The 280178-nt window shown below is 37.0% G+C and overlaps 4 protein-coding genes and 2 long non-coding RNA genes across 15 annotated transcripts; 3 read left to right on the top strand and 3 right to left on the bottom strand.

Annotated features, from left to right (window-relative positions):
- Positions 1-23276: 23276 nt before the first annotated feature.
- Positions 23277-35833, bottom strand: LOC140652676 (uncharacterized). Of its 8 annotated transcripts, none has more exons than XR_012042906.1 (5): positions 35689-35833; positions 33487-34159; positions 31840-32483; positions 30113-30295; positions 23277-24267 (listed from the first exon to the last, which is right to left on the bottom strand). It is a non-coding gene; the product is annotated as an uncharacterized lncRNA (long non-coding RNA). The 8 variants fall into 8 exon arrangements; XR_012042908.1 differs by having other exon boundaries at positions 23280-24267; positions 31840-32391; positions 35522-35832; XR_012042909.1 differs by having other exon boundaries at positions 23280-24267; positions 31873-32391; positions 35689-35832.
- Positions 35834-36046: 213 nt separating this feature from the next.
- On the top strand, positions 36047-49578 carry ARHGAP11A (Rho GTPase activating protein 11A). Of its 2 annotated transcripts, XM_072863763.1 has the most exons (12): positions 36047-36317; positions 38864-38934; positions 39261-39357; positions 39896-40146; positions 40687-40847; positions 40958-41104; positions 42832-42906; positions 43571-43738; positions 44967-45102; positions 45464-45572; positions 46376-46523; positions 46935-49578. In XM_072863763.1, the coding sequence occupies exons 1-12, from the start codon at positions 36189-36191 to the stop codon at positions 48521-48523; spliced, it is 3081 nt and encodes a 1026-aa protein (XP_072719864.1). In that variant the 5' UTR covers positions 36047-36188; the 3' UTR covers positions 48524-49578. The 2 variants fall into 2 exon arrangements, with proteins under 2 accessions (XP_072719864.1, XP_072719865.1); XM_072863764.1 differs by lacking the exon at positions 42832-42906 and having other exon boundaries at positions 36048-36317.
- A 1832-nt stretch (positions 49579-51410) lies between these two features.
- SCG5 (secretogranin V) lies at positions 51411-83565 on the top strand. Of its 2 annotated transcripts, none has more exons than XM_072863766.1 (6): positions 51411-51528; positions 52776-53008; positions 67967-68116; positions 71086-71198; positions 76725-76778; positions 80512-83565. In XM_072863766.1, exons 1-6 carry the CDS (start codon positions 51479-51481, stop codon positions 80605-80607), a joined length of 696 nt encoding a protein of 231 aa, XP_072719867.1. In that variant the 5' UTR covers positions 51411-51478; the 3' UTR covers positions 80608-83565. The 2 variants fall into 2 exon arrangements, with proteins under 2 accessions (XP_072719867.1, XP_072719868.1); XM_072863767.1 differs by lacking the exon at positions 51411-51528 and adding an exon at positions 51859-51914.
- LOC140652677 (uncharacterized) lies at positions 79354-99309 on the bottom strand. The gene is made up of 3 exons (XR_012042913.1): positions 99137-99309; positions 80142-80214; positions 79354-80044 (listed from the first exon to the last, which is right to left on the bottom strand). It is a non-coding gene; the product is annotated as an uncharacterized lncRNA (long non-coding RNA).
- GREM1 (gremlin 1, DAN family BMP antagonist) lies at positions 98862-107150 on the top strand. Its single transcript, XM_072863768.1, has 2 exons — positions 98862-99021; positions 105926-107150. The coding sequence occupies exon 2, from the start codon at positions 105927-105929 to the stop codon at positions 106479-106481; it is 555 nt and encodes a 184-aa protein (XP_072719869.1). The 5' UTR covers positions 98862-99021; position 105926; the 3' UTR covers positions 106482-107150.
- A 17623-nt stretch (positions 107151-124773) lies between these two features.
- On the bottom strand, positions 124774-278713 carry LOC140652642 (formin). Its single transcript, XM_072863665.1, has 17 exons — positions 276543-278713; positions 274322-274439; positions 252205-252266; positions 227613-228409; positions 223214-223364; positions 210587-210674; positions 200093-200154; positions 199225-199313; positions 194362-194491; positions 192734-192880; positions 189148-189207; positions 186804-186924; positions 172451-172543; positions 149096-149147; positions 145719-145868; positions 133436-133520; positions 124774-132346 (listed from the first exon to the last, which is right to left on the bottom strand). The coding sequence occupies exons 1-17, from the start codon at positions 277932-277934 to the stop codon at positions 132302-132304; spliced, it is 3642 nt and encodes a 1213-aa protein (XP_072719766.1). The 5' UTR covers positions 277935-278713; the 3' UTR covers positions 124774-132301.
- Between the last annotated feature and the right edge of the window lie 1465 nt (positions 278714-280178).

Below are 280178 nucleotides of genomic sequence, written 5' to 3'. Positions count from 1 at the left end.
TCTCCCAGTTTTATACCTCCTTACCTTCCCAGCTTTAAAGCAATATGTATTGTTTCCTGTTTTAAAGGACCACTCAGAATAGCAATATTGTCAAGCATTACTGTCACTTTTCTGGATTAGAAGCATTATCTATTGCTGGCTTAAATTTTAATCAGGGAGAGTAGCTATAGCAGTACTGAACAGAATGTAATTGTGAATATATATGAAAACCAATGTTCAGTACCATATCAGTAATTACATCATTTGAAGATATTTAGGCACCAATTCAGCAAACACATTTAAACCCACTCTTATTTTAAAATGCCAGACAGGGACAGGCTGAAAATTAATATGCTGAAAATTACTCTGGTTTAAAAGAAATCCTTATTTGTTAAGAGCTCCTCAAGGGGCAATATTAAGGAGTTCTTGTAAAGCCCTAGCCCAAGTACATTGTTAGGTTCAGGAACTTAATCTCTAATGATAGGTATCTCTGTGAACTCTAACTTAGAAAACAATGCACAATGGTCAAGATATGCTGAGCACCTTTAGTGCTAAGATTTCTGGTAGTCAGGCTACAAGACCGTTAGGTAAAGTATCCAAAACTTTTTGTTCAGCTAGAAGTTTTTTTCAAAATCGTTAGTTTGCAGCTTTTTATTTTGCCCCTTCAATCATCTGCCAAAAAGAGCTAACCGTACCTTTCTTTAACACTTTGGAAAGCTTCTAAAATCCTGTGGTATAAACATGAACAGTGAAGTCTTATGACAACCTGAAAATAATAATGTAGTGAAAGCTGGAGATTCTATTTCTGTCTGAAAAGTGGTTGTTTGGGTGTGTTTCCTCTCTTCCAATCTACCTGTCCTATTTTATCACTTCTTTGGAATTTTGCAAGGAAGGGTTGTTAATGTTGGTTCAGAATGACTCACAGGTTAAAAAAAAAATGTTGTGTGCTATTTCTTTGTCAAATACAAGCACATTTTAAAATTTGAGTTTAAACTTAGTGGTATTTATCTTTAAAAGGTCAGAAAACAAAGAGGAGGAGGGAAAAACATTGTCAATAAACTGTGTGACTAATGAGTCAGAGTAACCAAACTAGTATTCTTAATGCAGATGGTTTTACATCACATTTAAGAACATGCCAAATACTATTATTCTCAGCATCAGTTACAGAATATTATTTAAGAATGTGGACAAAAAATGTGTGTACAAAAAATGTGTACTGGATTTACCATTGTAAATGTACCAGTGTAAAATTGTCCACAGAGTCGATAAAGAAATCCCCTCTAATCTGCAGGAGGATTTCAAAAAGTTAGCTGTGAACAGCTCTATTTTCTGGTGCATTGGTGACTGAAGTCCTCAGATGTTGTTTCTGTTCTGGTTAATTATACAATAATCAACTAGAGGAATGCTGCACTATGTATTTGAATTGATTTTTAGAGTCTTTCATGGGCATCAGCATGGTAAGCCCTGTAAAGACATGGACAAAGTGCTTGCTCCTGCCTGACTGAACTGTGTCTAAACAGGCAAAAGGGGAAATGGGAGATGAGAATTTGACCAAAATTACACAACTGACTAATGGTAAACAAAGGAATCACGATTTCCTGCATTTAAGCCTGCTAAGCAGTGGATCAGGCTGCTTTTTACCTGTAGAACTTACAGGGGAAACTACATACTCCATTTTTTCACTTGCTAGAATGTGGATAGCATATTGGATTAGGAGACGCAATTTTGAGTTCTCTGGTTTTGCCTCGTTTTCAGCCTGGTTTCCTAAGGAAATGAAACTTGCGCAATCACGGTGGGTGGGTATGGGTGCCTGCACATGTGTTCAAGTAGTAACTTTTGAACCTGTTGGCAAACTGTAGCAAAGCTGGACACAAAGTATTTGTCTCAAAGATAATGTAATTCAAAGGTATTGGTCTCAAAGGTAATGTAATACAAATGCTGTGAAAATAAGGGGACAACTGTAGATGCCAGGATGTAGCCTGACAGCAAGAAAATTCATGTGATAGAAATCATACTACTTTAGTTTTGATGTTAACAGAGCCACTCACTGATCTCTTTAGTTAGGCTTTAGAGTTTTCCTCCGTATTAAGAAATTTATTAATTAAAAACCCAACAACAAAATGGAATCTCATGAAACAATGCAACATTAGGAACTGGAGCTTAAAGGAAGAAAGACAAATACAGTATTATTCATAATAAAATAATGAACTAGAATAACTGCTCATGCATGGATGGCATGTGGATCTCTCCTTTCAGCCTTATCATGTCGTTATGAATAGCCACAAAACCATTCAGATTTCCTCTGTGCTTCAGAGGGTAAAACTGGGAGTAGCAGAAAACCCCACTGCTGTATTTAAAGGAAGAAGGAGGAAACAGAGATGAAAACTGGGGTGAAGCTATGTTCAGGACTGAGAATATTTATGTTCATGATCTCAGAAGTTATAATCAGGCGAGGTCTATTAAAAAATACCAGTGTAGACAAGGCCTCATTGAGGCTCAGGGAAGGCAATGATTCAACTTCTAACATTAGAATATGCAGTTTGAGCATCTGTCTCATGTTGGAACTTACTTGCGCCCTTACAAGCACTGCTCCTCTTCCTAGCTGGTGAGGTACCCTGCCAAGAGTGTGAATGAAGCTGGAAGGAGGGTTTATATGTTTCATTTGAGTACTGCTGAGCAGGTCAGAAATATTATTCTCCTTTTTAAAACAAGGGTTCCAGTATAATTCAGTGTTCCACCCTCACTAATGTGAGCAGCCTTCAACCAAACCAAAGCACACAGTTTCCATTGTGTCACCCACATTCACTCAGCATAAGCATAAAATGGAAGGAGAGAAGCTGAAACTCTAAGACCTTTTCACATGGGACGGGCTAGGGAATGTTTTTATTCTGGTTGCTATAGTAATGAATACAGATAAAGCTGATTGCGCAACCACTGCAATTACGCATTTAAAGAGGGTGGTACTTTCAAACAGTAGCAATACAACTGCAATGCAAGAAAGTGATGTAATCAAAGAAAGATGGAAGCATAAGTCAACAGCATGCTTATGATGTGTTTATTGGATTATGATGAAATATTTGAGAGAGGAAGGCTGGCTCTTGGTTAAGATGTTAGCATCAAAATTTTGACATCTAAATTCAGTATTTTGCTCTTCCACAGCTTTCTTTTGTGACCTTGACCGTGTCATGCAGTTCAGATCCAGTGAAACACAGTGTTGACTAAAAGTTATAAGCAGTAACAAGCCATTTTAGGTGCTTGGCCGTGGAGCAGAATCCAGAACCTTAAGTTACTCAGATTGACAACAGGCTGCATTCTGAGCTGGGAGCCACTGAACATAGTTAATAGTAATTCCTTCTGAGAGATCATGTCTTAAATTACATCGCCTGAGATGCATAAGTGGTCTTTGCTGAAAGGAGGCACTTCTTTTACTTGAGGTTCTGGAATCTCTCCCCAAAATAGATTCCCTTCAAAGGCCAAGGAAGTCAACACTGTTTTTGTAATGTATTTAAATTCAATGGCTCAGATGCTAGGAGCCCTCATGGAGATGCTCTCACTCATAGAGAGTGCTCTAGCACTCATTATACCATTATATGAAATGCCTAGGTTCAATTCCTTCCGCTGTCTGTGGAAATTCAAATCTTACGTCCTATGTCTCAGTGGAAAAATGTCTTACATGCCAGGCTATAGGGTATTTAAAAGGGAAGGGTGTTCTCACTCTCTCCTATTCAATAATTAAATAACCTTGTGTGCACAGGGAGTGTATACAACAAACATTCACACAGCCAACTACCAGAACATGTTCTTGGGAAGGGGAGAAATTAGGTTCCATTTCTGTTCTGTTTAATATTAAGTAGTCCTTGGATCAACATTTTCAAGCAACATAGCCAGAGGAGCAAACAACCTATGGCTTTTGATTGCTGGGGGCTTACTAGTCTGTACAGAAACAGAGCTTTAGATGCCACCAGACTGAGGAAGCAGCTATGTCAGGGTATTAAGAATTTTAACTTGGATCCAAAGAATTTGGAATACAAAATACTCTTTGGACTGATATGTCAATCTTGCTGAACAGCTGTCCATTAGTAAAATGACAATGTTGGTACTTCCTACCTGCTCCAGGTTCTGTGTGATTAACTACGTTAAAACTGTGAGAAAATCAGAAGTTACCACCATATGGCCATGGAAGATAAAAATACAACTGACAAAGATTTAGCAAAGTGAAACGGCTTCAAATTAAAAGATTCCTTTAAGCAATTTTTCAAAGTATGAAAAAGATTAAAAGAATTAAGCTTGCAAAAACATAGTATTTAATCAGTCAAAAGACAGCACAAAGACTTTGTATAGTGGGAAGTTTTTGTTGTTTTTCAAAACATATTCCATAAACTAATTGCACAGCACTTTGAATAATTGTCTTGTTAAATAATTTGCCTTGTGAGAGCCAAAGAGACAGATGAGATAAAAAGAAATAAAAAAGGAAAAGGAGATATTTGCACAACAGATAAAATGAAATTTAAAAAAAACCCAACATGTTCTGGTCTATACAAAAATGGCAGAAAAATGAAAGAGAGAAGGCACATGATTGAGATAAGCTTGTTAAATAGCCGGGCTGGCCTCCTGAATTTCCTCTTATCCCTGATGTTTCCAAAACCACTCATATTAGAGTACAAGGAACAGGAGAAGGAGGTAAATGACGAAAGTAGAGTTGAGGGATACAAACAAAGCTTGAAAAGGTAGCTGCATATTAACTTGAAATGTATATAAGTAAATACAGGCAGTTAAAATAAAACATGAAAACAAAAGAAAAAATCAATGAAATAACTCTTTCAGTCCTGTGTGGTATACCTAAGCATGTTTTGCAATGTACACAACTCCAAGGGAACAACTTCCTATGGAAGCATGTCAAACATTAAAATTGTATCTGTTTATCTGAGCATCATCACCACAACTATTAGCATAGCACAGTCTTGGAAATTTGTATGAAAATGAAATGGTCTAGCACATCTACATACTTGCCTAGCTTCTCATGGTGATGAACAATGTTTTAAAGTCAGCATGGCACGTGAATGCTTCCCACTGGTGGGTCAAACTGAATCCTCAGCAGCTATCCTGCAAAAAAGCTGAGGGACCTACAGATCTATTTTGTTCAAGAGTTTGAACTATTTTTTCATTGCCACAACCACAGACTGAGACAAAAGCACTTAAACAACCTTCCTGTCTGAATACAAATAGTTTGCACCTTGTAAAATAGTGATTTGAATATTGGTAGAATCTGACATGTCCATTTAAGCACAATTTTCCTTCTGTATTGTCATTTCTCTCTACCATGGAAACACACATTAACACACATGTAAATCCAGTACATTTACACTGGTACTGGATCATTTAAAAGCAGAAAAAAAATCAAATAAATTACTCCTTATAAAGAATTAATCCAAATTACTAGTTTCTTCTACTCTTAAGCACTCTTCTTAAGGAATCTTCTCTTAAGCACTCATTTCTTTGGCTATTTAGAAAACACAAGGATCCTAAGGGTGAATTATGGTCTTACTATTTCTCCTTTTTCTAAATTGAGAATGAAAGCTACATTGAGAAATTCTGTCTAGTTTTTATGTTGCTGATGGTGCAAGTGCTGATAACTGTAGTAGAATTTTTTAAGTGAGTTCAAAAGAGCTATAAAAGCCTGGCTTGCTCAGTACCTTACTGTAAACAGACCAAGGGATGTGTTCTACGATAAGATAGTAAGCATGCACCACACCCTAGATTCAGTTACATCAGAAAAAGTGACAGGTTTTCATTCACACTGCCTCTCTGAGATTCTGTTTACCTCTGCTTTTCTTTCAGCACAGACTAAAATAATGGATTTGTGCCTCAAGTTTAACATGTATAAGTAAGGGTTCTGAACTGTTAAAAAGCCATCTTTAGCTTAACCATAACTGACGCAGTCTCATTTTGCATGAAGAATGTGTGCGGTGCTTTGGACAAATATAACAGTGATCCCACAAAGCCTGTGCAAATTATGAGGAACAGTCAGTGAAACTTGAGCTTAGTTTGGATTAGACGTCCATCATTCTCAGTTTATGTTAAATCAGTAACAACTTTTATATTGACAAAGCCACCTCCTTCCTCCAGTTACTTTTAGGTCTCCTTCTTCTTATGTACAGTGTGTTTACGAAGGCCTATTTCTCTTTCATGCACTAATCTAGGAATTTCCAATGTTCAGAAACTTCTGATTAATTTTCCTACCTGACTGATAACTAATCAGAATTTGTTCCTGATTCATAAAAGGAATTTTAAGAAAAAAAACCTTTGACAAGATATGACTAGTATACACAGCATCAATTAACGGCCGAGTACTAAAAAAAACCTTTAAGCTGGCATTAACTGATACTCTATGCAAATTAGCATGAAATGCAGTAGCAATTAGTACAGTTAAGCTGATGAGTAAAGGTTGGAATAGTAAGGAGAAGCAAATATGTTGTCTGTGCTAGGAGTGTGAGAACTGTCATTCCAGAATGCATCAATGCTCTTTCCTTTCAACCTCGAACCTTGCATTTATATAATACATTGAGTACCTCAAGCAACACTTAAAAAAAAAAGTGCATTTTTACTTCAGCAAACATTTCCATCATGCGGTGTTGTAGATTTTGTAGTAGGCTCTTTTGTACTTAGAGTGCTGCTTAGGAAAGAATCCCAAGTAGTTGGGGTTCAACCTTGTAATGACTGCAACAGTACTGTCATGAAACAGAACCTTTTCAGATCCCCTAAGTGGAAAGAAATTTATTCTTAATTGTATTTCCACTTTTTTTTTCAAATGCCTTGTGATGATCTTTGAAGCAGCCCATTGTGCAAATTGTGTGCAGTAACTACAGAACACTGTTTTAAAAAAAACGGGTAATGCCTCTGTATATCAAAGATCAGGAAACATCAGGAAACTGGTGTCAAGGAAGGCGTATAAAATACACTACATGGATGTTTTCTGTAACTTAGATGTATGACACTTGTACCCACACAGCTGTACATGGAGTAGAGAAAACTCTTTTTCAGGTTTTGGGCACGATAAGAGAGATATGATGTATGTTTTTAGAACAAATCCTTACAACTGACATAAGTGAAGTTGCTGTGTAAAAAGCTTCAGATGATAAATAAGGGAAATAACTTGACAACGTAGAAAATATTATTTAACATTGTTTTGAAAAAAAAAATAGCACAGATATTTATCCTTTCTTATCAGCACATTTATGAACAAAATTAATTTACGAAGCTTTGCACATTTATAAAATCTAGCTCATAGCTTACTGATTCTGCCATTCATTAAACATTCATTATTAGACTTACTACATCTCTTAAAATGACTCATGCACTTGTGTGCAGAATTTCAATAACATCCCAGTTGCTAGGGTACATGTGATCACTCTGAAGTATAAAGTGTCTGTTAGAAATAGATTTTTTTAAAGTATATAATGAACAAATCTGTAGAGTTTTTTATTCAATAAATGTTTCTGCCAGTAGTTAATTATGCAAAACAGCATGACATTTTATGCCTTCAAATAAATATTTAGTTGCATTGTATGCAATCCCTAACTGATACATATGACAATTTTTTTTTTTCAATTTCAGTAAACAACTTTTTATTTCTGCCATATGCGTGTGATAGAATAGTTTCCTGGGTGATTTTCCTTGACTTATTTTTTTCCCCAGTGGGCCACTCTGTCAACATTGTTGCTTGCCTATAATTGGTTTTTATCATTGTTTCAAGCTTCTCCTTTTCTGAGGACCAGTACAAAAAACATTACCTCAAATATGCATATGGCTTTTGATATATACTTCTATGTCTTCACCTTAGAACTACAGGCTTGTTTATGCACATGGCACTGTGTTTGTCCCTGCATGAAATGCTTTCTTGAAGAGACTGGGGAGATTTGCAGGCGCTATCACTCCTCCATTAGTCCAACCTTCTCCAGAATTTATGCTCGTGGATCATGTGACACAATCTGAGCTTTAAGACCAGAGCTGTCTCTGCCACACTGCTATTTAATTCTAAATTGTGTCCTGAAAAACCTGTGTTAAAAGAACACTAAACCTGCAAACTGTTGGGGTTGGCATATGAGGAGACCAGAATTCATGCTGCCTGTAAAACTAGAGGTGGGTTAAATAAATTATTTTTTTCGTTCCATTGCAAAGTCAAAACAATCAGAAAGTACATTCATTTTATGTCAATCCAAAAGACTTTTTTTTTTAACTCAAAATATGTTTTTCTTAGTTTGAATTCACAAAAAATACTTCATTGTGAATAATTAAGAATTTTATTCATTTATTCCGTGTAACATTTGCGTCTTTTCAATTGTTTTTAATTTAGCTCAGTAATGAAACAAGGCATGATTTTTCAAAATGAAACATCAAAAATATTTCGTCATTTATGAAATGAAAACTTTTGCCTTAATAATAGCAAAAAAAATAGAGTTTAATACTCCATACCTCTTAGTATTATGTATCAGATTCAACAGTGTTTGCAAATAGTGTTAGTACAGTAGAAAAAGACATTTTTGATTACTAAAAAAATTCCCTAGATTTATAGAAATCCTTACTTTAGTCTCTAGGTAAACATGCATCATTAGACAGTATTTACCTGAATAAGAATATATTATTTCTGCAGGACTCCTGCCTAATGACTTTGCATTCAGTGCACATGATAATCAGTGCTCAGTAATTATTGCAAGCACTATATTGCGAGGGAGGAAGCTAGCTAAAAGGAAGATAACAAGTGGCATTGAAAGGGAAAGTGCTGTTACGAGAGTATGATTGTTGGAGCTCTTCAAGGGTCAGTCTTTAAACAGTTCTTGTTTAATGATTTCATTAATAAGCTTAGTATGGAGATACAAGGGTGTGATAATTGAGCTTGCCAACAGCAAAAAAATATGTCCATCATCAACACAGAATGTTGCGGCTGCAATATCCAGGAAGACTTGGATGACTGTAAGGACTGGAATAATATAGAGGGGATGAAATTTAATGGTATGAAGTACAAGTACTCTTCAGGACTAATACTGAGAGTTTCTGTTAATTTGTGAACTCACTGACTGGAAACAGCTGTGGTGGGGACAACTGTAGTGAGTGGTTGATCACAGAATGATTTATGAGTCACCGGTGTGATAAGGCTGTAGAAGAGGCAAGCGTACTAGATGACATTGGTTATAGTAGTGTTGGAAAGCAGTTGTGTTATTTGATGTGCAGGACCTATCCCATCTGCAATAGTTCTTGGCATCCAAGCTCAAGAAAGATGAATTCAGAGTGAAACAAATGTTATGGAAGGAGGTGCTCCATTTCTCTGCTATATTCCAATCTGTCATAAAATCTTTGTTCATTTAGTTGAATATATGAAATTTCATTCTAAAGGAAAACAGGAACAGATAGAACAAGGACAGATAGAAACTTCCCATGAATAAATTCAGATTGAGCATTAGAAGTTTCTGGCAAAATGGTCAGTAAATCCAGAGATGGCTGGGTTATTGTTTCTCCTGTTATGGGCAAACAATTCAATAATCCTTAAGATCAATTTGGAACATTTAGGAAAAGGATTAGATTATGTGGTTGGCTGCAATTGCAGGAGATTGGATTTAGTGACTCACAGCATAATTTAGGTCTGATAGTTGTATGGTCCTATGAACAGTTTGCTATTTTCTGCAGTATACTGCTCCATTAATTATTTACAGTTTATTGCAGCCTGCGTTGAATACAGAATAATTAGCTTCCATTTTACAATTTCTGTTGTTATTACTTAATTCATTTTAATAAAGATTTAAAGAAAAACTGTTTATGTTGTATATATGGAATACTGTCATGGTTTAAACCCAGTCAGCAACTAAGTACCACACAGCCGCTCGCCCACCCTTCCCCCCCACAGTGCAATGGGGGAGAGAATCTGAAAAAAAGTAAAACCCATAGGTTGGCATAAAGACATTTTAATAGGACAGCAGAGGAAAAGAAAATAAATATTATTAATAATTTATAATAATAAATAATTTATAATAATAAATATTATTATTAATAATAATGATAAAAGAATGTACAAAACAAGTGATGCACAATGCAATTGCTCACCACCCACCGACCGACGCCCAGCCAGTCCCCGTGCAGCAATCGCTGCCCCCTGGCCAACTCCCCCCAGTTTCTATACTGAGCATGACGCCATATGGTATGGAATAGCCCTTTGGCCAGTTGGGGTCAGCTGTCCTGGCTGTGCCCCCTCCCAGCTTCTTGCGCACCTGGCAGAGCATGGGAAGCTGAAAAGTCCTTGAGTAGTGTAAGCACTACTTAGCAACAACTAAAACACCAGTGTGGTATCAACATTATTCTCATACTAAATCCAAAACACAGCACTATACCGGCTACTAGGGAGAAAATTAACTCTATCCCAGCCAAAACCAGGACAAATACCAAAATACTGAGAGTAAAACCCAAACAGTTAAATCAAGTAATGTTGGGTGTCCCATCTAAGATATGTATAATCTGGTTTTCCAAGTATTTAGAAATTTATATTCAAATCATACTTATCACTAACTTCTGCTGAGGAAACTCTGCTCTGCTGCAAGTCAGACCACAGGTACCTTTTTTTTTTCTGTGTCTTGAGTGATACTTAGATTGAGGAACTCCATGGAAGAGGCAATTTAATATAAAATCCTCCATTATGTTCTATAACACTAGTTTAAGCGGTAGCAAAAGACCATATTTCTTTTCACCTGATTTGTCCCTAACAAGTAGAGATGTTTATCTAAGCAATGTTTTATCTCAAGGTGACTGTTAAGGGTAGAAACTGAAATGGTGCTGATATGCAACTTATGCAAAGGACTTAACTAGACATGATTGAATTAGTATCATTTGTTAGCTGCTCTACCAGTCGCTGTTATTATGCCCCTGAGTTTCAGTTTAGAGGATAGCCCCCACAAGCTCTAATTCCACTATATAGGGCTTCAGTGGTAATGCCAGTCCAAGGCATTGTTGTCTCTCCCATGCCTGGACATCGATTACTCCAGTGCTGCAGTTCACGTCCCCTGCCTCCTACCTGTACAGCTGATTGTGGGACTATGTTGTGAACTAAGTCAGCCAACTGATCTGCCTTATTTGTGCATGTTTTCTTTCTTTCTAACATAAATCAGTTAAGTCCTCCGGTTCACAGAATGACTCACAAACTGTTGCTCTGACTTAACCTAGAAGGGGGACTACCACACGAGTCCAAGAACAATCAACCTGAATAGCTCCTCAAGCCACGCTATCATAGAACAGTGACTTCTGGGTATGTCTGTGTTGGGCACTAGATGTGTGACCATTGCTTGGGTAGACAAAAGAGTTCAACTTCGAATTGCTGTTTGGTGAAACTGGCTGTAGTCATTACAAAATTATCAGATGAAACAAGTTTTAATCAGAGCAGGCAAATCCACACCCTCATCTTGGTGAATTTAACAAAGCCTGAAAATATTTACTATATCCACTGATACTGTGTATAGGTTGATCCTATTATTTAATCTTCTCAGTCTACAGAAGTCTAGAATGTAATTTAACACAGACAATACAATGTATTTTCTCTTGATTTTACTCTCAGACATGGTTCGACTGTGGTAGCTGAAATTTACAGAAATACCCAGCTAGTGGCAAACAGTGGCATGAAGAATTTTGGCCCAAATAGTTGCAGTTTGCTAGTTAGAAACAAGAAGAAGTAAGTTCTTATTATGGAAAATTATAAGCATTAGAACACTTACAAAATGCTAAACCCGTAAGCATTGCATTTACTGCCCTACTTAAAAAAAAAAAGGCAGGAATATTGTTTTCAAGCTGTGGTTTTACCCTGTCCTTACACGCTCTGCTTTGATTTTGACACAGCCTGTATGAGTGCTTCTAAAAACTGTGATACGATAGGTGTTTTTAAAGTGTGCTTCTGGGAAATCTTTGTGCCTGTCAGGTAGTGATTTTGTAAAATCTGACAAAAAAGAGAGCATTAATCTCATCACCAGATACCAGTTTCTTCTTTAACTTTCTTTCTCAGTCATGTGCAAGTAGTTTCTATTTAGTCAGAATTCCTGAACAGTCAGACCTGAACTTTTCTCACACTATAAGGTGCTGCAGGTTGCACAGGTGCATTTGAGAAGTGTTTTCTCTCAGATGTTTATTGAAGTCTGGGATTTAAGCCAGAATTTGTATGTTCATGAACTTCATGTTACAGTATGCTACCAAGCTCACCCGCGATATGCTTTAACCAAGGGGTCATTCTGCTTTTGATACCATTCCTTTCAAAGAGAAGGTAAAAACTGGAAATTTTAGCAGATGAGTTAATTATAGTAAAACAATCATTTTCCTTTTTGCATACGCTTCTCATAGGTATCATGTAAGGCAAGTGCCCATGTTTTCATTTTACCTAGTGTTGAGCAGTGAGTGCTAAGCTGAAGGATATAGCCTTTCAAGTTACTTTAATTACGGAAACTGGGAATGACTGCTTAAAGATGAATCCGTGTTGCAATCTTTTTGTATTTTGTCTATTCAAATTTTGCTCACCAACTTACTTGCTAACTCAACTGTGGTCTTGTATTGAGTCTGAAAGAGGCACATGTGACAGATTTCAAATGAGTTAATTAACTAAACTAACCTAACTTGAATGTAAATGCTATATGCTACAACATTGCGACATCTAGAAGTCTTTAGCTTATTTATAGCCTATGTTTGTGCTTTAGAAAGCACTTGTTTCTGGTTTGAAAATGGAGAAAACTTATAAATAAATAAAATAAAAGCAAATAGATATTGAAACATGAATTCTGTATGAGTAACAGCTGAAGTCCCATTCTCAATCCAGGCTTTTGTGTAAAGGAACACCACCTATATTTCACATAGTAAATCCATGGGATGAAAACTTAACTTCTTTTCCTCTCATTCTAGCTAAAAGTGCAGACAAGGCTCCCTGTGAAGTAAACACTTATCCAGTAAGAAAAGTGTCATGGAAAATTTACATTTCTTTAACAGATAGACTCTACCTTTCTGTTTGTATGGCATGTAACACCTGACAAATAAGACTAGACATTTTTTAAAGAAATTCTACAATTGAGAATTATGTTTAACTAATTGAACAAATCAGTTGAGGGAGAGAAGGGAGTAAAGTTCAGTGCTGCATGCATCACCAAGTAGAGAAGACAAAACCCTATTTCTTATTGAAAAAGTTCCCAGACATTGGTTCACCTAATGCAAAATTTATCCTATTAGAAATATTGCTTTGGTTTCACTTCTCTGCTTTCTCTTCCACGTTCTCCCTCTCCTCTCAGAGTAGTAATTTATCTGCTGTCTTTTGAGAAGTCACAAATGTGTCCCTTGTTATATAAACAAATACATTATACACTCTTTAAAGAACAGATGGAAACATCACAGTAGAGGAGGAGGAAGGAACTACACGGCCTTTCTGCTGAGGTGGTATGCCATGTGTGCTTAATGGGAGACTACAGGCTTCTTACCCTAAGTCTATGCCTAAACAATTCTGTACCTTGTAGTCTCCATGATTCACTGATTACTTTAAACTCAGCCACCTAAGCATATAAGTAACACTCATAATTCAAAAATTCAATTAAAAAATCAGCCTTAAACTCTAGCCTGCTGTCTAGAGGAATAATCTGTATTCTGATTTCCCCACACAAGCATTCAGATGAAAGACCTCTATCTTGCTCGTGGGTGAACACCATAACCAATTAGGTCCATCTCTAGCTGAGTGCATGAGATAATGCATGAATATTGTTTTCCTACAGGGTGTCAAAAACTAAGACCAGATGATACATCTTCCTATTTTGATCTACTTTCACCCTCACAAGAAAAGTGTAATGCATATATTTGTCACAGAAAAAAGCCCTTTTAGTGAAAGCCCAAGTTGCCTTGCATTCAATATTTAATTACATATTCAAGAGACAATCTCCACTTTCAGCAGCAGCGCAAAGGAGTAATGATTTGGAAGAAGCAATTTTCAGAGATTACTATAGATAAGTACATAAAGTTTCAGATATTATCAGCAGTATTTCTGAGCTTTGTAATGGTTGATTAAAGAAGCAGCTATGTCACTCAGCATTGACCCAAAGAAGAATACATATCCTTAGGCTCTGAAGAGATCTTAAATAGATGTTCCCTTTACAGCCTGAGTATGTGTTGGAACTAAAATGGAAAGAGAGGAAAAGAACTAAAAGTTCTGTAAGGAAACATCAAAGGCCATTAGAAAAAGAGCTTTTAAAAAGGAGACAGTAGGATATGGCAAAATGATCAGACACTGCTATATAGACAAGAATAATATTCAGCTATTAAATGGAACTGACTGACTATATTTTGAAAGCAATAGAACATTCAAAATGTATAAAACTTGCTTGTGAGGTGTTTTCTCTTTAGTTAAAAGCTATTTTTAAAAGGTTTACCAAAGGATAAGCATTTATTACTTCTCTGAATTCATTTATTATTTTTAATGGAAAATAATATTTATTGTTAATATATTGCATATAGGTAATGTCTGGTTGTTCTAGGCTGAAACAATATATAGATAAAAAGAGTTCAGCAGGTCTACCATTTTAATGCATTTGAATAAAACCACCAGAAACTCTATGTGGCTTAGTAAATAAGAGAAGATTTTAATTCAATGGAAACACTGGTTGACAAAAGAATGGCCACTTTTAGTCATATCACTTTAATGAGGTAATTTTACATTTAATAACTCAGACCATTTAACACTGAGATTAATTGATAACATTTTTCTTAAAGTTATTGCTAAACAATGTTATTCACCATTGAACCTAGGTAAATCTTTCAATACATATTCTTGTATCTCTACTTTATGCTAAAAATGGCCTCCCTGAGAACGTACTGACTACGCAGCAAATTTTTAAGTATTGAAAACTTTAAAATGGCCTAAAAAGCGAAGTATCATTCTGAATCTATATCCAAACTCTTTGAAATTATAATATTTTTTGAAATCTGGACTCATTTTGAGATGCACATCCTTCATTTTAGAAATGCTTTCTCTAGTAAGCAAGCAAGAGCAAAACTTCATCCAGTCATCCAGTATTGCAAAATAGTAAGTGAGAATTTGGCATGCTAGTTCCTCTTAACTGAAATAATCTTAGCATGATGCAAAGGGTAAACAGCAGGGCACATTTCAAAAGGAAGTAAAGGGCCCATTAGGCTCTTCATTCCTGTAGACTCTTTAGAAAATTCAGTTACAAAGAATATCTAATCAGGTATATGATGTTTTATATATAGCATACCGTAATTTGTTGGGTTTTGATCTAGTTCTTAATCTCCTATACTATGAGCTTGATGTGTTAAAAATAGGCTAATGTATAGCTACAATTAATTGTATTAGTAATTGAGGAATACATTCAAATACTGGACTTGGGAAGTATGTAACCCAGAGTAAGTCTGGTTGTAAATCAGGACATTAATAACTCAAAAGTTAGTAGACACATTATCAATTAACTGCTAGAAAAAAAATGCTTTTTTAAATTGAGGCTGGTTTTTGAAATTATTCCTAGATATTGCCGCATTTTAATTTTGTATCTTTTTTCATTATCAATATTTCAGGATACTTGAGTCTGTAGATAAAAATCAATACACAATGTCAAAGAGTGTAGAAATACAAATGTAAAGAAGTAAGTTCCTAATTTATTTTTCTCAGTTCTGATTTTTGTTTTGAATTGCTGTTTTAAGGCTGCTCAGTGTATTTGCCAGGAGACCAACAACTCATATTTTACTGAAAGAAACAAGTTATTTACAATAGTAACTTGAATGCATGTTATACTGGAAAGCATATGCACCTCACTGGATGGATTAGAATTGATATTTTGCACAGTACCTGGCCTGCACAAAGAAAAGAATCTCATTCTTTTTTTCCAAATTTTCCTGGTTTTGGTCCAGGTGACGTGTGACTGGTGAGGTGCAAGACTGCTTTGCTTGTCACAAGAGTCATCCAAGTCATTGGATAGAGTGAATAACATGTCCTTTTGGAAGATCATGTCTTCATCTCATCTTCACCTTGATAAAAAAGCAAGGAACAAAGTTGGACAAGCAATATGGGAACCAGAAGCCTCAACTGTGTTGGCCATGCCACACTGATCAAAACTGGCAAAATCCTGTTTGACTTGGAAGAAAAGGCTAGGAATCACAGAGAAAGGTGTATCAATACCAGTGTCCACAGGATCAAAAGGTTGTCAGTTAGGAATGAGTTCAACACCACCCAGGAGCCAGAGAGACTTGGTGCTTTTTGTTGTTTGGGTTTTTCTCTCTGAAAACAGGTTTTTCTGGGAAACCACCTGTCTAAATCATGACAATTTTTCATTTATATTTCAAGAGAAATTTCTGTTTATATTGCCTTATGGTAAGTTTATGGTACATCTCCCTGGAGCAATATATCTTACACCAATATATGTTTTCAGAACTTGCCTGATTCATGATACATGAAATAATTTGCTTTAGCCTTTTTGTTTAAAACAAAAACAGCTACAGTGTTTGTTGTTATAGCCTGTATTAACTATCTCAATGTGTGTTACATAAAAGAGTATGAAGACCTTGCTAGTCACCCTAGGATCTAATATATATATGTGCTTCTTTACTGAGAGCTTGTTCTGCAGCATATCCATGCACGCTCTGTCATACAATAATGTGGTATCATCAGGGTGATTCTGGTGCCTGTTTTATGAGACATTAGTGAAGAGGAATGGGGAGAATGTGCTGAGGTTATCTTCCCTTTTTAACTCCAGTTTTTAAAGTGAAGATTTGTGCAGGAAACCTGCACTGACATTCTTAGGTTCCCTGCTGAAATATCCAGAAAGATAATGTGCTGCTACATCCAAGACCAGTCCTACGGATTTCTCAGGAAGTGTATGTGCAGCTTTGCATCCCTTAAGAACATGCCAAGTAAAGGATTTGTAGAGCGTTTCCAATAATGTAGGAGTCTGTCAGACAGTCAAGGCAATCAGAATGCCCATCATTTACATCATTTATGGTTCTCTCACACACAAAGTAATAGATGAAACCAGACAGCTTAAACATCTAAGGAATACTTTTTGGGAAATGACAAGGCAAATCAATTGGGGAAAAAAATCAGGAAAAGATATCTTTACTAGCCTAGCTAAGTAAAAAGTCCAAGTATAGTTACATGAGTTAAGAAAGTACAATAATGCCAAAACTGAAGCTCCGTAGAAGCAACCCACCCTTTATCCTTGGTGCAATGCATGAGGGGTGAAGAAATGCTTAAAAACTTTCCAAGCTTTTGCACATGAGGAGTGACACACCCACAGCTGAATGATCCCTTGTCTAGAACTGGGGTTGCACTGTGTTGACACAGAATGATTAACTTTCAACTCAAAAAACAGGTAAGCTTTCTTCTTGGTTAAGAGTTTGCAGAACGAGAACTCTCATACTGTAAATTTCTCAGATGTGACCTGAAATGAACACATTTCTGAGAGTAGGCTCTTATACTCTGACAACACTGGCTGGCATTGTGCAATATGTAACATTATAAAGTAATAGCATATGTATACAGATTTTTAAAAGTTTATCATCTTCTGCTCTTCCAGCCCTCAGATTGTAAAAATACCGGGAGGAACTCACAGCTAGCTTGGATACACATACTTGAGCAGCAGTTTTAGCTCCTGAGCACATAGTCGGGCATCATGTCTTTATTGCTACCTCTCAAAGGAAGTGTTCATGTTTTTCTGTATAACTAGCTCCACTGTGAAGGAGTCCTGAGAAGAAAAAGGCTTGGTTATCTTGTTAGACTTGTGGTTCAGCAGGGTGGGGGGTAGTGAGGTAGAAGAGAGGGTTTTGCACTTAGTCATAAGTGGTGCTGGAGGCAACTAAAATCATTAGTATAGACTGGCTGTGTGTGGGATTCCATTACCAGCAGAGAAGAAGAGATTCACAACCCGAGAGTGGTTTCAGAGAAATGCTGCAGGGTGGAAATTCCATTCCCTCCTGAGCTCTGGACCTAGGGGCTCGTTTCCCATTAGAGAACAAGAAAGAAGAAAAATAAATTTCTGTGCAGATAAGCAACATCCATGCGTCAGATGACACAACTAGACACAAATGTGAATGACATTCCTGATGATAAGAGTGAAATTTGTTTTCTTTTCAATTATTTGGTATTTTATAGTATCTAGCAAGTAAACTTTTGCACGAAATGCTACTGAAGAGGCACATAAGCAAGTTCAGCATAAACACGTACGTATATTTAAGGAAATCAATTGAGTTAGTATCTAGATAATTTGAGAAACAGATTAGAAATAAAATTACTTACCTGTCTTATTGTTATCTCTGTGGTTTTACCTAATGTAATTTTAATGTTTGTTTCTCCTCTGTTGTTGTATAAAGTACAATATAATTGGTAGGACCCACTTGACTAAAGCATATCTGATAGGACTTGATATATCTGATTTTTCAGCAAATACTACATAGCAAAGCAAAGAAAACCTTTTTCATCTTACTCTTTCAGTGGTAGTTAGCTAAAAGTAAAGACAAGCAGCTATTTGAGTTGCAAGTGTTTTTAATAGGATGCTATTTCTTAGGAAATGGGGCTTAAAAATCTTTTTTAATTAAAGAAGGGGGAAAGAATACTAATAAACTAGAGCTCTGGTCCTGTAACAGTAACATGCATTAATTGCTTTATTTGCATTATTTGACTACGTACAAAATTGGTAATTGTAAGAGTATATAAAACTACATCTCCACCTCAAAAATATATAAAACTACATCTTCACTCCATCATAAGTACACATGTAATGATGTTGATACAAAGATACTTGCACAAAAATATATTGTTTATTATAATACTGTACAGGTTTAATTGATTTGATAAAGAGTAACTGGAGCCATACTGGAAACAGCTAACTTCCCATAAAGTAGCAAAATGTTTGAAATGCTCTGCCTTCTCATCATAAGATCCTCAGGGCAGAGGCTTTCCTTATTCATGTCTGTACAGATCTTATTTAGGAAAATGAAGCAGAATTATTTCCACTCTCAATTTTAGGCCCTCAGTTTGGAAGACTAAATTAGTGCTGTACAGTCAATGACAGAAGGAAGGCACTTCTATGGGGCTATTCAAACCATCTGTGTCAGAAGTCAAACTGCTGCCCATTTTAGGTGGTCTGAATTGCCTTACAGAAGATTCCCACCTTTCCCCATTAATACATATAATTTAGGAAGCCTGCTCACCTGTATAGAAACTTTATGCAGCTGCATATAAATTGGACAGTACTATTAAAATTTCTTTGTACAAGACCGATAAAGTATAGGTATGCACTTCACAGGCATGAAATAATACAAGCCACTGCATCATTTTTACTAGACTGTAATGATTTGCAGTTGAACCTAGTCTTGTGCATTCTCTTACTGCTCTCCTCCATATTTATGTTTAGATGGCTGAGAATATAAACACATTACCTTATTTCTCCTTTTAAAATCTGACATGACATGAACGAATCACTTTTCTACATAAATTCTTCTCTGCCCCACCCCCCACCCAAAGAAAGAAGTGGAATTTGGAAACATAGGATTAGCAATTACTTTTTGAGTCACTCTGTCTAGTTCCCTTTCATAGGCAACCATGAAATCTCTTTTGTAAAGTAATAAGGTGCCATCCTAAAGCCAGTAGGTTATTTACCCCATTATTCCTATTGTAAGACTATTTTGGAACCTTAGTTTCCTGATGGTTGTAAATTTTCTTCTAATTTACAATCTAAATGTGTTCATACCACATATATCTACTTGTGTCTTGACTATCATTAGCCTTAATCTAAATAATATCTTACTTTCTCTCTGAAGGGTTTCTCTAACTAATGCCTTTCTAGACAATGGAACTTGTTCTTTTTTCCACACAAGCCAATTCTTTTAGTCTCCCCTTGCAATACATGCTCTTTATTCCTTTCATCATCCTCGGAGCTCTTTGGATTGTCCTGTCAGCAAAGTATAAATAATTGCCAATGCTGGCAAGATTCAAAGCATAAGAAGGGAAGCCAGGCTTTTTTAATCTGTCTAAAAAAATACCAACAAAATATTTACACCAGTCTTGCTACCAACCCTTAGTTTTGTAGAAGGATGGATTTTCACAAGAGTCCCACATGTCCTTTGTGTGATATTTTGAACTTTTAGAAGGAAAGCTGCTATATAAAAAGTAAATAAGGAATTTACTTGTTATAGTGAAACCTCCATGATGAGAAAACATTTGCAATAGAACTGAATGAAGATCCTAATTTATCTCTGCTTATTGTACAACATGCAGATTTTACATCACTTAACAGAGAACTTCATCGAAGAGTTACATTTTTTAGGCCAATAAGGACTATACTGAAGTTCTGCTCCTACCTGGTTAACACAAAACCAACTTACTTGACTTTACTGATAGCAGGTGTCTAATGTTGATGCATGTGAACAACCATATTAGTTCCATAGCAAAAGTTATATAGGTATGTCGTGGAAAGGACTGTCGTAGTTTAACCCCAGCTGGCAACTAAGCACCACACAGCCACTCGCTCACTCCCCCTGATGGGATGGGAGGAGAGAATCCAAAGAGTAAAAGTGAGAAAACTCAAGATAAAGACAGTTTAAGAGGGAAAGCAAAAGCCACGCACACAAGTAAAGCAAAACAAGGAATTCATTCACTCCTTCCCATGGGCAGGCAGGTGTTCAGCCATCTCCAGGAAAGCAGGGCTCCATCACACATAATGGTTAGCTTGGGATGACAAACACCATCACTTCAAAAATCCCCCCCTCCTTCTTCTTCCCCAGCTTTATATACTAAGCATGGCTTCAGATGGTGTGGAATATCCCTGTGGTCAGTTGGGCTCAGCTGTCCCAGCTGTGCCCCCTCCCAACTTCTTGTGCACCTGGCAGAGCATGGGAAGCTGAAAAGTCCTTGATTTAGTATAAGCACTACTTAGCAACAGTTAAAACATCCCTGTATTATCACCACTGTTCTCAGCACAAATCCAAAACATAGCCCCATACTAGCTACTATAAAGAAAATTAACTCTATTCCAGCCAAAATCAGCACAAGGTATCAAAAGTTGTGTTATAACTTCCATAAAATCATGGTTGTACAATATTAAAGTCTACAGTTATTTCATCAAGATTTTATGAGTTCTGTTTAGCTTAAATTGACATGCTTATATATGTGTATGTATAAAAATATATATTATATAAGTTTAAAGAAAGACATTTAGACAGTATTTTATTTTGTCTTAGACCACTTAGAACACTACAAAGCCAGAAGGATTTTAAAGGAGTTGCTGTTGATTTACAAGTTAATTGGGCTCATATTCAATAAGAACCAGGAAAAATGAGAGAGTGCTGATAATAATGGATGAGAAGCATTTTCATATCCACACCCACAAGTTTTGAAAATCTTGAAATGGATTAAATCAGAGCATTTAAAACCTTAAATCTACATCTGGACTTTGTTTTGAAAAGTGCCAGTGACTCTGGATATTTCAGTTTTCTCTGTACTTGATTGGCAAATCCAGGTCTCTGGGGGTGCCCATTAGTGACCACACCAGTTGTTCTTAGTGCTATTGCTGTGCATCAGGTCCTAGATATTTTGAGATAATTAGTCAAAATGGCATTTAAATTCAAACAGCTCCTAAAACCCTACGGCCCTTCTTTTAATTATTAAGTACTATTCCAGCCAACTTTATGAAATCCATCTAACTTAGGGGTCCAGGTCTTAGTGGTAGCTAAACTATAACACTCCGTGCTAACCGTCGGTGAGATCATTTTCAATACCTGAGGCCCTGTAACCCTTTTTCTTCTCTCCTGTGTGCACCTTGTCTTTGTACCCTGTCCCTTGGCTGGCCACCCCTGCCCCGTGAAGCAGTCATCTCCCTCCACCGCGGGACTGTATTTCAGAGGTGCAGCAAGTGAAGTGCAGAGGGATGGGAAGGGAAGCCAGGACCAGCAAGCTGTGGAGTTACTTCTACTTGGCTTCCTGTGCTCCAGCCCTTCACGCACACAGATGGGTTTCAAACACATAGTGCGGAGGAGACAGGGGCAGCTTGGCAGAGCCACACGACCAACTTCAGGCCCTGGCATGAAGCAGAATTCCTGGCGATTAGATTAAGAGACCTTTAATGTGGATGGTTAGAAGGTCTGGGTTTAAGGGCATCCTATCGTATTTCAGAAATGAAGCTCTCATCGACGTCACACAGGCCTAGCAGCACTGAACACAGTATTGCCTAAATACTTTTAGAAGCTGAAGGCCTGAGATAATGAAGCTGTTTTCTGAAAATGTATTTTTTAAGGTGTTAAAGTCTAAGCTATTTTCATTCATTGATTATAATCATTGTAATTATGGAAAAACTGGAGTTTAAATTGGACATTAAATACACTGAATATTTGGCTTTGAAAAATGAGTAAAAAACTAGGAGTCATCATCACCAGACAATAAATACATAATAAACATAAATGAATATATTTTAATTTTAAAAAAAAACACAAAACCAATCTGTTAAGTACCACAAGTTACCTCTTGCTCTCTTCGCGTTGTTCTTTTCATTGTCAGTGATGTAACAGACATTATCCTGACACCATGGGTTTGAATCTTGGTAACTGACTTGAAGAGAGTGGGAAGGATTTTAATTTTTCCAAAAAGCAGCAGGTGGAAAGTGACTTGGTAAAGATGACAGTTGACTGAAAAAAAAGCAGCTGCCTACTCTTTACCCAAATACATGCTCTTTGGAGCAGCTGAAACTGAAAATTTTGACACTAAAGGATGCAGCTTGCTTTGCTTCATGCTATATCATCACATCCAGCAGTATTAACAGCATACATCAACCAGAATATCTTCTTCCCAGAACATGCAAAACATTTACAAGCTGCTCTGCATCAGATACGCTTTAACACAGTAACTGCTGAAAGTGGAGGACCTCTCAAAACGTACCTTTTGTTCTGCAATTAGCTTATGGTTTCTCAAGCAGGAAATCAGCTTCAGGGGTGGTGGTTTTTCTGCAGCTAACATAACCAACATAGGAATTGTTTGATCTTTGCAGGTTTTTAAACGGATAGTTTTGTGCAGAGTCAATGGAGAAAGTTAAGTACCTCTGTAGCTACCTGAAAATATCTCATAAAGCTATAAATAAATGGATGTAGAAATTACTGAAATGAGAATTTCTTCACATTCCAATTTTTTTTTATTCTACATTTAGCTGTCTTGAGAGCTTGTATATTTATGAAAGATTGGAACCTAATGGAAGAAATAATATGCTGATGCAATAATATGCTAATAACTTTGTTTCCTCTAAAACATGAACACAGGACGTTTTCCTTGTTTGAGGATTACACAACGTAGGTTATTTAAAGAAGTATCTGACTGGTAAAGGGAAAACTATCTAATTTGAAAAGGGGAAGAGCAGTCCTACAGCTGTGACACTGTACACAGTGGTGGATGCGTCTTCCATTCCTGGCAAAATTTCCTCTGAGAGCACGTGCAATTCATAGTCTGTTTCTATTGGAAATCTCTCTTTTTCACTTTTCCTTCCTGCCAAAAACAGTTACAAATACCACAATCTGAAAAGTGCAGTATGTATTTATTTTGCTGTATTCCTTTATTTTTTTATTTTTGAAGGAAACATGGATTATAAACATTTACTTGACAGAATATAGTACTCACAAGATATTGTGGCAATTTAAGAGTAAATTAAAATTGGGTGTAGCGTGGGAAGCTGGGATGACATGTAGCGTTTTCACCTTGACAGCCTTTCACTGGAGGTGGCATAGCAAAGGATCTTGACACATCTTAACACCAGTGTGAATGCCTTCAAGTGGAAGGCAGGTAATTTTTTTCAGATGCAGTAAGAATTCAAACTTATCGGTAGTCACGAGACAAAAAAAACAGTTCTGCATTTCCTAGATGAGTGCTGATCTTACGTGTATTTTTAGAAGCAAAAGTAACTAAAAATAAAATAAATTTAGAAATAACATATAAATAAAATATATGTAAAAATAGCTACATACACATAGTTAGAACTAGTTTTCCTAGTAGAGTAAAGCTGTGGAAAAAATCTAATATGGCAATTTGGAAAATTGAGATATTTGGAAATGTCATGTTAAAAACAGTGCAAAATTCCAGAGATCACAAAGAACAAAGGAAATTATAAGTATACAGCAGTAGGTTCTTATTTGCCTCTTTTGTTAGTTGTCTGAAGCAACTTCTCTGTTCTTTTTTCTTCTGAGTTGCTGCCTTCTCTGAAGTTCTCATTCTCAATGTATTTAGTGTCTCTCACTCATCTTTTACGTTTTCTTCTAAAATAATTGAAAATAATAGATAAGCAGACATTTAATTCTAATCCTGTAAAATAAACAGTTTTACTACATGAAATTTCAAGTTTATTTTAATAGGATTGCTGACTATGTTAACATTAAATACAGTCAGTTTTCATTTCTCTAAGGTGATGAGGAATGAGATGACACAGTTAAAACATACATAATACAATACTTAGGTAATAAAGCTAGAAGAATATATGATGAGATGTAATAAAGAAAAGATTAACCATTGAACAACGCTTAGCTGTAAAGTGCAGACAGTTTCAAAAGCCTGCGAGCTCACACGATGAGGCATGCCACATACATGTGTATCAGCGAGGGAAGGTGCAGAGCCATGGTCGTGTGGTGACGCTCTCAAGTGACAAACCCTGTCCCCTGAGGCTGGGTCACATATGACCGCACCAGACACTGCAGAGATCCAGTTCCCATAGTGATACACAGAAAGCTGACCTGAGCTTCTCTGCCCTCACAACATGCTGAGTCCGTGAAATGGATTAAGATCCATCTACAAGTAACAGAAAGGTATCTATATGCGTAAGAGGTTTCAGGATTGTGGCTTTGTAGGTAACAAGACTGTTTCTAACTACATTCACATATAACCTTATGACAGATGTCAGTGCTATTTGTAAAAGTAACTGTAATGAAAATAGGAGTAATAAATGTGACCTTACTACTGCCACCTACAATAATGCTGCAGGTTTGTGTCTGGTTTTCTCTAGAAGTTTATCAGTAGACTATTCAGATCTGAAAATGGCTGATATAGAAGTTATACTGTGGTCTCTTAAAACAGTCACTATTGTCTAAATCGAGGTCTGTTTGTTTTTTTCTCCATCCTATTTACTAACCAGTCCCAGCTTGTGAAAATGTACGTGGTGCATTGGTTGAACTGTTTGCGTAAGCCTATTTGAAGGTATGCTCCCTTTACCGATCTGCTCTTCAATATGAGCTGGACTCAATAGCCAGTAGAAGTCTTTGTATTTATTACAAAGGTAACAGGATCGGGCCATATAGGAGAAATGTATGTCTAAGTAAGTCACACTGTGCCACTGTTTCTACCCAGTTAGAACTACTGATGCTTTATGAAAAAAGAGGTTGCGTATGTCAGTGGGTGGTTAGTGGGACTGAATTTCAAGAGACCTGGATTCTATATTTAGCTTAGCCATTGACCTTCCTAGACAAGCCATATCATCCATCTGTGCCTCTTCTACCTAATAATACGTGCTGCCTTGTTTATTTGGCTTCCAAGCTTTTCCTAATAGGTCCTGCCTCTTACTGGATTTACGTAGCATCTAGCGTAGGGAGGCTAAAATGCTAGTTGAGTCCAGCAGGCACATCTGTAATATAAATGTGTAAAAAGAAAGGGAAGGGGAAAAAAAGAAGTAATAAAAATAACTGAATATTCTTGTTCATATACAATTATCTTTTCTACTGGAGGAAAAAAAAAGTGAATTTGTATACAGAAATTAGATCAAAGCAACCTCAAAGTTGAAAAGAATGGAAAAAGAATTGGGGGAATATATTAAATAGACCCACAAAATAGTTATCTACTGTCCTTTAAACAGCCAGTAGACAGCTTTTTACAGATGGAGGTTTAAGAGGAGCCCAGGACCACACAGCAGGAGAAAGACAGAGTTAGAAACAGAGGCCAGATTTCGTATCCCAAGCACTGGGGTATCATAACAACCCCACAACGAACAACTATGTAACTGATGAGTATAGGATGACTAGGGGGAAAACTGAGGAAGGAAAGCCTGTGTGTGCTCTTCAAAGTAAGTTTGCTTAAAACCACACATCAGGCTGTTGTTCCTAGGCCAAAGAGTGCACTTTGATTACAGACAGGCACAGCAGAGCCCTCCAGTGACATGTACATCACTATGCAGTCTATGAAACTAAACAACAATGCCATCATGAAGATTATCTACAGATTTTATTTTTTCAAACACTCACTGTTGGTATGTTAAAACAGCCTATTTCTGCCTCACTGCACACAGGAAAAGCCCATTCCACAAGAGAAAGAGAAAATGGCATTAAAAAAGGGAATCTGTGGCTTCTGTTCTCTGCTACATTCCAGTGAAGTTCTCCTTTGAATTCACAGATGAAATGTAGTTGACACTTGTTTTTGTCCAACCCCAACTCTAGCCCTAGGTACAGCAGCACGACCCTCAAGCCTGCACTGAGTTCCTAAAACTACATGCATTCCATCACAAAATGATCTAGTGATCATTGTATCTAGCAATACATTACATTCGTAAATTGTTTAAATTATAAGGCTATTGTGAAAGTAGTTTGAGACAGCTGATCTGTAGTGATGAAAAATACTTCTATAACACTCAAATCCTTTAGCACCCTTCAAACATTCCAAAAATCAAAGGACACTACTGTGTAGGCATAGCTTTAAGCTTAAAAACCTTTTTATGCAAGAAATTAAGTCTTCATCAAGAAAATAACTGTTGAAACCTTAATATCTTTCAATGACAGCCACATTTGAAGAGCAATTTTATAGCATAATGATCCTTGTTGCATAATTTGGACAGGCTTTTGTTCTCATTTTAATTTCCCATACACAGCTTGCTTTACCATCTCTCCTTCCCATACCAATTGAAAGGGAGAGATCAGAAGTCAGGAGAGAAAACATCAAGATTTGGGTCTGGAGTTAAACTTCTAAAGATTTCAGAACAGCTCCTACTTCAAACATGCTGTGGCATATCTGACTAAAGCCTTGGGTGCCTCATTATAAGATTTGGGCAGCTGCATTCCACCTGAGATCCCACTGTAGGCACAAGTCCAAAATAGCAACTTTAAAACCCCCACTCAGCTTCCATCCAGGACTAGAAGTATCTAAACTTCCTGCTCTTTGATTTTTATATTCTCAAGGCATCTAGAATATGAACCTGCCCAGAAGATGTGCCAGAAGAAGAGGCATTTTTTTCCCTTCTATTTTACCTCATGTCAAAGGTTGTCTGAAATCTAGAAATTAGTTCCTTAGTCTAAACCTTCCTCCAGTAATGATCTGACAGGCTTCCTCAAAATAGGCCTATAGGACTGGGTAGGCTATAAAATGAAGTTTCAGATTCCTGCTTTATTATCTGTGTAGCTGGAGGAGAGGTTTATACCCATCTTTTATACAATTTCATAACAGTTACAGTATTTGCCAAAGAATGCAATTTTCACATTTTTGTGCCCAAGAGAGTCAAACACGCATAATTCTCCCATTAGAAAAACTTCCTAACCATCAGTTGTTACCCTTAGTACATAAATTGCTGGATTGTGATATACAAGAGGTCAGACTAGACAATCTAAGAGTCATTTCTGGCTTTAAACTCTATGATAATCTATGAAAACTAATGCATTGCCATAAATAAAGAAGGCATTTTGCCTCTGAGTTACTACTTTCATAACGTGGTAACAATTTGCTAAGGCAACAATGAAAAACTAAAATCTTGTCCTTCTGGAATATTTGTGAACAAGTTCTGTGACATAAGACATGATGCTTAGTGTCCCATCTAACTTTTTCCTTGGGGTCTGCCCAAGTCAATGCCTTTGTACTTTCAACCGACTGAGGATTTCAGCAGGTCATCTGCATCCTATATATAGTTTGTGAAGCAATTCTGATCTCAAGTATTCTATAAATGTGGAGTAATATAAGAGGAATCTTAATTTCCTTTCCATGTACAGAATTATACCAGCCTGAAGCTTTTATTTCCGCCCAAGGAAGTTTTATTAACCCTTAAAATCTAGAAACATAGGTCTTCAGAATGAATGCATTGTCTCAGTAATGCATTCTCAGCATGATTACTACAGTGGATCAAAATCATATCTCCTCAGAGAAGAAACCTGTATTGGGTTTGCATGGCAAGGTTTTGGCAGCAGGGGGGCTATGGGGGTGGCTTCTGTGAGAAGCTTCTAGAAGCTTTCCCTATGTCCGATAGAGCCAATGCCAGTTGGTTCCAAGACGGACCCACCGCTGGCCAAGGCTGAGCCCATTAGTGATGGTGGTAGCACCTCTGTGATACCATATTTAAGAAAGGGAAAAGCTGTGGAACAGCAGACAGAGAGAGGAGTGAGAATATGTGAGAGAAACAACTCTGCAGACACCAAGGTCACTTGGAGAAGGTCACTGGAGGTGCTCCAGTCACTGGAGCAGAGATTCCCCTGCAGCCCGGGTTGAAGACCATGGTGAGGCAGGCTGTCCCCCTGCAGCCCATGGAGGTCAATGGTGGAGCCGATATCCACCTGCAGCCCATGGAGGAACCCACACCAGAGCAGCTGGATGTGCCCGAAGGAGGCTGTGACCCCGTGGGAAGCCTGTGCTGGAGCAGGCTCTTGGCAGGACCTGTGGACCCATGGAGAAAGAAGTCCAAGCTAGAGCATATTTGCTGGCAGGATCTGTGACCCTGTGGGAGACCCACGCTGGAGCAGTCTCCTTCTGAAGGACTGCACACCATGGAGGGACCCATTCTGTAGCAGTTCGTGAAGAACTGCAGCCTGTGGGAAGGACTCATGTTGGAGAAGTCTGTGGAGGACTGTCTCCCGTGGGAGGGACCCCACGCTGGAGCTGAGGAAGAGTGTGAGGAGTCCTCCCCCTGAGGAGGAAGGAGCGGCAGAGACAAGGTGTGATGAACTGACTGCAGCCCCCATTCCACGTCCCCCTGCACTGCTCGGGGGGAGGAGGTAGAGAAAATCAGGAGTGAAGTTGAGCCCGGGAAGAAGGGAGGGGTGGGGGGAAGGTATTTTAAGATTTTGTTTTATTTCTCATTACCCTACTCTGTTTTGATTGGTAATAAATTAAATTAATTTCCCAACTTGAGTCTGTTGTGCCTGTGACAGTAATTGGCGAGTGATCTCTCCCTGTCCTTATCTCGACCCACAAGCCTTTAATTATATTTTCTCTCCCCTGTCCAGCTGAGGAGGGGAAGTGATAGAGTGGCTTTGGTGGGCACCTGGCATCCAGCCAAGGTCTACCCACCACAAAACCATACTGCCTCTGGTTCATTTTTCAAGCTAACTAGGCAACACGTCCATATCTTTCCAACTGAAGTGGAAAATGGGAAGATACATCTCTTGAACTATGGTACACGTATAATGGACATAAGACACTTGAAAGTCTTACACAAAAGCAGAAAAATACACAAGCCAAAATACACAACTCTTTCCTGAGAGTGGATGGGAAATAATTTCTCCACATCGCAAATACTGACAAAATTGTTCAGTGACTCGACTCCATTAATAACCTCATAGAGCCTAGCATCTGCTTCCCTTGCAGCTCAAGTCAGTGTCACACAACTGTGTTCTAAAATAGCAGTTACCCAAATAAACTGAATTCTTGACACAGAGAGGTTTTACAAACCCAGATTTTGCCTTGGATGTAAAATTTCCAACCCTTCAATGAATTATCTATTTATGATTTAAAAATTAAAGCGTCCTACCAGAAACATTCCATAATCCTCTAAATGCAGTCTCTACTTACATAGAGTTGAGAAAAGAAAATTATAATTCCTATTATCTGAGTGTTATCCCCAAATTCTAGGATTCACAAGACATTAGGAGGAGCCAGTTGATGAAAAAAATCAATTTCTCCTTTCTGAAAGGGATGTGCTGAAAAAAGAGCTCGTATTAAGTAGAATTAAAATGAAAATGGAAGGTGAGAAGTGAGAGGAAGAGATTTTTTTTTTCTTCTAAGTGCCACTATAGACCCTTGATTCAGACTTGGTTAAAGGAAACTATTATGGTTTGGAGTTTTTTGTCCGATAGCAGCATTAAATCTATGGTACTGCATCCTTCTCCCCTTTTTTCTCCTTTTTTCCCCTGAAAGGGAAGTAATTACCATTTTGCTCTGCCTTGAAGACCTTGCTTGAGACTGAAGAAGCTATTGTTGTCCTGCGTTCAGAGAACAAGCAGACTTGCAACAGATGCCTTGAGAACTTGCTGGGGAAGTCTGCAATCTTTGCTGATGTGGGAAGAGGTGCAGCAGCAGCTAAGACGCAGATTTCCAAATAAGCGTCTATCTCTGCAAGATATAAACAAACAAAAGCATTTCTGTACTCTAGTGGCAGGGTAACTGTCATTATCCTACCTATATCCTTAGACCAGGTTTGTAGATAAAAGCTCTTGTAAGACCAACTGGTACAGGTTGGAAAAAAAACAGATAAGCCTTTAAGCATTCAGGCTCTTTTTCAAGTCTAAAAGAAAAATACTGGGTATAAAAGCTACCACCCCCCCAAAAAAACCCCAAAAACAAAAAACAAAGCAAAAAATAAAACAAAAAAAACCCATCCAAGACAAACGTTATAAACTATTTTAAATTGCTATTAAATAAATCACACCAGGATTTCAAACTGGTTTTGCTTTGTATATCTTGAAAGTAAAAACCTAAACATAGAATTGCTATGCTGAATAGAAACAAAAGACTGCTATGACTATCTTCTCTGAGAAATGGAGCACACTAGGAAAAGTGAATGAGGATAAAAGATTATCCACCCTGAGGCTACTTATCCTGAATTATCAATATTGCCTAGGCCATCAACAAAGCACTGACTGTTTTTTCTATCTACTATAGGCTACTATTTGTAGATCTACTAAAACTTTTAAGTTTTTTTTCTAGTATTGTTAAACAAAAGCATGCTTTCCAGGAGAGTGGCTTGAATTCTGGGAAATCTTTCCTAGGCTTTTGGGTGTGTTTAGGTACTTGGGTCCTCCCCTGGATTCCCATTTGTCATACACATATGTTAAGGTGGAAATATGCATCAACTTCTGTGTTAGTTTCAGCCTCCTTTTACCTTTCAGATTTCTGTTACATAAACCTTATTTAAACGGGAGATTGCAACTCCTGCCTTTCCATTTTGATTCTTTTCTTTCTGGGTATCTCTGTTCTTTTTAATGTTACTACTAAGGTAGGAAGCAAACCAATTGCTTCTTATATCTTTTAACTTCTAATGCAATTTTTGCAAGCTACTGAGGTGAATGTTACTAGTCTTCATTTATTATTTCCATCCTGAGCAGACCATCAGTTGGTCTGCCTTGCTTACATGTTGCTTAAGCTGTCCCACAGTCTATGATGTCAATAAAATACAAATCTATAACTAGTCTAAGTATGTTATGGTTGTATCAATCTATATTTTAAGTCATGAAGTCAGCTGTGGTTTAAGCAGCAGATGTGAAACTCTGTGTCTGTTAGACAGCTTGTTCAACTCTGCTTTTATTTTAAAGGTACATCCTGCAGCTTGATATACAGATCCATGTTTTGGTTTTACCAGAGAATATTCTGCATTGAGGAACAGCTTAAAACATTGTCCTTGTTAGAGGTATCTTAACACCTTTTATTTTAAATTCTGTGCTTTAGGGTTGAAAACAATGGGTGAAGATTGCACATCTAGTTGTTAAATCATTCTATCACAGGTAAATTGCCAGTTTCAGACCATTCAACCACACAAGCGCAAGAACTGGAAGTGAGAGAAAACCAGAAAAGAGAACAGTCTTCCTACTAGTGTTGTTAAAGATGAAATGTATTATAAGTGCAAAATGTCATGCACAGTGTCAAGTATAAACTCGTACCTTCAGCCATGCTTGAAAACATCAAGCACTTACAACAGAAAGCGTCTACGTTGAGTTGACCAGTGTGGTATCATCAGTAGCTAAGCTGCTTTGAATCAGAAGCACTCTTTAAATTTCACAAGCTGGTTTCCAAGACCGTATGTGGCTTCAAAAAAATTCTCCCGCTCCTTAGTGTGGTAAAAGAAATTTTTCAAATCTCTCTGCCTAATCAACAAATCTTGTTACTTTCAGTCATTTTCTGATTCTTTATTTTCTAGCAGAATTCCAGATGAGGTGGTGAACTTTAAACCCGCTCAAGTTGATTGACTTATTCTAATTAGCATTTGAAGGTATCAGAAGTACTGTCTCCAACCCCAAAGAAAAATAGGTAAAATACTTTCTCAGTGCAATAAGCATGGAAGTTTTGTCACTGACTCAAGATCCTAGCATTATATCTGTTAGAATCTGCCTATGAAATCTTCAGGCTTTTCCAAAGTTTCATCTATGTAAAATAGAGATGCAGGTATCTTTTCCCTCACATGGTGATTCTTCCGTTCCTTCAAACATGTGGTCCTGCAGAGTAAATGGAGGAAAGGTATGCTGTATACTCCTGTTCTCTGAGAGCTGTCCCAAAACTTCTTTAGAAAAACTTGCTTGACTAAGCACTAGTGAATGTAAAAAAAAAAAAAATTACTTCTTTTTACAAAATCAAGTTTTAGAATATTTCAGACAAAATAAATACTGATAATTCTTAGTGTGGAATATTCAAACTTGAATGAGTTAGTTAGCTTTGATAATCTCTCCCCAAGAAACCTGTATGTGGAGCACGCTCAATAATTTATAAAATTGATACTAAGGTTTTAAGATTGTCGTATCTAATTTTCTGCAATAGTCTCTTCAAAAACCTGAAGTGACAAGATGGTAAATTGAGACCAAATTCATAAGCCAAATGAAATGTGGGTTAAATAGAATTATTCTATCCTCAAACCATGGTTCAGAGGAAATTCATGTTGAATGTCAGTTTGGAAGACACTCTTTCTAACCTTATTTTTGTACTTCAGATACTCTTTAAATCCTCTTCCTTACTATTTTCTTGATCTGGAATTAGTTTTCATCAAGCTAGTCACAGAGGCAGGGGATATAGTTAAGCGTAAATGTTGAAGGTATTTAGAGTATCCAGATTGTTTTGCTTCTGACATAATTCTGAATGGTTGCAAGTAGGGACACTGTTGCATGAGACTGATCCCCGCCCAACACTTTCAGTCCTGGGCAAAATTGTTTACTGAAGACAAGGCAAAGCAGCGGAGGGAGTGGGAGATGGAAAAGGGACATAACTAATGTAAACGCAGGCTGAACAGCACGGAGAGATGACAACTGGGAATTGAAGTAAATAATTCTTCATTAAGAGAGAAAGCGAGGAAGAGACAAGAATGAGTAAGGATGTTCAGAATAAACTGTATTAGTAGTCAGACTCTGACAACATCAATGCATAAACGTCCCTCGTGCAGCTACTTTTCAGAGTTTCTCCTGGATGGCATTGTCTGGCTTTCTGCCCTCATGATCTTTCTTTTTCATGATCTGCCCTTACGATCTTTCTGCCCTCAGCTGGTTTGATCGAAGAAGTAAGGCAAATCCAGCCCTTGTATTGCCAGAATGAGGGATACTTACACTCTTTCCCACCAAGTTCTGAGTTTGTTCAGGGAGGGGTACTTCAGAGTAAGGTCTGTTTTCCATACTCCTCGTGATGTTACTCTGCTTGTTGAAGTAGCTTGTTTCTGCTTCCTCTGGCTGAGTTTCTGGTTGGTTTGACCACTGACTGTTCTGAGTGGTTACTGAAGTGAGACTATTAGTAAATTCTTGACTTCTTTTTTAAAGCTCTGATTTCTGGAGTAGCTTCCAAAATTCACAAAATGCCACGCTAAATGTAGGTGCTCATGGTTTTTTTTTCCCTCCCCAAATGTAAACATATGCCTATATATGGATAGTGCAAAAGAGTGTCTGTGTGTACAACTACATTTGTCTATTACATGCTGGATGCAAAAAGGAGTGTAAACGTGGGCCTCCTGATGACAAAAGAGTTATGCCACTTACTTCATTCAGGACAGGATTTCACCCATAGCCTCTGAAAATTAGAATTATTTAAAATGCCAGAAGCTTGGCATGTCAATTCTTACACAATTCGGGGGGGGGGGGGGGGGGGTGGGCAAATAGCTTTTTACTTCATTTTTTCTAACTCAGTTTTGAAAGAGTATCATAGATTTGAGTTGAGATGCTACAACTGGTTCCAAAATTAGATGCCTAGTTCTTATTTGCAGAGTAATTTTTCTGCTCCAGTCTCTACCTGTAAATAAAGCAGAAATATGTTAAAATAGTCACCTAAAGGATATTAAAATATGTGTCAAATATTTTTGACAAAATTATTAGATAATACTGTGGCTTTAAATATCTTCTGCAAAATGTAAAAAATTACCTCCATCACTTTTTTGGGAAAAAAATACAACACATACTGTCATCATGTGTTTTTTCTTATGGGAATACTGAATGGAAAATTCCTGACATGAGTAGTTTTGATATATTTATCAGATCACAGCTCCCTCTTGTGTAATTCATCATTACTACAGAAAACTAAGCTGGATAGAGATTGCTTAAACTAAATTCTGTGGTACCTATTTTATTCCTTTACTTTTCTCATCAGTGATATTTTAGGTTTTGGAATTTCGTATTTTCATGTAATTTCAATGCCAGGAAAGATAATAATACTTACAGTAAGGCTGCACTAGAACTACATTTAGAGGAATATTACTTTTGCTCAATGACATGATGTTGACATCCATAAACAAAATCCTGGGTTTTTACTTAAGAAAATTCATGTCTAATCTGCTATTTATTATTGCTGCTAGGTCCTTCTTCCACAAAATTTTCTAGGTTTTTTTTTCTCTTTATATTTTGATGACTCTTGGAAAACTCTAGCTATTCTCCTTTTTGTTTTATTCTCTAGTTTTTGTGTCCACAGGTGTTCACAGCACCATAACATGGTTATTATCATTCTGTGTCTAAGCTTTGTGGTATTCTCTTTCTGTCAGTGAAGTAAGGCTCACTTTAGAAGTAGTACCAGAATATGTATCAAGGAAAAGCTGAAAAGCTTATTTTTGCTACAGCACTTATTTATGACTCTACACAGAAAGGCTGCATTTCATTAACTTGACTGTTATTCAGACTTGAAGACTTACCTTTGGAATAGAAAATTAAAAAAAAAAACAGTGCAGTTCTTCCTATAACATGGTGCAAAACCCCAAATGACCCTCCTGGAGACGGTGTATGAGAACACAGTATGGAATGGGTAAGCAAACCCAAATTTAGAAAGTACAAATAAAGCTGCTGCTAATGGTTTAACTGCCACTTAAATTCCGAGTTGTGGTTTTGTCCACAGAAAATGATGAAACCATCTTAAACGGGTCTGCACAGACCAAAGCTAATGCAGGAGAAAGTAACATCACTGACTGAAGTAGATGTGAAGATCCTTAATCTTTTTTCTATCCCAACATACGACACCATTACAATCAAGGGAGCCTGACATCGTGTATTCATTCCTCCTTGAAGAATTCCGTTTATTCACAAAACTGCGGTGATTTACTTTAAATTTAAATGTTTTCAAAGAAACAAACGAACATTTCTTTTCAAGTAAACAACCAACCAAACCAACCCAAACTTAGTAACATTGGCCTGGAACTTGCTGGGGGTGAGGGGAAGGAAACGTGGTAGTTTTAGTGTTGGAGGACCCTCCCTCTTGCTGCGCCTGTTACTCCATCCCGGCTGCTGGCTCCCTCCGTCTCCCACTGCCCAGAGACCGGTCAGCGCTCAGCCGCTCACCGACACCGACACCGACACCGACACCGACACCGACACCGACACCGACACCGACACCGACACCGACACCGACACCGACACCACCCGGCAACCGGCCGCAGGAGCTCCCGGGAGACACCGCCCACCCCTCCGCAACCTCCACAGCACCCTCCCACCGACGGCCTCAGGGGAGGGCCTTTAGGTAGCCAGCGCGATCGCCCAAAGGCGGCGCGCGGGGCCCTGGGAGCCGAGGCAGGCCGAGGGGCGGCGCAGGAGCCAGGCGCTGCCGGGGCAGCCCCGAGTGGCCGTTGGGCGGCTGGGGCCTGATTTCGAACGGCAAGCGGCCCAATCAGAGGCGCGAGTGGCGTCGGGCGCTGGGTTTGAGCCAGGCGGTAACCGGCGGTGCGGGAGCGGGGTTGGGCTGGGCCGGGCCCAGCGTCGGGAGGTCGCGATGGCGCTGAGCAGGGTCTGAGAGGCGGCGGGGGGCTGGGGAGCGAGAGGTCGGGGAGGCGGCGGGCGCCGGGATGGCGGAGCAGAGGCGGAGGCTGGTGCGGCTGGCGGTGCTGGAGGAGCTCCGGGCCTCTTACGGGATTAAGGTGAAGAGCGGGAGCTGCCTGGCAGCGGCCAAGCAGTCGGGAGCGGCGGCCGCGGAGGTAAGGAGGGCGGTGGCGGTGCGGCGCTCGCGGAGGGCATCCGCTCCCCGGGCCGGGCAACGGCGGCCCCCGGCGCTCCGCCGCGGCGGGGTGGGGGAGCACGGCGGTTGCCGCTGTGGGAGCAAAGCTTAGACCGGTCCGGGAGCTGGTCTTCTGTCCCCGGTGAGGCCGGGTGGCTACCGATTCTGGCATCAGTGACGCTTACCGTAACTCTGTTGCTCCTGCTAGCCCCTGACTGGGCATCACCTCCCCTCGTGGGAAAACGTTTTCATCCCTGCCATGGGGAAAGTCGGGTTTTCCCCCTTTTCCTCAGCGAGTAAGGGCTCCAGACGGTCGTCAGGATAGCCATGTTGTGATTTAGTAAGATAATGGTCTAGAGACGCTGAATTCCCCGCGCCCGTTTAGGGCCTGAGTGTTGCAAGGCACACCAGATGGTGAAGGGGATGTGTTCCTCGTTTTGTTAACGCAGTTGATATTCTCTCAAACATGCATGCATGCCTCTTGTCTATGTAAGAGCTTTTTATACTTTACTGTGCTTAATGTCACTGACTGTGGAATTTAAATCTTAGTCTTGGAATACATAGCTACTGTGTAGTTTCTAAAAGTTTTAGGTCTTTTATTTTACTTGATTCCTTAGATTTTTGGTTTGAAGGGCTTTATTTGTATGGTTTCTTAGTACAAGACATGACTATGGGAATTTTGGTGCAGACAGATCTGGCCTTGATTTGCCTGTGCTCTGAGGACTGAAATCTGTCCTGTTATCTTAAATACCTACTTTGACTTCGTTGAAGGAAAAAAGTGTGTTTTCTGTCTTGGGACTCTTATTTAAAACTAAAGTATCATAAGGGATGCCAGTTTATACAGCACTGAAGTCCATTTCAGAACACTGATCTTCTGGTAGGCTCTAATTTATAAAGCATGGACTACTATTAAGTCCTAAACCAGATCCCTGTGCAACTGATATGGCACAGAACCGGGCATTCTCAGAAGGAGCTTTCTGTAAGGCTGAGAAGGTATTACAAAATGCTGCAGTAACCCTTGGTCAATATAAGCCAAAGAAGTTGTGAAAACATGCTTGAGTTGGGTTGTTTGGAAAGGGAGAGACCAACAGTAAAGTTAGAGTTCGCTTCTTCCCCCTTGTCAATATCAAGTACATGGTTCTAGACTTTTTTTTGCCACATTTGAAGGAAGGTAATAAGAATTGTGTATAATATATGTATGTCATAATAAAAGATGTCTATACAGCTGTCTAGTGCTTAAATTTTATACAAAGAAGAAAATGTATATTTAAATAACAACTGAGCAAGGTAGAAAAAGGTATAGAATAACATTTGTTTTGCCAGGGGGCATTTTATTCCTGTTGTAAGGGAACAGACATTCTTTTAAGACCTTAAATCACAATTTCTGACAAACAAAACCTAGTAAAGTGAGGATAGCAGTTATGAATTTTAAATGTTGAATTACAAGCCACTGGAATTCTCTATTACATTATCTTGTAAATACAGAAAAACATTGTATCTTGGAGTTAACTTTCTTTTTGTACTTTTACAACCTGGAATACAATGACAAATGTGTTGCTTCTCTTTCCTTATCATGTTATGCTTGTTTTCTGTAGGACAGATAGGCCCAAGACGGCCTAATGGGTTAGTTATTGATTAACTATTTTCCTAACATGGTCAGCACTTTGAATTTCAGGTATAAGTGACCAAGAGTTTGCATTCATCTCTGATAACAAGTTGGGCATGATGCCAATCTTCTTCTGTTTGGGGGAGGGGCCAACTTGCATGTTCTGTAAATATAAATAGAAAAGAAGTGGGGCAAAGAAAGAAAAGTACAAGTTGTTACATTGAAATGTGGGCTTTTATAACTGAAACAACTGCAGTAACCTCGCATAAACATTTTTAAAAAATGCTGTGAGCATCAGTAGTAATGACTGAAGAAATTGCTTGTTTTCTAATATGTAACAGATGCTCTGATGTCTTGCTATAAGGCCATAGAGTTATAACAGTTTCTTAAATACAAATGCTAAATATGACAGTTCAGAACAGTTTTCTAGACTATTCTGTTGAGTTTAATCCTCCCTGTAACAGCAATCTTAAGTGCCTCAGATGAAGAAAAAGTTACTTAAAAAAAAAAGTTGTTTCAAATATGTTGTGTTGATTTTTAAGAAAAATGGGATTTAGTCAATTTGAAAAGGTAAGGTGAGATTCCAGAACAGTGTGTTCAAAATCCTTACTGATTTGGGGGCCTTATAGGAAAACTGACTCCTTGTAAAATAAAAAGTGCAAAACATACTGCAGAAAACCTTTCTATTATTTCACAGTAATCTAGGGTGTTACCTGTAAGTAGAATCAGCATAGGCTCAGATTATCTAGAGATGATAGTGGTTTTCCTGACAATACCTCTTATCTGTCTTATCTGAAAGACTTTGTTTTTTGTCTTAACTACCCTTCTGTTTGTAATTCGTGGAATACGTGATTTTCTGTAATATGTAGTTGGTAATCCTATCAACTTTTGAATAACATTAACTGAATTTTGTATTTTAGGATAAAATCTTTGGAAAATCTTTTCATGCATTACCGCAGTCATTTGTGCCAGAATATGGTTATATTCCAAGGTAAATTGACACTGTATATTTAGATTTATGCTTACTTTGCTCTGTTTATAGTATTGAACTCTTGTCAGAAGACACAACATAGTATTCCAGGCCTGCTAAAGCTTATGGGATATATAAGAATAGCTTCAGCTGGGGAAGGAGGGATGCAGAAGTTAGATGGGGAATTCAGAGCCACAGCTATCATTCAGTTGTATTTCTTTATACTTCTTTTCATTGGGGAAAACTATCCTATATATTAAGTTTTATCTATTTATAATGAAATAGTTTTTCTGGAAAAAATAAGCTTTATTCTGAGTGTCAGAAGTATTTTACTGTTCTTTCCTCAGCTTTCTTGTTGATACTTGTGAATATTTGGAAGAACATGTTCACACCGAGGGACTCTTCAGAAAGTCTGGCTCTCTTGTTCGTTTAAAAGCTTTAAAGGTATTTGCTAAAGCCTCTGGTTTTTTTCTTTTTAATAAGCTGCATTTCATTTGATCATCTGCATGTTTTAGTTTTTGGACTCCTTTCAGTCATATTCAAGTTTTAATTTTGGAAGTAGTCTGGTAACATTAGCTGCTTTAGAAATGACAGGAGATCTAGTCTAGACACTAGTGAACTTCACCTTTACCCACCCCTCCCCCAGCAACTTTTTCAGCTTTCCAGATGGTGAGAATACACTTGTGACTGAACAAACTTGTTAGCAGTTATGCACACTGGATGCTGTGAGGATATTTCTTTAGCAGTGTTCTCCCAGAAGGATGTGTACATGGGAAACCTGTAAATTAACACATGCGGTCTGACAACGTCATCTGTGTGTCTTTGTAGATACTGTAGTTAGGTAAAACATGACAAGGCTGAAACTAAAAATGGGGAAGATGTGACTGTCTTTTCTGATACGGGCTAGAGGATTAATGCCTAAACTTAGAAATCTGACGGTATGTTGAAGACTTCAAATCATGTTTCTTATGAACAATTTCAGAGTAAACTGGATCAAGGTGAAAACTGCCTCTCAGCGGCACTGCCATGTGATGTTGCAGGGCTTCTTAAACAGTTCTTTAGAGAGCTGCCAGAACCCATCCTTCCACTTCACCTGCAGGAAGGCCTTTTCAAAGCTCAGCAGCTAGGAAATGAGAAGAAAACTGCAACTGTGTTGCTGTCGTGTTTGATGGCTGACAGAACAATTGAAGCTTTGAGATACTTTTTCAACTTTCTGAAAACTGTGTCCCTAAGGTCAGTGGAAAGAGAGTGCTTGTAAACAGCTCCCAATTCCTTTAACAACTTCTCTTTCCAGGCAACTGCTCTAACTTTCTGTGAGTGGTTTGTGACTTTAAACTTTCTTATCTGCAGTCATTCACTAGAATTCAGTCATGGTCTTTTCTTTCATAAATCCAAAGTGTTTTCTTTATGAAACCTTATTTTGCTGGAGACCTGACTTTGTTGCATTCTTTCATAGCTGTATTCCTCATTCTTCTTTGGAAAGCAAAGGAGTGACTGATAAAATTAACATAATCTAACTGATACCTTGCATTCCCCAAAACTGACCAGGGTCTATAACCTCTTGATTTCAATAACATAGTCATGCGGTTACCTAGCCTGGGGTGCATAAGTCTACACGTTAATCTCGGTATGTGAGCACTCAAGTGAATGACTCTGTTTTGTTTTTTATTTTTTAACTGCATTTGTTTTATTTGGTCTTTTCTCTCTCCACTGCTTATGTCCTGATAACTTGTGTAAAAAAAACCAAACCAAACCCAACCTTTTCTTGTTAAGATCCAATGAAAACAGAATGGATAGCAGTAATCTGGCAGTGATTTTTGCTCCCAACCTCTTACACTCGAATGAAAATGAAAAGATGTCAGCCAGTACAGAAAAAAAAATTCGCTTGCAAGCTGCTGTTGTGCAAACACTTATTGACCATGCAGCAGAAATCGGTAAGATGATAAATTTTTATCAAAATGTGTTGTTGCACATACTTGTATACAGCTTTTCTTTTCAATTTTTTAAATAACTTAAAACCAAAAATATTTCTCAACTAATTCAGGACAAGTACCAGAATTTATCTTGGAAAAGATTCCTGCAATGTTAGGTGTTGATGCCTTTCAATCTACTCCCTCGCTGTGGGGCCACGAAGACAGTGAAAATGAATCTCCCAGTGAATGTAAGAAGAGGAGGCATCGAAGTGTTGGGGGTAGGTATGTTGTGTGAAAGTTTCAGCAACTAAAATAGAATTATTTTGAGACTTCAGGTGTGCTGATCCTAAGCACTTGCTTCTTCCACAAGCAGAATAGATGCCTGTGAAATTTGTTGGGTTTGATTTGCAAAATCTATATAAGACTTGAGCAATCACATCACTTGATTGTATATTTACTCTGAGTTTATTCTAGTGTGTCTGTTGTCCACCAAAGAAGCTATTTTGCTTGTGTTCAGATTTGTGAAGCCAGATTAATCTTCCAGCTTTTTGTTGAGTCAACTTCAGATCCTGTTGCAGAACAGTGATAAAGGGGTTTTTTCTTTTTTTTTGCTAGTTTTGAAATTATACTTGGACACTAAAAGATATTGCATACTTTGATAAGTCAGGTCATGAGAAGGCAAGAATATAAATGGCATGTGTGTTTTGAATTAGAGTGACTAACTTGTGTTTTGAAGTGTAACTCTGAATTGGATATTAGTGGATACTGTGTGTTCTGATATCATGGGTCTGGGTTTTTTTGCAGTTTAGCTGTTCAATGGGGGGGTTGCCAAATATGGACGATCAGATGGTATATTCTCTATTCTGCATTCTCTTTGAGGAAATAGTATGGAATATGTATACTTGACTTGAATCAAGTCCACTATAACACTGATTTTGTATGTATTGCTATAAAAATATGAGGCTGTATTTAGCTTATGTACCTGGAATATTAAACCTGACAGTAATTGAAATTAAGGCTTTATTTTTGTATATGTTTAGCCAAGGCATGGGATTTTTTTGTGTAATATACTTTTCCACTTTGAAGGATGGAGATCATCCTGGAGTTGCAAAGCAATAAATGTTTGTGAATGTTAAAATTTTGAGGAGAAGCAGTTAGAATTTGTTAATTCTGCGGAGTAGATTCTGGTAGTAGGCAGCTTCTACTCTTTCTCCAGATGTAGTAAAACATAGTATTACTACACTTTATTTTTAAAGATGAGTTTTTAAAAAGTACCTGATATCTACCAGACACCATAAAAGAAGTACCACAGGCTTGTAGTTTGCTAAGCTTCGCTATGAACACATGGAAATACAACTGTAGGTTGCAATAGCAGTTGATAAAAATACTTCCATTTTATACTTTTAAAAGCAGGAAAAACAGTTAAAACTTCACGTGTATACTCTGCTGGGTTTAATTTTGCCTTTAAAAAAAAAAAACAAAAAACCAACAAAAACCAAAAAACACAACAGCCCAAAACAAAAACACATAGTTGACAGAAAAGTTGTACGTTATTCCTTTTCAAGACCAAAATTTCATACTTCTATTTGGGTCTAACTTCAAAGCTCTAAGAGGTTTTCAGCTTCAAGACTACTCTCTAGTAAAGTGAGAAAGTCTGTGAGACTTTCTGTGACAGACTTCAATGAATACCTTCTAGGTTTGCCTACAAGAAATCAGAAGGCATATAATTTTATAATGATCAGTAGAATCTTCTATGAGAAAATTCTGTTGTCTGTGCATGATTTTTTGTTGTTGTTGTTAAGGAAAATAGAATTTTTCAGCTATTGTGAAAGCAACAAAAACTATGTTGGTGAGAAGATCTGGACTATAGTTTTTACATAAAACAACCATTTAAACTGATTTGCATTATTTCTCTCTGAAAGAATACAAGTTAAACTTGAGTTGAAAATAGAGCAAGACAAACTTAATATTTAAATTTGATTGCTCGGTGTGTCTTGCATTTCAGATGTTGTTAGTGGAGCATTGAATAAATTTAAATCTAACAGAACACCCTCCACTACACCTCAACAAGACAGAAGCGGTAGGTATTGGTGTATTTGTACTAAATAAAACCCATGCAGTATCTTCTGGATTTGTCAATTATATTCTACAATTTTCTTTTAACTGAAGAACTACAACTTAGTTTGAAAATAAGTGATTACATTTAAATTGTTTAAAACTTTGAATGTAGATACATATTTATTGAGGATACTGCATTTACTGTAGTTCTTGGAGCAGCTACAATCACTGCAGCAGTGTGCTGTGCAGTTCTAGGATTACACAGCTGAACTATCGCTTTTTATCTAATGCACACTAAGGCTTCAGTGCAGTAGTGCAGCATTTTATCATCTTGGGAATGAATTGCCAGGACTGAAATTCTTTCGCTCTTACTCTGTCTCTTAAAGTTACAGAAGATGACTATACTTTTTTTTTTTTCCTCCTAATACCTATAATTTTATTAATATGTGGTTTTGGATTTTCCTTTCTGGTACTCTAACTTGCGGGGAAAAAAAAAAAAACCAAAATAAAAAAACAAACCCTAAGCTATACTGATTGCTTTGCCTGTTCAAAATGCATGCACTTTAGCTAAGCTTTTACAACAATTTTCCTTCAGAGTTTAAAAAAAACCCAAAACAACTGTTTATATTTTAGTAAACTCTCAACATTTTAAGCTGTTATTGCAAATTTGTTTTTCTTAATTTCAGTCCTTTCATCGGTGACTCCAGTGGTTCTTACTCCAAGTACCAAGCGTAAACTTCCAACTGATTGCTCTCAGGGCTTGTCCAGCAAGAAGAGACGATCTTTTAAGCATAGTTTTGCGTTTGAATTGTTACCAAGTAGCATTTTTAACAGCAGCTCAACACCAGCATCAGGTACAGTGCCTTCATTTTTTCCTTGCTGCTTGAAGTGGTTGTTTATGGCTTTTAATTTAAATGTACAGTCTTTTGTTCTTGTTAGGCAGTCATTGATAATCTTCACTTAACAGTGTTCCTTGCACTACTTTCCTGTCTTAGTCTATGTTCATCAGCGACTGTCATGTTACATGGACTGAGCAAAAGCAAAATTCTGTTTGTTTTCTGTTATATTAATCTCTCAAATCTGCAATCCTGATGTCCTTTTATTTTTTTTCAGTCCCTCTGTATCACCCAGGTTATACTCGCGTTTCTATCTTAGCACACAAATCCATGAAGACTGCCTATGCTTCCAACCTTTTGAAAGTTGTAGCCTTCTTCTGTCTCCTAAATACTTAAATAGCTGGTCTTATCCCTATGTGAAATGTAACTGTTGCTATTATAAAGGTTCTTTCTTGAATCCAGTCACCTCTTGTTTTCTCTAGATGCTAAATAATCTCAAAATTCTATAGAAAAAGTTTCTTTTGTTTGACAGTGCTTTAATACTTCATTCTACTAGAGTGCTTCCAACTGTCAGGCTCTTCTGCAAATCTTATTTTATTTTTGTTTGGTTCCTTAATGTGCTGCCAGCTGAAGTTAAAGTAAAAAGAATTGTCTAGATTGGCTATGTTTGTTTTGCCTGAAGATAAATTTTTTTTCGTCAGTTGAGTGGTATAAAACTTCTTGCTTTTGTTTATTAAATCACTTCATGCTCACCATGAAATTATTGTTTCTATGGATAAGCAAACCAAAGCAATGACATTTTCTAAAGATAGTAGTAATGCATCTGTTTCATAAAAAAGTTTAGTAGAATACTAACTCTTTCATTTATTGTTGCTTTAACTGTTCTGGCTAGGTATGTAAAAAAGCACACTGCAAATAATATTAAGACTGAATCTAATTTTTCTTATTAAGCTCTTAAATTTGAGGAACTGATCTGATGATAGCAGTGTGGAAACTTAATTGAGGTAGTGATATCAGTAGTATGCAATTAATTGCAATCCAGCTGCTTCTATGGATGCTACAAGCAACAGCTTCATTTAATATTAAATAAAAGTGGAAGTCAAAGTAATTTCAAGCCAGCATTCCACAAAATAAGCAAGCAAATCTGTCCTGTTTAAAAACCTATTCTTTATTGTATTAACTGTAAGTCTTTATCTGAAAAATGTGACTATAGTAAGATCATGTAAAAATGATTTTGTTCCTGTAGTTCAGTTTGAAGCAAGCCCTTGTGTATCTCTTGAGTCATCACAAACATCACTGTCTCCTTCAACTGCTGGTGAAAATCATCTGTCTAGTACAGGGAACAGAAGAAGTAAAAGACATGCAAGCAAAAAATTATACAGGTAATTTGCCTTAGCTCTCAGAAACTACAGATAAATTGGAAAGGTAGGTCTAGACCCCTTGCTAATGATGTATAAAATCTCAATCTGTCTTTAAAATGATCTTTTTTGGTGTTCAAAACATACCAAATTTTTATAGTAATCTTAAAATCACCAGATCTTCCAATGTTGCAAAATGGAGCTCAAAACAAAGTAAGGTCTGGCATAGTAGCATCCTGTGTCTATTAAAAAAGTTTGCCAAGAAGGCAATAGAAGAAGTAAAACTAGAGGAAATAACCATATGATAACTAAATGACCAGTGTCAGAATGTTTTATGCACTCCTAAAGAGTTTTTTGTGTCACTTCTTCCCCTCTGTCCTCCCAGGGCTGAATCAGGAAAGACAGGTTGTTTTTCTCCAAAGATTAGCCGAAAAGAAATGGTTCGTAGGTCGTTACGCTTGAAGTTTGGTTTGGGGAAAAGCAACAGAGAAATGGTAAGTATTCTGCTTCTAACCCAGTCTTCTTGTTACTGTGCAAATTTTAACCCTAAGTTTTGGGCACTGCTTTTCAGTAGCAGGAAGGACTTATTTGGTAACAGAGGGATCACAGCACAACTGGACCTGCTGTCAAGTACAAGAAGCCCTATGTTTATTTTCATAGCAGTAACTGATCAGCTTGTACTGGGTTTGGCTGGGATGGAGCAAGAGGCTGGAGGAGGGGACAGCTGACCTGAAATGACCAAAGAACTATTCCATACCATATAATGTCATGCTCATCAATAAAACTGGGATGGGGGGAGTTTTTGCAAAGTAGCCACTGTCAGGGGCTGGCTCAGCATCGGTCTACTTGTCAGGAGTGATTGCTTTTGCATCACTTGTGGGTTTGGGGGTTTTTTGTTCTTTCCCTCCGCCCCACTTTTGCCTTTCCGGTTCTCTTCCTCATCCTGCTGGGGAGTGGGGGGAGTGAGCAAGCAGCTAGATGGGAGCTTACCTGCCAGCTGGGGTCAACTCACCACACTTGTGATCAGTAGGTCTCACAGTTCCTGAAATTCTGATATTACAGAGCCTATGCACAGAATCACTGTGTTCAGAGTATGGTTAAGCCTACCTCACTGCAGGTGGGTTGTTCACTACCTAGGTCTACAGAGAATTGAGGGAAGATGAAGTATGGCCAAGAAAAGGCTCCTATGCTGATATGCATAGCCTTTTACTGGAGGTTCCTCTGTAAATGAGATTCCAAATTACTTTCATATAAACAAGTTTATATGAAAGTAATTAATACCTTTTATTTGTTCAAGAATGTTGTATCAGGATGTGCGGTTGGTAATAGATCTGAAAATATTGGAAGGCGCCTTGCAAGTCAACAAGGTTTGGAAAGCAGAACTGAATGTGCAAAAAGAGATGTATTCTTCAGCCCATGTGTCAATGAAAAATTCCCTAAGAAAGGTAAGTATCTAACAGAATATATTAGATGGGGAAGACTTTTGCTTTTGAAAAGCAAAAGTAACTTTATTGATAAAGGTATAAAAGCAATTGGATTTAAAGTGCTTCTAGCTAGTAGGACAGAAGTTACTTGAATGTTAGTGGCTTCTGGGGAAAAAGAATTGGTTTAGGACAGGCTTGCTATGTTTCTAGTGTATTTTAGTAGTTCTCTTTTGTTAGTTAAGCAAGATGAGAGATGTAATTTTAGTTCTTAATATTACAACCTTTTTTCACATCTCTGAAACTTAAGGGAGTAACGGCATCTTTAAATTCAGTGTTGCTTTGATAATTAGGGGGTTTTAGCAAGAATTTTGCCTATAATGATCATTAAAATCACAAAATACTGTTCTTAAACGCTGTGATGTTTATTTTAAGGTTCAAAGTATGTGAGCAAGTCAGAAGAAAACTTGCTAACTCCAAAATGTCACGACAAAGTAGTTCACCAAATGTCATGGAATAGTCCTATTGTTACAGATTCTCAGGCAATCAGCAGGAATGAGGGAATTCTTCCAGGACACCCTGAAACAGGAATTGGTTCTTCAGAATCTGTTTTGATATTTGGAAAGCCACCAGTTGTTCCGGGTGGTTTCAAATCCACAACTGTAAGCAAACAAGACAACAGCTTAGAACTTTTGCTTTGTGAAGAGGAAAGTAATTCAACTGCAGAAACATTACTGAAAGTTAAGCAAGCCTTCTCTGCATCTGGAAGTAATCTTCACAATTTGATAGGTGATACAAAATCTTCCTTCTTGGATGTAGCAGGTGAAACATTAAATGAAACTCTGTGTCTCACAGGGCGCAGTCCAGAGAAAGAATTGTTAGCTGAAGAAGTTTCTGAAAATCTAGCAAATACAAAATCCAGAGAGCTGTTGCGCCAGTTTAATCAATCTTATACTATCGATAAACAGCAATCAAAAAAAGATGAAATTAAAGTTTTGGAGAAAAGAAACTTCAAAACTTCTATTGAGATTGAACTTCAGGTCCCGAAACCAGATATAAAAAATGTAACAGAACTTCCTGTGCCTCAAGTACTGGCCAGGGAAGACAAGTTGACTGTTCAGAACAGTTCATCAAAAGATGACTTAAACAAATTGGATTCCTTTGGAAGAAAAGAGGAAATAGAATCAACACATTCACAAACAGCTGAAAACTGTATGGTAAAGTGCTGTAATCTAGAAGAAGATACTGCTAAACTTTCCGTGGCAGGACAGCTTCCTACTTCGCAGTTGCCTAAATCACAAAATGAAGTAGGCAACCAATACTTGCAAGCTGAAAATTCTGATAAAGCTTTAACTAAAACATCAACTGTTTCTGACCATGGAAAGGTTTCTGACCATATACAATGGTTCAACAAGCTTTCATTAAATGATCCAAGTTCTGCAAGCAAAACTAAACCACCTCTTAAGTTTCAACGTACTCCTGTTAGACAGTCTGTAAGAAGAATTAATTCCTTATTGGAAGCTAACAGACGATCCGTAAGCTCTCAGCTGCTTAAAGCAAGTGATGTTGGTTCACCGCTTGTTAAATCTTTGAGCTATGATTCTGCACTATTCTCTGGCACAGAAAAGCCCTCAAAGAATTCCGTGGCTTTGCCACTCAGGAGTGAAAGTACGTATGACCAAGTTTCTGTATCTCATAAGCAGCTAGACTTAACATCCAAATCATGTTGCAGGCCATTAAATCCATCAGACAAGCCTGATGCTTCTGTCAGAACTGCTGGAATCCACGAACAGAAAGCGACTGTTCATCCATCCAAGTCTGTTCTAGAAGATCTAACCAATCATGAAACAGTGAAATCCAGTTTAAAAGTTAATGCAAATATAAATATTCCAGGTGCTGCCCCAGAAAAATCTACAATCACAAGAAGTGCTTCAGGAAAAGAAAGAGTTCGTTATAGAGGCTCTCCAAAGAATCCAATACCTAAAGTGAAACTGCTACCAACTGCAAAACCAATAGACTTATAAGATCAAATATGATGACTAAATGGGCTTATTGTAACTTGGTTAACCTTTGGAAAATCTAAATTTGTGTGATTATTTTTTTTAGCTCTAATTATTTGTATTTTTTTTTTAACTGTATGAGTCATGGACTTGTACAAATAACAATTTGTTTTATGTTGAGATTTTCTTCATTTACTGAAACTTTTGTAAATGCTGGTCAGTTCATCCAAACAAATTTGACTTCTAAAACAAAAATAACCTGTTCCTACAAATGTTTGTTTTAGATCTCATATTTGATTATCTCAGCTTCTAACAACATGCTGCATCTCCCAAAACAATTTTTGCAGTATTTAAACTAAGTACCAAGTTTTTAAAAAAAATTCTCAAACATTTAAAACATAACAGACATGTGAAAGAAAATGTCTTGATGCTGAGTATTGGTAGTTAAATTTATTTACATCTTAGTTTTAAGTGTATTGTAGCACTACTTTGATATTTAGGTTGGACCTTACACCAGCTCTACTTCTTTTGAGACAATGGGTTTTATCTCTATTGGAGTAAATAGGGAGCATATTTTCCTTGTTGAGTAGGTAAATGAATTAATTTTGACATGTGTACATACACACCGGAGAATTATTAGAACACATGGAAAATAAATGTGCAGTTTATTCAAGAAGGGAAAAGTCTTAAAACTTCATCCAGCAATGTGTTCTGCAATAGGTACCCAGTATTTTCAGTTGTGAGCAGTAAAATATTTTATCTTAATATGAAAGGATGGTTTTAACTTATTTTTAGAGCAATAGAATAGCAGTAACTAGATGGTGCAGAAGCAGGTTTTAGGTGCTGATAATGTTGCAAGAGACGAATGTAAGAAGCCATAGTGTGTTAAAGTTTATTTGCACAAGCAAATGTTTACATCTTTTGGAATTAAAACTGTTTATGTCTGTCATCAGTTGTAAAATTATTTAAGAGTAAACATCCGAAACTGTTCATTAGCTCTCTGTATGTGCGAATTGCTTATTGGCAAAATTTAAGAGCTGAAAGCACTGGATACTTTTGGTTTTAATAAAACCATTGGTTTTGTCCCTTTTCTGAGCCCATTCTTCTATAATGACTTAGAAATCTAGATTATGTTGTCATATGCAGACTGTGGACATCAAAAATGAGTAAGTCTGCAAACACTGAAGTCAGAAGTGATTCTGTTCTGGCTCTCCTTTTTGTTCATCTTGGGTACATGTTGGTGATTCTCGCAACCAGCAAAAGGCATGGTGCAAGATAATTTAGCAGGAGTAGGCTTCTAAACTTCTCGAGTGATACGTTAATGAAAGGAATAGTTCTGCTTGCTTTCTGTTCCCTGCCTCCTTCCCCACATATCCACCAACTTACTAGCTGAATTGGTTCAGCTCAGTGATCTGGGGGAAACCTCCAGCCCCCATCAGCCCAGCTGAGCTGCCTCACTCTGTTGCTATGTTATTGTTAAGATCTAACACTAGGGAAACAGCCATGAGAGGATCTTCATGGCTTCCGAGCCATGAAGCCTTCTGTTGGCTCCCTTATTGCATGAAGCTGAAGCTTCCGAAGCCTTCTTCCGAAGCCATCGGAAGCTTCAGCTTCATGCAATAAGGGAGCCAACAGAACAGTTCACCCCCATCCACAGAGGAAGCTGCTTCTCCCTGCTCTCAGCTTTGTGCTCCTACCCTCTGCCTTTAGCTGGTGCTGGCAGATCCCTCAATAGGTTGAATGCAGGCCTACTTCTGTATCACCACACTTTGTATCATTTCACAGAGGTAAATAAGGCTCAGCAAAGCAACTGCCAGCTGTCATAACTGATGCAAGGAGGTAGGAGATGGAAATAGGACAGAAGGAGATACAGGCAATGTCATGAGGAAGAAAATGAGATCTGACTCCTGTAATAGTGAGCTGTCACATCAATTTGTGTTTGAAAGAGCAAGACTTGAGACTTTTTTTCTATTAATATGTACCAAATATTTTGAATGTTAATGTAGCTTTGGCAATGTGTCATGGATGGAGCAGTAAACTATTTTTGATCAATGCAAACCGGTCTTGAACCAGTACACTTAAATGTCAGAAAGGAAGATTTTGGTAGGGGCCTGACACACAAACCCTTAAACACCAGGAAAGACTGTCAAAGAAAGCTGTAGGCTCTGTTTTCAGAGGTTTTACAGAACAGCTTAGGCACACATCCATTTACATAAAGTTGATCATGTTTTGGAGAAAGATTAGAAACACTAGATGCTCAATGGAGGTCCCTACTGCTTAATCCTGCAAGTTACAGACATGTATAATGTACTGGAGACCAGCAAAAAGAGAGAGTAATCTACATTTGAAAGTGTAGTTCACGGATCTGTTGTGGTTTATGGGGTATAATCTCAGAGCTTTTCTGTAGATAGTTATCCTAAAATGGAACATGGTCCCATTCACATCAGTAGCAGTGAAGATGTGTTACATAAAATAACGTTTAGAAATTACCATTTTGCCAAGTGCTGTAAATGATAGACTTCATTTAGCAAGATCCTTTTACAGGTGTCTTTTTGTTAACCTCTGCTATGGATGATGTATATGGATTTGCTTAACCCAGGGACCTTTACCTGCAAGTGCTTAGAGATGGTTGCCATGTTGTTACCTTGTAAACCTGCACTTTGGTAATACTATTATTCTGTAAGTAAACCGCTGATCGTATTATTCCAGGGAGAGAAATTGCAGCGGGAAGACAGACACAATCCTAGGAATACGTAATACCTTACTTCTGTAACCGTTAATCCGTCAACAACCTTCGGTTTATTTTTGGACTATAGCGTTTAGCTGAAAAGGCAGATCTCGAATATCCCCCCCAGGCTTTCTGTCATCTGCATCGGACAAACCTACGCAGCGAGCAGAGGGCCGCGGCAGGTGCCAGCGAGCAGCTGGCGGGCCCGGCCGCGGGGGAAGGGGGCGAGGGGCCGTGGCTGCGCACGGAGGATGCGCGGCCGCGGAGCCGCCGCACCGCAGAGCCGCGCCGGGAGCGGGAGGTGAGTGGGGCGCTCCCGGGGCGGCGGCGGGGCCCGGCCCGGCCCGGTCCGGGGGGCTCCGTGCCGCGGCTGAGCTGCCCTGGCTGCGGGGCAGGGAGGGGGGTCGCGGTCCAGCGTTCCACGGGCGCAGCGCAGAGGTGCGGGGCGGTGCAGGCAGCGGAGCGGCGGCCCTGCTCCTCTGCACATTAACGGGGAATATTGGGTAGAAAGCAGGCTTTTTTTGCCTCTGAGTAGAAAAAAGGGGGCTCGCCTGGCGCGCAGCTCTCCTGCAGAGGCCGGTGAAGCGGGGATGGGTGCCGTGCCGTGCCGGAGCCGTGCGCAGGCGCAGGGAGGAATATTTCCAGCATTGTTTTTTTCAGCCATTTTTGTCTCAAAGACGTTTTCAGGTACCTTGCGGGGGGCGGTTGGAGCAGTGGAACATCTTTAAACGTCTGGCGTGGAGAAATCAGGCAGCTGTGTGTGTTTTAAGGAAGACAAGGGGGACTTGAGGGGTTTTTGTTTATTCAGGGGATTGGAAGTGATGCATTTTAATTATTCTCTGATGTGAGGGGAAAAGGAGCTTTAAGAAACAAGCATTCTGAGTCAAATTCAGCCTCTCAAAGAGGACAGTAAGTGGTGCTTAGTTGTTTGGTTGGTTGTTTTTTCCTACTTAAACTACACTGTGCAGCCATTTAGTGAAAAGGATTTAAGGAAGCAGCTGAAACCTATTTGCTTCAGGTGGGGAAGATGATGCATATGAATAGGAAGCCTCTTGTCTTAAGGTACAGATAAAATATAATCCAGGTTGTTCAGCAGTTTCTAGTGATTCATTTTTCAGGCAGTGCAAGAATAGAGCTTGGAAAACACAGTTCCTGGCTGAAGACTTCTTTGCTTTTAGCCCAGAGCTTTATAAAATAGCATAATAAACATGGGGGGGGGGGGGGGAAGGGAGGGGAAACATACTCTCATTAAATGAAACAGTGGATCCATTTTGTTTGCAGTGACTGTTAATGAATGTTATGGGCAAATGCAAATCAGAAAAGTGATTTCTGCAGTTTGCCACTTAATATATTTTTAGAAGAGAAGAACCTATCCCCCCCTATTCCCCCTGCTCCCCCCCGCCTTCAGCTGGCTAGATTTTCAGCTGCCCCTAGAAGCTGTGGTAGTAAACTGTGATGTGCAGTAGTAAGATCAGAAGTTATTTCCAGCATGCATACTGAACTTTTTTTCCACTATCATTTATAATCAAATTCCTTTCTTTTTCACAGGATAAAAGTGGCTACCAGAATGACAACGACCTTGCTTTGTAACATGATATTTCTGCTGGCATTTGGATTGGCTTCAGCTTTTAGCCACAGCCCTAGGACCCCTGACAGGGTTTCTGAAGCAGATATTCAGAGGCTCCTCCATGGGGTTATGGAGCAATTGGGCATTGCTAGACCACGGGTAGAATATCCAGCGCACCAGGCTATGAATCTAGTTGGTCCACAGAGCATTGAAGGTAGCTAATTTCTACTTTGAGTTATGATGAATTTATTAGTATCCTTTGGTAATAACTATTGTTTTGCATATAGATGCAGCATATCCTGAGCTTAAAATCATGGACTTCTTCACCATGTTGTTGCCTGATCTTTGTTTTAAAATCATCATCCAGCTTTTACCTTCCTTAATGTAATGATTTTGGCAGAAGAAGTAGTGGAGTTGTTTAATGCACAGGCTTTGTAGAAAAAGTCATGTTGTCTTGGAATTGTCTGGTCTCTAGTACCTCAAAACAACAGGTTTAATAAATTCTTCCCCAACAGTGTGTATAAATATATCACATATATATTTCACATGAAACAAATGTAAGCTATACAGCCCAAATCTCATGGCTTTTTAGAAACATTTGCAGACCAGAAGAGGTCAAATGTTTGCGTTGTCATGTGAGATAAAGGGAGAAACCTTATACAGGGGATTCTTCCTACGTGCTGCAGAACCCTGTGCAGCTCTCTGTGGGACAGGATCCATGCTGGATCGCGCAGGGCTGTGGGCAGGGGGAAGCCAGGGTTCCAGCTGAAGGGGTGCAAAGGAGACAGGTCTTCCTGTCCCTGCGTCCACAAGTAGCACCTCAACATTGTGTTGCTGTGATGGATGCTCTGGGCTTAGGTTCATTTTTTTGGTCAGTACTTCTGGTCTCGCTCTGTGTGAGTAATTTTCCTTGGAATCAGTCTTACAGCTGTGCAAACCATCTGAAATATCTCACTCAAATATTAGGGTATTAGGATAATGTTGCAGTGTATTGCTATTTGAATTGTAATAAACTAGCTTTTATTTTGGGATTACAGCAAAAGGGTGAAGGTATGTAACTCCAGATATTATAGTTTATGTGCAAACATCAAAACTGAGCAGAAACTCTCAACTCTTCTCTCAGAATTAAACCAATTTGACACAGTGTAGCAAGTCTTCACAGTTCCTAAGTCTGTGACCTTTATTTTGTCCTCATTCGGATGTGCAGACTATCCTAGCCAAAGAGATACAATTGCCTTAATGGCGGCTAAGGAGAGGATTAAAGCTGAACAGGCATATCTACCAGACAATTGCAGACCTAAGCTTATATATTTTCTAAAGAAATTTTGATGGACATATGCTTTTCTGCAAACTTAAATGACAGAGATTAGGTTTAAGGAGTAAAATTTGGCCTTTGCCCTTTCCTCCTCCTTTATGAGAGTTTTTGTGTAGAGAAATTGGGACAGACTGGTAGAAGTGAGTAATTTTACTCTCCATTTCCCTCTTTTCCCCAGACGTTTTTTTTTAAAAAAAACAACTTAGATAAGCAAATCTGGATCTCCGACAAATATTTCATCTCAGCTGTTTGCCATTACTTCCTAATTGCAATGTTAGCAAAAGCAGGTTAAGAATCTCTTCTTTTAAGTATTGAAACTTTTCTTGTGCTTGTGAGACTTGAATAATACTAGTTTTCCAGTCATCCATACGGTCTTTAACAAACCTTTTTTTTTTTTCCCCTCTCTTTCTTTTCTTTTTTTCCTTTTTTAAAATAAAAATACCTTCTGTGTATATAACAGAGTAAAACTGAAAGGTGGTAAATCCAGTTTATTTATCATATTTAACATTCCTCTCTTGATCAGATGAGGATGACTCTCTGTTTTCAAGTCTACCATGGGTATTTAACAGCCTGTTGAGAAATTTCTGCCAAAGTGAAAAAGCCTTGTAAGGTGAATGCTATCAATCAGTGTAGAAATAGACATGCAAATCAGACCTTCATGTCAAACGTTGCTTTTCATAGAGTGTTTTGCAGTAAGTTTTTCAGATAGTCATCGCTTGCTCTTTCTTTGGTTTCTTGTGGTGATATATGCCTATCTATAGATAGATATCTCTTAAAGTATCTGATTAGAAACTTCAACTTAAGAAAGTGTTTTGAAAGTGTTGGTTCTAGTTGCAAGATTAACTTGGTCTTATGTCATTCTACACAATATTTTCTCATACTGCTTTTTAAAAAAGTACATATAATTCAATAAATTTTCACCATGAGTTTAAATATAGACCATTAATTACAGGATAGCTAATCCAACAAAACTTGAATTTCATTCTGTACCAGTGATTTTAACTATTACATTGTGAAAGACTTCAGAATTTAAGATACCAATTACTAATCAGTTAACAATGCTCTGTTTCATCCTCTTTGAATATTTATTTTTGCATAATTTGGGGAAAAACCTGCACAGTGGGTTTGACTTTCTCTTAGGTGTCTACTTTGGAAACAGAACTGATAAAATGGCATGGTAAGACATTTATCCAAAACAGTCTAGTTCTGTAAGAGATTGCAATACATAATGCTTCCACATATGGTATCTGCCTGAAAAACTGCAGTTTTTACCATTTTCCCCACAGTCTGCCCACTCCTCAGTTATTGCCAGGAGACTGACATTCCTGGCCTTCCAGTGGCTCCAGTCAGCCAATGTTTTCTGAACAAAACAGAATAGGAACAGGATTCAGGCAAGGACCTTGTCCTCTGGGGAGGAATGAGGACAGGAGGCATTTGAACGAGGACTCCCGTGAGACATTGACCTGTTATGGGCAGATGAAGTGTAATGCTTAGTATAGTAAAAATATTGTGACCTTTCTGAACTGGGGTGGTTTTTTTTGGGGGGGGGAGGGGGGGGGCGGCTGGGTCTGGGTCTTACACACATATTTTGTGACATTCCGTTGCATGATATAGAAATGGAATTTCCTCAGAGGAGGAAGCTCCAATTTCTGCTCTGCTAAACAGACCTGCAGGACTTCCTGGAAGAATGTTTCTGGTGGTGGTGAGCTCTTACAGCTTGCTTGTGTCTCAGATACTTCTTGGCCAATGTGCAAGGAGGTGAACTGAGCAGCGCAAGAAACAGTGTCATGGATTGTAACATTTAAGCAAAAAACTCTGTGCCTGTAGCACAGGTGTTGGCTGACAGGAGTATTGAGGAGGATTGAGAAAGGACTCGTGATTGATGTTCCCACTGGTATCCATATGAACAATAAGTAATTTATGGTTGAACTATAGAAAAAATAACTGCATGTGTTTTTAGAGTACATCAGTACAAAGCTTCAGATTCTGAAGGATTCACCTATGGGCTTTCCACAACATAGTTACACTGTTATCACTGGCTAATAATTCTGTATGCAAGTGCTTAAAGAAAATCTACAGGACAATAGAAGGGACAAATAAGGGGGAAGGGAAGAAAGAGGTTTAACAATAATTGGAATATGTCACAGCAAAATAGGGTTTTCATCCTAAATACCATCATGGCGGAGTGGTAATTCACCAACTACTCTCCTGAGCGCTGTCTTCATTGGGAATTTTTGCCTGAAAGTAGTGAAGAGTAGAATTGGGTGTGAAACTCTTACTAATTATGAGAAATTCTGAGCTGCCAGGAGTGTTGACTTCCAGCCATTTTTCAGACTGTAGGTTGCAGTGACCAATGTAGACAGTTTAAAACCTGGTTCATCCCGTGCCAGCATCCTCATCATCAACCCACTGACTGTTCTGGAGTGTGTCTGTTTCTCATTTTGACCAGATATTGCATCTCAGCATAAAAACACTTCATCAATCAGAGCTGAATAAATTTAGTACATTCCTATAGAAAATTGTTTTACTTAACAAAATGTTTTTGTCAGAAATTGCCCCAGCAGTGTAGACCTGCAGCAGTGTTGATAGCTGTGGATGTCACCAGCTTCAGCCCAGCCAGGATTCCAGAAGTACACTGATTTTCAAAAGGCCAAGATTTCACCCATTATATGTGTACACTTGCAAACAAGGTGCTGTCAGGAAAAATTAATTTCTGTGGCTTTGGAATTTGGAAACCAATTTAGGCTGCTGTAATATAGACAAGTTTATACTAGCAGCCTGATTATAATGAAATGTTTGCAAATTTGAGTGATTATTATAATAACCTTTTCCAGCTGAATAAGATCTTAATAATTTTATATGTAACAAAAATACTATTGCTGTTAGTTCATGTCCTAATTATGCCCATTTTCTATCTTGGCTATCTACATTTTTTCTGGTGTTAATCATCATATTTTAACTTTAAAATGCTAAAAACCAGAGGGTGGATGTGTTGCAAGGAACAATACATGGTCTCCCCCACTGCCCCTGCCAAAAAAAAAATCAACCCAAAGACCACTTAGGGCTGCCTTGGCTGTAGTAAGGGAAGTCACAAGCTTGCTCTGTACCAAAGATAACTAAAAGATGGCCACTTTTCAGAAAATACATTTAGCAGCATGTGTTCTCTTTCCGAAGTGACCAGATAGTTGTCTTGTTGATGGATAGAAAAAAAAGTACAGCTTGTTAATTGAAAGAAGTTACTGCCTTTTCTTTTGAAATCTATAAATACATTGGGGTTTTTTTTTCTTTGCCTTCCCTTTGCATTTGTCAATTTACCTGTTACCTCAGGTCAAGCTGCTAAAATAGGAGTAGAGTCTAGAAAATGCCTGATAAAGAGTTTAATCTACCAAGAAATGACTGTGAAGTTCAAGCTGTGTGCAATCCAAGGCAGACGTCGGAGGTCCAGAGGACTGCGAGCGCGGTGGGTTTTCTCTCTCGGTGGCAGCAGGAGCCGCCTGGGGAGGATGGCTTCTCCGCCCCAAGCCCGCAGGGATGTGTGGAGGCAGCGTGAGCTCTTCTCCTTTGCTAGGGCTCTGTTAGCTGAGTGGAAGCAGTTTGCAGGATAAATATGCCACAAAAATGGGAATTTGCTGGCCAATTCCCTGTACTTGTGTACCGGAGCCAGCAGATGGTGCATGGCACATCGGCACTGCAGAAGCCGAAGAGATCCTGCGTGATGAGTGTCAGGCGAAGGTGTTTTTAACACCCGAGGTGATATCTTAGGAGCGGCTGGTTTTTGCTGACCACTGAACAGATTTTCTTCCTGCACACCTCCTGATTCCTAAAAGTAATAAACCCATATTAACAACTTTATTTTCGCTAATAATATTCGCTCTCCTTGTTAATTTATATTTTCAGAAAGCTATATTGGAGTCACTTAGCAGTATCTGTAGAAAGAGGGGAAAAAACATAGAAAAGCAAAATAGGAATTTTTAATGACTAGCTGTGTTTCTGTAGTTACTGTTTAGGTTTATCACTAAAATACTGTACAAGCACCACTGGGCTACATTCAAGTTTGCTATACACAAGGGGGGCTGTACCTATGTTAATAGAGGACAAAAGAATAAAACAAAGAAATGCCTTCAACATTTCAAAAACATAGAAGTTATTTTTTTCTGCCTGGCAGGGAGTTTATGAAGTAAGAGAGACTTTTTTTTTTTTTCTTTCCTTGCACGCTTATGACTTTATGTCAATATTTAAGGGTTTTGGGGGGGGAGGGAAAGGGAATATGTGTATAATGCAAATGTCAGGACTACTATACCATGCATAGGAGAACAGTAAAATCTCACTTAAACACACGGGGGCACCAGTAGCTCAGCTCGGGCAGTTTATAGCACTTGGACTTCACATTTCCCATTATGAAGTTTATTTTCATTTTGCAAATATCATCTCCTTACATTTTCATTGCCTCCTGTACAATTCAATACAACAGAAAGCTTCTTGGGTGGTTTGTTTGTGTTTGATTTGGTTGTTTTGATTTTTATTTCTTAAAAACACTTCAAACGAGATGATGGTTGATAAAGGTGCTGGCATGACAGCCCAGAGAGTCTGAAGTTTTCAATCCGCAAAAGAGGCATAATGCTGTCAACCTCAGTGACCACATTAAGTGATGTCTCTTAAATCCTGATCGTTTGTAGGAATAAGAAAATACGATGCCTCTTTGGGAGGCTTTGGACTCTCCTGCAGAGACTGTTTATAGCTACTGAGAAAAGGCTGGGGATTATTTTATTATTTTGAAAGGAAGTAAATACCTGTTTATTGTTTTAGAAAAAGGTAGTTACTGTTTGCCTGATTGAGATGATGAAACTCAAAAGAGTCTGGAACATTATGCTAATATTTCTACTAACAACTGGTAGTTAATGACTTGTCAGCAGAGACTGTACAAATAGCACTTTGCATGACATCTACTGTCTGTAAAATTATGCAGATTACTCATGCATGTTAATAATGTCTATTTTGTTTACATTTTCCTAATAAGGAAACTAAGACAGTGCTGGATTACTTTGCTGCCTGGCCTGTAACATACCTGCAAGACTGCTACTTGTTTCCTATAAGGACAGTAAAATCTTCTTACTGAAAAGTTGCCAAAACTTTTGCTTATGAATGCACTCAGTGAAACCAGTGCAGAAATGACCTTTGCACTCGTTTGCTTTTGGGGTAGCATGTGCTGTGCTTATACCTGAATATATTAGGACTGCCTTGGGTGACTAGAAGTAATAACCATTGCCCCATGGGATTATGATCTCTGGGGGTCAGCAAACATGGCAATGCGATGGCTGCGTCCTCTTTGCTCTAGTTTACATCCTCTGTGCCAGCATCTGGGGGTAGCAGTGTAGGAGTCCCTGGGCTGGCAGCGGGCCACTGGGCTGGGGCAGACCTCCCGCCGCCAAGTCTGCTGCTTCGGGGCCACTTTGTAGTGTCAATTTAGCGCAAAGAGACCACACAATCTTTTGGGATTTGGATTATTGTATCTGTTCTATAGAGAAAGTCCTGCTGCAGTTAAGACATAAAGTTACATTCACATTGGGACTGCTTCTGCTGAAGCACACATGACTTTAATCAAGTGCTGCCTTATGGGCCTGACATTTAACAAACAAAATCAAACACCAACATTGCTCTACTAGTCTCTGCTTTCAAGGGGGTTTTTTTGCAAATTACTGAAATAGCCCGGGAAATATAATTTCACAATTTAATATGGACATCTCCAGTTTGTAACATAAAATGGAAAGGGTAAAGCTACACTTTTTTATACATTAGTATGGTAGACATCTGGATTTGTATAGATCTGACTAAAAATACCTATCATTTTCTTTGTATTTTATTCCCCAAACTGTAATGTCAAACATAACCAGAATTTGAGTATCAGGCAGTGGTGCATGTCGTAAGAGAGGCAATTTAGAATGCTAATTCCTGAATTTAAAAGCTAATGACACTGCCAAATGACAGTGGTGGTTTACAGTGGATTTTCGTTATCTGAGTAAGTGATATAGCACAGCTCTGTGAAGAAATTGCATGTAAAATGGTTATACCTGTAACTCCACAAACAGGAAAATAATGAGGTGGTATGACTTTATTTGTTCTTTATTAAAGACAAGTGTTCGAAAATTTGGCCCGTAATATCTTTGCCTCCGTATGAATTCATAAGCCATGCCAAGCCGTGAATAGTAAGAAAGCAAAGCTGGTGTTTGTATTGCTATGTGGAGGTGGTATCGTGTTACCGCAATGTGTTTGACAGCTTTCCCTCTTGAGGAGCAAGGACAGGATCCAGCGAAGGCTGTGCGTGTTACCGCTGTGGGCTCTGCTACTTCTGAGTTTGGGGAACTGCCCTTCCTCGATGCCCCTGTGGTGTAGGAGGTGTGCGGGCGGTACTCTTGTCTTGGTGGCGCTGGGGAGAGGCAGGGAAAATTCTCAAAACTAGTGTGCTCATCAGAGAAAGTCAGTCAATGGGGAACACAAGAAGAAAAGTGTATTAATCCCTGTTTCTCTCTAGATCTTTGTTATTTGCATGTGGGTCTGACTAAGGGACCTATTTAGATTTGAGGCTTTGAACCTTTTCTTGAAAAAACATGCGTATAGCAGTCCTCGTGGCTGCAGGAGGGAGTGCAGGTGTCACATTCCTCTTCTGAGGAATCAAGAAGATAAAGTGACTCCAGCTCTTAAAACCTCCCACTAACCGCTGTTATGTGGTATAGACTGCTGCTGCTATTCAGAGAGTCATCTATTCATAGAGTCATTTTAAGGTGCCACCAAAGGAGAAAGCAGTTTGAGATGGGACTCTTTCAGGGAAGAAAGGTGGCAGGTCTGTAGGGATTTAGAATTAAGTAGATTCTCATGTACCTAAAGGTAATTAATCAATTAGAATGGGATTTATAGCCACAATTATTTTTTTGTACATGTTACTAGAGGGAAATAATCCAATAAGAGAGGTAAGAAACCTGCATAGGAGAGGGAATGTGATAGCTTCTGTATTGTCTGATGCTTTATAGTACTTCTGTTTTCTAGTGTTGGCAGATGGGATATAGAAATTTAATATGAAACTGTAAAATTTTATCTAGCAATGGAATAAGGTCCATAAGTATTTAAAAATCTGCCAGTGAAGATCAGCCAAATTATGATGAGCTCTTGTTTTCAAAGATTTTTTTCCCTGCTTGTCTTTCACACACATAAAATAAATCCTTGGTCACATTAGTTAGGATTTATACCTTTTTGTAATTGTTCTCAAAATCATGTGCATTTCCCCTGCTCCCATCTGAATTTTAAATTAACCTGCAGTAAGAAAAGCTTTTTTAATTTATTTGGTGCTATGAAAAGATATTTTGGAAGTCTAGACAAAGAAGAGATTCTTGCTTTTCTGGATTGTGGTGTTGTGTGCAGGAGATAGGATCTCTGGCATGCTCTGGAGGTTTCCAGAGCTATTCTCTCTGTGCTTCCCGTCGTGCGTGCTTTCAGCAGTGCCCTCACAGCTGCCGCAGGGATGAATGAGAAGAGGAATGTTCTCAGCCGCTGAACAGGAGGGAGGAAGAAGCTGGTTTCTCCCCTTGAGATGCTTTAGTACATCAGGTTGGCTGGCCTGAGTCCCTCTTGCAGCGCCAAAGGGCCTGGTCTTACCTGGCAGGTCTCTTCATCTCACCACTCTCTTGCATCTTCATCGTGTGCCAACGCTTTTATTCAAGCGCAAAAGAAACCTAATCTTGACTCAGGCCATGTTGGCAGAAGTTTTGAATAGCAGCGCCTCTGCTTTTGGAGTTGTGGGGTTATACCGGCTCACCAAAGCAAAGACTTGGGAGCCCTACACTGGTATTGTTCATGATGAGGTTGTTTGGGGGAGTTAGAAAATCCGCGCTGGTGGCAGCTGTCAGACAGGCATGAGAAGTTTTTAAACACTTCTGGTGAAGAACCAGCAGGGACTTTGAGCCATCTGCATGGAAAATGGAATTGAATGAATGTGAATGGGGAAATGAACAGGAAAACTTTGTGAAGTTCAGTGGAGCTGTAGACAGAAAACATGGTCCCATTCTGGACAATTCTGATGCCTCCATGCTTCACATTACAGGAGCGAAAGGAGTATTTTTTTCTGAGTGTGTTGACATGGATGGAGCATCGGGGCTTCTCATGCAGCTGGTGTCAATGCCAGTGAATAAAGTGCTCCAGTCTTTCATTGGCACATTTACGTTTATAGGATTGAAATAGCGTCCCATCCCTCGTGGTATAAAGTAGCTCACTGGCTTCCTGTTGTTGCCTTGTTTCATAGAGGCATGTTCTGCACACGTGGTCATTAGCAAGGTAATGTTATGGCAGCTACAGGTGGGTGTTGTTTGCTGGACGTGCTTTCCTGTGACTCTGCTGATGCGCGGTAGCTGGAAGTCAGCGTGGCAGAGGGGGCCTGTTGCTGCATGCTGCAGGTTACACTGTTTGTAAAAAGGGTACGCTTCTCCACACCGTGAAGTGTGAAAGCTTTCTGCTCAGACTGAAGGGCAAGTTAATATAGTCCGTTAGAGGACTGCTCAACCAAGGGAGGCATAAGAGATTGCTTTTGCGCTCTGTTAGCAAGTGAGCTGCTGGATTTTTTTTATTGTGTGTGCAATTTGAATAAGGAATAATAATGGCATATAAGCTACTGTTGTAAATTTATTGTGAGAGGCGCATGGGCGTTACTTTGGCCCTAACCATTCCACAATAAAAGCATTTCATATCTTAAATATTTGTGCTGTTTGTAATTAAAATACGGGATTAAATTGAATTATTCACTGAAAGCAAGGTCAGTAATTGTGTGATGTGTGTGCTTAAGGCTTTAGAAAACACACTGAAAGGAATTTGTCCTTTTGCAGAGAAAAGGAAAATTAATCTTTATAGTTTTAAGAAACTTTGTGTCATTAAGGAGAAGACAAGCTGACTCTGGAATCTGGGATGCTTGAGTATGTATAGTTGTAGTTTTCTTGGGTTTCCTGAGGCATGCTCTTGAATGGTTAAGGAAGTTGGCTACATTTGCATTTTTCCGTTCTTGGTTCCCCTATGCTCTTTCTCCTTCCCTGTTCTCTTATTTAGCAGCTTCTGTGGAATAGAGAAAATGTTATAATTTATAATTTTTTCAGTGCCTCTCATTTCCTGATCTTAATCAATCTCAGCAACCAGGATAGGACTCTCTAGGATGAAGCTAGGTGAAGACGCATGGGGGGAATGGCATTGGGACTGTAAAGCTTTTAGTGATATTAGAAAGGGTAAGGAAAATGAAAATGCATTTTTTTGCATTCAGGATTTTTTTGACAGTTTGAATTAATCAGATTACACAGTGGGGAGTCTTGCAGATAATAAAGGAAAGGAAAAAGAAAGTTAGTGGATGGTGTCCCATTTTAAGATACAAGAGCACCAGAAAGCATTCTGCCAAACTTGCCTTTGATTAGGGATGAGACATCACTTTTGAATGTGACAATGACGCATCAAAGGTAGATACGTCAAGATGACTGGGCTTGGAAATGTAGGATGGTATGGAAAGCTGTCACAGTGAAAAGAAAAAGAGCTATCGCTGTATCAGAGAGGACACACTGGAAATAATTTGGAAGATTTTTCCCAGTAATAACAACTAATAGTCTAGATGAACAAAAGACTTTGCAAAGTAGCAAAGATGGTATTGCATCTCTGATTAATATCTATTTACTCCCTCAGGGATCTTACACAAATGGGATAAGGTGTACCAGGCTTCCCTTGCAGCTCATATTTGCTTGGAGTTCGTACAGCTCTAGATCATAAGAAGTGCAATTCTTACTCAGGGGGAGTATTCCTCTGTGCATCTGGGAAGGGCTTGGACACACGAAGAATCTGCTTCATGATGTTTAAGATCAAAAATATGAAAACTAGGGCATCTAGCATGGCTCTGTAGGTCAAGGGCTTTAATTTGGGATCTGCGATTTATTTACTCACGACAGATACTCATGATCCATTCTATTTTGTATCTCCTTGCTAAGATTGGCCAAACCACTGCTTTTCTGAATTTGGAAATGGGGTAACCCTATCTACACCATGATGTGGGAAACTGTTCCAATCAGACTGAAAGGCAAATTTGTCTTTAAATCTTTTGCAATCATTTTACACTTTTGAAAATTAATTCTCACTGACTTTCTTAAAATGACTCTTCTGCATGGCAGAGTTGCCTGTTTGTATTTGATGTGGAGGATTGCTTCTGAGAGCAGATTTGTTTCAGTTGTGCTTTATGCTACCAATAGATGGGTAGCAGCAACTAGAACTTCGGTGCACTAACAGCATTTCCATTGGATTTTCCATTCTTTCCATTCAAAGCATTTCCATTCTTTTTTTTTTTCCTCCAAGAACAGAGTGGTTGTGTTGTCCTCCCACCCATAGAGATAGTATTGCTCCTACAAAGAAATGAGCTAAAATGTGTGCACTTTAGATTTTTAGTAATTCCAAGTATCTCTAGTTGAGATGATACCAGCAGTTGGTGAGAAGATTAAAGACTTTTCCAGAATTATAGGAAAGGGGAGAGGCATTGTTCCAGTTTTGTTTTCTACCCTGCAACAGTTCAAGACCAGTGCCAGAAGATGGTTACATATATGCATATATTTTAAATGAAATCCAAAGCTTACTTGTGACAATACTGACCTCAGTCCAAAAGACCTAAACTTCTAGTTTATCCTGTAGGGGTGTAAAATAACCACATGCTCACAGAGAAATCCTGCATGTGAACGGGAGCTGTTTGTTTTGAAGGGGTGTTTTTTGCTAGTATGTGGCACACAAAAGCCAGTTCATGCAAGAAGTAAGGAGAGATGGGGAAAAACATAGATTTATCTAGCCCATCCTTTCTCAGTACAAGGGTGTTCTCTGTACTATTCTTCTGGATTTTTGCTAGTCCAGTTTCAAATAATTTAACAATGGTGTCTCTCATGCTTCCCTTGGATAGGAAATTACAAAAAATTCCTCGTTATTTAGTAGTCTTGTCTTTTCAGTCTCTGCCTCAAGGTTCAAGAGACCCATCTTCTGCTATTTTTGTAGCTGACTGTATATGTTTGTATCACAATATTTTGACTTGGTAGCTGCAGTGTATTTAATCCTAATGTGTTTCTTCAAGTCAGTAACATTACAATGCCAAAACTAATGCAGCTTGTGAATTACTGTACATAATACCCCTGTTTGGTATATTCATAGCATTTCATTTTTATTATTGCAGTCTTTACTGAGTGCACTATTTATTAGAGTTTATAAGGAATAAGCTTTGCTAATGCTATTAAATCACTCAAGTGTGCCAAATTATGGCACCAGAGCAGGTGCTATTGTCTCCAGCTCTTTTGGAAAGAAAGGAAAAACCCTTAAATGATTCTGGACATTTATACCTAAAGGAAACAATCCTTTATGTTAATATAAAAAGATTGTTTTGTACTCAGTCAAGGGAATTCTTGGCAGTCGGTTTAAACTTACATGTATATATAGCACACTGGAGCCTGCTAAGTACCTCTGTTTTCTTTATGGATGGAGCTTTGGTGCCAAGAGGTCTGCACCACATACAAGTGTAGATATGCTTCTATCTGATGGATTGTCCCATAGTGAACCACATTGTATACAGGATGTTCAAACACGTATTGATTACGTGGTTCTGTAGTTTACAGCAGAATCATAACCTGATGCTTTTAAGTACATATATGCAATCAATCTTCATGTGAAGGAGCTCAGTACAAAAGAAATATTTTATGCTATATATTAGACATTAGATTAAATGACATTAGATTAAATGTATGTTACACATTTTTTAACCTCATCACCATAGCATTATTGTGAATCTATGCAGTTCTTACAAGCATCATCTTTGTGTTGACTATGGGCTGTAAATGTATAATGACGTTCATAGTGTTTATAATGCTATTCTGGTTTTAGTACCAGGTCTCATGGTCAGCTACAAGGGAAAACCTCATATAACACAGATGCAAAATTTTTATAGGGCTACTTTTATGTTTGTTACATATCTGTAAAACTCTCCTTCAATATTGCATTACAGAATAAGAAACTTGTACTTGAGGGGGAAAATTAACATGTTGATTAGATTTTAGTCCATCATGCAAATAAAATTGAAATATATATGCTTAAAGACTAACTTGCTTCTGGTACTATAATGCCAGCTTCCAAATGATTATTTGCAAAATATAGACAATTTGACTCAACTACCACTTCTAAGTGTAGAAATGAATACAAAATTTGTCAAGACTGCCTTATGTTAACAATTTTTGAAAGTGATTATGTTAGCTTACAATGCCTAGCTGTATAAAACATGATTTAGGCTGGTAGTATTTATTTGTAAGTTGGGACAGGAGTACTTGAATGATTCTTCTGGAGCAGCTTTCATGTCCAGAAGCTTTATTCCAATCTTTTGGATCTATGAAAATTATAGAAATTGAAAATAAGACTATTTGGTGATAATACGGTGATTGTGCTATTTACCCAAACAGTTGTGTCTGCATTCACTCTTTAACTCACATTTCCCCATCATTCAAATTTCTTTTCCTCTCATTCATTGTTAGTGGAATGTGTATGATGACTGTATGTTGTTATCCTTCATTATATAGGGTTGTAAAAAAATGTTGCTCTGCTGTCACACAACCGTCTCAGTACTCAATAACTACATTAGCTGTTGCTGCAGTGTGTGTGATGGCTATCTTATGGCAGGAAAAAAGAGCATGCTTGAAACTAAGTTTTTATTTGTCTGAAATTCAAAAGAATACTGTACAAGAGTATTTAGAAAACTCTGCAAGCAGCTGGGTTTTAGCCTGCAGATGCATTTGGACAGTAATGCGTGCAGAAAAGATCTGGAACAGATAAATATTAGTAGAGAGGCATATAGAGATAATTGCCTGAGCTTGGTTCCCAAACCTTTAGTGGAAGACCCTACTTGTCAAAGGCAAGGCGCCCAAGCTGAGATGTGTGGAAGAAGACTGTAGCTCACCACTTCTGTGTGCATTTGCCCAAGAACAGGAAGCTCGTCATCGTGTCCTCTGCCACTGAGTTATAAAACCTGCTGCACACTGCTGTTGTAACCCTGCAGCAATGATGCTCCGAGTCCCACAGGGCAAATAGAAGAGCCTGCATCTAGAACTCGTCTATTACGTAAAGGTGTAAAAGTCATTGAATGTGATGTTTCATACCATAGTGACTACTGTGTAGGTGTACTTGCACAAGAATTCCCATCAACAATATGGACTCTTAATCACTTTTCACCATTACGCCAGGAAAGTCAAATTTGCATTTAATAAATGGTTTGATTTAAAAATAATTTTCCTAGTTGTATACAACCAAATTTGCTGTAATATCTTGGGTTCCCTCACATGACTTAATTTATTAATGCATTTCTAGGCTGTGCAAATAGTACTATTTCTTTCTGTAGTGTCATTAACTTTGTCTTCTTGCCATGATGCTGTCTTGCCATATCTTCTTCAATTATTAGTTGCTACAATGAACAATAAAAGTATCAGTGACTGAAGATGATCGTGCAGTAAACGTATTAAGTTCCATTACTGTCTCATGTTTCTTTTTCTTTGCATTTTCTTACCTATAACTTACATAGTTAAGGAAAAAAACAACCCTAAGATTAATAAGTGGCTGATTTTGTTTCCTAGTTTTATTTTTCATTACCTAAGTTATCTGATTTAGGTCACAGGGTTATGTTTCTAAAAGAGACGTTTGAAATCTCAACTTGGATCTGTCTCTATAACTATTTTATATATATATATTTTAAAGCTAAGTCTGGATTACCTGAAGCAACTAAAGCACTTACACTTTTAATCTTGTAAAAAGACAGTGTGTGTACATCGTCTTTGCTAGGTGGTGCACATGAGGGTCTCCAGCACTTGGGTCCTTATGGCAATATCCCGAACATCGTGGCTGAGCTGACAGGAGATAACGTACCAAAGGATTTCAGTGAAGATCAAGGATATCCTGACCCTCCAAATCCCTGCCCTATTGGAAAAACAGGTAATTCTGCTGTAGCCTTCGCATCTCTGTCTTCACTGTACTTCTTTCAGTCTTTCAGCGCTGTATTAGGCAGTACGACACTTGATCAGCAATGGGTGTTTTCTTTCATTCTCTGCCCCAGGAGCAGAACCGTTGAGCAATCAGGTGTTTTAGATGAGATTTTTTTTTTTTTTAATATGTGCACCTTCTGTATTGCTGTATGACTGCTAGAGAAGGTCAGGTGGAAGAAATCATCTTGACCTTGGAGTAGAAGATAGTGAGATCTATGATTGGGTCTTGTTCCTGAGAGAGTTCATTTTTAGGCTGGCCCCTGAACAAAGTTATCATTCTCTACAGATGAGATTTACCCTTATTTTAGAGACTTTCATTGTGCCAAGAGGAATGAAACTGTCTGCCCTGATCTCCAACCCAGACCATAAGTCAATATTTAAGATACCTTGGCTCCAATCCATGTGGCTTTATAGCTCACTGAGGGTGCATCTGTGCCAAGAAATGGAGAACTACGTGGACGTACCCCAACACGTCGCACGCAGGCTCTCTCTGGCAGAGGAGCAGTGCAGCCTCAGAGTGCCAGAGCGGTACGGTACCCGAAACACCCAGTACGACCCTCAGCTTACAGCTGCGCATATACCAAGCCATGCAGGTGGCTAGTGCTGAAGGATCTCTAAAGCAGCACTGCATGTGCATGATATAGACACACTGTAAGGGAATTTATCTTTTTCCTGTTATTTGAGCCAAGGACTGACTTCTAGTACTGAAAGTAGTAGTAAAACACCCATTGGCTGCCTTGGGAGCTGGAACTGGGAATGAGCACTCTATTTTTCTCTCATTTTTTATTTGTGAGCTAAGAGATCCTTTCAAAATCTTTTCTGTTTAGTTGTCTTTTATGTTATTTGGATAATGCAAAACAGTTGTCTGTATTCTTATTCAAAAACGTTCCAACTAGCTTAGAATTGATCAAAAAATAAATATTTGTCATGAAAAGTTTTTCAAACAGTGTTTGCATTTCATTCAACAATATGACAAAATTTCAAATAGTCCTCCCTTACTGTTTTCTATTACAGCCCATTTGGTGATGATGCCTGCATCTCTTCTGAAATAGTATCTAATCTTCCATTTTGTTCAATATAGCTGTTGTCTGACAGGTTGCAAATGATGGGTTTAGGTTTTCTTGCACACACACAGACTTTCTATCTTCTGTGCTTGCCCATTAGACTTCTGTTAGTGATTAGATAAATAAATTAAAAACCTGGCATCCAGAGAAATGCCTTTGAAAATCCCTTCAATTTTTCTTAGGTGAAATAAAAGTTGTTAGCTAAGCTGATACAGTCAGATCTGAACACAGGGAGAATACTTAGGGATGTGCTGCCTGCTCAGATAAATGGCTCTGTCGTAGGTACACTGTGAGTGAAGATAGTATCTACTAGGATTAGAGTAAAATGTTTTTCAGAGCCTTAAATGGAAATTCAAGTGGTGACTGCATTATGCATACAAATTACCAGAGGCCTTCCTCAATCAGTTCTGTGGATTTGCTTAATGGAAAACAATTTTTCCAGTCACTGTCTACATATGCACTTTCCACAGCAGGAATACATAAGCCTGGAGTACTTGGGCTTGAAGACTTTTGGATCAGCGATCGCAGAGGGCACGCATATGCCCAGATGCCCTTTGTGTTTTCTACCAAAAGACACAGACACTCTGAGAAGGTCTACAACGTTTCTGTTGTCACCTGCTTCTCTCTTGAGATGATCCTGTCCCTGCTGAGACTGAAATAATTTTTAAGTACGTGTAGTTAACTTTAATGGTTTCAAAGTTACTTAGCCAGTATGGTTAGTTTTCCCCTGTTTCCTATTGGCAATTTTATTTTTTTCCCGATTCTAAGGAGAAAAGAGAGAAAGCAGGATCTGTTGGACTTAGAACAACCTCCTCAGGTCATTGAATCAACTCATTTTTAAGTCAAGTCTTTACTGTTTCCCACATCTAAGGGAAAAAGATAATCCATCTGCAAATCTTTTTACATGATGATTGTACAAGGACAGAAGGGAAAGTCTATAGGCGTGTCCTCTGGATACCAGTGTTCTGGCAGATGTAGCTGCTTGGATGCCCAACATCATGCCCCGGTGGTAGGATCTCCTTGAGTATGTCTGAGAGGAACTTGGACTGCAAGCTCCCCATGCTGACAAAGCAGAGGGAACTCCAGGAGGAGACTCTATCCAAAGAGCTACTCTGGCCTCAAGTTGCTGGATCTTTGTTTAATCTAAAGATGACTTATTTTGGTAAAAAGTCCGTATGCTGATTTTTAAAAGGGTATTACCCTTGATGTGACACTGTCTGCAAAACCATCCATTGTGATTAAAGGAGGTTTCTGGATCCATCAGATCAGTTACCAATCTGCAGAAATGTCTTCAGCATAAAACTTCTGCCACATCGCATTTTTATGAGATCTTATGATGTGTAAATGATTTTCAGCCATTTTGAACAAAGTAGCAAACCAGAAATGGAGTTCCATGAAGAGCTACTCAGTGAAGGAAATTCTGTCTTTGCTCACAGGCTCGTTTTACCATGAGCTTCAAAAGTATTGCCTAAATAATTTCTACAACTTCCTGTGGGCATTTAAAAATTAAAAGAGGATCCCTGCTGAATCAGAATAACATGTAGTTCTATGTAAAATCAAGCTCAATCACTAATTTAAAAGAAAAACAAAAAGGAGGGGGAGAGCTTGGAAAATAAATTTGTTTAGTTTTGAAGTTTCATTAAGTTGCGTTTTAAAAAAGAAAATATTTAAATATCTCCTGACAAACTCCTTTCAAAAGAAAAAAAATACCTGATATTTTCCAGTCATCCAGTTCTTTAAATGTTTTTTTTTTTTAATTGCATAATTGCATTTAAGAAGTTTGCTGACTAACGTGGCACATATTGTGTGTTTCAAAGCTACTAAGCACTCAATGCTTTCTAACATACTTTTGCAGTTGATGATGGGTGTCTAGAAAACACCCCAGACACAGCAGAGTTCAGCAGGGAATACCAGCTGCACCAGCACCTTTTTGATCCAGAGCATGACTATCCCAACATGGGCAAGTGGGTGAGTACCTGCTTCTTGCTTATTTTTGTTGCCTGTGAAACTGGGTGTTGTCTGCTGCATGGGATACTATGAAACCACAAGGAGAATATTGTGCTTATTGCTGGAAAAATTATCACCCTAAGGGAAACTTCTCAAAAAGTGAACTTGCCCTTAAAAATATAAAAATAATGCCTGTGTTTGATGAAAAGCCCATAAAAATAGAAAGTAGAAATCCTTGCCTTATTACCTGTCCCAAAGCATGACAACTATGTATGTGCTTGATAAACCACAACAAACCACATTTCAAACTACAGTGAATGTGTAAGCAAAATTCGTGCAGATTTTAGCACAAGATTTCAAAAGATTATCCAGGTTCAGTGACTATACACTGTTCAGCTACTTAGAAGCTAAAAAAAAATAAATAAATGGAGTGCAGCAGTGCCTAAACACCTTAAAAAGTCTAGGTCCAGACAACTTGCTCTAAGGAATCCTCTCTGGCTGAAAGGATTTTGGAGGACTTGATGCTGCTTCTTCCTCTATTCAGGTTGCGCACTATATTATATTGAAAACCTATTTTACACATTGCATATAATAAATACAGCGAGCTACACGAAGGGCAAAAATCTTGCTCTGAGCATACAAGGACTTTAATAACTCCAGCTAGACTATTTCTGCAGGCTAGAGGCTCCAAAGAGAGCTCTGCCGCTTAATCTTAGATTACATCAGTTAAATGTCCAATCCAAAATCCATCTTCAGGCGCCAGGAAAACAATAACAATGATCATAATTTATGCTTCTAGAGCAAATCATGAAACCTCATTTTACATTGTTGTAACACTTTACTTAAGATTGCCCTAAACCAGTGCTCTGTAAGCATATATCGATAAATGGACATGTTTGGCAGCCTCTTCTCCTGCTGTAATTGTGAGACTGATTCATCTTTCATAATCAAACCAGTGTAAGATTTATAGTCTTAATTACTTATGTGAGTGCTAAATTTCTAGAGAGAATCATGCCAAAAATCCAAATTTTGGAAACTTGTTGCATTCTAAGTAATTACCATCAAAGGTTTTCATTTTAAAAACACCAGATGGTGAACTTTCTTATTTATGCCAGATAATGCTGTTAGTTTTCTTATTATTCATAAGTAATTTACTTTCATAATACCATTTTGAAGACTATAAAAGCACTTCTGTAAATCTTTGGCCTATAGCAATATTTCAGAATCAAGCATACATACTGCATTGTCATCAGCAACATATATACTTAACAAATGGTAGGTAATCCTTGGTGAATACTGGCCTTTTTTCATTTCTCCATCCATCACTACTAATTCAGGGGAAAAAACTGCTCACGCATGGATTAAAACAGACTGTTAGGTACTAAACAGTAATCATATCTAGCTGCAGCGTAGCCAACTCCAGATCTTTTTAATTAGAGATGAAACAGCTGGTAATGTGCATGAGCAAATGTTCTGCCGAGATCCAGGAGAATTACCCCGATTGCCTCCTCATTGTGTATTACTACACATTAAAAAGATAAATACAACGGTATCTGGTTTTATGGCTGGTTTTTGTTATTTTTATCTCTCTGGAAAAATAAGAGCAGAAAAGCACTCTAAAAATTAGCTGTTTGAGACTTTATAAAGGAGAGATAAAGTAGATCAGATCTTTTAGATCACTTATTGTCATCTGGATTACATCGTAAATGACCGACACAGCCGACTGTGGGCTGCCCAGGGGGTAACTGTGTGCATCGTCATCCTCCCACTGCCCCCAGCCCCCAAAATCCCCTCTGCCCGACAGCAGCCCCTTCCTGCTTCTCCCGTGGAGGAGCCTAGGACCAAATGCCCCAGGGGCTGTAATGGCTATGTATTTACAGACTGCATTTCCACAAACTCCTGCGTGCTGTGAAGGCGCTGGGCTGTCACCACCGTCTGAAGCCCTCGGAGTCAGTGTGTCTCCTGGACCCGTGCGAGCTGGCGCGTGCTCGCAGCTCTCGGGGGGGCTTCTCCCCTGCCTTTTCCTGCCACAGAGCGGTTGAGGCAGTGTTACAGTTCCCACTGACTTGTTCTTTCAAGGAGCCAGCATGCATTCCTTAGTGTAACCACAGTAAAACCCAAATTACATTAGCAGGTCAGAAAAAAAAGACCTGCTTGTTCATGAGTAATGGGAAAGAAACAGGTTGCTTGGTTTGTTTTGGTGACAGACTCTCATGCTTGCAAAGCTGTGGGACCTCTGCAGTACCCTGTGAATAGTAGACGTATTTTATAAGGGTAAAACAAGGCTAGAAGCTGTCTCATACAGCAAAGTGTATGATTCTATGTAGATGCGAAATATTACATGTAAATACTGCTAATACATATGAAGATACCAATATATAAATAATGATAAATGTGTACTGGGCTAGGAGAGGGAAGAAAGAGGAAGAATTTTCTTGTGTTTGGGAGAACTCTCCATATATCAATATGCTGACATGTGGGAATTCTCAGGAACAGGCTCTGTTTATAGGGCAAGATACAGAGCTTATACTCTCCTCCCCAGCCCTGAAGGCTCTTTTTCTTCTCTTTATATGTGGAAAATGTAAAGGGAACAGTGGGAATAGTAAGGTGAGGGACTTTTGGAGGTTTCTACCTTAGTGTGCAACTATAGTTTCTACAATTTCTGGCCACGGAGGTTTTGGAGTATTTTTTCCCCCTCAGTTCAGACTATTCTTTGCAGGAGACAGGTACTTTCCATGAGTCTGCCTTTTCCGCATCTTGCAACTTGACTCTTTAGATGGTCTGAAGAAGTGTTGTTGGCATCCAGAAGGACTTGCATGAAGATAGTTTACAACACACAGTTTACAATACAAATTTAAAATCCACTTACATGTAAGTTGTATATTTACTGAAACCCAAGTGTTAACCGCTACCAGTTGTAGGGTTAAAAAGAGGAGGGAAGTTCAGCTGTGTTTTCTGACACCAGTATCAGTGCAAATGGAAAATTAAAAGCAACTATGTTTTTCAGCAACACTTCTTTTTACTGAAGCAGTGAATAATATTTCACTCTCAGAGTAGAAATAACACTGGTTTTGCTTATCAGCTGCCATGGAGGGCTCCAAGACAGTACAAAGAAAGGCAAATGGGAAGCAGGGATAAAAATATTCACCTCCCTGTTAAAGAAGTTGCCATCTCTAGCTTCCTAATTGTAATGAAATCCTGAAGATAGTCACTCATAAATTTCATTTTATTCCAACTTCAGTTATAGTGAGCAACATTAAGTGCATCATTCTTCGCCAACTGACGTTTTTAAATATCTGGATGGCAGTGGTGATTATTAGGATGGGTTATGTTAGGTCTGGTACCCCTCTCTACTTTCAGGCAATAAATACAGATTGTTTAATTCAGTGTAGTATGTTTGGTGTAACAGAAATTGTCATGCCTGATATTCCTGATAAGGCTGTAAATTGACTGGAAAAAAAGCCCTCCCAAAAGGGTGCAACCTTGCTAATGCAATTTTCCTTTTCAGTTTTGCTTAATAATTGTGCAGGTCCAGATTACAGAGCTGCTGATTTTTACTGACTTAAACAAATTTCAGTGAAGTCTGAAAGATCTCAGGGTAAATCTCTCTGGCATTAGTTAGTTGGTTGTAAGCATTTTCACTTCTGCATTTTTTCCACCCAAATCCCAACCTGTAGTACCCTAATCCAAGTAGCTGGGAGGGTGCAGAGGAAGCTCCAGGAGCGAGGGGAAAGTAGCAATTCACGTGCAGCACGTCTCCAGATGGAGGTGTATCTTTAACCAGAGAAACTCTGTGTCTTCATTCCTAACGAGTCCTAGGTGAAAGAGGAGAATGGCAAGCACTTCGCAGGCAAATTTTGGTGGCTGATGAGCTCAGGCCTTTACGCAGTGGAACATATTTTCAGGATTGCTGTTACTGTACAAGCACATTCTTAGCTTATGCTCCACAACCTCATTTGCTTTGCACTCCACATAATGCTTAAGTAGTAGTTACGGTCTTAAAACATTCCCAAACAGACTAAACAAAATACGATCTTCCTGAGCAGGAACAGTTCAATTGTAAGGAATTTTCCTGAGTGACAGAAATGTTAGCTCCAGTAGTCATGAAATTCTTATTTCAGAAACACTGTTTTTCCTCTTGTGAAAAGTATAAAGTCAAGTAGTTTACAAAGAGAGGCTTCGGCGGTGCTTTGTTTCCTAAAGAAAATAATTTACGCATCCTTGGGTTTCTTTAAAATGTTAAATTTAAGTTTTCTCAAAGTGCATTTGCATAAATGACTAGCCAAGAATGTCTCCCTTGGCCAACTTCTTCTCTGTTCCCTTTTGGCACAGCTCAGACTAAATAACTGAGGTTGGGCAAGAGATAGGCCTTGTGAATTTGGGGTTTAATGAACATGAGAAGTACAAAACAGACAATTTTGGCAGATTTCATTGTAACACTTGAAAATGTTTGTTTTTTCTCATATCAAGGCTGCAGAGAGGGTAGAAGTGTTTGGTGAATTTGTCTCGTGCTAGAATTACACTTTCTATTTATATAATCAACATTAAGTCAGTTGTTTATAGCAGAATTAATGGCCTTGTTTATACAGTGTTCTGCTTTTATACATGTAATTCTTCTCTCCTTCCATTTTCAGGTTAGGGTTTGGTTTTGTTTTTCTTCATAATACACAATTGAAACAAAATGTGTTGAGCATGTGTGTGTTGTTCCAGACTTTATTAGAATTCACTAGTTGTATGAAATACAACAATATGTGGATGCACTTATGTAAACTATGGTCAGAGGGGGTTTTTTTGTGTTGGTTTTTTTTTTTCTTTTCTCATCATCATAACTTTCTCTTCTGCCAAGATGTTTTTGGCAGTTTTTAAAAGGTTCGCCATTAAAAATGTTATAGACCAAATGGTTTTTAGAAACTTTATTGAGGGCACTACTTAAACAAAGGAAGAGTTGGCGCTGAACTCCTTTCAGCAGAACTTTGCACTGGGAAGTGTTGATATCTGGAAGGGAATAAGCAAAGACAACAAAACAGTAGGAATGACGCTGATTGCCGTTTTTAAAAAGAATTAGAAAATCCCTTGTAAAGGAAATATTTTTTGCTCCTGTTCTTGTGTCACCTCAAATGTATAGAAAGATGTACCAGAGGCAGGATTCCTGCTTCCTCTCCCTCCCGCTCTTATTTTTCTTTTTTTCCTTATGTTTTTGGTTGGGTTTTTTTTTATATATATGTATTTATACCATGTATCACATGATGAGGAACATCCAGTCTATATCATTATACCAGTATGTACTTGAAGCACTTATTGCCTGAACACAGGCGATAATATAGTGTAACATAGTGGAAAATTACTGGCTTTTTAATTGTTGGTGAGAACTGTGACTGCTCCTGAAGAACTGCAAAATGTTAGCAAGAATATCCAAATATTTATTTGTGGTTTATCTTTCCTGTAAAACTACACACCCCTCTAAACTTGCTAAAATTTAACAGCAAAAGTAGTATTTTAAAAGAAGAGCGTAATGAATTTGATGGCTGCATTTTTTTCCCCTTACAGAGCAAGAATTTACTCTTTGAGAAGATTAATGGTGGTCCAAAAAGAAGAAAGAGGGTAACTATCAGAATACTTTATAGCCCCTGTATCATCTAGAGAGCTAATAAGAATTAAAATCATACTGTTGAAATGAAGAGTTAGTCTAATGCATCTGCATTATACCTTAGATAATGCATAAAGTCAGGAAACCTCTGTGATAAACTACTACAGCAGGCTTCAGGACTGTCCACCAAGTACAAGATATATTTCTCTAAATAGCCTATTGCTTTCAGAAGATGCACTTCAATGCAGAGCATTGATTTAAAAACTTTATAGTATCTGTGTTTTTAAATTGATCCTATTTGCATAAAACCATTTAAAATTATTTAAGTGTCTTTAAAACAGAATTTAAAAGTTTCCTACTAAAAATATTGGTAAAATTAATTACCACTACACGTGCACGTGAATATGTTTTTGGGTGTAAATGACAGTAGAACTGGTCCTTTAGCTGATGTAATTTGATTCACTTACATGCTTAGATTTACCTCAGATTAAACTCCTATTTCTCTGTCTCACTTGCTTGAAAGACAAAGATGAAAAGGTTCTCATCTTTCTGACCCTGAAACAAGAAAGGCAATCCACATATCACAGAGAACCTCTGCACAGTCCACCTCACTATCTTCTCTCTTTTTGCGGTAGTGTCAGCCTTACTTTTATCAAAAAATCACTTTAAGGCAGAGTCAAAGTCTTTAGCTTTGCTGCTGGTATATTTTTTTAGAAGAAGAAAAAGTCTAGCTCTCTGCCAGAAAGTAGCTTTTCAAAATATGACAGCACAGTGTATATTGTAAATGAAGTAAATTTGGTTTAAAATAAGTGAAGCCTAAGTGAAGATGATTTATTTAACTCTCAAACCTAAAGGCCTTTGCTAGAAAGGGAGAAGATAAGTTGATTACTTACCAATTCACACATCACTGGTAATAAACACTGTTCAACCATAAGTTAATGATCTATCTTGCACTTGGTATTTGCCTCCCACTTGCATCTGATTTTTGAGTTTGTTAGTGGATGAGGAAAAAGGGTAGACACCTGATTTTAACTCTAAAGTAAGTAGAATTTACTCTGGAAATAGTTATGTGGAATATTTATTAATAGCTAGAACAGCGTGTTGAAGTAGGATTAGTACAATATATACATGAGAAAAAAAGAAAAAAAAATACATTTTCTGTCTGTGTGCTGACTGACGTAATCGGATACAAAAGGGATAATGGCTGGAGAGACATGACGGCCAGGTGGCTGGGGGTAGCCCAGAATTTTGCAGGTGACGCTTCAGTTTCTTGCTTTGCAGCAGATTTATTTTCTTAGCACAGGCATGTCACTTAATGGTAAATTCGTTATCATTTAAAGTATTTTATTGTTTTGAGGGTAATAACGTAATGATTGCTAATGCTTTAATGAACAATTCAGCATTTTCACTTTATCAGCTGAAGGGTAACCTAGAGTTGTCAGCAGCAGAGTGTATTTTTCCAGAAACCCAAAAGCCCACTGGATTCCCTTCCTGCCTTCTGCAGTCCCTGCCACTCCTCTGTGCCCTTCTGCACAGACAGAGAGTTTAGGGAGGACAGCTTCCAGCAACAGGTTGGTCTTTTTGGGTCAGAATGTCCCAATTTTAGCTTAAAGCAAGTCCTCTTTGGAGAACTGGGTTGTCCACGGACAGTAACTGTGTTGTGTCTATATGAAGCTGTAGTATAACAGTCACAGAGGCACTACTGGAGTCTACAAACTACATATTCTAAGTATGTGTGTATATTCATATATTTATTTATATAAACACACATACAAGCATACATAGACATAATCAGTGTATATAGCAAAGGTATGTATTTACCATTTGCTACTGTGTTATTTTTTTGCAGCCTTTGCAGTGCAAGACAAGGAAGCCTCCAGTGACCTCTAATTTAACTAGCAGTTCTCCCCTTTTTAAAATTTCTATGCATGAGCATAGCCCTGTCCAGAGTCTAATATCCTGAACGTGACAGGAGTGCTTCTATAATCACTGAGTCACGTTGCCGTGGGCTCAGAGCTGTGCACAAAGGTACTCGGGAACTGCATTACTTTGAATTCAGCACAGCTGTATAAGATTAAACATTTTTTAGTCAAATCAGCCAAAAATTTTGCATTATATTTTGTTTTCTTTTGTCGGTTGAGGAGGATTCAAATTTTTATGTATTCTCATTCTCTTCTACTTTATTTCAAAAAGTAGCAAGCAAGTACCATTCCAAAAAAAAAAAAAAAAGACCAATTAATCTTCCTAAGAATCTTCAAATAATTCCTAGAAGTTTATGCAACAGCTGAATTTCACTAAATTAACATTAAACAGAACTTCTTTAAACAAACACAAACAAATCATTTACATGTGTCTTATTTTTAACAATTTAAAGCATTAAATTAGTGTTAGTTTTATTTTCAGAGATTTTTCCACATTCATTTCTGGTTCTTAATATTTTTATGTTTTCACTTGCAGCAGGCAAGGCACTGAAAAAACAATAGAAGAAAGCAAAAGGGCTGCTCTACACTATGATTAAGTATTAATGATAGCATCTACAAATCTGGAGAAACCCAAGGGCTTAAACTCGAAGACAAACAAACCCCAAATCTTTTCCAGAGATTTGACAAATACTTGGGATATTTGAAAATAAATATTTCATGCCTATTTTAAAAGCTTTTTTTTTTTTTGTGTAGTTTTGAATTCCTACATTTTGGTGAAAGAAGCACAGAAATATCTCAAGAAAAGTAATTTCTATGATAAAGCCAGCCTGACAAGAATCAGGAGATACTGGAAAATTTGCATTCCTCCAAAGTTTGTCCTTAGGCAAACAATTTTTATTGGCATCAAAAAACAGCACACTAGATTTTTTTTGTCTGTATCTGTGAAGGAGAAAGTATATACTTGAATTTTGTTTACGCTGATGCTGTAACAGGCCAGAAAGTGGATGTAAATAATATTTGTTAATTCTGAAGCTCCACTAAACTGCTTGATGCTTGCAAATACAGTAAATACATTTTATTCCATGGGTATAGGTAAAATTCAAGCATAGGCTTTCTACACTACTGTGATCTCCAAACAGTTTTGAGACAGGATCTGTTCATCTTCAGTCTCACATTGTGCTGCTTACATGGCGCAAACCCTCTCCAGGGATCTTCTTTCCAGCATTCCCTTGTTCTGGCAGTGGTAGGAGAGCCATTTCCTATGCCAAAACCTTGCTTGTCTCTGCTTCTGTGCCAGCAGTTTTTTATCTTAGCATCAAGAGAGGAAGCGAGGAGGGGTTTCCTGGAGAGGAGATGGCCTGAAGAAGAGACTTTGGTCAAAAATGGTATCGTGGTATCTAACTTGTCTCCCAGCATAAGGTCCATCAGAGGCTAGTGATTTAAGCTAAAGCTTACCTGTACTTCTCTAACAAGTTCTGTCCTGCCTCAAGAATTAGGGAGTTAGATCTGCTGCTGCTTCTCTGCTGAGCTGAGGAAAGGAGGAGTAGAGCAAAAAGACAGTGTTTAATTCAGAGTGTCCTATATTCTTGATAGTCCTCCATCACTTGTATTCTTTTTGGTGGATTGGATTAATTTCTTGCACGCAAAAAATATTAGAAAACAAAACATTGATTGACTTTTAGATTTATTCCCTGGGAGCAATTTCTTTTTTCAGTCTGCAAGTATTTGACAGGTAAAAAAATATATAAGTATATCCACTAAACCTAGTTACGTTTTATATGTATCCCTGTTTCTAATAAGTATAAATAATTCTAAACTTTTTCAGAGTGTGAATCCGTATCTACAAGGACAGCGACTGGATAACGTTGTAGCAAAGAAGTCTGTTCCACATTTTTCAGATGAAGACAAGGGTCCTGAATAAGTACAATAAAAATGAATGATGAAAACTCATGCCATCCTCTGCTAGATCGTAATATTGCTTATATATAATCATCTATTAAAATCCTTGTGAATGGCAGCATGTTTATTATTTATATAATTGTAGATGAAAAACAGCTGTATTTATAACAGTATGTTCTCCTAGATAACAAAAATATGGTTCTGCTTTTTGTTAAGTTATGGTAAAAGGACATTTCTGTTGTTTTTATTTTAGTCATGGAGCAAACTTTAAAAATATTAGTCATTTTAATAGCTAACGCGAGGTAAATGGTCTTAATGACCAGCTTGTAAATAGGAAGATGTAAAAAAATGCCCGGTCTGACTCCAACATTTAATCTTAAACATTACTATGTTTGACACATGAAAATTATAGTTTTATGTTTTGTTCACAAATATTGTTACTTAGCAAAGACAAAGTATTTATTTTACCCAGAGAATTTTGGCTTTTGGTCCACTTTAATAAACATTTAAGCAATCTACAAGGTTTGCAAAGTGACATTTTCCAAAATATTTCAGAGGCTCATTTGTCTCGGTTATTGCTGTGCAAATTTAAAAATTAAAGAACTGCTTTTTGACTCTATCCACTGGAATATTTTTCTATTAGTTTTAATCATTTCATGTCCACAACTTTCATGAACAGTTGCACATCTTTCTTCCTTATCAATGGTACTGTTGTGTGGAAATTAATCTCCCCTGCTGTTCTTTGTCTTAGTAACAGCAGCATTTGTGCATTATAATGTTCTTAAATTATGTTTCCCTGGGATATTATAAGTGAAGATGGAGACATTTGTCTGTGTTAATAGGGTTGTGTCAACATCCTCTGAATCTAAATCCAGGATATGAAGGTCATTACCGTTGATGATCTTCTGAAAAACTGATATTCTAATAACACTGGTAGCTATCACTGCTCTTGAAGTTGCTCTGGGAAGCTTAAATTGCCTTTTTGCCCCTAGGAGATTGAAGAACTTTATATTCCAGAAAACTGAGTTCTCCCTTTCTGAAACATGAGAACATAAAATTACCTGAAATTTTGTTATTTTCAATATTTCAAGCCATGCGCATGGGGCATTAGAATTATGGAAACCAGCATTAGCTTACAGCTTTGAACTTCAAATCTGTGAAAAAAACCTGTAGTTTCCTTCCCCATCCTACAGAAAGACACAGTAAAATAATGATGACCCCTTAGAAAAAACAGATAAGAAACTAACAGAAACTAAAGATCCTAGCTACATAAGATCAGACTTAACAGGATGGCACAAATATGACTATGGCATTTGCTTTTTCTATCCCAGCACTTAGTAATTTGTAATAAATTATGTATGCAGAGAGTCAGTCCTCTTATGTCATTTACGGGTAGATTGCAAAACTCCGTAACATTCTAGGCTGAACTATCGTGTTTTTCATCATATTTCCTCTTTAAACAAATTCTGGAAGAGAAAACTAAATAGTATGTAATGCACTGGGGTTTATAAACCCATTTTACATGTGACACGAAATTGAGGAGTTTGTGTGAATCACGGAGCTCCTTCTACTTCCAGTGCCTGGATGGGATGGGAGTAATCCAGCTGTTCACACGAGAGAACTTGTATTCTCTGCTTCTTAAGCTTACTCTTTTTATCTGCACTCCTGCTTAGTCTTCACACAGGTATTGAGAATTGCAGAGTTGCAAAGGTTGTCTCCAAAACCAGAAAAAAGCTATATATCGTGGCATGAATCTGAAATCGGAACCCACTGATGCCCAGTGGTCCAGAGTATGTGAAATGGTCTTTCCTCCCACCTAACCCCACAGCCAGCTGCTGGTGCGGCTACAAGGCTTCCAGGTGGTCAGACACTAGATTTCCATTCTGAAGAAGCTGGTGTTTCTTCAGGTACTCAATGGTCTTATCAAGGCTTTTAAAATAATCTGAGCTACATTCTGTCCTTATTAGCTCCAGTAAAATCCATTTTAATCACAAAAATGAAGTAACCATGAAGGCAATTTATTTCATTTTTAAGCTCTTGGTAAGGACCAGCACATAATAAAAGGCAGTGTGTACAGTAAATGAGGGGCTTAAAAAGGGAGGGGCGAAGAAGTATTGCTTGCTTAACAGTATCAGCAATCCCACGTCTGATTTCTTGAAGCACTTCAGCTCACTACACCCACTGCGTGGGGATGTGATAATCTGGCACTGCAAACTGACCCCAACAGGAAACCCCGGTGGCTGCCTGTGACCGCCTGTGACCCTGGGGGGGCCTGAGGAGCTGCCCTTCTGTCTATGAGAGATCTGCACAGAGCAGGTGAAGGAAAAATTACACAATTTAGAGATGTGTTTGTCTTTAAATGCAAGCAAAAAATCCCCTTTAGACTGCACAATACAATGATGCGTCTTACAGGAACTGTCTGCTGGAAGAAATCAAATGCGTGGTGGTGAGCAGCCATCTGCTGAGTCCATCAGGCAGCTTGAGTGTTTCACCAGGAAGACTCAACAGCACTATTGTGAAATATTAATAAAATATAGCTATTACACCATGATAATGAGATTAATTACTTGAATTTCAGTTTCATAGTAGACCTGCCTTTCTGTACTGGGATTAGTAGTCCCATATTAATTAAAAAAACCCAAAAACCAAGCCAAAAAAGTTGCCTCTCCTACTGCTCCAACAACAGTCCAAAAACGTATATGTAGGGGTTTTTTTACAAAGAATCATCACAGTGCTGGTCTTTTGGAATCAAGGAACAAAGATACCAACTATCCCCCTCACTAAGAGCTCACTCCACCAAACCAATATTCACAAGAATGTAAACAGTTGCTCAGCTCTTACAGGTGTAATCGCCCTTTAACATTTATGATGCATGTGAATTAAGGAGCATGTATATTGCTATTGTTGCTTAGAATTTTCATTGAATTAAAACCTTTTTAGATTATTTTAAAATCTGCAAATGTTAATTACTTCTAACATATTTGAGACACAATGTGCTTGAAAGAAGCTATAGAAAATAAAGTGTATTGCCATGCAACATTGCTTTTGTCTGGTAAAGAAATATTTATGACCCTAGTTTAAAAAAAACACTGTGTAACTGAGCAGATTATAGTATTTGATTTGTGACACAAAACTTACTCTGGGGGTGCGTCTATATGTACATATATATACACACACACTCGCATACACACATACTAACATACACTGTTTAAAAGATAACATAGTCTTATAATAAACTCTGTAGTAAAGAATATAAAGATGTCAACCCACAGAAGAAAGTAATCTAGAAATGCTTAGTGAATTATTTAGGAGGCGAAATAGGAGCGGATATGCTCCTTTTTATTGGCACATTTGCATTCACCTAACTAAACCATGCCGCTAATCTATTCAGCAACTCATGAGCAAACCAAAGAAACTTGGAAGTAGTTCCTGGGAATGTGATGTCAGAGTCCCGAGAGTCACTTACAGGACTGTAGGTGAAGCTGATCTGAAGCTTATTTTATCAAAATATGATGAAGCATACCTTCATCTGTTAAACTGAGGAGGGACACAGGCAGAAAGATGACTACCAAGTCAACTAAGTTTTTTATTTCGTTGTGGACAAAGTAAAATTCACGCCCCTTTGTTTCCAAACGTCAGGAGTTGGGGATGAAGAAAAGTATTTGTTTGACGATGAAGAGGAGACTTGAGTCCGTGCCCTCAAATCAGGCCTCTAACCAGTAGCTGTGTGAAAGTGTTGAAAAGGCTTTGTTTCCATTTTCATGCTGTACAAAAACTGATTTTTGAACCATTTAAATTTGTTGGGAAGAAGCCCATAACAACACCAACCCAAAACAAACTTGGAATCTTCTTACATTTTGCTGGTAAACTCACTAAACCAACTCTTACCTCATTTGTAATGCTGTAACACTTGTCCTGTGAATTAATTTTTATGCAAGTACTTCTTTTTTACATGGAAGTCTGGAATGTTTGGATCATTAAGACAAGGAGTTCAAAGACAACTTTTCAGTCAAAATCACAGACTTAGATTTATGGAAGGAGAAAGGGAAGGTAGGCAGAGTCAGAAGATGCTACCAGGACCACACAGAAATTTAAAATGTACAAAGTACATACAGTTTCACATGACCCATAGGGGAGATGAGTGTACTCACTGTTTTAATAGCTAAGTGCGCTATAGGTAAGATTTAAGATACCTCTCCGTCCAAGTCAGAAGCTACCAAGGATATCAGGGAGTCAGAGGACAATACCTCCAATTTTGAGACATCTGAATCCAAGAATTTGCTTTATTTATGATGCTAACTTCTTTTCTGTGATTACATGGAGCCTGATGGTTGGAAGAGCTGCTAGCCATGTGTTCAACACATGGGAGCATAACAAACTTCAAATGATGTGAGTGTCATGGCAGCAGCGTTACCAATTGGAACTAAAAGAGCTTAAAAACATTCCTGTTTTACTAACAAGGTCCGTTTTTGTATGTGGGGCAGAGGTGGGGAAGGAAGCAGTAGATGGTAGGAATTGGGAATGGCTTCAGACTTTAAAGATTAGGTAGACCTGAGTCACCTCTTTCTATTTCTTCCTAAATTTCCTGTTACGAAAACACATGGAATCCAGCTCCTATTGCAATGCATGGGTGTCTTTTACATTTAATCACTGTGTTTCTTCATCCTACTCTGCTCTCCAAGAACAACAGTGGTGGGAGTTGGTGGCTAAATTTCATTGTAAACCGAGTGAGGCAAAGGAGAAAGCACAAATAAAAATAATGTGGTGTTTGCTACTAGTCTCAAACTCTCCCGCATTCCCTAACCAGTGTCATTCATTTACAGACCATTAAGCCCTGATTTTAAATGTATAAACACTGACTACTTTTATTCCAGATCTTTGTTCCGAACCTAACCACCATATGACAATGTAACTTTCTTGGGAGTCACCAAACATCTCCGTTACATATGATAGGGTTTTTAGGTCTGGGCATCTGAATATTTGTTAGATCACAGAAGGGGCATACGGCTTTGATGCTGAATTCAGTCTTAGCCTCTTTTAATTAAATCTTTATTCTGAGAAACAAACAAACAAAAAACTGTAGCAGTTCATCAGTGCATTATCTACATTCTAATGCCCAGAAGTCTTCTAAAAGTGGCTGAAATTCAAATAGGATAGCCCCTGTGGGGAAATATAGTTCTGATTATTCATCCTAACATAGAACACCTTTCTACATTGGGAAATAAAATACCACGTTGTGGCATTTTATATTTCCAAATGGACAAAACAGACTCATGAAAGAATAAGTCAGGTCATCCAGAGAAGCACTCATAATTCACCATGGGCTAATTTTTCCCTTTTTTTTAACAACGTTGCAACCAGCGACTAACTCAATTGCAAAACTTTAAGTGACTCCAACAGGTAGTGCAATGGCTGCAAGATTTATGGGCTTTAAAGCTGTGTTACTTCAGCTGAATTAAGAAACCTATTTTTAATGCTGCATAAACGATTTATCAATTTTAAAAAATAGTCATAGCTGATTTAAGTAAGTTCTTGAAAAGTCTTTGTTAAAAGTAAGTTCTTTAAAAGTCATTGTTATAACAGATAAGCATTGCTGTCATAGTTCATGCATAGACCCTGGCTATTGGTTAAATTCGCAAACAACCCAACGACTCAGCTGCCATAGGGGTTTGTGCATGTGCGGGTAACGTGTGTGCGCACAGTTAAAAAAATGGCAAAGTTTGCCCTGCTTCTGTTTCCTTATAGCTTCCTCCTGCTATTCCCACAGTGTCTCCAGCTTTGCTGCAGACTTTCTGATGGCTATGGATCTGAAGTTAGGGGTTCTCAGAAGACTTGTTTTCAGTAGGTCTCATGCGTGCAAGTTATCCAGCATGCAAGCAATATGTGTCAGAATAACATACATTTCTTTCAGTTTAAAATACATTAATTATTTTCTGCTTTAGTAGTTGAGGCTATATTCTAATTTCTAACCATATTGGCTATTTCCTGATGTGTTTTTATGTTCTCAGCAGCAGCCTATGAGCCCTTAAAAGGACAAGAATTATCCACAAACTTGAAGATAAGACCTTCATAGATTGCCCCTAAAATATCGGTTGCTTTGTAAAAACACTTTGTGTCTATTTTGTTGTGTATCTGGAGGTTCTTGATATGGAGGTTTACAAAACTGGAAATTATTTCCAATTAACAGATGGGTGAACAGTTGCAAAGAGGTTGAGGGCCAGCTCCACTAAAGGCTTAAGTGCCCACAGGTGGACCTTTGGTAATACAAATACCAAAGTCCAAGCACATGATCCTCAAGCCCTGCCTCCCTTGCCCGATTCCTTAAGCAGCTGAACAACTATGTTTTCTTGTCAATGAAGTACCTCAGGCACCTAAACTTCTACTTCCATGCATGCCTGGACTGTTTGAAACTTGGTGAACCTGCACAGCTCTACACCTATCTCAGTCCTAAACCCAACCTGAATCCACAAACTTGGCAATTCCTCCCCTATATTTCCTGAGGGAATCAGCCTGGTAAGGGCCCACCTCACACATGCCTACAGGACCAGGCATTGCACAAAATACCACAGCAGAAGTAGACAGTTTAATTAAAAAAAAAAAAAAGGTCTCTAGAAGAGATACGGCAAAAGAATCAAAGCTCTAACAGCGCCAGAGAAGGGGATCAAGAATGAACACAAATTTATCATCTAGTGGTTAGCAGGGCAGGGTGAACATGAGGACAGACAGGGTAACACCTGGGCTCTAGCTAAACCTCAAGGAGTGTTTGGGGAGCCAGCCAGACACTGGATAAAAATACAGAAGTAGTCTTAAAGCATGGTGAAAACAATCCAACCACCCTCCCCCATCCTCCCCACTAGATGCCTTACTTTGGCTCTCTGTCTTTATTTACTTGTTTCCTGAATTGTTGTATGGGAGGTGCAGAGTCCTCCCATACAAATAGGCTCCTGCCTCGTGGCATAGAGGCTACACCTCTGGAGGTGTAGGAGGTACAGGTTTGAACCCCTCCAGGGAGTAGAGAGAGACCACAATCTTTTCTTGTCGGATTCCTGAAACAATACCAGCCTTCTTTTACTCATTTGCATGGTTTTCTTTGCAGGAAAATGAGATGTATTTAGCTGCTACCCAAATAATTGGAAGAATGTTACATTTAGCAAGACAAATTAGCAAGAGTTCATTTACTTGACTGTGCATTCTTTATTCTAGTAACTTAAAAAATATCTTTAGATCATTTTGCATCTGTTGAAAAGAAAGCCTTTAAAAACCCACTTTCTTACTCACTGTTAGCATTCCACTGACAAATTTGATCTCGCAATCATTGTCATCCATCAGGTTTGTTGACCAAAGGCTCCAGTGACCCTAAGGGACCCTGTTAGTGTTGCTAACAGGATATCTCTTTACAGCAAGACATGTCTTGTTATAAGCATTTTGAGTGTTGAAGATAAGTCACAATCTTTTCCGCTACACCAGCAGGAATAATTCCTTTCAAGGTGATTTCACGGGGAATTCTCCCTATTAAAATATGCAAGGCCAAACACTGAAGGGGTTTTCAGAGCTTTTCCAGAAGCTGGTGGTAGTATACTCAAAGCAAGAGGCTTTGATAGAGGCCCAGATAGAGTAAACAATTTGATTTGAGATACTAAAACATAAAAGTATTTGGTCTTACAAAGTACTTCTCTAAATTAGACACAAGGAAGTCCCATGTGGTTATGCTGTTTTTTCTCTATTTAGGAAGGCGGTTTTGTTACACTTCATTGTAGTAGTCACCTCCTCCCTAATGCGCAGAGGCTTTCTAAACAAATCGTCCCATCTCCATTGGATAAAAAAGTGCTTTCTGCCTCTAGATAGCCTGTGCCCTCACCTGGATTTATCTCAACTAATTACATCAAGATAAAAACCCCTGTACCTTGTCTCTGGCATGTTTTTACATCATGATAGCTGTCTCAGTGTAAAAACTTCAGCCTACAGGAGAGGCATAGCCAAAAGAAGTCATGAACTCTGAATCCAAGAATTTACTATATTAAAAAGGAGGATTTCTTCTTTGCCTGACAATGCAGGAAAATATCTTGTTTGTTTCTGTTTTCTCTTTGGTCAGATCAGAAGAACAAGAAATACCTACACGGACCTTTTCTTTTTTTTTTTTTTAATGTGTGTTGTGGTTTAACCCCAGCCGGCAACTGAGCACCACACAGCTGCTTGCTTACTCCTCACCGGTGGGACGAGGGAGCGAATTAGAAGAGTAAAAGTGAGAAAACTCATGGGTTGAGATAAAGACAATTTAATAGGCAAAGCAAAAGCCACTCATGCAAGCAAAGCAAAGCAAGGAATTAATTCACTACTTCCCATGGGCAGGCAGGTTCAGCCATCTCCAGGAAAGCAGGGCTCCATCACGCGTAACGGTGACTTGGGAAGACAAACACCGTCACTCCTAATGTCCCCCTTCCTTCTTCTTCTCCCAGCTTTATATACTGAGCATGACACCATATGGTATAGAATAGCCCTTTGGTCAGTTGGGGTCAGCTGTCCCGGCTGTGTCCCCTTCCATCTCCTTGTGCCCCCGCAGCCTCCTCGCTGGTGGGGTGGGGTGAGAGGCAGAAAAGGCCTTGACTCTGTGCAAGCACTGCTCAGCAATAACAAAAACATTCCTGTGTTATCAACACTGTTTCCAGCACAAATCCAAAACATAGCCTCATACTAGCGACTACGAAGAAAATTAACTCTACCCCAGCCAAAACCAGCACAACATGTCTGATAGCTTTTGGTGACACCAGGTCCCAAAGATTCTTTCCTCTAAATGTTCTATTATATTTTTCAAAAGGAAAAATATGTAATTTTTCCTGTGACTTCATATGTTCATTTTGAAACCCTGATAATGATAATGATAATGATAATGATAATGATAATGATAATGATAATGATAACAACAACAATAATTAACACCTCCTTCACAAGGAGTCTAATTCCATCTGGCTGAGAACCAAAAAGCCCTGCCACAGTCTGATCTGAAGTGTAATTGATTTGGTCACTTGCAATTTAACTTCTTCGCTTATGTCTTTAGTGCATTACGACTTCCTTGGGAGAGGAAAGAAAACTGTTTACATTTTTAGACTTTTTAAAAGTGCATCCAAAAGCTCCAAGTGTTTGGTGCCTGATTAATTACAAACACCTAGAGGATTGCTCCCAAGCCTATTTACAGAATAGCTCCTAACATCAAGTGATTTTACACTTTTCCAGGCACTTTGAATCGTATGTTATTTGTGGAAAAAAAAAATATCATTTAATCAAACTGCCAATGAAAGCAGCTAATGGAGAATTGTTGGGCAGCATGGTGAGTCCCAGAATGTAAGATGACAGCTCTTCCATGGCTCTGAACAGCTCCACAGAAAGGGAAGAGTGATGTCTGTTGTAGCTATATTTGGAGAATAAAGTAAAAGGACTTGAAAAACGCTAATTAGAATTCAAGATACCGTAAGAAAGGGAAAGATCAATGAAGAAATATCCAACTGCCCTTAGCCAAACAGGCTAAACAGGATACTTTTGACAAGGAAACAGAAGAAGCAAAACAGAGCAGTTGGAAATATCAAGACAAGAGATTTGGCCCTAGGCTCGCCTGTGTAGTTTCCCAGAAGTGATTTGTTTTGGCAATTTTTGAAAGAGTAAATTTTTGGTAACCATACAGATAAAAAAGAGACTATTTTTGTATTTTATTATTATTGTATTGTATATTTAATTCTTAAGTTCATAAAGTTTAGCATTCTAGTATGCACATCAACTAGAATGCCCTTTAACAGGGGAAAGATGTATATATAAATTATTTTGGGGTCTTTTAGAAAGGCTTGCCTGACTCAAGCCTCTTGGATTGTTGTGTGCACTTCATTTTATACACTCCGCATAGCCCCACTGAAAACAAAGTCAAGCATCTGGCAAGTCCCTGCAGGATTTGGGTCCGAATCTAAGTATAGCAAAAAACTGAAGTATGCGCACAAGTCCACCTTTCTTACCAAAGCACTTACCTATCTGTTCGCATTTATGTCTATACTTAAAATGCTATTCAAATCAACAAAGACTGCTAAATTGGAGCCTTATCTTTAGCAGTTCTTTTAGATAACCACAACTGGTTAAACACTTCTTTGTCTGCCTTTAGATTTTTTTGTCCACAACAGTGAAAACTTGGCTTATTCACTGGAAATAGGATTTTTTTTTTACTGTGGAGAATTACAGAAGTTAGAAGGTCTTCTTCCCCATTAAAAGCTTTTAGAAATTGCAAAATGGATGCATTCAAGCACGTAGATACAAAATAGGTGACAGTTAAAAAAATATGATGTATCTTCCCAGATTAAGTCGAACTCTCAACTCCTCTTATTAACTGCTTATTTCATGGGAAGTTTGGTACCGACCCAGCTTCAAGGATTTAGGCCAAAATGATTCTGGCTCCGAGAACTCTGTTCCCTATTGCAGTTTTATAGGTGGGGAAATGGAACGAAGAGAAACTCAGTGAGTGAAAAAGGGAAAAGGATGAAGGTGGGGGGTGGGGTGTACTTGTGTGTCTTAGACCTCTTCTTCTTGACACAGAGACCATCTAAATAAAAAATTGCAGGGAGGAAGAGTTCTATTTCTTCCCACCCACATTAGTATTCACTCTGAGAAGTGGACTAACCCATGCTGGAGCAGTACAACTGTTTGACAGAGTTCTTTCCTTCCCGTAACACAGCAGCCATTTTTGTGACACTGGATTTCAAATATAAAATGCAGAAGTTCTATACAGTCTAAATAAGTTGTTGTCTCAGCCAAAAAAGGGCTTCAGCTCTTTCATTCCTGCAAAGCTACTTTTTAATCTGGTATTCCATTTTTACCTGGATATCGCCAGGAAAAACAAAAAGATTAGAATTTTGAAGAGGGCAATGGGATAAAAGAAAAACTCAAACCGAAACAAAAGCCTTGCAAATCTTACATAATAAAATGGTTCTCCTGCCTCTCTCACTCCTTTTTCTTTCACTACAGTCAGTAAGTGGCAGAGTCAGGAAAAAAGCCTAGACTTCTTAACTTCCAGCTATCTATCTTACCTGCTAGGCTGACATCGTATGCTCTATAGGTGTTGCACAGAAGCCCCCACACTGCAAGGAGGAGAAAGCACTCCTCTTCCAGGCAACATCCTGAGTTACAGGTGGGTACACAACAACAAATTGCCTTTCATCATAGCAGGAAAGGAGTAAAAAGGACTGTTTTGCCAGAACTGTGTATGAGATATCTATACATGGCTTAAAAGTGTATGTAATCTGTCCAAGATATTGGGATGCAGTAAGGTGTGGGAAGGGAGTCTTTTAGTTTTGCAGCATTGCTGGAGACTGTATTTCATAGCTGTCATATCCCTGGAATGAAATATGGAAGCAAATAATACATCGAGCTCCTTAGGTGCCTCCTTTCATAATAGCCATTTACGACTTCAGACTATAAGGGCTTCTTATACTCACACAAACTCAGTTTGCTTAGCTGAGTCACTTCTTGTATCACATTGCTTCAGAGCTGCCCTGAAAGCAAAGCATGCCAGCAAACCTCTCCTACAGATTCATGAGACAGAAGAAAAAGAAAAGCAAATGCATGAGGGCAGAGGAATTTTTAATGGGTATTTTATGGCTTTCATTTTCTTGGCAAATTCTTCTATAGCCATCAAATACATAAGATGCATCAAAAAAATTGTGAAAAGAGTTATAAAAGGTTAGCTTGACAAATGATATTTCCTCATTTGGCATGAAAGTTTATATTTGTTCAGCAGTCAAACTTCATCCTAATAAAATAACCTTTTCTAAATCACTTTTGAAACATAGTCACATATGGATTGTGTTATATATGTGGGTGTTTTGAGGCCAGAAAACATATTTTTTGTTCTATGCCTGCAGCACAGAGCAGAGTGGAATGCTGGTGGGTGACCATGGCTCTAGGTGCAGAGATCATTACAAGCCCACAACCTGACTCTACATGTAGTAAATGCTAAACAAGAAAGCTTTTCAGACACACCAGGCCACCATACCTGCACTTTTCAGAGCGGGATCCTAGATCTTTAAAGTATTTGGGTGCTAAAAGCTAGGGATTTTACCTTGAACCCATTCATTCTTTTGATTTCCAATGTTCTGTTTCTGAACATTCACAAATGAAATGGGGGTATATTCCTAGATGAAGTCGTATTTTGAAACTAAAAAAATTAAAATATTTAATTTTCAAAAAACCCTGCAAAATAAACATTTTCCCTTGCTTAATTTTCTCTCATTCAGCTGATGGAAATCTATACATTAAAATATTGATGTTCTGTCAACTTAAATCTAAAATACTGGTTTTTTAACAAGTACAATATTATCCAAATCTTTCTTCTCAGGCTATGGGGTAGAGCCTCAGCCACATGGACATTAATTCTAAAACTCAAATAAGATAAAAATTTAAGTCCTTTAATTAAACAGAACTTTGCTAGTCTCAAGTAATTTTTGCACAGTCTCAAGCTTGATTTTTTCCAGTAAATTTTATAAGAAATGTAACTCAATCCAGACAAACCTCAGCTTTTTCTGGTATTATTTTATACAGCTTGATATGAAGTACAACGGTCAGATAAGGTTCAGCTACCCTATTTAAATGAGGGGTTTTTTGTACAATAATCTGTAATAGAATAAACAGTGGAGTACCCGAACAAGAACCATAGGACTGGTATGTTAATAGAGTATGTTGAAACCAAAGCCCACAACATCTCCTTCCCTCATCTTGTGCCATTTATTACTGTCTACCTACTTAGGTTTGAAATAAAAAATGAGAAATCTTTTTCTTTGTTGGTTTATCATAAGGCTTTTTGTCCATTACTTTTGGATATATGTAAATCCCACAGGGAAGTGGATTCTTGGAGCATCACTTCTTTTCTATGACAAAACATGTTTGGTTTTTTTTCCTATGTAAAGCAAACAAGCTCCCACACTTGGGCAATAATGTAACAACAGAGCATTTCTATGCACAGCCCATCCAACACACACTACATATAATCTTGCTTACGCTCCCAGTCATGAATTACACTGCTCATCTCGCTCATCAAGATAGGAAGATCAGCCATGTACACCACCTGAAGGTCGACAATCCCCATAACATGAAGATACCCCTCATCTTTGAGAGCATGTCCCACAAAACTAATTTCTGAAACCAGACACCTCTGCAACGCACACATCTTTTGTCGCATCAGATAACCACTGTGCCAAATTTCATCGTGTCACGCCTCTGCTGGGCAGCTTCAAATTCCCCCCTGGGATGGCAGGTGGCGAGCAGCAGACTGCAGTGGAAATCAGCGCTTGCTTCTAGCCTTGTTACAAGCTCAGTAAGAAAAGTTATGGTTGTGTTGGTGAGACAAATTCTTCCTTAACACTTCACTCCCTTATTTTCACAAGTTTTTCATGAGCACCACTGGAATTTTAAAGGACGAAAAGCACAGCAAAGCATCACTACCTCTGTATTAACAAGAAGTTGAGGCACGCTGGTAGGTAGGTATGTAGGTATGTACATGTATATTTTCTGCTTTAAAATACATGAACAGAGTGGTTTGGCGTTACTCTTCTTGAATGTTACCAACAGAAAGGAAAAATCTCAAGTTGCTGCCATACAAAAAGCACTGAAAACATTAGAGATTTTGTCATCAATGGCTGAGTCTTATGTACCCTTTTAGTTTTTCCTCTGTAAATTAGTGCCAGATTCATAGCCCTGTAAACCAAGCTCCTTTCTCTCCTTAGCAGAACAGTTCAAAATATCAAGTAAAGCAGTTTAGATGTGCCCTGTCTCTCCTGGACAGCTTGCCTTACTTCTGACCTGGAGGAACATGTCGAGGAGTGAGAGATGTTGGATTTCTAGGTATATTAGGGCCAGATTCTCAGCTGGCATAAATCAGTTACATCTCCCTGAAGTTATTATAAGCTATTCCAATTTACTCAAGAAGAGGATCTGGCCCCTGTCAGTCTTTGGCTTCTCTGCAAAGGCTTTTAATAAGGCGCCAACTGTCCTGGCAGTGAGGATATACTGGGTAGCACTCAAAAGTTAGCAGTAGCAGACAGGAGCTCAGCCCAGTAACATTTTTCTCTGCAAGAATTAAGTACAGCACTTCTTTTAAGCTTAAAACAATTCCTACTGTTCCACTAAAACAAAGACCAACTCACACAGCGAATACCAGCAAGAAATGGGAGAGGAAATTTAAAAAAAAACAAAAACAAAAAAGCCCAACAAAACAATAGCAAGCGGATAGTTGAATCCAGCCAGGTTCATAGTACATGGCCGTTACTGCCCCATGACATTGAAGCTCTTAATCTCAAACCTATGCCACAAAAATATGCATATTCCCATAGGCCTCTTTTATACTAAATAATTATATAAAATTTCCCCATCAGTATTCCAGCTCCAGTTAGCAGCACTGGTGAGCATCAACAGAATTTCAAGTGTGGATAAGGGGGGAGGAAGAGGAAGCATTTTCTTTTAAGCAGTGGGGGCTTTTTAAGCCAGAAGATAGCAGAACCTCATCTTTGGTTGGATCTGACCAGCACAGCTGAACCTTTGGAGTAAACTTGGGGAATGTTTTGTTAAAGAATCCATCAGTAAAAGGAATACAAACTTCCAAGCTGGAAATTATCTGGATACCTGATGTGAAAAGAACAATAAGGAAAAACATGTCTTCCCCCCACCTCCCTCAACCACAAAGAAATAAAAATAGACAGAAATGTTTCTTCTTTTTTGCCAAGTCTTCTTTTTTTAAATTTATTTCTACACTCATTCAGTCCAAGGAAACAGATACAGCTACAATTACTTACCTAGTTAGTACCCAACTGGTTTATTTTTCTGAATGAGCAGGCAAACTCTTGCAGGAATAATTCTACTTTCCAATCATCGAGAAATCTGAAAAATTGTCTTGCTGGATGCAAGATGCTAATGCCTACTTGAAACACTCTGTGGATTAAACCGAGTGAAAGAAAACAGATGGGAAAATATGGTGCAGAACATTCAACTGCAAGAAATGGAGAGAGGTCTTGAGAAGGCAACACACCTTCCACACCTGGAGATGCTTCCTAAAGGGTTTCTTAGTTTGCTTTAAGTCAAACTGAGATCTACTCCACATCAGCCACTCTGGCTAGATGCTTGACTGCAGTGAGGCGTTAAGCGAAGATGACTGCTCTACAATTGATGCCCAGAAGTGTCATTATCTAAGAAGGTCAATGCCAGAGTGGCATGTAAACTACATCCCAGAAAAACACAGCAGAGAGGCAGCTTGCCCGCAGGCCAGCAGCAATGCCTGGAAGTGCATGCAGTGCCAGTGTGTGCTGGTTTCAGCTGGGATAGAGTTAATTTTCTTCCTAGTAGCTGGTATAGTGCTGTGTTTTGGATTTTAGTATGAGAATAATATTGATAACACACTGATGTTTTAGTTGTTGCTGAGCAGTGCTTACACTGGTCAAGGACTTTTCAGCTTCCCATGTTCTGCCAGGCGCACGAGAACTTGGGAGGGGGCACAGCCGGGACAGCTGACCCCAGCTGACCAAAGGGCTATTCCATACCATATGGCGTCATGCTCAGCATATAAAGCTGGGGAAGAAGAAGGAAGGGGGGGACATTAGGAGCGATGGCATTTGTCTTCCCAAGTAACCATTACGCATGATGGAGCCCTGCTTTCCTGGAGATGGCTGAACACCTGCCTGCTGATGGGAAGTAGTGAATGAATTCCTTGCTTTGCTTTGCTTGTGTGCGTGGCTATTGCTTTCCCTATTAAACTGTCTTTATCTTGATCCACGAGTTTTCTCACTTTTACTCTTATAATTCTCTCCCCCCATCCCACCAGGGGGGAGTGAGCAAGCGGCTGTGTGGGGCTCAGTTGCCCGCTGGGGCTAAACCACGACACAGTGCCGTCATCAGGCACCAACAGGAGCTCAGAGCAACCACAGAGAACACCTCCTCCAGCACCAAACGCCTGGACCATGGCCCTAGGCCACCAGCTTGGCTCTAGGGCGGGTAATCAGAGTCAGAGACAGAGCAGAAGAGAGGTGACTAGACCCCTTCCCTACACATCAGTACAACTACTTAACAGAAGAAAAGGAGCATAAAGTCTGTCAACATACTGAGAGGTGGGAATTGTGACTTTTTCTCTGGATTCATAAAGGAAGGACCCCAGCTGATTAAAAACGTCTATTAACTTCAATAGCAGTTTTTTGAGTAAAATAACAAAAAAACCCTAAAAATTTCCTAGGCCTCTCCTTCCATCCATCTAGATGTCATTTGCTGTGATTCTTTGCCAATAATCCTTCCCCTTCATTGTATTTGAATTTCAGTGGCCCCTGCACACCAACACATTTTCCCTCTCATGCTGCCACCTACCACTGCACTGCGGTTGCTTGCCCTGTTGCTTCTGCAGCATTTCTACATGCTGCTGGTCAAGTAATTGAAGTGATTATTTTTCAACAAGTTATTGCTAAATGTGTGTGTGAATTACAGCAAGGGGCCTAATTTACTACCTTGCTGAGCACTCACCTATATAACTGGCACTAAGTGGAGCCATCCTTCGGCCTTAAGCAAAGAGCAAGCTGCTGCTAAGTACTGTGAAAAGTCAGAAACCTGGCATCTTGCCTAGCCCTGGCATCCCTAACGTAGCAGATCCTTTCATTTTAATTCATCTTCCCCATCTGCAAAACCAGGGACAATAAAAACCTCTACTTGTCAGGTGAGATCCGGGCCTCTCCGAGGCCTGAAGTGGGTGCTGACTACCAGGGCTGGGTCACTGAGGTGCAGGGCCGGTTTGGTTCGCAGGCAGTAATTCGTGCCGGACAGTCAGGAGAAAACAAAACGGCGCTTGCAGCACCACCTGCACGGCCCGGGTCCGTCGCAGGGCGCTTCTCTTTGCTTCGCTTCGTGCTGGGTGATGCCCGCCGCTGGAAGCGGCAGCTGACAAACGTCTCTCCTTAATGAGCGAGCCCAAAGGTCAACCCGTATTTCAGAGGCAGCTCCTGCTCGTAATGACTCCGTCCTTCGGTAGCGTTGCAGCCCCCCGTGCTAAAAAGCCCGTGGGAGACGAGCGCCGGTGCTGGAGCGCCTGGGGACCGGGGGGCACCGCGGGAGGTGCGGGCTGCCACTGCGGGCTGCGAGGTCCCCTCGCCCCCCAGGGCTCTGCCGCTCGGTGCCCCGACGCTGGCTGCAGACTCGGGGTAAGGCTCGGGCAGCCGCAGCGCGGAGAGGCCCTCCCGGGTTACGGCTGCGGAGGACTCGGTCCGCAAAGACGCTCAGCCCCCGCCGGTTTCTGCCTAATTCCGAGCGACCCCTGAGAAGCGGTGGGGACTGGCCCGGGAATCGCGGCCGCCTGGCCCAGGGGATCCGGAGCGGCAGCCTGCGGGCCGGCCGCGGGCGCGGAGCGGAGCGGAGCGGTGAGTGCCCCCGCGGCCGCCCCGACGGGCGGGCGGCTCCGGCCGCCTCCGCGCTTAGCCCAGGCGGGACGCGCCGTTCCTTCGCCGCCCCTGCCCTTCGCGGGACGCCTGAGGAGCCCGCAGCCCTCTGAGAGACGCAGTGGCGGGAGGGGAAAAAGCCACCCGAGGTGTCCCGCCTCTGGCGGGACACAAAACAATAAAACAAACCAACAAAATCTCACTGATAGAGCCGTGAGAGCGGCTGCGGATCAGGAGCCACACTTTAACACTCCCCCACGCACACACACACAGAGGGGTTTTTTGCCAAAGCTGCGTGACTCCCGGCATATTTGCAGAAGGCAAACCTCAGCAGTGCCAATTTGTAACAGGGAGGGCCGGAAAGGTGGCTGCCTCCCTCCTGGCCAAGGCAGGCCGGCAAGGGGCTCCCCTCGGCGGCTCCGCTGCGGGACCCACCGCTCGCCCGGCCGGCTCTCGGGCAGGGAAGCGCCCCGGCAGCCCAGCCCCGGGCAGTGTGCATGGAAGGGCAGCGGAGGCGGGGGCGGGGGGGCGGATTTAACTCTTCTTAAATGTCATACTTTAATGGGGATGGAAAATGTGAATTTTCTGTGCATTCCAGGAACAATTCCTTGGGGTGGTGACCTTTAGCACCGATTCTCTTAAGAGAGGAAAGTAGTCGAGTGTTTATCTGGACGACCGAAAGCTTTCCCTGGTGGAAGTTTATGGAAGTGTTAAAGGGGGCGGATAACACGGGCTTTGGAGGCGCTTGTCCAATGATCTGGAGGGGCTTGGAGAGCAGATCTCAGCTGGCAGACATTTAAATGGGAGACAGCTCGGCGCTGCTGCAATTTGTAGGCAGGATCCGAGACTCACTCTCTATGGACTCCCGGGCCGCTCCGGGCTCCCACGCCACCCGCTCCGCCGAGTGACCCGCCGGGCAGAGCCCCGCCGAGCCCCAGGCCCCGCCGAAGAGCCGCCGCCGCCGAGCCGGGCCCCGCCGAGGAGCCGCCGCCGCCGCCGCCGCGCAGGTGAGCCGGGACGCGCTGCGCTGCGCGCACGCACGGCGGGGGCGCAAACGGGTCCGCCAGCTGCAGAGTTCGGCCGGTCTCTGTGGGAGGCAAAATTTTAATCTCTGTATCCTACCTTCGGGGAGGGGGAAGGGGAGGAGTCGTTCATCGGTGTCTAGCAAAACTCCTGGGCGCCTCGGTTTTGCAGAGGGTGACACCCGTCCCTCCCGTCAGCGGGAGTGAGGCGACACCGACACTTCCGCTGCAGTGCTGGGGGTTAGGGCGCCGTTACATCTCTCCCCTGACAGGCACAGGGATTGCCAAAGCGCCGTTAGCTCTGCCTCTCATCTCCGCCTACAGCATCACTCCCGACAAATTGGATTCGGCGCCCACGCGACACACGGCAAAATCCCGGCCCGGCCTCTGCGCGGAGCGGGGCGGGGGCAGGTCCCCAGGTGCCGGCCCCGTCCCCTCCCGTCCCGTCCCGTCCCGTCCCGTCCCGTCCCGCCGAGCTGCCCTCTACGAGACCGCTCGGCCCCCGGCTCTGTCCCGGCCCGCCTTCGCAAACCTCCGCCCCTCCGCGGAGCGTGCGCCTGGGCCTCCAGGAGCTCCCCGGGGCGGGGGCCGTACCGCCCGGGGGAGTCGGTGTGTGCCGGCGGGGTCGGCCGCCGCGGAGCGGAGGGTCTGCACCGGCTGCGCGCCCGCGGGGAGCGCCCCGCGTCCCGCAGCCGCGCGTCCTCGGGCGCCGTCGGGGGGGACGGACCGCAGCTCCACCGCTGCGCCCGGCGCCCCTCCGCCTTCCCCTCCTCCGCCTCCTCGCTCTGCCCTCCCACCTGACTCGCAGCCAGGGGCGTTTTGCCGCCCCGACGGCTCCGTGCATCCGTCGGCCACCGCTCCCCGTCCCCGCGCTGACAGGCCCCAGGCTCGGCTCGGCCCAGCCGGAGCCCTCCCCGCAGCGCGCCGGCCCGGGCGGCCCCGCGGGCGCGGAGTGGCCGCGCTCCTCTCGGCCCCGGGCCCGCGGCGCGACCTGGCGCTGGGCTTTTCCCTCCGGGAGGACTCTTGTTTCCTCGCCCCGTCCGTTTTAATGCGAGCCCCCGGGGGCTCGGCAGTCACTTCCAGGGAGCTCGCCCTCCGTTGGATAAGCCCAGACGCGGCCGCCCCGCGGGAGGAGAGCCGGGCGGTGTCGCCGCCGCGAGGAGCGTCCGCACCCGCGGGCAGCCGGGTGAGAAGTTGCCGGCCAAGCCAAGCCGAGCCGAGCCAAGCCGAGCCGAGCCAAGCCAAGCCAAGCCAAGCCAAGCCAAGCCAAGCCAAGCCAAGCCACGCCGGCGGCCCCTGCGCCCCGACGGCCGCCGGTGACCCTGCAGCTCACCCAGGCTGCGCTCAGCGACAGCCCCGTCTTACCTCGGCGGGTTGGGCGGTGCGGCGGGGCCGTCCCGTCCCGGGCGGGGCCGTCCTCTTCGGTGCGGGGCCGCGGCGGCGGCGGGCTGGGAAGGTGCGCGGGCCCCAGCATCCCGCTGTCCCGGTCCGCTCTTCTGAGCCGTAACGTCCCTTCCCGGCCGTCCGCTGCGGCCTCGCTCCTGCTGTCCCGCTCGGGGCTCCTCTCGGTGAAAGAATCGCGAGTGAACCCCGTTTCGCTCCTCGGGTCTGAGGTCCAGTACTGGGGAAACCTTTTTTTGCATAGAGAAGGGCTCTGAAACACCAGCGTGCGTTTGGCTCGCTCTGTCTGCTGCAACGGCGCGGGGTTTAGTTACCCGCCCGTGAGATGCGCGGAGACCTTTGGTGTAGCGCCGGTAGCCCCCGAGCACGGCTGCCCCTGGGCTACGCCCGGTGATCCGTGAGCTGGAGAACCGCTCCCCTCCTGCCCCCGCTCCTCACTGCGCCGAAAAAGCCTGCGAGTCACCAACCACCATGCGGTGGAGACTGTATGTAAGTGGTGAAGGGCGCCAATGCCCCTGTCTTTCTGTTCCTCTTTAGGATTCGGTCCCAAGCTGCGCTAAAGCGTTTATTTTTCTGTCGGCGATGTCACCCAGAAAAGCGTGGCTTCTCCTGAAGACTTTCTCCTTTTCAGGACGCGTGGCTGGGCGCAGCAGCACAACTCTTCTGGTGGTTTTAGGGCTCCCTGAGCAAATCTGTCTGAGGGGAGTTTCGCTCTGGGGAGCGGAGCTGTCAGGCTGCATGGGCGTCTTCAGGGCAAGTCTAATTCGGGTTTGGTACCAGCCGTGCCCACCATGGTGCCCTGTAGTCCCGTAGGCTGTCCTACGGAGCAATGCTTTCTTAAAGGGGGAATTCTCAAAGTTTCAAAGTTCTTTTTTCTTTCTTTTATTACTGCCTACACTCATTAAGTGTCTCAGAACAGCCATCTCCATGACTCGCAAGAAGGAATTAGCTGAAATGTGAACGTATCAAAATTCTACCAAACAGAGATGTTAGTTTTGCTGTCTTGATCTCAGAGAAAAATTATGGTTCTCTGGGAACTGCCATTGCCATGCCTTTTTGTATATTCAAAAATACAGATCTATGAACTATGAAAACATTACATAAGACTATTTCTGTAATTCATATATAATAAGCCAGGCATAAAATTATTCTGATCCTTTGGGACATAAACCACTTCAATTTTCTGAGTAGTCAAAGGGTTGTGTTTTGCCTCTTTCTTTGGCTGGTATTTGAAGCCCACCAAATACATTTATTTTTCTTAGGTCTTCGTCAGATTATTTTTCATGTTTTCTGTGAAGCACATGAGTCCATGTCTCATAATAATATTTTCCTAGTAAATATGGTTCACAGATGAAATTATGGGCCTGCTGAGGTCTGTGAGAATTTTGCTGTATATTTCAACAGAACCAGGATTCCATCCAGTTCTTTTAAACAAGTTGCTTTGTGCTAAAAAATTTCAGTAATAACTTTCTGACTCTGCCTGGGAACTCCTAGGGAAGTGCTGTTTCTGAACTGACATGTGGCGATCCTTAATTTATAGCAGAAAATGCATAAACGAAAAATTACAGCTTAATTGTATGAAATAATAAACCTGAAAGCATTTACACTTCTCTATGAATGGTTGCGAGTATTAATCCACAAAATTCCTAATCTGTTTTAGATGATGAGATCCCAGGCTCTAGATAAACCACATATGAGGTGATATGAATGTTAGGGCCCAATTCTGCTCCTGTTTGAAGTCAGCAGTAAAATTTCTCTTGGCTTTAGGACTAAGAGTTTACAGATGATGAGAAGTAGAATCAGCTAGCAGGGAAATATGGAAAGAATAGATTTTTGAAGTATTTTGTGACTTTTAAAACATAAATATTAATGGCATCAGATCTCTCTGGATCTGAACAAAATAAGTGGGAATTGACCTAGGCATTTTGGTTGTAGTCATCCGTTTGTTCAAAGGATTCTCAAATGGATTCTCAAAAGGATTTCTGCCATGCCAATGCTTCTGTAAGAGCCAGTATCCAGTACTGAAAATTTTGCAGAAATTTGGAATGTAAGATTTTACAGCCTGATTCCTCACAGCTCCTAACCAAGCTCCAGTTATTACTTCTGCAGAGTGATGGCTGTGACAAGGAAAAAACCATGTACTTCAGGAGAGATTTCTTTTTGGTAAAACTTTGGGTGTGGTAACAGTGATTTAGCTACTTGTACTCTTCTGTGTTCTATTTTTTTGCAGTAATAAAAAAACCTGTTAAGGAAACATTCACAAACACTAATTCATAGATGGATGAACCATGCTAGTTCCTAATGTAAGCAAACAGAGGCATCATCTTCTCTCGTAAGCAAATGCATTGCCTTGGGACCAGAGGTGGTGCGGAATGCCTGTACTGCATTTTGCTTGCTTTCCTTACTGAGGCATACCACCTCATTTGCCTTTGTATTTTGCATTTTAAAAAAATAATCTTAAGTTTTAATAAATGTTTAATAAGTTACTCTTAAAAGAAGGTCCTGCTTGAGCTGCTGTGGGGGTCATGAAGTTCACATAGCCTCTTCTGTGGGTCTATGTTTAAACTGTATTTAGCTCTAAATAATGGGATTACTTTTACTTTTAGATGTGTGTTTTGGAAGTGAACATAACAAATGTTTTGGCTGAGTTGCTAATTTTCATTTGAATCACAATTGCTTTTGTGAGCATGTAATATAGCTTCTGCCTTTAAGGTTGGAAACCAACTCAGTGAAAAATTACCCTTCCTTCCCCAGTTTAGGGTTATATTGAAACACATGCTTGCATTTCCTTAGGGTTAAGCACATGCTTAATAAAGATGCATGAATCTGGGGTACAGATCTTACAATAGCAAACATTACCATCAAATTTCCCCCAAATTCCCATCCCAAAGTACATCTCGTTTTCACATGACTAGACCTTCCTGTGTCATTAATAGCACATTTATGGGGAAAAAAAAAAAAAAAAAAGGGGTGAAGCAATGTGGAGGTCATCAGTTTTAGAAATAAAAGTAGTCCAGGAATATGCATGTTGGTGGGACTTCAACTCAGTTATGGGACACTAAACAAACACCTGAAGTTTCCTGGCACTGCTTATAAACTAGCGATTTATTTTCAATTGCATGCAATGACTCTTTTTTTTTTTTTCTTTTAAGGGTCTGGCACCATGTTGAGTAAATAATGTGCATATTAAAATACTGTCTAAATACAGCATGGGTATACAGTCACCAGAGAAATAGGAATAGTTTTGGAAGGAGTCATTCTGGTCTCTTGAGGAAATAAGCAGTGGTTTATAACTCTTTTTAAAGAATTATTTTAAAGACAAAATTAAATTTAAAAAGAAACATATTTAAATAACATTCAGGTTATAATAGAAATGGGGAAAACCCAGCAAATGTGAAGTCCAAGCTGACACTTGAAATTATGCCGCATTAGTCTTCAATTAGAATTCCCAACTTTTTTTTGTTCTATGTCAGAGCCTTAAGGTTATTAAAATTGCATGTTCTGTACCATATTTCATTTAGATATTAAAAGCAGCCCTTCCAAGTTGTGTCTTGGGGTCGGCAATAGTGTCATTCTTACATCCCTCGCTTGAAACCTGAAGCTTCTGCCAAACATAGGACAAACTGGTACATAAATATAAATGAATAAAATGAATGCATATATTTATCATACGTATTATAAACTCTAGGTGCTCTAACAGTCTGTAGACAAACACTTAAAATATTAGATCCACAAGCAAATCCCTGAATACAATGGAACCCCCCTATGATACTTTTCCACTCCAGTAATTCCTTTCCCAGATCATTTGGTGAGAAATGCTTTTTGAACAGCATAATATAGCATTTATTTTCTCCGTGTGGCTGGAAAGACCTAGTAACTGAGAAATTAACAGCTATCTTTTATAGCAAATGGTACTTACCCTGAGCCTCTACTGAGTCTCTAGGTGGCCCTTACAGCATTGGCATTTGGCTGCTTTCCTGCCTAGTTGTGTGGTCCCAGGCAGAGCGGATAAAGCCGTCCAGGACGGTGCCCTTGCTTTCACATATGTTTCTTGGGTAGTAACACAAGCAGGACTCTCAAATGCTAATTTGTCCCTTACTGATAGAAAGAGTCAAAGAAGGATACAACCGCAGCACTCCAAGCAGGTAGAAGACACCAACATCCTCAGGTTTTTTTCACAGTTCTTCCCCTTTTTAATGTTTGATGGGGTTTTTGCAACCAGTCTCTCATTTCTGGTGGTTTCTTCCAGGTTCCCCATGGGGAGGGTCCCCTGAGAGCCTCATTCCCCGATCTGTCTCTCTTGCTGCCACATCCCTTGGTTTCCAGAACAACATGGAGACCACGGTGCTTCTGGAAGGGGGGAAAGTGTGATAGCTGATGAGTTTCTTTCCGGCTGGTTGGTGTCTTGAGCTGACTGAGCAGCCAAAAGAGCTCAGAGCTTTAGGAAGCAGCAGAAATGATGGGCTAAGGAAGGCAAGAAAGGCTGTTCCTATGATAGTAATTAGGTTTGGAGCAGGGGTGCCGTTTTGAAGAACCTGATAGTCTCCACTTACTGCACTTCTTGAAGTATTTTTGTGTGTGTGTGCACAAACTAGATTCTTTTCTGATACTGATACCTCATGATACTTAACGTTGTATATTAAACTCTGCTGTCCTCATACATCCTTTCAATATCATGCTGTGTATAATGAACAAAATTCAGAGATCTGAAAAATTCTTAACACTGTGACTGCATCTGTGTAACTTCTGTCAAGGATTCAGAGTAATGCGTGAGAAGGTGTAATTTGAAATTACAGGTGTATCTCTTTTAACCTCTACCTAAACATTCTTTTATGTTAGTTGCTTATCTCTTGTTGCACATCTCTTACCTTAAGCTTCCTTACACTCAGATGCATTGGACCAATTCAGAGGGGCAATGTGACAGAGCTTGGGATGCTGTAATTCAACAAGTGGCTACAGCACACGCATTACATTCTGGATGTATGTTATGCAAGAAGCTGTACAAAGCTTCTGAGTCTGACTAAGGAACACAGCTACACTGCGTCTCATAAGTCAAAGAGTTTAGCCCTCTGGTATTGCAGATAACTATGTCATATAAATCCTTGTGTAGCATGAAATCTGTTCTTCCAGCAGTGTAAGTGAGGAGCAACATTCCTTATGTCAGTGAGCTATAAGAAGGGAATGAGAACTCTTAACCAGGGTAATATACATGGAGAAAAGAGCTGGGAAAAGGTGCGTGCTACACAAAATGAAATTCTGTTTGGACTTACTTTAGCCTCTGACTTTCAATCACCATACATTAAAGCTTTTATCACTTGGTAATTTGGAAACAGCTTTCAGCTGCTAAAGGCTAAATGCTTATCTTCTATAAGTGCGCGCGTGCACACACATATTTCTTTTATGGAACTGAGAATTTACTGCATACTTGACTTCTGTTGATATCTGAAATCCACAACTGTGCTTTATTCCCTCAACTTCCTCCATATAGGATGGTCCGCACACTGTATGCCATCGGCGCTGTGTTTCTTCTGATGGGATTGCTGCTACCGGGAGCAGAAGGGAGAAAGAGGAATCGTGGATCTCAAGGTGCTATCCCTCCTCCTGACAAAGATCAGCCCAATGATTCAGAGCAAATGCAGACACAGCAGCAGTCAGGCTCTAGGCATCGAGAACGAGGAAAAGGCACCTCGATGCCTGCTGAAGAGGTGCTGGAGTCTAGTCAGGAGGCATTGCACATCACTGAGCGCAAATACCTAAAGCGGGATTGGTGTAAAACTCAACCCCTCAAACAAACTATCCATGAAGAAGGCTGCAACAGTCGTACCATTATCAACAGGTTCTGCTATGGCCAGTGCAATTCCTTCTACATCCCCAGGCATGTCCGTAAAGAGGAAGGCTCTTTCCAATCTTGTTCCTTCTGCAAGCCCAAGAAATTCACTGCCATGACTGTTACACTCAATTGTCCTGAGCTTCAGCCCCCGAGAAAGAAGAAAAGAATCACCCGAGTTAAGGAATGCCGGTGTATATCTATTGACTTGGACTAAACTGAGAAAAATACGGTACCGATTGCACTCTGACTGTACGCAATCATTGCCAGCGTGAGAGTGAGTGGCATGAACTAGCATGCCTCTGGGGCTGGACAAAATTGTGAATTACCTAAAACAAGAAAAAAAACCCCAAAACAAAGAAAAAATTGATGTAAGGGAAGGGCACGCATGTGTATGTTTGTGTGTAAGAGAGAAAAATGGATGTGTACAAGCAAATATATGAATGTTCACTACAACAAAAAAATTTAACAGGGGTATGAAATATTAAAAAAAAACTATTTACCCGCAGTCATGAATTAGGTTTCCTAGTGTATATTCACATTTTTGCCGCTTGTTGGGAAAGTGGAGCTGTGGCTTTTGCTAATGTTCACCTGCCGTGCTATTTGCTTTTACTGTATTAAGAGAAACATCAAAGTGAGAGGACAATATATTTGAAAGCATGAATCTATTCTTAAATACAAAGTAGGCAAAAAGCAGTTTAAAGCGTAGCAAAAACCATCACTGAAAATAGCAGCTGTATCAAGAGTTTGTAACATGCTTCTTCAAAAAAATAACTGTAATCCAAAAGCCATGTCTGGAGAACAATGTGGGGATGTGGGAGTGTTGAAAAGTCAGTATAGGTGGATGGAAAACAGAGCTACAGAAAGCAAAAGGCCAAAGTAAGTAGATGGGGAGAGTACAAAAGGGAGTAGAAAAAGGAAAGATAAATAAATGGAAAGACACAGAGGAAGAGATACTGTCTTCTGTTTACGTTTTGCTTTAATTTATATACCTAGTCATATATTACATAAATTAAAGAGAAACTATATACAAGGCTATAAATATACTTCTGAATTCTAATGGCTCTCTAAATCGATCAAAACCCATTCTTGTGCCACTAGATCCATTTGATGTCTTGTATTTCAGTTATTCTTCATATCTACATATATATGTATATGCAGTATCTTTTAGTCATTAGTATCTATTCGTACATACAATGAGTATGCATACTCCATTGTGTGTATCCAAACTCTCTCCTTCTCTTTTTCACACACATACATAAAAACCATACATAACCACAGCACAAAAATCTTGCTAACCAAGATCAAGTACAGAATGGCAGTAATTTAGTACATAAAGAGCAAAGCAAAAATTAAAACAAGCATCATGTGACGGCAAATGCAATAACCACACAAGAGACAAAAGACATGACATTCATGACTAGTAAACATTGCATTGTTATTGTTATTTTAGCTTTGCCACAGGCATGCAGTTTGTTGAAAAAGAGATGCAGAACTTTGCCAGCAATAATCCTCTTTTTATATCTTTTACCACAGACTTGCCTTTAAACTGGATTTGGACTAAGTAAAGAGAATTTCCTGAAAATTAAGGGCTAACTGCCCCTCTCATTTGGGGGGAAAAAACATAAAAGGGGACACACTACTTCCAACAGCTCGATTAATCTCACCTGAGAGGTTATCCTGCCTTTTCTTTCCTTCAGGATTAGGAGCTTAAACTTGATCAGGGCTGTGGGTTTTGGCATGAGCACAGAAGGTCCTGCAAAAGAAGTTGCTTTAGCTAGGTGGACCCTGGGCCATTGGACCTGAGGGGCAGCCCTTCCATGCACATTGCCCTTGCTTTCCTGGGGGTCTGATGGGAAGCCTGAGCGCTGTCTCGCTGGCTGCATCTCATACCACATGGTGTGCAAACGACTCATGCTGTCCTGGGCGCTGGCCTTGCAAGGGTGCTTTCCGGCCGGGTGGCGAAGAGGTGACAGGGTGCTGCACACCTTCCTGCCTCTGCCTGTGCCTGTGCCTGCGCCTGTGCCTGCGCCTGCAGGGCCCCGACAGCCAGTCCTGCCCGGTGGCATACCGGAGGAAAGGCGTCTTCCTACGCCCGAGTCAGTACCGGGCCTGCAAGCAACCCGGGCATCACTGATGTGAGTGAAATGGGAGTTAGGTCCACGTTAATTCTACAATGGGGCTTGGGTAGTCCAGGACTCAGTTTCCCCATTCAACAGCGATACTCTCTAGTATCCACTATCAGTGTAACTGCTCTTTCTCACACCAGATGCCTCTCTCAGCCACAAGGTGATTATCTTGACAACATTTCTGTCCTTTGAATGCTGAGGAAGACAATTCTGCTCTTACCGACATGTCCAAAGGGAAAAATATACGGTGGCATGTCACAGATGCATCCAGTCTGCAGGCATTACATTAGATGCCCCAGCTGTTACACAGTGCATCACACAGTTATTGGCGATATCCTGCATCTCTACAATTAATATATTTTTTCTGTTAAAATCCACTGCTGTGAGGTCTGCATTTGTAAGATTAAGAGATTGCAACTCGTTGATTGATACTATTAAAATGCATTTCATCTGGTGTACTCTCACTCAGCAGGTTTGGCATATTTCTTCATGGATTTTAAAATCCAATTTTAAAATCTGGAATTACAGGAGCTAGATTTCCACTGTGTGGAATGTGAATAGTTAAACAGAAAGATATGGATATTTAATGTTATTATTAATACAAATCCTCTTTCACTGATAATAGGCAGGGGTTGTTTTCCTTTAAATTACTTTTTTGAGTTGGTTTGCAGGGGAAAAGGGCCAATCTCAGTCGTGCTGAAAGTTTTATACTAGCTGGGGCTTCCATTCAAGAAATGGGCACACCTTAAGAATGAATTTTCTTCTTCATGTGAAGTTGACAGCAAAACTCCCATTGTCTTTTACAGTGACTGCTATGTCCCTAAACCCTTAGCCATTAAGCAAAGCTTCAAACATTACTGACTCCTTTATTTAAGATTAGGCTAGTGTTCTGAAGGAAAATTGATATAAGTTTTACAAACCTTTATGTTCCAAAACAGCCTGTACATAGATCATGATGGAACTCCCCTTGAGGCAGATCCCCCCCAATATGTAAATTTTATACAAAGAACTTTTATGAATTGCTAGTTATTGCCTGAGAGTAAGAAAGTTCTGCTAACTTGCAATTATACGAGATATTTAATATCAACAACAATATGTATTTAAATGTCTGCTTTATTCTAAAAACAATGGACTATATAACCTAAGGCTGCAGTATTTTCATGCTTGGTCTCACAAAGCAAAACTTGGTTTAAAATGAAGTTTTAATTATTTTGTAACTGAATAGAATTGGAGTTTTTTCTTCCCAGCATTTTGTACGTCATTTTAACTACTAGTAACAAATAAATAAAATATCTTCTCCAGCCCATGTCTATTGTGGGTTTTTTTTAATTATTTATTTCTTCCTTAAGTTTCCAGCTCTTTCTGGATCTGTTGTACTTTACTCTGACTTCTGTGGTTTCTTCTAATTACAAAAGGGCTTACATTATGACAATGAGACACAGAGACAAGCAATGGCACCATCATTCAACACGGCTACTTCAATAAGGTTTTTAAATGAGATCTGTCACTTCCCCCTCACCCTCCCACAATTTACAGAAGGAAAATCTCAATCTTTACTTGCACTTTTCCCCTTGTAAACCATATAGTGACAGTTCAAAATATAAATCAGCCTTGAATTGTTGTAGAGTTAAAGTTGGAGTCGGCGTGCCTGCCTTACACCTTATCTCAGTTTTACATCTAGCTAGCACTTTACTCCCACTTTTAGAAGAAAAAAGAGTAAGGAACACCTTACAATGCAGCACGTTACAAGCTGTAAATAGGGACAGAAAGATGAAAAATAATTATAAACAAGAACAGGAAGATTTGCCATTTCCTTTTACCTTCTCTGTCCCTGCTGGCAGCACTTGAGCAAGGCCAGTGTTGAGGAAGGACTGCAATCACAGAGAACAGGCTTCTTCAAACTTTCCAGCCCGCCGGTGGGAGATGGGCAGCAGCAGTATGACTTTTACCTTTCCAACCTGCCACCCTGCCAGATGTGTGAGGGACTCGGTCAGTCATTGCAGCCGCCCCGGTCCTGCTGTCTGCAGTGGTGGTGGCAGTGTCTGCCCTTGTGGAGAAAGCAGCTCTGACTGGGATCACCAGCTCACTGAACCAGACTGAGAACGGTCTCCAATTTCACATAAGCCTCTGAGCAGTAATATAGGCCTATTTCAGATGTACACCTTTTAGTTCAAAAGACTGACAATGACGTAGTCAGATATACAATCTTAAGAGTGAACAACATGTAGTGTTTTCCTGTAGCACACACAGATAACCAGAGAAAATGGTCAGATGTCCCTTTTCCAGCTCTGAAAAGCTGGGTGCTGGTTAGATCCGGTGTGGTTTTCCTTCATGCAAAGCCCTTGTGAAATAACGGAGCTGAGCAGTCTAGTAGTACTGGTTGTCTGGAGTTTTTAAAGGCTTTTTGGTTTAGTCTTCCTTCTCTTCTAGCTTTTTTGTTGTGCTTCTAAAACTTACTGAAAGGCTAATAACATTAAAATAATTTTTTCTAAAAGGCAATTCACTTTTTCTGGTGTGAGATATAGGCACAGTTGGACCGAATAAGTTTCCTTGAAAAGATATGCATATATCTTTATTTGAATATTTAAAACAGAGAGAAAAACCTCCTGGCCTCACCTTTCTAGTACTCTGTACCATGGTCTTACTATTTATGTGCTAACAAGCTCAGACATTCATTATCATTTATGTTTGGTCTACATACCAGCTTGGAATTGAAGATACATCCACTGTGAAGTCCCGTGTGCTTTATAGATAGTTACACTGATCAAAAGAAGATAACAGAGAGAGAATTCACACACCTTAATCAGCTTTCAGGGACACAGATAGAAATACAGCTATTTTTTTCTCTCTCCCCAGTGAGGTAGGCTAGATTTCTGCTTGGGATTTCTGTGTGTGCTCTGTCATCCATGTGCTGCGCAGTCGATTCGCACACACGTTATGGGGCTGAGGCATCAAGAGCATGTCAGATTTGCTGAGCATGTGCAAGACATCTGAGCAACACATGCGCACAGTAGGTATGGTGCGTCCTGGATGGGTCAGTGGAACAGACAGCACCGTGGCTCCGCTCCAGCTGCCTGTCAGCGGCAGTGCCTGGCTGGGAAGAGGGACATTGCATTTGCAAAAATGAGGCAGTAATTTAACCTTGTAATTTACCTTCTCCGGAGTGAAAAAAAAAAGGAGCGCTGGAGAGCTGTGCCCTTGGGGACTGATGGTTCTTTGTGCTGTCCAGTGCATAGGAGTGAGCCGAGAGTTGTTAGTTCCAAAAGGTTTCCTAAAGAAGCAGCACCAAGTCACTGGTAGAAGACTGAGATGAGAATGCTGGTTTGCTTAACCCAGTGTTCCCCTTACGCACTCTTCCTTCGCTTTTTAAAAAAACATGTGCCTTATTCCTTCCAAATAACTCAAACCTGCCTTAGAAACCACTCCATTAATTACTGAAATACAGCAGTCAATACTGGGTGAAGAAGGCCCGACATCGTTTCTGAGTCATTCTGCTTACCTGGACGGTTGTACCAACCAAAGACTTCTGAAGGGGAGAGCTGCATCATTTAAAACTTAAAGGAGTGAAAAGAATAATGTATATTTGGATTTAGTCAAAACACTGGAGATAATCACTGCTACATATTTTTAATAACCATCAGATCTTGGCCTTAAGGTATCAAAAAGATTAACCACAATAAGCTTCAGATAACTTGCTTTTTTTTTTTTTAATCAATCAGCTGAGACTGAAACCAGAAATACACAGCAATGCACAGGTATCGTAACGAATCCCAGTAGCACAGGTTTTTGATGCTACCTTGTAATGCAGCTTCATAAAAACATCTGAAGCCTGTCTGCACTGCCTGCCTGGGAATGTAGCCGATGACTTTAAGGTGCCCTTTGACAATGTGTGGCTTCTGGCTGCCTGAATTCCTCCCCTAGCTTTTATGGGTCTGGGGGGGAGGAGTACAGAAATTTTAACTGTCACTTGCTCCCTTTCCCAATATTTTCTAAAACTATTGAAAATAAAATTCATAATCTACCTCTTTTAAATGATCAAGGAGCAAGATATGAGGATCAAATTGTATACTGACATAAAGAAGAATGTTTGGGATCGCATTTAAAAAAAATAAACATCTAAGTTGCGATAAGCAATAACTCCTCCTTGCTGTGATACAGATGTAAGTCACATAGCTTGGGGATGAATCAAATGGAGAAGTTACATTGACTCCCAATAAAACTTCTGCAAATAAAATTTGAAATCACCATGTTTGTATTTCTTTTGTAAAGAATGTCTTATGGAAACAGCCATATTCCAATTCATATTACAAGAGATCAAAAGAACAAAGGTTAAAATAATATCTCCATCTCTCTCTAGAATAATTGAGAGCTATATCCTTCTGTCTAGTAATACCAGTATGGATTCCAGCAAGAAAGCAATTGGAAAGAATTAATGTGTCAGTTACAGCTCATCTGGGACACCAACACTCAAATTCATTAATCATAATTTTATAGTTATTGCATGGCATCACTACACAGCACTGTTAAGTTTCTTTGATTTATTTAATGTTGAATTTGAAGACCTTAATATTGTTTTTCCTTTAAGTTAAACTTTACTGAATTTCTATGTTTTGTAATTAGTTTGTTGAGGTATGAAGGCACAGTCTTTTTTGTGTTTAAGAAGAGAGACATATTCTCAGTCTTAGCTTTGTATTAGTGTATTCTTCTATTCAGAGAATTAAGAATTGTGCTATATAGATACAATATACATATATTCATCTCTCTAAACAAAGGTATCAAGATATATTAGATAGATATATTTAAAAGTCTGAAAAATGTACATTTGATAAGTTTATACATAAAAGTATGGGCCAGTGTGCCAAGCTTCTTAACAACATACTTTATGAGTGATTGGTATAGAATAAAGTCAACAATGACAATAATTACAACAGTAGGTATGAAGAATTTATTTTTCAAGGAAGGGGACAGGGTTGTGTGTACTCAGTAAAGTTTATTTCTCGACAATTACACTTAATGGCAAAGATGAAGGCTAGCTGAACTTCTCTGCTTAGGATCTGAAGGACCTTGAATGTTCCTTAGGAAACAGATGTTCACGAGGAACGTATATGTCCATTTTTGTTGTTAACTTGTTTCAACTCCAAATGAATGAAGAGGCTAGATTTTGGGTGTTAAGTTAGATCTAGCAAATAAAAAGGAGAAAGAAAACTATGTGCACAATGGAAAGAACTTACTGAATGGATCTAAATCCTATGGTAGGTAATTTGATCTAATTTTTGCAGAAAGGCAAATGCCAGATGTTTGCTCCACTTTGATCTTAATAACACTTTAGGCTGCAGACAATAAGATTGGTTTAAAATTTATTGTCTCTTTGATTTCTCCATTCTAATGCTTTTTAAATTCTTTACACAAGGCAGATCTATATATAGGCAACTGGGGTGGCATCAGAAGCGTTGTATACTTAAGACATTCTTGAAAACCTCAGTGTGGAACAGTGTTTGCTGTTTTATGCATCAAAACAAAGCCAGATTTTATACAAGCAACATTCAATTTTCTTTTTATTATAATGTCTCTTTTTATTTTGCATATGAAGTTCTGACTGTCGCATCTGTGGCACAGCTCCTTATATGCTTTTATCTTTCAATAACCTTATTAAAAGTCAAGACAATATATTAAATCAACATTAAGCAGCAGGAGTTGAAAGAAAAGTTAATCTATTCCCTTGCATTGGGAGTGTAATCTATGTAGATCTTTAATTTCACTGTTAAGTTGCTTTTAGGATTCTTTTTGTATGGAATGTGCTTTAAAATGAGAGCTGCCACTGGATGGACACCAGTGAAAGCCTCTGAGAAACCATAACATCCAAGAGGCATCCAACTTGCCTTCAGTTTGGATCTTCACATTCAAGGAGGCCGTTGCTCTGTGAATGTGAGTTGAACTCAGCTTATGGCTGCTTATTAAGTGGCCTCAGGTTCCTAGCAGAATATCTCGTATATTCACTATTACTGAGAAACGATGAAAAGCAAGTGAGACGGAGAACAAACGGTAGAGCAAGCATAATGATTAAAAAGAAAAAATAGAAAAAATCCTGGTATGCAGCCTGAATGTCTTATCATAATTCTCTGGCATAGTTCAGAGCCATCTGTCCCCTAGATCCATGCATCACGTCTCTAAACAATTGTTTTCACTCTGCTCAGCCCAGTAGTCTCAAAGGTCAAAAAGTCAGAGCCAGTTTTCCTCTGAAGGAAATTCTGAACTTTGCCTGCTGATGAAACTGCCATCATTCAGCCAGCTGAGAGAACAGCTACCCTGGCAGGTTTTTGTAAACTGGCAGTGTCGATGGGCTATCAGAACTCAGCAGCCTCCCTTCGCCTCTACCACCACGTTTAGTTCTTGCAACAATGTCCTTCATAAACCAAAAGAAAAATTCCTTCCTTCAGAACCAAATATTTTAGTTCATTACCAAGAACAAAACTTTATACACAGATACATGGTAATAAATATTCTTCTCTTCCTAGCATGTTACCATGACAAGTGGGAAGACTCCTGTTACCTCACCCCAAGAGAGAAGCTGGGTAAACCAAAAATCTCACTGAGTGAGAATTGCCTTAGGTTCAAAGGCACCTTCACATCTTTTCTTCCTTATCTTTGCTACATCTCCAGAGCTAAAACGTCTTTAATGTACTCTACTATCTTCATTTATCACAATTACATTGAAATACTGTTCGCATAATTCCAAGGCACGTTTTGTCAGTCTTCTCTTAGACATAATGTACCACCTGTACCATTGGAGAAGGGGCTATTTGGAAAGACTGGACAACTAAGTCACAAAAGATAGGGAGGTTTAAATCGCATTTGATTTCAATTAAGAGGAGTGCAGAAGCACTGGTTTCCTAAAAAGGCATGATGTTACGAGACTCCGAAAATCTTCTGCAACACTAGCCTTTGTGCATCATAGTTGAAAGGTGTGCAAGTACTACCCAATGAAATTTAATGGAAGCCACACAAGGAAAGATTTTAGCCTCGACATTTATCTTTACCAACACATGGAACCACCTTGATCTGGTTTACCGTTGGTGAAAAAAGAAGGTAGTGTCTATTTCACAGGAGAGGATAGGAAGTAAGAGTCAGTGTGATGGATGGTGGAAAGAAACAGAGGGCAAGAGGGAAGAAATATGAGCATCAGGTACTGATCTCAAAGATGAGGTCTAGTCTGCTGTCAGAATGTGTACAAATAGCTTATTAATAACAGGAGAGATGTATTGGCATTAGTGTGAAAGGAGGAGTGTATTCAGTTTGTATTGCGTTGTCAGAAATAAGCCATCTGGGTAGAGTCCAGTTTATATTTGTTAGATATGAATAGACTACGCAAGTACAAATCAAGTACGGATCAATTCCTGTGAAAATATTCACTCACCTCAAGGCATTTATCCAGCAGATGACACTGCAGTAACCTCTGCCATCTCTATCAAATCTGTCGCATTCACTTACTGGGGGCATATCTGCACTTCAGTGTAGCATAGAGATCCCAGATAAGTTTTAACCTCACAAACATGGCTACCAGCAATAATTTAATTGCAAAAGGTTGAAGTTTATTTTTCAATTAGCATCATTCACTGGGTGAGACAAACCCTGCTTTCTGTCCCAGCATAGGGAAAAACAAGGGTTATCAGGGAAATTTTCCTATAATCTTCTATTACGATTACATCACATCATTGCTGAGTGCACCAACATTTAGGAATGACGTCCTATTCTCTACCTGGTTCTCTTCCCTCTTAACCTGCCTGTCCCAACAGCAGCTCGGCTTCCATCTGGGGCTGACACATTGGGAAAACGAAGACCAAAATCACTTGGTGAGGTGACACTGTGGAGGGGGTTTATGCTGAGGGGAACCCCTGCAAAGTGGGGTTTGGTGCTACTTCCATCTTGTCCTTGCTGGAAAGGGAATGAATTCAGGGAGGAGTGCAATATCAGAAATATTGCAGAGCATCCTCGACACAAGTTCAACAGCTTGCTGCTGAAATCTCTCACTGTCAGTGCCAGTACAACCAACATCTCCTGGGAAGCAATCTGGTTTATTGCTCCACGCCCAGATTTTTTATGATATTTAGGAAATGCTTCATTCAATGCTGCAGGTCTTGCTTGATTTAGGCACCTGAGCCTCATCTCCAGTGACTTGCAATGAAGTTGTTCTTTGACCTATTATTTCTTTTCCAAAAACCCTAGTCTTGGGCAATATGTTTTGGTTCTGGGTTTTTCAGATTTATGAGGTTTGTACTAATTCAATTTACTGCTGAACAAGCTACTGCCTGATAGCTATGGAAATAGGTTCCCCAATCTGTGGGTTGTGCCTTTAGGAATAAACTAAGCATAGAATCTTTTCAAGTGAAATGTTACAAAGGAGCTACAGACTGTAGCCTTTTCTCGGGGCTTATTGTTGGTACAACTATGTGAAGTATATATCCAGTTTTCATTCAGGTCAAAACAGCCTGGAAGCTGGGGTGGCAGCTCTGATTTTTCCAGCTTCAGCCTTAGTCTGTTTGGCTTTGCATAAAAACCTATCCTTACAGCACAGCCTTGGATAGGACTTGTTTTATGGAGATGGCGCAAGCTGCCAAAGCTTATGTGTAGGGCTGTGTTTGGGGAAGGACATCCATAATGTAAGGCCTGCAGTGCTTATTACCCTCTGAGCTGAAATCGGATGTTACTCCCTGAGGCACAGGTCAGCACGTCCGTCATGCATAGACGAGACCGTCTGCTCCTCTCGGTTGGAGAGGGATGTTATTTTCTTAAGGAGCAGGATGTTATTCCTAGAGGTCTGCCCCTTGGTAGGGTCAAGAGTAATATTTTATGGTTAATGTTTATGATTAATTTTCGCTGTGGCCTTTCCTTTCAGAATTTGTATGGTGTCAATTCAAGTTGGTAAGGGGGAAGCTTGACAAGGTTAAGGCGTGAACCATATACTCACTTTTCCTTCCAAAGTAAATACTACAACAACAATGCACATGGGAACCAAGCAGCACATTCCTAAATCAAACCAGAAGACTCACACAGGGAACTAAAACAGTAGGGTCCAAGAGGGTGGGTTTTGCCTTTTTTTTTTTTTTTAGTCCAAAGGATACATTTTCAGAAGGATGCCTTGGGAATTAGCTCAACCCAATCCCAGGAGCAAAAAGGGCAGTTTGGCATCAGATTTCTTGTGCTCACATTGCTTAAAAATTAATATTGCCTTTTCCCCTTTTCTCTCAAAAAATGTCTGCTAAAGTAAGGTGAATGATTCTCAGCTGTTTAATGCTGCTTAAAGGAAAGGAGATGCTAACATCACAGTGTGATGCAAGTTTATATTGAATCTTGCTTTTGGAAAATATCTGGATTTTCTGCCTGGCTTGGAATAGGATCTTTAGATTCATATGCAAGTTGTTCTCTTTTTAAGAATCGTAACTCTTTTCTCAGCTTCTGGAAACTGATTTCCCTTCACGCTTCTTATTAATGTGATAGTTTCACAACAGGCTTGCAGATGGATTTGGTTTGATATTTTAGAAGACCCTTAAGACCAGAAGAGATGGGAAACTTCTTTTAAAATCTCAAGGTGTTCTTTTTGTTGTCAGGACATGGTGTATGGTCTCATAACTTGCTTTCTGTGGCAGTATCACCAAACGGAGAGCAATGAGTAGAAAGAAGACGTATTCTTGTGATATTGTGAAAACTTCCAAAAATATGCTATTAGATGTAAGCAATAAAGATGACAACTTCAGAAGTGTGTGCATGAAGCAGTCTCAGAAACCCATCTTGGATCTGCATCATCATTTTGGAGTTTTGGAATGCATCATCCAAGAGGTGTGTGTGGGAAGATCATCATATGAGAGTTTCTGGTGATGACTTTAAATCAGGAAAAAAAAGAGGGCAAAATTCACATGGTGAAACACCTTCTCTCTCTCTCTTTCAACTCTTGTCTCTCATTCATCCTCTAGGAACTCATTTCTGCAGTCAGAGAATACACCTCACATTGTGCTTTCCTTTAAAATACTAAGATCTTTAAAAATCTTTCAAATCTTTAAAATCACTGAACTTCAGACCCTAAGGGGAGCAATCTTTTGGGAATACATACACCTCAAACATCTGAAAGCATTTTGTGATCTATAATTAAAACCTTATTATCCCACATCATGAATGCACAGCCTCCTCGGAACATTTGCATCATACCATTGCATCTCTCAAAGATAGGGTTGTTATGACTGCTCTGAATCACATATAAAACCAGCACTGCCAGTCTTCATCAATACTTCAATGGAAATCAAAGATGCTCAAAGTAAAAAAATAATGAGCGCAGCACATTTCTGTTTGATTCATAATCAATCAACAGCGCAAAATACTGCTAAAGATGCTGCAAGTGAGATTGGTAAAGAGCACTTTCAAACATCACCATGTCACCATTTGTTGAGGTCGATAAAAGAAGCGAAAGAGAGAAAATATAGACATTAAAATTTAAAAATGTTTCCCTTTTAACTCACACACATGGTCCTTTGGAGCTCACTTTATATGGCCATTTGTGGGTCAAGTTTTCATAACAAGTTAATTTCAAATTTTACTGCTCAGCTAATTATGTAATTGTAGAATTCTCAGTGGTTGATTTGCACTATTTTGATTAGTTATGAATCATGTGGTAGGTTTTTGTGCCTGACTCTGTGACTAGTAGAGTCTGAAATAAAAATTTGTAAGTATTTGTACAAATACTTAGAAGTATGACCAATAATCTGGCTGAGAAATTTGGAGATCAATTAATGGAGCCATTTCAAATGGCTTAATCATTGCAGTCTTGGAATTTACAGTTTGAATAAATTTCATTATTAGCAATGAACAAATGTTGGAGCTGGATAAATGCACATGAAACTAGTAATGGTTTCTTAAACAGGGAGAAAGAGGAAGACAGAAAAATTTACAAAGAGGAAACAATGCAAAAGAAAAAAAAAAGAAGTCTTATAACACACTGCAATTGAAAAAATTATTCCTCACTCACCCCTCACATTCTTTTTAAGAAGCTGCAGAGGGTTTTCATGAAGACCCAGCATGCCTAAACAAGTTTCACTCAGAAAGAATAAGTTGTAAAAGTCAAATCACCACTCATTTCTTTTGAGCCTGTCTTCAGCTGTGATCTGTGGAGTTTTAGTTTCTCTAGTCAGGGATAGATAAAACAGTACTGTAAGACCAAACTTGAAAAATCCTGACTTTTCTTAAGTGTGTGGGAATTACCTATATAAGAACAGTATTTCTTCCAGCAGTAGCCCATACAGTAGATAGCCTATATGGAAACCAGAAACTTCTGAAGCCCATACACCTGTTCATCCACTGTCTTACAGAAAAGATTTGGCACATTTATGAATGTGTCAAAGATTGTTTGTAAGATGCAAAAAACCTAGAGCAAACAGACACAATGAAATGCAACAATTATGTAGAAAGCAAAACCGAGACTTGCAAACTGTTTTGAACACTTTTTTCATCCTTCCCAAAAACACAGCACAGAGTGAAAGGCAGATATCCTATTTGGCTGGCTGTGTGGCTTGTACTTTTTTTGCATCTGGAATCCCTTGGTTTGTTGACTCACGGTAGTGGCACTCTCAAGACAAAGGACTGCTTTGTTTGACCTAGGGTATTCATCAATATTTGCATTGTTAATTTCATTATTTTGCAAAGCACCTTGGGATGTGTCTCATGGAAGAGGTTACACATAGAAATCCCCAGTCTGCTTTGATTAAACTTTTCTGACAAGCACGTCTCAGATGCTACTGTCATCAGCTCATTTGCTTTTAAATTCTTTCAATAACTACAGTATTCCAGCTTTTAATATTGATTTTGTGCTAACTATCCTTTCCTGAACTAATGGATGTATGAAAATTTCATTATATATTACTGAAATATGGATATTAGATCTATGACTGGATCAATTTATTTTGCCATATAAATAGCATAGCTTGTATTAGAGATATGTGTATATATATATTTAAAAAACCATACATATGCATATATATGTATCTGCATATTTATAAAGAAAATAACTTAGGAATTGCCTGCTTTTATCTCCAGCTTTAACCTATGGATAAATAGCTGTAATATTTACAGATATGAAACAATGCATCTCTGAAACTATTTGTTTGAATCTAATCTGCCTATTAATTAGCAGCAGACAATTTGTATTATAGTACTTAACAGCAGTCTATCCTAAATTCATTCTGTATTTACGAAATAACACTTTTCAATAACCCTAGAGCTAAAATACACTAACAGATAATGAAAATTCTACAGCATAGAAAACAAGGTTTATGTCTGATGAGAGCTTTGTATGTTCAGAAGAGTAGCATTTATTTTAGAACTTCAGGACTGGTCTCACTATTTTGGATTTCTAGTCAACTTTGGTGTTATTATGTAGGTTTATTCTTGGAAATAAATTCACTTTATCTGATGTATTTGGTTCCCTGCATGTGCTATTTCTCCCTCAGAATAATTAGCACAGCACTATGGCAAACACTGCTCTTTGGCTAGATCTTGTGAGTTGCTGAAAAAGTCCTGGATTCCAAGAAGCATAAAGACAGTTCAAGAACTTCAGGACTCCAACACTTCTTTTGGACACGAGGGTCAAATTTAGGTTCTTAATGAACACTAATCAGTCGTTCATGTGGATAAAGAAAAAACAGTCTGTCGTCTGACATCTTGGTGTATCAGTAGGACTCCAAGCAAAAAAGCTTGTAACATCCATCTCTTCAGCAGCACACCATTTTATTGTCTTAAAGGATCAAGAAAATAGGCAATAAATAATAAGAGAAGGAAAAGAGAGCAACTGTCTCTAAGTTGGATTGCTTTGGCTTATCTAATTTTAATTAGGATGATCTAACTCATTACATACTTGCTTAACCATTCAGTGCCTAGCTAGATATTTCTAACATGCTTATCATTGTGGTATTTAAGCATCTAGCACGTTTTTCCCAATACCTATGTGTCCCCTTCTCTTCTACAGAAAATTGATTGCAAAGAGTTCTTCATATTTGGTTAATGTCTACATCTTGGTGATTATTTCTGTCTGGAATCTCCAATTCATTTATGTAGCTGAAATCCTTGCTCAGGTTCTTGTCTTCTCCAGTCTCAATGCAGTAGTCTCTTCTGTGATGAGAAATGCAACTTTTCAAACCAAAATCCATGGTTTGATTATGCTGCTGTAGATTTGTTGAGTATCTCTACTGACTCCCTCATTTAACCTGAGTGGTTTGTTATGATTTTCAAAGTCCTTCATAGCATATCTTTGCTCTTACTCCCTGTTGACGTGATCACTCCAACCTCTGATAGGCTAAGGATAATGATTTCAAACAAACACACTAATGCTGTTCTCAGAAACATCTAAAACCAAATCATATTCTTTCTATTTCAAATTTATGTGATGTATGATGCCAAGTTCCCCCCCCTCCAAACTGGTTAAAATATACCAGTCTTCGGAGAGTTGCTGAGCATCCTGGTGAAGATGCTTCCAGTTTCTGTACTCCCCAAATGGTCAGTTGCTGGATGAAATTACTGCTGAAGTTTATACTTAAATTGTAATTATTTTCTATTCTGACTGTAGAGAAACTGGAAAAAATATCTCTAATGATTTATAGTAAGGTTTCCTAGGCTATCAGTCTAGAGTAATACAAGTAACAGTAAAATATAGATAAAATTATAATGTAATTTATAGATTTTTTTTTTTCCCTTAGATAATGGAGCCCAAATATTAGCGTCTGGAGACATGAATGATATATACCTTTGAGATACTATTTTAATATCATTTTGTGGGCAGTATGCTCTGAGTTACTGAAAAACATTGAAGAGGTTTTCAATATTATGTATTTGGAAATGTGACAAGTTGCCAAAAGTGGCATGAGAACTAAAGGAAATCCACATCCCCAGACGTGTGTGCAAATTGTTTCAGATGCAACCCCCCTCAACATTTATTAAAATACCTTAAAGAAATTTACATCAGTGAGCTACGTGTTTGAATTCTTTGCAGATCCCCAAAGTATTGTGTATCTTTTAAACAAGCACACTGAACCTGGAATATTAACTGGATCAGTAAAGCAGTGTAAATAAAACCCATTATTTAGACAGAATTATTCAAACAGAGAAACCTACAGTATCTCAACAATATATTTTGCATACAAAAATACAATTGATAAAATGAACAAAAATACTGAGGAGGAAAATATACTCTTTTATTTACAATCAATGGTTCCTTAAGAATTTAGTTTAAAAATAAATACTCCATTCCACTACAATAACTTTTACAAAGTTAATCATGTGCACATCTTGTTTTTTGAGAAAATTAAACTTTCAGATACATAGTAAAACCACACACACATACACACACACACACATGTACAATTACAATGTGAAGGGGGGAAAAAAAGCACCTGAATCTATTTAGCTTATTCTTTTCAGATATTTGTAACATACTTAGTCAAGAGCTACCCAAAGGAGTTTGATTCCTGAAAAACAAAAAACCTAAACCAAACTCAAATTCCATTATTTTTGCTGTACATTTTGTGGGATGAAAAATGTAAAGTTGAGCTCAATTCAAATGACAGCAAATATATAACTGCTGAGTGCATGTGTGAACATTCAAGCAAAACTATGATTTTATTAAAGCAAATCCCATATGGACATGAGAGACACAAACCTTGTTAGGTCTGTGAAACTTGCTAGGTACACAGAGAATATTAATAGCTTTGTGAGAGAATTTGCCATTTTGCTACATCTTCAAAGAGAAGTTAACCAGCCAGAGAGGCTTGTATTTTGATGTTTTTGAGTCATATGGAGAGAAGAGAGGGAAGGGTACCAATAACAATAACGTTCAACAGTGCAACTATTCAACTCAAATTGATTGGGAAGGTAAACAAAAAAAATTCAAAACAACTAAATGAAGGTTGAAAATCCTACTATAATCCTACTAAAAACACTTTCCAGAGGCCAACTCTGATTCCTCCCAAAATAATATTTCTCCATTTTTGCTTCCTGTAACTTCTCAATATGGTGAAGCTTTTAGCTTTGTACTTCAGAGAGTAATAACTGAGTACAATGACAGGGGCAGCTTTTCTTCTTGAGGCTGATATGGCTGAAAAACAAGTGTCATTAAATATATATTTTCAAAAAACTATAAAAAGAATTCTGTTTCTCCTGGGCAACATATTGCCAGTCATCAGCTGGGCATTCACAGCTTTGCTGAGAGCTCCTACAAGAAATAGTACTTTTACCAACTCTGTGTAAAAAGTCCTTATCCAATCCCATCTGACACAGAGCATGAGCCTTCTCTTCCTTTGCAACAGATTTCATTGATGTTTCAAAACCAGTGCAATATGACAAGAATGCATTTCATTTTACGTAGCTTGGAACTTGACACCTGAAAAATCCATTAAATTTCTCTCTCAGGTCTCTCCCTTTTCTGAGCTATATGCAGGTGAAATGGTGTTGTTCAGGCTACAGGAGCTACAAGTGGACCTGTTGAGTATGCACACAGATTATTTTACTCGACTAGCACTCAATCCCCCATAGAAGCTTGTCCAAGACAAGCTGTCTTGATTATCTGATATAATATCATCTTCTAATTAAAACAAACAAACAAAATCAAACACTTCAACGGGAAGTTATCTGAGGATGGACTTCTTCAAATGAAAATCCTCTAGAAAGAAACAGTGAGCTTTATATTGTTTCAATGGTATTTTAAACCAACATTTTCATTTTAGGTATGTTACTCAGTCTCTTTACTTGGCCCCTGGATAAGTGATGGAAAATATGTATAAAACGTAATGCCAAAACACTCAGATACATCTCTCATATCACACATCTGGTCTGGAATCAAGCAGAAGTTGATTACGTAACTAAATGCACAAGTTCTGCCTTCTACACAGAGAGACAGGCTTTCTTGATGTAAAATGGTAACAGAAATGCATGAAAACACTGTATTGACTGCCTAACTCTTTGAAATGGAGTTGTGTTCAACTTGGGTGAATTTCTAAGATTCAACTCATGCTCAGTAAAGCCGCATAAGTCTTTATGGTGGTTTGGAAGTTAACTGACCTCTTCTCACCCAATAGCTGAGTTTTTTGTGGACCTTTAGCAACCAGTTTGGTAGGTACGTGACTTACTTTTAATAAAAGAAGGAGAGTGGGGAATTCTATGAATCACTGAGGAAAAAAAGGTGATAGGGGAGGAGTTCCCCATGCCAGTTTGCTGAAATTGAACATTACAAGGAATCTTTAAGGAATGAGATTCATAGCTGGACCTTCTAATTTCTTTACAGCCCTGCTAAAATACACTGGATTGTAACACAAAATGAATAACAGAATGAAAAGGAATCAGAAAAATGTATTGTTTTTACGTGGAATGAAATCAGTTTTATTCTTTCACCCTCCTGTCAGATACGAAAGAATTTTAGAATAGAACTGTGACCTTGTTTCATTTTGATTCACTACAAAATTGTCTTTCCCCCTAAAATCTAGAAGATACCCACACCACAAAAACTCATTCTAATAAAGAGAAAAAAATAAGAAGTATAAGAAGAACAACATGGCTTTTATCCAGTTTATAGTGATTAGCTGCTAATGGCAATACATTCCTTAAACTACTTTACAACTAAGAAATAAGCATCAGGTGCTATACAATATATATGCTCATTTGCTGACTATCGATGCTCCAAGCAGTACGAAATAGTCCTATATTCTTTGATCTTCACACAGTTTCTGCAGTTTCTATAACATATTATCTGTGGATAGTTGCTCAGGATGAGCATTTGTCCAACTACAATGGAATGTATTTACAGCATGCCAAATGAGAAAGTAAAAATACAGAACTACAAGCTTGGTCCCTCTGGGAGAAGTCAGAGAGAAAATGTACCATTTAAAGTTTTCTAATGCATAATTAACAGATTGACAAAAATCATCTTGCTGCATATTCAAAAGAAAGATTAAAGAAACACTATCGACCAGTGAACAGATATTACAGCTCCCATTTCTAAAGTCACTTGAGCTTAACCTGTAAGGATGCTGTGTGTTAGAGTCAATATAGTACATGAATCTCAGACTGTGTCAGTACTCTTTAGGACTTTGAGCTTATCAAATACATTACAGTTTAATGGGTATCACAAAAACACCCCACCTGCCATCTTTAGGATTATTTTGTGCCCCAGTTAACTTCTAATTGCAGTGAAGACAATAGTTATCAGTGATGATAGAATTTGGCTCTAATCTACAAGTACTAGTTTATAATTAGGAAAGGCTGAGAACTCAGATGGCAGCTAAACTCTTCTTACCTCTAGGAAAATATGAAGGTTCCTGGCAGGATGACAGTGGTAAACCTAAAATACAACTGCCTGTTGGGACTCTGTTAATGGATCTGTCTCAACAGTTTTTGTAGTCAACACTTTAGTGGTTGCAGCACAATAAAAGAGTAAGAATATGTAAGTGATTCTGTTCATATAAATAATCATATAAGCAATAAATACAAGAACACAGGCACAGAATGAAGTTCATATATGAATGACAAATTTCTGAAATCTATACAACCCAACTAAAGGATACATACAACTATACAAAATCTCTGCTATTTTGGAAGAGTCTGCTAGCTTTTACTTTAATCTGGAAATATAACTATGATCTCTTTCCCTTTTGAAAATGTATGGCCATTGATGGTATTTTCCAGTTTCCCTTCCAGGAGTCGCTGGGGCAATCTTGGCTCAGGGAATTCAACTGCAGGGTAACTCCAGAGAAGCTGTACTTTCAGGAATTGATGGCTAAAGCAAAGATGCCATGCCAACAGCCTCATCCTCCATCCTCCCAAAGCTCCAAAACCTTTTGAGGCAGATCCTACCACAGAAAAAAAATCCATGTCCCATACTGGGATAGTTCAGGATAATTTTCAGATTTTATTCAGTCCCATGACCCCATAATGTCCTCTATGGATATTTTGTACTGTGTGGGCCACAGGAATACTTACATAAATAAAACTATTTGCATATATAAGCACTTACACTATCAGCCTCTATAAAAAGGCTTCATATTACCTCAATATTAGATTGTTAAAGATGAAATCGAGGCGACAAAGTATGAAATGAAATTACCCAGAAATATCTAATAAAAAAAAATTGCTGCCTTTAATTTACTCTAAGATGACATCTGGCAGAAACAAACCACAGGAAACACAATGCTGTTCTACATTATGGGAAACTTATGCTACTTGATAATGTCCTCCCAGGAAGGTGGTGCATTCTGGGTCTAAGTCATCAGTTCAGCATTTTTACTTCATTGCTTCTTAAAACAAATGTTCTCTTATACTCAGCGCTTACATTTTACAAAGAGGCCCTAACTTAAAAGCTTGAATTCTATGAGGTATCAAATCAAAATAATTTAAAGCCAGTTGAAGCTTGCCAAATTCACTGAAAATATTACAGAGTTTAGGTGTACCACATTTTCAACAAGCAGAAAAAATCTAATATCCATTTTAGTAATGTTTCTAAGAAGATTTTTTGAATTGAAAAAATTGTAAAAAAAAAAACACACAAGAAAGAAAAGTTCTTGCAGTTCTTGCATTTTGAAAAAAACTTGCAAAACCAAGTATTTTTGAAGAGTTCTACCAATTTTGCTTGCACAACTTTTGAACTTTAGATCTCTAAAACAATTGCATAAAATTGTTATGGTTCAAACCCTTTTGAGCAGTGGAAATGCTTGGTAATGATATTAACAGGTCATATCTAATAATTCACTAAAAGGAGAGACTGTTATTTAAATTTTGCATCACATTAGCTGTACCCAAGGTAAACTCCCTTGCATATGCTCAAACCTTTGACAAATACAAAGGAACTAAGGTTTCTGTGATTCTGGGATTTCACATTGCACAATGCAAAATGCCAGTTTTCTCAGACCTAGATTGGGAATCTCTAAACCAGTGTTGAATTCCTGAGTACATAAATTTTCTACCTTGTAAATACCACAAGATGCATCAGACAGATATTAATTAATTAATAATTTGAAATACATATGTTTATAATTTGATAAAGTTTTCCTGCATTATGTTGTTCTACACCACACTATTTGTGATATTTTAAATTTAAAATCACAAGAAAGACCTCTTCTAGATTAGATAAGAATATTTCATTACAGCTGAGAAAAAAATATTTTATTAGGTCTTTTGACATACTTATTCTTACATTTTTCTGTCTAGAGGAACTATTTGATCTGGTGAGTCAATGGATATGGGATGCCACTTAGGTACATCTGAACTGAGTCCAATAAGCTGTATTAGACTACACAAACCTTTCAGAAAGATGTTCCATCCTGATTTGAAAGCATCAGAAAATGGAGAAACCACAACTATCTCTGCTAACTTCTTCCAGTGGTTAACTAGCCTCATTACTAATAGTTTGGAATTGATTTCTAATTTTATCTGGTTTTAATTTTTATACTGTTTCTGTTATATTTTTCCTTGCTGGCTCAAGGAACCATTTAGTTCCTAGTATTTTCTCTCTTTGAAGCAACTTATTGACTATAATCAAGTTACCTCTTAACTTTTTAATTTTCTTTACATTTATATCCAAATACATAGGCTAATCTTCAAAAGAAGAATGCCAGAGAACCCTCCAGACTGCAAACCCTGAAATTCACTAACTGGCATTAATAAATTCTAAGTGTGTTTAAAAAAAAAAAAAAAAAGAAAGAAAAAGAAAAAAAGAAAGAGTGAGATCCATAACAATATTGAACAAGATCGAGACAAGGCCAAGAATGAGCAAAAACTAGGTGGATATAATTTTCTGAAATTAGAAGCTTAGACTGGTGCCTAAACACAGATTAAGGAGGTGGATTTTCAAAAACACATCAATGCTGTAATGAGATGAATATTTCTAACTTGTTTGGGTGCTTCTGAAATTCCACACCCACACAAGATTAAGGCATCCATTTTTAAGATATTGACCTGAAGCAATGAAGAAACAGTATTACTAAATAAGTAAATACACAGTGTTCCACTGCTCCATATTCATCAGCTGGGAAAGATGTTTAGATCTAAGAAAGAAATTGGTAACAATTTACTGGAAAATCAGGGCAATAAGAACCCTGTACATCATGTGGAAAACAAAATATTTTATTCATGTTTCATGTAGAAAAAAATTAGACTGGTCAGAGATACCCTGGCTGTTTATATCTGGTTGGAGGAGATATCCTCAGCAATTCAGAGAGGTGGAAATCCTATGTAAACTTTATGTTTCCTAGAACCCCTTAAGATGTTAAACTATTTTTCTCTCTGCTTTCTGAATATTCCATCCATTCTACTTTAATTTTCTACATGTACAGAAACTGAAGATCATACAGGTTCTGTTTTGCTGCAAAAAATTTCTAAGTTAAAAACAAAAGTATAATATTATTCAGTCTATACATTTACAACCTTATAATAAAGCACACGATAAAACATTTACATGGGTTAGTCCTGGCAAAACACCTGGGTAGTTTTCATAGATTAATAAAAACATAATGAAAATATAATTTGTATTGTCAAAATATTTCAAAGACACTAAAAGGTCTTTAATTTTAAAATCAGTAAGTGGTAATGTTGTAAATAAGGTAAAGAGCACTTCACAGATTATTGATATTTACTCATCTATGCTGAATTCTTCCTAATAATTTGATTTATAAATCAGTAATGTATATAATTTTCCTGGGTAATAAGCATCTACTGAGTAATATGAGTTTTAATACTGCTTTGCTTTACAGACTTTGAGAAGCTTGGCAATAATAGAAAGTTGAAAACAAAGCAAAAAACAGGAAAAAAAACCCTCTTAAGCCACATCTACTTTGTGGTCATAGAAGTGACTTCTATGTAGTGTAGAGGTATTTAAATTACATAGCCCAGAAAATTGTAACTGTCTAGCTATTGCTGCTTGGCTTAATTTAGTCCACTCTTTACTTTTACTTCCTTGACAGCAATGTAGACATGTACCAGAGACTTCTGTTCCATTCCATCTTTTTATTTTCTTTCTTTTCTCCTTCTCTCCTTTTATTCCCCCCAAACTAGAAAGCTCAGAGTAAAGTCAGGCACCAAACTCAATGCAAGCTTAAAACATAACTTTTGGTGACACTTGGTGACCCCTAGATGAATGCTGGTAGACACCCACTTATTATGTCTGTAGTGTCTAAATATTTCATAATTAAACAGGTTATATAGATATATAATATCTGTTAATATCTCTTCTCTAATACAACATTTTAGTTAAGGTCAGCAGGTGTACCACTGTCACTTCAATCACTGTCTGAAGACTCTTCTGGGTACCACTTAGGGATACAAGTGTGATATTTAGCTGATGAATTCCATCCAAGAGTCTTAAAGTCTTGATTAAGAGAATGAATCAAATAGTCTGGGTGAATTCTTTTTTTCACTTAAAAATAGTTTAACTAGTAGTAGAGGATTTAAGTCAGGGGTGAAGCTGGAACCAGAATCTCTGTCTTGAGAGGGAAATCAGTACAACTGAAGATGAGGAAGAAACTATGTCTCTGTGCTATATAAGTTTTTGAATCTTCTGAAAAAATAGCTTAAATTCTCAAAACTTTGGCAAATTGATAATCTGAAAAAATAATTATAAATCTGATCAAGGAATGCTTTACATCAATAATTTTAATTTTAATCCCTTTTTATATACATTTTTCAACATTTCAAAATGAAAAGTAAATTTGAACTGAAAAATGAAACTTCATATTTAGAAATTTTGAAACTGGATATTTCAATAATTTAAAAACTTTCTTCCATAATATATTTCTAATGAAAATTTTCAAGACCAATCCTTTTTCACAAACAGTGCTACTCTTGTTGATTAATATTTCAAGTAGAACGTTTCATTGAAAAATTCCCGATCAAGTCAAATGGCATTATACACTATCTTCATGATAAATAAAAAAACATATCAAAACTCAACACTTGTTTACTTAAACACTCATCAGAATTGCCTTGCTTGCTGTTGTTCTTTGGCTTTTATAAGCATTATTGCTCCTGTCGTTTATCACTAATAATATCGGAAACAAATGTACTTTACCTATTTGGTGGAAGACAGAAAACTTAAATCTTTGGAATCTATTTCTCTGCAATGGGAATAGTCAAACTACAAATCAGATTATTTTTGCTGTTATATTATTGACTGTTTTCATAAGAAGTATGCTTACACACCTTGAGTATATCTGCAGCAGCTAGAAACTCCAAAACATGCAAGGGAATCTTGATTCCCTTATTTTTATTTATGCAGGAATAAGAGAGATACTCATTTAAGAAACCTGCAATGTATGAAATTTTCAGGTTAATTCATGAATGGGGGTGTCCACAACTGCTGTTTTCCTTAATCAGTGTACACTTCTAGGGATGACTTTGCCTTAGGTTTCATCACAGTTTCTCTATCCAATTTGCTGCATGGATAACCCATGTCTGTCTCGTGTATATTCTTTCCAGCTTTTAAGCAAAGGACTAATACCTTCTCCCGTTACCTTTTTGTACTTTTTTGCTTCACCTAATTTCTCTTCGTAACCAACTTCAGACACCATTATCATAAAGCCGGAGATTTCTCTCTTATGGACAGTAAACAGAAGCATGTTTTCTCCAGTTTGTTGTTCCTATTTATAGGCTGTTACCTACTTGTATTTAAAAGTCACTTTTCTCTTTTACCTTAAATGAACTTCTTCTTCAAGATCTCTCCTTCTAAGAGTCCAAATCCTTAAAATGCAGTAAGAATCTTCAAGTAACATTTGATATTCTGTAGGGTTTTTTTCAGGCTCTGTTATTTTACAGGCAATGGTTATAATGTTACAGGAGGACAGTGAGACTCTTTTATTTCTTCCTCAAGCTTTACTTATTAAATTAAATTTTATATATATATATATATATATATATGTATGCTGGACAAATTCTTCATACAAATATAGGGGGACAAAAGCAGGCTGCATAATATATATTAGAGTGAGATATTCACTGTTTAAAAGAAAGCTTTCAATAGAATTGAAAGCCAGAGATTTAATGGCAAATGTGTAACTTCATGGAGACATATTGTTGTATTTTAGTGCAATGAATAACCACTAATAAAACCATCATTTTATGGAATTTATATTTTCAATATATACTGAAATAAAAATATATATTTTTGTAATTTGTCTTTTGAAGCTCAAAATTTAGGAAATGTTAGGTTAAAACCATAAAAATAATGAGTCAGTTATGCCATCAATCATAAAACTAAAGAGTTTGAAGCTATTTCTTTTCATGTGCAAAATACTGTTTCCATTTCAATGTATGGCATAAGCTGGAGCTTCTATAAAAATATTTCTAGTAAAATACAGCATAAATCTATAATTACATTTAATCAGTTTTAGAAAGATGCATCCAGTACTTAGATAATGTAAAATTATTTAGAATCAGTCAATTTTACCTCAGTTACTGCTGAAGTAACAAAAAGTATGATGTAATAGTCTTTTGTGAGCTGAATGGCATATTTGCTCTCATCTACACAAAGCCTGTAAATAACCTACAGGTTGTTAGTCATTACGTAACTCAGCATCCAAAATGCTCCTTTTAGCTCTTCCATATTAATGCATTATGCACAGAGGACTTTAAATAACCATTAACAACCAGATGCATTTTAAGCAATGTAAGGAAGAGTTACAGAAAATAATTTTGACTTCCCCTGTAAAAACCTTCTTAGAATTCCCTCCACTGAATGTACAAACCCCTCCGAAGGAACCGAAAAGTCTTTAGTGGATTGTCTTGGAACAGATCAGCAAAGCAGAATTCAGTAGCTAATATAAGGTGCTCCCTGGGTCATGGGTGTAGTAAAGCATCATGCAAGGGATAAAGTCACACTATCATTTTCATCTTTCTTCTTTCAGTTGGCTGTCACATTGGCTTCCTTTTGACGAAGTCTTTCTTTCTGTTAAAGAAAAAGAAAGAGTTTCATTATAATTCTTGTCTACAATTTTCCATCTCCTTTCAAGTTGCCATGAGCATTTGGTCTAGAAGTCTGAGAAGTACTAAATGAGTCACAGTAGATTAGAGTTTTCTTTAATTAAAACAAAATAACGCCTGGAACACTCAAGGAAGGCTCAGAACCAGTTCATTACTTACTGTAGAAAAACTGAGCTTGCTTTAGCTACACACTTGTCAAATACTGTGTACCTTTAAAAATATGCAGCTCTGTGAAGACCAGTGCAGCTAGAGAAAACCAGATACATTTCAAATTCATGTGAATCTAATACCTTCTCTTGTCTGGAATGGTTTCTGCTGACATAAAGGCTCTAATTTAGCATTAGCTAGATTATGTTGTTTAATGACCTCTTCCCAAGCAAGTGTAGTCATTCGTATCTCTGCTGCCTGGCCTGCAACTGATATGCTCTGCTGGGAATGGAAATAATATACTGATTCCTTCATGTACATTTCCTGCCCTTAGTCTCTTGCTTCCTACAGTTTGAGAAATGCTGATCTAACCTACGTGCCTTGCACACAGCCAAAAAAGGTTTTATCTACAGTGTAAATTGTTAGTCCTCTTTTTGTGTCTTATCAAAAACCTGGGAAACAGCAAGGAACAAAATGGGGATTTAATCCCTTCTAACATTATTTAACAGAGCAAACAAGATTTTGTAAGGTTTTGAAAAAAACCACACACTCAGCCGTTGAACAAATATATGCAGTGAGCCTCAATGCACTGTGGAGCATGGAAGAAAATACACGAGACTTCAGTGGAAGGGGGGAAGAAACTAGAAAAGCAGCTCTTACCATATTTTGTTATCTAAAATGGCAGAGCCATGCTTAGGCACAACTAAATTAAGTTTTAAACTTAACTGTTGGACTACCACAGGGCACAAGCTTAACAATTTCTCCTTGGGAAGAAAATCACTCTGCTACGTTCAAACTAAGCATACTACATCACACTTCAACAACAGCAGAAACCCGCCATCCTTCTGAATGACAAGAATAGTGTCACAAAAACCTTCTGAATGTCATACTGAGAAACACATCGTACCAGGCTAGCTGTAGGATTGATTTTCTTCGTTTCAACTTTCTTCTCTGCAGTTAACTTGCTTACTGATTGCTGAGCCACTTTAATTCTGAAACAAAACACATAGAAAAGACGTTGTTAGATTCAAAGAAATTAAAGCTGTTCTGGCTCTGCTTGGTATATACTCTATTTGTAAGAACCATCACCCTAACTTTTTTTAGGCACATTAGCCCAAAAAACTGCTATTACTATTCAAAGGCGCTTAATAAAGTACCAAAAGTAGATCAGAGCACATTTTTAAGTAGAGAAAATCAAAAGCAAAAGGACAGTCTGCCTGTATAGCTCACTGAAAATGTCACCAGGCAAACAATTTCTCTCTTCTTGCAGGATCTGGGTTTTATGGACTACCTTTCCCACCAAAAAAGCGGCAGTGTTAAGGCAAAAAGATACTCCTCTGAAAAAACCCAAAAGCTAGCTGGCTCAATCTGTTGTATATATAGAATATACTATTTTAGTAGGCCATTTGCCAGACTACACATTATATTTCCTCTGAAAATGAAACAAAAACATCTGCCAGTTTTTCCTTAATGTTTTCCCCATTGCTTTACGTGGAATTGACTGACCAGTCTCACTGATGTGGTAAGAGGAGGAGAGGCAAATTAGAAGGGTTCTTGTCTAGGGGTAGTTAAACCTATCTAGTGTGCAGCTACAGACCAGTCTACTGAAAGCACTATGGAGATAAGGGGAAAGAAGAACACAGATCTGATTCCTTCGTTTCTTGCCTTTTGCTCTTAGGGTCTTGCATACAGAGCCCTTGTTTCTGTGGGGATTTAACAAGAACCACCCAATCAGAAGTTTAATCAGGAGGAAAAAGAGAAACAGAGAATTTAACAAAAAGGGACTTGACTGTCCTCTTACAGACAGCGGAAAAGGCGGGGGAAATTATGTGCTAAACAGTGGTAAAAAGGAAAGAAAATTCTTGGCACTCTTAAGACAGGATCTGCTCAACTATCAGTGCCTTTAAAATGCTGATGCTATAAACACCTACTTTACAATTCTATATGCAAAATGCAGAGGGAAAGAAGTTGCGAGTTAATTTTTACACACAAGGACAACTCAGCAAACCAATTTTAGCTAATGCGCACCAAATCAGTCTTTTACTATAAACAACACATTTCTTGGCACTCTTGAACTGAAAAATTCTACTTTCTTCTCCTATTTAATTTTTTCCACTGGCAGAAATAATTGCTATGGCCAGTCAAAAAGTATTTAAAATACCATGTCCAGTTCAAACCACTTTTGACACACTCAATTTTTGAGGAATTTTGGAAGAAAAGCAAAAAGCAAAGTGGATTATAGCTGCAATTACTGATGTGTACTTCCTTGCTGTAACACAAGCAGCAAACGATTCTGGACAACTTCTTCTAAAAACATAGAACACATTCACAAGTTCATTATTGTGTTTATCAATACTCAGTGTTGGAAACTAAAATTCCTCCTCTGAGCTATGTATTTTAGAAGCTTCTGCTGGGTAGTTATTGGTGTTGTCTCACTTTCCAGTGCTTAGGAACAGGAGGAAACAGTTACAGTACTTTTAAGTAAACTTATTTTCAGCACTATTGAGCTACAACATTGATTCAAGCTGTAAGTACATCCTCAAATATATAAATATGAAATTATTATTCTGTACATTTTTAAATATATCTGAAGTCTTTTTAAAACTTAATTAGCGTTCCCTGTTTGTACAGGTAAACAACTAAGCGGCAACACACCATTCCATCTTTTTCAATTTTTTGTTAATCAGCAGCGTTTACTTCTTCATGATGGATGATAGCAACCACTGGACAGCATGCTATTCCTCACAGCTACAAGGTTTATGCAAAGATGATGATGTATTTCAAGTGCCAGTATTCAGGTTCAGCAGAATCACACCAAGGGATCAACTTCTAAACTCTTCCCTATTTTGAGCACATTTTCTTTTTGATCACATGCTCTTTGGTCCTAGGAGTGTTTTCCGAATAGTTTTTAAATGTTTAGAGCCCATATTTTAATCTGAAGGGAGAATTCGAGAGATTATAAACTTTTAGACTTAGAAAGAAAATTATGCCTGTCACTGATTTAGGCTGTATTTTATTTTACACTCTGTGTAAAATATTTTATTATACACTCTGTGTATTTTATTGCATATTTGCACAATTTCCAGGAAACCTGGATTTTTAAAAATAGAATGCATAGTTTGGAATACAAAATAAAAATAAACCAGCTTACTAACATGATTTGAATCATGTGATATTTGGCTCCTAAAAATTACAGACTAATTATATATTACACTTTGGTCTCCTAGGGGAAAAAGCCATCAACTTGCTAACATACGACTGATAAGATTAGCAGGCATTATCAGGACCATAAGTGCATAATTTAAAAGGAATGTAATTCTTTGCGATTTTTTAAAATCAGATGGCTCAATTTTAAGAAAGTAGTTAGCTCAATAATTACATCAATGAAGCACCCATGCTGTAAAGGTGCCTTATAAATAAAAAGAATGCTTTGTTAAACAGGGACAGGGTACTAGAACTATTGTATTTGGAAGCACTATCCCTGAAATGAGAAAAATGAAATAGTACGAAAATTAGCAAATTCAAAATCATAAAATTAGCTAACAGCAGAAGTCTAATCTTCATATTTTTTCCATTATTTTACTTTCTTTAAAAACACTCTAGGTATGAACACATAATTTTAATTGGCCATTAAAAGCTATGACAGCCTTCCATCAAAACTTACAAACACACACAATATCCTTTACCGGCATCTGAAGTTGAATGTATGCACAACATTTGACTGTTACTGAAAGATAAGTAAAAACAAACAAATCACACACTTAAAGAATGATTAGCTAGTGATGAGACAAACTCTGTTAATTCAGCTTAGGTATGCCTCTTCTCTGTTCACTCTATTTTTTTTTCTACCACCTTTCCTTAGCACAAATAGAAATAATTTCCCATTTGTATAAATCATATAATATCATAAGTTTTTTGAAAAGATTTTCATTACAATACTAAAAATTAGAAGTATATTAAAATTAGAAGTTAAATTAGAGATTAATAAAGTACAGAAAGAACAAAACTACCAATAAAATACATCCAAAAGGATAGAACTAAACTACTAATTATTTTCTGATCTTTTCTTAGACCCATATATTATGTTATTAACCAATCTGCAGATATACCACACAACATACTATTATTTTTAGTTAACTTAAACTATTAAATGTATTATAATGTTAAGGCATTAATTGTAGTTTATGAGAATTTATATAGATGTAAATTGTTTAACAACTTCTTATAAAAGTAGAAACTTCCTTGACTACCTTTAATTGTTCAGCAGTTACTTGTTCAAAGTCTGTTTGAAGTAAACCAAAAGCTAAGTGATAGAATGTCAAAATGTAAGGTAAATAAATATTCTGTTAAATTTCCCTTCTTCCTTGTGACCAGCTGCAGTTATATTAGATGATAATGAAGGTGGCCAATTTTAACATTTATACTTTATAGAAATCAGGTGGAATAGAAAAGAATTTGAGGGAATATGGGAAGTCAGCTGAAGTCATGTGTTCAGTATAAGGGCCAACAAAACATCTAAAGAGGACTTTGAAAAACATTACTACAACATTTACTGTAGATTTACTAGACTAAATGTCTCTTAGTGACACTGCTTAAGGGGTGAGATTTATAAAGTATGGGCTTGAAATGTTTCCTCACTTCATCTTGTTACTTAAACTCGTTCATTACTTGTTACATGAGACACCAAATAGAAGTTGGAAGAGGATGCAGAATCTTACATAGTAAAACAACTCCCTAGAGAGGCAGGGAAATCATTAAGATAGTACAATAACCATCTGGAAAGATAATAGGGACTGATAAGTTCTTCAACTTAGGGAAGTTCAATTAATGTGTATTCTGACAAGAATCTCCTCAAGAGCCTTACCCTGGAGAAACAGTAGCAGAATCAAGCCCTGAGACAGAGCTCCACAATTTACAACTCACAGGCGTAGGCTGAACAACATGAACTAAGCATCCCACCAACCACTCTATACCCCTTTCTTCTGAGTTTTTGTTGTGTGAATTAATGTACAGGGGAGCAGCTCACATGAACTGGACATTTACAGAGGCATGACCATGAAGGGGAGTCTGGAGATGTGCAAAGGAATGGACTCAATGAAAAGATTTTTTTTTTTCTTCCTGTATCAGTATAAAATAGCATGGATGGCCACACTAGTCTAGCCATGTTTGAGAGATTTCACGGAAGAGAAATGGGGATTAAATCTAACAGATATGAAACCAAGGAAGAAGAAAGGGGAATAGAAAAGTCAACAGAAGTATATCTAAAACAGAAAAGCAAGAAGGGATAGAAGTGTGCAGTAAAACACGCTAGAAAAATAGTGACAAGGACACTTTTGAACAGAGAGCACTGCAAAGGACAAAGAGACCAGAAAGGATGGTAGAATAGCTGAATCACAACGCAGGGAGAAAAGGTGTGCAGGTGCTAATTTAGCAAGCAATAACATGAGGCCAAAAAATTAAGGAATGCAGGTCAGTTAAGCCTTGACCAGCTGCAACATGGATGTGTTCAAAACAAAAGTTACTCTCCTTCAACAGTGAGCAAAAGAGGTCCATACACCTTAATGGATAAAGATGTGGTGTCAACTGTAATACTGAGCAGTATTGCACATTACCACACAATATGGAAAACAAAATTGAATACAATTATCAAACCAATGTATTTTTAAATAGGAGAACCATGGCTCCAATACTGCATATGGATATTTACTGTAAGCAATGGGAATATAATTGGCTTTTTCCTGCCTCTATGTGTCAGGTGTTGTCTTCCCCTGTAAACTGGATGCAAGTCAGGCCTCTTAAATTAGAAGATATTAGTGAAAAATAAAGACATTATTTTTATTCAAAATTATTATTTTTATTTTGTAACTAGGGTCACAGAAACTAAATCTAAACAAAAGCCTGTATTTATTAAAAGTATCCTTCATAAGCTCATGAAAATACTTTTCCTCCTTACAGGAAAAGATATTATCAAACCAGAGACTAACCAGATAAACACATTATCATTTTCACCGCTGCTTCCCATTCAAGTCAGACAGAAGGAGGTGTGAGCTGGCACGCTCCATGCCCTAAAGCCCCGAGTTAGAAAAACTAGAATCCATTCCAAACAAGCCAGTTGCTACTCGTGTACGTTCAGGCTCTGCTGGTATGCGAACACAGAGGCCAAATTATCTGGTTCTCTCTCAGCCTCTTGATATTCTGGAATAATCCATTCTATTCGCTTCTACAGCTCCTTCCACATAGCTGGTGGGTTACGTAGGTAGTTGTGGGTTATGAAATAGCTTGGAATGACAATTCTGTGCCACCTGAGCTTTCCATGACTTGAAGTTCAAACTTCTCCCATAAGACTGTGTTGGCATAGGAAGTTTTGTGCAATCCAAATCTTAAGATACGGGTGGAGATGAACAAGCAGGGGTAGCTACAGTCAACATCAACTGTTCAACCTAGAGCCAAGCTGCATACCCAGCCCAAATCCTTAACACAGCTGAAACAGTGACTCCCCTTGAGAGACTAAGAAATATCCCCATAGCTCAAATTCCTTTCATGTGTTACATGCCTTACTGTTCTCAGGCATATGATAATTTCTGTATGCATCCCATAAGCTAATCCTTAAGTAACAGCACCGTTTCCTGAAAATACTGTTAGCCCACGCGATATAACAGGCTACATTTCAGTCTCAAAATTTTAGAAGACAGATGCCAGTGTATTACCTGTCCTGGCAGATGATTTTATAGAGTTCTTGGTTAGCTTCACAGTTAGGAGTCTTATAACAGACTATGGAGGTTGAACTTCCATTACGGTGTTGCACCATACAATTGCCTGATCAAGCCTTCAGGCTTAAATCTTCTGGAAAGAACTTGGTCATTATTGATCAAATCTTTAAATTGCATTTAGAATAAATGTTCACTAACTAAATCAGAACAAATACAGTAAAATGTATGTTGTTAGTGGACTTTGTCTCCAAACCTCAAATTGCTAATACACTTGATATGTTTCTATTTTTTCTGGATCTACTGACAGTGTTTTGATTATCTGTATAAAGTGAGTGAGAAATTTTAGCTCTGTAATCACAAGAAAAAAATCTATTTTTATGCCTTTAGGAAAGCTGGTGCATAACAAAAACCAATAGGAAGAAAAAGGCTACGCCAATTCAGATCAAAAATATGCTTCAGTCCATCTGAGCTGGCCACTAGCAGATACCTAGGAGCATATAAGGACAGCCAAAGCATACAGTGATAATCCCCACAATACTTTCACACTTGGAAACTCTCTTCATATGTAACAGTCCTTCACGGATTTTTCTAATATGAATTTGTATTGTCACCATTCAGAAGCAATGCAAGCTTTTGGCATCTGTGACATCTTGTGGCAACGTGTTCAACAGTTTAAGTATGCCTACTGTAAAGAGGCATCACTGCATTTGGCTTGTACCAGCTACTTGCTAATTTCATTTGATGCTCGTCAACTGTTGTATCAGATGAGGTATGTAATGACTACTTCCCATTCACCCTTCATGCTTGTACAGATCCCTATTGTATCCTTTTCAGCAGGGTCCTTTCCAAGCCAAAGAATTCCCCTTTATTTAAACGATTCCTTATGCAGAAGCTGTTCTGTACCTGATCATTCTTATTCTTACCTCTCCTAGCTCTACCACATCCTTCTGGAGAAGAACTACATATGGATAACTGTAGATTCATATAATGATTCAGTGATGGTTTCTGTTTTGTTGTATAGTGCTTTCCTAATAACACCTAAAAAGAAACACTATTTTTCTTTACAAGAGCAAGAGCCTTGACGCACCACTTTGCCAGATCTGTTGTATGCTGTATGGGAAATAGCCATTGTTGTTTTGCAGCACAGGCCTGTAATTTGTAATTATCTCCTCAGTTTGCACCATATCTACACCTTAACCTGAGAAACATGTAAAAATCCTCCCTTTTTTCTCTGTCTGCATTGCTAAACAATCTGGTACAACTCTTCATTAGTTCATGTATCAGCTGCTTCAACCCTACCTTTCTGGTATAGACAAAGGCTATACTGGCCACCTAAAATCTGCTCAAAATGCATGTGGAATGGAGACATGTAGAATGTCACCTTCTTCTCTTCTCTTTCTTCATTTAATCACAATTAACTTAAACTCATTCCAAAAGCTTTTATATGACAATGAACCATTAGCCTCCAGCCTGGTAATGCTGTAGGGCTCATTGATCAAATTTTCTCATGAATTTGTTGCCTTTTCCCAATGCTCCAACTATGTGTACCAGGAACTCCCAGCATAAATCCATAAAGTCACTTAGTGATCCTAATGATCGTATTTCAAATATTTCCTTAAAACTCATTTATGTTGTGATGTCAGTTTGCCTTATTAGACCATTAGTTTAATATCAAATGAAGTAACATCTGTTACACTCATCTTTTGGCTTTTATCATACATGTAGATTGTATGATAACTGGATGATGCCCTGTTTTGGAGTGTTTGACTAATGCTCAGGACAAAGTGTTCTACCATAGTACAAATTGATCAAAATGGCTGCAAATCTAGAGTCTCAGCGACTCTCATTGTCTTAGGTAACATATACATGGCATACAATAGATGAAAGATAAATTTACTTTTAAAATCAAACTATAAAATAAATCTGGTCTTCTAAAATAGATATAATATATTGAACCAAAGATTATTTCTCCTCCTTGCTCACTGTGATATTGAAAATGAAAAGTGGCAAGTGTTTCTGTCAAATTTCAGTCATTTGTTAGGCACAAGATAGTATCATAATTAGCTTAATCAATGGTTAAAAGTATTAAATATGGTATTGGCCAGCACTGCTAAGACATTTTGCAGTTTACATGTTATCTCTTATGACCATGTGGTGTTACAAACAAGGACTCCCCAGACTTACTCTTTTCCTGTGCAGATATAGAGGGCAATGAATACAATTCATTCTGTATTTAATAAATGGAAGAGTTGGGTAGAAAGCTATAGCCAGCTCCAATTTACTATAATTAAAAAAAACCCTAGTTGGGCACTGTTCAGTGCTTTGTCTTTTGTTAGGACATTTTCATCTTTACCATTAGCTACCTACACTGCTACAGTCAGAGCTTCTGCTTTTCAAACCTGTTATTACCTTTGTGGCAAAAAAAATTTACTATGTCTTTTTTCACAAGATTAAGCTGAAACCATCAAAATGTTTTGTGCTAGAGATGAAATTCAAGAACAAAGAAAGCATTTTTTAAAAAATGACCTTTTATAAAAGGTACCATTAAAAAATAGTACTTTTTTCCTATTTTTAAGATGAAGTATATAATTCTGTTCATTAAATAATGATTATGTCTTCTCCAGCTATTGAGACAAACTTCAGTTCTTTTTTTCTTTTCTGAATTCTGACAATTTGTATGTATGTTCAATTTGAAAGAGATGGCTTAATCCAGCACGGTTACTATTGTAGCAATCTTAACTTTGCAGTGTAAGCAGTGGGTCAAATTAACAGCAATAATTTCTTTTATATCTAATTATTTCATATTTAAAGGGTAACACCCATAAACACATAATGATAATCCTTTTCACATTTCTTTTGCAAAACATACAATCACAGTTTGTGATGAAACTACTCACTGCAAACTATCAGTATTTTTTCTGTATTCATATTTTTCCCTATATTCAGACTTGGCTAGGATATCATCTTAAAATATACTTTAACAGATCTTGAATGCTTTAATAGACTTATAGACAGGCATTCATATATATATATACACAAAGTATTTAAGTTGTTATAAATACATATTTTTTTGATTCTAAATTCATAGACATGCCCACTGTAAATAAAATCAGTAGTCTAAGAAAAGGAAGTGAGAGCAGAATTATATGCAATCTCCCATGGTGTAAGTGCCTTGTTGCAAAAAAATATATATATATACCTTTGGTTTAGTCTTCAATTCAGTTATCTCAAAATTTTATAAACAGGAGAAAGGATAAAAGCAGTTGATGTACATGGATGCACAGACATACTAAATTATAAAGCTGTCAACAACAAAACTGGGTTTTGATGCAAAACAAACCAAAAAAAGTCTCCAACATTTGGTGAGTATTATGGTACATTTACATTAAGCTGCTTGTCAGAGATGAAGAGGTGAACGTCAAAGCAAATTTTATTGTATTGTAGTTGCATTCTGGTACTGAAGGGAATACTATGTCTGAAAGAAAACCGTCATCATATTCCTATGAGGAATATGGTTTTGAAAATTTTCTTTATTTTATCTCTATACTCATTTATTTATCATATCATATCTATCTGTTACTCTGTCTTGCATTCCTAAATGGTGTGCAAATTTTGTCCAGGAAAGAGACAATGATTCAACTATATTTTGCAGGCAGCTAATTTATTTTCACGGTAGGTTAAATGCAGGGCAGCTCAGTTAAAGTGTTTCCTTTACTTTAAGAAAAAGTCTCATAGAAATCTAATTAGATTTCTACAGTTGTGTTACATTTGGGAGCCAAGTAGTTTTTAGACAAAACAGGCTCTTGCAGCTGAGGCTGTCATTTAGTTCAAGGAGGAACTCTTTTTTTCCCGAAATTCAGAGATTTTAAAGTTGTCTGTTATACAATGCAAAGTAGTTAGTTTTGAGTATAAAATTTTAATTTTGGAGTCTTAGATCTTTTCATCTATTTTTACTACTATTAATTTTAACCTAATTCATTTTTCATTATACCTTTGCATAATGATAGTCCTGCATATTATAATTAAATTTTGAGTTTTCTGAGCCATATTTCTTGAGAGACTAATTATAATCCAATATTAATGTTCCTATATAAATGTAAACAATGAAATCAATTTTTGGGTATCTAATCTATGTGACTAGCTAATTCAGACACATTTTACGCTCTTTCTGCAGCTCCTCCTCAAATGTGAAGGGAAATCCAATTGTAAATGTGTTCACATAAGGATATCAATGCCTCAGTTCAGAACCCAAGCTTGAAAATACTGACTTACACTGCCAATTCTTCCTCTTTAAAATTTCCTTCAAAACAAAAGAATTGGTTCATGATAAACAGATTTTTTTTAAATTAAATTACAATCTTTAGCAATGCAAAACAAATAGTGCATCCAATTAATTAGCCAGTTAAGGAAGACAGCTGTCCATTCCTGTCATACTAGGTTTTTTAGTTACCAATGTGCACAATGACTCTTAGCCCTGCTTTCAGACTTTTTTGGACAGCCGCTCATCAACTGTTAGTCTCATACTTTGTAAAAGAGAACCCTTAAATGGTCATGAGTTTACAGGACATTTTCAGGTGATGAAAATAGCTTTTCCATCATTCTAATCTACTGATTTCATGACATTCTTCTTTGCAGTAGCACATTACAAAACAATTTAGGATGATGAAAACAGTTCTTCTGTCATTCTAATTTACTTATTACACAAGGCTCCTCATTTCAGCAGCTCATTGTCTTGATGAATCACCCAAATTTTGAATGTAAAGGACAATGAATTGTCCTTTTGAGATTAATGAAACTTTGTAAAAATAATTTGAAGTGAACAGTCTATATAATCCAGAAAGTGTCAGCACTTTGAAGTATTATAGTAACTGGTGTTCTGCATTCTACTGGTATTGCTTTACATTTATGAATAGGAAAAAGGGTATCCATCAAAGGAGCTGATGAAATATTTGTGCTGTATTTTTATTTGTACATTTTATTTATATCATTATTAAACCATGAGAAATTCTCATCTCACCCCAGTAGGAAAGCACAGAATATAGCAGTTTACTTACAAACAAAGATTTCTTGAATATTGTATTAAGAAAGTTTAAGAAGTTATGTAGTGTTAAAAAATTTACAAGGCATTTTAAATTAATTTCTTTGAAGGGATCATTGTATGCCATCAGCAAGGTGCTAATTACATAAAAAGGAATGGATGTATGGTCTGGATTTTTTTTTTCCTTCGGTAGTTAATTTCTATTCCTCCTAACTGCTTTTGGAACAAAAATAAGTCATGATTCAGGAGAAAATATATCCCTGAGATGATCCTTATCATGACTATAGCAATCTGCTAGTGACTGTTTATTTTACACAGTTTTTAACATGTAAAACAAATTTGCATATTGATCTAGACACAAGGAAATAAAAGATTCTTTGTACATGATTGCAGTTGTCAGCTTCTAAAATCAATCTAATCATAACATAGACGATACAAAAAGCTACAACTTTCAAGTGTTTAAAACCTGTAATATCTGTAAAACAATGTTGATAAGGTTGATAATTGGAATTTTCAGTTTCTACATCTTATCCTTTAAAAATCTACTTCTACATGAACCTAAAAGCCCCACTGATTTGGAGCAAAATGGAAAATGTAAGTGTAAATTAGTTTACTACTTTTGCCGATACTTTTAAAGACATTTTTCTCTAAATCTGTGTCAATTTGGAATAAGCACCTGGATTTATATTTCATGCTGAAAGTGATTAATCCATTCTTTTCCAAAGCATGACCACTTTACCACTCTTTTCCAATGAATTGAGATATGGTAAGCATGGTGCGCTTGTACTGAAATTGGTTTTTCTTTGTAAAAGATTTTAAGCTTCTTTAAGAAAATCAAGCAAATAATTGAAGGGGGGTTTTTTTGTTGGTTTTTTTTTTTTTTTACTCTAACTAATAAAATCAGGAGACTGTGGTGAGATCTAGCGGCAAGTAGTTTGATGTCCTCAGCAGGACACCAAAAGTCAGAAGTAGTGCTGTAAATTCAGTGTGGGGCTTCGACGCTGTGCTAAGTGTGGCCTGAATCTCTGGGGCTTCCCTTTGATGCAAGTGCAGTATATTAACTGGAAAAGCATTCACTTTTATTTGTCTGTACTGTCTGCGACAGCAATATCGCCTCATTTAGGCTAGTTCAACATGAAAATGCACAGAGAAGCAATCTGTTACAAATTAGCACAGCTCCCCTTTCATTTTACTAGCTAGTAATTGGAAGGGGTTACAAAAGTGTAATTTATCAGATTATATGTGTTTATCTTTTTGTGGGGACAGAATGCCTTTGGTGAATTTTCCTACGCACCCTGAGGGAATAATCTTTCCTTGATGTCCATTAGATCTGAAAGAAAACAATGACGCCTGTGAAATATAGGAGTATAATTTGTTGGGTTTGAGAAGGAACAGTTTCCCAGACATCTAAAATGGTATTAATGACTTTATTAGAACCTTACCGTTCCTTGGAAATGCTTTTGCTCTCTCGTTTCCAAATGGTCTTGAAGTCACTGCAGAATTCGTACCACACCGTGAAAACGTAGTTTGGTGTGATCTCCTTCTCACCAGGCTTTGGCTTTATCCCAAAGTATCCCACTGTTTCTTCAAAGCTACGAGGGAGGGGGGAAAAAAAACTGTCAACACATAAGCCCACTGGGGAAACAGTTTCTCTGAGGGCTGGTTCCTGATTCAGTAGTCAAGGCTGGTAATTACCATAACTTCCCCTTGGCCTTGGAAATCACAGCAGCAATTCATGCTGAGTATAACTAACCGTCCAATACCTACCTCATTCTCAGGAGGATAACTTACAGATGCATGAGCCATCACAGAGATATGTCACAGAGGCAAATCATGGGCATTCAATTTTAATGAGAAAAACTTAACTTCTTGCATTTCAGGAAATGCTATATTATGTCTATTTCTTTAATTTTATTCTGCAACACTCCATGACGATCTTATTCTCCCATTTATCCTTATTGAAGGACTATGGGAGAGTCACATGCCAAGTCAGGAAAAAATCTCCAGGCTTGGTTAAAAATAACCTTCAAGTACTTAGGGAGAATTGGGAAAAGCAACAAAAAAGCCATAGACAGTGCCAATAGTCGGTCTGCAAAGTTTTTACTGAAAATAAATCATCTCCTTCCACATGTGTCAATAAGCAGATCATTAATTTTATGAAAATACTTTGCCAATATTTTAATGCTTTTTTATTTTATAATGTGGCTACTGAATTGCTATACAGCTGGATATTTTCAAAGTAGTCTTTTATTATAGATGATACTTCCGATAGCATTTTAACTGATTCTGCATTTTTAACCTTTATGACATTTATTTGTATAGATAAAATGGAATGATTCACATGACTAGGTACATGGAGACTTATCTAAACAAAACAAAAGAAAGTATGTTCACTTTTGTAAAGGTTGAATCATTTTTCTCTGCAAAGTAGATGTAAAAATCCTGAAAGATTTGGTGATACTTATAAAAATAATGCTATAATTTAAAAAGAAAGGTAACAACATATTTCAAAATAACTAATTTTTCTTGAAATATTGATTTTATTTAAGCAAAAGAAAGTTATATTCTTCTTTATACTTGCCAATAGGTCCTAAATCTAGAACACAGGAAGTATAAATCTTGAAAATAAAATAAATAAGAGGTATTTTAAAGACTTGTAAGGAGTCCCCAACTATTCAACAGATGTTACTTGAGCAACAGATGCAGCTTCAACAAATATTTCTTTCTTGACTTATACTTGCATTTGCATGGTCCACGTTGCATGTTTTCATATGGAATTGCCAAGGTTATGGTCAAGTTTTTTTGCCTGAGGTTGAGATTCAAGCTTTCAGTTAGGCTTGAAGAATATAAAGTAACCATTAAAAAATACAGAAGTTACCCTCAAAAAATAAAGGAATATATACTCCAGCTGCTTCACAAAATAAAGAAGCTTGGATTTTAGCCACACGAGCCAATATGCTCTGGTTCTTTTGATACTTTAAAGATGGATACAGCTTCTAGGACATGCTGAAGAATATAACATGTTGCTCAAGGTGAGCTATTAATATAATAGGTTTTTAAATCCTCATTTATGATACACTTAACCTTTTAAATATCTTACATAGGTTTTGTATGAAACATGTAACTATATTTCAAGTTATTTGGTGATGCATGGTAAAGGAATCATAATGAAATAAGTATGAATAAGCCCATAACATTCAGAGTTGAAGGGTCCTGTAGTGATGCTACAAGGAGAAAATAAATAAAGAAAAAACTAATACAGCTTTAAATATCTGTGTAAACCATTCTGTGATTTCAAACCCTAAAAATACTAAAATACCCTAGTCATAAGCACATGGTTAAAACAGTTTTTGTCTACTGGTCAATGTCATCTCCATTACATTCACTTGGGCCAAATATTCCCCAGCTGTTCATACCCCTTGACCAGCATAGCTGAGCCAGGAACAGCAAGACCAGAAACTCTCTTCTCAGGTTTGCTTCATGTAACAGCAGCCCGGTAACATCGCGCTCTCTTCTTGCTAACGGAACCCTTCTCCATCCCAGCTGTAGCTGATACAGTTGTCTCTGCATGCGCCGGGCTTCTGAATTCCTGCACACTCTCTCACTCTGCCTTCATCCTGACACTTCCTCCTCATCCCTCTTCATGTTTCATCTTCAGCCCTTCCCCCGGTAGCACTGTTTTGCTTTCACCCAGCTTAATCTAGCTTCCTGGGCTGCTTTCTGACTTTCAAGAGTAATGGATCTTTTCAGCAGTAATTTAAAATAATGAATGTTTAGTTAGCAATTGAAAAACCCAAACTCCATATCAGGCAACTAATTCCTTAAGTCAACTGCAAATTAAGTGTACCTCCATACCCTGGAGAGTCTACTCTGCTCCAGAGAGGCTACAAAGCAGGTAGAGTATGAAAGAGCCTGTGCCACAAAAGGTAGGTTTCTAGGTAGTAGGAAGGAAACAAGCCAGCCAGCCACCCTTGACAAATGAAATTAAGAGGTAAAGCCCCAGCTGGTGTCAGCCAGTAGTTCAGCCCATTTAGGCACCTTCTCCAAGCAAATGGAAACAGTTCACCTAAGACTTGAACTGCATTTGGGAGGTGCCTATCTCTTTTCCTGACTGTCTAGGAAGACTAACCTAGGTGTCTCAGTTAGGTGGAGTGACTCTGGGCTCAGAAAAGTAACATAAAAATCCAAATTACCACAGATCTGCCTTTAGTGACCATGAAGAAAAAATATTGATAAGAAGTTAAAAATTAATTTACCGCAGTTGATTTATAGCAGTTCTATAGCTAACACAAACAAGGTTAAAGGCAAATCCTTTACTCTCACAAAACCACAATTTGGTTAATAAAATTTATTAGAAATACTAACTTATTAAATATTTTACTACCTATCTATAAATCAATTTATCTCACTTCTCCCCCTGTTTTGCCTCCTCTGGCCTAAGTAAGGCACGGATATTCAGGCAATAAAAACATTATGATTTCACTGGCTTCTTAGTATACTGCATTCAATAGCCTAAATGCTGAAAATGTTCAGTGACAATGAAATACATTTTTACTACATTAAGTAGTTAATCAGTTATTACAATATTCTGTAAAACTCTGATTCAATTCAATGTTGACAGTAATTAAAACCTCAAACACAGTACACTGTTTGGCTAAAATCTCAACTGAGCTTTTTCCTGGAAGACTACATAAGAATTTTTCAGAAAGCATATTACTTCTTTGAAGTACAGATCCTTTTTCCTATTTGATGTAATTCCTAAGATCAATAACATCTTTGACCAAAATAAACTGTTAGAAAACACCAGCAAAAACCTTACCATTTTTGTGCATTTTCCAAACTGCTCTCTTCTTTTTTACGTTCTTCTTTAGCTGCCAATGAAAAACATTTCAAAGGTATAAATTACAGCCTTACTGTTTTAGAGATCCCACAGATTAAACATCTCTTACATTCAAAATTGCATAGGTTGTATACTAAATATAATAAAAGTCATAAACATTTGCTAATTTTTGATTCTTATTTATTTCTTGTACCTAAATGAATGCTTCTAATGTACCAATAAAGTGTATTGGATTAGAAAAGTCATTTAAATTCACAGTATAATATAAAGTGTAGACATTAATCTGAATAAAAATAAAATAATTAAACTTGACTTTCTTGACTAAACTTGACTAAAAAAAGAACATTAAGTTGTGTATGTTTCTTTATTGTTGCAGACCAGAATTTACAAATTTAAACCTGTTTTTGCAGCGCAAATAATTGGAAGTTCATTTGGAATGGAACAGGTACCAAACATAGTTAACACCAACTGTTCCATATAGCTATCACATTTTGTTCAGGAAGCTGGAAAGTGAAAACACATGTACTAAGTTTTAAATGTATGGTATGTACATGATTTTTTTGAAAAAGCAGCCAAGAGTTTGAAATATGGTTAGTGAATCTGAGCCCCTCTGTTACAGAATGCTCACACGAACTACTTAAAAGGATTTGATTTTCAAAGGATGGGCATTCTCTACTTTTGAAAATGTTTCCTGAGCTGGATACTCAAGCAAAAGCACTAGTTTTTTCACAAAATGTTGATCAATTCTTCTTAGTACAGTGGAGGAACTTTAGCTGTGGCAGAATACCACATATGTAAAACAATACTAACGTGGAAAAGTTATTCCTATTCCACATTAGAATAATCCTGTAAGTGCAAATGTTAATATAAACAGAATTCAGACACTTCTTTATACAAAGATAAAGAACTGTATCTTTTTGCTGCTCAGTCTATAGGAGTGCATTGGCTGGTTGAAATACAGTTACAAACATGAGTTCACAGACAAGGCTACTGAGAAATTGACCCTGAATGATTAAATTTCATAATAAGGCTACTGACACAGAGGTTTGTACTAAGACAGTTAAAATAATTTAAAAACTGGATTATTTCAGAAATTTGCTGGTAACAAAACAAATTAGTTTCAACTCATATGTTTACCTATATTAGGCAAGTGTGTTGGAGATACTTATTCAGATTATTTCAGTGTGGCAAAAGCCAGAAACAATGTTGTGTGCCCTTTGCAAGGAAAACTATTCATTCTATACCATTACATTCTCCACCTCAGATCTTCGTGGCAAGACAGCTGCAATTGAAATAGATAGGGCAGCTCTGATTTATTGCGTTCATCTCAGGCTCCTGAGAAATTCAGCTAAAGTTAACCTACTATACTTAATTCATAATTTCCACAGCTCTTTCATTTTATATCATTAGAAGGAGAAAACATAGGTTGGAATTCTGATGGTTCATCATGATACAAAATTAACTACATATAGAAAAACAAAGATGGTTAAAAGGCTGAACTGTGTATAAAATTGTACACTTTATGATTACATTAATAATTTCTTTCTGGTTGTTAAGGAGATGAAAAATTTTTAAGTAAGGCAAATTTCCCAACATAGCTACATTCACAGCTACAACAGAAATTGAATACCCTCAGGTCCCTGCACATGAACAAGAACGCAAGAGCTAACAAGGACAACATGCTTATCCATGTATAGTTAGGTGGTAAGACCTGACTTACTGTTTTTTGATCTTGTAAGAACAGAATAAGGGAAGATAGAGGAAAGAAATTTTAATTTCTTATAGAAAGTAGAAAAAAGGTGTGGCTTCTAGGAAGGCACACACAAAGTTTACATAACAGTGTGTGTGTTTGTGTACCAATATAAGGGAAAAGAGGAAGGAAGAAAATAACTGTATTATATGACAAACAGTGTTTTCCATATTTTTAACTATAAGGATGTCTACTAAGGAACTATTTAAAAGCATTTATTTGAAATTCAGATGTTGAGACCTGTTAAGAAAACAAACTAACAACTCTATGCAACAAATTCTAAGTAAACAGGAGTTACAAATACTATATCATGTGTAAGACAAGAAACCAGAGCAATTCTCTAATCTTCTGTACAATTTCTAAGTAATTTTCCACTCAGAATTTGTAATACCTTGCTTTTTTTCCCCACTCCACAACCTGCAATAACTAACACTATCAATGCTCTCAGTAAAGGTTTCCATGAAACATTGTATTTTCCTCAACAGAGTCCTCAAAGCCCCATAGTCAACATATCAATCCTTGTCTTAATTCGTGGAATTACTGAAGGCAATTAAAATGAATTACATAAATGAAGAACTTCTGTCTTTTTATTTCTCTGGCAACACCACATTTGCTCACATAGAATTTCCTTTTTGCTGAAGTGGGATCATGTAATTCTTTCGTCCTTAGACCACATGCTTGATTTCACTTTCCTCAGTTTCCTTAAGTTAAGAATGTAATAACAGCCATATCAGATTGGCACAGGGATTCATCTAGCCTAGTATCCTGCCTTTGGCAGACACTGAAGCAGGTGCTCCGTTAGAATTAAGGACCAGGACAAACACATGATCCTTCCCCTGAGTGTTCTCTTTGCCTCTGAGGTTCAGTAGTTCATACAAAATGCTTCCTGCACTGGATGTCATTTCAATGTAATTCTCAATGGATTCTCTCCCAAGAACTTGCTCATTCTCTGCTTAAGCTTTTATAAGACTTTTTGGTTCCACAAACTGCTGTGTCAAGTGTTCTATAGCCTACCTACATGTAGCGCATTTTCTTTGTTTTGAAATGGACTCCTGATACCACTCTCTATTTCTCATACTGGAGAAAAGCATGACTGCAGTGAACATTGAAATACAGTGACTATTGGCATTAGCTTTTTGATTAGGATGCTTTTGAAGTTAATTTCCTCACTGTTCCCATTTATTGAGCATTGATTTGGTTTGCAGATATGTTTTGGTGCTTATAAACTAATTTCCATTAGGAGGAAACTAAACAGGAAGCTCCACAGCAAATGCACTCCAATACTTAATAGGGACAAAAGGACCAAAAGAATGCTTGAGCCTTCAGACAGCTTTGCAATATATGAGGTAGAGATGTTCACCTCGGATTAAATCTAACTCAAAGCTTAAAACTCTACTGTAAACACACTGGCCTCAGCCTCTTCTGCTTCAATCTGCTCATCCAATCCTACTGCACCAAATTATTCCATAGTGTAGCCACAGATGTTCTACGTTACAGACAATCTGTATACAGATTACATGGAGGTCCTTCAGAATGACTTCTCATAAGCTGCATTTGGTATGGAGACGGCCTTCTGTCTGGCCTTGGAGTCATTAGGCTTGACCAGCTTTGAAAATGACAGGGAACTGTCAAATGTAAAGTTTGCTGTCTGGTTTCACATCTAAATACAAGCTCTTAATATGCTCTACTGTTTGGATTTGGTTAAGTCCATATCCTGAATAAAGTATCAGATCCTGTCCTATGACAAGCAGACAATCTTAATCAATATATCTTCTTTGAATATAGATATAAAAGCCAGGATCAATTAAGAATGTATGTGTCTTTCTACAGACAAGAGCTTTGAAAGGAAAACAGGTATTTACAAAATACGCAGTTCTAATTTGCTGTAAGAATAGTCTTTTGTAATACAAACAGCTATAGACTCTGAAGACCAGCCACTAGTCTTATTCATCTTGCTATCTGGATCTAGCTCAAAAAATAAGAGAATAAATGGACTATGATCTTATGAATTTGCCCTATGAACCTGAGATATTTTTGGTGACTTTCTTTTACTGAAATGTAGAAGTAAGCATTTGAAGAGCCATGATCCTGTAACAGTTCTAAGAGTGAAACAGTACTAGAGGGAAATGGTACCCCCCCCCCCCAACTTATTTCTTCTACATATTCTACTTGCTGAGGATGGAACAGCATGCCAAACACTATTTTGAGAATGAGAAATAACCAGAAAGTATTTATTTTTAATGGGTCTAATATATGCATAGCAGCTTCCAGTTACAACAGAACCAAGACCTCTTCATGCATCAGGCTACTATGAAATAGCTCCTCAACGAACAAAGGAAAGAAAATATTGGATACTGGTACAGACTGAAACTTGGAGAAGATCAGTAACTAACAGAGGCAAGCACAGAATGATGAAACTACTTGCTCTAAGAGGGGAGGACAAAGAAAGAAAAATGGGTAGACACAACTGCACAAAAATCTCACAGTTACTTCTGCCCCTCTAGTGAAAATTTTTAACACTTACTGATTCTGACTGCATAAGTTTTCTGGTATTTCTCTCTGACCTTATATATATGAATGCATGTAGGAAGGATAATTCACACAAGTCTACTGATCTAGTTGTACCCATTACAACTTTTTTATTTTTCAGTATCTTACTATTTTCAGAATCAAAAGATCTGATGCATAACTTTTTATAACTTCTCTAAGCATTCTGGAGCAATGACAATCTTAAAAATTATGAGAACACTCAGACAACTAGCAGTTAGGGTGGAGACATCAGAACTCTTAGTTTTATATTCCAAGGCTGAGTTCATGTGCTTCAAAGATGTATGCTTCATGAACTTTTAGAGACTGGTAAATTATATGTTTCTCTGCGGGGGAAAAAAAAACCCACCCTAAAACAAGTTATTTGATTTTTTGCCCCAAGGAAGGAAATAGGTCTTTTCTGACTCATGTTTTCCAACCAACCACAGTTAAGATTAAGACAGAATCTAGGATAAGACAGACAAACCCCCCCCCCCAAACCAACCCCAAAACCAACCAACAAAACCAACCAACCAAAAAAAATCCCCCAAAACAAAACATGCAAAACCAAAACACAGCCCTTAATTGCATTGATCTCTGAACTTTATAGAGCCTGGACAGAGACTGTTAAAACACTGACAAAAGGTTATTATGACATTTTCTAGGCTCACAAGAACTCACCTTCCTTATTAGTCAAGACTAAAACCTCTTAAGTAGTCATGCTGAAAGGTAGTCAAAGATGAAACCTGCCCTAGAAACATACCAGCCCCCTAATCAAGGGTTAAGGAAAAAAAGTATATCCCCAGAGAGTTTCAGTTGGGTTATCTTTTTCCAAAGGGCCAAATGTCACATTCTATGACATTACCGAGTAAGGAGAACAAGCAACAATAGTCCTTATTTTCTTGGTCTTTTTAAAGCATGAAGATATACCACTATTTGACAACAGAGATCAAAATCTCTTAGAAATTATGCATTGCTGATATACTTGGGTATCAGAAGCTGAACTCAGAACAGCCTATGGCCAAAAGTATACTATATATAACTTCACCCTCAAATACAATTGTCATACAAGGGAAACTATTTAATAACCCTGTTTAATCAGGGACTATGCAGAGTGGAAGAAAAAGCTCAAAGGTGGCCTTGTAGGTGGGTTAAAAGACTAGAGAGGATCATCAAAAGCAATATAGATGTTCTCTGTTTTTGTACAAAATTCTGGACTTGCATAAACTCCTAGACACTACAGTAGTACAAAGAACAGCAGGATCAGCAGCCGGATGAATTTAGCCTTCTTTGGTTTTGGTTTCAATAGATTTGTTACCAGTGAAACTTTCCAAATAGACTTAATTTTGAAGAAATCTTTTACTCAAGACTTACTGGACTACAAGGAATAATATGGAAAACAAAATTTTCACAGGGGTGTGCTTGCTAGCACATGGCAGTTCTTTGAGCTGCAAAGAACCATCATGAGCAATCTAATGAAAGTGTGCTTTCCTGAGGACTGTTACTTTAGAGTCCTGGTGGGTTGACCCCGGCCAGTAGCTATGCACCACGCAGCCACTTGCTCACTTGTCCCCCTTCCCCTGCAGTGGGATGGGGGAGAGAATAGGAAGAGCAAAAGCGAGAAAAACTTATGGGTCAAGATAAAGACAGTTCCATAACTGAAGAAAAGGGGAAGATAAAAAACAGGTGACGCAAGGGTAATCACTGACCACCTCCCACAAGTAGACTGATGTCCAGCCATTTTTGGAGCAATGACTACCTCTCCCCAAATCCTTTCCCCTCCTTTTTTATTGCTGAGCATGACATTACATGCATGGAATATCCCTTTGGTCAGTTTGCGTCAGCTGTCCAGGTTGTGTCCCCTTCCAGCTCTTGCCCACCCCTGGTCTACTTTCTGGGAGGACAGAGTGAAAAAAAAAAGCAAGCCTTGACAATGTGCAAGTGCTGCTCAGCAATAGCCAAAACACTCCTGTGTTATCAACACTGTTTTAGCCACAAATACAAAACACATCCCCATACTGGCTGCTATGAAGAATATTAACTCCATCCCAACCAGACTCGGTACAACAGCACATAGCCATATAGAAAAATTGTTGTAGATGAATCCTAAGATTTAGATCAATTGGATCATTTGGACAGTTTTTATGCATAAAAATCAAGTCTATAGTTATTTTTTTACTATAGCCTAGGTGTCCAGCCACTTGATTTGTCATGTTAAACAATCAATAGTTTTCAATGCAGTATGAGGTTTTATTGTTTAGCTGATGATAGCAAAGCCAACTGCATGTGGCTAACAATTCATACAAAGTGTTCATAAGTACCATCAACATCCGTTTACTCTTTTTATTATTAGTGTTATCTTACTGTCTAGAAAAAGACAGGGCCCTGCATAAGAAGGCCATGAATGTTATAAATGAACAATTTGGATACTATAACACATTGCTGGACACTGCCAGAATCTGCTTTCTTGAAATGTGAATTTTAAAGGAATGAAAATCAAATTAATAGAATCTTTCAAACAAATTAACAAATGTCAAGTGCAAATAAACAAGTATTCATGAAAATACACATATGAATGCAAGAGAATGTGAAATAAGAAAATGGAAGGAAAGCCATAATCTCTATTTTCTTTTTTTTTTTTTTTTTTTCATTATCAAAGTGGAATACACTGTATTTTGAAAACATGGCTTGACTAACAAGAATAAGTATGGTACTGAGTATGGAAATTGGGGTTTTGGAATTGTTAAAGACATGGAAATTCAATTTCTAATTTAGTATCATATGCTACTGGGATGAAGGTTTACATCTCATGCAGACAATGCAATTTTAGAACTGTTTTACTTTTTGAAAACACATCCTATAATAAAGCATATAGCAACAGAGGATATAAAAGTTCTCAGAAATTAGGTATTCACAGTAAAAATTAATTTTGTAATTTCAGACATTTATACTTTTCATTCTCAATATTGAATAGGCTTTCTCAATAACCTTAAAAGTTTTTAGCAAATTATGAAATTTCAGAAATTCTAGAGGAGGTGTGTATCCTGTTCTAGGAAGAGATTTACTCAAGAAAAATCTATCTATCTAGAGCTATACGTAAAACCTGAATTTTCTGTTATTTCTACATTGTTTTATTGAGTCACTTTTAATATAACTATCCTTTGAGAAATAATATTATTTTTAAGTTAGTTCTATACAAAATAATTCTTATTACTTAAGAATTGACTTCATATATAAACAGCAAACAGGAGAGAATACATACAGTGTAAAACATTTTCCTTTTTTTAAAAATTGTATTGTATTCAATTTCAAATTTTAAAAATACATACTTAATATGACTGCAAATTATTTCACATGGCTACAGTCCACCATTCTCATGCAGGAGCTTTTTCATCTTATAAAAATTTTATATTTCAGAAATCATAAAAAAATTTAAGTGTTTTATGTACAGATTCCTAGCAACTACTTTTTCTAGTATGTATTATTTGATTAACTTTCTTCAGCTAGTTACTAACTTCTAATTGGTAGGCTTTACGAACTCACGGAATTCAACAGACAGCCTGGAAATTACATGTAAATATTTCATTGTATGTCTAACATAGTTTTCTATTCCAGGGTATTAGAATGCAAAAAATCCCCCAAACAAACGATCCCACGCCCATCAAGAGATCTTTCTTCTATGGTATCAGTTAAGCAAGAAGGTCTGGGAGCAATGGAATCAATGAAACTTGGCCTACTGTGGCTCTGTATTTTAGAGGTAGTTCCCAGATGGATTCATTAATGTTTAATTAAGGGTTGAGTTCATGATACAGCCTTTCTCTCCCTGGAAGGCTAATAGGGTCACTCTTGTATATTTAGCCACATATTTTTATTGAGATTTTAGGAGCTTAATATCTTAGGATCTCTAACTCTGTCACGTTCAGTCAAAATTGTCCAATGCATAAAAAATTATTGGCAGGGGAACAACCAACGGGCAGTGTGATCACATAAGCCTTGTTTCCTTTACCTCTTCTCTAAATTAGAAAGTGTCACATTTTTAATGTGGGATTTGGCTATGCAATTTTTTTTTTAGATGGTTTAAATACTGCTATAGACTTCTTAAATCCTTTCAAAACAATCTTCAGAACACTTACTGCCATGAGGTCTTAATCATGCTTCCCTGAAACAGTCCTTACAAGTTTATTTTCCTTTGCAGTGGTACAAAAATTGTTTTTAACTAAGAAACCCACATCCAATGATGAAAATGTACGAATGTTTCTATAGTACAAAGAGTCTCTGTGCAGTCTTGGAAAGCTGCTTAACAAACAAGTTTTCCCACAAGTAATCAGGAAGATTAGTTACCAACCGGTATCTTAGGTACTGGGCAAGGACTAATTAATTAACATTTACCATACAGAAATTGTTAAAAATTATAAAAGATTCAGTATTTTTAATGTTACCAAACCATAACAAATTGTAGACATTTGAACACACACAGAGGCACACAACACCAGCAGAACACTCTCAAGCAACACATTCAAGAAAGTGTTTATTATCATAGGTAATAAAAAACCTAGGAAATTATGTTTTCTTTTAAAAGTGATAATGCTGTTTATAAATGTGCCAGAAAAAGTGTTGAAGGTCATTTTACCAGAAATTAGAACTAACTATGAAGAAAAAGAAGTTTATATTTATTTTCATCAAGTCCTATATTTCTTAAAATATATGTTTCTTAGTACAATGCATCTATTGCATTCCACAAGAGTAGATTTTTAAATTAAAGCTCTTTTTTCAGTTAGCTTCACCACAAAAAGGTAATTGTTTCATTAAATTAGGACTAATGTTAGTCTTACTTTCCTGTGTTCTGGAGTTATTAATTGCAAAGCAAGAATTAGCATTACATCTTTCAATTTATTCCAATTAAATTATTTGAAACTGCTTTCTGTTAAAATGCAATCAAGCCATTAATCCCTCATTCTCCCACACTTGCGGTTCCAGAGAATAAATACTTTTTAAAGCCTATTAGTACTTAAACACTGTAGAAATATATTCTAATTCTAACTTCTTTTTAATAAACTCTTACAATGTTGTGGTCTAATTCCAACATTAATCTTTGAGATGACTAAATGTATCTAAACAGTTTAAGGAAATGAAAAATTAGTTCTAATCCTTTCAAACTGAACAAGGTTAAATCCAATCTGTTCTGGGTTTGGGAAAACTAACTATCCAGATTATCTGTAACTACAATCTCCTGTTGTAAGCAGAAGTAAAAACTTTAAGGATGAGCACATTTTTATACCAAGGACAATAGTTTTAAATAGTTGAATGATTATGAAAACCAATAAGAAGCAGGAGGTCTTCTCAAAAACATAAGAAGGATATTAAAAAAAAAGTTAATTTGATGGTGAGCCAACAGCTAACCTGGTGGGTGAAGAATGAATAATTATACAAATATAATTAAACTAATTTCAGAAAAGCTTGTGCAATTTGTGGCCTGAAAACTTTTAGGAGAGAAAAGCCATAGCATTGCCTCCTCCTGTGGAATGATAACAATGATTTATGAAGCTAAAGTCATTTCTGCTGATTGAGCTCAGTCAAGATTGGTTTCACATGATCAGCTAAAGTACAGCAATGCGTGATGTGTAGTGGCCCCACATGTTTGAACACACTAGGACATGCTCTTCTAGGTGATCCAAAGGCTGGGGGTGGGGGGTTAAAAGCTGCTGCTTTGTTTTCCATACATTTTCCCCTCATTAGGATATACTCCTGCAAAGTAAGCCACTTCTGGTGGTCGGGAGCAAAGTCTCATTGTAAATGCACAGCAGGATAGTGGCAAAGCTTGAGATTAATTCTCCATAGATTTATATAGACCTTTCTCACTGTTGATTGCTTGTACTGTTTCAAAGGTGCGTATGTTGCCTTTTTTTATTGCTGGTTACTGACTTTATTCCAGCATATGGTGGTTGGCGCCATGACACAAAGTGAACATTTTATACTAGAATTAAAGTGGATATTTGACAGTTTCTGTCAGAAAGTTCAGAGCAAAGAATTTGTGAGACAAGATTTATTGCATATTTTATGTGGGACACATCTGTTTCTTTGCTACGTTTTTGTTTAAATAAAAAAAGCAATGAAGGTTCTTTAAGAAACAAAGACTGTCAATAAAAAGCATGAACAGAAAAACTACATTATTGAGAACGAATTTAATCATTCTGACCTTCTAAAAATGTGCTGCTTGGAAGTATGACAGTCACCTTCCCCTTTTTGTTCAGCCATATAGACAGGATGGGGGAGGAGAATTTCAAGCCCAAACTGATTCTCAAATACACAGCTACCCATATTTACGGGTAAATCAAATCAAAATGAAAATCAAATTAAATCTAAGTATTTATATGAGATATTCACATTTGAAAATAAGGTGAAATATTAAGGTAGATTTTGCCTATTATTTCTTTTTTTTTAGCATCTATAACTGCATTTTAGTGATGTGAAATGTGCCAAATGAACACTCCTTGTTTTGAAAATGTCTTATAAAACTACAGATCAAGTACAACAAGGTACACAGCAAACTTCTCCACATTTTTATATTAACATCATTGAACCTGATATAGTTTGGCCTCTAAAGTTCACTGTTTTATTCTTCATCATACCTGAATCAAAAATGAATTTGGAGAACACCTAGCAGGATCTTGTTTAAGAAAAAAAAATAGTATGCCTTATACAAGAGAGAAAAATTATTTCAATAAAACTCTGAATTTTTAACCAACCTTCCTGTTTATAAAGATTAATATTTAGTATGAAAACCTAAGATTCAGCTTGAGAAATATGAAATTTAAATTGGTAGAATTAAACAAGAAAGAACAAGTACAAAATAAAGAAATTATATTGCTCAAAAATCACATATGTCTTTATGAAAAAGCATGTGTCTTATTTAACTTCTACTTAAAGAATGTATGAATAGAAAAATCACCTCTGTTGGACTACATACATTCTACACAAATAGTAATGATAGATCGTTAAAAAAATATATATCATAATATAGGCTCATTTAATTTCCCAAACAAAAATGTAGTAATTTCCTCTACAAAATCACAAATATTTGTCAAATAATTTCATACTACCAATGTATTTAATTCTTGTTTTTAACTCAAAGTTATTCTACAACTTAGATTTATGCAGGAAAATCTATCTAGCTACTAGTTTGAAAGGCCTGTAATTTGAAATAAAATGTAAAAAAGAGGCAAACTTGGACCTGCAAGATTTCTCCTTCTTTCCACAAATAAAATACAGGATACTAACTTTAAAAAATATTTTGTTAGGATTCTTTTAAACAATGTTTTTACAAGAAACACCAAACTGCATTCAAGTACAAGGCATACATTTTTTCTGAGCTTGCCTTTGTGATAAGCACATAGAAGAATGTATTTTAAAAAAGGTTCTCTCAATTTCTAAATAAAAACCCTACTATTCTCCTTATGGGGAAAGGATGACAGGAAAAGTAAAGCATGTGTGACACATTAGTCAGGCCATTTAATTCATTCCTAGAAAGCACTCAGATGCTACCATGATGAGAGAAATAAGAGTGTATACAGAAGAAAAAAATCTCATTAGCTTAATTTAAGACTGGGAAAATAACAAGAATTATTATTGCATCTACCTGATCTATTTTGGTTTTTTACAGCTTGCTTATTTTCTGTTGAACTCTATGCTGGGAGTATCCGGAATTATCTTCCCCCCCAGTGGATGTAAACATTTTTACATGTTCATGTGTATCCTTGTGTAAAAGGAAGGAAGAGAATATGAGTATTACATAACAGGACCAGGGCATGCGAGTGCAGCAGCTAAGCCCATGACTGCGGACTTTCTGCTCACTACACCTCTGGGACCTTTATTATTACCTTATTGTTTATGAGGTACCTCCTATCTCTTGGAAATGGCTTTTACTCCACAATAATAAAGCAGGTCCATGCAAAAGGCAGACAGAAGAATAGAAATACATGATAATGATCATTTAACTGAAATCCTAAAAAACGGAGGCAATTCCAACTGACCTATTAGTAGAAGAATTAAATATAATTGTAGTCATAACTGAAGTTTTATTTGGCTACCATTTTGATTCAATTTTATCTATTAAAAACCACAAAAACTATTTCTGAGAATGATAATTAACACAAACCATACCAATATCATTTGTATCTAAATTCATTCTGCTGTAATAATGCGGTCAGTCGTCATGAGCTTAATTATTTTTTGTTTTTTTTTCTCCATTACAACAAGAAAGTCTTGAATGGACTTAAAAATCATATGCAGAGTAAAAGTAATAATATACTTTGGAATTTGATGCATCTGCATCTATAATGGTAGAATATTCTTTACATCAAATATCTAATAGGACAACTTATTTTACAACATTTGTGGAAATGTTATAAAATGTCTGGAAATATTTTTTTAAATTTCAAAAGAAATTTTAAATCTTGAGACAATTTACTTCATTCACATCAAAACCAAACCAATATCAAATTACATTAAAATGAAAAATGACTGGCATTCAAAAGGCAGGAAAGTCAAAGTTCCCCTACCATTATTCCAAACAGAAATGTAGAGTCAGCTCTCCTAATTAAGCCTGGGGATTCTCTGTCCTAGGAATTGCCCAATTACATGTAAGGAAAGACTCTCTGAGGTGGAAATCTTAAATAATCTTAAACATATATACGCCTTATCCAACTCCCATTCAACTCTAAGTCAATGCTGGGTTAGGCTCTTTGTGCAAAACTCAAGGTAAGGAAACACAATATAAAGTTTTACTGATAAACTGTACCGATAACTCTACAGAAGATCAACCCAAATATAGTTTATAGACCAGTTTTTCCTTTTAGCATTATATTCTTTAACCTTTAAAGTCTTCTGCTTGGCCACAGAAGCTACACTGTTGTGCCTAGACAGGTACCCCTGCCTGTCCTGCACTAGGGCCCTCTCTGATACCACATTCCGTTCCAGAGATGGCAACACTTTGTGGAGGGATTTTTCAGATTGTAAGGCATTCTCAAGATGGAAGACTTTATACACATGCTTTGTACAAATAGTTATATCCTAAAATATGCTATATAGTAGCTGAAAATAAGTCCTTTAAGAAATAGTTTTTAGACACTTTCAAAATAGCTGACTTGGGACAAAGTTTAGATAGCTGAAAAATCCTGATGCTATAAAGTTTGAATTGATTGACATGCCATGAAAGAGGTACTGTTCCAATCAATTCCATACATACCTCTCTTAAGAGAAATAAAGCTACTGATTTTTCCACCTCTGTCAAGCTGTTCACAAAGCAGCACTGTAAGGGCTCCTCGCAGGACAAAGGTACATTTTTAAACATCTTGCCCTGGCATCTGAAGCATTTAGGTACAAAGATATCACAGAAGTTGTTGCAGGAGAGGTTGAATGATGACCTGAAATCAGACTTTTCTTACATTTAGGAGAAGTCTGTCTTTTATCACAGCTCTGATCTTACAACACTGTGTCATCTATTCTCCATCATTCTCCAATTTTGAGAGCTTAGTAGAAAGCTGGTGCTTTGTCTTTTAACCAGCTTCAAGTTTCTGAGAATTGCCCTATGAACATTGTGATTGTTATTTTTATTCTCAAATGGTCCTGCTACATCCTGTTCAACAAGTTTGGGTGTCAAATTTATTTATCTTTTTTTCTTAGAAAGAAGCTTCCTTCTGATGGCTATTTCCTGTCTGGCCTACAGACTTTACCTGTTATCATTGCTTAAAAAAGGAAAACACAGTTTACACCGTAACAGAACCTAATCCAGAGAGCTCCAATTTCCTGCTGAAATTTTCAGCATCTAGTATTTTTATCAATCATGCTCAAAAGCATTAAAACAGGATATTCGTGTGTTTGCACAGGTACAAAACATAATTGAGAAAAATGATCTACGTACCAAAATTACAAAAGTCTACAGAGAAATTCTACATAAATGCATATCAGATTAAGCATGTTATTGTCATAATCAGTTTGTATTATGGTAGCAGTGAAGGGTATGTCCAAGCTTAATCCAAAGACTATGGCATGAAATTACAGCGTACAGGGGACAAACATAAGGTGAGAGTGACCAATGTGATGGTAGGTATGAAAGTCTTTTGAGAGCAAGTGTGTTTGGGCCTTTCATTATTTATTAAGTGCATTAATCTCTTCTATCCAATCCTTTCAAATTCTTGACTCTGCTCTTTCCTTGCAGTAATTGCTTCCATATATGTAAGCACTTGCTCATAGGATATATAATCTAAAGTAATTAATCAGTGAGCATCCTGATTTCCTGCCAAGGAAAGCTTTGACAGGGATTTAAATTCTATTAGTTCACTGACTTTGAGTATCAGCACAAATAGGGTAAGACAAGGATGTAAACAGCAGAGCAAATCCAGATAAACTGCATGCTAGTGCTGTTGACTGCAGTACAGAGAATAACAACACAATAAGATAAGTAGATAAACAGGAAATCATGCAGGAAATTTGTAAGAATACCGTAAAGGAGAAGAAAGCAGCTGGACTAAAAGAATAGCCTAATAGGATCCCTGTGAAAAACCAACATATATAACCTATGGTTCTGTTTACTTATAAGCCTATGATATAGGCACTGGAAGAAATCCAGTGGAATTGAACAGAAAATAAGGGTTTCAATGAGAATTTAAAGACAATGTTAGACTCCAGACAGCTGAGAGTGGTTATAGTAAAGGTACCAGTAATTCTAGGTGTAGAATTTATAACTATCATATACATCATACATTATTTTATTAAATCAAGGGTATCAAACTAACATTCATTATGTCACTCAGTTGCTATTAATAGGAAATCCTTCTCTATCGTGAAATGCCAGTGACTTTCGGTAATTCAGTATAACACAATCACACTGAAAAGAAGCTAGAAGGAACTGTTGTTTCTAAGGGATTCTTTCCTTGTCTTCTAAGAGAGGATGACATTGCATTTTTAATTACAAGTCCTTCTAAATTACATTCATATTATACATTCTAAGGGAGTGTAACCCTCCAATTTTTATAGTAAGCCATGATATAGTGGAACTGATTATAGCAATTTGATGTATATCTGTCTCAAGAATAATCAATTGAAAGTTTTCTGAGAAGTCCCAGTTTTAATTAACATCAATTTTCAGGACTCTGATGCTGGTAATTCTGGTAGTGTAGGAGGAAACATTCATTTCAGAGCAAATTCTTGTTCTTTGAATCAGCTCACTGTCAATATTGCATTAGTTAGAGGCATATGGATACAATCACATTCCAGGACACCTTATTTGGTGTCTTATGGACCGAGGCTATTGTCTAACTATACAATCTCAGAGTACCACAGCAATAAGGTTCTGTGCTTTGCAGTCTCATGCCAATTTATGTAAATCACTCTTTCATCTGTTTAAATACAACGATCTTTGAGTGATGAAAACAGTTATGACTGTCACAAACAGTTTGAAAGATTAAAGTAATTCTGCTGCTGGCATATAAAACAGCGTTCCACATCTAAACACAAACTTTGCCTGGTCTGTAATGTCATTGCTGGGAAGGATAAAAAGTTTTAAGCAAACATTATCACTGCAAGGAAGTATGACATATTTTTCATGTTTGACACTGGACATAAATATCCTCCCACACTGTTTAATATGAGAACTGCATATGTGTGGCAGAGACAATAAAACATCTCAGTGAAAACAAATGAAGGGAAAAAAAGAGTTATGACAAGTAGAACAGAAAATAAAGCTTTGAAGTTAAAAGCCTTCATATTTGTACAGTTTATTCACAAAAGGAAGAATCAGTATTTGATATGCAGACTGCGTAGTCACAGAATCTGCAAGAGAGTCTGATGTCCTGTAGACCTGGTTATCTTTACAGAGATCTCTTTTTTGGTTGACAGAAGCAGCTTCATAATTGCAGGTAACAGAAAATCAGGGCAAGTGTAAGATCCTTGTAAGGGCTATTGCTCTTCTGCTGTTGTTTACACACCATAGTTTAAAAGGCAGCTGGTACTGAAATTCAGTGCGCTTAAAAATTATTCTTGATTTTCTTGCTTCACTTATTCAGCATTAAAACATTCAAGAGCTTGTCAAATAAAATGGACCACAAGTACCATAATCCGATATGTAGATTAAGGTAGAGGAGTACAACACTAGTGGGAAGACAAGTATGCAACTTAGTTTCATATGCAGTTTTAGAATATTTTTCTTTCTGTTAATATTCTTCTTGGGGAGAAAAGCTATATTTTTATTGCAGAGAAGCAAGAATTTTAAATATTTCTCAGGGGTTTCTGATATTTTGTGAAGTCATACAGGCAAACTCTACCAAATTGCTATGACTAAGGACTGAAAACATAATCTCTATGTCTGACTTAAAACCAACAATATAATGTTGTCGGACTATTACAGGAAATAAGTGCCAATGTAAATTTCTTCCTAATCTTTGACTGTATTAAAATTTATAGAAGTATGTCCTGTTGACAGTAAGAGAGAAATAAGAAAAATTATTGTATTGTGAAATTCATACTGATAATAGCGTCTTGGAGTATTCTTGACTTCTGATTCACTACTACTAAATGATGTTAGCATCCTGCTTTATACTTCATAGACTGCTTTGATTGAAAAGTAGTAGAGTTTTGAGTGGAAAGACTTTTTTGCTGCAATGTAAGAAATTACTATCATAATCCTACACTCAAAATACATATGGGGCCATAAACTAAGAAAGGAAGGTTGCTTTCCCTGGGTTAATACAACAGGTGCAACTAGATGAAGAGAATAAATCACCATGTATGAGCATCTATAGCACGAGAACAACGTTTAAGATGGAATATTTATATATCCAGGAACAAGTAGGAAATAATCAACAAGAAACTGAAAGTCTGCCAGCGAAACATACTACAGTATACTCAAAGTTAGTGGCGTAAATTTCTTATATGAAAGCTATAATAAGATGGTATTTTATGTATTGTTGAGGAAGAAAATGGAAAAAAGTAAAGTTGGGTGGAAATAAATTTAAGCTGGTAACAAGTAATGTGATAATACAATTATCTGAGCAGGGATATTAGGAATGAAAGCCAACAATAATAAAAATATCTTCCTGGACGCTAGCTTGAAATCAAGATCTAAATGATTTAGGCTTTCAATTATTTGGTTAAAATAAGTCAAATACACTTCAACAAGGTTTCACTTAGAACTCTGTGATCTAAAAACCAGTGATTCCAAATAAAGAATCAGTATTTCATCTTCTTACTGCTGAACAAATTTGTAAGAAAATACATAATCGCAGTGCCCAATCAGAATTTGTTACTTGAACAGAAAAAAATATTTTTCTGGAAATAGAGTTATGAAGGTGGAACTGACAGAGAGGCATGAAGGCACGGAGAGATGCATGAGAAAGGACGTAACAATTCTTTACGTAGTTGCAGTAACCTAGATCAAACAATTCATGTGAAATTGATTCACACATTTGAAGAGGCCAGGAGGTAACTCTCTGTCTTTTTAGGCAGCCAGGTATGTTACGGAATCACAGAAGTCCCCCTGTTTATCCTCCCTATTCTCATGTCAGAGAGTGTAGCAGTTTTGATCAGAGTTTCTGGCCAGTACACTTGGATGTTGTTTTTTTGTAACATTTCTTAATTTCTTGGTATAATCCCCCCAAGAATAATATGAAACAGAAAGTAGTTAACATAAAATTGAAGGGGGCTAGCCTTAATGGAATTTATTTCTTATTTTCTTTCCCACTGGACTACCTCAACAATCCTCTACGGTGCATTCCAACAGGCAAATGAGGAAATGTGGATCAAAACTCCTGTTCTGTACCAGAAATACATTAAAAAGTGCAATAGACTGGATGCATGCCCAGGTAGCTACTGCAGCCTGGCTAAAATTATTAAGAAGAAATCACTCAGCAGTAAAAATCAGATTTGCTGACATTTTCCATGTGGTTGCTAACCTTCTCTGAAAAACGCACTACCTCCTGACATAATGCTATCGTGAGTAGCTTGGTCTATGGCTCTATTTTTCTATTGCACAGTCCCACAACTGCACAGTGTTGATCTTTTATGCAGTATAAGACATAGAGCAGTTGTAGCAAAGCAATGAACTTAACCAATGTTTCCTAAGTGCTAGGCTAGAATTCTAAACATAGAAAAATTTCTTTTACTATGGGGTTAATCTCAACAGATCTACTCTATTTGACAAATCCCTCCCTCTCCATCCTGCTTGTTACCTTGGACACTTCAGCGTATCACGTGCCTTTCCCAATCAGCTTTGCTTTCCACTATTAATGATTTTCGAAAACTGTTCTGTCTTGACACCAGACTACTTGCTTCCCAGACTCTGCTGTAAACTAAACGAATTCCTTTCATAGCAAAGTCTTCATCATCAAGATACTTCATTCTTAGAGAAATGAAGAGAGGCAGCTATGGTCTTTCTATGCTAACTGCTATGAAGCATAAAGACTGTTTGATTTGCACATTCCAGTATATGAGGGAGGAAATTGAGCCCAGATTAAAGTTTTTACGTACTTTCTGACCTGGAACCAATGAAGGGGAATTTGGGACCAGATTTTGCAAGATCCTGCATGAATCCGTGTTATGCGTTTCCACATATATTAAAATGGACAAACAATATGAAATAGTCAAGCGGCAAAATAAGAAATACATTTTATTAAGGCTAGTTGCCTACTCCTGTATGTCATTTACTTTCTGGTTTGTATTATTCTTGAGAGAATGCACAAGGAGAATAAAAAATGTCATGAAAAACTAACACCAATGGCTACTGGCCAGCATCCCTTCTAGTGAGCTTCATAGCTGCAGTAACCAAACTCTTTCTTTTCTCCTTTTCAAAATAGAGTATTTTGCATCTTTCTCATATTCATCTAACTATTCCAATTTTTTTGGGTGAGATAGATAGCTTCGTACCAGACGATGAGTTTTCTTCTAAGCAATTCTGAGCAAGAGTTTCATAAATTAAGGAGCATTCCAAACCAACCACTAATTCCATAATTTCAAAGTTCTTTTTGCCTATCATGGCAATTTAAATAGAAAACATTATGAACATATTTCTGAAAAAACAACATACAGTAATTCCACTGGAAATACAGTAAATGTATATTAATTTATAGTAATTCTTAGGTCTCCATATTATAGTAAAATTAATATAATGTGTTGCATATAATATAATTAAATCTACTAAATATTATTTCCACTTTGAGAATAATCTAAGCCCTTTTCAAAAAGCATGGGCATATCAAATACAGCTAATGAAGTATTAACACAGTTTACACATGATGTCTTTCATATGGGAATCACAAAGTACTTGACAAAGATTATCTTTCACTACAAAAAATAGCAAGAATAGTTATTTAACATTCTGTGTACCAGAAAAGTGAAACACTCTCTGAAAAAGAGATTCACCAACTATTCTAGCATCACATGTCAAGCAGCTAAACTGGGAATAGAACCTAAAGGTTCTGGCACCTAATTCCCTGTTGAAAGCACTAAGCTACATTACATCCAGTTACACAAAACAGCACTGACATCAGCAGAAGTACAGTTTATCCCCTCTAGCATTTTAGAATGTCAGTCTCCATAACACACTCAGTGTTTTCTGTTACAACACAGCAAGTATTAGATTTAATTGCTATTAATTGTAATTAGGAAATGTAAACAGTTCAGTTTAAGCAAATCAATATGGTTTTTTTCTTACAGTATTTCCAACTTAGCATTGACTAGAAATGATGGGAAATTGTGTGTGTGAGAAAAACCTGAATATCTGTGAGTTCCAGCCCTATTTTCAAGCCAGAAGTTTCAGAAAAGCATCTGAGCTTTGGATACTTGCTGTGAGCTGGCAGAAAGATAACAGACAATTTTTCCTTACATTTGCTTAAACCAGCCACAACTCTTTTTTAAACAAACAAAACTGAAAGCAGATGCTTAACGGATGCTCAGTATTATCAGTTAACTCCTAATTTTAGAGAAGCAGCTGAGTTTCCAGACATTTATCTAAACTGAACCTCTGAGCTTGACATTTGTCCAATGCCTATCCTAGTACCATGAATCAAGATGGGTTTCTGTGTTATTTTTACCTATCTTCAGTGTAGAATTTTATAGGATTTCCATTCTAATGTCACAGAAAGTACCACCCACCAATTATAAAGATTCAAATCAATCAGGTGACTGAAGGAGAAATAGGGGCAATAATTATAGGATCTGGCAATCTACTGACAACTCATCTCAGAAAAAGGTAGCTGAAACAGAAGTATCAAAAGATGAGAAGTTAAATTAGACAAAATTAAATGTGTATGATTAGAGAACATAAAACATAATATTATAAAGCAAAAGGAGAACAAGAAAACATAAGAAAAAAGTGGACAAGTAAGTAATCCCTGTGTTTTTGCTCTTTCTAGAATACAAAAAACCTGAAACACCAAAAAAAAGTCCAATAAATTTAATAATTTATATAAATAACTAATTGTCCCAGGACACTGTGCAGGAACATATCCTCTCTTTTTTTAAAAATATATGCATTATTCACAAACATAAGGATAAAATGTTCTGTTACACTGACAAAGATAAATATATATCAATTTCCACATCGATAGGCATAAACAGGGCAAATGTTTGGAGGAAAATGTTTTTCTATTTGAAATGATAATGCACAATTAAATTGCAATTTTCTCTAAAGCAGAACTAATCTTCTTCCAAGATCAACCAGGTATTTTTGTCATATTCCACTGATCAGAAAGGGTAGCTCAGCTTTGCAGGAGAAACCAGGTACCGCGTTGCCTTTATTTTTTGGGACTGTGGGGATATGCATTTGCTATTCCTTCTGCTGGTTTTAGCTGGGGTGGAGTTAACTTTCTTCATAGCAGCTCGTATGGTGCTGTGTATTAGATTTGTGACCAAAACAGTGTTGAGAGCACACCTATGTTTTAGCTATTGCTGAACAATGCTTGCACAGCATCAAGCCCTTCTCTGTTTCTAATGCTGACCCCCACAAAGTAGGCTGGGGGTGCACAAGAAGTTGAGAAGGGCCACATCTGGGACAGCTGGCTGACTTGATGAAAGGGCTATTCCATACCATATGACACCATGCTCAGCATATAAAGCTGGGGGAAGAAGAAGGAAGGGGGGACGTCTGGAGTGATGGTGTTTGTAACCGTTACATTTGATGGAGCCCTGCTTTCCTGGAGATGGCTGAACACCTGCCTACTGATGGGAAGTAGCGAATGAATGCCTTGTTTTGCTTTGTTTGTGCATGCAGCTTTTGCTTTCCCTATGAAATTGTCTTTATCTCAACCCATGAATTTTCTCTCTTTTACCCTTCCGACCTTCTTTCCCAGCCCACCGAGGAGGAGTGAGTGAGCAGCTGTGTGGTGTTCAGCTGCCTACCAGACTAACCACAACAGTCCTCAGGAGACCCAGGGTGTAATAAGAATTACAGAATCTGTGATATGATCATGGAAGACACCATTTGGTTAGGGTCTTGGCAAGACCTGGGTGAAATTGAATTATGTCCAGATCTATACCTGAGTCTATCATTTTGACTGCTCTGCTCTGATGCATTTCGGGCCAGTAGTGCGGAAAGAATACAGACTGTTAGTTTCTGAGCTGCCCTAACAGGGTAATTCACACAGTACAATGAATCAATTATTCTATACAAGATACAGTTACACTGATCTGCTACAACACTTTGGCAAGCAAGATCAAGAAGCATGCTGGAGATCATAATGGTTCTGTAGAAATATATATATAGTACTATCTCAATCTTGATGTTATTGTTAAACTGTAAGTGAAAATTTCCAATTAAATAAGTTGGAAATAAAGATTTCCATTATAATTCTTTTTGTTTTACAAGTTCTGTGGCGAGAAATTTGCAGCTTTAATACTGTCCAAATACAGTTGCAACTAAAAGAAAAAAAAAATCAAATAAATATATCCATTGAGCCCCATGGCCTGGGAGAAGGGTGAAGAAGAATATTAATTTATTTAACAGTACAATTTAATAGGGACTGCTACTTTTAAAGCATCCTGTTTTCACTTATCAAAGTATTTAATAAGATAGCCTCATGAAATAAAGTTATTAAAAAGACATTAGGACAATCTTTACAAAAAGGATTAAGCTAATTCATAAATTATTACAACAATCTGAATAATCACTAATAGTAAGTAAACATTCTGCCTGGATTAGTAGATTCAGATCGTTCACTTGACTTCTCAAACTAAATTGTTAAACTGTTCATGATTTCTGTGAGAAATACTAGGCCTTTGGCAATATTTAATTCTTAACAATTCTTAATACAGTCATCAGAAATGCAGCACTTACTCTGTTTACCCAAATAGTCTGTGCTCCTACAACCTGGGGGGAAAAAAAAGAATCTATTCTCTTATCTATTTTGCATAGCTCCAGAGACAACGGTGCTGGCAGAGCAGTTGACTGGGAACACATAGTCTGGGAAACAGAAGAGACCAGGACTGTTCTTTTCAACAACAGCAACCTGCATTTACATTGTCTTGAACTGACAATCAAATTGTACCTTGGATCTCACCTCTGTTGTCTCCAGACTCTACCCTGGTAAGTCACTTCCTTATGCCTATTTCTGTCTCACACAAGACAAAGTCTTTAAATCTGAATGAGTCAGTTCATAAGCCCACACTATTGATAAAAGATGCCATTACTTCATGTATATATGTGGACTTTCTCTAGAAGGGTATTTTTCACTCTAGTCTTTTATAAACTTGAAGCTTTATATTCCCTGTGATAAATTTGGTGTATGATCAGTATCTTTCTTGTTTTGCCTACCAATAACAATAAAGAACAAAGCAGAAAATAATCAATAGGGAATGGGTGAGATGAAGGGAACAATTATCTTTGACAAGTGATGTCCAAGATCTGTGTAACCACTATTCTTAACATATATTAGGCACATTAGGAACATGATCCATAACAGACAGTAAGAATTTTCAGAGGCTACAGATATTTAACGCAGCTTACATTATGTATAACTTTGTAAACCACTACACTATTTGCCTTTTTTTTTTTTTTCCCCAAATGTGGTTACCTTTCTGGAAGAATTCCTCTAATTTCTCCTTGAAGGGCTGGAGATGTTCTTCAGAAGACTCTCTGCAAACTAACTTCATCTGCTTTTCAGAGGCTACAAAAAGAAGTTGAGAGACATTTGTGGCAGAATTCGTCTACCAGAAGTAGATGTCAACACTGTAGAAGCCTACATCTAAATTAGTCACCTAGACTTACTTTCAAGGAAATGGAAATAAATAAGCACTAAGGAATCCAGCAATTACATTAAAATAAAAAACCAAATACTAGTATAGCATACCAAATAGAAAAATTCTATGCATGTTAAAAGAGTGGACTTCGTCTTTAGGAATTACTTTATCCTAAAACTCCAGCTGCGTGCTGAGACTTGCCACTAACACAGCCTGCCTCATACACAAGTTCTAGATGGTATTTAAAGCTCTAAACTTTGTTTCTGTGGTGAATGGAGGATGCCTTGTATCTGAACTGATTTTAATCACTCAGTGCCAGGCATCCTATACTCAACCATTTTTCCTAACACAGATGCAGGAATTCAGCTTTACTTAAGTATTCAAATTCCAGGCCATGATATGAAATAGTAGAAGCCTGTAAGAAATTTAACTTACATCTAACTGCAATTTGTTTACTATTTAATCTATCTGTTATTTTAGACCTGATGCTATGCCAATTTCTAAAAACTCTAGGTTATTCACCAATGAATTTTAACATTCCTAGAACTTCTAGTAAACTTTGTAGATTCCAGCATTCCACATTAGAGATGAAATGAGACTGATGATAGAAATCAAAATGCAACTACCTTCCATTTAGCAACTGAATTTATGAACTACTATAAGATTTTTTTTTCCACAACTCTTCATTCCCAAGAAGCTAAATTTAGATGGAAATTTATTTTGGAGTTAAACCCAAGAGTTACAGTTTGGCTGCATGAAACATATTCACATCACATTGCTCCTACCATTATATAATTCAACTTATTTTGTATTAATTTCAGGAGAAATTAATACAAAACTGTGGAAACAGAAGTTGAGAATTTGTAATTAAAATGTCATATTAATGTAAGTTCGCAGTGCAGTGAAAAAAGTCAACGGAAGGTTGAAAACAGATGCATACATTTTATTGTACAACTAGTAGCATGCCTAGAATAGTCTTGGACCACCAGGACTTACTAAAAAGACAGCTTTTCAATTAATTAAGATCAGAAATACATTTGGACAGTTGTTGTTACAGAAAAATGCTGAAAAGATACCTGTTCCCACCTAAGTGTATATTTTAATTTAGCATCCCTCCACAACTCATGTAGGTTGTGGACTATGACATTATTGGGGAGCTCCAGAGCTTATGTAAAATGGCCTGGGCTACAGTCTAAGTTTATCTTTAATCTCTAGTCTTGCAACCTGTAGCATAAGGCAGACCTTTGAAACTGTTCAGAGTAAAGTTAATGGATATTTGTTTGTATGCCAGATAGTAGGCAGAATGGAGCATTAATTTAAGCATAACAGATTGGGAAAGTCTTTTACTAGCTGCTCAGTTATGTGTCTTTAATAAATTAAATTAAGCAAAACAAATCAGAAATCAGGGAAGTTTATATGACTTTTAAAGATTATTTTCTTATGATACATGCCTCTTACCATTAAAAATTTGAGCTTTCCATGACTATTATCATACACTGAATGAAATTTATGTATACTTAACATTTATGTTTGTAGAATTAGAAGGAGATTTCTACAGGTATTCAAGCAAATTGTAACACTTTACTTTGGAAGAAGACAGACATATTAGATTTGTATAGGGGAAAAAATCTAGCAAAATAACTGAGACAGTATTGTTAAGTTTCTGATTGGAAGTTTGAACAAAGTAGCAGCTACAAGTTTGTGTTTTTTCTTTGTGTTTAAAAAAATCTCAGAAAATTCTGTAAGGCAATATTTAGAAATTAGATTAGATAAATATAAAATGACAAAAGTGTAAAAGTATTAGTACACATGTTCAGGCATTTGGTACACAGTGACAACAGAATGCACATGACTATTACAATCATGTAAGGTTGCAATGATTGCAAGCTAATAATAATTTTATAATAATCTTATATAAATAAATTTGTATAAATCTGTACAGAAGTAGATTTCTATTAATATGTATTGTAATAATAAGCTTGTAGCTACAGTAGTATCTAAACATACTCTAACATACTCTAGAAAGGTGTTTTCCCAAACATGGTGTTGCTAATGCATTGTCTGGAGTATTGAAAGCTTCCTACATGCTTTAATAACACCAGATTTAGAAAGGTTACTTAGATATGTCCCATGTAAATATTTAAATGACCAAGACTAGGATGAATTGTTTCTAAATTAAAAAGAAAGCACATATAAAACCCCTTCAATAATTTTTTTTTTTTTTTAAATAAAGATGACTAACATTAACCTTAATCAGATGACAAAAGCTACAGGAAAATATGGACAAGAAGAAGTACCAGCATATAGAGAAAAAGCTGATTTGGGTAGTGAATTCTTAAGAAGAATCCTAACATCCTTAACAAGAAGATCAACATTTGGCATGAGGGGAGAGGAAAAGTAAGGAGAAAGGCACAGAAGAGAAGATCAAATGAGACAGATGACATAGAATAAGTGAATCAGGGGTGCTGATTAAAACTCTAAAAGTTTGAGATGAGATGAAATAAGATGAGATACCAGTTTGCATTGCTTAAGTCATCTCGAAACAATGAAACTGAATGAGACGAAGTCAAGTAAATGCTGGCAGACTTTAAGAATTTACATTATTGGAAAGCCTTAAAAAGAGACGTTTGGACGATTCTCTCTGCTAATGATATTTATCTAGATTATATCTAGATAAAACTAAAATCTATCAGTTTTCCTCCTGAAGTTCTTTCAGATAACTGCCAAAATAGACTGAAGGGCTCTGAGAAAGTTTTAGCTTTGAGCTAAAGGAATCAAGGACAAGGGTGATGAAGTGAAACTCTGTTAATCACAAAAGCAATGTATTTTCCCTATACTGCTTAATCCTCCTTTAACTGACTCTGAATTTAGGTTATACTTCACTCAATAACCTATACTTTTGGTCTACAAACAAACAAAAAAAATATCTGGACAACTAAAGGTTAACTAAGTCTGTTTAAAGTCAACTTCACTGAAATATTTGAACAAAACTTGTATTTATTTACTTGTTAACATTAAAAACAAGAGACATCACATAGGTATGGAGTCACTGGCGGAAGGCAGTCATGAACTTCAGCTGGAACTGCAGTCTCAAAAATTTTGTTTTCCTGCTGAAATCTCTCCAGTCTCAGTTTTCCCTTCAATAATGAAATGTCCTATGCAAAATAATGATTCCTTGTCCAATACCTATAAAAAAATGATGGCTAGGACCATCAACTGGATGTATCTTTTAGGATGAAGAACTTTGGAACATCATCAAATTTGCCCGGGGATAGATATGGCAAAGAATGGTGGAAGTCTGTTCAAAGGAATCACAAATCAGATACAAGTAGAGACACACTTGAAAGAGGAAAAATATTTTCATGACAGGGCCTAATCAAAGATTTTGATTAAAATGGCAGTTGTAATTCTGCATATTAAAGTCAGCTGGTCGTAGTCAACCTAGATTTGTAATATTGGTGAAAGTCTACCATACAACTCTACGACCTGCCTCAGTTCTACACAACATAATATAAAGGTTTCTGGTAACTACCATTCATTGAATTTCCTCTTACATAAGTTCTTTTTTTGTTTTGTTTATGCAAAAATTTACTTGAAATATATTGTTTTTAAAAAAAATAATTACCAAGTCATGCCAAACATTACATTAAAAAATTAAAACTGAAAAGTCCTGTTCCATCAGTTGCTCTGATTTTCTTTGCTAAAAATGCTATAACATATGTGAGGCAACATTACATGAATTTTTTATAGTTTGTTCTCATATTCACTACAATATAAACCCTTTCCTTTTTAAAAGAAAATTACTTTAGCAAGGTTTTTATCAGAATGATTCTGAGGTAAAGGATCGTATTATGCATTCCTTCTTTGAAATAAATTCTGAAAAGCTTCTTTCTGAAAAAGCTTCCTTATGAAAAATCTTCTTTCTGAAAAAACTTCTTTCTGAAATTCTGAGGAATCTGACAGCTAGCACACCACAAGTACACTTTTCCTCTCACCATCCCATTCCAAAATAATCATTTGAGAAAATAAACAACCTGTTTCAGCATTACTAAGTTCAAACAGATGCAAATTCTCCATTACTGTAATAAACTTTTGGTTCATTTTCTTGGTACACATTGTATGTTAGTGAAATTAAATGTAATATGCTACTTTGAAAATTGTTTATTTCTAAATGAGCTATTGCAAAAAAAGAAAATACAAGTGTGCAACAGTATTTGAAAGCCCTTAAAAATTGTTGGACGTACATCATGCTTCACCCACTGCAAATCTTGGACACAGAAATGGAAACCATTAGCAAAACATTAAAACAAGGCTGGAAACTGCTGATTATCAGTTTGCCACTGTCTTCAGATTTAATGCAGTCCTTGGCTCAAAAAGTTCTTCAAAAATCCCCAATATAAGTGAAAATATTTACAAAATAGAATGTCTCTCACTTAATGCCTATTGGGCAATAGTCTTTTAAAACTCCACAGACACTTGTAAATCTGTCAAAAGAATCACTGCCCATAAACAAACTTCCACGTAAAGAGCATTTCAGTGTCAATCAGACAGGATTTCGTATTTTTTAAGCACCATTTTTAAAGTAAACGCAAAACCAGAAATAGTTTAATGTTGATAACAGTAAATTACTAACTATTTACTCACCAGAACCCACCAGTAGCATTTACAGGAATCATCCTGACAGTGAAACCAAGTATCAACACCATGAATTCCTATAAACCTGTCACTGACACTATCCCCCATGAGTTATGCCACTGTGAAAGCTGCTAAACCGCCCCCCCGCCCCTTGTCTCTTCAGAGCCTGGCAGGTTATACTGCCAAGCTTGCTATTTTATTTTCTTGTTATAATGCAGGCTTATCTTTTACAGGAGGGTTACTATTTGACAATTCTTTTTTAGAACCCTTACCTCTTCTGTTTCAAAGGGGATTTGAAACCATACCGCAAATGAATTCAACGTAGCACTAAATAACCCCAAACTTCTGTATGAGAGGATCCATGATTTTTTACAGTGCAGAAGCCTGTTACACTACTTGGGCCTATATATCCAAATAAGAATCTAATACACTTCAGATAAAATGCATAAATTTAAATTATTCAGCAAGTGCTATAAAAATTCCTCATGATTCAGTTTGTTTGGTTTTGCTTTATTACATTTTCTTACTTGCAAACAACTTTCCAAGTTAAATAAAGAGATGCATGTTTACCCATTGGACACGGCTGTAGGATTTGGTTATATTCTCTTGTTATTACATGCAACTTAGATACATCCTTACTACAGGTATGCATATAAGAATGTTAGCTTTATTACAATCCATTATATCTGTGCCATCTACAGCTCCTGTGCTTATTTATAACCTTGCAAGTAAATATTTCTTTTCCAATAGAATTTTAAATAAATGTGGAGAAGAAGGGATGAGATTTATCTTGATTTCTTCAGAGTACAATATAAGAATTTTGACAACTTCTAACTGCAAGTGGTTATGCTGCTACTAATCCAGAAAAGTTTCAGAGGCAGTATTTTATTTGCATTTTTGGACACACATTGGTAACCAGTACACATCTCAATGATGGCAACACACAAAGGTTCAAGCACTAACACCCTGGCCAGAGCTGGGCTGACTAATACAGAAGCCTTTGAACCAAATAGAGAGGGAAATACCATGAAGTGGGGTGTGAGGTTTTCTGAGACAAAAGTATCTGAGAAAAAATGTAGAAGAGGATCAAATTGTGGTGGTACTCTATTCTCAAGCTTCGTTTTTATTGTCTTAAATAAAGGTCAACATTTAATGCAAAAAAGTGTTAGCACACATAAAACTAAATCTCCCATTCTAACCTATTAATTGCTTGCATAGTTACGGTTCTGTGAAGTTATTTTCAGCTAATTTAGAAGAAATGTACTTCTATGCACAATTATTTTCTTCACTCATTAATAATTCAGTTTTCTTAAAAAGCCATTTCAGAGGATAGAAGCTAATAAGTAAAACTTAACAGTCCGATGTTCGTCTGTTTGAAGTACATTTTCCTCGTGACACACAGAAACAAGTATTTGTTTAGGTGCTCAAGCTCTCACGTGGAAGTGAGACAGAAAAACATTTCAGTGATAAGTCCTAAGCTGTGGAAAGTGAAATAATTGAATTAGTGGCATAAAGAACACCCTGTAAAGTTCACCTGTTCTAATGGAGTTTTATTGGAAGCCGAGAGTCAGACATCTTGACAATTTGCACAAGTTTGATCAGATATTCTGGCTTTCTCTTTCAGATTTAAGATCTGTGAGGGGGTTATGTTTGTTTCTTTTAAGTTTAACAACATTTTGAACTTTTACAGTATGTGATGGCATGCAGAGGAACTGTCAGGCCTATATCAGTTTCAACTAACCTAAAAGAAAAATTTTTTTTGCTCCTTGTTTTGTCAAAGGCTATCAACATTTTATAGAAATCATTTTAAAACCTTTCTGTTAAGATTGTTTCCTAAGAATACATTTAACAAAATGAACAAAGATTGCTAGTAAAACTAAATATTTTTCACATCATAGCAACATATCTGAGACTCTGGTTAATGTATTCTCTCTAAAATTGTAGTTTACATTCAGCACGCCCTTCAGCAGAGAAGCATACTGCAAGGGACTGAATGGCAAATATAAATGAATATAAAGACTAAACCCTCATAATTTTCCAGTTGAGTCTTTGCAAGATTCTTTAAGTGATTGCAGCACACATTATTAGTAGAAAGTTTTGGTTTAGTGTCAAGATCCAAACATACAGACTTCCGCACATCATTAAGATCTGTCAGGAGTGTAGAAATGTGCGCTAGCAGAACCCACTGACAAATCGGAACATTTCCCTTCTGTCTGAACAGTACAAAAAATGAGTATTTTGAGATTGAAGAGTCTTGTCTGGCTAATTTAGAGGAAGACAAAATTGTTAAGAAGCAATAATAATATTTTTAATCAGATGAGTTAAGATTTTTACAGTGCTAGGAAAAAAAAAAGACCTTTCAAACACAAACCCATTATTAGCGCACTGAACAAGGGATCGGATAGAAGAGAATTGCTGGACAATTGCTGAAACAGTATGTTTATGAGCTGAAATTGTAGAGGCCAGAGAAGCGATCTCCTGTTTCCCTCTGTACTGCTGGATCTCTGATTTTCTGTGCAAGACAGATCATAAAGCTCCACCTAATTAATTCTTCTACCAGGTTTATGGCTTTGGTTCAGCTAGAGCATCCTGCTTAGATTTAAAATCATGTATATTCATAAACTACCTACAATATTAGCAGGAACACTTCTCAAAGCGCTAATTAGCCTCACTCTACTAATTTGTATCCCACTGTCTGAAGTAATGCACTTTCAGTCTTTGATCATTGGCAGTAAATACACGTAAGCGACCGTCTCAATTCTAGCAGAAACCTGCGTTTTCTTTTACTGAATACTCCCTCAAAGAGGAAAAGCTGATGAGATCCACAAATATGAAATCACTGTTCCTCCCAACTCTAGTGTTACATACTCGCCAAATTACATCATTCATTGTCCATCATACACATTGATAGGGACAATATTCCTCCTGTTCCCAGACGTACACTACCTGCCCCAGATGTATACTACAGAGTTATGTAACTAATGCTTAACACGCGCACACGCACACACATTGATTTATTTATATAAAAGGGCACACAGAAAAGTGTGCAGGAAAACATAACTGTGGTATTTCCAAGATTCATTTTAGAATCTTAACGTTTGCAGAATGATTTTTAACAAGAAATTTCCGAGGATTCTTTAGCCAAAGAAAAAAATATAAAAGAAAAAATTAACAGCATGCCATTGTTTAACCAACAGAAAGCTTTCTCCCTCGCCTTTGTGCACATATGCAGACATCTGCTTCCAGGGAATAAACTCTTCTAAAACATCATTGCTTTGCTCCTCTATTATATTTCTGAATCTTATTAAAGCCATTCCATACTAGTGTCTATTATCACAAACTAGAAAATCTAACGGAATTTTAAGAAATGATCCACTTAGAAAAATTTCCACTGAATGTATTCACATATGAACATTACCAATGGAACACTGTCAAAATGTTAGTTTTATTGTAAAATAGAATCCAGTGCACGTATACAAAATGTGTTTTTTAATGCCTGTGTTGTATCTTTGCCAAATCAAAACAAACTGAAATATATCTCATCCTGCTGAGGCAAGAGACTATGCAAAAAGAGGTCAGAAAACTCTGAGAAGGAAGAGAGTGTCATTTTGTCAACTCTCGAAAGCTAACCGTTCCTGTACAAAGCTGTCCTTTGCTCTTTTCCTTACACCATTCTGCATTGCCTCAAAATATATCATGTAAATGTTGGACAGTGCAAAAATATAGCGATACTCACCAGGTACAAAACAATGTGCTCCATTTATGCTAATGTCTAAAGAACATAACACAGGCACCTATCTGGGTCCTCATGTTCTACCACCCAGTTCAAATTTCTATTTGCCTGCACTTCCACAATTTTAAGCTGAATTTTAAAATTTAAATGTGTAATTAACATGAAGAAAATTAAAGTGACTAGTTCCTGGAAAGTATCACACAATTTCTCTGCTCCTGCTGGGAAAATTTTTCTAGAACATGTATGTGACTCAGATGCCTAAATCCCACTTTTAAATTGACTTAAAACATTTCATTTAAATTAGACTAAGGCTTCAGTTGGTTGAAAATATTTTAGAAAAAGACCTTTGGTACTTTTTTGAATACTATCCTCCTGTAATAAATAAACAAGCACCTTTTACTGAGAAACATCTATTGATCCAACAAATTAATTAGAAAGTTAACACTCAAACTAATATAATATTTAGAATTTTCATGATGTGACCCAGCAACCTTGCTGTCTATAAAGCAAATCAAACAACAGACAAAACCTCTCAATATTGTAATCATTGCCCTATTGGTAAATATTGTATCGTGAATTATACTAAAACTGTATTCCATAAAACAGACTTTATCTAAGGCCATATTATGTATGAACTAAATATATAATTCCATCTGAATAAATAAGAACACATTCAATTAATTTTTCGATCTGTGCTTACATAGAAATCCAACAAAAGCTGAAAATGTCCCAATTCATTAATTGAAAACATCAATTAATCTCTAGAGCAAAAATTGTTTATAGCTAACTAGGGGACATTTTGTTGCAAAAACCTTTAATCAGTTTGAAGACTCGGATGGGAACACACACATTTAAGAATTTTAAATTAACTTCTTGTGAATAATACTGATTAAACTTTTCTGCTTTTGTATATTTTCCTATAGGTAAATATATTCCCTTATAATTCTTGGTAAAAATAGATGTGTTTCAGGATTTTAAATCAAGAAAATCAGAGAGTTTTAGTCTTAAATGAGCATGAACTGATTATTTTTTCTTTTTGCAGTTTCCTCCTTGTCTCTATTTATAGTGACAGTGTCTGCAAGAATTGAGAATGACTGACCCTTTTCAATTTCCACCCATTTCTCATTTCTAAATTCTCTTCCATTCTTGTCTTAATTTTGTAACACATATGCACTTTGCAATATAATGTGACACAGAGCTCCCTGAAGAGGCACTGAATGAGAGCAATGTAGATGCAACAGTTTAGTCTGATCTAGTCAGCCATGCTAAGAGACAGGATTAATTAGCTATGATGCTGGTATCGGTATGCTAGTCACATCAGTGCACTGGATTTGTTTCTGTGAAAAAGAATATATATATGTATGACTATATATATACACATATTCATATCTGAAAAAGAATATATATATTGTCATGCCGCTATTTGAGAATGAAAATAAAATGAAGCACTTGAAGAAGAGGCAGAGGAAGCCAGGTATGTTCAGTCTGGTGAAGAGAAAGCTAACTGGGGATCTATTTTTTTGCTTCAACTAGCTAACAAATAGCTATAGAGAAGATGGAGCCAGCCTTTTCTCAGAAATGCACATCTAAAGAAAAAGGAGCAATAGTCACAAGTGGCAGCACAGGAAATTCTCACAAGGGATAAGGAAAAATATTCAAGACAGTGATTCAGCACTGGAACAGGTGCCCAGAGAGGTGTTGGAATTTCCATCTTTAGTTTCAAAACTGAGCTGGCTAAGGTCCTGTACAGCCTGATCTAAATATGAAGTTAGTCCTGCTCAAAGGCTTTGGACCAAAGGACCTCCAGAGGTGCCTTCCAACCAAACAACCCTGCATGTCTCTATGATTTTAAGATCCTTGTAATGCTTCTGTATTAAAAACAATGTGAAAACGGCCAATGTAAAATTGTCATTTCTCAACTTTTCATGCATAGTTTTACTTGCTTCCCTTTTAATTTTTTTATAAGGGTTATACAATTTTACAAGACGGGGTTGCCATAGTTTTGAAGTTTTGATGAAGCTGAAGTTTTGAGGAAGTTCCACTACTTAAATGTGAAAAGTTGGGGATAACACTCTTATGGAAGATATAGATCCGTCAACAATTAGGTTAACAGGCCCCCAATTTGAAACCATGTCTCTTGGAGTACTGAAATCCAACTGATTGTTATAGGTAGCTGATCCATGAATTCTTGTTTCTATTTTAGATTAAATTATTTCCTTTCAGTCATGTATGTGTGTGTGTAAACACCTACATATATACTCAGTTAAGTTAGTAAAAATTTAAAACATATATACAGTACTGAAAAAAATATTAGTATGAAAATTGCAACTAATATCTCTACTGGTGGTCATGAAAGAAGGTGAAAGCAAAAGGTATGTGGATTTTCAATGGGATCAGAATGTAACAATCTCATAGGAAATTTAATTAATTATGAGAAATAAAGGTGTGACTCTTGAAAGTATTCAGAGTGGACCGACCTCGGTTTCCATTTTTAACCATTCAATAAATATGTTTGCTCTTTCAGTTGTTAAGGGTCAAGAATACTAAGAAGTTATAATGAACATTACAGTAAATGATACAAGGAATCTAACATTGCTTTCTTTTGACTAATGGGGCAGCATTTCAAAATTTTACGAACTGTATTGCAAAGAAGAGCAAGGAGTATGACAGATGGAAACAACCTACCATGCAACTAATTTTGAATAATTAAGATTGTTCAACTTTGCAAAGAGATGAATAAAAGGTTCATGGTAAAACTTATACAAGTCTGTCATACTTTGGTAAAGTGGCTTTCTTTATAAAAATCTTCTTATGATTACACATTTCAAACATTCTGTGCTTATTCCAGAGCAATACCAATCAAGTGGCATTGTTCAGACTAGAAGGGAAATCACGTTTGGTAATAGGGAAAGAAAAAGTGGAAATCATTGCCCTAGACAAGGAATAAGATATCTTACAATCTTAAAATATTGATGCAAAGCAAAAACTTTTTTTCCATAGATATAAAAGATTAACTGGAAAGCTAATACTTGTTAAATGAATAAATGTATCTGCTTATGCTACTATGCAATATTTGAAAACCTTGGAAATACACTGACTATACAGACCTGGAGTGAAAACCTGAGCTTACAGAACACATTTCTTTTTCCTGTGACTTTAAAGTGGAACCAGATTGTGCTCTAAAATTTTCATCTCACTATTTAATATTGCATTCTTTTGCACTTCTTTACCCTTCAAAACCTATATTAAATGCATATTTTTGTTTATCATTCTTTTTAACCTAAAAATGCTCATGATTACCAAGTTTGTTCTGGAATATGTATTAAAAACCTGTTGGATTAAGGTTCTCCAAAAATTTGTTTGAATTTTTGAGCCAAACTTTAGTCTAATCCCTTTAGACTAAAGTTAATCTGTCCCTTTAAAGTCTAATCTGAAAGACTTCAAAATAGCAAATTGTATGGAACTCAATCTGTTTATCTGAAAAGGATGAAAGGGTTTGTGCTCCATCCAGATTTGAACTTTCGGTTCCACAGTGTCTAGGTATTTCAAACCAGAGGTTTACACCATTAAGACATGACATTCATGATAACTCAATCTTTCCTATGTTAATATCCATGACATAAAGATAAATGAATGCCTTGATAAACTAGTAAAAAATATTTTTAAATACTAAATGACAACTATTATGAAAAGTGTCTCTCAAAATTGCCATTTCAGGCACAAGAGGTGATATTTATCTTTTTTTTTTTTAATAATTCTGTGCAAATCTCAGGAAAAAAGTAAGTCACTAACAGGAACATTAGTTTGTTCCCTAATGGCACACAAGAAAACCCCTCTTTCATTTATTACCTTTGTCTCATCCCACTTCCAAGGTAATCTGCTTAAGACTACCTTAGCCAACCAAACTGAAATAAATCCAACGTATGCTATAACACAGGCAGCCCCAGTTAATATTGTTCAAATTATTTACATCTGAAGGGCCGCGCCTGTCTGGATAGCTGGGCCCGACGCTTCTCTGGACTTGGTTTCTGCTACTCACATCTGTTTCAGCTTTAGACTTTCACTGGTATTCTGCCAGCAGCCACAACTTTTTAATGGCTACAATAAACTACAGAGACTCATCAAATCTTTGTTGTACGTGTTAAAATTATAACCTCTTCAATTAAAATTTTGATTTAAAAATAAACTACAGCACTATCTGAAGGAAAAAATTTGAAAGGGAATGTTTGAAAGAGAGACAACATTTTTATATGAGTGATGGTTTCTTTGTTTAAATATAAGAGAAACTAATCACAGGAATGCTTGTTAGAATTCTGCATATTTCTGAGTGATAAAATACCAACATCTGAAAACATTTCCACAACCTTTTTTGTTTCAAATCTTTGCTGTCATTAACCTTATATGTTAATTGGTTTGGCTGGGTTTCAAATGCATCTTTACAAAGAAAAATTATGAAAACAACATCAGCATAACAATTTTTCTAGATTTTCTATAAATACCTAAGAAAATTTATTTTAGAAAATAGAAATCAGTGAATCCAAGAAAGCTGCGGTTTTTATTTTAAGAGTTAGTTAAAGTGTTTAGCTTTTCCTACTTGCTGTCTGTGTCTTTGCAATGTAGAACAAATATGATGTGAATGTCACAGCCTCAACGCGGATCCTGCAAGACTAAGATGCATGACAGGAGGACTACATGCTGAAAAAGAACAAGATCAAACACAGATCATGTTTCTGCACAAACTAGCCCAAAAGAGGGCAGGCCAAGGGGTTTATAGGGCCAAGCGATGAGAGGAGATAGAGCACTCACTTATGCCCGGGTCGAACAAACAACAACTGATACTTTCCTACCACTGTTAACCTTTGAAACTATCCTAAAGATGGCAGTGACCTAATCCAGCAATTTCTAACTGTAAGGATAAACTATTTTGTAACGGTTTTCATTGCCTTACATTGAAAAAAATTAAAAACAATCATCTTGTTCAACTCTGATTCTAAAAGTACTCTTCCATTTTGATGCAGACATGTAAATGTAAATGGAGAAGTTTTCACAGGCTTTTATGCAGATTCTCTCCCTAAACGACATTTTCCATACAGAACTGCTTCAGTAAAAGTAGCAACTTTTCCTTAACGAAAAAGACAGGCTTAAAATATTCAGTCATCATTTGCTGGATTTATTTGAGAAAGTCATATGAAGTACAAAATAAAAATGAAACTGCTTGGAACACTTAGAGAGCAACCCTTCCTACTTTATTTCCACTCAGTACTTTGATTGATAGATGAGTTGGGTTTCTGAGCCCCTCTTTATAATAAACATTTTTAAATGTTTATTTTATGTCCCAGGGTGAAAATATTTTGAACTGGAGCTTTCCACTTCCCTTTGCTGTGCCTTGGCAAGCTGTGTTTTATTTCTACATTAATAGTATTCAACTCTTTCTTGTAGCTGTTAAATTGTTGCTATACAAGTACTGAAGAAAGTATTTATGTTATGGAACTAACAGATAACTACAGTTAAACACACAGTTCTGGAGAAGCCAGAGGAAAATTCACACATAACTAAAGAAAATTTCAGAAAGATTTCTTTAGGGGCCTTTCGATTGTAAAAGGGAAAATTACTTTTCAGTATCTTTACTTTCATTTTTATTAAGTCATGAGTTTGAATTTTTTTTTCTTTCTAATTTATGTGAGTAATTTGTGCCACAGTGTAAAAACTCTAAGTGAATCAACACTATAAACCTAATTAGCAATAAGAAAACCTCATAAAGGTCACATTTTAAATGGCACTTTGTTGTTAGCAGAACGAATGTGAAAGTGCCCAGTTACCTTCTAGATCTCTCTTCAGTTTCCTTAAGTCTTTTATTAGGTCTTCAAACTTAACTTGGGAGGCCTGGAAAAAATCCTGTGGTTCTGGTAAAGGAAAAATACTCTTGTCTGTTCCTGCTTCCTAAACAAACAAACAAACAAACAGGCCACTATGAAAATTGAATGCATTTGCAGTGAAATAAATTACTTTTTTTGAAACATCATCTATGAAACACTATTATAAACCTGTAAAAATAATATATTTTAAATCATTCTTGCTAAAACAACATATATATCATTTAAGATGAAATCCTGACCATTCTTAGTGTTGAAACTTCCTTTTAGATGTTGTAAAGCAAACTGTGCTCAATTTAAACTATGAAACAACACTGAGCTCACAACATTTCAGTTCCTTTTATATCAATACAGGTTTAAATAAGGGATTAGAAGTTTCTTAAAAACAGGTAACATGAATGCCTATTTTAATGCAACAAGTGATCTTATGCCAAAAGTTTGTGGTTTCATTCTCTCCCAATTCATTAAATATACACAGACTTTAAAGGATAAATTGAAAACAATATTTATATATTGCCTGAAGTATTTTATACAGATAAAAATATAAAGTTGAAGGTTTATATGGCTAAATAAATCGCATGGGTTAATGTCTGTATGGAACTCCTCTAAGTATATACTTTATTTTCAGCACAGTAAGAAAAAAAAATCATAGAAATAGAACAAAACAAAACAAAAAACCTTACAAATTTTAAAGCAATCTCTCCAGTGGAAATTTAACAAGTAAAGTATATAAATGGTATTGATATGACATTGCTGTGTATAAGCATATACTAGTGAGTTTAAAATACTACCTGTGCACAGATTTCAGTCTGTAATAAAGGAAAACTCATAGGTTGGAGAACTAATTGTTTTGTGAACTGGGAAAAAAACATTTTATTATTATAAAGATATGAACTTTCAGGGGGAAAAAAGTACAGTGGATGACATTTACACTGTGTCCATTTCCTCCCAAGGAAGATAAACTGTTTTATTTTACAAAATTGCCTGAAGTAAAATTACAGTATAGTTTGCAGAAGTTTGCAGAAATATTAAATATTTAAATAAATTAATTAGAAAGCATTAGCTTCAGCATTATTAAAAAAGGAGAAAAGAATGCATATGTGAATACCCTGACAACTGAGAAACATTACAGGCTAGACAAAGTTTCTTTTGTTATGAGGCTTTTTACAAGATGGGTACTTATGTTAAAGTAATGACACTTTATTTCCCTGCTCAAAAAAAAAGAAAAAGAGATTTAAAAAAATTAAGAAAACAAGTAGAGATCTACATATCTGCTAGTTTTTTAACTCCTCTACAGCTCAGCCCCTGAAGCTGTTCCACACGCTCTTGACATACAGACCCTCCAGCATTAGAGATCATAGAATCATAGAATGGTTTGGGTTGGAACAGGACCTTTACAGATCACCTAGTCCAACCCCCTGGCCATGGGCAGGGAAATGTCTTCATTTACTTTAGTCTTCACTTAACTTTAGTCTTACCCCTGGAAAAAATACTCATGACTACTAACTCATAAATTCAACATCCTTACGCAAAAATTTAAAAAAAAAAAAGAAGGAAAAATTAAAAAAAAGAAAAAAAAAGGAAAAAGAAAAAATTATTTGTATTCAACCAGACATAGGGCTGTGAAAAATTACACTAATCTTAGATTCAAAGATTAGGTAAAGGCATATTCTTAATCTGAAAAATAAGCAATTACATACTTAAAATCAATTAATAGTGGTATTTTCATTTAAAATACAATAGTGCAAATTTTCCACTCAAAAACTTTGGGCACTGCTGATATCTATCAAAAAGCCTCATAAATGTAACTCACTCAAAGCAGCAGCCACGCCTCTTCCCACATTCTCAACCTCTAACTTCATCCCCATCAGCTGACTCACCTGTCTTAAAATACCGACCTGTCCTTGCATTCTGTCATGAGAGAGAAATCATGCTTCTGTCTTCCAGTATTACCACATCAGAACAAGATTTACAATGTTACAGTAACCAGGACGTAAGAAGACAGGACTGGAGTGACCACCTGTCCAGCCTGCGACAGTCACAGGCAATTGCCTGCAGTGGTTAGTTCAACAGTTAACGTAAAATTTTCCAAAGCCTCATCATAAAACCTATAGCAAATTTCAGACCTATTGAGAACCACAGCTATTATAAGAAAGCAAAAGAATTTTTTTTTTTTTTTTCCGTCAGAGCTACTGGGTTCAGATTTTTAAAAAGCTAATACAAACCCTTTTACAATCTCTTAAAGAGAGGCTACTTTTGGAGAGGCTGATACAGCAAATGAATCTTTTACCTTATCGCAATGGCGTAGGTAATATATGACGACATAATCCACAAGATTAATACCATTATCCTAGGAAAAAATAAATATATTATTAAAAATGTGTGTGATTAACACTGTTTCAAGTGAGTGAAAATTTACTCTATTTCAAAATAAATATATTATTATTTTATATTTCTGTGAGAAACAGGACTCACAATATATTCAGCCCTAGCATTACTGACCAAAAAAATCAATCTTTTATAACATAGGCTTGATCGTACCACCACAGGACCTAGAGCTTCTTTCGGTTCTAAATACCAGGTAAGAAAACATGCATTGGGAGAAGCTGTCCCCATATCTTTTTTTAATAATACAAGGTGTTGCTGAATAATAATATTAACTTGAGTAATAATATTAATTAATAATATTATTCTTGAATATAACATTAACTAAATATTACAGTAACCTCAGATATATTAAGGTGAACTGAATTTCTTGATTCCTCCAGTCTCAATTCATCTGTAATGAAGATCTGAAAGAGGCATAGATATTTTCCGTATTTTACTCCAAATATAAATCCAGATAGCGTGTACCTAACAAGTATATTTCACGCCCTGTAGCCTTATAAATATGAATTTTTATACTCATTTTGTGGAATCACCATTTCCATAGTCCTGCATACAACAACTGTACACAACATCATTTTACTTTGTTACATGTCATTGGGTCAGGATAGGCCAGAGGAACTAAAGGAAAAGTGTAAAACTGCGACTTATACATTACGGGGTACTGTTCAACAACATAAAAGAATCATAATATAGGGAATTATATCTGGAACATCTTAGAAGTTTTTTTGGATATGTTTTCATATTGTATATTGACAGGTATCAGGACAAACATTTGTATGTGAACGTCTGACTTCCTGTACAGAGCTGCCTTGCCTATATTAGAGCCTGCAGCACGTTATATTTTATTGCTATCAGACACCAGCAAAATTCTTAACTAAGCAAGTCATTGCTGTCATGCAGACAAAGCCACTCTGCTTGTATAATGGTTTTATAAGACATTGCTGGCAGGTCGTGTGACAAAAAAGAACTGAGGTGACTCATGAACATGGGATTGCCCTTTTAGAGTAAAATACACCTGTTATTCTATTTTCTATATGCTAAACTATCAAACCTATTACTTTGATTTAAAGAGTATTTGCAGAAGAAAAAACACAGAGATTTTGAAGTGGTGAGCTACGTTTTTTAAAAAATCTCTCTATCAAGTAACTTTCTAGGCTCATGTGACAACAAATGACTTATGTGAAATAAGAGATCTTTTAAGATTGACTCTTTACTCCTGGAATTCAGCTTACCTAGATGTAATATTCCTTGCTGGCAATTCCCAAAAAGGGAATAATGGGACACAGGAAGAACACCTTAGTGTTCAAATATACAAGACCCTGCATTCTTCTTCCTTGCAAATATGGTCTACCAATTATCTACGAGGTTTCATGTCTGCCTGTAGCAGCTGGCCCCCTGGAGTTTTTATGCATTTTGGAGACTAGTCTAAACTAATAATATATTTATTTTAGCTTCCAGGAAACTGTAAATACTGTAATTTTTTTCACTTGTTTTGCTAAGGAACAAGTCTTATGCAATTATACTGTACATCTGTCACTCCTTTTCATAACTCTTGATTTTGGAACGTCCTGGCTAAATTCTTACAAATTTATGGTTAGACAGAAAAGCAAGACTAAAATTAGTACTTCTACTGAGAAAAGTCAGGCAAAGTTCAGTTGTTTTACATTTTTCTTCATGGCAGCTGGCCAACCAATGAACACCTGAGTACTGGGAAACTTGGCCTAGTTTAGCTGCAGCTTGTACTGTGTCTTGTCCATGGAGTACGACTGGAAGAAAAGTGGTCATAGGGAACAGCTGAACTATTGCAGTGAAGAGGAAAGTAAGAATTAGAATCATAGAATCATTTAGGTTGGAAAAGACCTTTATGATCATTGAGTCTGACCATAAACCTAGCACTGCCAAGTCCACCACTAAGCCATGTCCCTAAGTGCCACATCTATGTGTCTTTGAAATACCTCCAGGGATGGTGACTTAACCACTTCCCTGGGCAGCCTGTTCCAATGCTTGATAACCTTTTTGATGAAGAAATTTTTCCTGGTAGCCAATTTAAACCTCCCCCGGTGCAACTTGAGGCCGTTTCCTCCCGTCCTATCACTTCTTCCTTGGGAAAAGAGACTGACACCCACCCCACTACAACCTCCTTTCAGGTAGTTGTAGAGAGCGATAAGGTCTCCCCTCAGCCTCCTTTTCTCCAGGCTAAACAACCCCAGTTCCCTCAGCCACTCCTCACAAGACTTGTGCTCTAGACCCTTCACCAGCTTCGTTGCCCTTCTCTGGACACACTCCAGCACCTCAATGTCTTTAGGAGACAAAGGACTCAAATCCATTGGAAAAACTTTCATTAATACAGCTGCTCATGAACAATTAATTAAATGTGTTTTTACACTTTGTTAATGATGGTATTCATAGGTAAAATAAAAAGCTCCCTAGTCATACAGCTTTCCTGACATTGCCTGTCTCACAAACACATTCCTACGTACATGAAGCATGACTGGGAACAAAAGCTTAAAATCTACCTTTCTTATAGTTCAAGACAGCACTTCACGTAGGAAGAGAGGAAGAACATGAAAGAACAGGTTTTTTTCTCACCCTCCAAATCTGTACCAGCATCAGCAGAAAATACCTCCTATTCTTTGCTGCTTCATATATCCATGTGGTGTCTAGGTATGCTTTGGCAAAGAACAACTTTGAGCAGTGTTTCCATTGCCTACATTATCTAGCACCTCTTCCTCTGCCCTACTGAAATAAGGAACAAAGTAACCCCATCTCAAAAGGTGTCCAGAGATTGTTTGAGCCTGACTTTGATCCTAGCATTACTAATCGAAAAACGTGCTAGTGGTTCTCAATTTTTGACAAAATAAGTTACTGCCATCTACGAGCATTTTCTCCTGCATGCCATTCAGAATTCATGTCCTATATCCATTTAACCGGCAATTAAAAAAAAAGACTGAAAGTATCTTGTTGGGTCTGACACACCTCTTTGAAGAGGATTAAAATCCTGTATATTATATATTTATATCCTTTATGTATAATACCTTAGTGTGAATGCTACACTGAATCTTTACTGATATTTTGTTTTTAAACCTGATTTTTGAAACATTTTTACTCACACAGAGCTACGTTAAGTTAAGAGCAAGAAAAAAGAATGGGGACATTTACTGGAGAAGACTTCAGCAGTCTGTGCTCTCTCACTTCTCTCTAACCTACTGTAATTAAGTCCCTACTAGTAAAAGAGACACACAGAAGTTCTCACATAACATAGTTATTCTAGTAGTACTGAATAAGAGAAATTGGAGATTATGGAAATATGCACTTGTGCAGGAGAACGGGGTGAAAAGTTTGGAGAAAAAAGCAAGAAAATGGTACAAATTGCCTTGCTCTTTCAAGCAAGAATGGTAAGAAATAAGGAAAGATTAACTTTTGACAGATGATGGAACAAAAAAAGATCAATTGAGAAAAATTATCTTTAATTAAAAGTGAGTACTTACTCTGCTTTTGACATCCTTTAGTTTAGGGAGTATTTCCAAACCAAATCCATCAGCTTGACCTCGGGTCCTATTCCCGCCATTCATATAATTTCCAAAAGCCAGAATCAAGCCTAAAATTTCCTTTACACTTGTCATGTTCAGCAAAGCCTGGAAAACGGATACCAGTCTGTAACTTCCATTGGCACAAAAATTCTAATTGCTAATATAAAAAAGCTTTTTAAATTTTATTTTTGCTAGAGGTTTTGTTTCTTGTGTGTTTTTACCCCTGTAGGGAAAGGAAGCTAAAAGTGGTACAAGAATCAAACATTTAAGAGAAGCATTTATTAGACTGTATCTGCCTAAGATACCATGTTTAACAATCCATATGAAGCAAATTATATGGCATCATATACTATGTAGATGACAAAAAGATTAATGGACAAAGATTACTGAACAATCTTAGTAGCCTTTAAAAATCTTACAGATGAGGTGGTTTATCATGAGTTTGCATAATGCACAGTCAAATGGAGATGCGCTATTTTTCTGCCAGTAGGTTAGACTCGACTGTCATATTCAGTCTGCTTTTCATTGGTCCTGGTGCTCTGGAAATTCACATTTCTGGATCCATACTTAATGCAGATATACCAGGGCTAAGGACTGAATTACTATGCCTCAAAGCAGAAAAGAAATCTAGAAACACAGTGGAGAACTAATAAATTATTTTAATTTACATATAAATACTGTCTTGTCAGTCGAGAATCTGAGGCCATGGGCCTAATTCTTAACTATGTAGCCTTATACTACACATTGGATAAATCAATTGTAGTGTGAGCTCCTCACAAGTAAGCTGAGGGCAATACCACTTTCCCTACCTCATAAAAAACTGATTCCTTATTTATGTCTCCTTTGGAAAGAAAACACTAAGTGACTATTTTTATTGTTAGAATATATACAAAGAAATCCAAAGGGGTAGAGCATGGGTACTTTGTGGCAGCAAAGCTAATCAAAAGCTAATTGTCAAATTGGAAAAAAAAAAAAATTAAATACTGTCCTGGCCAGGATGTTATACCTTTAGGTCACTAATTAATTTCTCTTTTAATTCTTATCTCATTCTACTTTCCATGTTTTATTTGTTATAATTTCAAAATCTTGTCTTTAGTCATTCATAGTATAGAAATCTTAGGTAAAGCTTTGTCGGGTACTAAAAAAATCTGGTGTATCAGGGTTAACAGAAATGTATAGATACCAGGGGAAAGCAATAAGCTAATGAATGTGACGGGCATCTATTGCTGATGGCATCAACAGTGATATGCAAAAAAAGTAAGTTGCAAGGCCCTGTACCAAGCTAGTCTGATACTTAATTTCTATTTTATGGAGAATATCTATTACTCTACTTAATGTGCAAAGTAATAAAAATCTGCCATTCAAATAAAAATATATTTTCCTATGTAGAGCATAGGGCATCACACACAACTCACCTTCCCTCTTTCCTCCTCCTTTTGTTCCTACAAGCAGCTAAAAAATTTAATATATTTTTATTTTCCTGAAAAGCCAATAACCAGGCTTAAGGTTCATCACTTATAGTAAAAAAAGAAGCATGAATACTCTAAAATATATTTATGTTTTTATTTAGCTTTCATTAGACTTACCTTGGAAACACGAGTTATGATATCAACTTTCCGGTGCACTGATGTTATCCCTTCAGAGAAAACTGACTGGAAGATAATACACTGAGCTCGTTCTGTGAAGTTGGGGATCTGAGATAACTCATATAAAAACCTGTGGAAAAAAAGAGTATTAATGAATCTTTATATTTCTGATTTGTGGGGTACATAATGGATCAAAGCTGTAGTACCATGAAATATACATTCAATCTTTCCTCCTTTGAATCAAATCTGACAGAATTTATAATTGTTATATTCTTTATGCTCAATGTGTTAAGAAATCCTATTAATATCAAGAAAAAGGCAAGACATTAATCGTTATCACATTAATCCATTAACCCACTATCTCAGCTGCATAGTAATAAATAGAAGAATCATAAACCTAGATCATAGGGGGGGAAAAAAAAAAAAGACAAGGAAAGAGCTAGAGAAACACTATCTATTTACTGTTTCCACTCATGTGTTTTTGCTTCCCTTAAAAATGTACCCAGCAATACGGAACTCAATATATTCCTACAAGGTTATTTCATAATATAAAACGCCTGCCAAGAAATTTCTTCTGATGCTCAGCCTCAATTTTCTTTTACTAATTTGCACCACACTTCCAATTATATAGCAGTATGTTTTATGGTAAAGCACCTAGCCGTGTATTTAGCTCTAATATACTTGCAGATTATATCTCTCTTCGGTCACTGTTCAGCAAAGTTACTAACTCTTTATCTGCTCTTTATCTGTCCTCTTATATACACTTTCCTCATGAGTCTATTCCAGCTTTCTTCCTTTAACTCTTTGGTAAATAGAATAAAATAAATAGAAGCATATTCAACAACCAGTTCGGATGTCACAAAATGAAAGCATCCCAAAGGCATGAGCAATTCCTCCCTTTTCTCTTCTTCAATTTAAAATGTAAGAGCTTGGCTAAATAATACAAGAAGCTTTAGCATTTCTTATGATAAGAGGGTTTGCATAATTCACTCTGTGGTTTCTGAGTCTAGGGTTTCAGTGATACACATGCTTTCCTGAAATCCAGAAACAATCTGTCTTTTGCTCCAATATAACTTTAGAAACATTCTTCTAATCTCCTGTCTGCAGATATCCTCAGATCCCCCTTAATGCAATGCCATAAAGATTTTTCTCCCTCACTGAATTATGGGAAATTCTGTGAACCATTATTAGCTTGAATTCCTACTAAATTTATTTTAATTATTTAAGCCAGCACATCTGATTTCTCCAAATGATTTATTTTTCATAATAAATATCAGTACCTTCAAATCCACTTTATAAATTTATTGTGCATGCAATGCTTTGCTGAATACACAGTGACTGTCTAAAAAAATCAGCAAAATCCACCTGTGGCTGGTGTGAAATACTACATTTTAATTGGAATATCATTTTTTCCTTCTTTTTCTTTCTTGCCTGATGAAAAAAATCTATTGTGAGAGAAGGATTGGGGAGGCCCAGCTTGGCTCTTACACTTAAGCAGTGGGAAAAAAAGAAAGGCCAAGCTGGTATTAATAAAAATGCTTCCTATTGGGAATGAATGGTATTGCCAGGAAAAAAAGAGGATACTTTGCACTTTGTGTGAGAGAAACAAAAGAAAGAAAAACCCAAACTGCTTCACTAAAGTTCTAACATACATACATTTTAAAGGTTTAAATGTAAAAAGTCAAATGACACATAGTCTTGCCTTCCCTTGAAAGCGGAGCTATCTCCTATGCTGCTGGTCATTGGAATACAACATAATTGTGCCGAGAGTTAAAAGAACATCAGCATAAAAAGAAAATGTCTCCAGATTTTGGAATTCAAAATATTCAATGTAAATATCCAGACAGAACACTTGTAACTGAAATCTGTCACAAAAAAGAATCTTAGTGACTACAAATGTAGTTACTAAACAAAAAGTCATGGCATGAATCTGTGGTTGTCAAAGATAAACCACCAATTCAGGTGGACAAAACTTTTGGAGAGAAAAGAATATTCTTAGTTCAGTCATTTTTGCAATTTTAGTCTCAGAAAAGTATGATTTGGACTTAAAGTAACAATGACATGTCTGTGACATAGCTTTTTGATGGGTTTCTCATTGCTACTCTTCTTATGGCCTAAAGTAAACATAGAGAATTTCCTGTTCATCTCTGTGAGGTCCATTTTACTCCTCTCCTGAAGAAACTGTAAATAAAAAATGCATTTACTTGAGAACTCTTTTAACCTACCAGAATCTTGTAGTAAAGGACTTGAGAGTACTTTCAAGTCAGACATATTACCATGTTGTCTTCCAGAAGATAGGCAAAGAGGGCTGATACTATGGAGGTAAACTATTTATCAGTTCACATTTATCCACATTTGAAGAATATAAAATTTAGAAAGAATTGTGGGGGAAAAAGGTGTATCTAATCTTGCAAGCTTCTAAGTAAGCCAGCAGGATTTAAACCAAAGTCAAAGGAAAGTGGTCTTCAAAGGGAAGCAAATGGCATTACTTGGACAGCAATTATCAATGGCTCATTACTTCATTAATTCAAACTACATACAAAACAGGAAAGCTCAGTACCACATTTTTGCTGCTATTTCCTTCATTAGTATTTCTTTCACAGTAGAGAGGACTTCACAGAGATTATATTACAACTAAAAGGGTCTTCTTGGAAACTAGCTAAAGCATCTGTATCCTGCTAGAAAAGCCCCAAATTGTGGCCAATTGTGCATATAAGTCTTTATCATGTTAATGAATACTAGCATTTTAACAACTATTATCATGAAACATAATTTAGGGGGGTATTGTCATGTTGCTGTGATACAGTTTGTGCCAACAGCAGCAAATTCAACATGCCAGCAAAACCAATCAAAATCACATGCGCAGGAGAGCATCAGTGATACCACTAAAGCTTTCTATTTGTCTGGTAATCCAAGCATTTAAAAACGGCAAAGGTTTCCTTCAGACTTCAGTGAATTCACATCAATAGTTTCATTATATGAATGCCTATTGCTAGTATTTGCAACCATTTGATAAATGGTTTAGTTTGCACTTTTGTTCTGATCCTCATTAAAGAAAATACATGAGATTTATGCCCTGTAGTAAATATTTTTAATCACACATACAAATTTAGCACTTTTCTGTCTTTAACCTTTTATGGAGCTAATATACATAGTACAGTTCCAACAAATCTCTTGTTCTGCATTTAGGTTGACTTAGACAACAAAACCAACTACACCTGATCTACTGAGTTTTCCGAAAGGGCATTATTTTGAAAGTCCAATAAAATTTACATAAGTGCATAATCAGCAAATCGTTTCCCCCTTGAAGCAACATTTTAAAAAGCTAGTTTTCTTAACGTATGTAGTTTAATAACAGCGTAAAAATGGGATAGTTTGGGATAAAAATGGGATAGTCACAGAGAGAACACAAAGAGTAATAATTGATAAAAAGTAGCTTTTGTCTTTGACACTACTATTTCACTCTGAATGATCAGGCGTAACTGCTTTATTTACAGTTCTTTACTTTTAATTATGGAACAATGATAGCATAAATACAACTTTGTGTTTAATTAAGATCAACCTCTCTCCACTATAAATTACAAAAACAGACAACCTTTTATAACACTAGAGCTCTACAAGATTTGTATTCTCTAGAACACAAAATGCATTAATATTTATTTCACTCAGACATACAGCAAACAGATTGCCAAAGATTCAAGCTCTGGAAAACATCAACTAGTCACACAATGTATTCTTATGCCCCAAGCCAATGCAATGAAAGCCATGGATATGGGATGCAAGAACAAGCTAGTATATACACTCCACAGATATTTGTCTTAAGTCTTACTCAAGAATGATACCCACTCTTAATCAAGAGTAAGCGTGATATCCTCATCTCCCAACATTAACCTAGTCCCTAGTGGACAGTCACAGATAAGTATTTAGCTGCCTTGTGCTAGGAGAAAGAAAAAAAAATTCTGCTCTTCACCACTAACATTTTAATGTGGAAAAAAGGTATGAAAAAGTAACACTTCTGACATCAACCAATCATATACTATCTCTGCTGTTTCAGTTCTTCCTCCCCCTACCCTTTCTTATGCCAAAGACTGCAGAAAAGACAAAAACAGACAAGAGGGAAAAGGAAGCAAGATGGCAGAGGCGCCTCAGGGCAGGAAATTGCACTGTGATTAGAAGAAGAGCATGGAAGTACAAAGGGAAAAGTAGCAAAGTAGCAGAAGACAAACACCACTGGTAGGCCAAAATCTGAAATCAAAGGTATACACTAAAATAAAATTCAGGATTACCATTCTGCTCACAGATTCTTGTGATTTTCACATTGGTCTAAGGTTTATTACAACAGAAGGAGCAACACTTCAGAAGGTTTTCATCCTAACAGTTGTAACTGCCCACAACAGTCACAGGAGATGAACTGTGGAACCAGCCTTGTAGGTCTTCAATCAGTATGACCAGAGTGCACATTGTGTCTTTGTCACATGACTCACCAAAACCCTCTGTTTGTGTAGCTCTTTCAAATAATCAACAAGAAAAATCAGTCTGGCCCTGCTTTATGACACATTAATTTAGCCCTAAAAGCTGTAAGGGAAGGATAAGCCTTTTACAGATGTGAGAATGGGAACAGAAATTTTTATTGAGTCAAGGCTACATATTTTATCAGTTCTGGTGGTCCGAGTTGATGTAGTAAAATCTGTCATGTCTGAAAAAAGTTATGTGATAAAGGCAAAGTTTACTTCAAGCCTTGAAATACACAAAAAAGTTAAAAATTAGCTACCAAAAATTATGTCTCAAGATCCCTTTTAAGATATCAGCAAAGGACTATACTATATAATGACAAAATATTACAAAAAAAAAAAAAAATCTTACTGTTCTGGTTTATCCAGAAGCTTCAGTTCCTCCTCTTTTGAAGTCTGATAATATTGCTTGATTTTCTCCAGTTCATCCTTTTGTGCTCTCTGAGTGAATGAATATAAAGTAATTAATAACTAATTAATAACAACTTAATAAAATACTACTTTTCCTGTTTGTCTGCAAGTAACAATTACAATTTTTATTGGGAAACATTTAGACTATGCAAAAGAGTGAGGCATAAAGATCCATGATAAATTCCTTCAGTGCCTTGCAATGCCATTTACTACCGATAGTCACAAAGCAGAGCATCCTTGTAGAGCACAGCACTGCAAATATTGCTGTTGGATGCTTCACACAGCTTAGGCTGGAGAAGTAGCTCTAATATCTCTACAGCCAAGTATAAATGTATTCTTTCACGCAACTTCAGAGTCACACAGTTCGTGAATGCTGTATACTTAGTCTACAGAGCCACTTGGGTAAGGACAGCAATGCACTAGCCCGAGTTAACTATTTTAGCTACTTACATCTTGTGTGAGAAAAATTCAGCATGTTAGCACAAAATAGGCCTTAAGTAAGGACAGTATTTTTTAGGCAGTTCAGGGGAGAACACTGCTAGATGTTATGACTTTTTTTTACATTTTAACCTGATTCCAAAGGCACTCCACTGTTCTAAATTTCTGACATTTAAGAACTAAGCCAGTAAGAGAAATAAGCATGTCAAATGGGTATTTTTTATGTTACCTATTTTATTACTGTTAAATTTCCTAAAGACTTTTTCTATATAATGTCTCTAGTCTAAAATGACAACACCAAATAAAACTTTACTTATTCTGTGTCTGAAATACTATGGTGATTAACCACAGCTTTACCCCAGCTTACTTACATTTTCATATAGTGCTTCCAGTGTTTCCAGATCTACTACGGAGTCATCAACACACAGTATAGCTGTATAGAATACAATCACAAATTAGATGCTAGAAAACATACTTAAGAGTTCAATTCTGTTTCCTGAGAAGTGTACTAAAGAGATCTGACCTAGCTAAAGGACATATTTATATGCAGTTAATATTTTATTATTTTCAGCCTTTTATTTTTGTTCTAACTTCAAGTCACAGCACTCACGCAATAACTTACTATAAACTCTGTCTTAGGAGAATGGAGTTCTACTTTTCCTCTCCAGTTTATTCAGCAGTCAAAGATATGACCTGCCAGGTACCCAGCTGATTGCGTCGCTGGCCAGGCAGGAGAACATGAGAACAACTAATACCAGACAATGAACAGCACAGATTTCATGGCAGCTTAGAAGGCTGAATAGGAAGGAATTGAGAGCTGGGGTATTTAGATTTCCCTACATGCATGGGAGATCAGGGAGATATGAAAACAGGGAGATCTGCTTGTCTTGGGGCTAGCAATCTTGGGAAGTAGATTAGGTTGACAGGTAGACAAACTTGCAAGATTCGCAAGTTCCAAATTTGCAAGCACAAAAGACTGTGCTACAGATTTTTAAGGTATCTTCATAGAGCAGCTCACGTTTGAGTTAGCTTTATCCACTAGAAAACTACCCACAAGACAATTTCCAGATAAATACTTTTAAACATCACACAGAGACACCTAAACTATAGTCTTCAATGATTAATTATGCCTCATTACCAAAAGAGAAAAGTCTCAAAATGTTTCCTATCTTGGTTCCAAATGTTACTATGCTTGGAATATATAGCATTAGGTGTTTCTAACATTTGCAAATCCCATTACAATTTAGGCAATGTATTGGGTCTCTTCTGAAAACTAAATAGGATTGGTTCACAGTGCTTTCTAATGCTCTCTAATGTTAGATTCTGGTAAGCTAAGAGATGCACAATGGAATAGAAGTAACCTTGGATGTTTAATTTTTCTGAAACTAGAATTTCATCAAGATTCATAATGGGACTGGGCAGAATTTCTGAACTCCTGACTTGTGTTTAAATGTTACTGGGGACATTAGAATCAAAGCTTAAGGCCTCTACCAATTTTTCACATACCCAGTGACTCATCATTAGCTAGTACCCGATAATTTTAATTTCAACTGTATTGTATTTCTTCAAAGGAAACATGACTGCTTGTGAATTTAGAAGACTTTAAAAGCTCTCGCTGCATTTGCAATCCATGTTTGAAAGGGGCAAGGCACACATCTTTAAATAATTATTTAAAAGTAATAAGCTTTCGCCTGCTCTTCCACCTACCCCATGATTTTACATTGTGAAATTAACCAGCAGGCTAGTAAATTTTCCCTGTGGCAGGCTAATTAATTTTATTAAAAGGTCCAATGACATTTAGAATGCTTTAAAATTTTGCCTGTCAATTATGATTCCATCTGTTGACATTACACCTTGGTTAGAAGTAAAGAATTGTATGGAAGAAGACAGCATCAGTGAAAAAAAGCAATATCTCCAACTATTTTTGTCCTATTGGAAAGATTCAAAAAAAGCTCCAGAGTGTAACCAAATATAAAGCCCAAACAACTGAGTTTGACAAAAATCTTTGTTTAAAGAAAAATCATTAGGGATTGAATCTATGAGATCATCTGTTGGCTCTTGCAAGACAGTTCCATGAGTTCCATTATCTTCTGTATTATCCAACGAAATGTCAAAAGAACCTAAGAGATTGGAAAATCTATTGGAAAATTGGTTTCACAGTCCAATATATTTAATTGTTAAGATTTTAAAATACGCATATTGAGTTCAAAAACTTCCCCTTGTGGTTTCACTTTCATCCTATTTTGGAATATTCCAAAAATCTGCTTACAAGGAGAAATTTATTTGTCCAGAGTTATCTAGAAAAGCAACTTATTGGAGGTAATTTGAACTCATACTAGAAATGCAAAACATGTAACTAATAGTAGATGTTTTTAGGTACAGAACTATTAGAATGACAGGAAGTAGTTTAAAAAAACCCACTTTAATAAGAATATCAAGACTTGTACATCTAACTGGAATTTTCAGTCAGAGATTTGTCACAAAGAAGGCCCCAGTATCACAAAGTGATTTTTAATGCTATATTTTCTTATCCATGTTTCTGTACTCAATACCAGTTCTAACAAATCAGCATTGTTTTAAAGTGACATGATAAAGCAAAAAATGAGATTAAACTAATAAAATAAAATCTGATAAATGAACACATTTTTAACAGAATTAATAATAATCAGTGTTAAGAGACATTAATATGAATTATTTTCTCTTTTGGACAAGTATGTGATTGCATAAAAGAACCAAGAAAATATTTTCTGATTTACTTGCTATACAACCTGTCCTGCTATTATTGGCAACGTCCATGCAGACAGGCTGCAGTTAAAAGCCTAGCCATATTACTCAATTCAATGATAGTTGGACATCTTAGGATGTTAATGTATGTAGAGACACACACCCAAAAAGTCAGAAGTACTGCCAAAATCCACACAGACTGCTTTATTTCATCTTTATGTATTTTAATATCTTTATCTTTGTCCTTATATCTTTTTTCATTCAAGCTGATCGAACTTAATGCCATACACATTTGGAGCAGAAGACAAAAATGAAAACATGTAAAATTATGAAGATTGGCCCATTTTTTAAAAAAGAAGCATTGATTTTGAAAAGCTGGAAGAAATCTCCAAGTTCACTGGTGTCTTAATATTCTTCATATTCTTAAAATACAGCAATGTGCAATACATTCACAGTATGTTATGTAAATTAACTTGAACTGGGGCAGCTGAAAAACCCCCATTACACTAGATCAAAGAAACTAATTATTTTACTTTTTACTTAGAGTTACAAGGAACAAAAGCTTCTTAATTTTTCTGTGAAAAACAAAACCCAGTTTTAATCACATATATATATTAACATTATTAAAATGAATAAAAACCTTGGTAAGTTTTTCAAAATGCTCTTCCTGATACAGTGAATTTAACCGTGATACTTTACTGCATTAAATCTCATTATATCAAGACTCACATAAATGTAACATAGGTGAAGTATCATAAATCTACAAAAGAGGCTCCAAAACAATTAATAGCTATTACAATATCAATCATCATCGGTGGTTTTTACTTTTATCTTGCTTTCTAGTTAGCTGTCTTCCTTACACTGTCAGTTCAGTTAGAATATTTCACCTACACCTCACAATATGTCGAAAGGAAGTAGACTCATGCTGTGAAAAGCTGGTAATTTTATTGGGTTCCTCTACCTTTAAAAAATCTGTTACTTGGCCAAGTCTGGTTTCTGAGATCCTTTTTTGCAGGGAAATTGAGGCAAACATTTTTATGTGGCCTATGGTGTCTGCTCACAACAAGAAGAATTTATATACACAAGGATCATTAGTGCAGGGTTGCACCCATTAGGATATAATAACCGTCAGCTAGGACAAAAAACAGATCAGCATCATGCATTCAAACTAACAGACACACATAAAAATACTTGCCAACTACATTTCACATACTAGGAGTATTGCTTTGAATATAAATTTGTACCAAAGTTTTTTAACAGACTCACTTTTAAAAAAAATGAATCTAACTGTAAAAAACAGATTCCCTACTGCACAGATTTTTCACATACTCTGTTTTATCACTTCAAAAATGTAAACCACAGAAAAGCTGGGGATTTAAAGCATACTGTGTGCAGTCTACATGCAAATGTAGAACTTAGAGGTTAAATATGAAAAAGATACTTCTCTCCTCTTAACCAGCTTAAATACCAAGAGTCTTAAGGCTGACTCTGATATACAGCCTCACTCCTACTAAACACATTTTGGTGAAATTGGGATTTAAGTCCTGCTGACAGAGCTTACATCTACTCAGCAGTATCAAACCACTTAATGTGACAATTAAACTATGAAATATGAAGAAATCACCTTAACTGCTCCCTAATGATAAACCAGAAATATATTATTTAAATAAAAAGAGCTTGCCAAAGGTACATTTATTTGACCTGGAAGTACTTCATTGTTTTATGTAGTACATTCTGCTGAATAAAGCTTGATTTCATGGGAACATGAAGCCTGTCACTGGGAAATTTCAATTAAATCATGACTGATCTAGTCAGTTAGAAAATGACAACGATTGTTAAATATAAATCCCTACTTGGCAAAACTGCCTAAAATATCCCAATTGCTCTGGTTTACTTCTGACAAATTGATATATTTTGAACTTATTTAAAGGTTTTCTCCAGTATTTAACTATCATGCAACAAAGAAAACATTAAAATATACATTACAAAGAAGCACCATGGGCACAATGTAGGTTTAGAAGACTAAGAAAGCTCAACTCCTGCAAGAAGTCATGAGCAAAAGACTCTGGCACTAATGTTAACTTACCCACATCAGGCTGGATGCCCAAGGCAGATTCACAAAAACATATGTTGTGAATTTTCCAGAACAAAGAAAATAACTTTTAAAGAAAATTGTTTCCCAACTTCTGAGATGGGTATGCAGCTATCTCTATAGTATACAATATATATAGTATGTATTCATGTAATATTTTGTGTAGGTGGAAAACTCACACAACTTTGGAACAACAGTTTTTAAACCTTTATAATCTATACTTCCATCCTGCAAAATATTTTAGCTGAAACCCCAATGAAACTCTTTTCACATAGTGCAAGTAAGAAATATTCCAAAGCATTTACCTTTATCCAGAAGTATTTCCAAAGTATAATAGAGAAAGGAACAGCAAAACTATTTGTGCTGCATGATATGGTTAAAACACAAATTGGGATTCAGAAATTCTGAGCACACGAAGGTCTGCAGATTAGAGCTGCTTTGGAATAGTTTTCCTTATACATATAAAGCATAGTCTTTCAGATGCTAAGAAAAGTGCCTGGTTAACAATGATACTGTTCTCTAAAGTTTAGGTGTGCCATAAATCATAAATTGCACTAAGACAATGCAACCTATTTATATAACTTCTATGGCCTCTCATTAGAGGAAGACCACATAGAAATCACAGGAGGATTGGAAACGTAATATAGAATTAGAATGATTATTGGACTGATCATCAGTCTGAGTGAGTTAATCTGCTGTTCATGTTCACATTCTTCCAATTATTTACTCCAATATGTTGACAATGGAGCGTAAATCACAAAGTTGGAGAAGACCAATCAAACACTTTTCAACTGGTTAACTGACATTGTACAGTAGTATCGTGACCACGTTCTTTCTAGAAAGTTGGTCCCCTCCTACAATGTCATGCAAAAAATTTTGATGCAGAGTGGCATGATAGTTATTTGCATTGCTCACCATCAGAATATCATTACTGTGACACTACAATAAAAATGTATTCCACATTTGAGGAGGAACCAAAAAAACCCCAATAATGAAGGTGAATCTACAAAAGCAGATGGCATGACCTATGCTTTTGTCCTGGTTTCAGCTGGGATAGAGTTAATTTTCTCCCTAGTAGCTGGTATAGTGCTGTGTTTTGGATTTTAGTATGAGAATAATATTGATAACACACTGATGTTTTAGTTGTTGCTAAGTGGTGTTTACACTACTCAAGGACTTTTCAGCTTCCCATGCTCTGCCGGGTGCACAAGAAACTGGGAGGGGGCACAGCCAAGATAGTTGATCCAACTGGCCAAAGGGCTATTTCATACCATATGGCGTCATGCTCAGTATAGAAACTGGGGGGAGTTGGCTGGGGGGCAGCGATCGCTGCACGGGGACTGGCTGGGCATTGGTCAGCGGGTGGTGAGCGGTTGTATCACTTGTTTTTTCCTGGGTTTTGTTCCTCTCTTGCTCTCTTGTAGTTTTCCTTCTCATTAGTTTTTTGTGTGTTTGTGTTGCAATTATTAAGCTGTTCTTATCTCAACCCATGAGTTTTCTTACTTTTGCTCTTTTGATTCTCTCCCCCATCCCACCAGGGGGGAGAGTGAGCGAGCGGCTCTGTGGTACTTAATTGCCAACTGGGGCTAAACCCCAACAGCTTTTTAACAAAATCCATTCTAATCCATCCCATCTAAGTGTGATCAAATACATTTCTCTAATATTTTCAAAGCTTAATGTGCCTCTGCATAGGTAATTCATATTGTTGGTGAACACAAGAATGTTTCAAATGCACAATAAACATATCAGGTCCTCATACGTGCTATTACAGGATGGCCAGTGCTACTCTGATTTCATAAATGGAGTCTCAGACATTATATTTAATTGCTTAAAAATCTAGAAAGGAAAAAAAATACTAAATTAGCATTAGAAATAGTCTCAATGCCAAGGATCAGCGTTAAATTCTCCCCTTTGCCATATAGGCTAAGTTCTGTCAGCGTTGCAGTGCTGCAGTGTTAAACTCTTGCCTTGGTAAATGTACTAGCAAAGCCTGCAGCTATTCCGCATGGAGTAATATGGCACTTTATTGCCAGAAAGAGTGCAACAAGCTATAAAGTGTGCATCTGGTGTGATCTACTGCATCTCATAGATTCGGTCCCAAGGAAAATATACCAGTACATGAGACAATCTAGTTAATGCATCCTGATGGAAATCAGGGGTATTAGACAGTGAACTATTTCCAGCAATGTACAGAAGCAGAACTTCTGGTGCCCCAGAATTTTAGTGGCAAAATGCAGGTACTATGGAAGTAGGGAGGGATTTGGGAGGATCACTCTTTTGGACATAGGATCTATGTTGTATCTACATCCCATTTTCTGTAACTAAAACTTCTTTTCATCTGGGCTGCCCCACAATTTTGCTAGTTTACTCTTGAACAAAGATCTCAGTAGCTCATGGGAAGCTGGCACAGGTGATGTAAACTGCAGAAAAGAGTATTATTATGTGTTTTCCAGTATACTGCTATTGTTAGCTACTACATTGGGAACTGCCTGAGTGATTGGAATGTTGTCCTGTAAAAAGTTGGGACCAGTGCCCACAGAGGGACTTCGCATACAGTTATAATCAGCATTTTCCATTAGAAATAGAACCGAAACACCTCACTGTGGCGTGAGTTGTAATATTTCAACAGCAAAGCCACACAAGTAGTCTTGAGCCACAAGTTTGTCTCTCAAGCTGTAATATTTCAGCTGAACAATTATAAGAAAAGACAGAAGTGCATTGATATGAAATGGAGATTACTTCTCTAAGTGTGTGGTGTTAAAGCATGTTCCTTACCTAACAGCTGATCTCCACTATTCCTTATCTCTTCTTTATAAAGGTTTTAAGAAAAGGCAGAGAAGAAGCCTTGAAAATAATCTCAAACCTATGCAAAATGTGGTTATTGCTATTTGATTTTTAAATATAAATATGAATCCTATACAGCATACTGAGACAGATTTTCTGTCTGCTTCTTCTGCTCAGGAAATGAATATTATTAATAGTGGTCTGATCAGAAACTATATTACCCTCTTCAGTACCAGATTCACCAATAAAATTTGTTAGTGTTCTCAGAACATTACAGCACCTAGGATTTCTCCTCCTCTCCCGCCTACCAAAAAGCTGAGTATTAGGACAGGTGCAGCATGACAATGTTAACTTTCCCTCTGCAGCATATAATACCAACACTATCCAAAATAATTATTCAGTTTTAGGTTGTCTTCTCCCCAGACTGTACTCAGATACAGCAAGAATTTAAACTTATCTGCAAAGGATGAACTTCACTCTCTCAAACAAACATGTGTGGGAGATTCCCTTCCTGAAGTGTGGCAGCTGGCTCATTATCAAATGCAAACTGAAACATCTGGGTGCCAGATATGGTCACTTGCTTGTTTTGCACTGCAGAGCTATCTACAGAATATGCTGTGGAGCTATTTACTTTAATTTGAGAGGGTAATCCTATAGATGCAGAAATCTCACACTGTTTTAAAAAAGGATGTAATTTTTCTTGTGATTACTCTTGTTTTGTCTTCTCTAGAATTTTGCGTGCATCTGTATGCATAAGGCAGTTCAGTTGAGGACAGTTTTTCTATATCTGTATTTCTGTAACTGCTACTTAAGGTAGAGTAACCAGTACACTATACATAGACAGTAATTCATTTGTACATGGCTTTTCAACAAACATGGTCAGAAAAACTTGAAATAAAATTAGATATCCTTTTTTTTCAATTCAACTTCCTTTTGCTTCAAGTTTCTTCATTCTCTGTTGCAAACTGCCAAAGACCATTAACTTTTCTCTTCCCTGTCTTTCGCATACTGAATTATGCAATGGAAATCTGCTTGAAAAAAGGGATGAGTGCTTAATTGTCATGTTTCTTAGAGGTAGCTCTTTGTAACTTCGCTTTGTTAAAAAAAAAAAAAAGAACTTTGACATTCATCACCCAATGATCATACACTTCTTTGGTTAGGTGTTGTCATGAGCTTTTTAGCTTATTATGATCTTTTTTCATCCAGTACGTTGACTGTAGTGGTCTTCAAAGAATTTGTCTGCTGATAGGCAGGACTGCACTCAGATTTAAATTAAACAAAATACTAGGGAATAAGCACACACTAAAAGAGAAACAAGTGTAATTCTACTGTTGTCTTCATTGTAGCATGCATTTCTAAAGATCCTCTCTATAGAACAGATGTTTTCCCTTAGTTTAGTGAACTGTTTTTTTTTCCCTAGATAGTCTCTGCACACAGATCTTGGTTAGAGTCACTCATCCTGCTTTGTAATAGATTTCAAAAAAAAGTTCCACTAAAAGCATTCCCAAATCCCGTTTGTATCTCCTAGCTGCTTCCATAAGCAAGAGGCAGCATATCCTATTGCTGCCTTGAGCAACACATGTGGTGACAGGCCAGTCATTTGCTACCTCAGAATAGAAAGGGTGATGAGTTACAAACTTTTCTTCAGTGACAGCACTTGTTTTTTGTGTCGCTCTTCTACCAACACTCTAATTTTCATTAAACTTGTAGGACTACATTAGCTATGTCTACAACTGCAAGTAGCGTAGTCTTTAGAAATGGATTTGTAGACAGCAACAGCTGGTACTGAGGATCCAATGTCCACACTATACACATTTCAGGGAGGTTTAACTATCTCTCATCTGATGCTGCGGAATTTAAAGCCTGCTACAGGTGGAGACTGCTGACGTGCTCCCAGAGCACATCTTCTCATTTAATTTAATTCTGAAGGTTGTTTGTGCACTCTGAGACTGCTCTGCATTGCTCTGCAATGCAAACACAGCAAAGAGGACAACTGGTAGATTTGATTCAAAAGTGCACTGCCGATTCAAGCTAAAATGCTAGTGCACACATACCCAAATATTTGACTTATTCTTTTCTCTTAAATTTGTTATAAATTGGCCAAAGTGTTTCAAAAGCTATAGAAGTACAGCAAACGACTGAGAGAGAGAGAGAGATAGAGAGAGATGTTCTATTTTAGTAGAACATCATGGTGTGGAAAATAAAAATTCATGAAAACACCTCTGAAGATACTTAAGAATACTACCCAGTTTTTATAATACAGCTGCTATCCTATCCTATGCTGCTGTAATTCCTGACAGCAAATTATTCAAACCTTTAGTAATAGCAGTTTTTTTCCATTTCATTCTGATACCTTTCACACAATACTGGCAGGCACAAAGTTATTCCTTCTTTTCGTTGTTTCCCTCCATCCCAAGAGACATCTGTAAGCCCTTGTGCTTTTACAGTGCTAGATGCTCAAAGGCTCTTCTGAAATTAATAATAATCAATGCCAGCAGCATCTCAACACCCTACCCAGTATTTGCATGTGATGGATGGAAAACAATAGCAAAAAGGAGACATCAACTTGAGTTCTTCCAGCAGTTGTTTTAAATGGTGAATATTTTCCTTTTTTTAATGTGAAAAAGAAATAAACAATATCCTTAAACAATATCTTTTTAAATCCAGAACATAAGCAGAATCTGAATTACCCCAGTGTTCTGAAAAATCTGTATTTCTCTACAGTTGTATTGGCAAACTCAGATAATTTCTACCAGTAATGGAATTTATACACTGAGTAGCCCTACGCTTTGAAAAATGCCATCCAGTAATCATCTTTCTGATTGCTACATGGTAGCTGCATCAGTTTGGGATGTGCTTTTTATACTGCTAATGAAACAAAATTTAAACATTCAACAAATACCAACTGCATGTTTGAAGCCCAAAAGATTTATATACAAACCCTCCATTTAATTTTTGTCAGTGGAGGACTTGCTTAAGAAAAAGGAGGGAACTGTAGGGGAGGAATAGGAAACAGTTTTGAGAAAACACTGTACTGAAAGTGATATGCAAACTGAAACGGTACAGAAGGAGTTGTACCTAAATTCGGTTCTGATTATTTAGGTGAAACTTTTACATGTACTGGAATATACTGGAAGGATTATTATTCTGATATCTTAAAGAAGACTATATTCAAAGCCCATTCTGTAATGTAACAAAATTCTCTGAAGGGGCTATGAGAAAATATCCATGCAAATATGATACATTAAGTGTAAGAAACTCTTACCTTGTTGAATATCCTTCATCTCCAGGTGCAAACTGGATATTAAAATTCCTACAGTTTGAGATCGTTTTCCATCCAACAATTTGATAATCTAGAAAGATGATGCAAAATGATCTGAGATCAAATGAACACTCTACAAAGGATTCATTCACATTAACTACAGAAGCTAATTTGTGAATTGAATTCAATGTCTCTCCAAACATCAAACCTTTTTATTAACTAAATGTGGTAGTAAGACCTTCATGTTATCTCTATGCTCTGCACCTTAACAAATGGCTGGATAAATGTAAGCTTGAATTCTCACCAGGTCTAGTAAAGAACATCACCTCTTAGTTGTAGGATGCTATTAAGAAGGAAAAAAAAGGCACATCAAATATTTATTCTGGAATATACTTTCTCCCCCTTCTCCTTAAGGTGGTCAGGGCAGAACTATTTAAGACACTCTGAGTACATCACAAGTTCCTTAGTTTGTCTGCTAGTTTATATTTCAGTGTGAACACATTTAAGTCTATCTTTTTGACAAAGGATCAATTCCTGACCAAGGAGAATTGGAGAATTGTTTTCTTATGCCCTCTCAACACTATTTCTGGAACAATAGGGGCTACTGAAAGGATTTCTTTCACTCTTGTCTGAATGTGCTTCTTCTACACCCTTGACACTTCACAAGGTTTTGAGGATTTTGTTCACATTTTGGATAATGGACACTTGTTAGTTTAATATACTGACATTCAGCCTGTAATCTTTTCAGATGTCAGGTGGGGGAGGAGAAGAAAAAGGAGGGAGGGAAACCTTGAGAAAGTTATTTTGGCTGACTGAAATTAGTGATACTGATGTGGATCAGTCCATAAATAAAGTAATGAAAAGTAAACTATCAGAATTTTAGAAGTGTAGTTCAGATGTTAGAAATGTCAAAACCAAACTTCCCACAATGTTTGGACTGTTGGTATTTGTGATTTTGATTTACGTCATAAGGAAGATATGACAGCAGCACATCACAAAATGCAATACAGACATAAGTTCTTCAAAAAAGAGAAATGTTCAGATCCAAGCAGTTGGCTTACTTCATACTGTTGATGAACAAATACTATTAAAAATACTAACTCATATGTAAAATTAGAACTAATAGCTGTTTTCCCTAAATTTATATTCCTAGTATCTGAACAATATTTCATCTATATGTATCCAAATTTAATGTTAATAGTTGGGTGACACTAATATTTGGATATTTAATAATATTAAAAACTTTAAGTAATTGTTATCCCTTATCCCTGTAATATTCTTATAGATGCTTACACTACAGACAGTTAACTGACAAAATTTAAACTTACTCAGTATGTTTCTTATTTATGTTTTATAGGATTTAGGAATATTAATTGTGCAACTACTTAGTCATTAATCGATATAAAAGTAGATTTGTAGTTGAAAAATACAGGAAAAAGAGAAATGAAGTGGCATTTTCACCTGAAAATGTGAAGTTAGTTCTTATTTACAGAGTACTGAAATTGGACAATACATGAACAAGTTGGAGTACATGCTGCCTTCAACAAAGATCTGACAGATATTTTATGTCCCTGTTGTAGGGACTCAACATTTAAAGAACTTATATTAAAGTAGATGTTGCATATTTTTTGCCAAAATTGGAAATAAAACATATCCTGAGAGTTTTTTTCAGCCTATATGTACAGCACATATGCTGGGTCTTAAGAAAGTAATACTATTTAAAGTGTTTTCTTCAAATGAGAAAGAATTCAGGCTCTTTATCTCCTGAGTACACAAGCAGAGATGATTTGGCTACAAGTTACCATAAATGAATACTCTGTAAGCATCACATCCTCTTGACTGTGATTTTTCAGAGCAAATGTAAGTAACTGCTCAGTTTATCATGGTCATTTTTGAAGCTTTACATGAATTTGCTGAACTCCGCAGCACATTAACTTCTTACAGGGATAATTACAGGCTTGAGTAGTATGCAATTTGTATAGCATTCACTGACCTCCAAGGTGACCTTGTTCAGGGGCAAATTCATAGGTTGTCATAAACCCCATTAGACATGCCTAGTTTGAGGCAAAACCTTTCCAGACTATAGGCGTTGTAGACAATATGACATTTGAAATCATTCCATTAAAGTATTTTTCAGTGCTAATATATTCCCAGATATGCTCAAACTAGCTCACATTGCTAAGCAAGACTTCCTTCTTAAAAGATTAATGAAAAAATTTTAAAGAAGACCCTGTATAACTTTAAAAGCTAAAACAGAGATTCATGTTTTAAAATGGCCAACTAACTGTATGTTCACATGCATTTTAGACAAATGTACACATGGTCACAATTACCAGGCATCAAACTAGACTCAGACTACCTGAAATAGCTTCAACCAACTGAAATCTGTAACTGAAGGCTGATATTTTATTCATTAGAGAGCAAAAACGGAGCAATAAGACAACACAATAGCTTAAACTGGGCACAAAACTACTCTAAAAACACAGTTGTAATGCTAAGTACTTTTGTCATAGATTTTTAGAACCAAGGTGTAACTTGAAAGATTTTGCAACAAAAATATATAATCAGTAGTAAAACAGAGAACATTTTTTCAGAGATAGTAATTTTGCCCCAAATTATGGTTATTCTGGGGAAGTCACTGACAGGGAATTAAATATGTGTGTGAGTTCCAATGGAAAAGGAGACACAAAAAAATCAGCACTTTTCCAGGTCATAAAAACCATAAGGCAAATAAAAGGAAAGTTTGTAAAGACTGCATTGAACTATTTAGTCTATGCTTTTAAAAGACAAATCACTGATCACCTCTCAGCATATTGGGACTGGCTTGTAGCTGGCAGTGACAGGTAAGCAGCTAAAATCCAGCTGACGCCAGTTGATGCTGCTATGCCAGCTGGCAGGGTTTGCCAGCTGCCTGCCGCTCCTCCAGACTATGAATGTATCGTTGTAATGGATGCAGCATCTTCTGGCTCAGTGACAAAATTGTGACTGCTGGTGCTAATTCATTTAATTCACTGATCCATAACTTTATTTGCTCTATGTGGTGTTCCCTGACTACTTTTTATTGTTATTGTTAGTTGATTTGCTGTACACAAATGTGCCTTCTACATCTTTCATATATTTATCATCTAATTTAAAAGTGGAGACATACTGAAGCTCGAATACATTCATAAATTATTCTGTCATTCCCAATAAAAGGTGTTTCTCTAGTGTAGCCAGAAATGTATTTCATTAAATACTATATGACAGACTTCACTGTTTTGTCTAACTGTAATGTCTACATTCTGTCCAGGACACTTACTGGTGCTGAAATCTGAAGAGATTCAGTTTACTTTAGTGATAAAAAGCTAAATCCTTCCTCCTGCTGGTGCATGGGTTCTTTCCATAATATTTAAATTTATTGAGAGAACCCATAAGCTAAAAAGCTGTCCTGCATATCACAGTGTTTCCCTTCATTCCCACTCATTAATTTTTATGGTGGAGTCAACAGCCTGGACCCATAAGTAGTCTGCTGAAGCCCTGTTCAAACAGAGGAAGAATATCCTGCACAAGAAGCAAGTAAGTATGCCCCTCAAGCCATTCTACATAAACACCCCAAGAGGTACCAATGAAATTTCAGAAGCTTAAGACTAGACATTATCTCTTCTATTCCTACTCAAAGCAGAGCCAAGTTTAACTATTTTTTCTTTAATATGGATGAACCATAGCTTTATATTTTTAAAATATTTTTTAAATATTTTAGGAGACATGTAATTCTATTTGCAATTCTATTGGATGAAAACCCCCCGCTATTTTTAGTCTTTTGCTAAAGGACAAGCAAATGGCAATTTCTCAGGATAAAACAGGAGGTAAGAAATGAGCTAGTAAGAAACTTATTTCAGTATCTTTATTCCTATCAAAACTGTAAAACCAAGACAAAGCCACAAAAATAGATTTTTACCCTTCACGGATACTTTCCATACCCTACGTGACGGCAGAGCTTTGTGGTCAACAAGGAAATGCTGTATTCTTTCTTCTCAGTACAGCATAAAAAATAAGAGGAAAGTGAGAGTGCCTCGGAAGAGCATGCACTAGCATTTTACTACTTCCACTCAAGTTTGAACACTGTTTATTATCTTATGCAGACAGCTGAAGATAGTAATTGTGTTTCAACCCTGCAAAGCTTCCAACATTTTCTGCGGTACCTGCCCTTCTTGCGGAAACACAAAATTCATTAATTGTAATTGCTCATTTAGTTAAATGGACAAAAAACTTGCTGACAGACATATCCCTTTCAGTTAAAAAAATGCAATTCACTCAAAATATTGACACTCTTCTTAAATGAGAACACATGTTAATAATTATGTGAAGTCTGTTAGAGATAATAGACAACAGAAAAGCCATTATCTTTAATGTCCTCCTGCGTCTTTGAAATGATAATCATTGCACTAAAGGGCCAAAAATGATTGATGGACTTTCATTTGGAGCATACACCTGACACAAATTACTTGACATTTACTCATTTTTTTGTAAGATGAAGACAGAGTGGCATCATAAACATCCAACTATCCTGTTTCTTGAAAAAGTATAGAAAATACTTGAGTTTTTGAGGATAAGTTACTAACAAGTGCTCAAATATATAGGAAAATCTAAGGCAACTTCAAAATATGTGTAAGTCCAGCAACGGAGCTACAGAATGCACATGGAATAAATCACAGCAAAGGAATGTTCTTTTCTAAATTACCTCTTTTTCAGGCTTACAGGGTATCATAGCTTAATACATAATGAATCATGGTTTTTATTTCATTCCAAAATATATGTCCTAATTCTGCCTTTCTTTTATTTGCTACTACAAGAACAGCAGAACAGCTTTTGGTTCTGCAGTTAACAGGAAAGGGAGAACCTATGGCTTGAAAACAATTATGTGTGCCTATCAGCTTAAAAATGTGCATGGATAGGTACAGACAAGAAATGTTAACAGTTTAGAATGAATGAAAGCAAAATTGTTTGCATGTAAAACTTCAGTCCTTCATCTGACATGAAAACGTCTATAGAAGACTTTCAGAGTCTGGGAAAGATGTTAGATCCTTCAAATTATATTCAAATCTATTGAAAGCTGAGTTCTTTTAAAAACAACTGACAGTTTTTTTTTCAGAAAAATAGCTTGGAGTTTTAATATGCTAATTTATTCAGTTTTCATTGTTTTCATAAACAGCTATGGACCTTAATGGTACTGTACTGAATCTACTTACAGTTGGACATTTTTGGTACATAAAACTTTATAGTTGAAGCCCACTTACAATTTCACAAATGTAACTTAGAATATTTTTTTTTAAATAAACCATACATTCCTAGACAAATGCTTTAATGCGAGTGTTAGTGGATAATACAATAGGTGCAAAAATCATATGTCCAGAATGCTACAACTGAAATCTAAGCATAAGAAAATGTAGAAATGATGATGAAAACAGTCTAGATTAACAGTTGCACTTTCACAAGCATGTCAGTGTTACTTTAAAAATAGGAGTTAAAAATAAGTCATATTCAAAAGGCATTTAAAGTCTAAATGTCCAATAGAATCAATACCTAGATTGAAGTTATATACTAAAATAACCTGATGTATCTAGCCCTTTTTCTTCTTTATTTCCAAGAAGCTGTAACTTCTAAGTAATTTTGAAAGTGGGACCAACTATGTGCAGTTGAAAAAGCTTAACTAAAGACCACAACACCTTACATGACATAAATACTTTTAGATCCCATGTATATTGCCAAGCTGCATCATACCAGTAACTTACGTATTTAGATTAAGCTAACTGAATTAGCCAAAACCAGAGAGAAATGTATTTGATTCATATTCAAAGGCACAAGAGCAGGCTGTCCCCAGGTGCCGAAAGATGAGCTGGCGGGGAAGAAAACTGTCCTGGCTGAATAGAGAGCTTTGGCTGGAACTCAGGAAAAAGGGAAGAGTCTACGACCTTTGGAAGAAGGGGCAGGCAACTCAGGAGAACTACAAAGGTGTAGCGAGGTTGTGCAGGGAGAAAATTAGAATGGCCAAAGCTGAGCTAGACATCAATCTGGCTACTGCCGTAAAAGACAACAAAAAATACTTCTTCAAATACATTAGCAGCAAAAGAAAGGCTAAGGAGAATCTCCAGCCCCTATTACATGGGGGAGGGAACAGAGTGACAAAGGATGAGGAAAAGGCTGAGGTACTTAACACCTTCTTCACATCAGTCTTTAATAGCAGGGCCAATTGTTCTCTGGTTACCCAGCCCCCCGAGTCAGAAGATAGGAACAGGGACCAGAATGGAGCCCCCATAATCCAGGGGGAAATGGTTAGTGACCTGCTACACCACTTAGACACTCACAAGTCTATGGGGCCCACCCAAGAGTACTGAAGGAACTGGCAGAAGTGCTCACCAAGCCACTTTCCATCATTTACTAATTACATCATTTACTATTTACATCATTTCCATCATTCAGTTCAGCAAGGCTAAGTGCCAGGTCCTGCACTTGGGCCACAACAACTCCATGCAACACTACAGGCTTGGGGAAGAGTGGCTGGAAAGCTGCCCAGCAGAGAAGGACCTGGGAGTGTTGGTTGACAGCCGCCTGAATATGAGCCAGCAGTGTACCCAGGTGGCCAAGAAAGCCAATGGCATCCTGGCTTGTATCGGAAATAGTGTGTCCAGCAGGAGCAGGGAAGTGATCGTGCCCCTGTACTTGGCACTGGTGAGGCCGCACCTCAAATACTGTGTTCAGTTTTGGGCCCCTCACTACAAGAGAGACATGGAGGTGCTGGAGCGTGTCCAGAGAAGGGCAACGAAGCTGGTGAAGGGTCTGGAGCAGAAGTCCTGTGAGGAGCGGCTGAGGGAACTGGGGTTGTTTAGTCTGGAGAAAAGGAGGCTGAGGGGAGACCTTATTGCTCTCTACAACTACCTGAAAGGAGGTTGTAGAGAGATGGGGGTCGGTCTCTTCTCCCAGGTCACAAGTGATAGGACGAGAGAAAATGGCCTCAAGTTGCGCCAGGGGAGGTTTAGACTGGATATTAGGAAATTTTACTTCACTGAAAGGGTTTTCAAGCATTGGAACAGGCTGCCCAGGGAAGTGGTTGAGTCAGCATCCCTGGAGGTATTTAAAAGACGTTTGGATGAGGTGCTTATGGACATGGTGTAGTGATGGTCTTGGTAGTGTTAGGTTTACGGTTGGACGTGATGATCTTAAAGGTCTTTTCCAACCTATAGGATTCTGTGATTCTGTGATATTCTGGCATTAATTAACTTATTTATTTTTGTCCAGTAACTTCAACTTTGCCTGCTGGTAATTCAACCACTTCAAAACTATCCTAAGAAATAAATCCCACTCCTTCTATACATTATTCATCCATCTAGAGTCTCTGGGAAAGTCAGGATGCAAGCCATAGTCTCTTTTCCGTGTCACAGATATCACATCCAAAAAATCACTGCATGGTATTATCTTGTATAAGATTGTAATGCTTTTAGTCTTACACTTCCAAAGCATTCTTATGAGAGAAGAATTACATTTATTAATTCTTAAATATATTACACACTATTTTGCTCTAATATTTGGACATAACTAATATATGCATCTAGACACTAAATTCTCCTCATCCAGAAAATATAAATTCTACTTTCAAGACATAAGACCTAAAAAACTGGAATATTTATTTTGATCATTACCTACATAATACTGTAGAACTTTCATTTACAAGATTGCATATATGCAGAGCAGATAAATGCACAAGAATAAGGGATTCCTGAAATATTTTAGAGGAGGTAGAGTTGGAAAAAAAATAAGAGGTTCTTCCAAAGCTGCTAAATTTTCCAAAGGAGTGCATGATTGAAGAAGCATGAGAAGCCACACGCTTTGCAGAGCTTCTAAGCCCAGATAAGCATTACCATAACAAACTTCAAGAATATATAAGTGTACCAGAAAGGTACATCTGACCTTCATTTAAACGATATTATTTTTACATTGTATCACTATCAAGTGAATGTACTATATTTTTCCAAAATAAGTTAACATATGCCTAAAAATAAATAAAATCACACTCTGTGCAGTCCTTTAAGAAGTTATATTACCATTGCTGCTGGAAAGCTCTTAGCTTCCCTTCTTTTTTTCCCACATACTGGTTAGAATACCTTATTTTTTAATAACTGCATTTCAAATTCTAATAATTTCATCCTCGTGTCAGGATGATAGCCTCTAGAAACTAGTGTAACTCAATTAATAAGCCATTTTCTGGCAGGCACGAAAGCAATGAATTTGGGAATCATCAAAGTGCTTCCATTCTGGAAAAAAGGATAGCCAGCTGTTTCTATCCATAGGACAATGGGCAGAAAGTGGACTTTATGCCTTTTAATTGAGTAACAAAATCATGATGTTGGAAAGGCACTCAAAATGTCATCCAAAGCATTTCTGCATTTCAAGACAGTATCAATTATATGTGTATCATTCCAAACAAATTTTCTTAAAGATCTCCCAATACAGAAACACAATTTCCCTAGCCAAAATTGTTCTGCATTCCTTTGGTATCATTACTCTTAGAAAGCTTTTCGTAATTTTTCTTTGCAGCAGCTGCATGCACTTGATGACACTTACTGTGTGTCCCAATCAACCTTCTCTTTTCTAGACTAAACAATCATAATAATTCAATTCTTTTCTCAGAGACTAATTCTACACTTTACATCATTCTCACTCTTCTTGACTCTTTACAGTTAGTAAACATTTTTAATGAAGGGCTGTAGCATCTAAATCTAGATGCAGTTCTTAACTGAGACATGGCAATGAAGTATTGCGAGCAATACTTCTATTGATCTATCAGTTTTGTTTTTCCTTTTTGGTAGTACCAAAATTGGATAATTCATGTTCCTCTTGTAAACCGTTATAATCCCAAGACCCCTTCTGCTAAACTATTACCTAGTCAGTTAGCCAGTTGTACCCCATCTTACTTTTAGGTAGCTGAATATCCTTAACTATATTAACCTTGTGGTTAACTGTATTAGCTTTGTGCTTATCCCTATCTTTCAGACCATATCTCTGATACATGAAAGCTTTCTAAAGGGTCTGCTCCAGTAAATTTGAAGCCTCTCACAACTAGGTGGGGGCTGCAGAGTTAATATTCCATTATCCAGGTCATAAATGAAAATACCAAGGTAACCAGACCCAGCATAAATGCCCACAGAACCCTCAATGTATTCTCCTATTTTGACACTGAGTATACGTATGAGTATAAATATATTCTATATTATAAATATTTATTTCATAGATTATATATTATATTGCAAGTACATTATATAGGAATATAAATATATATAAATATAAATATATACTCAGAAGTTTCCCTTCTGAGCATAACTTGCCAAATGGTACTGGAAAACAAACCATCCATTCCATTTATGTAGAACAAGATTTAGATATTTCTGGCTAAAAATGGTAGATGTCTATCAGCTGTAAGCAACAAAAACACAGCATACAGTGAATATTTTAATCTGTGTTGTCATATGCTGTCTACTATGTGGAAAAATGGGTAAGAATAGAACAAAGTGAAATTTCTATAGGCTTAATGTGATGCTTTCCACAGATGCATTCATTTCACGGACTAAACATACAGATTATTCTGACTGGTTTCACAAAAATAATAATTCTGAAAATAAATTGAATAATATTATTTTATTTGGAACCGGAAAAGAGATGTAAATAGACGGTAAGGCCATCTATTCATTCAGGTCACAATTCAACAGGCCACTAATTGTTAAAGTGCCCTTAGTTTTATAAAGAAGACCCAGTTAAATGAGAAACAATTCCCCTCTAACTTGAAAGATAGTATCTTCCAATTGCGTAAGGAACTTGATTGTGAGGCACCAATGTAATTGTTATTCAAGGAGAAAAGTATTAAGTAATCATGTTTTAATAAGCAATCCTGCACCACCTATTGATCTGTCATTTCTCTAAATATCAAGCAGGCTGAACTTAGTTTGCATAAGATGGTATGAGATAGGACAAAGTTTGTGCAGAGGAGAAGAGATTTAATGCAGTGAATAGGTCAGCACTAACATGTATTATTAAATAAGATAGCTTACCTATTCCAAACACAAACTACTACTCCAGATTCTATAGCTGTACCTATACCTTGCTCTGGAAGGCTTTTTATAGAACATGAGAAAGGAATTTACAAAGAGATACAAAATGACACAGCATCAGCTGAAAATTATAATAGATGATGAACCTCCCAAGATTCATACGTCTTTCTTAATGTCTGTGAAAGCATCTTTAACCAGACTATACAATTCCATACACCGTGACACCTGTAGCATTCTTAAGACCAGACAAGCACAAATTTCTGTACTGAAGCAGAGAAAAAGATAGTTGTTAAAACCGTAGTAGATAGATATAATTGTTAGAAAAAAGGCAAGAAAAGTTGAGAGCCAAGAAAAAGCATGAGAAAGCACAAATGAAGCCAGCAGAACTGATAGTTTTACATTAATCTACAGGAGCTTTCTGTTACTATCTACTAATAAACCCTCCTGTAACTAAATAAAATGCCTCTCTACTACTGTATCGCTTGCAGCGCACCAAGATTGATCCATTGGAGCCAGCCTACAGACATCTGGGCTTTCAGAGAGACAAAGAAAAACACAGGACCATCTCAGAGGATCAACTGTCTGTAAAAATATTCAGCTGCTACTATGAGTCATTTAACACAGAAGGGTCAAAGACAGGATATACAATAAGAAAATGCTTCTATACTCAATTAAATTCAAATTTCATTTGAATTCTAAAAGCTGATTTATTTTTAATTTTTAAATTGACCAAATGATGGAAAGCTTAATATTATTGACCATGAGTTTTTGAAATTTTCCCAGAAAGCGCTACAATTCCCATGGTTTGTAACACCATGATCATAACCCCATGAGTTTCACCTAAAGACATAGTAATAGATATAACTCTTAATTTATCTCTAAGGGGATTTATTTTTGTATTTTCACAGAGTACTTTAGAGGCACTTTTTTCATTTCATTAATTTCAATAAATATATCCCTAGTCTTAAAATAATAAGTTTACATTTAATAACAAAAGAGAATAATTCAAACAGTGACATAAATAAAGAAGATATCTTTGTAAGAAAATACATTGGTTTCCCACAAGAAAGAGTACTTATTATTATACCATTATTTTCTATATTGTATAGAGTAACTATTATCCAATTCGATTTTGGATAAAGTTAAGAGAGATCATTATAAAATTGTGCTGCTGTAGCAAATAAATTAGCTTACAAAGCAGTAAGGAAAAAGAATAATGCAAGTCATCTTTCAGAATACAGGCCTAATTCTCTGCCTGGTTTGCTGTCATACACCTGGAGAAATAGGTATATTCACTTAATGCTGAGATTTTGAAATACAAAGGTAACTATTTGTGCATATTATTTCTCCATTAAAGCTACATTGGTTACATTCTTCTTCAAAGTTCTTTAGAAACCTGTATTTCCTAATAAATAATTCTTTCTGAAAGAGGTAAATTAATGAAATGTAAAAACAAATTTTAGAAAGAGAGCATCAGAAATGTGAACTAATGGGATTTACAGATACCGCTGAGTACTACATGCCATATGCACTTGGAGAATTTGTCAAGTAAAATACGTCAAAATATTTTTCACAGAGATGTTCATGTCCAACTTCAATACAGTCTTGAAGGACTGTAATGATTAATAATTTATTTAGGGTGTATTTACAAATGCCAGCATGCCCCCATCCTGGCCCCATTTTTCATTTTTCACTTTTTGCATCACATGAGTTTGAATTTTATAAATTCTGTAGCCTTATTTACACTTCTCATTAACTATTGCGCTAAGACACAATACAGGAAGTTTATGATCAAAGATGTTTTGAAAGATCTGATATCACTGATATGTATCTATGTATGTATATTTCACATTATATGTATTATAAAATTGAAAAAGGTACACAGCATAGCTTACATACAAAGTGCCCTCTTGTGGTTCCAATCTGTTTGTAAACTCAAACAGATTTACAATATAGTATATATTTAAATGGGTTTCTAATATATAACCACATTTTTTTAGGAAAACAGTATCGATTATTATTCGGCCTAGAATTTTTCCAGCAGCAAGTACTACTAATGCCATTTCTTTGTCCTATCTGCACATAGTAATTGACAAGTACAAGCTCTCTCTGTAACAGATCATGTCTGAGGCAGACAATATCTGTGCTATGCTAATGACATAGCTACTGCATAAACTTTTGGCCATTAAAGACATGATTGTCCTGTCCTTCCCTGACACAGCTCTCAAGCTACACCAGAAAAAGGCTTTTGAAATATTGGTACTTTTAGATACATATTAGAACTTTCATTCAGTTCTCCTGTACAATATTTTTTTTGCCTCACTGGGATGTAGAACTTTATTTTTCAAAGGCAAGAAATCTTTCAAGGTAAATAATAACCCCGCATTCTCAAGCAAGAGTTGAATCAGCAATCCACCTATTCTGCTTTAAAATGAGATTTACAAACCTATCTATTATCTGTTCGTTCAACAATAAATAAAAAGGGAGTTTTCTTAAAATGTAAAACTTAACAGTGACACAAAAAAACCAAATACAAAGAAACAATAAATACCTTTTTGGCCTTGGTTTTTTTTTCGTAAGTCTCTGATAATGGTTTTCTTTTTTCCTGAGTGGTGTCTTTGGAGAATAAATATTCAAACTCAGTAGTATCAAGTATATCAGGTTCTTCTAGTGATTCCCATAATGTTGGCATAGCAGTTTTCCTATAAATGGAAAGGTAATAATAAATTTTCCAATAAACACTTATGAAAAACCATAATAGATCTAATCATAATAGATGAAAATCCATAATAGATTTAAAACTCAAAGCAACATGCACTGCTGCTATACAAACAGCATTCCTTCCCTATACCTTGCTCTTGTAAGGAGTCAAGACATTTTGCAGAAGGCTGTACCAAGAAGTTCAGCTATTTAGTATCCATGCCTGCTAGACTATCAAAATGCATTATTTGTATTGTACAGTTTTTTATACAACAACCAAATATTACAACTGCAGGTTGAGAAAATACATCTCGAGAGATTTCTGCCACTTCAGCTACGATTAGGAGTATTTCAACATCAGCTTTTTTGACAAATTCCCAGTAATCTATTTAGACCTATAAAAATAAACAATATCAACAAAGAGTGAACAAACTTTATTCAAGCATATTTTAAGAGCATTTGAAGTCATTTGTATAGGACTTGATTCACTTCATGTTAGCTGCAGATGTTGTATGCTCATATTTATCCTTGTTGCAGTTGTTCTGAGAAGTTAGAGTAATTATGTGGCCTATATTTTGGGAGACTAACCAGTACTCTGCTCCATTCAACCAGCTGTGAACTTTAAATGTGGATTATCTTTCCTTCTTTTTTTGCCTTCCAAGACCAGATTTAGTTTTGGAACATTTTGGAACTTGTTTACACAATCCTCTAGTTTTATCTGGATTTGGGGAAAACACTATGTAGTGCTGCAAACATGGCACTTCAATTCTGAATGAGCTTTGTTTCAAAATTTCAATGCTTCAGGAAAATATGTGGGACAAAATTTCTGAGTGCTCTTGTCTGTTTATCAGCAGAAGGTGGGCCCACTCCTTCCAGCAGATGTCACTAAAAGGCAGTGAAATTATTTGCAATTAAAAAAAAGAAGTGATGAAAACCCCTATAAAATACAAATGGCTGATGTCACTAAACACACTTTTATTAGACGTAACATGCAACAGAATACAATATCTACCAATTTAAGTGGAACCAAAATTAATTATTTTTTTTTCAAATGTGGGATTTTTTCTACTTAATACTCAACTGTACATTTACTTTCGTGAATGTTTAAGGAACTCTAATTTTTCCATTAGCGTCTGCTGATGTAGCATATTGTGTGTCACAGGACATGCTTACAGCTCCACAGCTTCACTCTCCCTGACATTAGCTGTAGTGTCAGCCACGCTGAATAATGAAGGATTCTTTCTGGCTCTGTAACAAGAACTTTGAAGTCCTGGATAGCTGCTGATCTGAGCAGCAGACCCTTGAAGAAGTTTTCAGTTCTAGTGCAGACCATGAAAATGCTGGACCATTACAGCTGGTGACCAGCAGTTCACCAAAAAGCTATGACTTTATCTTGCATTCAGCAAAAGCTTGATGAACCACCAATATTTCAGAACAAACATTTTGATTTCAGTGACTCAACAGGAAGAATTACAATAAGGTTTATTTACAGACCAACTATTTATTCACTATGAAACAATTTTTCACTAGTAATTTTGGGAAAGTAAAACCAAAATGCTCAAAATTCCTGCTCCAAAATATTTCAATGCCTTTAATTCTGAATCATTGAAAGAATACAACTGACATTTCATTAACTGTTTGTTCCTGTCAAACATTTTATATAAAATATTAACACATTTACAATGCTTTATTATATGAGAATAATTATACTTTCTCATCAAAATAAATTCAGACAAAAAGCTGTAAACTAAAACTCATATTTAAATACATTTAAATGCGGATATTTACTTTAAGAGTGTTTAAATATAATCCTAAAAATAACTTAAAATAGAAGATTAAGAATAATTGTAAATAATTTGTAATACTTAAATAAATCATTTATAGTGACTTTATTATAATAACATAAGTAATCTATAATAATAATCTGTAATATAATTCACAATATATGATATATAATATAGTCACAGTATATAATACAGTATGTAATATAGTGTGTATATATAGCATAGCATATATATTATTATTATACATGTTATAACTATGTCATATATAATAATATAATGTAATTTATTAAAATGTTTAAAATAAACTTAGTATCTTTGTAACTGCACTTATGCTAAAATAATTTTGAACACAGATAATAATGATTTGGATTTTAAGAGCTGAATAATCATGTCATTTCATTACTTGCATAACACAGGACCTGAATTTTATTTCATGATTCTAGCAACTCTTTGTTAAACTAGAAATAGTCTGTGTTGCTTAAGCATCCCCCCAAAATACTTTCTGAGCTAACCTTCTTAATGGAGCTCTACGGTACATTAATAAACACTTGAAGCAAAGTTAGAATCAGTCAAAATCCAAAAGAGCAGCTGAGCAGCACTGAAACCACATACCACTGTGGCAGCAAGGTATGCATGCTGGCCCAGAAAGTGTAAATGGGAGTCCTTTTCTCTTGCCAGCTGAATAAATGGATAGCACAAAGTAAGTTGTGGGATCATTTCAAGACGACTGTCCAAAAATTGTTTATTTATGCCTGTTCACCAAATGATCCCTTATAAACAAATCAATAAAACAATATGTTTCATAGTAACTTTAGATTTGCTACAAACGATATATACTATTAGACTACTTTTATAGAATCATAGAACGGTTTGGGTCAGAAGGGATCTTTAAAGATCATCTAGTCCTGCTCCCCCGCCACGGCCAGGGACATCTTTCACGAGACCAGGTTGCTCAAAATCCCATCCAACCTGACCTTGAAGACTTCCAATGATGGGGCATCCACAGCTTCTCTGGGCAACCTGTTCCAGTGTCTCACCAACCATGTTGTAAAAAATTTCTTCCTTATATGCAATCTAAATCTACCTCCTTTCAGTTTAAAAGCATTACCCCTTGTCCTGACACTACAGGCCCTGGCAAAATGTCTTTCTCCATCTTTCTCATAAGCCACCTTTATATATTGAAAGGCTGCAATAAGGTCCCCCCTGAGCCTTTTCTTCTCCAGACCAAACAACCCCAACTCTCTCAGCCTTTCTTCATAGGAGAGGTGTTCCAGCCCTCTGATCATTTTCATGGCCCTCCTCTGGACCCGCTCCAACAGGTCCATATCTTTCTTGTACTGGGGACCCCAGAGCTGGATGCAGTACTCCAGGTGGGGTCTCGCCAGAGCAGAGTAGAGGGGCAGAATCACCTCCCTCGACTTGCTGGCCATGCTTCTTTTACTGCAGCTGAGGATATGGTTGGCTTTCTGGGCTTCAAGATCACTTTGACGGCTCATGTCCAATTTTTCATCCACCAGTATCTCCAAGTGCTTATTTGCAGGGCTGCTCTCAATCCATTCATCCCCTAGTCAGTATTGATATTGGGGATTGCCCCAACTCAGGTGCAGTACCTTGCACTTGGCCTTGTTGAACTTCATGAGGTTTGCATGGGCCCACTCCTCAAGTCTGTCAAGGTCCCTCTGGATAGCATCCCTTCCCTCAAGCGTACCTAACGTTTTATCCCAGCACTAAATCACAATAAGATTGGTAATTTTTTTATTTGTTATATTTATTTTTTTAAACTATAGAGGTCTCTATCAGTACTGAGACTCCTCCATAATGGATGCTTCATGCTACAGGTTCCTGAGCTGCATATATTTATACATATGCTTTACTTTTCCTGCTCTGACAGAATTATACACAGAGGTTAGGTTCCAGTTTAACTGTTTCTAGAACTGGAATCATAGAGGATGACACATCATAGTGCTCTGAAGATGGTATCACCTGAAGTGACTAGAAAGCAAAAATGGAACTCTAAGTTCGCACCTGACCAAACCTTAACATTTCAATTCTAATTCTAATTAAGATTTTAAAATATAATATATATATATTTCTAATCTCCTGGCTACCTTTTTTCTCTTTAGTGAAGTCTAGGAACCACCCTGTCACTAGAGTTGTCCATGGAGTACTTGGATTTTTGGGAAAAAAAAATATTTCTTTTTGTTACAATGCACATAATTTTCATTTATAATGCATATAATTTTAATTTACATTTAATATCTTAAAATAATTTCTTTTGATCTATTTTTAGACTTCTAGAACTGATTCCATTTTTTTTCTTAAAACATATAAATTCCATGCCTCTACACAGATTTTGTTACACATTCCTAGACCATTAACTTTTTGTTATTTAGTCTTAAATAGTATACATACCCTTGTATCATGGCCTATTAATAGGAACTGTAAGTCCAAATAAATATATTTTACCTGCTGCCTTGTAATTGTATCCGTGTCCAATACAAAGGCTTCATGGGACGGCTAGGTTCAATGGCAGGTTTTCGAGGACCTTGGTTTGAAGATAAAGTGCTATTAAAAAAGAACCCAGGCCCAGGAGGTGGAGGGGGTGGAGGTAACCCAGATCCAGGCAGCGGAGGAGGAACAGGAGGTCCCAACCCCGGCAGTGGTGGTGGTGGTGGTGGTGGTGGTGGTGGTGCTTGAAAATTCCTATAGCCTTCAGAAAGTGGAGGTGGCAGTGGTGGACCAGATCCAAACTGAGATGTCAGTGAAGTCGGCCCCATTGGCAAAGGTGGTGGTGGAGGAACTAAACCTGGTAGTGAAGAATCAGGAAGGGGAGGAGGAGGAGGTGGTGGTGGTGGTGGTGGAGGTGGAGGTGGAGGAGGCAGCATTTCTTTTGGTTGACAAGATAAGACACTTTCTGAAGACTGTACATTGTAATTGTCCTTACTTTCACTTTGGGCAGAAATACTATGTGACAAAGAAGAAATATTAAGCTTTTTGGGTACTATTTGGTTATTTTTCACAGCTCTGTTTTCTTCTTCACTAGGCTTTATGAAAGTTTCTCTGTCAGTCTGTATACATACATTTCGGTATGCCTTTGGTGGGTTATCATCTTCAGTAGAAACACCAATATCCTTTGCTTTTTCATTTCTTCTGTTTAATTTATTATCAAGTTCATTCTTCAGATGTGCAATGGTTTCCTCAAGCTGAGCAGTTGATACAGCGTGTTCTCCACGAATATGGAATACCCTGAGTTCAAACTGAGACTGCAGAATAACAAAAAAAACCCTTAGTGCTAATATTTTTCTAAAGTGTTTATTTTGTAGTAATTAAAAATCTTCACATTTAGACTATGCTCTACTTTAAGCAAACCACAATGACAGAAATACTTCACTTTCCCAGCTCTAAATGGCTTTATTGCAAGCTATTACATAATTGGACAATTATTAATCTTTAAATAAATATAGGCAGTGTGTGTTTCAACAAAACATATTTTATGAGTAAATATCCAGAACATCAATTTAGCAAATTCTAATTTGTACTTTGTCTTTAAGCAGACTTACTAGTTTTTAATTGCTGAATGCAATAATTAATAGTTCATTAAGGAAAAAAGGTACCTTTTTCAAATGGTATTGTACTTAATGACATGATTTTATTGACTATTTCATTTCATAAATATGCCATATATGTAGTTAACATGTTAGGAACTAAAAAATAGATTAAACACGACAGAAGTTGAAATTCCTCCCAGGTAAAATATTAAATAAACAAATTAAAGCACTTTCTCAATCTATTAAAAGTGTTCTCATCAATTAAATTCACAGAGGTACACATAAATTCTCCTTCAAATTTATCTTTATTATTAGATTAAAACTTCATTTCTACCTGATATATTTTCATCTACAATTCAGGAAAATAAATCTTAGAACCAAGAGGATCAAGAGGATTTCACTGAAGTAGAAGGAAATAACAATCTTTCAAGACTATATGTAAGTAAGGAAGAAAAAAACCCCACTTTTCTTACCTTATATCAGAAAAATAAAAAACATTTGACACAGAAATATGTCCTTTAAATAATCCAATCCAATACTTCTATTCCAGATGATTAAGTCCCTGCCAGCTATTTTCTGTTATGCCATGATACTATCAGGCAGCTGCCTGGTGTTATCTTGTTTCTTTGCAAGGCAACGACTCCTGAAAGAGCATTTTCCGTGGTTCTTTCAGGACCTCTGTACAAAGGGAAGCCAACATTTCAACAGAAGCAGCTAATGAGCTGTGATTTTCCCAAATTCTGCCAGGCGCAGCAATTTACACTTAAAAATTCCCAGATAGTGCTGGTCAGAAGTGGCAACATAGCACTCCCTACTTATAATTCCAACTTGAGTATTAGGTCAGAGTTAATAGTTCACAGCATTAATTAATATGCATCCAAGTCATGCATGTGTAGCTCAGGATGGCAAACACAGTAGTGTCATAGACTGTAATTTGATATGATACAAAGAAGCTTGAATAGATATGCAAACAATATATGTTATTTCTTACAGCAGTATGATCAGCTTGCATTCTAATCAATTTGTTAAGATAAAGTCCAAAGTAAACAATCTGAAAATATTGGAAACAAAATGCTCCTTTTCTTAACTAGCAAGTGTAAAGGTAGGAAATCAAGTTTAAAGTCTTGCGAAGATCATCAAACAGAGATTTGTTTTGGAAACAACTCAATTTCTATTAGTTTTCTAGAACTAGGACTAATATGTAGAACAAATAGAACACTTTTTGCTTGGCTTTTTTTCTTTTCCTACTGTTACTCTATCAAAGTTTGTTGTCGCTCAGCTATTAGTTCAGTTCAACTATCAAAAGATTTTCTGCCATTTGAATTGCTCCAGAGCAATCACCTTTCTTTTTAAACTTGGCATAGTAATCCATAAATGAGGTAATGAAGTAAGTTTGCCTTAGGGAATTTAGCTATTTTGTTTATCATAGCATTTTGCCCCTATTGAACATCAAAAACTCCCCGATAGAACAATTTACTTTGAACGTTAAAGATTTTCCCAGCAGTAAATCTGAAGTCACCTTAAAAACACACTGTAAAACAAGCACGGTATTTAACAAAACTACTTATTACATTTAACTGGGCATGAAAGCAACTGTGTTAGTACTATATACCTTTTCAACTACAGCTCTTCAGTCTTTAATTTACAATATAAAATTGGTGGTTTAAACTCAAAATTACATTTGAGGTGATAGTTTTATGCTTTGTCTTGCTTTTTACTCTTTCACATTTTCAAAATTATTTTCTGTTAATAAAAATAATAAAATTATTAACATAAACAAGAATTAAAGCTAAAATTACTAAGCACAAAAAAGAAAAGCAGGCTTAATAGAAATGACACATTGGGAATCTGTGTTGAACATCTTATCAATGGAAAAGATCAGTGTTATCCAACTGACTGCAATATAAAAGGTATAAAAGGGCATAAACAAGTTTTTATTTCACTTACCTTACATCTCAAAACAAATCTTGTTCACCAAAATAAGATTAAGTAATATTGAAATCTTTTCAGTTTACATAACTATGATAGTATTTTCAACAAAATGTTAAAGAATATATACATTAATATGTACTATTTTTATACATATACATAAATAATACATACATATTCTTAATAAAGGTCTGCTTCCTGGCAAATATTTCTTCAAAAGAGATGAAATGCTCTAAAATCTTATAATGAATCAAATGGAGATCAAACAGCATCCAGTCTTTTCACACAGGTAGAATTTAAACATTCTCTTTCTGTCATGTACTATGACAAGTACGTGTAAAGTCTATTACATTTCCCTTATTATACCACTAAGGACTAGTTAGATACCTTACCAACATGCAGTATTAAATAATAAAGAAAACCAGTGTGTACTAAACGTAGGCACTTTTGACTCCTGAAAGTGAGTCAATAACTAAAAATAATTTTTTAAAAAATTACAATTTTCACTTGTCTGTGGCTTAAAACTTTTTACATGGTACTGCCTATTAGGATGAAATCTCAGAATTCAGGCTGCAGAATACTTACTGGTAATCACTAGACCTTAATATACAAATCTCAAAGGAGTCTATGGAGAACTCAAACTAAAACTAAATTAACTAAAATTAATTAAATTAAACTAAGTTTAAACTAAAATAAATTTTGATGCAACCTTTTTGTCAATACAACCATTCATTATGCAAGATGATTTTTTTTACTTTAAAAATGAGTTGTTCTTTAGAACTTGTGGAATTTGTATTAGTTTCGAATCCTTCTTCTGATGCATTATACATCAAATTTATAGTTAGGATTCTTATTATAAAGATAGGTCACTAAATTTTGCTATAGCAATTGGTGATAGAGTATGTATCCAGGCAAATCTTTTCTTTCTTACAATTCATAAAAGAAAGGATAGGAACAATGGAATCTTTTTATACTTTACATTATTATAACCAAATCTAACATACTGAAATGGAATATAATAGAACTATTTCCATCTCACAATTTCAAGTGGGAAATAAATCAATCAAAATTACTTTTATACTATATGCTGTCGCCAGCATCCTGAAATATTAAAAATATAACGTGAACACAGACACATTTCATTGAATAGAAATTAGTGTTAGAAGCACTTGTGCACAACCTTTCCAGTTAAAATACTGTTTTCATCTAAATGGGAACCAAAGGTTTTTTACAAATCTACAGGGACTTGAATAGATACAGTTCACATTATTCAGTTGGATAGATACAGTTCAAATTATTCATATGTTGCTACTGAATCATGTCAGCAATTATTACTATCATGTTGGCAATATACTGAGTCTGTTTTCATGGCACGTCATGCACCAGATTCCTAGTCTTTGGGAACTGCTGTTAAGATGAACAATGACCAAAGGCTACCATCAGGATATAATAGTTTGGTCACAGCTATTTTAAGGAGAATGAAATGGGAAAAAAAAAAATCAGCAGGAAACAAGATGTCTGAGGGAGGGAAGGTGTGGGAAGAAGGCTGGAGGGACAGAAGATATGGGAAGAAGGCTGGAAACTAAAGCTTAGAAAGCCACCCTATGCAGCATGAGTGAACATGATTTATTCCTGAAGAAGGGTAGAGGATCTGGAATCCTATCAGAGTAAAATGTCTATAAATTTCCGTATAAATTGAAAGCAAGACACTACAAAGAACAATTTGGGAGATGTTCATCAGCATGTTTTATATATATAGGATAACAATTTTTTTCATTTGAAAAATGCATTTGCCACTCTGGTAACTTGTTTAGAAGCCTGGTTGCCTGCTTTTCAACACCACTCATATAAGAAATTGGGATTGTATATGTAGATTGCACTCAGCAAACTAGTGCAAGGAACACATTTTTCTACTTCCCTGACCATTTCACTTTCTTGCAGCATTAATCCACTGTTTCAGAGAGTATATAAAATCAAACCCTCAGGCCTTGGCATGTAGAGGATCTCTGGCTTGTCGTGTCAATGACTCTTGCCAGCCAGTCAGTGACATTATCTAGATTTTATTACATATTCCTCTCTCTCCTGTACACACACACACAAAATTTATTCTTACAGCTGCCTAAATTTCCATGACAGTAGATATATTTTCTCCAGATTACTGTTACAAATACCAGATTAGAGGCAGGTACATTTCAATAAAACCTTATTACTATTTCCCCTTTATATTGCCAGCTCGAAAGAAAATAGAAATATATAAATAAATGTACTGTAAGAGCCCTAATGTGCTGAAATGAGATTTCAATCATAAATTTGAAAGTACCTCCTGAGTATCTTAAGCCTAATCCACCCAGCAATATGCTACTGAAAAAAATTGCTTTACCTTGGTACAATCTTTCTTGCATTCATTGTCAATATTAAATATGCAAATAATGCTATGCTAGTATGCTGAAGAACACTGTTAGAATTCAGAATTCATAATAATTTTATCAGACAAGGAAGCGGTCTGAAAAGACACACTGCGACTCAAAAAAGAGAACTGCAGCGTACATAGCACTGAAGGGACTGACATAGCACTGAAAAGGATCTGTGAAGGACAGCGTATCACAAACTGATCATGAGTCAACAACTCCATATTAGACTATATAAATAGAAATGTCATATGCAAAAAAGTAATCCTTGTGCTCTGTTCAGCTACTAAAAGCTGTGCGTATGTTCAGTTTAAGAAAAATGCTGTCCCTGTGTTCATGATCGCTGCTATTGAAATCTGGGGCAGCTCATTCAGTATTAATTTTCTAGGTTCGATCTACATTGCTTCACCCGTACTGGATAACACCCCCCTTGCTTCCTTAAGTTTTTTCTGTTTCTATTGCTGAAGAATACTTCCACTGTACCCTTAAATTTGCTTTGCAAGATGTAATTCAGCTTGAGTGTTGTCAACTGTCCTTTTAATTCTATGCTTTTCTGACGTCTAAAACTAGCCTTCCTGGCTGATGTACCTCTTTTTCCATTCTTCCATAGGCTCTCTGCTTCCACCCAATATCCATTTTGAAGAGGCTGAATAAATAGGCAGTTCGGTCTATCCCTCTCCCTGATAAGTCTTTTGCTTCCAAATCTGCCCTTGCTTGGAACACAGATTTCAGAGTTTTTGCACCTCTGATTCTGACTAAATAAGGTCCATGTCTATTTGCTATTCAAGCCTCACCAGTACAGCTGTATTCACAAATTAGTTTATTTAATTTCTCAAGGTTTGTCTGGTATCTGTCATTGGAATGTGCACCCCTAAATAAAAGCTACCCCTAACAAAAAAAAAAATCACCCCTCTTACTAAAATACATGATATTGCTATGATACAAAGATGATTATGCAAATATCCAAAATATTGATACACTGCAACCTGGAAAATAAGAAGAGTTTTTGGAATGGCTTTCTGATGTCCTCATGTCTTTTCCCCTTACACCCAGCCCTCTGCCATATGACTCCAGTGACTTCCTTTTTGCACCTGCTAAATGACTTAACACGACACAGAGAAAAAAGGCAAGATATATTTTCTGAAATAATGCTGGCAGCTCAGCCTTGGTCCCGTGAGACTCAGGAACATATGAAGCATATGTTGAAAGGAAGAAAAAGCCCCAAAATTGAATCAGTGTACCGTAATTCCATTAACCATTATAGTTTCAGATGACAAAGCATATAATTAATCACAAAAGAAAAAGACTAAATCCCTCTTATTCAGAACGTAACCTACAGGTTGTCTAATGTCTTTGAAATGATAATGTGGATTGACATTGTGCACTTATTTCTGCATTGTGCACTTTTCTCTGTGCACTGATAGGTGACAGAGATTACAGCCTCATTTGATACAGTCGGTATAGTCAATTATAGTCTATATAGTTAATTAAATGCAGTCAACTCCAGAATATTTCTTGTGTTACTGTTTTATATAATGTGATTTTATATGGACAAAGACTTTCTAACCATGACATAGAATTGCTCTGATATGAAAAGTTTTAGAACAATTTGTATGGATGAATATGAGGAAACCATAAATCTCTGCAGCAATCTACTTTCAAAAATAATTTGCTGGCTTGTTATTAGTCAAGATTTATTTGCACCATAAATGTTTAAAAAAATCCCGAGAAGTGTAACAGTAAGACATAAAAAATAAGTTCTCTAAAACACTGTTTAGAGCAAGCAATATGCAGAACTTTTGCTTTGAAACTAGCAAGTTAATGCTTCACTGTTAATGCATAATATTTTTTCACTAGTGTTTACAGTGCAATGCTACTCTGAAAAGCGACTGTGTAAAAATGGCACGTCTTTAATGAACAAGCTGTTCTATATATATCAGAGACAGACCTCTTCTTTAACTGAGAAACACACACTTTTACTAGTTTTTACTCTCATTAGCCTGGAAAAACAACATAGTAGAGAGAAAGTGAGCTTGATTTTATTCCCTTCTCTGACTTTATACACTGATTGTTACATCTAATTAGTTACTTATGCCAAGCCATGAAAATGAAAAAAAATGGGAACAAAGAAGACACAAAGTATCTACGGATATGGTTTCTAGAAGTGGAATGCTGGGGAGGGGGGTTAAAAAAAAACAGAAGAAAATAAAAAAGAAAAAAAAGATAAGAATTATTGAGTTGCCAATGAAAAATATTTTTATAGACTTTACAGCTTTTTTTTCTTAATAGTATTTTGGCCATCAAAGTACTGTGCATAGAAAAGAGAGGAAAAACACATTTTTCACAGACAGCCTCTGACTTTTTGGTTTTGTTCATTCTAAGTAATTTCATCTTCAGTTTTTGGAAGAGCTCACACTTTTTATTCTTGTATTGTGTTGACAAAAAAAAAAGGTCCTTTTTTGTTACATCTCTTTCATTGAAAAAACATACATTTGTTTTAAATTTTAACAACAATCAGAGATTTAGCAAAGGATTTCTCAATGAAAAAAAATTAAACCTGTGCCAATTTACATAAAAATCAAAATTCCTCTCTAACAAATACCTCAACAAATATAATCAGTTACATATGGTATATCACCATTTTCAAGGGTACACAGTAAGGATTATTCTTACACCTTATAGTAAAAAAGTAAGCTAAATGATTGACCATTCTCAAACATTCCCAGAACTCTAAATATTTGTATAGGCTATCTACACAGAACCCAATTCTCCTTCTAATTTAAAAATATTAAATATGTAGTTTTATAGAGGAAATGTAGCAAAAGTAGTTGGGAGGAAATTTGACCATAGCGGGTATACAGAACATTGTTTTTCTATATATTTTTGAATACTTAGTTATTTAACAATTATTGGCATTTGGGTAGTTGAGAAAGAAATACAGCCTTATAGACAGTAATTTTGGAGTACAAAATTATTGGTATAGCACATCATTAAAATACACCCAGTTACATACAGATTTTTTAAAAAAATATCATGTGCATAATTATTTATATATAGGACTACTGGTGGCTTAAAATTCACATAACATTTTAAGCACTAATTCACTTCAAGTTTGATAATTTAAATATTTACTGTGAAAATATATATCATGTTTGATATGTTATGAAATACAGCTTCTGATTTAACAACACCTGCAATTACTTGTAAAAATTGATTTGTGATTCTTTGAACAATTACCATTTCTACAAGGACATATTATGAAGAGGTCCCAAATCTCAGTTTATTACATTTAAGTAAAACCTGTCAACAGACACCAAGCATGTAGCTATTTGTTTACACATTAAAAAAAAAAAAGATATTAATCTTCCAACAACTAAGTTGCATAATTATTGAACACTGTAATTAAATTGCATTTTGACATGCCAAATATCATTAAGCATCCAAAAACCAAAGCAGATCTTTAATAGCTTGACTATTTAAAATAGAATAGTAAAAATCTCTATTTATGAAAAGGAAACCTAGATGATCAAGTTGTATATCCTATATTAAGAATTTTAATAATTAAGTATTTAAGTATATCAGTTACACATTTAGAATGGCTCAGAATGCATCTTCCATAATAACTTACTTCCTTACTTAATATTTTACAGCCATACTTAACAGATGGATTGCTATATTTAAACAATGCATATTCATATAACGAGTGAAGTTGTGAAAAGCTCTGTTTCATTATAAAATGCATATTACTGTGAGCTTAAGGAAGTTGTTAGAGAAAGTGTAACAAAAGACAGAAAGCTTAATGCAGTTAACATGTCCAGCCTTTATAAGACTTGTATTTATACTATCTGAAGGTCTGACTAATGTAAAAAAGGATTGTCGGTATAACTGCACGAGATGTGTAAATTATCTACCAGAAAGAACAAAGTAACGCTATCAACCTGGAATTTTGAATTCACTCATGAATTTCTCCTTCCTATGCCACCAATCCAGATGAATACGAAATAAAACAAAACCTTGTATTTCTAGAGTGGTATAAAGGGAAGGAGATGGTAAAGACGTTTTATTACTTCTTCCCTCTCTCACCTTTTTGATTGTACTGAAATAATTGGTATGATACACTTCATTTCATCTTTTTCCTTGTCGTGCCTGGAAGTAACACCATCTAACCAAGATCAGCTTCAAAAAACCAAACAGGTAAATCAACAACTGAATGAATATATGAGAAAGTAATACACTCAATAGAAGTAGGTATTTAAAGGCAACCTAAGGAAAAATGATTTTTGAGAAATGCATTATGTTTTGTACTCCATCTGCTGTTACTTCTGGTATTTTCTTACTTGTTAGAAAAATTTCAAAACCAGCAAACAGCACTTCTCAGAATACAGAAAATCAATGAGAAACTGAAGGTATTAACATAATAATATCTACTCTCTCTACTACAAAAACATTCAAATCAAGCATGGCATTTTTATAGTGAGTATTTAAATTAACATATTCTTACATTTTCTTGTACGTTTATATGTTTCTAATATTCTTCCAATTCATTGTTCCAGTTTCAGTCAAAACTATTCTTGATGTAGCCAGTAACATGTTCTTCATGCCACTTCGGAATTAGTTTGCACTTTTAACACATTTTGAATACTTCTTTTCTATAGACTCAGTTCTGCATACAAAATTAATAAACATTTATTAACATCTTCAGCTACTCTTCACTCTCGTCCCTCTGTATTGTATGTCAGTTGTATTACCCCTTTGCTTTGCTCCTTAAACTCATTTCCTAGCAATTCCCAGTGCTGATTTTCTCTTCGTCTTTCCTATTTCGTCTTCTATGCATATTCAACTGTATACTACATGGGAAATGTGTCACTGAAATGACTATATTCATTATAGGCTTGTTGTCACCCTTCAGTTTTACTATATTACTATAAAATTATTCTTCTCCTAAATTAAATCCCATTCTTTAGCAATTTGATTCCTTATGTATGCTTTCTGTCTTCTCTTCTTCCTCTTCACCATTTTCCAAGACCCAGAATCAGTAATAGCCAGGCTACCACCCTTCCAGTTGCAAAGCCTGTGTGCCTGTCTCCAACAAGAAGTGCATGTCAAAAGATTTGCAAGCTTTTGGCCAGTGCATTTGTACATATCGAGTCCAGTGGCTCTATAAAGACAATAAATAAGAAATAGCTGGGGTTTTGTTGTTTTGTTTTGTTTTAAATATGTACCATAAGTTTAAAAAAAAAAATCCACAACTGGAACTTATTAAGTCTGCTGACAATGGAGTATAGTGGTAGCAGGAATTGAATCAGCTCATTCTTTCACACTAGTGCTAAGCTTTCAGTGACTGTGTAAGCATAAAGGTAACAAACACACCTCCGTTTTTGTCACTATAGGAAGAGTATGAATAGCCAGGCAAAGCAGATCTATGACATAAGGACTCTGTAGCTGTTTTCTGACCAGGACCGTGTATTTCAAGGGACTATTCCAGACAAGATACAAACCACCCCTTGCACTATGGACTGCACACAGTCCTATATTCTTCTAAGCTTCAGCATTTCCTCTTCCAGCTGTTTGTGGACCTTTGATTCTCCCTTAATGTTCTGTCCTCTTTTCCATGCTGCTTACAGAGTGATTTCCAGGTTGCCTTAAAGTTTGCTTTCCTCATCCTGATTGCCTTGTGTCGGCTCTGTAAACGTTTCTGTAAAATTACATTAATGTAGGTTTTGTTTCCTGCACATATACATATCCTGCCCTCAGTCCTTTCCCTGTTAATAATTACCATCCAACCATTTTAGATTACACAAATTAACTCACTTGGAGAATTTTGTTATACAGTACATAGCTCACAACAGCTCATCGCTAGTCCTTGCTTTTCTATAGCTGTCCTATTTACATGTAACTTTACTCAGATGAACCGTCTTATTAAAAGTAAATCCCTCCCCTTCTCTGTAACTTCTAATCAAACACCCAGATAGAACCCTTGATGTGTCCTTGAAATTTCTTGGTAATCTCTCAAAATCCTGCAAACATTATGAATTCCAATATATGGAAAAATATCTCTAATAATGTTCATTGTACTCCACAGCATACTCCACATTTATGGATCTTGTTATGTCAACTTTAGCACCTGGTAAGTGATGTACTCTACTGTGGCATCTCTGTGCCCACAGAGAAATCTCACTGGAATCTAAATCCTTCTTGAATCTGATATATATATATATAAAGCAGAAAATTATCAATGCCTTGGATTCACTAACTTCTTGCCACAGGCACATTTGCTGAGCAAGGTGATCCCTTGAGATAAATGATAGCACCTCTAAAAAACTAGACTAAATATTATTTAATAAAGCCAACTGTTAACATGTGCTTAAAGAGGTAAATTTCAGGTTATTAATGAATAAATATTAACAGCAGATAATTTAGCATTTTATGTAGATTTTATATGTTTGGTAGGTAACTTATAAAATTCCCACTAATACTAAAGTTTCTGTTTGTTTGAATGAATGTTTTTAAAAAGAATAAAATCATGAAAATATCCAACTGACAAAAACCAATATAAGCCTGCATGTATCTCAGGAAGCAGTGAGAAGGGAATACCACACCCACTAGAATTTTGTAAGTAAGTAGTGTACAGCAGCTACAAGAGGGCATGTAACACCCAAGACATGTCATGCCATGCAGAAAGGGAGAGATCCTTGCAGAAAGTGACCACATGTTGATTATTCCCAAATGTAAGCTGGCTTATGCTAGGAAAAATAAATCTTACACAGTTTGTAAAAAAGGGGTAGCCAGCTAAATTGAGACCTACCTGTAAATTTCAAGGAAAACTGATATTTTCATGGACAATTTCATTGGTAAAATCTCTACATATTGTTAAACTCTGTTAAACATTTAAATTCTGCAGAATGGAATGAGGCAATTCAGCATGCAACACATCAATAAATGTAAATGATATACTGCATACAACTTTTCTGAGGCCAAGCTAATTAAAGAATGAAACCACACGATATGTTAAAAATTCATTTCAAACTCTTATTGAACTAGGACCACGAAAATTTGACATGCAGAATCCAAACAGGATAACAACAGCCTTTCCTATCACAAACATTGTAGTTACTTCCCTATTCTGTTTCTCACTTGCAGCTGCTACCTTAAATCTTAGGACAGCCTAGGTTACTATGTCTGTATAGATCCAAAAATACTAACACCTATGCTTTGTGGTGGTGTTCAAAAGATTATACCCAAGGAGAAAACAAAATAAATTATTGCTATTCAAATATCTTAAAATACAATATATAAAAATATAGACCGGTATTTAAAATTCTATTTTAGTTAATCACTTGTTTTGATGGCAATTTATTTTAAAGAAGTTACAGTATTTCTCATTTGCCAGGGAAATCATACGAATCATTACTTTTACTGATACATATAATGATTTGGCACGTAAAATGTGAAAACAATGCAAAAAATGGCTGAAAACGAGTGGAAGATGAAGTTTCAGTGACAAAAACTACAGAGGCAGTATGGATCCAATAAGAAAACTGATTGTAGTAGAGAGCAAGTTGTCTCTGATCTTGGGAGAATGTTTTTGGACACCTAACAGCTTTTTTATTACTGTGGCTGATTAAAATGAAAAGCCTTACTACTAAAATGTTCTTTTTGATGAGGTTTTTTGCCATGAACTATAGACCTTGCAGTCCAGTGGGATACAAATCCTTTGATCCTGTGCAGTCACATAAATTCAAAGTCGTAAAACAACATTGAATTTGATTTTATTAGTGTGGCTGATGTTGCCAGAATTGTAATGCAACCTTGTTTTTCTTCTCTTTTCTTCCTTTTCTTTGGGGAGGGGGTGGAGAGGAAAGGGGAGTTTACTGTCAACATTGCTTCACAATATAAAGAACTAATTTCTTTGGCAACCAGACTCCAAGATTAGGCCATTATAACAAAGCTTTGTAACTACATAGGAAAGTAATGATATATATCACGTTCTGCTAAGTTGCAACCAATGATTTGGTTGAAGCAAAAGGCGAAGCAAAAAGCAGTGTAAGTACAGCACATGGAAAACAGTAAGCAAAGATAAAGTTATATATCTATAGAAGGATAATGGGCAACAATGAATACTACTTTTCAATAGGAAATATTCAGCAAAATAGTGCTATGAGTTTGCTATGAGAATAAAGTAACTCTACGCTTTTAGAAACTGAAGATTTTCATTCTGTATGAACATAATTTTTGTCTAAAAATTCTAAGAATACCTACACTGAGGAGATGACTAGCCTCTCCATCAATAAATAAGAGAGTCCACACGTGCAATGAAAACCACTAAAAGATTTTGAGGTGTAGCAAGCCATTCACTTCCTAGCTATGGAGGGAAATTAATTTTCTGGGGCCTTTTTGACACTAAATATCAAAATAACAACAGAGGTTCAATTTTACTTTAAGGAATATAGTCACCTAAAAGAGTAATTCTCTGATGCTTACAATTATCACGTGCCTCGTGTTATAGAGAGGGACCTCAACACGTCAAAACAAATGGATTGCTTGGTGAAACAGTCCTTCCTTCAACATAAAATATATTATACTACAAAAAAATACTACCTCTTTCTCTATAGCAAAGGAAATGAAGGCAGAGGTTAATTTCACATTCAGCTTCACATTCAGAAAACAACTGTTTTCATTAAGTTACACACTTCCTATGGAAAGACAAAAAAAATTTCTATTCCTTTCCCCACAACTTCATTACAGAAAAGATTTTTTCATATTGACAATATTATACTTGTCTCAATTATAATGATTAAAGAGAAAATTCAAACTGTAGCTATCCTTGTCAAGGCGACATATATGAGGAGATCCTACACACACAAGGTTATCCTTCAAGACTTCCATCTTAGTTTAACTAGGAAGCTTCCAATTCTGCAGATACTATCATAAACTTTAGTGGTAAAAACAGAAGACAGTCTTTAAATATTCGCCAATCATCAGGTAACATTTAGAAGAAAACCCAACACTGTGTTTATAACTGGTCTTCTTTTTCACATTGTAGAGATGTTTATGCTACACTTAGCAGATAAAGATACCAGTATACTTATCTAAGATACAGTTTATGAACTCCAGAGATTCTACCTGGCTAAAGAGAAGTATAACATCAATTATGGAAATGACTCTGTAATTGTGTAAAAGACATACCTCCTTTAAACTAATGTATACCACATGCTAATTATGCATCATCACATTATTCTAGATGTTCCCATTACAGAATTTGAAGAAAATATTGCACACATAAAAATGTGTTAAAAAAACTACCTTGGCCGATTACTCAAAAGGGAAAATTACAAGTGTGGTTGCCAGATCAACCTTAATTTTCTCCCTCTCCATCAATGGTTCCATGTAGTGCAGCAACACAGAAACTTTCTCTTCGACAGAACCAGTATCTCATTTGGTGAACATGATGGGAGTTATTCCAGACTATAATTAAAAAGAGTATTATGAAAAAGCTGCAAGCTTTTAAGACTTCTGCATTACGTGTGCTGAAGTTGAAAGGTATATAACGAACAAAGCATGGAACCTCAGGAAGAGACACAACAGTATTAGAGTAAAGGCATGATAATGCTGACCTGGAAAAGCAGATTCTATAGTTGCTCAAACTGCAAAGTTCCTGCAAGATGAGTCACAAGTCATTTTAGTCAGTGTTTCTCAAGTGGTAACCAATGATACACCTTATTTTCTAAGCAACTATCTTTAGATTCTGGGATCCAACTTATAGTTGCAAGGTAAGTTAAAAATGAACTGTGATGTGAACATATATGCAAACGTAAGCATCCCAATAAATTTGTTATACCATAGGTCTCTGTGCATAAAATACAAATAATAATAATACAGGCCTATCTGAATACATATTGTAAAATCCAATTTATCCATATGAAACAACCTGACAAACTAAAACTTGTGACACTGAAAAATCCGTAACGAAACTACCTATATTCAGATCATATTTTGGTTAATAAACAAGGGAGGGTATTACTCACTGACCAACAAAAATAAAATCAAATACTGAATAGACTGCATTAATTCTAGGATACATATTCTGGGGGAAATTGTCCACTTTTAAGTAAAACCTGTATCGTGATGCCCAGATCCAAGTCTCTGCGATCTATCTCCTACAGTTTTCTGTCTTAACTTCCAGACTACTCCTTTTCCCATCCAGCTTGCCAGTCTCATCTTAGTATCTCTATGCACCATTTTCTACCTAAAGCTCCATGTCTTGCATCTCCATACATCTTTCCAGCTCTTGTAGTCTGCTTCAAATTCCTGTGGCTTTTCTTTCACATTGCCTCATCATCAAAAAGGGGGTCAGGAGACAGACTCCTAGCTTTCAGTTTCAAAGCATCCTTGGAAGGGTGATCCCCGCCTAACCAAGAGTAACTTGTAGCACCCATTAATCAGTGGAACTTAGTTTTGCCCCAGTGTTATTTTATAACAACTTTGGTGGCTTCAGTATCTTTGGTCGCTTTGTGGAATGGCATGTTAAAAATTTAGTCAGCACCAGAAGACGCAATAGGTACAATGAGCACTAGATTTGCAAAGTCAGAAGCTGCTAAAATCTGGTCTTTACTGAATATGAGAGAAAATAGTTCTGTTTCAAAAGTTTTAACTTCCAATTTCAGATAGATTTTCCCTCTATCAGCAAAATGTTCATCCTTGCCAAATTTGTCGCTGTTCTAAAAACAGGAATATTAGAGTCAGAATTTTTAAACTACAGAAAATTGTGTATTTCATTCAGAGAAATGGCTTACAATTATTAGATTCAAACAAAAGTCTGTTGTAGTAAATTTCAAAAAGCAGATAATTTTGGCAAGGAGGCATGGGGTACATGTTTTCAAAATCAAAATGGTAAGATAACATTGATACTACTTAATTTTTAGTGGCTTTTATACTCCCATGATCACATTTCACTTCATTTCTCTTGTAGACAATTGTTTCCTATGTTACAGAGGTCTTCCAAATCTGTCAAAATAAAATGTCATCATGTTCACAGTATGTGTTCTACTTTATTCTCCTGAGGGCATATTTACTCAAGGTGACGGGATAAATTAACTTTCACAAACTATGATAAATGCAGGGTTTTATAATGAATTTTTTTAGGAGAGTTTCATTTTAGCTCTAATTAAGGCAGAGTGTTTTGTAATGTGTCTAAATTTGAGCAGGAGCTCAGTCTTGCTGAAGTTTTAAGGCTATAAATTATCTTGTTGATCTCTACGCACATTTTAACTATGTAATGCCATGTCCATGTCCATGTGCTGAAACGGAGTTAAAGAGATTTTCACTGTATTCAATGTACGGAATATGATCTGTGGTAACTTCTTAAATAAACAGGAGAATCCTTGGATCAACATGTGGAATTAACAGCATTCTGCAGCTGACATGAAGTCTAAACAATCCAAGACCTTACAGTGAAATTGTATTGATGAAAATAATAGAGTGGCAATTTAAGACATGGCAAGTAGCAGTGAAAAAACCACAATGCAATGAAAGAAAAGAGTCTTCCTGGATATTCAAGCTATCTCATAAGAAAACAATCACAATGTAAACATATGATTAAAGGAAAATAAGGATGAAAAGCACCCATTGCATCAAAAATATGGAAAATAGGAAGTCAATGGAGGAGGAGAAGGGGGAGAAGTTTGCTTAATTGAAGTATCAGAGCACAGCAGAGATACTTCAAACTTCATTGAGAATTTGATTATAGAGTATGACATGAATATAGGCATTATAATGTGCAAGTTTTTAAAAAATAATTAAGCACTGAACTGGGGGATATCTTCATACACCATGAAGAATTGTTCCAAGCTTCCTTTCTGAATGAAGATGCAATTGTCAACAAGGGGTTCCAAAGAGATTAAAGCACTTCTTGCTAGCTCTTTGTGTGCTTGCATGCACCCTGTAGAAAGTTATTGTTTTCTTGCTCTTGTCCTGTGCTATCACTCCCTAGTCTGCTACTCCACCTTCTTTAGTACTGGCCATGCAAATTTTTCTTTACAGGGTGATTTTTCTCCTGCTGGGATTTTTCTCTTTCAGGAAATACATACTTTAAAGATAATCTTGCTCCCATTGTCTTAGGGTTGCTCCCATTGCCTTAGGAGTACTGAAATTGATATTTTAATACAATTTCATAGGATTTCAGTCTCTTCTTTCTCATATCTTTAATGCTTTTCTCAATCTTTATATTTTCACTGTCTTGCACTGCAGAGAGGCTCCACACTGAACAGGGAGAATTCCTTCATGAGGACAAAGTAGCCAAGAAGATTCATAAAGACACACAGCACACACACAGTGGTGAAACCATACGTTTAGCAGCTAAGCACAAGCCTGAAACATTTCAAGTTAGGCAAGAGTAGTATCAATAATTAACCACAAGCTGGGAGACCTTCATCAGTAACACCACATGGAAATGCTGAAAAGCCTGAACAGCTCATTAGGAAAGACTGACTAATAAACCCTTGCTGACCTTGGCTGCTCCTTTGAGCTGCAACTCCCCTTCACCAGACAGAAGCATACATGATACAGATTTTCTTCTATTTGTGCATGCTGGGACATGAAAATCCAGTGAAGAACACACAAAGCAGCTAGCCACCTTACAGATGCATTTCGTCTCGTAAAGGTTAAAACCAACAATCTCGGCATCCTGAAGCAAAATTTTATTACCAAAAGTCAGCATATTATCCACTTCTTAAATGTTGTTTTGTTAAGTACTGTGGCATATCAAAGCTTTCAACAGTATTCGTCATTGGCCCCCACATTTTAATAGCAGATTTCAAAACATAGTGACTTCTGACAAATTGTGAAATCCCTATCCTATGCAAGAATTCATATATGCACACACAAAACTGGGGGGGGAATTAAAAAATTTCTTTTTTTCCAGAAAGGAATGATAAAGATCCCTACCTAAGAGCATCCAGGTTAGAAGTTTTTCAACTGAATCTGTTAAAAAAAAATCCACTTTGTTGTAATAGACTATCTACAACAGAGAAGATTTAGACAAATTCAAATATTTTACAATGTTTTGATTTGGTGTTAAAGCATCTAATTTATGATGTTCTTTCTGAAGCTGAAATGAAATTTCAGTTTTACATATAAGTAAAAGACATTTTAAATTGTCAAAATAAAAGTGAAATCACCCACTTCTATAAAAGAGGGTTTTTGATAAGCATTCTGCCACACAACAGCTTTCAACACTACTCACCATTACCTCCCACAGTCAAATTACAAATTTCAGAATGTAGCAGGGAGAAGCAGCTCCTTTTGTTATACTCATGTTATAATTAAAGAGAAATGAAAGCATTCACAAATGGAAGCACACTGACTGTGAGGGAAGACAAATGGGAAAGTGAAAAGACAAAGGGTCGGGGAAGGACTTGTGAATCATGAGAGATCTAACACCACATTTGTAAAAGAGTGAAAAGGTCGTCACATAGGTAAAGCTTTATTACTTCACTCAGTAACTGAGAAAACATTTTAATGCCTTTGTGGTCTCAGTACCAAATAAAAATGAATCATTTTGAAGTTATCAGACAATTTTGACTGGTGCTATGACTTTCCCTTTCACTTTCCTTTTTCTTCCACATTTTTCAACCTTTTTCAGGGGCACTTTGAGGCACTGGTCTTTAATCTCAATTTATGATATGCAATTGTTTTCAAAGTTAAGCAAGTTCTTCTGTGAAAAGGAAACAACTTTCTACCCACTTCTACATTTCAGCTCTTGAAACCTTTGCAAAAATGCAAAAATGCAAACGTTACTAAGGAGACCACAAAGGTCACTATGCACACCCCATGATACATTCTTCTCTAAATAAGGCCAGCCTGTACTTTCATAATGTCACGGGCAGTTATACACCAACTGCATTACCGTTCACTATTCCTCAAGTTCCAATAATACATTCATAACCGTGTTAGATGGAACTACAGGTATTTCTTTCTAAAATTTGCAATGAGATACTTTGAGAGATGTAGAAATATTATTTTATTATATAATATTTATTCTATAATTTACAAGGTATCTATAGTTTATATTTTATTGTTAGCATATAGCTATTATTATTTCTTATGTAGTACATTACATAATGTGCATCATATAATATATAGTAATATTATTATAAAAACCTGTGATTAATGGCTAAAAACATGTGGCTAAAATGGCTAAAAACATGGGAACATAGAAAAAATGTAGTGAGTTGGTGGAAGCCCAATAACCTGTATCAGAGAGAAAGATCCATGCACAGGATACAGAGTTATAGGACAGCTTAGGAATTCTATTCCATCTTCCAAAGGCAGTATTAAACTTCCATGTAATTGAAGGTGAAGGGATATTTGGTACCCTTGTGCTAAAGGGAAGAAGGAGAAATTAGGGAAAAAAAAATTTATTCATTTTCATCAAATGAACTTACAGGACAAAGAAAAAGTATGTTGCACCCTTGTGCAGCTATGTGTTAGATTAACCATTAAGTACTGCAATCAGAATATTGCCTTCAAGTTAATTCCTTCCTTTCAGAAGTCAGCACTCCATTTACAATATTTTGATTTAATGTTAAGTCGTTGTCATCTACTTAGTTGGTTATTAGATCCTGTAGACTTCGTTCTGTAGGGACAAATACTATTAAGGTGATGACAGCTACTACTTACCTATTGAGCAACTTCGATTCTAGTTCCATAATGTGCAAGCTAATTTCTGACCTAAAACTAAGACTGTGCCAGATCCACAAATAGTGGGCAGGATGTTACCACCACACATACTCTCACACTTTAGAAGGGAGTATGAAATTTGCACACATACAGAGAAGCTGTGGCATGCTTTGGGAACTTATTCTGCAAGACTTAGCTGACATCTAGCGGCAGCAGCTAGTAGTAGAAAATTCAACTGGAGAACAGAAATAGTTTAATGTATTAAAAATATATTATTCGTTTTTTTGTGAATAATAGGTGAAAAATTCAATAAATGCTTTGAACACAGCAACTAGTAAATGTAGTTAAAGGTAAATGGGTAAAAACTAAGTATCTCGACTATATTACCTTTTCTAAAGATTATTTTCATGTGGATGATTCAGTTGAATTATGTACATTCATGAACCCATTAAGAGATGTTATGAATTATTCTGCTTGTTATGCAATATGATATGGTACAGATTCATCAATAATTGACTTGGTGTAATAAATGTAATCTTAATTTAATTAATATGCACGCTACATGACTAGAATTGATTTCAAGTGACATCAAAAAAAGGAGCAAAGCTTCAAGTTACTGTGACAACACAAAGATGGCAACATAATAAGAACAATACTGTCATTCACCCTCCCTATCCAGTGATCATTTTACATCCTTCAAGACTGCTACATTCCCTACAACTTCACCTGTCTACAGAATCAGCACCAACCCTTTCAAACTGGTGGTATGGGTAAAGCTCTGGTTGTACTCCAGGTATTCCATATGAAGTTTATAGGAAACGAACATAGCAATAACAAATCTTAAAGAATAAAAATCCATTAGGAATTTCATTCACATAGTCAAGGAAAAAAATAACTTCCAAAAGAAACAGTACAGAAGTATAGGACACTTTCTATTGTTAAAGAGTAAACAGATCTCTCGCTTATAAGCCACTATATACAGGTTTCAAGGGAAGGATTCTGAATAACTTTGCTTGCTTCCACCTTCAGAGGGCACTTTAATAATTTTTTGAGAACTTTTTAGGGGAAAGTTCACATACCTTCCAGGGCTCCTTAAGACTTTTCTAGGCATTTTAGGAATAACAAATAATAAGGGTCTCACTCCTAATCTTTTACAGGTGTGGTGATCAACCTTCTTCATAAATACAAGATACGGGATTTGGATCAGCTTGCAAAAGAGCTGGTTCAGAGAAATTTCTGTCTGTAGGTTCCTTCAGAGCATAGTACAAAATCACATTTAACCCAAGCATTTCCAATAGTTGGGATATCTACCACCATATTTTTCTGTTATACCCTTAAAGAATAAAATGCAACAAGTTATTACATTAAATCACAACACAATTTTACTTCCCTATACGTTCCCATATGAAATTTTGTAATGTAAAGTTCCATATTTACAGCAGTATGTAGTAATTAATATTTTTTAATCTTAAAATATATTTTTTCCTTCCTTCAAATAACGAAAAGCCACAAGAAAGAGAGTATACAGACAACGTCTGGCCTTCTCTAATGCATTCCATTTTCACCAGTGCAAATGCTGGTAACATAAAGAATGAACAAAAATCATGTCCCTTTGCTATTACATTTAAATATATTACAGACAAGTGATTTCAGGGGAAAGCAGTAATTTTTAAATGAATCACAAAACCCAGGAAAAATTCCTTTGAAATTAAAGACAAAAAAATAAAGGCTAACAACAGAGGTGCAGAGAAAAAAATTTTGTTCTTTAAAATGTGTGAAAATCAGGGACACAGGAGAAAGAATCTCTTAAAGTAGGCAGGCTATCAGAAAAGGAAAAAAATAGTTTGAAATGACACCCTTTCATTTAGAAAACTACTAAAACTCAGAAGCAGAACTAACAACTTATGATTTACCAAAGCAGCGGGACCATGTAGTAGCATCTGACTCTCAGATTTCACCCACTATAAAAAAATAACACGCTGCAGTAAGATTTTACATTCTCTTCACAAAATGAATAACTTAGTGTTGACCTTCTTTGGACACAGGACATACTAAGAATACAGGAATTCAATATTTTCAGCCTAAATGGTTTTTAGTTTATTAGCCTGGCACTATATAGAAATTTTCACATGGCATTCTACACGTTGCAGAGAAATAAACAGCTCCAAAACAACTGTACAAACAAAAAGGATGCATCTGTGATGGGTCACATTCTAGTACAAGGAATTCATTGTCAAGGACACACAGAAAAAGAACCAGAACACTACTCAGATGGCATAGCATTCAGAAATCATGGAAGCATGTGATACTATAATTTATTCATCAGTACTATATACCATAACCTGTGTGCAGACTCTGTTTCAGGAAACCCTTAAAACACTAATTGCTGGAAATGGCATACTAGGGCAACATTTCTCAGTAATTTAGTCACTATGCATCTTTTATGAACCTGATGCCTTACACCAGGCTGGGCTGAGGTCCAAAAATCAAGCAGCACACTGTTAAGGAAGGGGCACAGAGGCAGTGGTAGTAGAAGCAACAAGGAAGAGACAATGAAGACACTCAGACTTGCCAAAAAAACCCAAATCAAAACAAAAAGCACACCATATAGGAAGAAGGCATTACCCCTATACTCTGTATTTCTTATCTGTGGTTTCCAAGCACCCACTGCTGGTCACTGCTGGAGACAGGATACTTGCTTCAACTGGCCTTTGGTATAGGAAGTTTTTATGTCCTTCAATATTGTAAAATGAAAAATCACACTGTATCTCAGGAATCATCAGTCTTACAAACTTACAAACAGAACACTGTGCAAGGTCTCCAGTAACTTATGAGTAACTCCAAAATGGAAATCCAAAAATCTTATTTGAATTACATCTTGCATACAATAAACTTAAGTATTATTTTTCTGAATGAATTATTTTTCTGATCATCACGATGTAGACCTTACACTTCACTGCTGTTACCTAAAAGGCCTACAAAACATTCATATCACCTTTTCTGGTTTGCCTTTCGAACTACATAGCGTAAGATAAAACAGTACCAAACATGAAAATAATTGCCAAACACAGGCAATATAAGAAAACATGATCTGTAGGACATTGCTGCTAAGAGTGCATAAGCCTTCTACTAATCATGGACAGCAAATATTTGCATTTTAGCTCATTTCTAATTATCTTTACATACATGACACACATTTTTCTCTCACCGAGACTATGTATTGTCTGAAATACCCTCTCAAAATGAATAAATCCCCCTTGCATGCATCTACTGTTCTTGTATGGGAGAGTTATGATATTCTTTGTAAGAGTTATTATTAATTATATTTATTGTACATTACTGTTGTATTTACTTTAGTGCTAGCTTGCATTTCTCTGTGCTGAATTTTAAGAGATGCTGCACACACGAGAGACTCTTTGCCTGTCCTGTCCACTCCACAAGCTGCTACCATCATTCCACCCCTGTCTACTTGAAGACCTCACTGAGCTTTCTCAACTTCATAGGTTTTATGTCCATTATGTCCTGGCCTTTGTGTAGACACAAAGATATAAATATTCTGTGTAATACAAATACTATACTTGTACTAGTCTGATGATTGCTATATGTGATCTGCCAAATGATATAGTCAATGTATCCATATACTGGATTATCAGACACCCTGTGTTAGTAAATTTGGTTTTTTCCATTCTATTTGCCTTAATGATGACAAACAAAATACAGAATGTTTTGTACTTGATGACTTGTATACTAAGGATTTAGCATATGGACCTGTATTAGAACACAGTGCAGCTATGCTTAAGAACATATCACAATTGGTGAGAAAAGGAAGAGGCTGTTAAATTTTTCTTTAAACTAGGACTGCTCAACAAATCCAATTTAAGTTATACAGCCATTTAAGTTCCTGCTTTTATGATAAAAACACTTCCTTGTAATATTTCACTTTGCTTAGCAGAGTTAATCATGCCAAGGGAAAGTGAGTTCTAATATTAAACTTGGTTATTTCTGATTTTGACAATTAGACAATTGGTGAGATTTATACTTACAAAACCAGACGTCAATAAAGAGTGTTCAATACAGAATTTCAGAGAGTCTCACAAATAGAATTACCATGCTTATTTTTCAGTCTAAAATTACAGAAAACTGCTTCTACAGAAGTATGTTTCACGGAGAAAGAGTGAGTAGTTAAACGCCAGTGCCTTAATATAATAAGCAAATGCAAAAGCACTGTACTGCTGAGGTAGAGGGAAGAATTTAAGAGTACAATGATAAACAAAAATACAAAGCAGAAAAATATAAAACGGCTTTTTGCCATCATATATGAGTGCATGTATGGATTTTAACTAGATTAATTTTAACTGAGTTGGCAGTCAACTGAAAACAACTTTTAGAAAGAAACAATTAAATTCTTAACATTTGATAGAAAGTATATGTTTGCACTACTTAAATCTGTAAAATGTACTAGAGTCAGGGAAAACAAAAATCATTACAAAAGTATACCTTTAATGTTTCAATTTCTTCTTTGTGTTCCCTCTTTAAATGCAAAATGGCAGCCTGGTACTCTGCAAAAATAAAAAAAAGTACATTCCATTAGAGTCAGAAAACAATGTGCCATCTTCAGTATAGTATATTTCATACAACACCACTGGGTCCAGAATGCAGATGTAGACTCTCAAATAAAAGACTTTTTACAATGGTGATGGAAAAGAAAATCTGAACACAGTAATTAGCATTATTTTCTAAGATGACACAACCAGATTTTCCATGGTGTTTCTGAGAGCAAAGGATAAAGCAAAAAGGATAAAGCAAAAAGCATGAGGAACCTTTAGTTTTCCTTAGCTTTGCAGATAAATGTAGAGCTGATAGGATATTATGACATACACACGCATGCACACACACACACCTGAATTCTAAAAAAACCATGCATTAAATACAATGATTTAAACTGAACTGTAAACATAAAATCACTATACACAGGCAAATTGGATAAAAGAGCAATCACAAATACAAATGAAGACCCGGAAAAGTACCCAACAGCAAGAGATACAAAGAATTCTTTGTCTTAGTTCTATCAGATGAAGATTAATTACAGGGTTTAAGTACCTTCACAGGGTACTAAATAGCTCTTCCATTTAGCAAGAATATTACAAAATTCAAAGGCATAACAAAATTGAAAGCATGAGACTTAAAGCCAGAGAAATTTAGATCAGCAATGAAAAAATGAGGAGGCTGGGCATTGATTACACAGGTTTAGTGATAGCTGTAATGTTAAGGTGTAGATTTAGCAAACGGACCTCTAGAACCTGGGTCTCATACTATGGTTTCCCTCAATCCATACCATGGCTACATTTGGCCAGACAAAGAAAGAGAAGACCTTTCATTACAGCTGTGTTATGATTTAAGAGAAGCCTGTCTTCTGTAAAACTTTGGCCCAGAAGCTACAGCCCTCCTAAACAAGCAACTGGAGTTCATTCTTAGACCATCAAAGCCTCACTTCTATCCGCTTCCAAATCAAAATTAATCCAAAAGTGTATTTCCAGTTCCCTGGCTTGGCTTCTGCTTCCTTGACTAAAAAAGGAATCAAATACTGATTTAAACAAGGATTGAAAATAGTCCAAAGACTTTAAATTTTACTGCCAATGTTCTCGAAGACCAAGGGGTTTGTATGGTCCCTGGAACAGTAGAACCAATAAAACAGCATTAGAACATCAAAGCATGGACCAAAGCACCAGATCAGTAAAATATTCCAGTGCTCAGATGCTTTTTGTTTTTTCTTTTTTTTCTTTTTTCTCTTGAGAGCACATGGAGGAAAGAGGAAAGGAAAGATAACCTGGTCATCACCCTGAAATCTGTAAGACATGGAAGCTTTTAATGCAAAGCTATTTTTTTTCGAATGCAGGTGAAGCTATGTGCAAGCAGCTGAATTGATATACAAAATCAAAAGGAAAAGGGATTGATATTTTCCTAGACACAAAATAAAAAACTTGGGTGATTCCAACCAGTAATAGTATCTACCTAAACTCCTCCTTCCTCTTTAATGGGCTCTGCTTAGAGCCTTCCAGCATGGGGAAATTGCCTGACTGCTCCGCTGGAACCGCAACCGGTTAGGTGTATGGAATTTTAGATTTTTATGCTGTTAATTCCTTTGACTGGTTGATATTCCCTCTGGACACAGGCTCTGCTTATCCATTCACCTAAACAGGTCTTAACAAAACAGCTGCCTCAGGTCCCCAGAAAAAGTTGTGACCCTTCTGGCACCTCAGCTGGTTAAGCACTCACTCAGTTTGCAGGGCATGAACCTTATGAACATCCTGACTTGAAGTTTAGCTCTTTAAGGTCACATGATAACCGAAGCAAACAACAGGCTTTGAAAATGCTGCTAACAATCAGTTCTTAGTTTGCCTAACAGAAGGATACAGATCTACAGATCTATCTTAACAAAAGATCTACTTTCTATGTGGGATTGCCCAATGCTTAACATTCTTTGGGATTTGGGTAAGAGAGTCATAGTTCACATATGCTGACACAGAGCTGCACTGGCACCAAAAGCAGATTTTTCACCACGTCTACCCATTCCCAACCCTCTGTTGCTTATTTTCTTATCTTGGCACAAACATTTGTGCAGTCGGAGAATGATGGAAGAACCCCCATGGATGAAACCTAACACAGCATAAAAAGTTAAAGAATTTTTTAAAAATTAAGTATACGTCATTTTTGTGACAGACATTTTGCAAGATACCATCATTTTAAGTTATTTAAGTTGGCACATGTTTTTCATTACTTCTCCTAGCTGAAAGCTCCAAAATAAATTCTAGAGATTGCTTTCTTTAATCTTTGCTCTAAAGCAGAGGTAAGATAGAGTAGCAATTCTTTTATGGTTTACTTATTCCTTAAAAATTAGAAAGTAGTAGGAAGTGCTTAGAAAGTACTAGATTATAAGAATTAATAAATTTAATTCATTACTTAAAACACTGCTACTGCATAAAAGCAAGTGTATCATAAGTTGATATACTGTAACATATTTAATAGATTGTCTACTGTGCAATAAACTGACATTCTACAGCATAAACTTCTTTTGTTTGTTTCTATGATTATATTTCTTTTTTAACTAGAAGAAACCGTTGGAGAGAGGCTGACACCCAGCAAAGTACCTTTTTAATTCTTCTCAAGCAAACATTTACTTTTGTGTGTAAGATATTATAATGAAAAAGAAATCACATCACAGTTATAGTTTTGTATAATACAAAGTAACTCATGTCCGTTCCTTTCATATTTTTTGTGAAGTCACCTTAATTTGGTATAATTCTACATGGATAGTTAACATCCCAAGAAAATATCCTACACACAGCGATGGCAATCTGAATCATTAAAACACTGAAGAATTTGACTAGAAAGAATAATCACATCCATATAATTCAAAAAATCAGTTTCTGAACATACTGGCAACGTAACAAAGAGAATAATAAAGTTTAATTATGGAATGGTGTTGGGATACTGCTTAGAATGGTAAAATCACAACAGCAAAGTAAACAATAATGACATGTTAATGGAAGGAACTGTACTGCAAACAAAATATAGGTCAGGCTTTATAAACTACTGAGTTCTTAAATTCCATTTAACTCACAAAACAGATGCAACTAGACTACAGAAACAATCCAGAAATACTGTAAACTCTAAATTATCAATGAGTGATTTGTCTACGTTACAAATTAACTATGCCAGAGTTTAAGAAATCTGATACAGCTCTGTGTGTAGCCAGCCTGATTCTCCCATAATCACTGTAACTCACCCAGCCTTATTAGTTAAGACACATGTACATATGTGGGCAGTTCCCAGAGCCGGCTGAGATATAAGGTTGCAACTGAACTGTATGACCTCCCACTTCCTGGTGCTGCAATACCTTAAGGACCTTCAAGACTGACATGGAAATAAAGCTTCAAATCACAGAACCACAGAATGGCTGAGGTTGGAAGGGACCTCTGGAGGTCACCTGGTCCAACCTCCCCCCCCCCCCGAGCTGGTTGCCCAGAACCGTGTCCAGACAGCTTTTGAATGCTTCCACGAATCTCCATCCTCCTCATCCTCTCTGGGCAACCTGTGCCAGTGCTCAGGCACCCTCACAGTGAGAAAGTGTTTCCTGATGTTTAGCCGGACCCTTCTGTGTTTCAGTGTGTGCTCACACTGGTCCTGTCACTGGGCACCACTGAAAAGAGCCTGGCTCCCTCTTCTTTACACCCTACTTTATAGATCCCCAAGCTCATCTTGTGTCACGAGGTGACTCTTTACTGTATTCCATGCCAGCACATCCCCTAGTTTGTGTAGGGTCAGAGGGGCTGTATTTTCTGAGGTTTTCAAGTCTTTCATTATGCTGGATAACAGAAGGCTGATTGTACAAACATCCTGTTGTACTTGCCTGGTCTCCAAACAGCCTGCTGGGAAGACAGTGGCTGTAGGGCATAAATAAGTTAGCTATCCTTAATGCAGATATTGCTTTGGAGGGCTTTTGAAACAAACAAATCAGATACAAATCAGATGGCAAGTGCTCCTACCCTGAAAAATGACCACAGGCAAATTAGGATTTTATTACTGAGACAACAATTAAAAATGTTAGTTCTTTACATAAGGCAAACAAGCAAAAAAGTAAACAATGTCACTGCATAGATTCAGCTCCAACCAGCTCTAACTCTTAATTTTCATTTACTATTTCTAATTTACTACCTTTTCCTTTGTTTTGAGAGGACTCCATCCCAAGAAAAATTTAATAAATGATGGAATTTGTTGCCCATTTAGGCATACTCTTTACTTATGCAACTTGATGCTTCCTTCAGTCAATAATTAGAACCCACTGCAGCTAAAGCAAACTTTCATAAAACGGTATGTTTTTTCTAAGATAGTGAGATAAAGCAGATATACATTATAAAGTCCTAAATAAATACAAATATTTGTTACATCTGCTGGTAGTTAGCAATGTATTTTAAAACACCAGGTTAGTGAAAAATGCTTCACTAAAATACTTTTTTTAAAGTAACATGAAAGCTGGCAAAGTACACAGGAAGCTGGATAGCGGCCTCGGTGAAAACTAAAGATATACAGTGACATGGCAGTGCAAGGTTTCCCTTCTGTATGCTGCTGTTGGAAAAATAGATCAGTTGGTAATTGTAAAACAAAAATCTCCTTACTGTGAAACTTAAATTTCCATTTACTCTCATGTTTTGTCGTAGTTGGTAGATGAGACAGGTATCTAACGCAGTCATACTAATCATACAGATTTATCAGAGACACCAAAACTCTACTTGGACCTCATTATCATGAGAACGATAATGATGACAAAATGACCCTTCCCTCCACCACCATTACCACTTTTCTGCACTTTCGTCCTTTACACTCATACTTTCTGCCTCTAGGACTTGCCATACGTATTTTGCATCCAATGTGCAACTTACACCAACATTAAAGCACGAAGATCCCCTCTTCACATAGAAGCAGGACAAAGAGACGCCTGTGGTCTAGACCAAATCACTTTTCCAAGTTCTGAGTTCTATCCAGATCACTTTCAGGGGAATAGGTGTTACCCAATGAGGGTACCTGGGGGTTATCCAGTCAATCAGATTTTACAGAAAAACTGCACGAAGGTATAACAGGGGAAAAAATAGCTACCTAAGTAAAAGAAAATATCTAGTTTGGGAAGATAAACTCATTGTAGACCATTAAAGCAGCAGAATGCTGGAAAAAGGAGCTGAAGTTCTTACCAGAAACTGATTCGGTTTCCAGAAGGCACTCCAAAGTGCAGTGAATTAAGCAAAAATATCTTACTTTGGGAATACTCTTGTCACATAATCCTAATTTACAGAGGTTTGGGGGCACAATGCAAAGTCTATTTTTGTTCCTCTTTCTACAGGCCCCCGAAGAGGTAAACTGAGAACTGCCACAGTGCGACTGTAAAATAAAAATAATTCTGTTTCATAGTGAACAAAATTATATTTCTATTGAGACAAGCCAAAAGCCCATTCCGCCTAGTATCCTGTCTCAGTAGCCAAAAAGCAAGTGATGTAAAAAATTAAAAATTGGCAAAAAGGTAGCAGTAGTTTTCCAGTACGCTCTTCCAGCAACCTGATTTGCAATTCAGGAACTTTCTAAACCAGAGAAGTTTGCATATTTAATAGTTTGCAAGTGGATTCCTCTTCCATGAATGTGCATAGCTGATTTTAAAACTCCTGCAAGCCAACAACGTCCTGCAGCAAAGAATTAATTCCCCATTAGGTAAAGACCCTTTTGTTTATTTTGAATCTGCACCTGTTAGGTTCATTTGATGCCTCCAATTCCTGTGCTGGAAGAAACAGTGAACAACTGTTTACCCATTTGCTGTTTCTTATGATTTTAAAGATCTCCACCATATGCCCCCTTCACTGATTCTTCGCCAGTTGAAAGAATATTAGTCTTCATAGACTTTCCTCATAAGGAACATGTTCCATATTGTTGATCAAAGTTGCCATTCTTCCTTGAACCTTTTACAGTTCTACTGTACCCTTGGTTGACAAAACTTGTTGTTGACAAACTGTTTCCCAGGAAATTCAAAATGTGGACATTTATACAACAGTGTTATGATGATCTAGAAGGTTTTATCTTCTATTTCTTTCCTACTACTTCCTATCACTTCAGTTGCTTTTTGATCACTACAGAGCACTGAGCTGACATTTCCCAAGATCTATTTTAAGATCAAGGTCTTGTTTTTAAAGACTAATGATCAGATCAGACTTCACTATTCTCTATATGTATTTAGGATTTTTTTCCTCAAGTGCCTGTCTTAATAGTTCTATATTTTGGATTTCTTCTGCCATTTTATTGCATAGTCCCTCAATCTTAGAGGTTTTTTACCTTTTTTTTTTTAATTGTCATGAAAAAAAACTTGCATTCTGATGAGAGAATGCTAAATTTGCATTCAGGTCTTATCTTCACTACTCTTACTAACTTCATATCAGCTGCAAGCTTCCCCTTCTCAAGTCTCACTTTTCCAGTTCATTTATGAATATGTGTAGTTGCAGAGTGTTTGCACCCTCAGCAAGTTTGCTGACAATACAAAACTGGGAGGAGCGGCTCATAAACTGGAGGGTCTTGCTGCCATCCAGAGGGACCTCGACAGGCTGGAGAAATGGGCTGAGAGGAACCTCACGAAGTTGAACAAGGGGAAGTGCAACGTCCTGCACCTGGGGAGAAACTACTCCAGGCACCAGGACATGCTGGGGGCCAACTGGCTGGAAAGCAGCTCTGCAGAAAAGGACCTGGGGGACACGGACACCAAGTTGAACATGAGCCAGCAACATGCCTCTGCAGCAAAGAAGGCTAACAGTGTCCTGGGCTGTGTTAGGAGGAATCCTGCCAGCAGGCCCAGGGAGGTGATCCTTCCCCTCTACTCAGCACTGGTGAGGCCACACCTGGAGTGCTGTGTCCAGTGCTGGGCTCCCCAGTACAAGAGAGATATGGAGCTTTTTACAATCTAGTGCCATGTACACGTTCCAATATTCACTGTACATTAAATGTTATCTCTTGTAAAATCATAACTGTCCTTCTCTGTATGCTTTGAAACGTTATTCTCTACTATAGATAAATATGATTAAAACAAGAAAAGTGGGAATAATTTCCATAATGAGTAAATATATTATACATTCTGGTGACAAGCAAATAGATCTCTGATTTCTTGAAAATCTGAAGGAGATTGAGAAAATGTAAAATTAGCTACTTCCACTGGGTGGCAGTTTTGCACTCCATTAATAATCTTTTTCTTTTTTTTTTTTTTTTTCCCCCTGAAGTCAAACTGTAATTCACTAATTTATGGGTATAGATACACTGTTTTTTTATTCTGGATGTGAACTTGTTATCTCACTGTTTTTTTATCTAGGTTTTTATTTTAATACAGTTTTTCATCGTATCTTTTTCCTAATGATTAGCATGTTAAATTTTATTTGATAGTAACATATATATTTGAAATTTCCTTGTCCAAGTGTATGTTCTTAGAAGGTCCTTGGGGGAAAAAAACCCATGATTTCTGGAGTGATCAACTAGACTAATGTCATGATCCTGTTCTGCCACCCATAGACATAGTCAATATTAGAAAGTATCTTAACTTTACTTCCAGTCACACTATATTTGGTTCTGCCTACACACAACTGCAGGAAAAATTAATTATAATTAGTATTTTATCTGATTTTAAACAAATATTTTAGCATTGAACATTGCAAAGACAGAACCAGTGCAAATCTAGTAACTTTCTTCCTTAGCTAACTTCCAGATTTGGTGTCAGTCTGCTTCATGATTTTAAAGTATGCTGGCAATATGGATCATGCAAAGATAACATTGACTAAAAAGATATCAGTATATCAGGAAAAGAAATCTGGATCTAAAAGCAAGAATTTTTAAATAATATTTTCTTTATCATAAGGTACTACAACATTTGAACTGCTCCAGTTAAAGCATGGAATTAACATCTACAACAAAATAATGGTTTGCAAGAAGGAAATGAGATTGTGTTTAACTAAATACCCACTGCAAGGAGGAAGCAACTCTGTGTCCTGCAATTGCATCAAACATAGGATGTAAAAAGATAAGAGAATTATTGCCAAAGCACAATGGAAAAGCTGAAGAAACAAAACCAAACAATTAAAAATGGGTGAATAATTAAGATGGACAAGAGGTGAACAAAGGGCTTAAAATGCTCTAAGAAGGCAGAAATGGCATTCGTTATAGAATCACAGACATCAGCTGTGTGAAAACAACAGATGATTACATATTGTGAAACAGTGGACAAATGCCTACAACCATTTATACATCACATCTGCTAAAGCAAAAGTGTACAAATACACTAAAGAACATTAGGGGTGTACAGGTACAACAGCTGAAGGTTTTATTCACGTTCTCTTGAATAGCAATTTAAAACAAAAGTGCCTGGAACCCAAAAAGTTGACGGATACCAAGACTTACATATGGGGAAAAAGGTAAAGCAATAGAGAAAGGTTGCTTATCCTGATGTAAGTTATACAAAAAGCACATACTTTTAAATTGTTATTGTATTTTATAACTATGAGTTTTAAACTTCAACACAGAATAATCTGAAACAAAGGAAGATGTATTCAATATATTGGACTAATTTTTTCAGCACCGTGTTTTCTAAAATTTTGGCCCTCAAAGCTAATCTTGCAAATAAAATATATAACACAGGACTGCTCAAATCTACCCTTAATACTCAATAAAAAGCAAGTATCTACAATAGCAGCATATTCTAGTATTATTCAGCCCTTGATACCTGAATATGAATGAATCCATCAGTATTAACTGCACCAACTGTTCCGCTTTAGCATTTACCCTGCCCTTCTAGGACAAACATGGTCTCCAGGCAATACACCCATAGCTTCTGTGGGCCTGTTTGGGTCTATGGTTTCTACAGAGAAAGTTGAGCTAGGATATTGAGGTGTTAAGGATATTGAATGGAGGGTTTAGTTTGAGCTGGCTTCTTTAAAACACACAGAATTCCAAATAATTACACCTCTGATCTTTTTAGTTACAAATTCAGAAGACCTTCAAAATCTGAACCATATATCTGTATGATCAGTAAATATTGTTTATTGTGTTCAAGAAGTTCCAAGGGCCAGAATTCCTTCACCTCAGAACCCCAGCTTTTTAGGGTAGAGTTGAGTGGTAGGATTTTCTTTTTCTGCTCCATGAACAATTCTAAGATGTTGTTTACTTGTTTGTTCCATTGGAAAGGAGGGAAAAAATATGAGATTTTTATGGGATGGGCAATCATAATAGCTTGCTCATTTGCCCAGTCTCCAAGCAGGCAGTCAATCACATGAATGGCCTGTAACTCTACATACCTAAGTGTTTCTAGGACCTCCACACCACCACCAGTGTCCTGTAAGGTAGGGCCTACTTCGGGTGAGGGAAATGGGAAATGCTAGCAATTGAATTGTCAGGGAGAGATGAGTCTGTCAGACCACACTCTTCAGAAGTCCACTTAATGATGGTTTATACAGACAATGTAACTTTCCTACCCTAAGATCACTTAGGGTGGTATGTGCAGGGAAATTCTAACAAATTCCAATATAAGTTGCTTTAATCAATGCAAAAATGTCTGAACACTGTCTTATTTCCTAAGAAGTATTCATGCAGCTGTAATGAACATGAGTGGACTCTCATTATGAAACTTCAAAGGCAATAGGACAGGGCTTCAAAGTCCTTTGGATTTATTTCTTCTAATATGATGTCCACTTGCATCATCATCTAAATGGTGTTTCACGGTAGAATTAAGGACTAACTTGTTCTTCAGTGATATAATGCATCAAGAGTTTATCCAGGTCATAAGGTTTGTTTATAAGTCTTGTAAAATAATCACATTGAATATTCACCAACAACATCTAGTACTCCTAACTCAACTACAAAAAAGGATCAAAAAAAAAGAAAACAAATCTTAATCCTTAGAAAGTTTTAACTCAGCAGATTGCTATACTGTAATTGTTTGAAAAGCGTGAGAACAGGAAACTGCTTAATGAATAAACAAATAATGATCATCCATACACGGTATAACGACAGTTTCTTAACTTACAGAAATAAAGGAGAAGACAGGCTAGAGATACTGAGGCAATGCATTACACTAAAAGGAGGACTCAAAAAGAACTTCTTGTTCTTCAGAAAGGATGTTTTAGTCACTAGGGAGTTGGTATTTCATCATTTGAGAATGTCTTTAGGATGCTTTTATTCAAATATTTATTTTAGCAAAAAAGGCAGACCAAAATTTCAGAGTACTTTTTGTACATTATGGATTATATAAACTCAATATCAAAAAAAGCAACACATTTCTAAAAAGTACACAGGTTACCCACCTTCATGACACCAGAATGAAACTAGTCAGTCTTCACCTGAAATACCACAAAACGCCCCTGCTATCTCAGCTGTCACAGAAGGACCCTCCAGAAGATGTCGCTTTCTCTCATTTCCACATACACAGAAAAATGTAAGTGCTTTGAAACACGCCTGATTCACTCATGTCAGTTACTTCAGCAAGCAATTGCAGAAGTGACAAGTCATCACAGAAGAAAGAGGACCAGAAAATCCTCTTTTAAAATAAACTGAGTTCCAACTCTGCTTCAGTTAGTTATCACACATTCGATAATAACAACAATTTGAAAGAGCTGCTTAAAAGGAGTTTCCAAGTCACAAGAGTTTGTACAAAATAAGTTCCTTAAGCTTCATTTGAAATCCAACAATGGCCAGGGCTCTGTGTGTCCTGCTCTTGGTGGGATACAAAACCGAGCAAGAAAACACAGAAAGACACACACAGGCTATATCTGAAATAAACTTCTATAAATCAGGTTCATATCATTCATTCCCTTTCTTAAAGCACAATTAAATCTCCTTTTCCTTCAAAAGACATCCCTACTGATTCATTGCTAATGGTGTTACCAGTTAGTATCTAATTAGCCCTCACACAGTTTTCAATGGGATTTTATTGTATTTCTTTGGCAGTATTAAATGTGCTTTTGTTTTGAATAAGGACCAGTGTGTGTCCAAATACATCAAGGTTATGGAAAAGTAAAAAGCTGTCATCCCTTATCTCTTTAATCCTTCCAAACCGACTAGTACTAAACTAGTAAACAGGGCAAATTTAGTTCTTGTACAAAAAGCTTCAGTTCCCATTTTTTATATGCAATATTTATTCAAATCACTAAAAGTATGCTGCTACAATATTTCTCATCATTTATTAATTCACTTCACCTTGTCTTTTTGCTTAAATTCAGCTGTTACCTCAGTTTTATATAAGATACACCTCACAATGGAGGACCATAGCCCACCAACTCAGAAATAACTTTTCCAGCTCAATTTTCACTACATCTGAGTCTTTGCTTCAAAGATTTTTAGAATAAGCACTGCCAGATTATAACAAGCCTAATTATTAGGCATACTAGATTATCTCTAAAATGGCTTACATTTACCTGGAGTTTGCTCACAGACAAGAGAAATGAGGGGAAAAACAACAACAACAACAAAAAAAAAACCAGCAGAAGAAGAGAAAGTAATACACCAGTTCTCAGTTGTGATGTTCTTCTGATCAGACTTCAAATCTTAACTTTGCAAAATTTCACACTCAGCATTGTGGGATGGATCTGAAAGTCAAATAAATCAACCTAAGTTCCACTCCCTTTAGTGGGATGGCAGCCACTGAAACGGAAGCTAGAATTCTGAAAGCTAGAATTCTGAAAACAGTTCCTCATCTGTGTTACAGAACTTCTGTAGTCTTTATTAAATTTTCAGTCCTAAACAGTGGTAGGTACTGCAGACTCTGCCTTTACCATTTTTATTCCATCAAGGAAAAGTAAATACTGCCTTTACAGTAACAAAAGAGACAAAAGACTAGACACAGACGGACAACGTTACGCTGTTCCACCCACCTGGTGGTCCCTCCTTGTAAAGCTTTAGGTGAGCTAGAGACAAAAGCATAAGTAAGATTGTATTTAAGCTTCACACAGGGAATTTATATTTTTACACTCATTAAATATGCATCCTAGCAGGGAGTCTGGCAGACTCCCTGCTTTTTATTCATTACTACAAATGTACACCTCGGTCAGTATTTTCAGCTCCCATTTATATAATTTTGTCTTGCAAAAAATTATCAACTGTTTATGAATTGCTTAATTTCTCAAGTGTTCCTAGATATTAGCACTGTCCATCAAATCAAATCAAAATCAAATAGCAAGTATTTAAATAAATTTCTACCATGTAAAAAAATCCCATGGACATTCCTTAGTTAACCATAGGCCACATGTAGCAACACTCACTATGAAAACAAACCTGCAAATATCTCTATAAAGCTCCCAGCTCGATATATACACAGAATTGCATATTGCACACTGTAGAATGACTAAATAATTTATAGATTCCTCAAGATTTTCAATTAGAAATAACAATGGTCCTCACTCATTATTGTCTTCACATGTTGCTTGGTAAGGCAAGGAGAGCAACGCAGATCAGAAGCTTAGCCTCTTTTGACAGATTCATTCCATACAATCTGATTAGAAGACACAAGTTTGGGGTGGGAACACTTTCAAGAATTCCTTGTTTTGCTTTTTAAGTTGTTTCTAAAACATGCACTTTTGAAAAAAATCATAGACTGTGCAATAACAGTGGCCAATGTATGACGTGCCACCAGGTGGTAGAAATAAAGCATATAAGATATTACTAATGATTAGTAAAGTATGAGGCATGCTTCACTGTTTTGCAAAGCAAATACACACTATAGCATGCATGTTTTTCCTTAATGCATAGAAAACCAAACATGAAATAAAATCTGGATGGTTTGGACAACCTATGTAATTTATGCAAATGCTTAACATATATTCAGTTGTATAGTCACACAGAAATTATCTGAATACAGAGCAGCAATAAAGTTTACAAATATACACAATACATGCTCATGTAAATCTTTGTCATGATACTGAGCAAGCTGCACTGTTAATCACCATTGTTAATCACCATTTCTAAAAGAAAAGTTACAAGCGTTCACTGGTAAATCTGGTGACCTGAAAATTTAACCTGCAACTTTGGGAATACTGGATACAGTGGGTCACAATGTTTCAAATGACAATTTTCATTCTCCAAATCTGTTGCAAAAAGCAAGTATACACACTCAAATATTATTCAGTATTATTCTATATGTGTTCAAAACTGTGCTGTGCAAAAATTACCTTTTCTTCTTTGATAATAAAACAACTCACCTACTTGAATAGTTTTAAATACATTTTAAATAAAATCTTATATGAAAACCTTTCCCACAGAAATCTCCATAACTCACATTTCAAATAGACGAATTACCCCTCAAAATTTACATAAGCAATTTAGGAACCTTCTCTGCCATAATCTCAAAACTTCAAGTAGAAAGTAGAAGCTTTGAAGATAAATGACCTATATAGTTCCTTCTGGTCTGTACATTAATTTTTGTAAAAAATCTTATGTATTAAGCTCAGTATGTGGAAACATGCAAAATAATGTTAACACAATTTAGAAGTAATTTGAGAACAAAAGCTGGAAAACTTGAGTACAATCTACCTCTCTTGAGATGTACCACACCTTGTAGCATAAAGGAAATCATTAACTTTTAATTGAGCTAATTCATTAAATTTCAGAATAGTGAGGGTTTCTTAATCTTTTCTCTCTCCTTGGTAACCCCTGGTCCCATCATTTTCAATATTCCCTTTCACTATAGTCTTTGTTTCCTCCTCCATTATTTCCCCAGGTAGTTTTCCCCTTTAAGCATCAGGTCTCAGAAGGGAATCTACTCACCACAGCTGCACCTTGTTTATTATTTAGATATTTATTTTTCCAGGCGCATTGATGCGACCTTCCAGGTTTTTTCAGGCTACAGTCCTAAAATGCAGCAAATTTTCTTCCAATAACCATAGTCATGAGCAACTTTCAAAACATGTTATTTGTTCAGTCTTGGAATGGTATTTATAAAGCATTATTTTCACAAAGAAGTAACACTGGGAGAAATACAAATATTTATTTGAAATGCTACATGAACGCAACGCTTTAAGTAGACAAATTGTGGCTTACACATATTTTACGAGATGATTGGTCAGTGAAAGCCCAAAGCTTAGGTTTATAAAAAGTTTGCAGACAGAATCCCTTAAACTTTCTGAACACCAATTTGAACAAGTTTTGCATTTAAGCATCCTTTTAGAACTAGGACATTAAAATGGATTTATGCTTAAAGAAATTCTTAAGAATTACCTATTTTTCAGGGATAGGGGATTGGCTAAAACAATACTGAATGTCATTTTGGCACATTATTCTAATCCTTCTTCCCTCACCCCATTCCATCTACTCCCTCCTATCTGTCCTCCTTCCTTTACTTCCCATTGAACCTGAACTCTTTTGCAGCCCCATAATTCAATACATATAAGGACATCAATTCCCCAGACTGGGAAATGAGCAGACATCCTTCACTTCAACTTAATTTTTTTTTTTAGACTTTTAAGGGAAGGAAGAACCCTCCAAGCCTAAAATTTCAATGATTTTCAGCACCTTAAAGATTCTGGTACAGTGAAAATATGGAAGATATGAGGAAGGGTGACAGATGGAGACATGTGGAGAATAAACAGTCCTAAACAAGCCAATAGTCCAGTATCTAAATACTGTCTGGATATTGAGATAATACAGAAGATGTAAGAGTTAAATTACTACAGAAAATGAAGTAACTTCACAACACTCATTGAATTCCCTGAGAACAACAGAACCATACCCACAGAAAAGCAGCCTCCTGAAGGGAAAACCAGCAATCCCTTGATCCTCTGTTATGGAAATGAAGAAAATAGCTCTTACTCTTTCTGACTGCAAAGCAGTATAAAGCACTATTCAGAAGCAGACACCCGAGTAACTTGTCTACTTGATCATTCCTCTCCTGTCACAGGTGAGGTTACAGCTACAGTTCATTTACCTGATAGCAGAAATGAATGGTTTCGCTTGCCATTTTCACCCTCCCAGGAAGGCAGCATTAGAGGTACTGCTGCTGGGGACATTCAACATGATTTATTTCTCTATAAAGGTCCTACTTCATATTTACAAAACCAATCTATTACAAGTTCACATTCACCAATGCAATATGGTAAACAAGTAACACCTTATCAGCAAACACAAGGAACAAATTTATTACAAAATTTCTTTGTTGAGTTACAGACTCTATCTACTTCATCTAGCACAAATTTGAAATACAAAGCACTCATTCTAGATCTATAACACCTTCGCAATCACTGTATACTATATATAGTAAGGATACATTGAGAATGCATGTATACTATACATGCACTATAAGTGTATATTTTTTCAAATGTGGGTGGGTATGTGGGTGAGTGTAGGCACACTACGTATCCACACACATAGGCACACCACTTCCCCAATATATTCTCAGCAATTCTCAAGTTTAGAACTGTTGACAAACTGAAAACATGGTTATATCAAAAACTAAGAAATGTACCCTAATAAATAGGGTTGGGTTTTTACAGATAAGAGTACGTCTCTGTGCTGCAGCAGAGGGGGCAAACTTGGCAGAGAGGATATCAAATTTAACTAAAAAGAAACCCAAAAAGCAGTTCTAAATCCAGGTGCAAATTTTCAGAAAGCCTCAGGGTGTTCAGACTCAAGGTTTCATTTAGACTAGTATTTAAATCTCTCATGTTCAAATGCTGGGCCAAACAGAACTTCAGATCACGTGAACAGTGAGACTGGAGAGCAGGAAAGTGAATTAAATAAAACTCAGAGGCATTTCTGTTATACAAAGGGCTTCATATATTTTGAAATAGAACCATGGAAATAAAATACAAAGTCATTCTTCTTGTGGGGTACACAATTGCTCTTTCACTGTGTTTCAATTATATTACAAGACTCATCTCGTAAAATCCTGCGACCGTTTTGGGCCTTTGCAATATCACATTGGTAGGAGCCATACTGGTGCCTACATTTCAAAATAAAAACTACAGTAAAAGAAATAATTCACAGAACTTGCCTTTGTCATATTCAGGTAATAGATTAATCTTCTCACTAGGGAAAATGTAGTTTAAAAATCAAGTTTCTACTTTGAGTGGACTGAAGCTGTTCTGTACATGAATTCTTAAGCACGCTGGTATCTATGGCTACACAGATGTATGCAGCCAGATATGGCTTTGTATACTGTAAAACATGTCCTTGTCAGGCGTCTGCTGCAATAGATGCATCCAGACCCAAAAACAATAGGTCTCCTAAAATTACTACATTTCTATAGATGGTATGCATAATGGAAATAAAGCAGGGATTTTTTTTTTTAAAAGAGGAGCATAACTCTTCTTCCCCCTCATCCTGTAATAATATAATCCTCCGTGTATAGGAAAGCATGAACATTTTATCACACAGCCTTCGACACAGTTACCATACTGTAAGTGTCACTTTTTCACAAATTTAAGTTTAGGAAGTCAGTATTCTTTTCCATTCTGCATCTCTATCTAATGCTAATAGCCTATAAACAGAAAAGGAATTTAATTTGGCTTGAAAAATAGGTCAGGATTCTTATCCCAATTTTACGGATGGGTAAACTGAAGCTTGGACAGGTCTCACAATTTTCCTGAAGTCATTCCAGAAGGTAGCAAAAGGGATGGAAATGGAACACAATCATCTTAACAACACATCTTCAGCATTGACAGGTGCCTATCTTTTTGTTCCTATCTCAAGAGGCACAGTATGAATGACATTATCAGCTGAGGTGGGGAGAGAAAAGCAAAGGAAGTTTCTTTTGCTTGCTGGTTTTTGAAGTTTTTTAATATTTTCAAAGTAAATCTTAGCAGACAGGGCTGTAAGATATCTGGAAAAGTGGCTGCTGCATTCATCAGCACATGCACAACCCATTTGTCTGAGACTGTAGATACTTTCAAGCAGCACTAAGCCCAATACCTTCCAAATCCATAAAATTATAGCTTTAGTTGGCATAAGAAAGGGGAGAAAATGTCATCGTTAGTCTAGAGGAATATAATATGGCTACAACAATCTGGCTTGTAATAAAAAACTCAGCTTCTCAATAACAAGCTAGTGTATTTGTCAGAATATGAAACACTGACATAACATGGCCAAATGCGCCTGTCATGCTGCACAAGAAATGCAGTGAAATGTAGTAAAATAGTTTACAAAACCTTTATGCAGTCCACCTGCACTCTGAGGTCACATCAAATTGATCAGTGACCATTAAATCACAAAAACACTATCTTCAACCAATGCATAATATCCTGCTTGCTGTAGTCCTGCTTTATCTAATTCATTACAATAAAATTTATAATAGAATCCCAGAACTAAACCCCAAATCCCACACTGAAGTCAATAAACTGAAATTAGTAAAAAAAAGTCAATATTTTTATTTTAAGATGAAACCAACTGTTAGCAGCCACTGTTACAACTTCCTTGAGGACACTAACAACACCAAGCATTATTTAGTTTTTGGAGACAAACACAAGTTGTTCAAGGCCACAGAGGAAGTTCATGTTAAAGAAAGATAAGAAATCATGTTCTTATCTCTCATCTCTTTGTTCAGACCATTATGCTTGGTTATTCTCTGCATTTATGTCATGATCATAAAGCGATTTTCTTGCTGGGAACCCAGAGCATAGGGGACCAAGGCTTTAATATATTTAAGACTTGGCAATTATTATATTTGAGACTCTGCCATTATTTTGTATTTCACTTGCCATTTACTTAGACACTTCTTGTTTAATAAGAGCTTTCTCAGTCACCTCCTGATTTTCTTATTTACCCTGGAAATTTTGCTTACAGCATCACAGACTGTTGTTATAGAAATTGTGGCACCATAGAGACAGTATTACCTCACTGCAGGTTTAAGGATGATGAATAGACAGACTGTGAGAGAACAGAGTTTTTTAATGTTAAATACAGACATTGGAACTAACAAGAAAACATGTAATGAAAAAAGCACTAAATGGATTAATGTTTCAACTTGATTTTTTTAAAACATTTTCTCCAGCAGGAATGTCAAATACTTCTCTCTTATCACTTTTAAAATCTCTGCTTTGCTTAAGCAAAAGACTAAACTCTCTCTGTTTTATATGAGAACTATTTTGATCTTAATGGCTAAAAATGCATTCTTAATAGGAATTACAGGATCTGTATATCCATGCCACCTTAATGTGGAAACTGTTCTTCAAACCTAAGTAGTTCTATGAGCAGCAGAACTCATGTCTAAACTCCTCTTCTTGGACGTGAGAGGCTGCAAGTGCTGATCTAGTCATACACAGCAGCTAAGACATTCATTATATGTGGATTCTATGTGATCTAGTATCACAGATGAGTTAACTCAGTATAGACATTAATTTGTCTCCTCTACCTGGCTAGATATTTTCACCATACGTAATAGCTGACACATCTATCCCTCTATCAGATTTAATGCTTAAAAAATGGGAGAAATCTCTCTCAGAATTACGGAGGAAAAAGAAAAAGGAACTTTTAATGAAAACAGAAGAACAGAACATTAGGACCAGAGAAATATGCACAGAAATGTCTTTAATTACATGGGAAAGATTTCCATGGAATAAACCTATAACTATAAATTAAAATACCCTTTTTCTAGTCTTCCAGGATATAAATGGTGTAATGTACTACAGACTTTTTGGACTTCAACTATTTTAGACTGACACACTTCAAAGAAGTTCCAGTTTCTCTAGAGAACCATGTAAGCAGCTTGTGCTAATTACAGAGAGCTGGTTGACAGCGCAGTCACTTGCTCTATGGAAACAGGAATTAAAGGATTAAGAAAACATAAAATATGCCAAAATATCATAATATCATCCTTTTAATTCAAAATTTACAACTCAGGATTTGGGTGTTGAGGGTGACAATACCATGACTATACAAGGTGTTATCAAAGGCATGAAAAAACCCTATTGCAGAGTTATATTTGTTCACTAACTTCTTTCACTTCTAATATTCCTAGGCCTAGTCAGCCCCACACACGTGTTCCTTGTTATGTCCATTTGCTTTTCAGTTGGTTTCCCACACATCAAGCCAGACTACGAGCCTCAGGAGGGAGTTAGCTGCTCCTCCAAGGTGCTATGAGTCACTGTGATGTCTGCTGCGTAGGCCAAATTAAGCCTGAATTTCTTGCTTCCACTAGGCAGCAAGAACAATGAGGAAAAACATGGCAAGGAGGTGAGAAAGATCAAAAAGCCCGGAATTTTCTCCCCCAGTATCCCTACCTTCCTGTCATAGCTGCCATAGTGCATGGTGATGAAGGAATTAAATCAAAGACTTAGTGCAGAATCGTGAGAAAGTTTACCGTATTCCAACTTTCAAATCTTCATTGTTACTTTAAATACCGATTTCTCATGACAAATGAAAAAAATCTATGCTACCTCATAAAATAAGTACATATTCTTGTAGCCTGTTAGAATTACAAAGACTTATGTCCACAGATTTATCCTTGGATGTGATCACACTTGTGACAGATGTATTTTGTTTAAACCTAAAATAAAGCTATGCTAAATGAATACTTACCTAATAATTCAGCCTATTACTATTGTTTGTATATAGATTCCTATTGTTTTGGTAGATGAAACTTAATCACAGAAATGAAAACACTAACATAAATCATTGACTGAAAGTTAAAACAAGTCACTTCAGCATTTTTTATGTTACAGACAATCATCTATTCAGGAACATCAGTGGAGGAAGACTGGAATCACAAACAACGCTGCCACACACAATTTTTGAACTCTATTCTGAAATCAAGAATTTTTCATTTGGTCTTAGCTGTTAGGACAAAACACTGGTGTAAGAAATAGGGTTTCATGCTGAGACTGGTTGAGACCCGTCAGTTTAATGGTGATCGTTAACCTGCTTTATATCACATTTTTAAGAAGCCCACTTTGTGGACAAAAAGTTCCTAAGGTACTGGTGGCTAGGAGGGAATTTTGGATGGGGAGACTTGAGAGGAAATGCCAGTATACACATACACTTTGAAGGTACCAACCACTGTCAGAGAGGAGATACTGAGTTTAGAAGTAATGCTGTATTGCCACTTTCATATCCATTCAAAAAACCCCACAAACCTCGACCCCCAGCAGTAAGACCAACATTGAATACAAACTCTGGGTTTTTTAATTATATCAGCACTACTCATGAACAGTACTTTCCTTCACTTGCAGGAGACTGCATAAATTCATTCCTGCACATACTGTTTTAAAACAGTCACCCTAGTACTCAGAAAAGCAGACGTAACTGATCCATCATATGCAACTCACAACTGCTTGCAGCGTCCTTGCTGCCACAACTGCTTTCTGGGCATCCATGAACAGCTGAAAGAAACACAAACCTGCTAATCACCAAGGTACCCCGATAACTCTACTGCACTCTTAACACGTTGCAACCATAGTCTTTGCCTATTTCCTTTAAAAGCACCGCTTCTGTCTCATCCTAGCTGAATCACCAGCAGTTTGTTTTCATTCAAATCCCTCTCTCTGCCAGACACTGGAGTGACTAATGAACTGCAGAATCTGGTCTGTATAAAAATTTGACTTAGCAAACTAACCATCAGCATGTTGATGACACCGCCACCCAAAATATCACAGTAACAAAAGAGTAACAATTTACATGGGCTCTAAGCCAGTCTGTCCTTCCTATTCAAATTTCAGGAAAGCATGACCTAATTTCTCTACAAGTAATAGAATCTGAAGCTTTTGTTAATTCAGTTTCCTTTCCTTTCTTTATTTCAGCATATGTTTTTGCCACCGATGATTACAGTCATTAGGAGAAAAAATGTTTATTTGGGTAAAATTAAATACGGCAAGCATATAGCCCATAATAAGAATCTAAGAGTAACAGGAAGAGCCTATAGCGCTCCTTGTCATCAGCTGAATACCTGTCCTGGTCATCTAGTGATAGACTCCCACACCTCAGACCGATCAGATGCACTGTAAATTCAATTCTGTCTATATGAGAACCATGTTGTTCCTGTCAAAACCAAGTTTTCTGAATCTTCCAGCAACTTTTATGCTTCCAGTATCATGCCCTCTTTGCAAAAAAGGAAGATTAAGGAAGAGAAAACTGAGGAAAGAGGGAGAAAGAAGTAATACACTAAACAATACAAAGCAGTAGATCCACTACTGCTATTTATTCTTTCTCATCTACAAGGCCAAGTGGATATCCACTGGCATTGGAAAGAACCATAGAGCATTACCCTGTACAATTTCTCACAGCAAGGTAGTATAAAAACTTGGGTTTTAATTCCACTTAAACCTTTCTAGGTGGTACTTTCTATAATCTCCAGTTAACATGAAGAACAGGTGGTCTATTGCCTTTCATTTTGATATTTCAGACAATTCCACAGTTCATGACTAATTTCTGAGTAACAAGGACTTCGTGTTTTATATTTAAGAATACAAATTTGAAACAGAGTTGCAGTGGCTACAAGAATCACTTTTTCCCTTGTAAATATGCTATGTAAGAGTCTAAATAACAAAAAATTAAGCAATATTTTCCTGAGGAAAGCTTATCTGATAACTAGTTAGCATTGTGCTTTAGACATACCCTCTCATACATTTGTATAGGACAATATACATGGCTAGCTATAAAAGTGATCTGAGCAGATATGAATATTCCTCTGTTTATACACAAGTTGCAATAATGGTATTCATTACTTTTCTTCTGGACACTACCTGAAGAAAATCTGCAGCTGGACTAGAGCCCAGCAGGTCACTGCCCCCTGTATTCTAAGGCAATGGAAAAGGCAGTCAGGTTTCCATCCGTTCACTATTCTGTCACTCGTTTGAACAGAATCCCATTGGAAACGGATAACCTCATTTATCAAAAACCCCACTTATTTCCTCATGAATTTGTACAGGCAAGCATTTAGATTTGAACACAAATTTAGCCATTTACATTTAAAAAATCAGATGCTTAACGAGTAGCAGTAAACAACACATCCAAAACATAAGGTCTGTTTTTCCAGGTAAGAAAATACTGTGACTTATCACCATCTCCGTATTAAACAAGATGAAAAATGTCAGAAACTAATTTCTGTAAATGCTTCACCTCTTTGTTTTACCTGCTTCTGTGTACTTTAATCCTACTTTCACTTCTTCATGCTTTGCTTTTGGTGGCGGCCAGACAGTCTGGAGTCTCCCTGGAGTCTTGTCATCTTGCTCTGAGGGACTCAGGTCAGGCTGTTAAAATTACGCAAGAAAAAATTAAAATCTGCAGTATCAATTGATTCCAAAACAGCAACCGCCATGCTCAGCTCTACATGTGTACTCCAGAATGAGTATCTGCCTCATTCTACTGATTGAAACAGTGCTCAGTTGGTTGGAAGAGATACAAAGAGATCAGTGTAGAAAATAAATTTGAGGAGGAAAATAACATAATGCACGTGACCTACAATGATTTGTTGAAACTGTTCACATCAGTGTGGAAAGCTGTCTATCCTCTGGTGAACCAAAGAGGTGGTCAAGAACACTAGGTTTTTTTCCTAGTGTTTCAGAGTGAAAAGACCCATCTTTTTTTCAGAGTGAAAAGACCCATCTGTGCTCCTCTTACAAGTAAACATTAGTGGGATTCACCTAAGACATGATTTGACAATATAATTTTCTGGAAGCAGAGGTAGTTTATGACATTTCTGCCCCACCCCCAACAGCTCGCTCGGTCCACATACCACGTAATACTGCCACATCAAAGTGCTGCTGCAGCTGTTAATGGGACTGCACTCTCAACTGGAATGCTAAAATAACCCTTTAAATGGAAAAAAAAACCACTAAAAAAGCGTTCTTTTAGAGGTTTACATTTTGGGGTTTTTTTTACATCTCTAACTTTTCTGTAATCTGATTTACAACATGCTACTACGGAGTAATTGCACAGACACAACTGCAGCAACAGCAAAACCCTATATGAAAGTGGCCCCATAAACGGCCCATGTGAGCAAGGAAAATGGAAAGGCAAGACCCTTTTACTCTGGATTTGTCCTGAGAAAATATACATTTGTACTAGACCGGACGTTAAGCAGGCATTTGTAAAAACTACTCGCTCCGACTCCTGTGCTTCCCCCCTCACCGTGTGTGCTGACAGCTTCCCAAATAGGTTTGCTGTGAGCCACACAAATGCTTACGCCAGCACAGCACAGGGAATGGTGTAAGCAGGAAGAAGCAAGCCAGGAATGGGAAGGGCACACACAGACTGCCATGGCCAACAACTACCTCTTTTCTCTTCCCCGTAGGTAATTTACTACAAACTGGTATTATCGGTCTACCCAGGTGTCAGTCAAGATTTTTTAAAAGTTTTAAATTTTATGTAAGAATAACAATTTGAAGGAGAGTACAACCAACACAGCAAAGTAACTTAAGTACCTTCAGGTTTAGGGTCCAACCCTGCAAATTTAATTGTTCGGATAATTCCCCCTTTAGCCATCAAGAACAATCTCCTGGACTGATTATATCTGCCAAAGATGTAGCTGTAAGAATTTTGGGTTGGGGGAACCTCAACCCAAGAGTTACTCATTTAATTAAAGGGTTCAAATCACACTCAAATTCATTTTATCAGTATGGTTCTATGAAAACTTAGCATAGATTTTTTTTTTCATTCCTTAAAAATATACTAACTAAATCTCCATATGTCCAAGAATATTAACCTTGCAAATGTTTATATTAATCCATAAATTGAGTCATCTAATTGGAATCACTAAGTTATACTTGGATAAGGTTAAATGCTTATCAATATTTGCAAAGCCAGATATATGCATGTAAATAAAAAAAAAATTACTTTAAATTCTATGTCTTGGACAAACTGAGTTGAAAATCATCCATAACTTCTTGTATCAGCTCTTATCATAGAATTATTCCTAAAGGTAAAGTGAAAGACTACTTTTAAAAATAAAAAACTCAATGAAAGAAAACAGAGTGAGATTGAGAAACTATTAAATAATACTACAGTAAGTATTTGCAGCACCAACCCGATTTAAAGCCATACTTCACATACAGGCAACTGTTTTGTAGTGATCTTTTAAAATCAGAAACTGATTTTTAAGTTCTCACCTCTAATTGAAAGGCTGTGGCTATCACCAGTTCTCACTGAATTCTGCTACAACTGCAGATGATCAAGAATTTTGACAAATTAGCCCCAAGATTTCTTCAGTTGGGAATCCAAAATTTGAGATTGCCAAAAGAAGAGGGCAATTCTGACATTTTGACCTTAAGTCCCCACCAATAATTTTTAAACAAGAAATTATTTTTTTATCCATCTACTTCCAGACCTTAGGAAGAAAAAGTAATTCAACCTACAGATTTGTCTGATGGTCCATCCCCAGGTTTTGATTTTGACCTTTCAAATACAGCTTTCAAGGACTCTTTTTCATTTCTCATTTTGCGTTTTATGGCTTCCAGCTCTGAAGGATCTGCAGTTGTTTCTTTTTTGGGAGGCCGTGTGAATAAAGCTTTAAAGACGTCCAGTGCAGATTCAGCAGGGCTTGATTTTATTTCCTCAGAGGGAAATCGTGGTTCTGTTTTGCCAGAGGCTTTGTTCTCTTGAGCTTCATCACTGTCCTCGGTCTCCCCAGATCCCTCACCAGAGTCTTCAGTTCTGTCTTCATTCTTGGAGACGTCTATGTTCAACAAGTGCGAGAGTTGTTCCAGGAAAGTAGGACTTGCTTTAGGTTCAGCTGATTTTTTTTTAGTGGTCAAACCTGATGTAACACTGGATTTCTTAACAGGCTGTCGTAATTTAAGCAGAGCTAAATCATTCTCCCTTGGTTTAACTTCTGTAACAGTTTCCCCATCCTCTGTGGTTAGTCCCTTTTTCCTCACACGCAGTCCACTAAAGAAAGCAGGCAGCTGGAAAGTCTTTTCAGCCAGTGCTGTTTTTTGGAGCGATATATTATCAGCTGAAGGTCTTTGTTCTTCATCTGGAAGTTCTTGAGGGCATTCCCCTGTAGCAAGCAAGTGACTGAACTGCTCATCCATTAACATTTTGTCTTCTCCATTGGAGTCATGCTCCAGAACACCATCCAGCTCTTTTGGGAGCCGCTTAGAAACTGGTGGGTGTAACTCAATGTCATCTGTACCCACAGTGTCATGACTGTTGCTGTGCCCTTCTGATTCTGACTCTTCCTTATTTTGATTGTTATCATCCAAAGCCTCAGCAGACAAAGCAGCATTATTTAGCCCAGATTTGCCTGTATTGTCTTCATCGGTGTCTAGGTCCTTACTCTCTGTGTCCGATTCTGTATCACTTGTTGTATGAACCAAAGTACCCTGTACGAGAATAGCATCCTTGTCATCATTGTCAGATTCAGACAAAGAAGTCTGTACAAACCTTAAATGGTGAAGAAGTAATTCATTTTGTTCAGCTAACTCCAGCTCCAGGTCAGTTTGCCTGCCAGACATTGGGTCAGCTTGGCCACTGGTACTATTCATGCCGTGCTGATTTTCTGAGTCGTCATTACAACCATTATCATTCCTCTCATGCCAGGTGTTGGCATGAGTATTTATATTGGTGTGCAAAGGTTGAAATGCTTTAAGCACTATTTCTTCTTTGGAAGCTGTGGATTCAAATTTAGTTGTAAATCCCAAAGGTGTTTTCACAGAAAATGTAGTGAAAAGATCAGGTTCGCTTTCTGCCGTATTCTCCAGGGCTGAAAGCTCACTACAATCAGGCACTGCATTTCCTTCTTCCATGTTGCGTGAAGGACAGAATAGGTTTGCTTCTAGCAGCGCTGCTAACTACTAAACAAATATTTACCGCATGCATTCAGACAGCAGACTGAACTCGCTCCAGGGGCTGCAACAGGCAGTGCTGGCCGGCCCTGCGAAGGCAGCCAGCCCCCGGGTCACCCTGCCCCTCCTTCCGCTCCCGCCGCAGCCAAGCGCCCGTCAGGTCTCCAAACTCTACTTCAGGAGCAGCAGAAAGACCCACCGTAACAAAAGTTCTCAGCAGCGTCGGTAACTTGCTCCTTTACACAAAGGGCTGTTTGTCACTGCAAACGTGCCAGCGCACTAATCTCGGCTGAAAATTCGACCAATGGTTACTGCTGGGACTCCTGCAATCCTACTGGCTGCACACAACTTCCTTCGTGCTAAGGAGTGCAGAGCAGCTCTATAAACAAGCCTCCCGAACAGCACTGGGCGCATTTAGTTTGCCACTTCCTTATGCCAGTGCAAGAGCTGCGAGAGGTTTTCAGCAGAAAATTCCTGGCGGATTCTTTTGCATAGGCTTTCCACTGTGATACAGATCGCCTTTTGTAAATCCATAATCGCCAAAAAATGCCAAATGGAAACGCGAAGTAATGAATCAGAAGCTTCCAGTGCCACTGCCCGGAGCCTGTCCAGAGTCCCCAGTTCCCGGCCGGCCAGAGCGAACTCGGTGAGCGCCCTTGAAGCCGAAGAAAGCAGGAAAAACAGAGGCTCTCTTCCGATTTGCTGCAGGTTTCATCTGGAATGCAGATTTCAGCCTCCAGGGCCATGAACAAAAACCCACAAGACTGGTTTCATATTACTGCTGTCCTAACTCTGCACAGCTGTTTCTGTGAACTGTACACAGGTACTTATCAAAGGCTTTCACCACACCCAGTGACTAGGAGCTGTTTGGGTGGGCAGGGTACACAGCCAGCGCTCAGGAATGCCAAGTTAACTGTTTGGAAATCAGGCAGGCTGTCCCTCTGCACTGTGCCCAAGCTTGGATTATTTCAAACCAGAACAATCTCTGCTGAGATACTTTTTGATAACTTTCGTCTATATATATTGCCACGGTAATGCTACGCGTGTGAGATTTGGTTAGTTAATATGGGCAAAAACACTCGAAGGTAATCTTCAAGACTGTATAACTCAGTATTAACAAAAGCTGTCAGGGATAATATTTTTTTTTTTCGTAACATATAAAGCAAGTACAAAATACTCTTAAGCACCTTTGATATTCAGAAAATCAGTAACATTTCGGTCAGGTGCCAGTCAAAAGTCTTCACTTTCGTTCCTTTTCTTATTTTTGGAAGTACAGAAACTGCAAATCTGCAGGAATTTATATTCTTCTTATTCCCTGGCCTTTAATAAGTTTGTTTAGTCAAATTTCCACATCAGTACCTTAGGCATTCAAAGATACTATTCTTTTTTTTTGTACCCAAGTTAGAGGGTCATTCTACAGTCAGCCATTTAGCTGTGATGAGTAATCTTAAACAAGCAACATGGGGAAAGCTGTCCTCCACAGGGAAATCAGATGCAGATCACACCGCTGTGTCAGATTACTGAAAAACACTTCCTGAAAAGCTGAATATTACAGACAACAAGCAACAACAAAGTATCCCAACACATTTAACTTTTGGGTTAATGTTTTAAAATGCAGACCATACAAAAAGCATGTGTTTACCTTTTCAATGTACTGTAGAAGATCATAAAGTCAACAGCAAAAGTCATTGGTATCTACTGCAGGAAGAAAGTTTCCCGAAAATCAGATTGTAATACTAAGGGCTTAGATGAAGCTTACAGACACCTTTTCCAATTAGAGGGTTGCACACATACCTGTAGACAAAGGGCACTAGAATCATTCCCATCCTTATCTGGGATTTAACACAGAACAATGTCTTCTGCCTTACTGCCTGCCATTTCCTGTAGCAAGCTCCAGACTTGCTTCTCCGCTATGCTTAATCATCAGGTGCCAAGGACAGGAATGACTGACAGGTCATGGCTCCCCTGGTTTTCTAGGCTTAATATAGATTAATATCACAAAAAGAAGCTCTATATAAGGAAAGAGACACAGAGTTTTTATCACTTCCTATGCCAACCTACTCTTAGAATCCCAGGGTTAATAAGACAAGTGGAAGGCAGCTACCTCAGCACTGGTGATTTCCCCTAAGTCAAGATTTCTTGAAGGCAAATCTACAGCAATTCTAAATTTCATTTTATGACAAAATAACTGGGACAAAGCGACCT

Source organism: Ciconia boyciana, chromosome 6 (genome assembly GCF_034638445.1).
Source record: "Ciconia boyciana chromosome 6, ASM3463844v1, whole genome shotgun sequence".
NCBI lineage: Eukaryota > Metazoa > Chordata > Aves > Ciconiiformes > Ciconiidae > Ciconia > Ciconia boyciana.
This window is presented reverse-complemented; position numbering and strand designations above follow the sequence as displayed.

Excerpts from the sequence above, each read along its gene's own strand:
- LOC140652642 (XM_072863665.1), bottom strand. The coding sequence starts at position 277,934 with ATGGAAGAAGGAAATGCAGTGCCTGATTGTAGTGAGCTTTCAGCCCTG. Across the intron at positions 200,155-210,586 it reads GATGAAGGATATTCAACAAG|CTATACTGTGTGTTGATGAC; the intron begins GTAAGAGTTTCT and ends TATTCTATACAG. Across the intron at positions 172,544-186,803 it reads ACTGAAGAGAGATCTAGAAG|CCTCTGAAAAGCAGATGAAG; the intron begins GTAACTGGGCAC and ends TTCTTTTTGTAG.
- ARHGAP11A (XM_072863763.1), top strand. The coding sequence starts at position 36,189 with ATGGCGGAGCAGAGGCGGAGGCTGGTGCGGCTGGCGGTGCTGGAGGAG. Across the intron at positions 36,318-38,863 it reads CGGGAGCGGCGGCCGCGGAG|GATAAAATCTTTGGAAAATC; the intron begins GTAAGGAGGGCG and ends TTTGTATTTTAG. Across the intron at positions 46,524-46,934 it reads TGAAAAATTCCCTAAGAAAG|GTTCAAAGTATGTGAGCAAG; the intron begins GTAAGTATCTAA and ends GTTTATTTTAAG.
- SCG5 (XM_072863766.1), top strand. The coding sequence starts at position 51,479 with ATGCGCGGCCGCGGAGCCGCCGCACCGCAGAGCCGCGCCGGGAGCGGG. Across the intron at positions 68,117-71,085 it reads CTGCCCTATTGGAAAAACAG|TTGATGATGGGTGTCTAGAA; the intron begins GTAATTCTGCTG and ends ATACTTTTGCAG. Across the intron at positions 71,199-76,724 it reads ATCCCAACATGGGCAAGTGG|AGCAAGAATTTACTCTTTGA; the intron begins GTGAGTACCTGC and ends TTCCCCTTACAG.
- GREM1 (XM_072863768.1), top strand. The coding sequence starts at position 105,927 with ATGGTCCGCACACTGTATGCCATCGGCGCTGTGTTTCTTCTGATGGGA.